This window comes from Cinclus cinclus, chromosome 10, assembly GCF_963662255.1.
Source record: "Cinclus cinclus chromosome 10, bCinCin1.1, whole genome shotgun sequence".
Taxonomy (NCBI): Eukaryota; Metazoa; Chordata; class Aves; order Passeriformes; family Cinclidae; genus Cinclus; species Cinclus cinclus.
In genome coordinates this window covers 20,215,056-20,500,020 of record NC_085055.1, presented here as the reverse complement: position 1 = coordinate 20,500,020, position 284,965 = coordinate 20,215,056, and the positions used below count along the sequence as shown (strand labels likewise).

The following is a 284,965-nucleotide window of genomic DNA, read 5'->3' as shown; positions in this document are numbered from 1 at the left end:
CCCAGCACCCTCTGTGGGAAGAAGCTTTCCCTGATCTCCAACCTGAACATCCCCTGAGTTGTGCTGGGGGAAAACCCCAGCAGTGGATGAAGCTGCTGAGGTGATTTTGTGCTGCCCCTGGTTACCTTTGTTTTAAGACACTGCCTGAGTGTGCAGCCTGAACTGAACCTGATCAAAACAGGAGCCATGTCAAGAGCCACCCCCAGCACAATCTCCAGCTGGACACCAATTTGGGAGCCTGGTCAGCTTCCCAGTCCCTTGGAGGGTCACCCACTCCCACCCAAGACATTGGACCCACGTGTTTCCAGAGCCCAGTGACCAAACAGATACTGAACAGAAAAGGGAAGCTGGGTTCCCTGGGAGGATGGAGCTGCTGGGATGAAGGCTGAGCAGGGACCACCAGCATGGGGCCAGCAGCAGGCTGGAGATCCCCCCTCTGATGTCCATGGCTACTGCTGGGTGCCAAACACCCCTGGGTGTGGAACATCAGCTCTCCAGGCCTCTCAGGGTGCCAACATGCTTTGAAGTCCCCAAATCCACACTGGAGCTCACTGCGTTTAAAGAAGATAAAATACCCCATCTCCCTCATAAGGGCATGGGGAAATAAATTCGTTAGTGTTTATAAGGAGCTAAGAAACTCTGATTAGAGAGCCAGGGAAAGGGCCCACGAGGGAAATGAATAACGCGGCGTGCAGGAAGAGGGCAGTAAATAATGCATGGGCTGCCGTGGTACCGGGACAGGAGCGGCTCGGGAGCAGCTCTGGGTGCGGCACAGGGGCAGGCAGGGAGCGCATCCCTTCATCCCTTCGGCCGGGGGGAAAGCGCCTCGCAGCCCTGCCTGGGGCTTGAGCCAGGCAGCATGGATATCCTGGGGTTTTGGGGAGCTTTCCGCTTCCCGTGGTCCTTCAGAGGGGCAGCACCTCCGGTTGGGTCCACAAGCAGCGGGGACAGTCTCCAAAGATGAGGTGACAGCAGAGACATTTTCCCACCCAGGTTCATGCCAGCACCCCAGGGCACCTTACAGCAAAGGATTCCCACTCCTCCAGGGCCAGGTGGTGTGAGAGGTGTGTCCGAGGGGCTGGTCCTGCAGGAAAGCATCCTGAATCCCCCCCCACTGCTGAGGCAGGGGCAGAGGAGCCCAGATCACAGCACAGGAGCAGCTCAAACGTGCCTTCCACCCTGCCCAAATCCCAGGAGGAGGGATTTTCTCAGGCAGCTGGGTGGGAGCGTGTGTCTGGGAGCCTCATGGAATCCTAGGACAGTTTGGTTTGGAAGGGACCTTGAAACCCATCCAGTCCAACCTCCCACAATCTCAGGTTCCTCCAAGCCCTGTCCAACCTGGCCTTGGATGCTCCCAGGGATGGGGCAGCCACAGCTGCTCTGGGCACCCTGTGCCAAGGCCTCTCCACCCTCACAGGGAAGAATTGCTTCCCCATATCCCATCTAACCCTGCTCCCTGGTAGTGGGAAGCCATTTCCCCTTGCCCTGTCCCTCCATCCCTTGTCCATAGTCCGTCTCCAGCTCTCTTGGAGCCCCTTTAGGCCCTAGAAGGGGCTCTGAGCTCTCCCTGGATCCTTCTCTTCTCCAGGTGACCACCCCCAGCTCACCCAACCTGGCTCCAGAGCAGAGGGGCTCCAGCCCTTGGGAGCATCTCTGTGGCCTCTGGACTCATACCAACAGCTCCACATCCTTCTTATGCTGGAGGCCCCAGAGCTGGAAGCAGCACTGCAGGTGGGGTCTCACCTGAGCAGAGCAGAAGGGCAGAATTCCCTCCCTGGGTGCTCCTGGTGGCTTTGGGGCAGCAAAGGGGAGGCTGTGCAGGTTTAATCAGGGTAGTACCTGAAATCCAGCTAAAAGCAACTGCCTGGAGTAAATCCTGCCCTGTCCCCATCACCCTGGAGCAGAGGGAGGATGTGGTGTCACTTAGGAGGGGAATGTGGGGTGACCACATGAACAGGAACGAGCCCCTTGGCTGGCAACAGGAGGTGACTCTGTTGAGAGCATCCTTCAAATCCTCTCCAGAGGACCTGGAAGAGATTTCAACACTGCAGCAGCCTCAGACCGGCTGCATCCAAGCCCTCCTGGCTCTCCAGCACTGCTCAGCCTTCCTGGCTTGTCCTCCAGGAAAATCCCAGCACTTTTAATAGGCGATGAGGCATCTCCAATAATTCCAGCAGATGCTGCCAGTTAATGTGGGTTGGCACAGAACTTTATCATCGGCCCATATTGCTCCAATTACAATTTAGCCTATGGTCCTCTTGGGCTCATCTTTTATTTGTCTTTCACTGCTGAGTGTGGGAGGGAGGTGGGAGAGGCTGGGGGATGTCTGACCTCTCCCTCCTTCACTGCCACATTTCTGTGCAGCCAATACATTCCCAGGCACTGTCTTCCCATGGGAAGGGCTGTCCTAGGGCCAGAGTTGTGCATCTGGAATAAGAGCAAGTGTCTCTCACCAGACTGCACATGTGAACCACCCAGAAAAGCCCCTCATTGCACCCCATGGAGATGAGCACAGTCCTGGCTCCATTTTCTCCTTGCAGTGGGGTAAATAAGGATTTCTTCCAGTGCTGGAGTTAGGCTGGCATCACACTGGTGTGCTGAGCACCGGGTGCATTGGGATTTCTGGGAGCTGCTGCGACGTAATCAGAGCCAACATGCTGCTTCCATTTTTCAAAACCAAGAGCCATGAAGGAAAGAGTCTTCATTCTGAGAGCTAGGCTCTGTGGTGGCTGTGACAGTCACCTGTGTCTATATTGAAAGATCAGGGAAAGTTTCTTTGGATGCTGTGTGGCCTGCTAAATGACGTCTCGCTCCAGTTGGGACACAGGTGGAGATGGTGACTGGTGATCCTGTGGGGAAAATGAAACACAGCTTCCAGAGGCTGCAGCTGTATAAACCTCTACCAGGGAGTGAAGGTCTGTCATGGACTGGCCAGCCATATCTGGGCTCTGCTGAGGGGCCTTTGGCTCCTCAGGGTCCCTCAGAGCCCCATTAGCCCCACAGTGACAGCACGGCTCCCCCAGACCCTGTTAAAAGGCTCTTCCAAGCCACACTGCTTCAGGAACATCAAGCACTGGCTGTAAATGTCTATTGGTTACTTAAGGGGAAAACCTCAGAGTGGCCTGTGTAAAGGATACACCCTACCAACACTCCAAATCCCAGAGGATTCAACAAACACGAACACTCATTTAAACCACACCAGAAGCACATTAAATCAAGTGTCTATTCAATTAAGGACACATAAACAATTTCACTCTGCCCTCCATCAGCTGCTGCTATTTCCATCCTGCGTATCCAAAGATGGCAGAGACTCTCTGCTTTCAATTGTTAGAATGGGCTTGGCAAAGAAGACATGCAAAACACCCAAAACAATAGCGTAAAGTGTGAGGCAAACCTCACTGTGGTATGTGAGTCTGGGGCAGGTATGGGGAGTCCTGCCCGCAGGGACCTGGAGACATCCCCACCAGCATGTGGAACTCACACTCAAAAATCCCTGTAATAAAAACATCCCAGCTATAATGGCCCTGGAGATGCAGAAAAGACTTGGAAATCTCCTGACAGGAGTCGTGAGAACACCCCATATCAACACCACCACTGGTGGGACAATTACAGGATGCCAGGGACCTGCAGGGCTCTGCCAGCCCCACCCACAGCTGAAGCACCATTGTGTCCCTTCCCAGGGCTCACCCCAAAACCCCAGCCATGGCAACCCCTACCCCCACCTCCAGAGCTCTCCCAGTAGCAGCTCCCCTCCTTGAACCCCACATAACTCATTGGTGGCTTCATGTTTTTAATTTACAAAACCTTTAGCCCCTGTTTCAGTCCGTGCTGCCGGCTGGAGGATGTTCCCAGTGCGGGCAGGACCAGCTGCTCTCAGCATCACCTGGATCAGAGAATCACAGAATATCCTGAGGTGGAAGGGCCCCACAAGGATCATGGAGTCCAACTCGTGACCGTGCACAGGACCACCCCAAGAGTGTGTGTGACAGAGCTGGATGGGTTCTGTGATTGATCCCAGCAGGATAAAATGCCCGATGCAGCCAATGCACAAGGAAGAATCAGTTTTCCAGCCATCATTTAGAGAAATCCTTAAGGAGAGCAGGTTCAAGACGGGCATCAGCCTTTTTGCATGGACAGGCTCCAACAGGACTCGGCAGGGACGGCTCTTTGATCCCAGCCAGCGCTTCCAGCGCTGCCTCCCTGAGCGATGGAACACGGGGGCTTTGAAACGCGCTCCGCACAAACACCCGCGCCAGGAAAACTCCTTCTCCCGGCTTTCTTGCTGCGAGCAAGCTCCGATAGGGATCACCGAGAATAAAGTCACTTCATTTACAAACCGGGGAGCCAAATCTGATAGACATCAACATTCGAGGTAAGTCAAGGAGCGGTGGAGCGCTGCCAGTTCCCCAAATGAATATTCATGACAAACACTCCCCCAGCTCCGAGCTGGAGAGAAGCCGGCAGCAGGAAGGCTGCCCCTGGGAAGGGGAAGGCGAGGGACCAGGCTTATTTCATCCTTTTTATTGAGTGCAATTTTCTCTTTAGTACAATATTCTCTGAAAGATACTGTTACAAACTCCGACAATTTCAACACAATCAACAAATTGGGGAAGAAGGGGAAGGGAGAGGGGAAATAAAAAAAAAAAAAATTCCAAGGGTTGAAATCTTTTACAGACATCTCACTGGTTATGTACAGGACAGGGTAGGGCTGGCCCGGGACACGCCGCGGCTCGGGGGAATGGGGACCGGGGGCGCTCCGGGATCTCCCGGAGCATCCTGGGGTGGGAAGCGGCTCCTGGGGCTCCTCTCCAGCGCTGCTGCCCCGCTGCAAAGCTGCACTCGACGCCCCTGCAAGGCAAGAGGAAGATGAGGAGAGGGTGAGAACAGAATAGAATAGAATAGAATAGAATAGAATAGAATAGAATAGAATAGAATAGAATAGAATAGAATAGAATAGAATAGAATAGAATAGAATAGAATAGAATAGAATAGAATAGGCACATCCAGAGCTCAGGGAGCCCCATCGAGCTCCCCCCACAGCCCCGCGCCCAGAGAAACCTAAAGGCTACTCTTACAGCACGTACAGCCTCTCAAACATTACAATTAAAAATAATAATAATAATAATAAAAAAGCAGGGATTAATTAATATGCTGTCAGAAAAGTGATTATTTCAATGAGAGCTCTCCATTTCTCCTCAGGGGGAAAAGGAAGGAATGGAAGAGATGTAATTCTTTGTGAAGCTGAGTTGCTTTAGGGAGTGGAGGCTGGGATGTGATTTTGGGGGCGGGAGGGTATCCATGCCCCCCAGCAGCCCCTCCCCCCGGTGTAAGGCAGGAACAAACCACCAGGCATCATCAAATCGCTTTTTTCAATGTAACATTGAAAAAAATCCCCATTTTCTCTGCTCCCAGGGGGAAACCAGAAGGTCTGGGAACCAGAGGAGCAGCCCCAGGAGCACTTTCTCCATACCCTATAACCAACGAGTACCACACAGCAGCAAAATCCCATTATTTAGCTACTTTGGAGAGGCAAAGATGCTTTTAATATACAATTGCACCTTGGAAACATAAAGGCAGCACATTAAATAACAAAGCAATTGACTGCTGGGTCCCTTTGCTGGGCCACAAAAAAACAGGGCTCACTGGCTAATTATTGCTGGGCATCCCTGTGCCTCTCCAAACATACCAATGCTTTCAGAAACCCACTCCAGCTGTGCCTGACATTTCACTCCTATTAAAATTCATCATTCTCCTGAATAGAAATAATTTTTTTTCTTTAGCAAACCCAGGTAGTAATGAAAGTTTTATTTAGTAATGTTGTGTTTGGTGGAAAAAGGGGCAGAGAAAAGGGAAGAGAAATTGAGATTATCTTTTTAAAAAGGGAACTTCAACTGGGGGAAAATATATTGCTGGATATTTCTTGGGAACAGGGGGCCATTTTCGGTGCCATGCTTGGAGGTTTGGTCTCACAGCTCTCATTAACGTTAATGGGATCAGAACAGCAAAACACCTGGAAAAAAAGCTGTTGGGGTTTTTTTGGATTTTTTTTGTTTTGTTTTGTTTTTTTCCAGAAACACAACTAATGTAACGATGCTGAACTCGCTGGTAGAGCCGGGCGGGTCCGGGGATGGGTGCAAGTCGAGGTGGGGTGGCACTGATGGGGATGGGCTCCGGATTCTGCCACATTAAAGCCGGAGGCTCCGGCCGCCTTCCCCCGCGGCATTCCCACCTCCTGTATCCCTTCCCAACCCGCCCGGCAGCAGCACAGCTGGGGAAGGGTTTGGGGCTTCTTTTTCCCTGGGGAAGCCGCGCCCTCCCGGGGGTGGTGGCTGCAGGCTCAGCTCTCCCACACGAGCTGCAGCTCTTCTCCTCCTCGGGGCAAAAACGATCCAGGGACAGCTAAAGATGGTTTGGGCCGATCCCAAAGGATGGATCGCAAGAGAACCGAGGGACAGGTCATGAACAGCTGGAGGAGGATGGAGGGGGGCAGCGCAGCTCATCCTCAGGTACGCACCCCCTCATCCCTCCTCCTCCTCCTCCTCCTCCTCCTGCTCCCGGAGCGATGGCGTGGGAACCCCTGCGAGGAGGACGGAGGGCTTTGATCTCAGCCTCGGAGTGCTGGCGTGACACAAATAGCAATAAAAAGGCCACGTTTGTGCGATGAGAAGGCGTTCCGTGCGGGAAGGAGTTACCGAGCAGCGTGCTTGGGATGCGGGCACCGTGTGAGCCCCGGGGCGCTCCCCCTTTCCACACTCCTGGGAACGCGCAGAATTGCAAATACCCAAAGTAATCAAGGGTGGGCGGCTCTGCAAAAGCAGCTGCTGCGCCGGTGTGATGCCATGGAAAACGGGAACAGCTGGTGGGAATGGGGAAGGATGGAGGCAACTCTGGGGGTGACCCAAAGCCATCCCTGTATCCTGCAAGCTGCCCCTGAGCATCAGCCCACTTGCACACCTCTGCAAAGGGACTCACATCTCATCCCCTTTTCCCTGGGGCCTCCCAGGGCCCCTTCCCCATCCAGGCACCATCAGGGACATGACATAGCACTGCCACCCAGGCACTAACCCCAGCCTGAGTCCCTGACCACGGCAGCCTCTGTCTGGCTCCCAAATATTTAGGCTGGGGAATCTGAAGAGTTCAGCCAAAGCACGGCGGGGAAAATTAAGTAAACCACCCGATATGCGCATGTTCCACATCTGCCTGCCCATGGAGGGCCCCACAAGGATGCGATGGGAGGCTCACCTGGCTCCTCAGACAGCACCATGGGCTGCACCTCCCGCTGTCAGTCCTGCTTGGCACTAATTAGCATTCATAATTGCACTGATGGTGACCATAATTTTCCTGCCCTCTCTCCCTACCTTCACACAAGGGTTCAATTGCCTAATGAGGCCCCTGAGGATAATCTGAGAGGAGCAGGTTCCCCCACCACGATGGCAGCTCCTGCACAATGTGAGGGGATGGAAGAGCAGAGAAGGGAAAGGCACAGCCCAGCTGCTGGATGGGGAAAGCTGCCTAGTCTTGTTTACTTGGGGACGCAGATAAAAGTTCACTCCAATTAATTTTTTTAAGTGGATGGGCGTTAATCCCCCTACACTTACCTAGAATTAATGCAACCTTAAGGAGATTTTTGTCTAATCCACTTCCACAAACACCCCAAAAGGGCACTGTCTGTTTTGGGAAGGAGCAGAGTTCAGCTAATCCACTTAAGATTCACAGGGCTGGTTTGTTCAGATTAACCTCCAGCATTTCCCTCCAGAGACAGTCCAGGAGACCTCAACACCATCCTGCCTCTGCCAGTGATGGGGCCATCCACTCCATGGCTGTGTCACCTGCAGTGCTGGAGTCCACAAGGACCCAGAGATGTCCCCAGAAGAGCCACTACAGGAGAGCAGTGCAGCAGGGTGGGACAGCCAGGGGCTTGGGGGCTGCTTAAATTGCAGTGGCCAGAGGAAGGAGAGCAGAATCAGCAGTGATGCTCAGACACAGACAGGGACAAGGAGGGCAGCTATGCCTGGGCTGGAGGGGTGCTCACAGTGCTGGTCCATGGAGGATAGCCAGCCAAAAGTGACAGTCCTGGGACACCATTCCAAGTGCCAGCAGCTCTGACAACCCCAAAAGTTGCAGGTGAAGGTCACCACGGTCTCCAAGACAGGTGCACTCCCCTCCCCAGCAGTGATCTGCTGCTCTGACAGGAACCAAGACACCACAGACTGCCATAAATGCTCACAGTTCCCACTTCACATCTCTTCCTGCCAGGCAAACCAGAGGAGGCCTTCTCCTGATTGGAGCAGCTCCCCTTTCCATGTCAAACTTTGGGAAGGCAACACAGCCCACCAAGGGTCCAGTTATGGACATGAGCCAGCAGATCTCCACTGAGACACAGAGCCAAACCCCGAGGACATCAAAAAATGGAAGAGCACAACCCAACAGCAGCTCTCACGCTTCCCAGACAGACTTTGGAGGAGACTGAGCTCACCTGGGACAGGCAGAGCCATTCCCCCATGGCAGATGGGTTGATGATCCAAGATGATCCCAAAGAACCCCTCCAACACCCCAAAAACATGAAAAATATACGCCAAATCAGGAGACGCAAATAAATCACTGAGGGTGAGAAACAACTTGCCACAGGAGTCCCATCACTGTGGAGTTGGCTTCTCCCCCATTATCACTCAAGAAGTTTCTGGCACTTCCAAAATTCTGAGGAGACTCACTGGAAATGATCCAAGTGTTGGATCACTACCCACCCTGGCAGGATCTTTCACAGAAGAGGCACCACAGCAGATGACAACCTGAACATTAAATCCCCCTGCAGCTCCTCATGCAGTGGGGACATTGGGGTAGCAGGGATGACCAGCACCTGGGTGAGTGTTTGAGCTGGATGTGACTACCTGGCCCCTGCCCTTCCCACCAGCAGTTCAAGGAGGACCAAGTCCAAGGAGGGTAGCCTTGGAGCTACAGAACATTTCTGGGTCTCTAAATTCATTCCCTGTCTCAGAAGCTGATTGATCCTTTTTTTTTTTTTTTACTCAAATTCAATGTTTAAGAGTAATGATTTCCAAGTGAACACAGAGTGGCTCAGATATATTGGCAGTTTTTATGGATCAGAGGCAAAAGCCTTAATTCAGACCTTAACAAAGAGAAACATGTCTGTCCCCATCTCAGAACAATGGCAAGGGCTGGTGGCAGTGCAAAAAACCTTTAATAGGTGATGCCCAATGACTTATCCCAGACCATGAGCCAACTGGGATATTCCCACAGAGATGTTCTTGGGATGCAGACAAACTTAAGGATGAGATTCTGCAACCCAACCCCAACCTAACCCTTCCCTCTCTCTGAATCAAACACCTGGAAAAGCAGAAGAGGAGATCCCACGGGACTCAGGCTGATACAAGGGGCACAGGGGGAAGGACAGCCCTGTTTTCTCCTTGGCAAAGGAGCATTAGAGGCACCAAAAGCTGACAGGCTCAGAAATAATGGTTTGAGATCACTCTCATTTAAAAACTGCCTGCCTGCTGTTTTCATTGCACGCCCTGCTCTGACTTGCAGAAATATTTAAAATTAAATACACATAAGTGCTTTCAAAGAACTGTTAATTTGAAGGTCATTAAATGGCATAAAATACTTTTTTTTTTTTCTGGAAAGAGGCACATAATTATGCCATTAATACATGCTCTTCTTCCATGTTCAAGCCTCAGATATGCAAGGGGCTTGGGTTCACCTTCCCTGGCAGAGGCACTACATCTCCTTTTAATTACTGCCGTTGAGAAGCCTGCTGCTCCTCCATCACACCCAGGGATGGGGCTGTGGAAAAAGCATGGAATAACCCCAGGGGAGAACAATGCAGCTGAATTCCAAATGGGGATTTCTGGGGGATGAGGGAAATAGCAGTGGGGCTGGAAATGTGAAGCCACTTGGCAACACCCAGTCCAGCTGTGAGGATCCTGCCCACTGATTCTCACACGAGACCTTGGGCCAAGCTCAGAGCAGAGGTTTGGTAGCCAGAAGTCCCTTTTTTGATTTAACGCTCTATGCAAAAAGGACAAAGCCAACCAAGGCACGCGCACACACACACACACACACACACACACACAAAAAGGAAAAAAATAGACACAAAAGGGTTGAGGTTTTTACAGTTGCCATAGAAATGGAGAGAAGGAGCTGACGACTGCAGAGCACAAAGTGAAAGGCCAGGATCAGGGGCGAGGGTGAGGGGGGCTCACCCAGGCATGCAGCCACATCCATGCATGGAGAGTCATGTGGGATCCAGCCAAAGGAGCAAGGCACTGCGACTGAGCTTCACTCATGAGCAGTGGCAGGGGTCAGGATCCAACCCAGTGAGGTTCACCAGCCCCTGCCAGCAGTTCCACATGGCACAGGAGCCCACCAGAACCCTGTGTGATGGATGGAGCACATCCCAGAGGAAAGGCCTGTGCAGCTGATCCTCTTTGATCCAAAACTCCTTTTTCTTCCCTTTCAACCAAAACTCTGCAGGGACAAAATAGCTCATGAGCCCTCCCTTCTCCTCTGTGATCAAAGAAAGGAAGTCCAACACCAACCAGTGCGGATCAGATGTGAAACTGGAACATTCATCTTTAGACCAAGGAAGAGGCTCTCCCCAGAGCAGGAGCCATAGAGCAGCATTGAAGAGGTGCTACCCAAGTCAAGGTGAGAGCTTCTTCCTTGGCATCTGAAAAGGAAAAGGAGGAGCAGGTCAAACACAACGCTGCTGCCATCCAGGCAGGGATAAGGGATAGTACTGTCATTTCCAGACAGAAAGGCTTCACAGTTTGGAAAATTGATTTTACATGGAGAAAGGCCTCTAAAGAAACAAAATGGTCTATCAGAAGTCATCTGAAATTTTATGCTGGTTTTTTTTTTCAATAAAAAGCAAAAACCAAACATGGGTATTTTGGGGTTTCCCCTTTGTTTCCCACTAACAGACTTATGGCCTTTCACAAAATCTTCTGGTTTGGATGAAATAACTTTTATTGAAAGGCAATAGAAGAGGTGGCCTGTGGCGACCCTCCCTCAAGTATCACCTTGACAGCAACCAGCAACTCCCTTGGCCCATGATGCCTCTTTGCTGCAGGGATTGGTTTGAGCCCAGCTGCATTCTCTTGCTCAGCCCTGAGCACCACCAATCTGCTGCTGGGCTTTTGCATGACCCTGGAGGGGACACGTCCAGGTGCCAGCACAAGGCCAAGACGTGGGGACAGCTGGTTAGGAGTGGTCAGATATGGGAATCATCTGCTCTGATACAGCTCAGGAGATATCAGCTGTTGGACACCTGGGAAAGGGCAACAGAATGGAAAGGCCACCAGCCCTAGCAATGCCCAGGGGCACTGCTGGTGGCCCAGAGCCAAGGAGCATCATCCTCCCTGGGAAATTGAACCAAGAAGGTCTTGGCATCTCTGATAGCACCTGAGCACCCAGACAGCCTATTTGACCCCTCAGGGGTACCTGGTCTGCTGGGTGAGATGGGGCAGGACTGGATGATTCACATTTCATATTCATGATGAAAGGGCCTCGAGCTGTTCCAGGGGAGCTTCAAGTTGGACACCAGGAAGAATTTCTTCACTGAAGGAGTGATTAAACACTGGAATGGGCTGCCCAGGGAGGTGGTGGAATGCCCATCCTTCAAGATGTTCAAGGAATGGTGGACATGGCACTCAGTTCCTTGGACTGGTTGACACGGTGGGGACCAGTCACAGGTTGGACTCAGTGATCTCAGAGATCCATTCCCACCCTATGACACTGTGGTTCTGTATTAAAGGGTTTACATTACACCAGGGTTGCTGTGGCGTGCTGGGGCAGGGACAGCACCGAGCAGGCAGCAGTAGCTGCCTCACAGGCGCTCGCAGAACCGGCGACAGCAGCAGGGGAGCCATAAAGGTGCAGTATTGATATTTAGCCTGCGTGGCTGTCACTTGTTCCTTTAAACGCCTTTAGCTTCCTTCTAATAAAAGAGAAATCATAAAAAAAACCACAAAGGACCCTTCAGAGCCAGCGAATACCAATGTGGCAGGGCAGCGCATTAGCATGCGCGGCGCCCGCTCCATCTGCATGTTGTGTTCTGTGTGACAACATCCCAGAATACAGATTTGGGCCTCCAGCATCCCGAGAGGTATTAGCAATCCTCTATCAGACAGGAAGAGGAGCAGTCCCTGCTGTTGTGAACAAGGGGTGTTTTTCTCTGCCTCTTTCTCTGGCGGGAGTTCAGTGAATTGAAACAAGCTCATTCCTGCATCTTGTTAGTTCCCGTTCTTCAGCAGAGCATGGGTCCTCTGCCTTGGGCAATGAAAGGAAAAAAAAAAACTGGAGGTGTAAAGAGCACCCCGAAGGGTCCTTCCCCTGCTGGTGGGGACAAACCATGAGCATGAACATGTTCTTCATGAACCACCATGTACTCCTCATGGAACACCCAGGGGTCCACCCAGCCACAGACTAACCTGACAGCCCCAACACAGGAGGGACAGTGTTCCCATCCAGGAAATGCAGACGGGTGCTGGTAGCAGGCAAAGCATAGGCTTGTCTCCTTGTGTTCACTGGCAAGCAAATCGGGTGAGGCACCTCCAGGCATGCATGGGAATACAGTAGGGCAGATGGACATGGAGCAATCCCATGGTGTAGTTTGGTGTGGGCAGCCCCATGGCATGGACAGACATGGGGAAAAACCACAGCCCAGGTGGTATTGAACCATCCTCACAGCACTGATGGACACAGGACATCACTGCACCACAGACAGACGTGGGCTGAGAAGTAAAGCAGCCCCTATAACACATGAGGCTGGGCAGGATGCATCCCCATCATTCAGGAACAACCCCAGGACATGGACGGATGCAGGACATCCCCATGGCACTAGCAGATGTGGAGTATTGTCACAGTGGGGATGAGGAGTGAGGGGGAAGGAGGGTGAGAAGGACAGGTCTCTGTGTATGTATGAGCCACCATGCCACCAATTCCAGGCTAGGACTTGCAGCCCCTGAGGCACAGCCACAGCCAGCCCGTGCCACTGCTCCCTCACCACTCAGGGGCTGGCACAGCACGGCGACGGATCATTGCAACTCACACACAGCCCTCTAAGTAGAAGCCTTATTAGTTCATTTGTTTTATAAACTCCTGTGCAATCCACAGGGGGAGGTCAGATGGCCCAGCCTTAGCAATATTCTGGGTAAACACTGACACGTGTTGGGCAATTTTAACTGGATCAATTTGCCTAGGAGACCAATGGAGGAACCAAAAACAAGAACTATAAAGATCAAATTAAATATGGGGAAACATCCACTGGGAGAGGCTATAAAGAAGAGCAGAAAAATACAGAGCAGGACAGACAGATGGACAGAGACACATGAGACACTTGGACCTACCTCTGAAGCCATGAAACCTAAGTCCATAAATCAATTATCAAAATCCTTAGGTCCACAAGATGGGGGAAAAAGTCCTCCAAAGCCATCTTCCAGACATCACTGAGGCCCTGGAGGCCTGAGCAGTCCATTTCCCAGAGCATCTCTCCTCCTCCAGCAGCCACCAACCCAGTCACAGCCACGCGGTGGCTCCTCCAGTCCCTTCCCATCCCCGCCGCACCGGCCAGCCCTCGGCATCCTACTTCCCACATGCAGGATGCTGAGCACTTCCTTCATCACCGGGTGCTTCCCGGCTGCCCCCGAGGGCTGCGGGCACAACCCCTGGCCCCCTGGGCTGGGGACCGGCCGGCCGCTGGCTGCAGGGTCAGCGCTGGTCCTCGGTCATGGACAAGCAGTGAGTCCACGGAGGGTTGACAACATACACAGGCGCACGAGCGCGCACACACACACGGGAACACCTCTTTCCATTTTCCAGGATGGAGAGTTTGTGTTTTTTTAATCCTTTTTTTTTTTTCCTTTTTGCAAAAAAAATGCAAGCAAAAGAGAAAAAAAAAACAAAAACAAAAACCAAAACCCAAGGTTTTCTATTGAAGGTACATCTCTTCTTCAATATGAAGACATTAACTGGATTGAGTCGGATCCCCCATGCAGTGGTCAGTGAAGTCCTTTGGTAGTTGCCGGAGCGACACCCGGGTGGGATGCCAAGGAGCTGCAGAGACATCTGAGGACACTTCCACCCAGTCCATGAGCAGAGAGGGGAGTGGGGTGAGCCGGGAGGGCCACGGCAGGGAAGAAGGGCAAAAGAAGAAAAAGGAAGGTGGTTTCTCCAGACAGGATGCTCCATCTTGTGCCTCTCCCTTCCCCAACAGCCCCTTCCTCGTTCTCAGTTTCAACCACTGCTCACTGGTGGCAGGATTGGAGTCTGGTCTCTAGGATTTGGGTTTGCTTCCCCAACACACATTGGTTTGTCTTCATTGTTTTTTTATGATTTTTTTTTGTTTCGTTTTGCTTTTTAAATATATGATTTGTACATATTTATACGTATTTAAATGCTGTCCCCCATGACATTGGTAAGTGTGCTTCTGTTGATGAGGAACGGAAGTCACCAGTCAGAGGTGAGTCCCAGGAACATCCTTTGGCTGCAGCGGCAGTCCCCAGGCAGCAGTGGCTCCTCTCCCAGTGCTGCCCTGTGTCAGTTCCTCCCCTCCCACCTCTGCCCTCCGCTGCGTGCCCTCCCCGGCCCCTCCCCATGGAACAAGGGACGTCATGCCATCGAGGTTGGAGACTGGCTCATCTGTACTCGCATGGACTGGACACTGTTCAGGATCTTCTTCTGGTGCCCAGCCAAAGTCACCCCTATTCTCAGGAGGTCTCTGGAAGACAGACAGACAGAGGAAGGTCAATGGGCAGCTGAGGGTGGTGAACCTCTTTTGCTGTTACTGAGGGAAGTGAGGGAGATAAGCTCAGCTGGAACATCCACAGAGCGCAAGTATGGCCCCATAAGCACCACCGAGAGCAGGGAAACACCCACGCATTGACCCCCAAATAGTGAATGTGGGCACCTCCAGACTTTGGGTGACCAATGTGGGGGATGCTCACACCTGTCCTTTGCCCTGAACTGACCTCCCCATCTCCCCAGCTGGGCAGCACCCTGTTTTCGGGTAGCCCTGGCATGGCCAACTCACTCGGACGTCATCTGGGCCACCAGTTGCAGGGAGGTGAAGCCAGCGGTCAGGAAGCTGTCCCGGTACTGGCTCATCTTCACAGCACTCAGCCAGTCGTCTACTGAGGTAAAGGCAGTGAAGTCGGGGATGGAGCGGTCGAGGAGCGGCTGAGAAGGCCTGAAACAGGACACACCGCTGGGGACAAGCCTGGCTGGCACCGAGGGGCTGCCCTGCCTGAGCCTGGCCAGCACAGGGACACACTCCCCAGTCCACCCCGGCACCCTTGCGCTCCCCCCAGCACACACCCGTGGAAGGCCACGAGGAAGGCCTGTCCCATGGGAATACTGCTGAGCCAAGCAGTGCTTTGCAGGCTCACACATTGTATCCCAGCTGCGGGAGCCACAGGGATGAGGCGTCAGCAGGGCAGCCACTGCACCCAAATGGTCACACGCCATAAAGAATCAATAGCAAAGAATTACTGCTGTTGCTTGGCTGAAAACCGCATGTTCTTTGTCTGACTGTCAGGCAGAGCCAAGACAGAACCCGCTGCCCCCGCCTAAGGATTTCTGAATTCTGGAGCCGCGCCGGGAGCCTTTCCCCACAGCTGGGACGGTGACAGGGAGCATCCCCACACCCAGCACTCACACAGCGGTGATGGTCGCCACAGTTTTGAGGCTTGCCGGGTTGCGGATCATTTTGTCGAGGGTGTTGACGATCTCGGTGAAGCGCGGGCGGGTGTTGCGGTCCTTCTGCCAGCAGTCCAGCATCAGCTGGTGCAGGGCGGCCGGGCAGTCCATGGGCGGCGGGAGCCGGTAGTCCTGCTCGATGGCATTGATGACCTGAGCATGGATGAGGACGGATGAGAGACGGGCAGAGTGGGTGAGGGACTCGGGGGACTCCCCGAGCTGCTTGTGCAGGCAGAGGGGCTGCAGGCAGCCGCGAAGGCACGGCCAGCCCGGCTGATCAGCAGCCAAGGGAGCGGGAGGAGCCGGGTGCTCTCCGAGGTTAATCTCCGCTCTGATGCTCCGCGGCTGCAGTTCCTCCCAGCGGAGAGCTGCCACTCATTATCTCGGCGGATCTCGCCGGAGTACAGCAGTCACACTTCCAAAGCTCCTTCCCCGCTCGTAAACCCTCTGAACATTTTCAAAGGCTCTGCAGCTTGCTCAAGTCCAATTACCAGCCCACTGGCTTTTCTTCCCAATTTCCCTCCTTGCATCCTCTCGCTCACCAGCCTGTTTCATCTCCAAACCGAATGCTCCTGAGGCTCCAGGAAGGAGCAGAGAGCCCCTCAGGCAGAGATTTCTTTTGGGAATGAGCACCCCCTGGCCCCCAGAGCAGTGTGGATGACCCCCAGTGCTTACATCTTGGTTGGACATGTCCCAGTAGGGCCTCTCCCCGAACGACATCACCTCCCACATGACGATGCCGTAGCTCCAGACGTCGCTGGCCGAGGTGAACTTACGGTAGGCGATGGCCTCTGGTGCCGTCCACCTGACAGGGATCTTCCCACCCTGCAGAAAAAGGGCCTTCAGCTGAGAAACCTCTCTCTGGGCAGAGGAGAGGAGCTGGGGCCATCCCACATACCCCAAACCATGGAGTGCCCACCAAGGAGTGGGCAGGAGGCACCCGATGGGACGAGGAGGCAGGAGCCAAAAACAACCGCATGAATGTATCTTGTACCTGCCTAAAATGGCTTAGCTCAACAAAACAAATGGGTTTATGCAAGGATTTACCCCACTGACTGACACCACCCCACTCCAGCTGCCCTGCAAGACCCAGCACATCAGCAGCCTGTCCCCAGGTCCCTTCCCAGAGAGTCACCAGGTGACAAGGCTAAGCACGACTGGGCTAGTGCTTGTCACAGGTAAGGAGCCACAGGCATCCCCCCATCCCTTGGCCTTCAGTGGAAACAAGGTTGAACTAAAAGCATCCTCTACAGATTCATCAGGGCTCCCACAGTTGCCCGAAGGTTATTTCCAGCCCTACTTTTGGAGTGGAAGGCAAAAAGCACTGGTGTAGGATCCTTTTCTCCTAAAGGTTCAAAATCAGGCTCAACATTTCAAGCCACCCTGCCAAGCGAGGGCAGCTCTCAGGGCTGAAGGCCATGCCAAGGGCGCAGGGATGTGAGGAGGGGCAGCATGCACAGAGGGACTGCTCCCTGGAAAAGCTCCATAAAATAACCACCAAAAAAGCCAAAGGATAAGTAAAACCACAGACATGCACAGGAATTTTCTGGGGGCAGGACTGCATTGTAAATCATTTAGCACAACCATTTTCCGTAGCCTTTCCGAGGACGCGTCAGCCGCTCTTGAAGGATGAATGGCAAAAAATTTGATTTGAATAACTACAAATGGAGAAATTAACTGCTAGGTTGTTTTTCCTGCCTTTTCCCCAGAGCGAAAAGCCTGCTGTGGGAGGCAGAGTGATGCAATCGCAGGCACAGCATCACTTCCCAGCTGCCAGGGAGATCTATTATGGCCTAAATTAAATAAAAACACAGATGAGATAATCTCTTTTTATCTCTGAAGGTGGGGAAAAGACTAATTCATGCCTCATCTCAGCAGCTACTGCTGGGGTCTTTGAAGGAAAAATAAAAGCTGGGTGTCTGCACAAAGACTGCTGCCTGCAGGAAGGGTCTGGGCAGGGAGTGGGGCAGGTCTGGGGGGAACAGGAACATCCCATTGAGCAGGGGAGAGACAGTGAGGGGCTGCAACTGGGCCAAAACATTGGCCCAGCCTTAAAAGCATGTCCCTGGCTTTCCCATTTTGGCAGCTGGAGCCAGTCCTGGCACTTGGGCACAGCTCAGCAGCCCAAGGAACTGCTTTGGCAGGGGCTGGTGCAGCCTTGTGCCGGCACCCACCAAACACTCTTCTGATTGATCCATTAGATGAGGCCAGTGAGTTCCTCATCCCTTTCCCCTCTGATCATCCTTAACACCACTCAGGGGCTCACAAGCAGGACAATGGCTGTGCTGGGGAGCTGGGGGTCCCCTGGGGTAGCCAGAAGCAGGGGGAGAAGAGAGCTGCCATTACCTACAAATGAGTTAATTAAGGAGGAGAAGGATGGCTGGGGAATGGCAGAGCTCCCGTTAGGCTTGTCTCTTTAATTTATGCTTGGAACAAGTTTCCAGCAGGGAAAAGCAGACGAGACCTGGAGCACTGGGGGAAGGGGAGTTAAAACACCATCACTGTGCTGCCAGGAGTTGCTGTGATCCCCCTGTCTCCTCTTCCTGCCTCTCCAGGGACTCCTCTGTGCATCCTTCCTCCACAAAGGAGAGAGAAAAAGCTTATCTGGAAACTGCAGAAGGCAGAAAGGTGCTTAGGGAGAAGGGAGGTGGAAAACTTCTAAAAAAGGAGGAAGAGAAAGTAGGGGAAAAGGGATCATTTGTGGAAACCACAGCCAGGACCTCTGGGCCATGAGCCTATGCGGTAGGAACACTCACAAGGTACTCCCACCCATACCAGACTGCACATCCAGCACCCTTCTCTCAGGTTCAGCAGGTGCAGGGCAGGGAATTCTGGGCAGGAGAACATCCTGTGGGAGGTACCTACCAAGGAGCTGGTGTAGGTGGGGTCAGACGTATCATCCTGCAGGTAGCGCGAGAGGCCGAAGTCGGACACTTTGCACACCAGGTTGCTGTTGACCAGGATGTTCCTGGCAGCCAGATCTCGATGCACATAATTCATCTCTGCCAGGTACTTCATCCCAGCAGCAATCCCTCTGAGCATTCCCACCAGCTGGATCACTGTGAACTGCCCATCGTTTTGCTGCGAGCAGAAAGAGCAGGGTGAGCATGCAGATCCCACAGTGGGACCAGGGCCACTCACCCTGATCTCAGGAGGAGGCTGCACCTCCCCAGAGGACTTCAGCTGCTCCGCTGGATTACAGCAGAGGCAAGCACCCCAAAACACACATTTTGGAGACGTATGGCACACTCCAGCCAGCTCCCAAATTAAGCAAACAGGCTGGGATTTACAAACGGGACACCAACATCTCATTCCCAAATCCCACAGCCCATGTGGCCCCGCCTGGCCCTACCCGCAGGAACGAGTCCAAGGCCCCGTTCTCCATGAACTCTGTGATGATCATGACTGGCCGGCTCTTGGTGACCACCCCTTCGAGGCGAATGATGTTGGGGTGGTCGAACTGCCCCATGATGCTGGCCTCGCTCAGGAAATCCCGGCGCTGCTTCTCCGAGTATCCGGCCTTGAGAGTCTTGATGGCCACGTAGATCTCCCGCTTGCCTGGCAACTTCAGGCGCCCTTTATACACCTCTCCAAACTCCCCTGCGAGCACAAGGTGGAAACATTTAGCTTGGAAAAGACTTCCAAGATCACTGAGTCCAACCTTTGATCAATAAACACCAGAGCTACCGCCTCTTCCTCCTTCTCCTCCACACTAAACACTGCAAAGAGCAAGGGGTCCTTGCTCAGCTGAGAAATGGCAGCCAATTCATACTTCAACAACTTCTGTCCACCTGTCCTCTTTAAAAGGGCCAATGTCTGCTACTGGGGACATGTTTAGATTTGCAACCTTTTCCAAGGTGACAGAGCCCACCATTGACACAGGCAGAGGCTGCAGCCAGCTGTGCAAACCCCCACAAGGAGGATATGCAGGCGAAGTGCATCCACATTTAAGGACTACCTCAAGTATCAGGTGTTGGTGTTGTTCATCTTGGCTGCCTTTTTGCACAGCACTTATCTTGGGGTGGGAAATAATTGGGCTCTCTGATTTAAAATACAGAGAATGAAGGAGAGCTTTCACTTCACCAAAGCAAAATTTGCCTGAGGAGGGATTACATTTAAACCATGTTTGCAGCCACTCTGCCTTGATGAGCAGCAAAGGGCAGGTGAAACATTGCTGAACTTGATCCCAAACAAACTGACTCATTGCTTCCTCACAGCTTCCCCTCCCTGGCTTTTCACTTTCTCCTCCAAGAGTATGACACAGTTATTTAAAAATGGCAGTAGAACAGCACAGAGCACACACACACACACACACACACACGCATGTGTGTGTATATATACATATGTAGGGGAATATGACACAGTGAGATGGGGCTTTTCTTATTATCTCAGGGAAAAGCTACATGGAAAATCCCAAGAGGCCCCATGATCAGCCAGTGAATACATTCCTGGAACACTTCCCACCTCAGAGGAACTCTGAGACCATAAAACAACCTCATGTCCACCCTAACCCATCACAAACCCAGGAAAGGCTGATGTTTCAAGGCTTCATTGAGGCCTTTCAGGTGAAGGAGCATGCATGCTCCCCCACAAAGTTGCTCAAGGTAGGTGCACAGCCACACAGGAGCAGCAGACAGGGCAGGGAAGGATGGGCAGCAGGACAGAGAGACCCACCTGCCCCAATGACTTCTTCAATCTTCACAAAGGACACATCGATCTCCTTGGCGAACTCTCGGACGGCTTCGTTGGGATCCTCATAGGTGAAGGGGTCGATGTAGATCTTCATCCCTGGAGACCCTTGTTACAGGGAAGACAGGAACAACAGCAAAAGGGAGAGAATTACAGAAACAGAGTTAATAGAATTGTTTGGGTTGGAAGGAGCTCAAAGTTTATTCCATACCATCCCCACGAGCAGAAACACCTTCCACTAAACCAGTTTGCTCCAAGCCCCATCCAACCTGGCCTTAAACAATGCCAAGTACAGTGGATCACCATGGCCTCTGGGCAGCCTGGAAAACCAAGAGTAGTTGTGCCATGGCCAAGAACTGGAGACCCTTCTGTCCTCACACTCTCCAAGTGGCTGCTATCACTGTACTCACCTACACTACCTCCACAGACCTCTATCCCCTTTATTATCCCCTTTGGGGCAACAACTTACCCAACTCTACCTTCTACCTCCTCCTTTCCCTCTCTGCCCTCCGCTCCTCTACCATTATCCTTCCTCTTCCTCCTCCACAGCAATGGGAGCAGTTACAGACTTGAACTACAGCACGCTGGCTTTACAGTGATGGCTTTATAAGGCTCCACACGTTAGTGAAGAAATATTTATTTACCCAAAAAGGCCTCTGATGGCTTTGTGGAGGCTACTAAATTGACAGAGTGCAGCAATTATAACCAACAACCTGTATGCATCTGTGAAATACGACTTGGCCTGATGCTGGGACACACGTGCAATCCCTCAGCTGGGGCAACGTGTGGTAGCAGGATCTGGCCATGCTGCAGGGACATGCAGAAAGTGGGCTCTTGCCCTTTTCCAAGGGGGAAAAACGAAAACAGGTCCCCAGATTTCCCAAATGGCTCTGCAGATGTCACGTTTGGATGTCAGGGGCTGACAGAGCTGCTAAGGGGCACAGTGGTGAGGCACAGTGAGGTCACAGGGCTCAGCGAGACACTGGTGTGGTACTGCCACCCAAAAGGGACCTACAACAGGCTGTGGTGTCCTCCTGGGGGGGAGAGAGGGGGGGAGCCAACTTCCTGTGCCATTTCTCACCCCAAAAGGGGACTATGGATGGCATAGCAGCCCCTCAAGGTCATCTCAGGAGGGACATTGCTGCCTGGTGCCCTCCCCAGGGCACCTCACCCTTAGAGGGATTAACAGCCCTCAGTTACACTGTTCAAGACCTTTCCAAGGCCATGATCCTATCATACCCCTGCTCCCCAGAGTCCTTCCAGAGCTGGCATACAAATGGATGCATGGACCACAGCATCACCTCTGCACCAGGAATCTAAACCAGCTCCCAGCTGCAAAATAATTCAGGAGGAGGCATGAAAGCCTTGAAGTGGGCACTGCTGGTGCCAGGGGAGAGCTGCTTGTGGGGCATCAAGGACTCAGGAAGGACCAGGCAGGAGCATTCCCACCCCCAAAAGGGGCCTTTGGGGCAGAAGTTTTGCACCTCAGAGGCAGGGGAAACTGCAATGAAGCCATCTGTGCATCTCCCACTTCATAAATCCCTTTATGGCTCTGTCTCATACACTTTAACTGCCCCATAAATTCTTTTACAAGAGCAGCTGATGCTCCAGCCAGGATTACAAAGGGATTTACAGGATCATAAGGGAGACTAGCTCACTGATCAAACGATTGAAAAAATAGAGGAGAAAACAATGCTCAAGTTTCCTGTCCCCTGTCAAGACAGGCTGGTTTTCAAACACCCTCTGATGTGCTCCAGGGTCTGCCCACAGGCTCAGTAATCACCAGGATGAGCTCCTCCCATCCTCCTCATCCCATCCAAATGAGGGATTGGGCACTTAAACCCACTCCTCATCTCTGCCAACCTCAGCACCCAGGTCATCATTCCCACACCAGCAAAAGCCAGGTGAAATTCCAGGTACTGGAGTGCACCACCAAAGGCATCCATGGTGAGCCTGCCTGCAAAATGCTTTGTGCTCTTAAAATCATCCCAAGAATCCTGAAAACTGCATTACTCCATTCTTCACTATTGCAGACCAGGACAATTTTTTAGCACTCTTCAAAAGTTGAAGCGCTCTGCACCACGACCCTGACTCCAATTCCTTCTGGCATCATGTTTCCTTGGCATTAAATATCATGGGGACAGAAAAATACCCTTCCTGCTGAATTGCTGGTGCTTCAACAGGGCGATTTTCCTATTTCCCCAATCTCAAAGCCTACAGTGAAGCAATGGAAGGGATAAACCACAAAAAGTACACCACGAGAGACCCCATCTCACCCCAAAATCCACCTGGAGCACTCTGCCAGCAGCAGGTGATCCCAGGGGTATGCTGGAGGGATGGCAGAGCTGTGCTGGGAGGCTGTAGTAGCTGTGCCACTGAACACATGGTGATTTGTTCCAGAGGATGCTCTCATTACTCCATTAGTCGCTCACCACAAATTTCCCACCTGTTTTGATCCAGCCTCTGCACTGATGGAGCACCCGGAGGCTCACTAACCTTGACAGGGTACTGCTGGCACCCTGGATTTCTGACACCAGTCATCACAGCCCCCAGGTTTAGAAACCCAGGACAGGCACAAGATGCATTGCTTACCTATCCAGGTAGAGCATCCTGCATTTTGGGCTGCTTGGGGCCAGCTAGAGATGCATGTGTAGTAGGGAATGCTTCAAAACAGGGGGAAAATGTGAAAAATCACTCTGCCTGCAGCCTGATGTGAGTTTATCCATCAGGCATCAAATTCATCTTGCCCTGTCCCCTACAGTGCAGAAACATGGAGATAAGAGGGAGGAAAAGCACAGGTCTGTCATCACCCAGTGATGTTTTGGAAAACAGTTTAGTGTTTGCCAGGAGGTTCAGGGCTCCCCACAGTGCTGCCACGACAATGGGAGGGATCAGTGTGACACCAAGAGGGTCTAAAGAGATCCAGTGTGCTTTGCTCTCTTGGCTGGGCTCTCCTGCTTATCTCCAATCCCTCTTTAGCCCTCTCCAGCCCTCCCGTTCTTCTCTGCAAGCCCAACTGCTCCATCCCCATTCCTCCCCTTCTGCTCACCCACACTGCTCCCTGCCTCCCCCACCCATCCTTCATCCCTGCATCCCACACCTCTTTCCCCCAGCAAGGCACCCAGAACCAAGATGGTTCTTCCCACAAGGAAATTGCACCTGGGAAGCATCTCTAGGAGAGCATAAATGGGATTTATATCCTGCAGGGATGGGGCAAGGAACCGGTGAACACCAGGAAAATCCTGCCCCCCAAAGCTGCTGCTTTGCTGCTTTATCTTCATTTGCAGTGCTGCCTGCTGGAGGGGCACCAGAGCAGACATTACACACAAATACACCTGGAACTAATTCCAGTGCACAGTCCCACCAGCTGCAGAGATCTCCTAGGAAAAGCTCAGGCTCTCCTAATTGTTTGCCAAGGGGATCAGCAGCCCAAAGCCAGTTCAACATTCCCAGTCACTGGCTGCACATCCTTCCCAGAGCAAGGTACAGGGCAAGCATCAGCCACACAGCCAGGACAGCAGCAATGTCAGCCACCAGCACCCACATCCATGCTCCCAAAATCCAGAATCCCTCTAACTCAGCACAGATCCAGCCCCAGGCAGAGCCTGTGACAGGACATCAGGGGCTTACCCTCCCTTAATACCACCTCTCTCCCTTCCTTCCTCCTTTGGGAGTCTTCACAGCATCCTCTTCCCCTCCCTTGTTCCCTACATCCCCCCTGCCCCTGAATATCCCCAAATCCATCATCTTTCCTCAAATCCCTCCCACAGTCCTGCACCACTGCAGCCCACCCTCCCCCACACCCTGACAGACACATGTGGACATCTCCACTCCCACCCTATGGTCCTGTCCATCTGCCATGGGGGCTCCCATCACTCCACAGTCCCCTTTGGAAGGGGAGGAGTGGGGCAGGTTTGGGATGGATGCAGGTTTGGGAGCATCTCCCCTGTCTGCTTTTCCCACTTTCCCTGCTCACCTCTGCCGGTGCTGTAGTGCTGCAGTTTATCACTGTACACCGCCTCCTTGCTGTAGGCACGCTTCCTGGGAGAACAGGGGAGACAACAGCCAGGCTTCAGGGATCAGCACCTGCTCATGGCCCCAAACCGCTCCCCCGCCAGCAACACTCTATGAGCAGTGGCATCGTGCTGCTTCCTCTGGCCACACGGGTCCCCCATCCCACCCCTCCTACCCCTAATCTGCACCTTACCACCCCCACCTTCCAGGGACTCTGATCCCACAGGGACCCACCTGCTGCAGACGATGGAAATGGCCACCAGGGAGACGATGAAGACCACCCCGGCCGCCGCGGATCCCGCGATCAAAGGCAGCTGCTCCCTCAGCTCTGACTTGTAATCGTCTGTGAGAGAAGAGGGATGGGGTCAATCCTCCCTGGCACACCCATGGAGTGAGAGCAGTCTTTGGGAGGGATGCCCTCTGATTCCATGGGGGCTGCTCCCAAGGTGGTGGGACAAGGGGGATCCAGGCAGGGGATGAGCCACTGCCATGTTGCACTGGGTAGGATTGTCATGCTTGGCTCACACACCTTTGGCTTAAAGAAGGGGAGAGAAGATCCTGTAAATAATGTCAGACCAATGTGCACGGGCCCAGTTTCCCAAAGTGATGAGGCCCACAAGGTGGCTTTCTCCATGGCTTTGATATTTCCCTTTCCTCAATGAATTTATTTATTAAGCAACCTGATCTACCAGAAGGTATCTCTGCACATGGCAGAGGGCAGGAATGAAATGATCTTTAGGGTCCCTTCCAACCCAAACCTTTTTGAGACTCTAAGACTTAAACCTGTCGGCCACTTTAACCAATTTTAACATGGGGTCTCAGAAACACAAAATTCCTATGAGATGTAGGAAAGGAGGAAAATGCCATTAATAACCAAGCCAGCCAGAGAATGCTGTGCAAGACTTCATCCAGATCAGACATCAGTGTCCACCACACAATGGTGAACTTTGGGAGTGAGGCTCAGGAGAACCTGGGAACCCTCGCCGCAGGTCTGCTTGTAGGTCTTAATATCTCAACATGAGACAAGTCCTTTTGCAGAGCCATGGCACCCACAGCATCCCTTCCCCACCAAACATCCCTCAGAACCTTCTTTGTCTGTTCAGCCACACCCCGCATCCTTCAGCAGCAGGCTGGGGTGAAAGCCAAGGTGGTACCTGGAGGACTGGATATGCCAGGGGGAAACCCCAAAAAGCTACTGGCACCCCCCCCATGCGTCTCCCTGCTTTTTCCCTGCCCCATCAGTGGTGTGGGTACTCTCAAACAGGCAGTATCCAGCAGATCCCACATTCCTGGGGCTTCTGTAGCATTTCAGAAATATCCCTCTCTCCAATCACTCCATCAAGGTCTGCCAGGCTGTGCCAACAGCCACACTCAAGGGTTAAAATAAAACTCATCCAAAAGAAAGCATTCAGCACCCCTTTATCTGTATTTTCTACTCTGCAGTTAATTACTGGCAACTAGATTTATCTCTTGCATGCTGCTTAAATCCTGAGAAATTCTCATCTAACAATCAATTATTATTTAATAAGCTACACAATCCATTCTTATTAAATTTCAATTAATTGCTTATTTGAGGCAGGATTTTTCTTCTCGCTTCTCTAATCCTGAATATTTGAGGCATTGGAGGGGGGTTTATTACTATTTCCTTCCCTTTGGTCACCCGGCGTGGTTTTCCTCTTCCTACCCCAGCTGGCACTCAGTATGAACACAAGCATGGGGTGACCCGTTTTAGGGAAGAAGAAATGCTTTAGGAAAGAAGTAGAGCTTTAGAAGAGACAGGCAGTGAGGCTAGGAGCCACGGATGTCACCTAAGCAGAGAAGGAACCATGTCAGCAGCAACAGGGAACGTGCTCTCAGCTGCCCCAGGAGTAGGAGGACCTGCTTCACTCACCAACTTCTGGATAAATCCTGAAGCTGGGATCAATGGAAACACTCCTGTGGGTCAGTAGTTTCTAAAGGAAGCCAGTGTTTGTGGCTGCAGGGAAGGGCCAGGGCCAGAAGAAGCCATGAAGGTCATGAGCAGGCTCAACACACCCCTTTGGCACCGGGAATCAGCTTTCAGAGCTGACCATCCCAGCTCTGCCCTGATGGCTCAGATGGACTCCAAGAATCCCAGAGTCCTTCCTCCAAGGGTCCACAACCCTCCTCTCCCACCCCACCACACCATGCCCCACAGCTCAAAGCAGCAGAGACAGGAATAAACAGCAGGGAAAACCCGAAGCTGGGAGATTGAGAGCGGATCGCTCCTCCCGCTGGCGGCTGACGAGACACCGCCGTAAATCACGCGGCTCCCGCCACGCTACCTGCTGGGACAGAGCTCTGTACGGACAAACTCCTTTAATCCAGTCAGAGCAGGAAGCTGGAGACACCCCCAGGCCGCCAGCCCGGCCGGACTCACCGTCGGTGAGGGTCTGGAAGCACATCTTGCCGCTGTACTTGCCGTAGCCAGCCACGGTGCGGGCGCGCACCTGCACCACGTACACCATGCCGGGCCGCAGCCCCTCCAGCCGCGCCGTGTTCGTCTGGCTGCGCGCCATGGACGAGTTGTACTCGTTGTGGTCCTGCAGAGACAGCCACGGTCAGCGGGACAGCGACAGGGGACAGCGGGAGGGCAGAGGGACTGCAGCCCACCTGTCCCTGTTGAGGGTAGGGATGGGGTGTGGCTGTGGGGGGATAAAGGAGAGGCTATAGTTCTGCTTCAGGAGCATCCCTGACACAGAGGATCCCACAGGAAAGGATGGGAGAATTGGGACTGTTCAGCCTGGAAGAAGGTTTGGGGTGACTTAATTGTGGCCTTCCGGTACCTGAAGGGAGCTACAAGAAAGATAGGTATGGACAATTTGTAAGGGCCTGGAGCGACAGGACAAGGGGGAATGGCTTCCCACTGACAGAGAATACATTTAGGTTGGATATTCAGAAGAGGCATCTTGCCACCTGTGAGGGTGGGTAGACCCCAGCACAGGTTGCCCAGAGAAGCTGTGGCTGCTCTATCCCTGCAAGAGTCCAAGGCCAGGTTGAATGGGGCTTGGAGCAACCTGGGCTAGTGGAAGGTGTCCTGCCCATGGCAGGCGGTGGAACAAGATAAGCTTCAAGGTCTCTTAAACCCAGGACATTCTATGATTTTATGAAACAGGACCCATGAGGAAGTGGGGAGGCACCTGCAGCACGTGCCTCCCAGGCAGCCCCTTGTCCCAGGAGAGCAGGGAGCATGGAGCAGAAGAGGGAAACAATAAGATCATCCAGAGCAAAAAACATTTATGAATTACAGATTCCTCCTCCTCAAATGACTGATGTCCTTGTGCATTTCAGAAACATCCCCGTTATGGAAACCTGGTGTTCCCTGCCCACAGCAAAGGGGTTGGAACTGGCTGATCATAAAGATCTTTTCCAGTCCAAACGATTCTGTGATGCCACTAAACACCATAATGTGCTCTATGAAACCCTGCTCAAACAGGTTAAAGGGTAACTCTTTGTTGAGATCCCCAACCCCTGCAGTCCTACTCTGCTGGCACAGGTCCTTGGCCTAGACCTTGGTGGAAACCTCATGCATCTCTACTCATTTTTTACCACATTCCCTTTGCTGGTGAGAGGCCACTGGTGACATCATCTAATTATTCATACTTAGAGGAATTCATTAGAGCTGGCGAGACACAGGAGGGACGGAACAGCTTGGGCCAGGCACGGTTCACTGCAGCGGTTGGGAGCGTGTCCCCTGCAGGACAGGACAGCTGCCAGGGACAGGACCAGTGGTAGGCAGTGACCCGGGGCAGGGACAACCTCCATAACCTTCCCTGGTCCTCTCCAACCCCCTCCCTTCCTCCTGATGCCATCCCCATGATTCAGGTCCCTGCTCATCCTAGCAAACAGCAGAGCCAAGGCAGCCACGGGCACTGATGTGCTGGACAAATGCTGCCACAGGGACAGAATGGCTTAGGTTGGACAGGGCTCTGAGCAACCTGATCTAGTGAGAGGTGTCCCATGGCAGTGGGTTGGAACTTGAAGAGCTTTAAGGTCCTTTCCAACTCAAGCTGCTCTGTGATTCTGATTCTGTGATTTAGCATCTGCAGTCACAACTCGCTCCCACCTTCTGGAGGCAGCTCGGGCGACCTGGCGCCTGTCCTACATGACCATTCCCAGCACAGCCTGCCTCAGAGCCCATGGATGTTGCCCCTGCCCCCATGTCCCCAGCCCAGCCCCCAGGGCAGGGCTCCCCCTGGTCTCACCGGGGCCGGCCTGGAGCCCACGGTGCTGCCGACGTCGGGCGTGCAGATGCGGCTCAGCTTCTCGTAGTAGCGGATCTCGTAGTCCAGGATGATCCCATTGGGCTGCTCGGGCTGGGGCCAGGACAGCGTGATGCTCCTCATGGTGGCACTCACCTGGTGCATGATGGGCACGGTGGAGGGGGCTGCCGAGGAAGAGGGGAGCGAGGGAAAATTAATGGAGAGGGGTAGGAAAAATGGCCCTGAGCAGGGGGAAAATCCCCACGGCATCCTAAATCTCCCATAACTGTGGCTGGCTTCCCCATGGGACCAGCTCACTCATTAGCAGTGGGAAGAACAGCATCTCAGCAGCTTTACATGGAAGCTGAGCAGCAAGCCACTGAGGGAATTCTGCTATTTAAACCAACTATTCATTTTAATTAGGGGCTTGGAAATCCTTGGTGTTCCTTCTCACTGGGACTTCTTGCTCCAAGGATGTCTCCCATGGTGGGAGAGACACAGGAGAGCTCTCCCCAGACAGGCAAACTAAGGTTTGGTGACAAGGGTCAGCTCTGTGTGACATCTTTTGCTGTAACAGCCTCTCTGGGGAGCCAGCACTCAGCACCCAAAGAGCTGTGCCACAACTGCAACCCCACATGCTCTCAGAAATGGGGTGAGGAAGCAAAAATCTGCCCACCCTGAGGATAGTGACAGGGAACCAGAGCAGGGACCCTCCAACCCAGCTTTGGCCCCAGGGAAGCTGCTGGGGCTGCTCTTAGGGGCTCTCAGGGGATGCTCATCCACAGCACCCAAATGTGCTTCTCCCAGGAAAACAGTAACACTGTTCCACCATTAGGGACACTGAGCCACCAAATCAGTCAGGAGACCCTTTTCCAAATGCTTTGTGCCCTCCAAGATAACTTGTCAGGGGCAGAGCCAGCGAATACAGCCCTAATCCTGCACTTAATCCTATCAAAAGAAAGGTATCCACATCCAAAGGGGCACTGGCATTTCCTGTCCACAGAGACAGCTCCCAGCCCAGCCATCTCCACCCTCCTTCTACTCCCCCTCACCATGTCTAGAGTATGGGTAATGTTGGGCAGGGAAAATGCCTCCCTCCCAGCACAACCAGCCTGGGCCACAGGATCCTGCCATGGAGGGAATCTGGAGCTGGTAGGAGCCCTGTTTCTCATGGTTCCAATGGAAGATGTGGATAGTTCAAGACTGCCTTTGTTTACTCAGAATACTTAATCTATATTATATTTTTTAAAATCTCTTCACATCTGCTCCAGGAAGATGCTCATGGTCTGAAATTCAGCATTCAGATTGATTGTTGTTTTATTAACTCCCATTAGCTTGGATGGAGCTGGGAAAATGGTTGGAAAAACCTGCTGCAAAGCCAAAGAGATTTTAGAGGGAGAGCACCAATGCCCTGGATATCTCTGAGGAATTTCCATCAGGTTACCCCACAGCCCAGCATTTCTGTGTTTGTAATCAGCCTTTGCAAGACAAACAGGGACAACTGAGGTACAGATGGACAGATGAGGGTGAACCCGGCTATTCCCAGCTCCCCATGGTGGGAGAAGAGCTAAGAAACACCCCAAAAAATCCACCCCAGGCAAAAAAAAGCCTGGAAACAAGAGGCAGGTTTGGCTGCACGTGGTTCAGCAGACAGAGATGTCAGCCAGGCACAAGTGTAAATTTGTATTCCCTGGAGCCAGGAGACTGAAATATTTACATTGGTTTACACTGAAATATTTACACTGAAACATTTACACCAGGTTTCTCCACTGTGCTATCCAGAGGGAGCAGGATGGTGAAGGCTGCCTGCCCTGGCACAAAGCAGGAATTCCCATTCCCATTTTAAACCCAGCGCACATGGGTTTCCACACCCTCTGATCCTCAGTGCATCCCAGGACTAGCTGCTCCCTTGCCATCTGCACACCCAACCCCACCAGCATTCCTGTTTGACCCAGAGCTGCTCATTCAGCTCCTGATGCCTGACTGGAAAGGAAAGGGAGCGGGGGAGCCTGGAAAAGGAGACAAAATTAAAATTATGGGAGAGGGATGTGCCAGAGGAGACAGAGCCTGAACTCAGCCCCAGGATGCTGTTCCCTGTGTGCTGTAACACAGTCACACTGTCATTCAAGGCTGGATTCACCCCATTTCCCTTCTCCCAGCTGGGAAAGTGGTGGTGCCATTTCACCCCCAAGCAATCTAGAGGGAGATAAAAGCAGGTATCAGATAACCCTCCCACAAGCCAACTCTCACCCTACCCAAGGCACAGGCTACCCTTCCCTATCCCTATTCTTCTTCCCTCCTCTTCTCCCGGCCTTTCTCCCTACTCAAGGCTGGGGGCACCACAGCCATCACACACCCTCACACCCCAGGAACTTTCCCTTCTGGGCACAGAGCTTGACTCCACACAGAGCTTACAGCTGGCAGTGGGACAGCCAAACTGCCTGGCATCACAGGGACTCACCGGCCTGATTGGTGGTGATGTTGACGGAGACGTGCTGCTGAGGGAAGGGGCTCTTGTTGGACACTCCATTGACCGCCTGGATCTCAAAGGTGTAGGGGGTGTGAGCCCAGAGGTTGCTGATGAAGACGCGGGTGTCGGTGAGCCCCAGCTGGCGGGGCACGAAGTCGACGTTGTCGTCGCAGCGGGAGCAGGCGCGCCGGTCCGAGCGGCACTTCTTGCACACGATGTTGTAGGTGACATCGTCCCGGCCGCCCGTCTCCCGCGGCGGGTGCCACTCCAGAATGATGGACGTCTCGTTGACGATGGAGATGACGTTACGGGGGCCGGATGGGACACCTGTGGGAAAGGAGAGGCGTTGAGACAGGTCCTTGCCCTCCCGTGGAGGCTCCGGCACGGAGAAGGACACCCCAGGGCTCTGCACTACCTATCACCTCCTCCCTCAGGAGGGATTTGGTGTCCACAGCTTTGCTTAGCTCAGGGTCAGGCTTTCCAACCACCTCCATAAGATTCCCAGGTGGAGATGACAACTTCCATGCCACAAACCCGCTTTAAGTCTCAAAAAAACCTCCCTGTGGAATGCACGCAGATCTGTCCGTGAAGATGGAGACATTTTAACCTCACCAGGAGATGCTGAGATAACTACAGTGTTCACGTGAAGAAGCACCTCGACCAGATTATCCCAGCAAGAAAAAAGTCACTTAGCCAGCACCGTGGAGGACGAGCGGAGCAGCAGGAGAAGAGAAAGTCAAAAATGGAAAGTGGTTATTAAGGGTTCAATGTCTCAAGTTGGAAACCCGGGAATTTCCCAGCATGGAGGAGAGCCAGCAACACTCCATGGTTTGTAAGCAGCTCCCATGTTGGATGAGATTAAAACTGCATTGATCAAAGCCACCAGGAGCCACTGCAAATGCTTCAGAGGATGGGAATTGAACATGGCTCCGATTGCAAGCCCTGCCAGATTGGAGCTGCAGTCCATTCAGGAGGAATCCAGGAGAGCATCAGTGAGGTACAAACACATGTGCACAGATCTGGGGAAGGATCTAGGGTCAGCCCAGACAGCTCCACAGCCAAAACCACAAAATTCAGCTGCTTGGTTATAGCAAATAAGGGAAGCAAGGAATTCCTCATGCTGGCCAGGCTGGGAGCTGCACTTCCGAGAAAGAAAAAGGACTTTGCCATGATACAGGGAGCAATAAAAATGATGGAGGACTTGACCTGCAAGGAAGGGTTAAGAGAGAGAAGCACAGTCTGTCTTGAGGAAACCCATCCCACAGGAGCCCTCCTCCTGTGTATGTGTGCCAGGGAACATCATTAGGGCTGTGGATAAATCAGCCCCGTTAGTGGCCAGGGAAAAGGCTGGACAGGGACAGATTCATCAGCACCATGGTGACATGGCTGGTGGGATGGAGAGGTCATTCTGCATGGAGACACTCTGGGAGCCTCTCTAAACTGCTGCCGTGGATAATGCGGATGAAAGATTTTGTTCAAATGCCCGGAGAAATGACAGCCTTAAAAAAACTTAAGATAATAGAATTCCATTCCCTTTAGCCATTTTCCTCTTTAGGAGTAAAAGTGACTGTCGTGGAGCAGCAGCAGTGCAGCATCCTTGCTGGAAAAGGCTTCCCTGTACCTGAAGGACCACAGCATTGCCAGGCTTCTCCACAGTGGAGGTGTCAAAGAGAGTTATATGAGGGTTGTAGGGGCCACAGCAGGGACAGGATCAGGGAGAAGGACCTTGATTCCCCAGGGGAATAAGACTGCAGGAGTCACAAAGGCTCAATGGAATCAATATTAGTGAGTAACCCCCAAAAATCTGCAACCTGTCTCAGGAACCTTAATCCCAATCCTCCCTCCATACCTTAAGCACTTAATATCTTTTCAAGGAAAAGTAAAAAAAACCCACATTTCTTCCCTTTCCCAGTAGCAAACTCTGCCTCCACAAATTCCTCCCACTTTAATTGCAGCCCCTTCTCTCCTCTGCAGGGGCCCACGAATTGCAGGGATCACCCTTGGAAGGGTTCCAGTCCAGGGCACTGCCTGCAGCTCCACAATGTTATGTACTCCCCTGACACAGAGAAACTTTGTGGGTGAACAGATGGCACCTCAGATTGGAGCACTGCAAAATCAAGCATTGACGAGAAGAAATAAAAATCAGCAAAGAGACTTTTTTTCCTGTATTCCTATAGAGCAGCACTGTTGTAAATCAGTGTAATCATGTAATGAGGCGTAATAAAGACCTGTAGATTATCTGTAGTTATGCAACCTGCTGAATACCTGTATGAGAGCTCAGGTGATCCAGCAAAAAACACAAATCCTTTCCTTGTTTCCTTGATGTGTGTTTTGGGCACTTCCCAGCATGGGGTGTCCGGAGCAACCTTGTGCTAAAGCTCCATGATAGGCTGGTTCAAGAACCTGGAGTACATATTAGCGGGAGTTGAGGCCTCAGTTTCCAGCAGGCTGAAGAGCACAGCAGCTCTTTTCTCTCTCCTGGGCTCTCTTTCCACCAAAAGACAGGCTTGAGGACACTGCTGCCATGCCAGGCAGCTCAGGCAGGCGACGCATCGCTGAATACCAATGCTTAATGCAGCCTTCCCCCTATTAAAAAATACTCCATCTGCAAGACTATGAACAAGACAGACAGAGGAGATAACTTTAAATCCTAATTTATCCTGGGGACTATCTCCCTGCCATCACTGCTGCTGCCCGGGTGATGCATAAATTCCAGAGGCTGCCAGCAAGGTGGGATGTGGAGCCACGCCACCCGTCCGCCTTGCACACCCATCCACAGTGGGACAGGGGGGAGAAAATAAAACAAACTCCACATGCATTGAGACTTTATCCCTGCTGCTGCCCCAGGAGCGAGGGGAGCGAGACCCTGCAGCCCCCAGCCCTGGTCCCGTACTCACTGGTGCAGGCGGCGGCCGGCGGGTCAAAGTCTGCCCGGTAGTAGCCATTGCGGCAGGCACAGACCGCGGAGGCCTCGGCGCTGGAGCGGCTGTTCGGGGGACACGGCACACACAGCCCCGAGCCCTGGCTGGCCTTGAACGTCCCTGCAGGGCAAGCTGCAAGACAGAGCAAAATAAGTGGGTCCTGAGCTGTTCCAAGGATGCAGGGGAAAGCAGGTCCTGGGAGAGGAAAGGAGAGGAGAGGAGAGGAGAGGAGAGGAGAGGAGAGGAGAGGAGAGGAGAGGAGAGGAGAGGAGAGGAGAGGAGAGGAGAGGAGAGGAGAGGAGAGGAGAGGAGAGGAGAGGAGAGGAGAGGAGAGGAGAGGAGAGGAGAGGAGAGGAGAGGAGAGGAGAGGAGAGGAGAGGAGAGGAGAGGAGAGGAGAGGAGAGGAGAGGAGAGGAGAGGAGAAAGAAGAGGAAGAGGAGAGGAGAAAGAAGAGGAAGAGGAAGAGGAGAGACAGAAAAGCTTCATACTTGTATCAGTGCTAAATGGGGTAGCACCTTCCCATGAATCTAGGACAGCCAGAATTTTCCATATTGGCTACAGATTATTCCTGAAGCCGCTAGACAAACACTGCAACCACATGGCAACAACCTTTAGCCAGGCAGAGCAAGGGGGCTGCAGTATCTGCTTTGCGCCCTACTGCTCATACCCAGGCAGGGGGATGGCAGGGGGCTGTGGGACCCCTGTCCCTGGCAGCACCCATGGGGACATGGACAAGCAGGGGCAGGACAGTGCTCCTCTTCTGCTGATCGGTCCCTTTCCACCACCCCCAACAGCCTGGCTCAAGTCTCACAGCTCTTTTTCCATGCAAAATTTAAATATTTAATTAAAAAGTCGGTGTGACGCCCATGACAGTGTGTTATGGGTCCATCCCATTAATCCCTCTCAGCCTGGGGCTGGAGCTTCCCAGGCTCTGAGCTCATTCAAGCAGGAAATGGCAACTAATTCATAACGGAGAAGATGTTCCAGTTACAGTGAGGGTTTAATCAGCCACAGGGGAGGTTTCATTAATCAACCATCTCGCTGCTCTGCGGAGAGAAGGCGAGGATGGAGTGACAGGGATGGGGTCCCTCATCTCCACCCCACCCCACCCATCCCCAGCAATGGGCACTGATGAATGGATGCTCATCCATCCCTGACATCTAACAAAATCTGACGGAACCAAAGGCTGCAGAAGGGCATATCTGTACTTTGGCACATGTACCCAAGGGATCAGACTTCCATCCAGCCCAGGAGAGATTGTTCTTGGCCTCACACCAGGGTGATCCCAGCCCCATTCAGCTCCCAGCTCTGCCCCTGCCACACCATCCCCCCCAAGGCACAGCTCTGCAGGGAAACACCCGACGTGTCTCATAAACACGGCGATGATTGAGATAATGGAAAGTGCCTCTTAGCCCCTGTCTGCTGCATCAGGATATGAGGCATCTCCTAGCAGCCATGAAGAGGAAATTAATAGGAGCAAGCAGGAGTAACCACTTTGATGCAATTTCCTTGGGAGATAGTGGACCATCTAATCTTTATTGGAGCCCTTTAACCTGTCACTCAAAACTCATGAAGGCCTCCTGCTCACACAGCTTTTCCAGATATTAATAGATGATATAAAAGAATAAATCAAAACAATATTTTACAATTTTACTATTCAGAAGATTCCCCCCCCAGCCTGAGGCACACAACTGGCTGCAATTAATTGTCTCATTCCAGTGGCCCTGACAGCTGGGTGAGGACATGGCATTCCAGAGGAACCAGCCACCATCTCCCACTGTCCCTCCTCTTCCCCATCACGGAAGGACTGCCGAGTCCTCCACATCCCACCACAGCCATCCCATGCCTGTGGCATCTTAAGGAAGCACTCAGGGCCATAACCCACCGCCTCACGCAGTGGGCAGTGAGACACACAGGGTCACCATGGAGTCCAGAAGGTTTGAGGGGCACCTTCAGGATGCTCCACACCAGAAGGCACAGGGATGCAGACCCTTCCCCAGTCCACACACACACAGCCCTATTCCCATAACAGCACAAGGAGGCAGAGTTACACAGACACACAAGACAAGAGACAAAACCACAAATGGACACCAAGGCTTCGAGTGTATTTCCAGCTCCTCACCTCTCCCTTCCCACCATCACCTCCCCCACCATGTCCCAGCAGCCTTGTGCTCCCACAGGAAGGGTGAGCAGCCATGAGATGTGCAAAGGGGAACCTGTGAGCTCTGGAGGTGGAGGATGTGTCAGAACACACCTGAAACATGCCAGATTCTTTGGAGGAGCAGGAAGGGGAAGGCAGTGGTAGCAGGGAACATCCACCTGTGTTTTAAGGGAAGAGGATGGAGGAGGGAAGGAGGATGATGAGAGGATTGCAGTGCTATGAACAAGCCTCAGTTTTAAGCTTGAGGGCATGTTGGTGGGTTGGTTGAAGAGGTTTGTTAATGTTTAATTACAATTAATCCAAGTGACGCTTTGTCAAAACACCTGAACATGGCACCCTGCACCCCAGTGTCCACAGGTTCCCGTTATCACTTCACTTATCCAAAAATTCCTGTAATCTGCAGGCATGTGGCTCTTAATTGCTATTATTACCAATTAGCTTTTCTCTCCTGTAATTACACTGTGCTTGCCTAAAGCCTCCCACAGTTTCGGGGAAGTGGATGCTTTCTCCTCCCTCCCAAAGATGCCATGGGTGCAGCACTCTGCTCTGGCTGTTGCTGGTGTGTCGCCTCTTTCTGGGGGAGCTGAACCATGAACCTCATACTGAAAACACAACACAAACCCCCAGGGCCCTGCAATGCCACGGTGGGATCCATAATCCTTCACATGGCAAACCTACAGTCCAAGTGCAAGGCTCAGATGGAGGACTCGAGCCCAGGAGGGAGCACTACATCACCCCACTAAAGGCCAGTGCAACATTTGCCCTAATTTAAGGGCTGCTCCAAGAGCTTCCCGGAGCTGGCAAGGCCTGCATCCATGACAGTGTGCTGGACAAGTGCAGGATGAGGCTCTGCCTCAGCTTCGTCTGTGGGAAGAGGCTCTTTCTGCCAGTGTCCAGCCTACAGCACAACCCACATCTCTTCAGCCTGGAGAAGAATTAATTGATTGTTGATTATGGGGGCCGGATAAGATTAATGATGTGCTTAACTATCCATTTCCTCACATTTAGGCACCAAGGGTGTGTTTGTAAATGCTGAGGCACAGAACTCCTCCGTGCTGCTCGGCAGGGAGGATGCTCAGCATTTAACCCCCCCACAATCCAAAGCTGCCCACAGATCCATCATCCTGCCTGCACACCAGGAATGTTGCACATCCCAGGTGCCAGCTTGCCAGCAGGACCCCTTTTCCAGGGTTGACGTGCCTGGGAGTGGGAGAGAACATCACTGAGGGGCTGGTGAAACTCAGGCTTCTTGCAGCAAGATGTCATCAGTGGAAGTTTGGGGGAAAAATAGCTGCAAGTTGCCATCATGTCCAAGGGGTGATTGTAAGGATGTGGCCATAGGGCTGGATACAACTGGGGACTCCCAGCCAGAGCTGAACCTCTTCTACCCCCACTCAAAGGCTCAGAGGAGGGATATGTCACATGTCTCACACAAGGCAAACACTCAGTGAAGGCACCGCAAAGCTGTGTCCCCACTGCCACCTCCCCCTGCAGCCCCCAGTATCACAGAATCTGGTAATCACAGAATCTGGGAACCACAGAACCACAGAATCTGAGAATCACATAGTCACAGAATCACAGAATCACAGAACCACAGAATTTGAGAATGCCAAAACCACAGAATCACAGAACCACAAAATATGTTGAGTTGGAAGGGATCCCCACGGATCATCAATCCAGCTCTTGCTCCTGCACAGACACCCCAAGAACCCCACCCTGTGCATCCCTGACAGCATTGTCCCAATGCTTCTGGAGCCTTGGCAGCCTTGGGCCATGCCCATTCCCTGGGCAGTCTGCTCAGTGCCCAGCAGCAGGATGGAATATGGAAGCACTGGTGGCACAAAGCAGCACTGAGAGGGCTTTTTACTGCTTAACACTCACCTGTATCCTGCATCATTGTATTCGAGGTGCCAGGAGTCAAAGAAAGAGCCAGAAATAAGCAGGATCTCTCAGCTCATCCATCCCTGCTGCTGCCTAAGGCAAGCCACAGCCTCTGTGGAAAGGCTGCAAGTGTGGGGATATTCAAGCATGGGGGTATCCAAGCGTTTCACTCTCAAACTAAATCCTCTCAGTTAGCACCTGGAACTTGCACTTTTTAATTACTCTCTCAGGGAAGCTTAAGTCAAAAGAAAGAAAAAGAAGAAAGGAAGAAAGAAAGGAGACATTGCCTCTACATTAACTTGCTCTAAAGCTCCCTGGGGATGCAGAGTGGCATTTTTCCTTCTTGGATTTTAAAGTAGGAGCTTCTCCAAGGAATTACAGATTCAGCAGCAATTCAGAGAGCCCTGACCTGCCATAACCCTCACCAGCACCCAGCAATCCAAGTCATCAGTGCCTCATCCATCCCATGCCCCTCTGTCCCTGCTGTGACACAGCTAACCCCATTTCCAAGGTATCCCCAAATTCACAATTGTTTTGGCTTCCCTTTTGGGTCCAACAATTTCCAGGGCAATCCCCATGTTTTTAAGCACACCTGTGGCTCTCTAGCACAGCAGGTGATGAAAAGTTGTGGTAGAAGCAGTAGGGCTGCACAAGATGATGCCCTCAAGCAAGCTGGAGGTGTGGAGAGCACTGTCAGGTGCAAAGGCACTAAAGAGCTTGGATGATCCAACCTTGCTCCAAAAAGACATGTGGAAGCACCTACCAGCACCCCTGGGAGATGGGCAGCAGGGTTTGAGGACAGGTCAGGAAAAAAGGAGAAACTGTGGCTCACTGCATTTGCAGCCTGCCAGAAAGAGGTTCAAAACCCCCCTTTTCTGCAAACTATAATTTATCTTTAAGAAAAAATACTGGCTCCTCAACCCAACACCTTGTGCTTTTAATTTTTTTATGAAACCCCCCCAAAAACGGGAGGAGATGCTTGTTAGAAACCTCTCGTGCATTTTGTTGACACCATTGACACTGAATCTATATTTAAATACATTAAAAAGTAAAGGAAGAAAAAAAACCCATCCGTTTTTCAGCCTTCAAACCAGTTAGCCCAGAGATGGGTGTTTTAAAATGCTCTCCTTGCCATCCTGCTGTCACCCTGAGCAGCTGAGATGCCAGCTAGGACATCCTCCCAGAGACACTTTCAGCTAAGAGACACCATCCAGACAAATAAATAATAAAAATAAACACCCACACGAAATTGTGTGCTACAGAAAAGCGTCATTGAGAGGATGCTGTGACTACATGGGCAGGCACTTGGCACAGCTTCCCAGGGCTCGTGCTTGCCCTCCAGGTCAGTGCCAGGGGCACTGCTGACACCGTGTTCCCTGGGGACACACACACAGGGACCCTGGGCTTCCACACAGTCCTTGCATTTGGGCTCCAATGTCTTTGATATGATGATGACACAGGCAGCAATTTGGGAGGAAAAGCAGCAGAATTGGGGAGGCTGTCACCCTCAGGCAGGGGCTGTCATCTCCCACCATCAAAGGGTGACAAGGGTGCTCCTTTCCCACCCTGCTCTCATCTCCCCTGTTATCCTCCCTGCACACATCCAAGTGGGGAGGTTTAATTGCATCCCTACATGGTGCTCTCCTGTCAACCTTTCCCTCCTGCCTCTCTGCTGGGGAGGGGGCTGGCAGGTTGTTTTGTGAGGATTTTGCCCCCATACCTACTTTTTAATCATCTGATTGCCTTTTCTTTTAAGCCAAGTGTTTCTCCAGGAACATCTCAGCCTGACCCGGCCACGGGGAGCCCAGCAGGCAGCCAGCAGTGTTGGGGGGTGCTCTGCCATGCCACTCTCCCCCAGGCATCCACAAATTACCATAGAGAGCTTTCCATACTGGGAGCAATGCCAAGCCAGGAGAGCTGGGAGGGTACACGGATCCCACCTTCCTGACCATGCCAAGGAAAGAGACTCAGCCCTTAAACACCCCATCAGCCACCAAATCCCAACATCCAGGCCTTGGTGTAGGGAGAAGAGCATGACCTGGGTGGAGGAACAGGGAAATCCAAGCATTCCAGCACTGAAATATCCTCCTGCTCCCAAGGAGGGAGCTCAGCACAGAACCACAAGCCATGCCAGAAACTGCAGCACAAGGGAACAGGATATCCCAGCAGAGCCTTGTCCCCAGATCCTTGTCCCAAAACCTCATTTTGGTGCAAACTTCATCGTTTTGTAGATTTTGGATCACACAGAGATGCTCCTGCCTCGGGGCCATTCAAGTGACAAACACTGCGTTCCTCTCCTTCAGCACTGTACAGGCAGAAACTCATGAGATAAACTCATGAGATAAACTCATGAGATAAACATGAGCTTCCCAGCATCCGGGCCAGCATCCTGCAGGCACGGGATGCACGGAGGAATGTGGCCCCTGCTCCGTGTGACAGCCGCTAATTAAACCAGTCCTCCACCTCGGGAGGAACAGGCTTAGATCCGCCTTGGGACACATGTAAATTAAAGTCAGAGCCGGCCTGCCATGCTTTATTCATGGAGGGAAGTAAAATTCAATGTGGTTTTACCTTTCTCAGGCCTGATTTTTTTTTTTTCTTCTTTTCTTCTCGAGGATGAGAAATGAATTAGAGCAGGGCAGGATTTCAAAGGTGCTTGAGGGGTAAGGAGCTGTGCAAGGCGTATTAGAAGCAAAAGGATTGGATGCATCCCTGTTCACCTCTCCCAAAAAAAACCACCCCTGGCTCCAGGGGAGCAAATACCTGGTTGATGGAGCAAGGTGTTCACAGACTGAAATGCTCACCACAGTGCATGCTGTGCTGGAAGCAAAATGCAGTCAACGCTCACCCAGCAGCAGTTTTCCTTCAGAAAGGCTTGCTTGGAAAAATGAAGGGTCTCTGGATACAAAGGAGCTTCAACACCAACTGTTTAGGTGACATCATGGCCCTAAACAAGGAGTTTAAGCCTGGAGCAGGGCATGGAAGCAGCTGGTTCAGGCTGCCACGTGCCTGGCTTGCTCACTGCCTGCAGCTTCCCAACAGGTCCGTGCTCACCCATTTAATCACCACTCTGGGCTTCACTCTCTCTGTTTTTCATGGTTGGGGAATTTTGAAGGTCTGAAGAGAAAATCTGTCCCAGATGGATGCAAAGAGAAGAGCAGGCACGCCCTGGGCAGATGGTGCCACGGGGCTGCCAGCTTGCCACAGGGCAGGGAACTCACTTTGCTCTCCAGAACAGCCAGCGGGGGGAAAAAACCCAACATTTGTTATGGTCACTTTTCCAAATCACTGTTCTCCCACTCGGGTTTTGTTCTGTTTTAGTTTCCACTTGGCTGCAGGCTCACTGCCCAGTCCCATGCCACAGCTGCCTCACCACAGCTCCACTTCCTTGCCATGAACCAGCCACTTGGAGTGATCAAACTGCATAAATTAATCAAAACTCCAGACAATTCATACACATATACAGGGAGGTTCACAGCAGAGTGAGCAGCAGACATGTGGCCATGGCAGTACCAGGCACAGGCTGCTCCTCACCATCCTCACTGCCCCAGCTCATTATTCTGAGTCAACAGATGAAAGGGAGATGAAGTTGTCATCAAGGATTTGATGCTATTTAACCTCCATATATTCTTCTTTAAAAACAGGTTTAGCAGCCGCAGCCTGGCACCCCTCTGCCAGGGTCACCACCCCTGCCTGCAGGAGATTCCAGTGCCCAGAGGGGCTCCAAGGGCCTGGAGTCACAGCACAAGGGAGGACTTTACATGGACAGAGGGCAAGGTTAGACTGGGAATTGGAAAGAAATTCTTGGGTGGTGAGGCCCTGGCACACGGAGCCCAAAGAAGCTGCAGCTGCCCTATCCCTGGAAGTGTTCAAGGCCAATGTCTCACCACCATCTGTCATCCACAGTGAGCCTCACAATGAGTTAGGAGAAAAAAAATGGGGGACTGAGATTCAGGCCAGGACTTATGTCCCAAAAACATAACCCCCAGAGATGCTCTACCCCCACTGCCGGCATCAGGCTCCATGGAGAAATATTTTCTTCCCCCATGAACTGCAGCAATGTGAAACTCCAGAGTCAACAGACACAGATAAGTACTGGTAAGTATTGGAAGAGCTGATACTTCCACGTGCCACCTAACCCAGCACATGGTGTTCACCCTCAATGCCTCCATGAGCTGTTGAGCCATCTCATCAACAGGGAATGATCAGGCACAAAAATTCCTGGAGGATCTCCAGAAGCTCTTCCCCCAGGTACAGAGTTGCTGGCAGGGGCTGTGGATATGAACCCCCTGAAAAAGATGCACCTTTCCTCTGCAACTAGAGATTTTGGGAGCCATCGATGTCAGTCCATAATTCCAGCCCCTCTTCTGACTGAGAAATTGGGGTTACATCACCACTGGGCTCCCCAAAGCACAGTCCCCTCCTGGCTGGGAAGGAATCATCTCCCATCCCTAACAGGAACTAATTAAGCACCTCCTCCAGCTCATGCCATGCAGTGTCCCCTTGACCTAGAGAACATCAAGTGCTCATTAATTACATCTGAAGTGGCTCCTTGTTAGTGCTGGCACCATGAAGGAAGAGTCACCCCAGGATGGGGCTGGGGAGAGTTTGAGCTGCGGGGCCAGGCTGGCACTGCTGGCACAGGCAGGGACTGGGGGCACACAGCTTCCCTGTGTCCCTGCCACAGCACTGCAGGACATCGTGCCTCGAGTCACACTGGGGTGCTGAGATATCCCAACACGGAGCAGGACACTGCCATGCTGGTGGAGGTGAGCCTTGGGGGGCTGTGGTTTGGCTGACTGCTGAAGGACTGTGGCGAGGAACAGATTTTTTTCTATGGGAGGATCTCCCAACCAAGGCACATTCCTCATCCACCCCAAGAGTGCCATGCACGGAATTAATTAGAAAAACAATTAAGAGAGCTTCCCAATGAATATTTATAGCAGAACAAGCCACAGTTACTATTCCTGGGAGGAAAGGTGCCTTTCTACCCAGCTGCAGAGAGGAGAGGGGACACATCGCACCAACAACAGTGACACCTTTGAAAAGCCCTTCTAGCCAAACCATTCCATGCTTCCATGATTCACCCCTGTACCACTGTGGGGAGGGCAGGCAACCTGCTCTAGAGCTCCTGGACAGGAAAGGAGCTCGTGCAAGCAGTGTGAACACTCCGGCACTGTCCATTTTGGTGCCACCACTGGGGACAGGACAGATGTCCAGAGCTGCAGGGTGGAAGAACACCCACTGACCCCACCTCTGGGCCCAGACAGCTTCTCCCTGCCTAAATTTACACCTGTGTCTATGCTGGTGATAGCAACAAGCAGGCACAAAGGAGTGGTCTCCTCCATTTTCAACATCTGCTACACATAAGTCAAAGCCATCCAATATTGCAGGGATTTACTGTACGTAGGCAGCTCCGGAAGCTTTTCTTAGCTGTAAAACATAATTTGCACCTTGGGCTCTCTAAGAATAAGTTGTCTACAATAATAACACATGATTAAGAGCTCAGGAGCAGATCTGATGTGGAGCAGGAGATCTGTGATAATCCCAGGTCTCTCCTGTCACCCTCCTCCACCACTGCCACCCTTGCTTGCCTGGTGTGCTGAAACAGATGTCCAAGGTAGAACCAGGAGATTTGGGTTTAGCCAGAGAATGACAGTCCCTGGAAACACCCAGATGGACAGAGAACCTTTCTGCCATGCCCAGAAACATTTCAAATTCCCTGTTTGACATCAGTGCAAAACCTGTAAACATCAAAGTAATCCCTGCTTGTGAGGAGGGTGACCAGGTCCCTCTGCACCATGGAGGGGACACACGCCACTGTGCACCAACCCCTACCAAAGGTACGTCCAAGGCCAGGGCAGATCCATTGAGCCTGGGTGCAATATGTACTATATTAAAGAACGAAATAAAAAGTAAAAGTGTAAGTCAATATCGTGCCTCTCCTCAAGGGCAATTTCTTCTCTGGGCTGCAGACCCAGCAAAGCTGCTTGAGCCAGGAGGGAAATTCAATTCATAATTCCCCGTGGATATAATTTTCCAGGATGCCCCTGCTTTTACAGACAAGTTTTAGGCAGCGAAGTCCAGAGAGCAGACCTGAGGCTGGAGCTCTCCACATGCAGCCTGGCACACAGCTCTGTGCCCCACACTCCACAACACTCCCCCAGACCAGCAAGGAGATGGCAGAGCTCTGCCTGCACCCACCAGAGCTCCAGGGAGGGAAGGGATGAGACAAGACAAGGACAGCATTATCCCAGGAATTGCTCCCTGCTCACAGGGGTGCTGCTGCTGGGAGCCCAGCCATGCTCAGGCAGGATGCAGCCACACTGAGAGCACCAAGGTGACCAGCTCCTACCCCAGCCCACAGCTCTCCTGCCTCAAATCCACTTCATACAATAAATTTGACACAAGCAGGTGAGTCATGCACTGAACACAAAAACTAAGTGATGCAGCTCCCTCCATGCCAATAATGAAATTTTCATGGCTATTGCTAGAGCCTAGGGTGGAAGAACAGCAATTTCCTCCTGGGGTGGGTGAAGAACTTAATTTGGAGTGCCCACAAGTCCGCTTTGATGCTCCCACAGAAGGCATGGAGGCTCCTTGGCCGTGAGTGCTGCACCGGCTGAAGACTGATGGGTTTTCCCATGGCTCCTCCAAAGGCCTGTTTGAGAGCTTTGATTGAATCACCCCGCTCCTCTCTCCACGCATCCTCTGCTCTCTGAGGCACCAGGCGTGACAAATGGCCACTTGTACCACACTCAGAGCTGACACCCACGGCACCGCTCCATTTGTCACCATCCGAGCGCGTGGCGGGCTCGGAGAGGGGAGCAAATTAAAACCTCAGTATCTGCACTGATTACTTCTCCCTCATCCTAGCGGGCTCCATCTTTCCTCAGCAGCGTCCCAGCTGGCACATCCAATCCATACAAATGTCCTTAGACAGCCAGGGGAAAGCAGGGCAGCTCGTTCCACCTGGGCCATGGATTTTTTCACCACTCTGGGTCTCTCACTTACTCAAACATCATCCGTGAAGGGCTGATTCCCCAAGCAGGGGTTGCAGGAGACCCACAAAGCCCAACTCCAGCCCAACTCAGTTTCCAAATGATGCCTTGCACAGGGGAGTGGTGATGAGTTATCACATGGCTTGAATAGGAAAATCCTTTTTTTTTATTATTATTATAGAACCACAGAATCACTCGGTTGGAAAAGCCCTCCAAGGTCACTGACTCCAAACATTAACCCAGCACAGCCAAGGCCACCACTAAATCATGTTCCCAAGTGCCACATCTACACAGCTTTCAAACATTTCCTGGGATTGTCATTCCATCACTTCCTTGGGCAGCCTGTTTCAGGGCTTGGCAGCCCTTTTGGTGAAGAAATTTTCCCTGATTCCCAAACTAAATCTCTTGAGGCCACTCCCTCTCCTCCTGTCCCTGTTCCCTGGGAGCAGAGCCTGAGCCCCCTGGCTGTCCCCTCCTGTCAGGGAGCTGTGCAGAGCCACAAGGTTCTCCCTGAGCCTCCTTTTCTCCAGGCTCAGTCCCTTTCCCAGCTCCCTTAGTCATTCCTGATGTGCCAGACCCTTCCCCAGCCAGGGTAAAAAACTCCCTTTTTTATGCTTTAAATTATTACAGCTATCCTACTGAGAGAGGCTCTGGTGCCTGGAGCATGCCATGGGCTGCAGCACAGACCCAAACATGGGTGAGATTCCCACCCCTTGGCAAGCAAACCACAGCAAGAACAGCCATTCCCAAAGGAGCACTCTCGTGACTGTAAAAAAAAAAAAAAAAAAAAAAAAAAGGAAAAAGTTATAGAAAGGCTTTAAAAGTCCCTGGCTGAGTCACTGGGTTTGCCAGGTGCTGGCTGTTTGCAAACAAGGGTGAAACAATGAAGGTGCCGGACACGGGCCGGATCTGGTGCTTCCTTGCAGCTCTCCCATTGTCCAGGAGAACAATTCCTGCTCCTGCCGGACAGCAAAGGCTCCAACGAGGCTGCCAGGTCTCCTGGGCTGGGTGAGTGGAGAAGGCTGGGAAAGATGGGTGGGTGGGTTTCACAGCCCACTGCAGCAGGGATGCTCATGAATACGCACACATGGAGCTCTGCACCCCAAAATTCCCCAAAAAAATTAATTTCCCCATGTTCTTCAGCTACCACAGAAAGTTTCCTGAACTAACAGAACAAGGGTTTGGAAGCAGTTTTATGCCTCCAGTTGCAAGCAGCCACAAGGAAAGACCCTTGAGTGAGTGGGAAAATCAAAGGAGTTTCTTCTTGTTTTAAGGTTGGAATCAATGTTATTAACACTCAGAAATTCTCACTACAAGAAAGAGAAATACATAAACAGCCCATGGAACAATTTAAGAGGGAAAAAAAGTGGTAAGTGGGAAAAATAAAACCATACATGGAAACTTGTGGGCCATTCCCTAATCCCTCTGAGGTCACTGCTGGGACAGTCGAGCTTGGGAATCCCAGCCCTGCAAAGCCCACTTGGCCCCCACTCATAACTTGCCTGGGATATTTTCTGTGTTTCCCCCTTTTTTCTCCTTCAGATGTGTCTGGATCACAGGGATGATTTGGGGACAGGGACAGGGAGGGGTGGCTGTGGTACTCAAGCCTCCTCCCTGACAGCAGCCAGGACTCATGGACCCTTCCCATCCCTGTGCTGGGAGAAGGAAAAGGGCCTGAATCCATCACAGGCACATTTGGGCTAATAATGTCTAATTAAGAGTTCCATTAAAACCCATCACTCTCATTAGGAAAAAAAGTTAACAAGGTTTTCCTGGACATTTTCCTTGCAAAATTATTACTGAGGTTAATGGATGCCTTCACTAAGGCACAATTTAGGAAAAAAATCACACTTTTTTTTCTTTTTCTCTCTCTCTCTTTTTTTTTTTTTTTTTTTTTTTTTTTTTTTTTTTTTTTTGTGTGATTCCACTGTTTCTCCTCCACAGTGTGGCCGTGGTAAAACTGGGCTGCCTGTTCCACCCAGTGGTGGAAGCCGGGAGATCGCTTCCAGCCAAAGGCAAAGCCCCTCCAACAAAGGGGAGCATCCCTCCCTCCTTCCCACTGGCACTGCCACCAGGATTCAGCAGGAGCTGGCAGAGCTGCCACTTCCCAGCATAGCCCGAGCAGGGAGAACGGCTAGGGCTGATGCAGGATGGGAGAAGGGCAGGAAATTTGATATTGTGCCAAAGGGGAAAAAAAAAAAAGAAAACCAAAAGGAAAGAAAAAAAATAAAGGAGAAAAAAGCCCATTTTGAGCAGTCAGAGGCTTGTGGCTCAGCTAAGCCTGAAATAAAACAGCCCCTAGACACCTTTGCTGCCGTTCAGGGTGGAAAGTGCCCAGCTGCTCTGATTTGGGTCTAAAAGCAGCTTTTGGGATGGTTACTGGGGTAGTGTGTCACAGGTGCCCAAGCCCTAGGGAGCAGAGGCACAGCAATGCATGGGGAGGAGGAGATCCACAGCCCCAGCATGCTGATATAAGATGCTGGGCAGAAGGAAATCCCAACTGGAATCCCAATTCCAACCCACAGGGAAACATCATCACTTAAAAAACCACTTAAATCATCATGAGCATCAGTCACAGACACTCCTTTCTACCCAGCTGCCAGGCAGAGACCCCAGTGTGCATCAGCTGTTTGCCCACAGGTTTGGAAACTAACTGGTTGACCTAAACCTGGTCCCCAGGAAAGAGCTTGAGGAAGTGCTGATGGTTTTTAAGCCCAAATATTTATTTTTTGTCCCCAGCCCTTGTTCTACCTGGCCCACTCTGGGATGCTGCTGTCCTCATCCTGTGCCCTGCTAAACCAAATCCAAGGGCAAGTGGAAGGAGAGAAGAGGAGGGCAAGCGCCTTCTTTTTACCTCTTTGTTTTTCCCCCACTTGTTTTAGAGGTCAAAATCTCAAAAAAAAAAAAAAATCACTTGTAAGCCAGGTAAGCTGGAATGAGATGCTGGAGTGGTGGGAGGAGAGAGGTCAGCACAGAGGCTGGAAAGAAGATGATTTCCAACCACAGAGAAGTGCATGTAGATTGGAGAAAAAATAAAAAAATAAGCTGTTCTTAAAAGCAAAAAAAAAAAGGCTTTTCTGCAGCCCCTCAGCCCCTGCCAATGCCCGGGGTGCTCACCCTACCCCAGGCATCCAGGCAGCTGTGCATGGAGCTGCAGCACACTGGGATGGGATAGATACAGCTAAAGGCACGGGGAGCAGGGTCCTGTGTCTCCATGACCTCCCTTGCTGCCATTCACCCATGGGACAAAGCTAACATCACCTTCATTACCCAAGAAAACCTCTCCTGGGTTCCCCAAAATGGTACAGAGGCACCAGGCTGGGCCATGGAGCAGGGAAAAGGCAGGCAAGGGCACAGCTAGGGACCAAAAATTCTCACTTCTCAACATGAGCAACAATTTCATTGGAAAAACCTGACAATTCCCTTGCTTTAAATGATAGCAAAATGCTCTACTACTAATTGCAAAATGTTTGCAATTATTTTAAAAATCACTTTATAAACCACATTGTTTCCAATCTTCTGTGATGGATAAGTAGAGGAAATCAATAATTATCACCAGGGCTGCTCAGCAGGGGAGGAGGATAACAGGGGAACCAGCATGGAGCTGCTCACTCCTTCAACATTCAAGGTCGGATGTGCCCCTCCTGCTGCTCCTTTCCCCAATCCATTCCTCCACAAAAGGCAGAAGGGAAGGACAAACACAGAAAGGAGACAGGGAAATCAAAGGGATGAAGCAGATCAGGATAAACCCACACAGAGCTTTGGCAAAGGCTGGGCAGAGCCCAGCACATCGGTCAGCAGGTGAGGAAGGATGGGGGGACCTGGCTGGAGATGGGACAGGAGAGAGGCTGCTGCATGGAAAGCCAGGGATGCCTGGAAGCAAGGCTGCTTGATGAGCAGTCTTTGCATTGCAGGCAATACAGCCCAGCTTTGCTCTTGTTTTGTGGGGTTTATTTTGATTCTTCCCCCTGCCAGGTCAGATTTCCAGCTGCTGTAGCAGACAGGCCAGCAGCAGCAGATTGGAGACTCCCGAACGTGCCAGCACAGGAATTTGCCAGGAGGGGAAAACTGAAAGTGAGACAAGGCCAGGAAACAGCAGGACTGCTCTCTCACCCCTTCTTCCTGGGTTTATAAATACAACATAGAAATTTAGCACAAAGCCAGTTCAGTTCCAGACTTTTTCCTTCTCTGTGCACCCAAGTTAGTGCCCAGCACTGGGAAGGTCAGAGAGAAAGCCAGCATGATTCCAGCAGACAGAAATACAGTGCTGAGTCCTCAAAGTCGAAAGGGATGAAAGCCAAGAGACACAGCTGCCAACATTCTAGTGAGGGGTTCCTTTGCCATCATCAGGTTTCAAACACCAGGAGAGAAAGGGTTTAATGATCTTCCTTGAGGAGGAAAAGCAAAATCCACCCAGCATGCTCATCCAAGGTTTCCCCCACCTCTCAGTGATCTCTGCTGCCACCTTCCCTCCCACCTCCTCCCCAGCACAATGATGCATTGCCCCTTGACCACACAAGGAAGCCATAAAACAGGGCTGAGGGACGGGGCAGAGCAAGACAAATGGATTTAATATCAGCCCGAAGAGAGCGTGGGTTCTCTGGCGCACCAAATGAATTATTCATTTGGGATTCAGGCAGAGCCTCCATCTCACCCTGACCCACCACCCCCACGGGCACAGGGTGTCCAAGGGGATGGGCTGGGCAGTCCGCTGGGCTTTGGCATAGAGCTAGAGCTGCACCAGGGAGTCTGTGCCAAACCAGCCTGGGATGGGAACAAACAACGGGGCTGATGCACAAAGACAACTCCCCTCTCCCCCACGCCCATCCTGCCACAGTGGTGGTAGCAGCCCCCCATCCCTCTGACCCCAAAACATGAGGATAATCTCCTCAGGGCTCTAAGCACCCCCAAGGAGGATAACGTTTTGCCCCTGCATCCCTCGAGCCATAGGTGCTGCTAAAAGCTGAGATTAATGAATCCCTGAGTGGCTCTAGCTCCACTGTCAGCACAAACCAGCTCGGCTCTAATAGCCCCATGATAGGCACAGACTCCTTCCCAGGGGAGCAAGGGATGAGACAGAGCTGGGGGAGCTAAACAATCCAAGCCTATCTTTTTCTCCACCACACAGGAATTAAGCCTATTTTCCCAGGCTTCAAATACTGAGGGATTTTTTTTTTCCCCTTGGTGACAATTCCCACAGGACTGTTAAGTGTCTCATCTCAGGCTGATGAAGGCTTGGAGCAGATGTCAGGAGTGCATGCTTCCCAGGGGCCAGGATGCAATCCCAGCAGCTTCCTGGCCAGGCAAACCAGGCAGAGGAATACAAGCCCTTCTGAGAAACAAAGTCAAATAGAAAACCAAGGAATTTATATTTCTAAACTTTGCAATGTGCCGCCTCCTGCCCACCAACCTTCACGAAGGGCAGCAGTGGGCTTAGCTCTTCCCTTGCCAGCTCCAAGGTCCATGGGGATACAAGAAGGAGCTTGATGGCCAATGAACTACCAGGGAGCCAGAGTCCAACCCAAGGCCAGATTTTTATTCAAACACAGGTAATTTTCCAAAATTCCTGATGTTAACCCTGGATCAAGCTTTTAGGAGGTGTTTTAGTGAACTTTGAGGGGTTGGGGGATATACTGGATTTGGGTTCCTCAGCAGCACTGAGCAGGACCTTCAGACACACAGGTCTCGTGCAATCCCAGCCTCTTCTCTGTCCTCCTGACATGGGAACTGGAAAATACTCAACAGGACTGGAAAAGGGCAGCCATAGGAGCTCTCTTCCACAGACAGAATCTTACCAGCACCCATGGAATCATCAAACAGCACATTCCTGTAATCACAGACGAGCCTGGTGCCATTTAACACCCACCTGCCCTGCACCCACAGTGTACTCTGGTGCCTTTTAGTATCATACACACTGCCAGTCAATCTATAAAGAATATTTCTCCTCCTTGGAGCTGCCAGGATCCCTAATCTTCGCCTCAAGGAGTCTGAATACAAAGCACACTCCCCATGAGCTCACCAGGAGCTCAGCAGTTTCTCCTTGGGGATCAGTGCTAAGGAGTGGGAGCACAGCTGGAGACAGGCACCAGGGCACAGAAAACCCAACAAATCCCCAATTTCCTGGGGTCTGCCTGGTGTAGCTTTGATGGCATGAACACTTCACAATCCTTGCGGAGTTTGCATGAGAAAAGGAAATAAGAAAAGCCATGGAGATGGGTCTAACCCCCACCCTCAGCAGGTTTGCTCCCATGCTTCTCGTCCTGCTGTTGTCAACCCTCTGCCCTTCCCCAAGCACTGAGAGGAGCATCAGAGTCCTCCCAGGGGTCAGGAGCACTCAAGACCCCACCTTCATCCAGCTGGCAGAAAGGTCAACACCACCAACACCCACGATTTTACGTTGTCACTCTTTTCCTCCATTTCTGTCAGTGACATTACTTCCCAATCTCAGTGTTTAGCTAAAATTAGTATTTGTTTTCCCATGATGAGAAATGTCATTTTGCAATATAACCATGTGTACTTTCTGTGTGTTGGTTCAATAGCAGAGGAAGGTCTCGCCAGAAACACTCAGCTTGCAGAGATCCCTCCCTCTGACTGAGGGATTCCTCACAGGAATCTCCTGGTGGGAACAAAACCATCCTAAGGCTCAACCACAGAACTCATAGGAATCCCCCAGCCATGCTGTTTGAGAAAGGATTCTGGGGGTTTCCTGGTTCTCGGAACCCTGGCACAGGAAGGAGTCACCACCCCCACCCTGGCCAGATAGGAATGAGGTTTTGCGTGGTGAAAACCGACACAAATTCTTAGGTTTAGAGCAAACAATCCAACAAGCTTCCCCACAGCCTGAATCCCAGCTTTGCTAGTTCCACATATCCAGAGTTACAGGTGGAGAAGGGACACCTTAAGGGGCTCCCCAAGGAGCACCACAGCAAAGCCTACTGGTACACACATTCCCCCACCTCCACCAAAAGAGATCTAAGTTGGACTTCTTCCCATCACAATCTGCCAAACCACCCCTTAAGCAGTTCTTCTTCCCAACCCTTCCTTGTCCTGGTGGTGTTGACCTTCTAGAAGCTATTTGGAAGTGATAAAACAGGGTGAGCAAAAAGTTCACTCCTCTCCTTTCAAGCAGTATGTCAAACCAATACCTTAATCTGGGAGAGGAGAAGGAAAGGGCAGCCAATCGACGAAAAAAAAAAAGCAACGCTCCAATGGTATTTGGGAAACATCCACCACAAGGGCAAAAGGAGATGAAAAGCAGTGAGCACTGTTTCCATATTTATAACCTCACACTACAGGACTCCAGCAGGCAGCAGCACGCTGGCAGCATGGCCAGGGAACCCAAAAACCAGCACAACAATTCAAATTAACTCCAAGAATCAGAGCAGCCCCACAGCAGCCAGGCATGACGGCAGCTGCCCGGCTCTGCCAGGGCAGTAATGAGGCAGATGAAAGAGCCCGTCTGGCGAGCACAGCACTTTGAAGGCACCACATCACAGAGGTGACCTCCATCAGGGTGGCAGCGGCACCAGCATCACCACCCACTCCCTCACCACACTGCTCACCAGGTCTGGTGACCAGAGCACATGGAGAAACCACAGGCTGACCACTGCTCCCAAATTCTTGCCTGCTCCCTGGAGCAAAACCACACAAAACAGTTTGTTCGGGGGCAAACATTCTGCCCTAAAACAAACACGAAGCCAGCCTCACCTTTGCAAGCCACATTGTTCTCGGGCTCGTAGCCAGCCTTGCAGGTGCAGCGGCCGATGGGCACCATCCACTCGCCATCGCCGTTGCAGTACAGCTTGATGGGCACGTCCACCTCCTCGGCGTTGGGGATGCAGGTGCCACGCGCCGTCACCAGAGAGGTGCTCTCCGCACCCGTCATCGTCTCTGGGAAGATGGCAAAGTTCTGCACCACGCTGGGGCACTTCTTGAAGAAGACCCTGACAGACAGCAGGGACATGCAAGCCCCGTAGTCCTGGAAAGCCAGGTAAAAGCCATTGCGGGTCAGGGGCCCGAAACTTCTCACTTCTGTGTTCACCTTCATCAACCGGCCCCCAAAATCCACCTGGGAGAAGCTCTCGTCAGCAGCGATGGTGTCCACTTTGAGGTAGGGTGCCTCCGTCCAGAAGGCGGACTTCTTGGTGGCAATGACAGAGTCTGTCTCGTAGTAGTAGAGGTTGAAGGTCTCCTTGCAGGAGCCAGGGACGTTGGGGAGGCTGCTGCAGTCCCGCACAGTGAAGCGCATCTCGGTGTAGATGCGGTGAGCCCCGCGCCGGTTGATGAAGGTGGTGAGGAGCCAGTTGTTCTGGTTGGGCTCGAAGACGTTGCATACCTGGTACGTACGGATGGTGTTGAGGTTCTCGTCGTAGCCACTGACTTCTTCCCACTGCAGAAAGGAGCAGGGAGAAGTGGTGAGAAGAAGGAAGAGGGATCGGTGATGGCTACTCACCCTTCACAAGGCGGGGCTGGGAGGACAATTCCAAAGCTCCAAAGGGGATAAGGAATGTGGTTATGGGCACACAACGTGATACACATGCAGGAACACCAACCAGGCCGGGACCAGAAGAAATCCCCACGCTCTTACCCCTCCATGCCTCTCCCCATTGCTCCCAATTGATGCTAAGATGTCTTTTCCACGTGGGCAACTGCCTTATCTGCTCTGAGAGGATATAAAAATGGGAAGAAAGATGGCTCAGGCATCTGGAGGCAGGAGGGAAGGCAGCACACGAGGCTACAGCTTCATTAAAGCCCGAGCCAACACGTGGGCTGGAAAGCAAGCCTGACCCCAAGCTCTCAGCACAACGGGATCATTTCCCCCGGCAAAGAAAACCAACTAAATAAAACATTACTGCTGTGGAGAGAGGGAATATAGATTCGCAATTCGATTTATAGAAGGGCATTAATATAATCCAGGCTACAATTTCAATTAAGGGATAGCGGCAAACTGTGAATAGTCTATGATGGCATTAGAGTCCTACAGACAGATTTACAACCTCATAATCCATTCATTTTAACTAATCCATGTTTACAGTCTCCTCATAACAGCATTATTCATATGGCAATCTTTAAGCAGCTCCCTCAGTATCAGGGATAATTTCCAGAAGCGATGCTGCAGCAGCGTTCACGCTTGTGTTTACACAGGGCACAACAGGTGATGCCACCCTGCCCTGTCACAGAGTCCTGACAAGCTGATGCACCACAACCAACCCTGAAACCTCACAGATCTTTTCCTCTCTTCCCTTTTCCACTGAACAAACACATCTTTCAACTCATCCCCAAGTTTCCCTCCTGTGAACCACAGCCCTGATGTAACAAAACACAGGTTTTTCCTTTTGTTTTCAAAGCAGGGTCCTCCTCACCCTGCCAACAAGTGCAGCAGCACATTCACTCCCAGACCCACCTACTCAGCTCTGCTACACTTAAGCCAAGATCAGAACTCAAGGTTGCACATTGTTGCTAAGCCATGGTTACCAAAACAGCAATAAAGCCTCTCTCATCCAGCCCAGTGTTCTTCCTTCTCTCCCATGCCAGGAAAGTGCTGCACAAGCACCCTCCCCCATCTCGAGGCATGGGGATCCAGTGCCCCTTCATGAGCAGACACCTTTGCAGAGCAGGAGCTGTACAGTCCTCCCCGACCAAGGGAGTTGCCATCATTTGCTGTTCCCACCTGGGCTTTGCATTACAGCCCTGCCTCCAATTAAGGCCAGGTAAGGAGCTCTCCTCCAGGTTTAAGACCAGCCCCATCTCCTCACTGCAGGAATCCTCCTCTCCATCCTCAAAAACCTCAGAGCCTCAAAACTCAGAGCCTAAACCTGCCAAGGAACTCTGCTGCACTTCAAGGTTTCATTTAGGAAGAACACAAAATGCCCTTGGAAAACCTTCAGTAGAGTCCAGGGCCAGATCCTGGCACTGCCTTATGCTTCCCTTGGGTTGAGCACTCCTGGTAGCAGGCACTGGGAGCAGCAGGTCCCCGTGGCTGAAAGGACACACAGTGCCAACAGCTGCTGCCACCAATGCTCTAACAGCAACAAATGCATCATTTTGATGAGATACTACTAAATAATTCACAGGGAGCTGGGGATTAAGTCAATGTTGTTCTATTGTCTACAGTCAGATTTAAAGCACGTCCGTCAGGAAGAGCAGAAGGAGAGCCCACATCCTGCCACTGGCCATCCTGGGAGACCACAGCCCCTGCAGCCTGGCTAGCATCAGGCCCCAGCATGAACATCAACAGCCCCTGCCCCAAGCCCAGGCCACGTCTGTGAGCTGGGGTAAAAAGCCCCTCTGGGAGCTCAGCATACACAGGGAGCTGCCACCACCAAAAGGGACCCAAAGCCTGCACAGAGCCCATACCAATGGCAACCCAGGGTCAGGATGTGGCTCATCAAATCCCTCCAGCCCCAACAGAGATGAGAGCAGCCTCAGAGAAGGAGCTGACAGCCAGCAGCCACCAGGAGCCTCTCATCCTGTCAGGAACAGTGTCACCAGCAGGACTAGGACAGTGACCATCCCCTGTGCTGGGCACTGCTGGGGAACCTCCCAATCCTGTGTCCAGTTCTGGGCCCCTCATGACAAGAAGGACATTGAGGGGCTGGAGCATGTCTGGAGGAAGAACAGAGCTGGGGAAAGGGCTGGAGCTCCAGGAGCAGCTGAGGGAGCTGGAAAGGGGCTCAGCCTGGAGAAAAGGAGGCTCAGGGGGAACTTTCTGGCTCTGCACAGCTCCCTGACAGGAGGGGACAGCTGGGGGAGGTTGGGATCTGCTCCAGGGAACAAGGGACGGGAAAAGGAAAAATGGCCTCAAGCTGTGCCAGGGGAGGTTTAGATTTGATACTGGGGAAAATTCCTTCCCAGAAAGGGGTGTCCAGCTCTGCACAGCTGCCCAGAGCAGTGGTGGAGTCTCCATTCCTGCAGGGATTTAAAAGCTGTCCATAGAGCTTTTGTGGCACTTGGGAACATGGATCAGTGGTGGCTTTGGCAGTGGTGGGTTAATGGTTGGATAGACTTGATGGTGTGAGAGGTTTTTTCCAACCTAAAGGATTCTGTGATTCTATGATTTTAGATAAAAGACTTGGCATTTTAAATACTTGGTGGAAGATTTAATACACACTCCTCTAAAGCAGAAGCCTCCCCAGGAACTCTGAGAGGAGTGAGAATTAGATGGCTGCAGGGAGGCACAGAGGGATGCACACAGTGGGATGCAGGGGTGGGGCAGGGGAGGGCTTTCACTGTGCTGCTCTGCAGAGGGTGAGACCACCATGCCTTACAACACAAGCCCCCTGCCTGCTTCACACAGGCTTTCAGTGACAACAGCAGCAGGCAGCTATTTATATCCTGTCTCCATCACCTGCACATGCCCCTCCTGCACTTTTCCAGCAATTTATCTGGGCTCAGAATTTTTCCAAAGCAATTCAGTAGCAAAATATCCAAATTCAAGGGGCTCTGACATGTCTGGAGTGGATTTCACGCCTGCTGCAGGTGTAGCCCGGCTTTGGTGATGGTTTACAAATTAATTTCTTTTGAAGACTTGGCCAAGCCAGTGACACCCAATCAAAGATGCAGCCTGGCACCCTTTCCCTTTTGGTGCCACATCCTGGAGTCCCCAGGGACGGGCCCTGCTGCTGCTCCCAGCCTGCCTGTCCCACCATGGTGCCCATCCATCAGCTCACATCCCCTCCCACCTGCAGCTCCATCTCTCACTTTTTCTGCAAGGAGAATATGAGTCAGGTTATTTTATGCTTCCATTCCTCAAAGACTCATATTATATAAAAAAGATGTTTTAAGTGCCTCAGGGTGTTTGGTTCCTCATTACTTCATAAAAGTGACATTAATAGCCAAGGAAGAGCACTGCCGAGTGCAATTATGGATGATGTTCCAGGTATGAAAGCTGTTTGGAGCCTGCTAATGTTTCCTAATTACAAGCCTTTTGGCACAGGGAGAAGGAAGGCACGAGCAGGGTGATGGAGAGCAGTGATGGGGCTGAACCCTTCACGAGGAAGGAAGACAGGAAGGGGAAGAGAGAGCATGGAGATGGAGACAAGCTCCATCTTCACCAAGGCCCCAGTACTGGCTTGGGGAAGGATGCTCAGCCTGGCTCAGCCATGCCCTGGCACTACACACCAGCCCTATGGGGCACTGCTGTTGCCACTGAGACTCCTCTGGCTTCTCACCAGTATTTTACCCCCATAAATAGTGGGGTTAAAAGCATGGACCTCCCTAGATGCCGTAAGGGTCAGCTGGACTCGTGGAACTTACCCCTGAAGGTGGGTTGGCGGTCCAGCCCAGCTCGGCCGTTGCCGTCCGCGTATCCATCAAAGTTTCTGAGGAAACAGAAGAAAAGGTAAGTAAATTAGTTATTCCCTAAGTTTTCCATTACTTTATGAGCACAGAGACATGGGTAAACATTCAGTTGCTTTCCCAGAGCATGCACCTGATCCTTGGAGAGCTCAGGAATCAACAGCAACTACCCTAATGGACTCAAGGCAATTTTGCTCTGGAGCAAACAGTGCAGGACAAGACTCTTTGCAAGGAGTCACGGCCTGAACCCAGCTCACACTGACCCTCCCCTGCCCAGGAAAGAAAATACTATCACCAACACAAAGAAACAAAATCAAAAGATACTGTATTTCACAGAGTCACATCTTTCCCTTGTTTTAGATATAAAAAGATTAACCAAAACAACAAAACACAACGAGAATAACAGTGAGAGCAACACCATAAAGAAACAGATGGGGAAAACCCCCCAGGTTTTATTTATTTGTTTGCAGCAAGCAGACATACAGATTAATTGCCTCAATTCCTGCATCCCGACCAAACAGGAGGAGGAGATGTGCCGTGGGCAACTGGCAGAGCTGAGCATCCCCATTCCCTCCCCTTTCCTGCATGGTCCCAGGTACTCACAGCAGTGCCAGGAAAAGGGGTGCAACCAGAGAAATAAAGGTCAGGAAATAAAAATCAGCCCAGGAATCTGTGCTGCTGCCAGGCTGCTGCCTTTAGTCTCTCCACGGCTGCTCCAGCAATCACAAGCGGGAAACAAGACTCCGATTAATCTTCCAACCCCTCCCTTTACCGGCCGCTCCAGGATGCGAAGCTGGAGAAGCCTGACCAGGAACTCCCCACCCCAACACGAGTGATAAACGCTCCCAAAACCCCTCCCAGGGCTGAGTGTGGCCCCAGTGCAGGGAGAGCAAGGCAGTCTCCAGGCATGGAGTGAAAAGAGTCTGGGAGCTGGCAAAGCTTCTGCACCCTAATCAGGCTCCAGGATGCTGCTGTGGCACTGCCAGGGGTGTCCAAAGCCCAGAGACCCCTGCTTTGCACGGTGCCAGGCTATTCCTGCTCACAGTGCCCTCACAGAAGAGATGTTTCACTCCTGCTCCACGTGGGAAACAGAAAAGCGTGGTGACCTTCACGCTGTCACACATCACTTTATAGTTTTGGTCATTTTCCATTTGGCAGAAGGCAGCTAAAAATGAAATATCCCAGCTGCAATTCCTCTCCAGCCTTGAATCACGGAATGCAGGAATGATTTGGGTTGGAAAGAACCTTAAAGCTCATCCAGTTCCACTCCCTGCCATGGGCAGGGACACCTTCCACTAGCCTAGGTAAGCCCTGTCCAACCTGGCCTTGGACACTTCCAGGGATCCAGGGGCAGCCACAGCTTCTCTGGGAAGCTGTGCCAGGGCCCCATCACCCTCACAGGGGATCTAACCCTGCCCTCTGGCAGTGGGAAGCCCTTCTCCCTTGTCCTGTCACTCCAGGCCCTTGCCAAAATGGGGCCAGGGGCTTGTGCTCCAGACTTCCAGAACATTTCTGCTCACCACCCTTCACCTTCCCACCACCTCCATGCCTTCCTTCCCTTCCAAACAGCCCAGGCCCTAATCGAACAGCCATTAATCCTTGCAACAACTCTTCATATGAGCAGGAAGATGAGTACAGGCATAAATGGATGTGGAAGCACCAGGCCATGCAAACATCTCCCAGTGCCCCTTACCAGTGGGCTGCATGGTAAGGGATGCTCTGAGAGCCCCTAAAACACTTGGTGTTCTCCCCCAAAGCAAACAGGGTGTCCTTGTTCCACACAGGGGAAACTGAGGCAGCAGATTACAGGGGAACACGAGGATCATGGCCAGGCTGGCACCCAAGCTGGCTCATCCACCCTCTGTGATAAATAAGGACAGGCTCCATTACAGGAAGGGCACTTCTTCCAAAGGTTTATTCAGAAAGGCTTTTCACTCCATCATCTCCCTTCCTGTTCCACACACTTACAGCCTCCTTCCCCGGGCGTTGACAGAGGAATGTACTTTTGATAAAGCACAGCCGCCCTGTGTGGGACGGCAGCACGCGAGAACCAGCTCTGCTCCCAGATGACACACACCAGCACCCCTCCCAAAGTCTCAGCCCTTCCCTCTTCTTGAGTTCCTCCCCAAAGCTCCACATGCTGGAAGGAAAGCAGGAAGGCGCAGCAGAAATGCTGAAGACGACCTCAAGATAACTCAGTAAATAGAGAAATTAATTAACAATAAATGAATAAATGGAAAGGAACCGCAGAGAAGCTTTCACTTTGGATGTTGCTGGAGTCCCTAGGTGATTCCGTGGCCTGTGGCCAGGGAGGTCACATTTAAGAAGTTTCCACCACAGATGCAGAGCTTGTGATGCAAAATGTGGAATACGTAAAATTTTCTTAAGAAAGGATGCTTATTAGTGTTTGATCTTTGTAACTTTCAAGTCTAATCAACAAGAAAGGAGATTTCACCCATGAAACAGCAGCTCACAAGCTCCAAGTGATGTCCAGGTGTTGGAAAGAGAAATTCCTTTTAGGGTAGAATTGCCTTGTTGATGTCTAGGGCTCCACATGTTTCAGTGATCTCAGTCCTGGGGGGGAAGGTTGACAGCTCTTGGGAAGAAGGATGTGTATGATGTGCCACTGAGAGCGGGCACACAGGATGCAGAACTTAGAGGCCACAAGGACATTTGGCAGAACCCCCAAATAAGGAAGAAACTAATAAATAATTTTATCAATTGTCCTGAAATCAGCTCTGATGGGTAAAAGGTAATTCTGCAGGGGCAGATCATGACCAACAACTCATGGACCACTGACCCAAGAAACCACTGACCCAAACGCAGAGAAAGACTGGACTAATTAGCATGAGAAACAAGACAGTCATTAACCAACAGAAAATAGGATATTAATTAATAAGGGAATATTGCAGCAAAAAAAATGCTGATTCTTTTGATTGCTAAAATGTATACGTATGAAAAAGCTTTGATAGTTGGGGTGCTTGAGCACCAGCAAGCACCCAGGCTTGAGCAACTCTGAAACAAATAATCCCTGTCTCTCTCAAGTGTGTAATTACTGGCTTGCCGCATACCGGATCCCATTTTTGTGAGCAACACTTGCACTAGCATGGCTCCATGTTCCCAAAGCAATTTGCAAAGCAAAGGAAATAGAGGCTGATAGCCTAACCCCTATATACCATCTCCTGCACAGATCCTGTCCTATCTCCCAAGGACACTGCACAGACAAGAAATCCATAAACTGGCAAAATGGTTAATTTGGGAGGGTTTTTTTTAAACACAATAAGATGGTTAAATCCCCTCTTTGAGTTCAAATTCCTGCTGAGTTCACCCAGCCCTGTGACTGCAGAGGCACTGGCATCAGAAGGACATGGCTCAGCAGCTTCCTATTGACCTCTCCTATTTCCTCTTGGAGGAAACCTTGGCTTTTACTTCATTTTCTGTGAGGAAAAAGTGACACTGTGACCTTGGTGGGGTATTTATGGCCAGGCTGCTCAAAGCTATGGCTGCTGAGCACCCTACTTCAACAGGAGAGGGTTTATAGATCCCAAATCCTTGCAGAGAAATGGGGAACAAAGATCTCAGCACCCGGATCTGCAAAATATCCCTACAGGCCGGGGGACACAGGATCAACCCTCCACCTATCCATCACTCGGGACTGGGCAAGGAACCAAGGCAGGGAATGCTGCTAACGAGGGGATTAGTGCAGATCAGTGCCTGAGCAGCCCTAATGAGTAGAGAAGCCACATGGACACCTTGCACCTCCCCTCCCACCTGCCTCACCATTCTGCGAGGACCAGTCCTCATTAATTGGCACAGGGTATTAATTAAACCCCCAGGGGAACATCCTTTCCCTGTGCCTCTGACATCCAGCACAGCACCACTGGCCACGTCGAGCGAACCGTGTCACCTGCCACCTGCATCGAGCAGTCCCACCATGCCAGGCTCTGTGGCCAAGACACTGCCACCTCCTCCCCTGCTCCAGGCACGCTCCTCCAGCATTTCCCTGCACACTTGCCCACCTGCACGTGGGTACAGTGGGTACCTGGGGATGCTCTATCACCAGGAGGGAGCTCAACACGTCTGCTGGGAGAAGTCTCCAGGATCAGAGGCTCCGCTGGCCAGGCTGTGACAGCCCAAACTCTCATTAGGGAGAGAGGAGCTCTTCTACCAAGAGCTGAGCTCTCTTGGAGTGAAGAATCTTCAGCTGTATACAGTAGATTTTCTTTAATGGACACATTACTTTAAACTAAGCCTTCACCATCTGTTCCAGTCCCTAATTATCAATACAAAAACAAACGTCTACTCACAATTACACTCGTAACAAGTAAAGATGCCAGCAATTAGAATGCACCAGCTTCCCTGTGCCGAGCAGCGCATCCATCTGGGATGGCACTCGTGTGATCCAGGCAGGGAGGACTCGCTGCTGTCCCAGGCTCCCCACACCTTCCTGGGCAAACTTGGGCAAAGATGATGCCTGCGGCAGGATAAGCTGCGCCTCAGAGGAGTGAAGGATGGGCTGGCACCCTTCCAACAGCAAGGAAAAAACAAGTTATTTGGGCGAGAATAGCCCTCATCTCACACCAGATGATTCCATCTTGCCGACCACTCCTCCCGCAGGACTGAAGCCTTTTCCAGAAAAACATTTCTGAACTGTCCAAAATGAAGCAGAACTTACTTCCCAAAATTCTCAGCCTGAAACCTGTATTTCAGACCTCCCAAGGACAGGTTCTTGCCGATCACGCCATGAGAAGGAGTCACTTTTCCTTAGAAGGGGGAGGGTCTGGCTGCCGGCAGAGGCACACAAAAGGAGAGGGCCAACCCAAACTAACCCAAACTAACCCAACCTGATCTCGTTTTGATGCTGTTATCTGGAAAGAAAGAGAACAACAACAAATTTCCTGCTCAGGGGGCCACAAAGACACTTCTGCAAGTGCATCATTCAATAGCTGCCTCAGGTCCCTCTCCTGAAGCAAACAACAGCAGCTCTCTCCCTCCTGCAAGAAGATAACGCCAGGAACCAGCCTAAGGCACTCAAAAGCAAATGCTTGGGCATATGTAGAGAAACACGGGCTTGTCTAAGACAACCAAGAGGGAAAAGATAGAAATTAAGCAAAATAAGGAGAGAGAAGGCTTGATAACAACAGATGGGGAGAGGGAGATTTGGAAAAGATGCCAGCTGCTGGAAATAAGCCCCCCAAGATACGTGGGGAGCAGGGAGGTGGGTGCTGATAGCTGAGCCTTTGGAGGGAGAGGAGACAGTGAGTGAGGGGTGGGGCAGGGCACACAGGGTTCAGGTCCAGGGGGCAGAGGATGCTCCACAGGTGGGATCCTCAGAGACTCATCCTGACGTGCTTCAGGGAATGTCAATGGGGTCAGAACAAAATCCAGCCCCAGAGCACATCCCTGGGCACCAATCCAGCCCCACAGCGTGGTTTTCTGAAGGGGAACAATAGCAATAAGGAAAGCACTATATTTTCCCCTCTATTTCACACTCGTAAATGCCAAGCTTGCTTCCTACCTCTTCCTTCCCTTCTGAGAGCTTCAGCAAAATCAGCCCAAGGCAACTGCACAGCTTGGGAAGCTTCTGTCCAAGTTTGGTGGCATTACCAGGGAAAGGGAATGACAGGGAAACAGAGCCAAGATGCTTTATTCTCAAGCCTAGTGCTAAATAACATTAACTGCTATGGTATCACAAGCTCTGCCTTCCCGGGGCTGTCGTGACTTCAAGCCATGTCCAAGTGCAGGTGGCACCATGGCTTCCATCATCACCACTCCATACACTCACAGTGTGCATCACACCTCTCAATGCCAGGGGAAGAAAAGTCCCACAGGCGCTGGCAGGATAATCAGAATTTAATTCTCGCTGTTCCCATAGGTTAATTTATCCTCCACTCCACTCTGGTGAGATCTCACCTGCAGCACTGTGTCCAGCTCTGGAAGGACATGGGGCTGTTGGAGGGAGTCCAGAGGAGGCCAAGAAGATACCTAGAGGGATGGAGCAGCTCTGCTATGACGTAAGGCTGAGAGAACTGGGGTTGTTCAGAGAAGACAAGGCTCTCATATATTGGTGTTTCAGTACATAAAGGAGTTCCAAGAAAGCTGAAGAGAAACTGTGGCAAAGGGCACGGAGTGACAGAACAAGGAGGAATGGCTTCCCATGGACAGAGAGTACATTTATGTTGGATACTGGGAAGGAATTCTTCCCTGTGAGGGAGGTGAGGCCCTGGCACAGGTTGCCCAGAGAAGCTGTGGCTGGCCCTGGATCCCTGGAAGCGTCCAAGGCCAGGTTGGATGTGGTTTGGAGCAACCTGGGCTAGTGGAAGGTGTCCATGCCCACTACAGGGGTGGAACAATAGGAGCTTTAAGGTCCTTCCAACCCAAACCATTCTAGAATTCTATTATTCCATGAAAGCGTTCAAGCACACACCAGGAAGCTTCCTGAGTAATTCCAGGTTCCTCTCTATGACCAGACTTCTAACCACAAGTCCAGGGTTGCCTATGCAAGATTTTAATATACCCTGAAATTTAGACTAAGCTGGGAAAAGGCAGAAACACAAAATCCATACATCTCTGCCAGAGGGATCAAGATCCGTACCACTGCCACAGGAATTAAGGCCTGATGGAGGTACATCCCACCCAAAATGTCCCTTCTGCTGGAGGACTCCCCATTTGGCTCCTGCTTGGAGCTGTGAGGGGAATGCTGCCGTGCTGGAGCCAGCAGCTGCACAGCAGGAATGCTGCAGTGTCTCTCAGACGGTTTAATTACAGCACTGGAGCAGCAGCAAAGGTACGAGCAGGATCAGCCTCTCCCTCTGACAAGAGCTGCTGCTCTTCACAGCTTCCTTAGAGCACTGACTTCCCCAAGCCGCTTCCAGCATCTCTGCGCTTTCAATCAAAAATATTACAGCAACAACTAATTACGTCCCATCATTCCCAGGGCTCTCTGCCTTTAATGGTGCATTTTGCTGCTACAGAACAACGGTGGAACAGCTCTGGAAGTGCATAACGAGCTCTCCCCATCAATCTCCTGCGGGTTCGTTATGAAGGATTACCCAGCGAGTAACAAACCCAGCCACGCAGGGGGAGGATGCGCTAAACAACAACAAGCCAACACAAAATATTGCCTTCCTGTATTTTAAGGGTCGGTGCAAACCTCTCAGGAGGGAGGAGCAGCCGAGCCTGCTCTGCAAAGACATCCCAGCTATTGCCAGCATGAGGAGATCTGTGATGGCCAAAAAACCTCCTCGCTTGCAGCTGGAAATGGAAGGAATTTCTATGTATCACGCGAGGAGGAGTGTGCTGTGTCAATTTGTGATGGGATGCACTAAGCTGTGGCTGCGCAGCACAGTCCCGGCCTCCTCCGGGATCCCCCGTCAATGCCATGGATTTCAGTGTGCAATGAAGATGCATCGCAGCAGGGCAGGCGATAACTTAATGAAGCTCAGATTTGGGGGTGTTTGCTCAGCAACTACAGAACAACTTTATCAATAAAGCGCTGCCTGCTGTGCCAAGGGATGAAATGCTCTAATTGCAAGTGGCAAACACTCCCCACATCAGGATACACTAAATTGAAATATGCTGGTTGATGTGCCTGAAAGCGCCCAATCAAATACCTGCTTCCATTTTTGCAAGCATGAATTCATACATGTGCCTGGCAAGAGAGAAACCCAAACCAAAACCCCAGCCAAAAAAAGTTCAGGAGGTGATGCAAAGTCAGGACCATATGGACCAAGTCCTGTTTACAACCCTCACTCCACCTCCAGCCCCAGCACCTCCCCTCGGTTTCCAGGCTCCAAAGGGACTTGACCCAGCATGGTACGTGATGTTGGACAAGCTCAGATGAAGCCATACAATCCATTTATCATAATCCTACCGAGGAGAGAGACAGTAAATCAAAGAGACAACCCGCCTGCAAATAAATTACCAAGGGGAGGGAGAGGGGGAGAGGGATAGAGAGGAAGAGAGAGAGAACTGCAGAGGGAGATAAGGGAAAGGGAAGGAAATGACAGAGAATTACCCAAAAATGCACACATCACAGGAAAAAAACAAACAAAAGGGACCAAATCAAATGGAAAGATAAGAGAAAAAAAGATAGGGCTTTCAGTACCTTTTGTTTTCTAAATTGCAAACCTATTTTAGAAAATTTGGAAACAAGTTTTCAACTATCGGGAACTCATTTGCTCCTGTCATGACAGAATCAGTTGCTGATATCACAGTTTTTGTAATTGCACACAGGCCCCAGGTACCCAAAATCCACACACACCATACACACAGGTCAGCGTCCATACATCATCATTTACAGTTTGGCAACTCGAAGTCAAGCAGCAACAAGGGCTGAGAGAGCACTTTAATGAACACTCTGGTCCCCCAAGACAGACCCAGCCATGCCAAGGGCCCATTCAGGGCAGGCAGATGATGCAGCTGTCTTTCAGGAGAACATTTTCCAGAGCAATGTCACTATGAATTTAATTCCCCATCCCTGCTTTCTCGAGGCTGGGTTGCCAGCAAACCTCTCAGAACACCACAGCCTGCCCCAGAAATCACCATATGTCAGGCTTAACATGTAACTCACTTCATCCTCCACAAGATGTAGAAGAGGAACTCAGCCAACCAGGGATGGGTAGATGCTCTCCCAGAAACCTTAACCTCCAAAAATCTTTGCAAGACTGCCTCAGAGAAGGTCCAGCTAAGTTGTGGAGAAGGTCTGGTTTGAAGGAAAGATCACTTAGGTTGGCAGAGAACTCATCTGCTCTTCATATCCCTGAGATCACCCGTCAGGAGAACAGGGCAAAGCTGATGAAGGCTGAAGGTCAGGTGCCTGAGGATACTCTGTCCCTTGTCCATGCAGTCAGGTGCTTCCAGGACAGGCTGGACACAGCAGCGTCACATCACTGGACTCTTTGGGTGGAGACCAGCTGGCTTGGACACCCATTTCACCAGAGAGAGCAAGGAGGATCCAGAACCCCAACCCATCAGACATCCTAGGGGAGCAGCAAGTCTTGAGTATAATACAAACATTGTTGGGTAATGATGCCAACTTCCTATCTTCCACTACTTTTCCACAGCTCACATCTTGGTCAACATCCAAGTACCCACATGGGCTGCATGTGGTGTGCACCAGCCAGGTTCAATGGAAACAAGTGAGCTCAGCCACGAGGACATCCTGCCAGGAGCTCCTCTCTTGGGAAAAGGGAATTTCATCACACTATCAGAGAGCAAGGAACTCCAAAAAGAGATAAAACATAATAAATACAAGCAGCATGTGAGATTTTGCAGACAAGGGCTATTGAAGCATAATGAGTTCCGTGGAAGTGGGCTCCTTATCAGCTGGGATTCCCTTGGAAATGAGAGCCTCTAAATACAGAATTAGTCGTCTGAGAAGATAGAGGTACCATAAACATCAATAGCATCTGCAATTACACGTGCTAGGATGAATTACAAGGCTGCACAGTCTTCATACCTGAATCCATGGGACCCATGGGGATGCAGGGGATCTCCCAAGCAGCAGGCTCACAGGTCTTACAGGTAGCACGTGCTCAGCTCCAAAGCCAAATTCCAATGCTGTAGTACAGCGGGTGCACTGAGCTTTGGTGAAAACATGTGCCAGACCTGTCCCCCCCATTCCCCACAACTCTCCTTCCCTGCTGGATTTATTTTGCCTTACTCCAGGGTAGCACCGCCTGTGAGGAAAACTCTAAAAATCAAAACATTTATCCTGCGTTTCCCTACACGCCATCACATCTTTAGAGATTCAGGATGAGTCACCGTCTTGGACCACGCTCTCCAGAAAAGCTTCACACTCACTACAAAAACAGGCGTCTCATGGAGCCCTAAATCTGAAATGCCAGCCCTGCTGACAGAGAGCCCTCGCACCCAGAGCTGCACCTGGCACCGTCCGGCTCCTATTTACTAGATCTTATTTTAAAATGTCAGAGGGATTCTGCGTGAGCCACAAACATGACAGACTGCTCAGAGCAAGCACTGCCAGCGGACTCAAGCTTAGCTCGGGCACAACTGTTCCCAGCACAGCCAAGGGCTTGGTGTTCCCCCAGTCACCAATACTTTTCACCCCAGCCCAAACCAGCTGCAGTCACATTGATCCTCTATTTTTTAATGCAGCTTCTGACACATACTAAAGCCACCCTGGGGGGGGGGGGGGGGAAGCCAAAAATTAAACGAGTAAGTAAGAACTAAAAACAACATTTTTGGTCCACCCATGCACAGGGGATCTCAGGGGGAGAAGAAGGAAAGCAGCAGGGCAAGAGTAGAATCACACAGGGATGCTCTGGCTGCGCTGGAGATGACGAGCGATCCACAGCTGCGGGAACAGAGCTGTCAAGGGGAGGAGGTGGAAATATTGAACCACAAACGGAGCAAGCTGCAAAAGCGTCGGCTCCTGCGCCGCCCCCCAGCCCGGTGCCGGCCGTGCCGAGCGTCGAGCATCGTCTCTCCGGCTTCTGCACCATATGGAGTCAGCTCACGAGTGCAAATGAGGTAAAGAGCAATAAATCTGTACCACCACAGCAGCACATGAGGCTGCTGGCAGCACGGGGAAGCCTCCATCAGGATATGGATGGGATGGGGGAAGACTCTGCCTGCATCCCTGAGAACACCTTGGCAGAGAAGCCCATCACTCACCCAGTCCCCCCCCACCATCAGAAAGGGATGTGGCAAAGCCAACAGCACACATCAGCAGACCCTGCTGGGTTCTTTGCTCTGGCTCCACATCCAAATGCCCTGGAATTCCCGAAATGCCTCGGAAACTTTCCCAGCTTTGTCTCTTTTTTTTTTTTCCTTCTCCACTTTTAGAATTGGACAAAACAAGCAGTGGCCAGGATCTGTAACTATCCTGCAACCTATTCAAGAAGCTTTCCTATCAGTCTGAGCCACCTTTAGGTATGTACACACACAGCTGATCCGCTGAATGTTTGCTGAGATTTCCAAACACTCATTCATACAAGGTGTCAGCTCCAACAGGCCAGCGGGGCTGGGTTAAATCCTTGCTCAAATTCACCAACAACGACCAGCAACTGTAATCACCTTGGAAGATGCTCTTCATCAACAGGGGTTCAGGATCCTTGTTGTCAGCTCATGCGATGCATCACCCAAATAGTGCCAGAAGCACTGGGCAAACAGGTGCCTGTCCCCCCAGCTCGTGCCAGAACAGAGGCAGCACCAAGGATCCCTCCATGCCAGGAGCCTCTTCTGTGAGAAGGGAGGAAACCCAAGCACTACTCGAAGTCAACCTTAAATCACAAGATTTTGCTCAGCGCCATACTTAGGCTGAGCTTTTTGTGCAAGCAGCAGTGCCCAGCTGAGCTGCTGCACAGCCACAGCTCCCACAGGCCCTGGGGGTGAGGAAGGGGAGGAGGAAGAGGAGGATGCTGGCAGGAGATGCCACTTGGCAGCCAGCCTGCCTGGCACACCCCTGCCTCCAGCCCCAGCGCCTGCGCAAGCTGGGAAAAGGCTCCAGCACGAGGACGGCCATCTGCGTGCCGGGAGCTGCGCCAAGGCGGGTTCAGGGATTTTTTTTTTTTCCCCCTTCTCCTCAGGACAGTCTCTTTCCCAAATGCTGACTTCACAGATGGGTGACACCTCACCAAAAAACTTCAGCACAGCTGCAGGAGGTAACCAAGGAGAAGTCCCCCAGTCAGCCAGCCCAGTCACTGACCACAGCCCAGGAAGTGCCTGCGATCTGCTGCAGGTGAGGGATGGTCCCGGCACAACCAGAACAGCTCCATTTCATGCAACACCAGCTCTGCTCATTTTTAAAGCATTGCTGGTTGATGATAAAGTTCCCCTGAAGCTCATCTCCATACCCACCTCTTCTCCTGATGACGGTGACCCATCCTCCCTGATTGTGGTTTCCTTGCTGAAATAAATCACTTTAAGTGCACATTGTGCTCTGGGTCTCATTACTGTTCATCATCTTCTGCACAACGGAGCTGTCACATCCTCGCAAACTCTGTCACCTGGGCAACACAGGAGCCATTTGGGAGGGCAGGCAGGTGGGAAGAAAGCGCCCAGGGCTTGACAGGATAGCAGCTTCCCATTCCTCTCGTCTGCAGCGTTTGAATAGTCGGCTCGTACCCCTCATTGTACAAAAGCTCAGGAGAACAAAAGCGAGAAGGAGCAACACGTGTCCAAGATGGGATCAGTGCATCAAGGCCCCAAACCTTGGTGCAGGAGTGGCACATGCACCTTGATGGCCAAGAGGGTCTTCCTTCAGCAAGTTATGTCCCTGATAGAAAACCTCCTCCACAAGTAGAAGAAACTCTCCTCCCCCAGTTTGGAGTAGAAACATCAAAAGAAGGGAAGGAAGAAGAGCCAGGCATGGGGGCAGCAAGATGGTCACCAATCCTTCTCCAGGTGGATTCTAAGCAGCATCACACTGAAGTCCTCATCACAGATGGGTGCTTCCAACTCCACAAGGTTGCTCCAGATTAATCCCAAACAGAAGACAGGGTCATGCTGCACACAGAAAATTAAAAGCTCTTTGCAAAAACCCCAGAAGGACCAACAGGCAACAGCAACACAAAAGAACCGTCTGCCTGTCTCATCACTTTTGAAAGGCAAACACTCAGAGAGAAAGGGAGTGATTAAGGCTGCTGCTAATCTTGAGAGTGTCCACAAAGATGGGTCTGCTGAGTTTTTTTCAAGGACAGAGTATAGGTACCATCAGCCCCAGATGGCCGGTGGTTCTGTGAGGGCTGGGACCAGCCTGGAATGAAAGGTCAACTCACACAGCCAGGAAGGAGCTCTTTACCCATAGCCATGTGGCCAAAGTCTGCATCCCTGTGCATCAGCACCGCTCCCTGGGGAAAGAGGCTGTTTCCTGGCCTGATGTTTGGGAGGGTGCAAAGGTTTCCATTTCCCACCAAGTACTCAACACCTACAAAAATCCTGGAGTGTGGCTGTGGAGAAGACACACTGCTCTTACACCTTCCACAGGTCAACTTTTGTGCTTCAAAACTCTTCATCTCACTCATCCCATCACACCTTCACAGGAAAACACCTCTTGCTGCTCCGGTGACCACGCCAGTAGAAGACCCCCAGAAATGTAAGTAGGAGAAAAACCCCACAGATGCAGAAGATCCCCAGAGACACGGGAGAAGACCCCCAAACACGTCATCCATCACTGCCAGGAAGGATTCCCCAAGTGGTCCCTGGGGCTCTGCTCGGCTCTCCCAGCATCCCACCCCACCATCCCAAGCATCCTGCTGCAGCCTGGAGACCCCCATGCCCCCTCTCCATCCAAGGCACTCACACACATGTTCGCACACGCCCGCACGGAGCAGGAGGGGAAGCCAGGCTGCAGGAATAACACAGGCACACAAACAAAAGAGCACAAGCCATTAATCTGGGTGAACCAGAGGAAATGAAATCATTATGTCTGCAGCTACAACATCCCGAGGAACAAATTTCCTGCCTGGATAATAAATGGATTCTTTTGTTTCACATTGGCCCCAACCACGTGACTGTCTTGGCCTATTCCTCATCCAAAACATCTTGCTGTATAAATACCCAGACGGGTTTGAATTTCAGCTGCTAAAAATATGTTTTAATTATAATAATATATTATAATAATAATAACAAAAAAAATCTGGATCTACAGGCTCCCCTCGCCTCCTAAACAACCTCTGAAGGCTTTCCAGCAGGCAGGCAAGCAAACAAAAAGTCCCAAATTGCCAAAAACAGCTGAACAGCACAAATGCAGCCTTTAAAAAATGACTGAGGCACCTGAAAGCAGCTCCAGGTTAATGCTTGCAATAAATAATCTCTGCCAGAAAGAAAAATGATGGGTGCATGAAGATTTGAAGCACCGATGGCCCAGAAGTACCTCCTAAGTACCTCCCACAGCAGGACAGGACCAAAGCCACATGGCATATCAATGACAGCTCCAACCTTGGGGCTGTGCAGGTTTTCTTCTGAATCTGGTTTTCTTTTGGTGGCTCATTGGGGCTTGGGATTTATCCATTGGACAGATGGGAGGAATGCAAGATTTGGCCTCCTCTGGCTTGGCAAGATGCTCCTCAGCTGCAGGAGTCTCCAGGGACACAGACCTTGAAGAGAGCTGTGTGAATGACTGGTTCCAACCATTCCTTTAATCTGCAACTCCATCGCATCACTCACTTCAAACCACTTTTGCATCTAATTGCATATTTTGCTTCTGCTTTCAGCTTCTTTTCATTCGCCTTCCCAGCTTCACCAACACATTGCAAGCACTGCAACAAGTTTCAAAACAAGACGTGGTTTTGAAGCCAAACATCAAAGCGCCTTGGTGCACAAAGTCTAAATTGTTTGGATGTTAAAGAGAGACCTCCTCGCAGGGAAAAAAAGCTCAAAAATTCCCTCCAGCTAGCAAGCAGCAATGGGCAGAAGATCCATCCAAGCCCACCATGCTCAACCATAGCTCTTACTCAGGGTTGGACTTGCTCTCCATCACCCCAAACATCCCAGCACCCAATGACTTCTCTTCAATTACACACACACACACACACACACACACACACAGAGGAAACCCCTGGTACATCACACCAGCAGAGTCTCAATTTCATTTTCCTTTGAGGGTCATTTTTAATTCTAATTATATTTTGGATGCTGGGGAAAGTGTCCAAGAACAGCTGCTGCCTCATTTCTGTCGCTTATCGCCGTTGTTACTTCAAGGAAAGGGAGAGGGGGGAGAAAAAGGGAAAAAAAGAAAAACAGCCCTTGGAAACTAAATATTTACACACCCACATAGGCTAATCCCAGCAGATCCAAGGGTGGGAAGCCTATTTAAAAAACATCCCTAATTACTTTCCCATTTTAAAGGGAATAATCTGACCATTAGCTCAAATGCTTTACTTAAGTAACCACTTATTTTTCAAGAGGAATAATCTGCTGATGTGTGCACAGACAGGACAGGGGACTGAGAAACCATTTTTATACCCTTTCCTCAGGTACAGCTCCTGACATTCAAGTGGCACAGAGGGGTTGACACCAAGGGGAGTCAGAAAGTCAACACATGCCACCCTTGGGAGGCCACCCCTGGAACATAGAAAGAGCCACCTCATGCTTTGACACCTTCCCAGTCCCTGAATTGCATCACAAGGAAACTTAGTTAGGAGAAGGGGGAGTTCTCAAGGCAACATGAGAAAGAAAAATGGGAATAGACCCCATACACCTCAAAAGGCCATCAGTTCCCTCACAACGATGCTCTGGCAAATGCCCCCATCCCTCCCAGCAGTGCCAGGAGCAGGGAAACACAGCAGGTTACTACTGCAAAACACTAATTGATCAAGAACATCATTCAGTCCCTTTTTGCTGATGTATTAACAAAACATTCTCTTATCAGAAAATAAAGTGGTTTCTGCTGGAAAAGAATATCAGTAATCCAGACGTGGGGATGTATAGAAGGATTCCCAAAGTCCCCCCATGAAACAGCAAAGCAAAGAGCAGCAATTTGCTAATTGGCAACAGCCGCTATGCTGCTTGAGGAGAGGGCTGGAACCCTGAGGATGGGCTGAAGTTTGATTATAAGACACGCACAGTGGATCATTTAGAAAGATAAAACCACGCTCGCCCTGCCGCAGCCAGCTATTAAAAGTGGAGAATGTTATTTCAGGTAATAAAGAGCAGGACCTGAGGACCAGCCTGGGAATTCAAATTTACAACTTGTATCAAATTCATCTGCTGTAAAACTCCACCTAGTTTATAAGTTTCTCACCAACTTCATAAAACATGTTTTATTATTATTGTTTTCTGACTCTCCTGCCTTAATAAAATTCCTCTCCCAGCCTGTGTGGGTGTTGCATTATAAACATTTGCACTTTGATTCATTCAAGACTGCAGAAAGCTTTCAAGGTAACCTATTAGGAATACTTTAAATGGTTCAAAGACATCCCAGTTTCCCCTGAACACCGCAAAGCTTTAACGAACAAAATAAAAACGTGCCTTGCTGCAAAACACCTCCAAAAATCTGCTGGGTTGGTGACTCACGAGATGGGAGTGACCACGCGGGCCAGCCAAGCATGGTCCAGAGTGGGAAAATACAGGAGTTACCAGGGCACAGGGTAAGGTGGGCACCCACCCATCACTCCCCAAGCCCCCTCGACAGGGAGCTGGAGGGATTTATTAAGAGAAGATTCTCTTGGGGATGATGTGAGTGCATCCCACTGGTGGGAGGCAGTCAGACCATTTTTGGGGATGATGCTGAGTGGTTCCCACTGGAGGAAGGCAGCCAGACCCTCTTCCCACAAGTTAAGGACCCGACCATGCCAAAGCAGGGATTTCCTCATCACTGATCAGCCCTGGGAAGCAGAGCCCAGCGCTGGCACACAAAACAGAGCTAGAGGGGGCTGGAAGCAGCGTCCTTCTCAAAGCAGCCCCTTTTCTCCTGCCTCAGCCACAGCCCACTGAAGTTAAGGAGCAGCTTTCCACAGCTTTGAGCAGGCTCTGGAGCCAGGCTCCGAGCATCTCCCTGCCACCAGCGCAGCGATAACCCACGCACAGCGTGAGAGTAAAAGCTGAGTTTTAGAAAGATACTGAACACAATTAGCTGGTGCCCTTACAGCTCCCATCAGCCAGCAGCCACCTCCTCCCCTCTGCCAAGGTGGCTGCAGCATCCAGGGGTCAGGGGGACACTGCTAGCCCATGGACAGAGCTCGGGAGGGCCCGACCGGGGCCAGGCACAAAGAAAAAGGCACTGATGCCTTTAACTCCTGCACAGCTGCTGCTTTTCTCCACTTGACTGAGCAAGAGGGAGGTTACCTGGCACAATGCACATGGCTCAAGGAGCCACACATCCCTCCCCAAGAAACACAGTACAGAACTGATTCTCCTTTATTTCATTAAACCAGAAATTACCACTTTACAGTCCATCTCTGGTCACAATAACATCACTCTGTGTGACTTCACAGTGCCTCTGTTGAGAGCCTGATGGGCTCAAATGTCTTAGACCCCCACCCTCAATTCCAGCTCAAGGAGCAAAGCACAGGCAGCAAAGGCCACAGATCTCCAGGAGATTCACCCACTTGTGTGGAGCTTCTGGAGAGCTTCAGCCAAACTCCACAGGCTGGGGAAGAGCTCTGTGCTCCAGGTTCACTTGCAGCCAGGTCATGCCCATAATTTCCAGGACTAAATATAAACTGTTTTAAGAGTAATCACAGCAGAAGAGCAGGAATGGGGTGCCACATGGTGAGGGCAAACACTCCTATGGAGCAGCCTCTCCAGCTTCATGGGTACATCATGGGAGGAAAAAGGCCCTGGACCCATCAGAACCATTACAAGAAGCACTTCTGACAGTACAATTGTGACAATTTTGTTACTTCCAAACACATTTTTTCCAAATGAAAAGCAAAGCCAGCACCAAACTGAGCACTCCAAGAGCATCCCACTCGTGCTCTCTCCCTACATGTCCATCCTGTTGCTCGGGCATTTGGAAATACGAAGCTACAGATTTTTGGTGAAAACACCAAGGTCAGCCCCAGACTGTCTCCAGTACATCAAGCTGTCTCCCTCTCAGTTCCCCCGGCTCAGAGGGCAGGGAATGCCCAGTGAGCCCAGAGCAGCCCCTCACAGCGAGCCCATTCTCCTCCTGCCCCCAACACCAGTTTTAACTCCTCTGCTGAGTTCCCAGTTTTCCCGGGGAAGATGTAATTCACACCCCTCTGCCTGTTCCGTGGTGATTTAATGTCATTTGAGCAAAATGCAATTATCCTCATATCAACAGGGTCCTGGCAAGGATGATAATGAGCCGGCTCCAACCCCGCGGCTACGGAAGTGGCTGAAGCAAGCGGAGGCCTCGAGTAATCAAAGGCCTCTGACTGCTGAAAAAGAAATTAAAAACCTCCATAAAACTTCAAACACTGCCATTCCCTGCTCCATCCCTCCAGCCGTGGTGTGAGTTTTAGCACCAGGAGACAAGCGACCAGCACCAGCTCCCGGTACCACTAGCTCCATCACATCCAGCTGCATTTTTGGGTGTCATCCTTCAGGTCACCCCCAGCTCCATCACATCCAGCTGCATTTTTGGGTGTCATCCTTCAGGTCATCCCCCAGCACCCCAGGGCAGACAGAGAGCATGGGGGCATCGCCCTGCTGCTCAAAGCAAACACAGCACCCCTGTTCGCCCAGGTTTTGGGGGTCAAGGAGAAGCAGCCCCCACCCTGAGTTGAAGGTGATTTGCCCTGTCCCAGGACACACAAATAAAGGTGTCCCCCTGCTCCACCCTGCAAATAGGAAGAAAATAGAGAAAGGGAGGGAAAGATGAGGACATGCAACAGGTCTTGGGTTTTGCAGGACTTCAGAGGCTTCCTGGGGGACAGTAGAGCCAGGGGCAGGGAACATCCAGTGGGCAAAGCTGCCCATCCTCTCATAAAAATAATATATAGTTAGGCAAAGACACCAAAACCTAGCTGTGCTCAGCAATCCAAGGAAAATGCTAATTGCGTTTGAACAATCCAAAGTTTGAATAATCCAAAGCATCCCAGCTGCTGCTGGGATGTGGCACATTGGGTACCAGTGCATTGGAGAGACAGGTGGGATGAGAGAAGGGCTTTTGAGGCGAGAGCATCATAAAATAGCCCTTTGAAGTTTTGATGAAACCCCCATCAAGGATGGCAGGAAACAGCCTGGAAGTGAGAATTTCCACCGCCTCTTACCTATTCCCACCCTCCACTTTTACATTTTGCATAACAAATTAAAGCTTCATCAGCTCCAACCACCAGCAACCCTGACTGGATGCCTCCCCAGATAACAAACACTTCCTTCACTAACTAATGACCACACACTTGAGGCTTTCCTAAGGCCTAATTACTTGGCCTGGATATTTCCAAAATTTAAATAAATAAATAAATAAAATCCTAGAATCCCAGAATGGTTTGGGTTGGGAGAGACCTTAAAGACCATCTTGTCCTAACCCCTTGCTATGAGCAGGGACAACTTCCACTAGATCTTACTAATAACCTAAAGAACCTTAATACTGTTAAAAAATCACTGAGATTAACTTAATGCCATCTTTTTTTTTTCTCCCCCAGTCCAGAAAGACCTTGAAAGGACTCATCCTGCTTATCAAGGGGAATGACTGAGAAAAGGAAAAAAACCAAATTAACACTCATCAATTAACTTAAACCAATCTTAACCCTCACCTGCTCCCAATGACTGCTTGCCATGACCATCCATTGTGACGTAAGTGCACAGTATGGAGATGTCAACCATGGGATGCTCTGGGACTCCCCTTCTCCCAAACCAAGAGCATCCCTGGTTTAAGCTGGAAGAAGTGAAGCTGAAGGACACACATCTTCCTTGTCCAGGGCTCAGCACAAGCCCCTTCCCCTTTGAACTGTTGCCTCTGTGATTTTTCACCGCAGGGCTCCCAGCAGGAACTTATTAGCCAGACCAAAGCACATCTTGCTTTAATAGTAATTAGGTCACCCTGGGTTGTGGGCTTAGCAGGCAAAACTATAATTATTTAGAAACATCAAGTTTAAATGCCAAAGAATCTTAATGGAGCTGAGCTAATTAACCAATTTCAACTAAGTAACTGATTAGCTTAAAAAGAAAAAAAAGATAAATCAATGATCATAGACAACAACATTTTCTTCTAACAGCCTTTCTTGCAGCAATTCTCAATTGCACAAACTGAGCCCAACAACCCCTGCTAACCAAATATTATTGTAATTAAATATTCAACAGAAAGCCTCTTCAATTATTCAAAGGACTGATAACACTCGGTTATAATTGGGGTGGTGGGAGAGGTTTCCAGAAGCAGGGATTGCGTGCACCAGCCAGCTCTGGTCGCTGATGCAAACCCAGGGGTTGTGGCATCAGCACAGGGCACCCCTCCCATGCCTGGAACCAACCTGGGACGGATTCTCTCCAGCCCTGACATGAGAAAACAGACCAGATGGTGCACAGGCTTTCTGGATTCCTGTTATTAGAGCAAAAATTTAGGGGACTAATGGCCAGTTTCCAGGTTTCACACCATTTTCCAGTGGTAGCATTATTCCCATGACAGAGGCCCAGGACGAAAAGCAGGCCCTGGTGTATCATTATAATTCACTAATCAGCATTACCATAGGAAATTACAAATTAGCTTTTCAGCAAAGGATACAGACATATTTAGATTAGCCATAGAGAAACTACAGAACCTTCCAGTCCATTCATCAAAGCTCTTGTAGCTCCAACTTTCAGTGAAATGAAACAATAATAAATATTGAGCAGGGAAAGTTAATCTCCCCTGAACGCACTTTAATAATTCAAAAGTTGTGAGAAATAAATAAATACAGCACAGATCCTTTCATGCCTACAAAACACATGTCCAATTTTCCTCGCTATTTCTCATGATGTGACTTGGTGGGAAAATGGATGGTGACCACAATAAGAGTTCCAAAAACCCAGCTGTAGCTGTGAGCAACATATACAGGGAGCCCATCCACACTTGTCACTTATCTGGAAAGCCATGGAGCTGATTTGGGCAAGAGTTTACTCTCATTGTCCCTAAGGAAAGGGCCGTGTTGCCTCTGCCTGCTGTCTGCATCTGCTCTGTGCCCATTCTCTTCCCTGCACACTCCCAGGCAGCCTCTCAAGCTGCTCATTTTTGGAACGACTGTGGGTTTACCCCTAAAAGCTGAACAATGCAATAACCAGCTCAGGGTCCAGGGGCCACCCAAGGTCCCAGTTTTCTCCTGACACTACTCTGCCATCACTCCATCCCATTCCACACCCTTCTGCTCCCACACCAACCCGGGACCACCGTAAGCAACATTCACTCCAACCTTCTACTGTTCCAGTTGAGCAGATGCTTTCCAAAATTGCCACCCAGCCAACATCTAACCTTAATATTTGCCTTGCCCAAGTATTGATGCGTGCAACCCTTGAGACCTCTGTTTGCAGCAGAACAAGGTCAAATTCAAATGCACTTTTAAATTTTCATGAATATTTGGGGGAAGCATTCCCTCCCACAACCCCAAGTATCTACCCAGCCTTGCTGTGCTGTTAAATGACTCCTCACACCAACGCTGCCTGTTTAGAGGGAACAAAGCACCACGGTGCCCACTGGGCAGCATCACACAGTTTTGGGGTTCCTGCAGGAAGCCCTTTCCATGTGTGCTGAGCTCAGGGCTCCCACAGCTGGGAGAGGTAAAAAAGCCCCCTGGAGCTGGCTAGACTCAGCCAGCACAGTGCACACACACCACAAGAGCCTCAGCCTTGCTGCAAGCATCACTTCCATCAGTATCAACACACAGCACTCCCGCTGCACCAGGACCAGGGTCTCCGAGACTTTGCTGACCTGACTAGCATCAAGTTACCTATTGCACAAGGTACCATTTTCCCCTTTTCATCAAATCTGAGCATTTCTTTAGCTTACAGAACCAATCTCTGCTAGAAACATCTATTATTCAGCACCACAGCCTGGATCCAGATGAACATATCTGGCCTCCTTCATCATCAAACATCCACATTTTCTTGGGATTTCTAAGGCTAATGGAAGGGGTTTATTCTGTCCTGTTGTGTGAGGAGCTGCACCCAGGATGGGTGAGAAGACACCTTGCAAACCCTCTGGCAGATCACACCACAGCAGTCATGGCCACTTAACACACGAGAGAGCATGCAGCACTCCAATATCCAAAAGAACAGGAAAACACAGTCCCCAACTTCTCCATGAGCAGAGATACCAGGAATTAGCTAAAAAAAAAATAAAATTATAAGCGCTTGCAGTGCCAGACCCCTTTTCCATGACTTGACAAAACACTTTCCCTTCAGGCTGACAAGATCTGGGCTCACTCATCATGCCAAGAATAAGGGTTTTCCCCTTAGGGCTTTCTTTTTTCCTTCAGTTAGTCTGAGGAAAGAAAGCAAGAGTAAACGGACAGCTGAATATTAGTGCTTGCAAATTCCCACGAAGGTTACCGTTTGCAAATCCCCTCCTGAAGACTTATTCCTAGCTTCTCCTTGAGAAGAGCTCAGCTCGGGGTGGAGCAGCTGGGAGCTCACGGGGTGCCGGTGCTGAGGGAAGGGTGGCTGAAGGCTCCCAGCCTGCTCGGCACAGGCACCGCTCCGGCACCTGGTGGAAGCGGAGGAAGCCCAAAGGATGCCTGCAACAGATGTGTGCGTGCATCCCGAGCCAAGAGGGAGGAGAGCAGGGACCGGGGCAGGCAGCACGCACGGAGCACTCCAGTCAAGCCCCAGCCCTGCTCCTCTCCCAGGCGGCAGTTCTGAAGCCGGTGGATCCGCAGGGCAATGAAACTATGCCGGATTCACCAGCCCCAAGCGGAGCTTTCCACCTCCCTCCCGTGCTCGGCTTCTGGTGATGCTGCAAGCACAGAGAGAAAAACCTGGATTTTAAAAGAGCAGGCGAGAGGCGGGGAGATGCTGAAGAGGCAAGCAGGCCAGGCAGGTCAAACAGAGTACGTGCAGAAACTGCACTGAAATGGTCATCAGCCCCATCTGACCGACCAACAGCTCCAACCCGAGTTAAAACATATAACGTCAGTCCATTACCACCCTCTCTATATGCTAAATGGATTATATTTGGTTCAGCTAACACGAGAGAGAGCATGCGAGCAGCTTCTGAGTGATTGCAGGGTGTGGGAGAGACAGAGTATTTCGTGCTGTCATCATCTCACATCCTTCTTCCTCTTCACAAGCCACAAAAAAACAAAAATTAAAATTACTACAAACGTCCAGGTGTCCAGCAGAAAAGGATCAGCTAAACCACAGGATTTAGTAGAAAATCAAGGAACCATTAAAAAAGTCAGATAAGTGACTCTATTCGTGTGCCGCAGGCAATGAGTTAGCAAGGTTTTATGGAGAATATCGAGGGTGGTTTGGAGGCAGCTCCTGCCCTGACCCCAGCTGCATCCTCCTCCCCCTCCAGCCGGGTGTAGACCCCCAGACGCCTCCCCCACCATCACGGAAAAAAAGACTTTTTGTCTCGTTGGCTGACTTGGGATGCAGGGAGCCATCCCTGGCTCAGCTGCTCCCGCAGCCCAAGGCAGAGCAGGGCGCTAGCTGTGGCTTTGCCGTGCTGTCAGAGAGGGCTGCTGGCTAATCCAGCCTCACCAATGCTCCACGGGGAAAGCCAGACCCCAGCACAGGGCAAGTCCTAGGAGATCCATTAGACGAAACCATGTTTTGATATAGCAAATTCAACCTTTGTATCAAGAGATTCAGTAAGATTTAAATAAACCCCCATAAAAAGGCATTTTCTTTACATGACCGCATCATTAGACTCTCGCCTTAACTCCAAATCAGATTCGATTGTTCTACCTCAGAAATTCCCCATCCAAAATTTTCCCTGAAATCTGAGATCTCTCCTAAGGATACTACTTTACTATCCAAGCAACTTCCTCAGCAGAGTATAAATATCACCACTCCTCAACAGGTTCGGTCCTGGGCAGGGACACTGACTGCCAGTGCTCCCGGGGAGAGCTGGGGCAAGCTGGGGAACACCCTGGTTGACACCCAGCAGTGCCCTCAGACCAGGAGGGAGCCGAAGTCTCCCATCCAGCCGCAATTCCAGCAGTGCCTCAAGCCGCTGACGCTGCAAACTCCGACGAGCAGAGCGCTGCTAACAGGTCTTGCCTCTTCACGTGCGGCTTCGCCACCGAGCAAAGGCGCGCTCGTCGCATCACGCTTCGGCACGGCACCAGCACTCCCACCGCCAGCTATTCCCACAGACGTGCCATAAGGCAGCCCAAGAAATACGAAAAGCAAACACGTGTGTCAGCCGAAAGCCAGCGGGAAGGGGATGCTGCACCAAGCGGGCCTGCCCGCCACGATCCAGCAGCCGTGCTTGCGAGAGGAGGGGAGCTGGGGCCAAAATCCACGGGAGCAGCATTCCAGCTCCTGAACCAGCTCCTCGCTGCCCAGAGCCGAGCCGGAGTCTCCTGTCATCAGTGACAGCTCTGACAGTCACAACCATACCCACATTAAAACCCCCGGAGAAGAGCCCAGCCCCACACCGGCCGGCAGTGGTTTGAACCCCTGAGCATCGCCTCTCCTACCCGCTCACAACCGAGGGGCTGCACCACGTCCCCTGCTCGCAGCCACCGCTCCAGCGCTGGGCAAGCCCCGCCACGAGCTGCTGCTCTACCAGCAAGAAAGGTGGCAGTAGAAAAATAAAGAGAAAAAATAATCAAAGCAATAATTCAAGAGCCATGCCGGGCACGGAGCAGCGACACAGCATCAAGGCTGGGGCGGGCTGCCTGTCCCACCAGGCCCACCGCCCGGAGCCTGGGTCTTGGCTGCAGGCACCTTCCTACTGCCCAGCAAATCCCACGACCAAGCGAGATATGGGGAAAAGATCCCAGCCCACAGGCACGGACACGGACCATGCTGAGAGGACGAGCACGCACCTGCTCCGTGGCTCCATGGCCGGGCCAAGCGCTCTCCGGCTCAGTTCCTCCCCAGAAACGGAGACCACCTGCCCACGGCTCCGGGCGCATCCACCCTCCGCCGGGGCTGCGAGGTGGAGGGTTGGCAGAGGCGGCTCCGCGCACCGCCACGGCCCCCGGAGGCGGCCCCGGGGACCAGAGGGGATCCAGACCGGACTCTGGAGACGGTTCCACCGCGGCCCCGGGGACCAGCAGGGACCTCGGAGGTGACCCCACCGCGGCCCCGGGCAGGGCTCCGCCGGGAAAGGAGCCGAGCCGGAGCTCGCCCTACGCGGATGCGGGCGGGTTCCCTCCTCCATCCCGAGCCCCCTCCCTAGGGCACGGGCTGCCAGCACCGCCCGCGGGCCGGGTAACCCGGGCTGGCACAAGACGCCGGGGCCACGGGGTCGGGATGCAGCCCCGTGCCCGTGTCTTACGGCGGAGGAGTCGCTCCCCGCCCGCTCCCAAGCTGCGGACGCCGCGGGCGGCGCAGTGACCCTCGGCTCGGCATCCCACCCACTCCCGGTAGTCCCGGTCGCCTCTCACCTTCCACGGCGGCCGCGGCGGCGGCCAGGCAGAGCAGCACCACCAGATCCGCAGCCATCGCCTCCTCGGGCCCCGCAGGCGTCAGCCGCTACCGGCGGGAGGCCGTGAGCGGGCATGGGGGGTGCGTCCGCGGGCCGGGTGGCTCCGGGGCAGAGCGGGCCGGGGCCGCGGACGGGACGGGACGGGACGGGCCGGTGGCAGTGCCGCTGCCGCTGCCCGCCCGCCCGGGTCACATCGCCGCCGCGAGTGGCGCGCGCGGCCACGCCGCCGCCGGCCCCCGCCGCCGCCCGGCCCCGCCCCCGCCACCGCCCCGCCAATCCTCGCGCCCGCCGGGCCACGCCCCCGCCGCCGCCCCGCCAATTGCCGCGCCGCGCCCCGCCTCGGCCCCGCCCCCGCCCGCCGCACGCGCCCGTGCGAAGGGGAACGGCGACCCCTGGCGGCGCGAGGACGCGCCTTCACGCCTGGCCTCCCCTCGGCGGGACCCGCGACGGGGCGGACCCGGCCCCCGCAGCGCCCGGACAGCAGCGGGGACGCGGCGGCGGGATCGCAGTGCCGAAATCCCGCCCTGCTCTCTGACCCCCAGAAGGGATCTCGACCGAACCGTCAGCCCCACAGAGACCTGGCCCCTCTGCCCAGCCGCTCCCCTCAAGCTCAGACACTGCGGCCGCAAGGGTCGGACGCAACGCGGGGCCCCCCTCACCCTCCTGCCTTCTCCTCCACCGAGCTCACCCATCGCTGGGCATCGCTCCCAGCGCCGCGACCATAGGGGCACCCGGGAGCAAGGGAGCGGCGGCCTGGCTCGGGCTCAGCGGGATGCCAGCACCCCTCAGCATCAGCCCCGTCACTGCCGGCCCAGGACCGTGCCCTGGTAGCCATAAGCCCAGCCAGGAGCGATCTACATCCTCGGCCTCTAAAATAAGAGATATGCAGAAGGACGCTCGGCCGGTACCGCTCTCCCCACACGCCGCCCTGCTCAGCATCTCCCGCTGCTCCGCTCCCCACCCGACAGCAAAGCTGACCCTGGCCCTCGTCCTCAGTGACCCGCGCATCCCAGCACACGGCGGTGAGGAAAAACAGCACGAGCAGGGCAGGCGGCAAGGGCTTATTCCGGTCACGGCCGCACGCCTGCCCCCACGGTGGGACCAGAAACCCTGCAGACACACCGAAGGCTGGGAAATTGTCAGCTTTTTAGGCAAAGAGCGTGCAAAAACCACAGTCAGCGGTGCCACATGAACAAGAGTTTTCTTTTTGCGGTTGTACAAAATATATTTTCAAGCAGCTCCTATTCAGCTGAGCAAATAACTGAAAAAATTGCCAAGAACCTTCTGGCTAAGTTTTAAGGAAATTTGCTTTCATCTTGACAACCCTTCTTCATTTCCTTCCCATGAATATCTCAGCAATCCAGTTTACTCACTCAGAGGATCACAGAAAGAAAACTGTGAAGTAAATGTCAGTATTATTTGCATCTTTATCCAGTCTGCCATAAAAGCAACACCATGTTATTTATCTGATCTAGCACAACTCAGTAACAGCTCAAGTATAGAATATTCATGATGTGCAAAGCAAAAAAATGTTAATCGTTTGAGAATACAAGAGGCGAAGAGCTGAGCCTGTGAGTTATCCAGAGAAGTGCCTCATTTTGGAGGGGGGGGGGGGGGGGGGGGGGGAAATTCCTCCCAAATAATAGTTATCAGCTGAAAACCTTGCATTCAGAAACCAACATTTGATTAAAAAAAAAAAGCCTTACAATTTCTGTAGGGTAAGAAAAAAAAAAAAAGAATAATACATCAATATTCTTCTGATTTCTTTTCAGCTGGCCAAAGAGTTGGCTGTGCTGGGTGAAAGCCAGCTGTGTTTGTTCAAAATGTTTTCTGTTCCGTCAGCCTTGCTCTGAGTCTCCCAACAGCAAGGCTTTGCTTGTCCTGGAAGACACGCCTCAAAAAAAGCCATGTACCATCTGGGGGTGGAAGTGGGAAGGTGGCAGTATCCTGTCACAGGGCCACTCTTCCTTGCACACCCAGTGGGATTGTCACCATCTGCCCCAGAGACAATGCCCACCAGCATCCCCTTGGAGGACACATCAAGGACATTAAAGCCTGATGGGCTTTGGGGCACTTTTTGTTCTATTTTCCTTTTGAGCCAGCCACATGTGGGAAGCAAACCACCCCATAGAAGGCAAAAAACACCCTCTGGGCTGCCAGCCACCTCCAGTTGTGCCCACCAGGCCCCGACGTGGTAAGGATGTGAGGCACAGACCTGCTCAGATCACGAGCAGCCCCCAGAGGGAAGGCTTTGGGTGCTGCTGTGCCCGGGGTGCATGGCCGGTCCCTCTGTGCTCACAGCCTGCAGCACGTTGAGATGGCGGCACTCGCTGCCAGAATTAGCTCTGTCTTAATTAACAGCTTTGCCTTTGTTCTCAGATGCTGCTTCAGGCGATGCCAAAGTCTTTGTGAAGGATGAAGATCTGGGATCCCAGTGAAAGGAAGCATCAAGACTTTTCATATGGTGCAGTACAGATCTCCTTCTCAAAAAACCCTTGTAACCAGCTTCGAGACCAGAGGGGTCACAGCCAGCACCAGTCTCTGTTCATCCCCACCACACTGCCTACAACAGGACCAGCTGAAGCACAAGCATGGCTCCCACCAGGCCATCCTTGTGCATCTGGCAGCAGCAACCATGCTACAAGGGAGGCTCTGAAGGGGTTACCCCAGATTTTTCAACCTGAGAAGCAGCGAACCCATGCTCTGGGAGCCTGACATCTCCTGTGACAGTAGGTGGGGAATGACCAAGGCTCCTGCCCTGCACCAGAGCTACCATGCAGCTCAGGTTGGAAGCTCACTGGGATGGTGCCCTTGGTGGCAGGAGAATCCTGCGAGCCACTCACTAATATCAGAGCAGCTCGGAGCAGGATAAAGGTCAAAAAAAGCTCCCCTGCATCAGCCTCACAGAGCAGCAGAGCTGGCAGAGGACACAGGAGCCTCCCCAGCCAGGACAAGCACAGAGCTAAAGCAGCTATGACACTCCCAGTTTATTTTCCAAGCCGAGGCCAGGCCTGCAGGGAGGGCAGGAAGCTTTTCACACAGCGCAGGAGCACTGCTCCTGCATCCCTAATCCTACCAAGGCAGCACAGGCTGCTCCCAGCAGCTTGCCTGTGCATTAATTGTAGAAGAAAAGCCTATACCTACAGCATCCTCCCAAGAGTCAAAGCCTGAGGAGCTGCTAAATCCTCTCCCTGATAAGAGAGGCAGATCCCTTCAATATTCCAGCATTCCAGACTGGTCTTCTGTGCACCACATAACAAGAGCCAGGTGAGACAGGTAACAAGGGCAATGCTGGCAAGCAGCATCCAGTCCCTGCAGCACTTCTTGCGCAGTTGAACCCCTTCCTGCGAGTCCAAATAAATGTAATATGATGTAATAACATTAATTAGAAGCATTAAATGTTCAGAGTATTCACGGCACAACTCGGCACTTGGCACAGTGCAGCCCAAACTGCTTACTGTTCTCCCAGGGGAAATAACCTCAGGGAGACTTCTGGGCTTAAATACCATCAGGAAGCTGAAGGGAGAGAGGGAGGGAGAGAAGTTATTGTCTGTCCAGGCATTCACAGAAAATTCAGGTGTCTTATCAGAACAGAAGAAGCTGTAGGAAGGACAACTCCTTTGTCATGTGAACAATTTGAGGACTAAATTGAAGCGAGACACGAAGAAAAAGTAGGTGAGATGAAGGTTAATTTGGCAACCAGAGTGAGAACAGAGGGAGCTGGGGTATGGAAGAGTCTATTAATTCCCTGGGCAAGAGATGCAGCCTGAGCCGGGCCACGGAGTAACTCCTCACACAGTATGGAAAGATAAATTGCAGGTTCTGCTGGTGGAATATTCTGTTTATTAAGTTCCAAAATAGGAGACAGCCAAGTGCCTTGAGCCTCTCAGTGCCTGAGAACATATTAATCACTGGTGGTAGCAGTGTTCAGGCAGCTCTGGTGTGACACCAGGCACCATGTAACAGGATGGACATGTCACATCCTCCCCTCCAAGGGAGGAGGCAAGGAAGGTGCCTGCTCCTCTAGCAGTGCCCAGCAAAGACAGATAAAGATCAGCAAGTTCCTTCAGGAGTGAAAGAATTAACTTTGATTCATAGATGCTGCAATTTCTGCTACCTGGCTTTTCCTCTTTACTGGGTTTTTCAGGGCACTTGCAAGTCCCAGCAGACCCACCAGCCATGGCACAGCACAAGCACAGATCAGCCATGCCACTTTCTCCTCATTTTCCCTTTTTTCCTGGCATCTCCAGGTGGAAGGATCCCTTTGTTCCCTTTGAAGGCAGAGGATTAACAAAAGCAAATGCAAAAGAGAAAAACAAAAACTCCTTTGTCTGAGGATGGATGACATCTTTTTATCTATTTCTAATCTGGCTTCAACTTTCATTTCTTTAGGAGGGGGGAAAAAATCCAAATATTAAATTTTATGCCAAGGCAAGCTATAATAAGTGACAGAAACACTCCATCTCTGAGTCCCTGCTAGCTCTGTGAAGTCAGAACATTCACAAGGAAGAAAGCAAAATATAGACAGACAAACACTTTCAATGGAGATTTAAAATAAAAACTCTCCTCATGTTCCAAATGCAAAAGCTACAGAAAAATATGTCGCTCCTCCAAGGAAATTTCATTATCTTGAAGCAAAATGCAATTTATCTTTGGAAGCTTAAAAAAAATATAGCAGGGAGGGGAACCTGCCACAAGAGTTTCACTTTATCACAGCATTTGGTTTGTTGCAGTCTGAGTTGTGTTCCCATGTCTGGAAGCATAAAAAGGGTGGGAAGTTTTTAAGGTGCAAGTCCATCCAAAGAAAGAGGGAGGAGGGAAAGTGGTCCAGCCCACTCCATACCTGCTGCTTCAGGGTCCCATTCAGATATTTTCCTACTGAAATCACACATCAGAGTGCAAAAAGCTGGCTTGGATCAGGTGCTCACCTCATGCACAGGAAACTTGCCATTTTTTCCTGCTTTATCGTGATGAATTTCCAATTGTCACCTTGATCAATGGTCCCATGAACCCTATCATAAGGATAATATGTTTTTTCCCCCCAGTCCTATCACTCACAGGGTAATTACATGGACGGCTGCACTCAAGGGCAAGAGCATGTGTCCTGCACCCTTGCACAGAGCACACAAGTGTCTGGTACTGTTGGCATCACCAGGGCACTAACAGCAGTTTTCCCCAGGTAAAAGGAATAAAACCAGGAATATTCTAGGCCCAAAACCTGCTAGTCACACATCCAAGCCAGTGATGTCTCTGCAGGTATTGCAGCCTCCCTGCTGTATCCATCATCAGTCTCACAGACACAGGAGGTGAAGGCCAGAAGGACCTGCTGCACCTCCCTGCACACACCAAACCTCACACAGTGAGTTCTGCCTTGATCATTTCACTGCTTGCAAAAGAAACCTGCCTCCCAACCATGTCTTTACCAAGCTACTGCTTTGATAGCCCAGGGACACATTTGAGCTGCTCCAGCAGTGCCCCTGTGCCTCTCTGAACAGGGACCATGTGTACCACAGGGCAGTTAGCAATATCCAGGCAGCCCTTCCCACAGTCACTCCCAAGGGACCAGTTGCCCAAGACCATGAGATGCCATGTCCTGACTCCCATCATGCAAATCCTCCTGCTCAGGCTGGGCCTCACAGTCATATGAGGAGCAGCTGAGAGAGCTGGGGAGGTTCAGCCTGGAGAAAAAGAGGTTCAGGGGGGGGACCTTCTCACTCTCTACTGCTTAGCAGGGTGAAACCAGGCTCTGCTTCCAGGGGACAAGGGACAGGATAAGAGGAAATGCCCTCAAGCCGTGCTAGGGAAGGCTCAGGCTGGACATGAGGAGGAATGGCTTCACTGTAAGGGTGGTCAGCCCTTGCAAAGGGCTGTGCAGGGAGGTGGTGGAGTCCCTGTCCCTGGAGGTGTCCAAGGAACTCCTGGACATAGCACTCAGAGCTCTGGGCTGGGTGACAAGGTGGGGATCCATCACAGCTTGGACTCAGTGGTCTTGGAGGTGTTTTCCAGCCTCAACGATTCTGTAATAAGCCTGCCAGTGACTTCCATGAATCTCCATCCAGGGAGGGGAGGAAGACTGTTTTCTGACAGGAAGGAGGACAGATAACTTCCCGGGATAGGATAAGTCCCCAGCCTCAGCTCCCACCCCTCCACACCAGAGCTCAGGATGTCCTGGCACTCCACAGAGCCTCACACAAGTGCAATTCTTAAAGCAGGCTGCTGGAAGAGGGATAAAGGGAGTCCTCGCCAGGCTTGATTGGCAGGAGACATCAAGAACCCTTCAAGAGGGGATTTGAGGGAGTTTTGCATTTCAAACAGTGCAGGCAGGCAGAGGTTTACCCAGAGTGAAGAGGGAAGCAGCAAGGCTGCTGTTTCATCGGTTAACATCTGGCAGCTGCAAAGCTCAGAGATAATTCTGCCTCTGTCCTCTAGAGAGTTCAGATCTGGGAGGGATGCCAGAGACGTGGCAACTGGGAAGAGATGAAATTCCTTCACAGAATCCAAAACAGGCAATGAAACATCACAATATTCTTCCTCCCTTTAAATAAGAGACTCTTTGATGCTGACTGAGTTTGTGGAAATGTTATTTCTTTTTGTCTAAGTGGAAGCAGGAGGAGAACAAAGGGGGTGATACAGGTGAGGGAAGAAGAAGCAGAGCAATAGCTTTTTTTCACCAAAATCAGACCTTTTTGATCAAAGCTTGCAAAGACTTTTTATCAGGGTCTGGGAAAAAAAAACAGCTTTTAATTGTTACCTGTATTTCTATTTTTTAAAAGCCAATAAGGACATCAAATTATTTTGATTTAGAAATACCAGATTGCAGAAAACCAACAGGAAAAATCTAGATTTGGGTTGAAAAAAAAAAAAAAAGTAAAAGAGATCTTTCAGCCAAAACTTGAAACTTATTCAGAGGTAATTCTGAAAGTTAACTCTTTGTGTAAGACCATCATTTGTGACCCGATTGTTTCATTGTGGGCATAAAGACAATCCCCACCTGAGCAGCATCCTGTGCTCTCCATCTCTCTGCCAGCTTTGCACTTGGGGTGGCTGCAGCCAGCTGGGGACAGTGACAGTCCTCACCAGGAATGGGCAATACAGCAGCAAGGCAGCTCTTCAATTACAGAGGAAATTGTCCTAATGAAGCCTGAACACATATGCTGCCTCTCTGCAGGCATTTCTCCCGTGTTCATCCCAACCCCCTTTCCAGGCTGCACATCCCTGGCTCCAGGGCATGGACCGAGGAAGAAGCGGCTTAGCAGGGCGATATCACGGAGCGGCATTAGAGGTGGATCTCAAACTCCACACCCGAGCGCAGGTTACTGGGACGATCTGTCCCCACTCGTACATCCACAGCACACCGCGAGATTCCCCAAGCCTGAGCAGCAGTGGCCAGATCCAGCCATAGCTCTGTGTGGATCCCTCAGGCTGGGGAACGGGCTCCTGGCTGGTACAAATTCGGGGAGCACCCGAGTGAGGAGAGCAGCTCCCAGACCAGCCACCTCTCCTCACTTACTCATCAACCAGGGCTGGGGCCAGATACCCTATTTTCCTGCTGCCCGGGCTGGGGACCAGCACCCCGAGTCCCCTCGGGGCACGCAGGTTTCCCCCCACCAACCTCTGGAGGTCAGCAGCCGGCAGCACTGGGGCTCTGCACTGGCAGCTGCCGCTGGAAAGACATAAAACACAGGAAAGCAATGAAACTCAGGGAAAGAGCCAGTGGCATGGACACAAGATGCTCTCTACACAAGATAGGTGACCCCAGACATTTGCAGGGGCTGGCACTCCCTGCACTGCTCTCCTTCCCTGCAGGCATGCAGGAGTGCAGGACCTGCCTCATTAATAGGAAATGATTAATTTCCAAAGCCTGCTTCACCCATTTAATATCTTCAGGTCTCGTGCCAATTTGTGCATAAGTGAGGCCCGTTCTGGGAAAAGGAACGAAACCCCATTTCACTTTGCCAGCCTCCAATGTCATTTGCTCATTTCATGTCCGAAGGACGCTACAGCAAACCATTTACAGCTAAATCATTACTGATTTTACAGAGGTTACAAGTTGCTGGTAATGTAAAAAAAAAAAAAAAAAAAAAAAAAAAAAAAAAAAAAAAAAAAACTCTTGGTAAATTTATTACACAGAATCTGACATTGTCCTGCATAAATCTCCATGTTCCTGGTAAATAACAGATTTCGAGACAATGTGAGACACCAACAAGAACCTAGGCAAGTGGTATGGAAGGAAGCATATCCAGTTTCCCATATGCAAAGCAGGAAAAGGAGTCCTTACCTTCACCTGATCCAAAAAGGTAAAAACCAAAAGAAGAAAGCAGGAGAAAATCCTTCTGCTTTCCCCAGCCAGGCAGGGAAAGGCAGCAGGTTGTCACAACAAGGTAGACACCTGTGTCCAGGGACATGCTTCCTTGAACATCACCAGGATATCATGGGCCAGCATCCCTCAGAACCACTGCTCTGCTGTGCACCAGAAGCTAAACATTGACCAAAAAGGTGCATTTTCCCCACAAATGAAACTGTGGCAAGCTGTTTCCTGGCTAGGTTACAGCTCACTCTTGGTGAGCTAGAAACAAGCATTCCTGCCCACTGGAAAAGAGTTCCCATTACTGTTTCCATCCTACTTTCTAGGAAAGCACAAGTCTGACTTTCAGTGAGGATCATTAATCTCATTATTTTTAGATGACTTTTCTAGGTGTGTTCTCAGAGCTCCAGGCTCACAGCACAAGCACAGACAAGTGGGTGAGTCCACTGTGCACTGATAGAAGACCACTCCCCAAAATAAATGGAAGCAGAGGGCAAGTAACAAGTCTGGAATTGTGGTGGTCAAAGAGAACAAATGCAGGATACCTGGCAGAGGACATTTCCCATCAAGGGTAGGCTGTGACATCCTAAGAGTTTGCTGACAGCTTAGCCACATCTCTCAGGCAATAGAGCAGAAGGCCAACCCCAACCACTGCTCTGGTGGAAGGTACAAAAGGCCCCTACTTTACCAGAGAGAACAAAAAGCATCACTTCATCTAATTAGAACCTCCTGCAGCACACCTGGGGCCCTCTTCATCCCACAGCCACATGGCAGCTGAGATGCATTCCTTCCTGTCAGGGCTCCTCTGCAGCTGGAGAGCCCTGCTAGGGCACACCCACAGGCAGTGCGCACCTATTGTCCCACCTCCCGCTCTTTCTTACCAGGTGACAGCTCTCAGACACCAGGTGAAAGCTACTGGGCTCTCTGAGCTGAGGCAGATCCTTCAAAATCAGGAGGAGGGGAGACTCTGGCTGCCCCATCCCTGGAAGTGTTCAAGGCCAGGTTGCACAGGGCTTGGAGCAACCTGATCTAGTGGAAAGTGTCCCTGCCCATGGCAAGGAGGTCTGAGATGATTTTAAAGGTCCTTCCCATCCAAACCACCCTGTGAGTCTCTGACTGGGTTGGTTGATGAATGATGGCATGCTCCCAAGCCAAACTGCTCTACACTGTGGCTGTGGCCAGGCAGCCACAGGGCTCCACCAGCATCTTCACTGTCCCCATCCATCAGCATCTCCTTCAAACCAGCATCTTCCACTCTCCCACTTTCCCTCTAGGAGCTTCAAGCATAGCCTAGTGACATCATGATACACCCTCTTCCCTTCCCTTCCCTCTCATTTCTTTCATCAAAGTTCCTTTTCATCTCCAACCTCCTTGCTGTGGGGTGTTTTGTTCACCTCTTGCTGCCCACAGAGCCAAGCTGCTGTGCTGGGAAAGGCTCTGCACCCAGTGTGGAGGTGGGAGCCCTCCCGGGGGGAGCAAATGTGGCATCAGAGCAGGTCAACACCCCCCCCCCCCCCCCCCCAATCTCACAAGCTTCCTACAAAACCCACAGAGTTACAACAGAGCTCCGTGGGATGAGGTGCATGTCTTTGTCTTTCACACAAGCACATCCCCAGAAAATGGAGACATATAATGAAGTGTGGTTCAAAACACACTTGAAAAACGGGCTCAGAACATGCTGCTTAATCTGTGGGAGTCTCCATGCCACCAGGCATGCTCGGGTCATGCCAGCACAGACAGCAGTGAGCCTGAATGCTAAAGGAAGAAACAGGGAGGAAGATCACCCAGGCTGGATGGGCAGACACAGCTGGAGGCGCAAAGGTTATCTCCAGATTGCAGTTGCAATGCTCCCACCGGCGGGGTGTGGAGACAGCACAAAACGAGAGCAAGACCTGGGAGAGGGAGAAGAGATAAACCTGACCAAAGCAACACTTTTCAGCCTCTTTGGCAGCAACAAAATCATGCCTTCATTTCAGATTAGCTGATTTTCATGTGTTTGGGTTTTATGAATGTCAGTACAACCATGCAGGCTTGTGTGTGTTTGAAGCAGAATACTGACCCCTTTTGAGGCTATTCAGTGTTACATTTAGCTCATTCTCTTCATTTCTCTCAAAATAATTTGGAAAAATCTTGCAGAGTGTGGCCAAGCCCCTTTGGAGGGATAAAACAGAGGGTTTGCTTCAGTTTTGCTACTCCAGGCCATGTGGCTGGTGTCCAGAGGTTGCAGCACACAGGCCAGACTGAACTGGGGGTGCTGGTACAAAAATACACATTTTCCCCATTTGCACTGAATGTTGCAATTTTGCCAGAATCCAAACCCCCACAGCTGGTTGCAAATCATCCATTCATCAAAGAAAGAAAAAATCCTTTGCTCCCCCTCAGCACCAGTGAGCCAGGACAACACATGCCAGAGCCTGGGAATGGGGATAATGGCACTACCTCAAGGCTGACACATTCCACCCCTACCTGTACCTGCAATTTTACAAACTTCATAAATGTACATATCAAATAATCTATTTACCTTTTTTCCTAAAAAAATAACCAGAAGTTGAGGGGCATGGCACAACAGACAACCTTAGCTGTGAGCTGCTGATTTTTCTATGATACATTACGCCCGAATCCGTCGGTGCAATGAGCAGGATGTACCAATTTGGGTAATTGGTGAGGGCCTGAGAGCATGCATGCACTGCTGATCTGCCCTAAATGTATATTTACAGTGCAGGTTGTTTGCATTTCTGATGATCTGTGACACCAGAAGTTAATCAGCTCCTCCAGTGCACGCAATCAGCTCCACGGTGTTCTCCTCTCTGGTGTGGGGGAAGCCGCTCAGACTGTGATTTTAGAGCTGCCAAACACCATTAGACTGTTCAGTGGAGCAGGGGGAGGATGCTGCCAGGACCAGGCACTGTCCAGGTGCTCCCTTGGGCCAGAGGACACCTGGGCAATGCAAGGAAACATGGGAACAACACTGGAACATGGGAACAACTCCTGACAGGCCTGCACTAACACCTTGATGCTGGTTTCAATTTAAGCCTGAGTGCTGGTTCAACTCTTCCCACTGGATGTTAGCATTCCCATTTCCTCACCTAAAATCCACTTGAGTAATCAACCGTAAAGCTAATGACTGGGGCACCAAATCAGCAAAGTACTCGAGCACATGCTGAAGTCCCATTGAAAGAAATTAGATCAAAGCAGACACTTCGCTCCAAGGTGAGGGGGTTTTGTGTAAAAAGTCACAAGAAGCCTGTTCAAAACAGGTGTAACAGAGTATGGAAGCAAGCTATTCCCACTCAAGTGGCTTCCAAGCATCCTGCTCAGCACTCACAAGGACCTGTCAGAAGCATGGGAAACCTAGACTTTAGACCCGACTTTATATTTTTGGTAGTCAAACATGAGTAGGCTTCAGAGGATAGTCCTGGAATATGCAGGTGGCTCCCAGGTCCTAAGTGCAGGAGAGCACCTCCTGGGAAGCCCTGAGGAGGGAGTTGGGGCACGGATGTAGGGCACAGCACCCACGGGCACCTCAGGCAGGACCAGCACAACCAGTATTTCCACACTGGGATCCCCCAGTGAGCCACAGGCAGACCCTGCCAAGCCCTGCTCCCTGCAATGAGATCCAGCCCTGCTGAGTAGCAGGTGGGCAGGGTTACAGCCCAGGGACCCCAAAAGGAGCCCCCCTCCCACCAGCAGCACTGCCCCAGCTTTTCCAAGGAAAGACTGAGTCTGCACATTCCCCCCACCGCCACGTTCCCACTCTGGCTATCCCCTCACGCCTGTTCCCCAGCGGCTTCGCAGAAATCCCACATCTCAACCCCCCTGGCCACCTCCCGGTCACGCTCCGAGTGACGGGAAGAGCAAAGATCAAGTTTCCCTGCACACCAGAGAACAGGAATAACGTTTAGTCCTGCCAAGGACAACACCTTGCTCTGGCAGGTTGTGCAGGTATCCACCTAGCACGGTGCAATTGAGCTCTAATTTGCCTTAAGTGTGGGATTTTACAGCCCCACACAGTGTTAATGTGTGTGTATCGATATGCATATACATCAATAACCAATGTGTTCCAAGGAGACAGTTTCCCTGGAAGTTTTCCAGCACTTGGATATCTTTATTACGGTGAGTTAGGTCAAAGCCCTAACTTGCGTAAACTGGCACAGCTCTGCTGAAATCAATACCCCTATGTGAGCTCCTGCTATTTGATGAAGTGGCCCAGAATCTCTGTATTGGTTTTACTGCCTTCCTTCATCATCTGCCCAGTTCCCATCTCATGTATTTTTTCAGCTGATTTTAGTTTTACTTGTGGAGTCCTGGGCAAAGGCTGCCAGCAAAGAACAACCAACAACAAGAGCTTCATCTGTGAAGTGAGCAATCCAGTTGCGTTCACCATCTCAGGGAGGATTTGCTTTCTTTAGTCTCCCAGCACTTGGAGATTACTCCTTGGTTTCCTGGAGATCCCCATGTCTGACATTTCCCCTTAATCCCTCTTGGTGTCCAGCTTAAGGGTGGAGCACAAGACCAAGATGAGACAAGGAGTACCACGAGGCATTCATGCTCTCCTATGTTCACCCAGGATGCAGAGACACCTGTAAAAACCAGGAAGAAGCCTTTTTTTATAACAACCTCTTGCAGAAAGTCAAAAGCAAAGTCACAGACATCTTTCACTGCAGGAGGAGGGTAGGAGAGAAGGCTCTGCTCAGCCTCCACAGGGGGAGCGAACCAGTTTACGTGCTAATCCCAGTGTGAGCAACCAGAGCTGGCACCAGCCGGGGCCACTTGTCTGACTTCAGCACTTGGCAGGGAGGGACAGATGAACAAAAATATGTAGCACAGATCCTGGCTGCCCAAAGCCACAGGTCATTTGCTGTCGGCAAATGGAGCCAGACAGAAAAATAAATACAGAGAATATCATGAATTTGGAGAGCGGTTCCTGCATGGCTGCAAGGCTCAGCAATGGCCTTGCCCAGGCTTTTCAGTGCCCACAGCACATCTGTTGGTGTGGCCAAAGGAAGGGACAAAGCTGCCATCACTCCCGCCCTCACATGTATCCATGCAATGCTTCCAAACTCAGAAATTTGTTATTTCTGGGGGAAAAAGCCATAATCCTGAGGCCAGAGCAGAGAAGGAACGAAAGCAAAGACGGGATTTTGGCAGGAGAGCGCTGGAGGATGATGCCGTGAAAGGGTTCTATTCTAGGGAAGGAGCCTGATGCTCCCATGGGACAGACAGTGCTGTCCATGTTGACAGCCTGAATCCAAGTGTCTGTCCCCACAGACGCCTTCGGAAGCACCACCTGTACATGTGCAACATCCCAATGCTCCGTGCCAGTGTGACTGGGCTGGCACAAGGAGGGAGCAAGGACAAGATGCGAGGCAGCAGGCACATCTAAATAAGGCCACAGAGGTAAGGGCAGAATCACTTTAAACAGTTTAAGTTTCATTTTAATAGATACCACAAGAAGGAAAACTTTCCCTATGGTAAAGAGCAAAAGAGGTACCTTCTTTTTTGCAAGTAAGTTTTTGGAGCCAACCTCCCTGAGGAAATAAGGCATGTTTGCATCCCGCCCACTCCATTCCCCACAATTTTAGAACCTATTGGTTCAAATTATCCAGGTCAGAGTAGAGGGGATGTCTGAGGGAATTTCTGCTCCTATACTTTGTGGGTTTCTCCACACTTCCACATTTTTTGAGAATTATGGCACTACTTGCTCAAACACATATAATATCCTTTTCAGCAAAAATACCCAGCCAAGTTCAGACTCATATTTCAAACTGTCCCATTAGGCTTGTCCAGCTTGAACATCATGGGTCTACAAGCTCACAGCAGGGTTTTAGCTCACCTTCTCCCAAAAAAATCATTATAATTAGTGTTCCTGTGGCGGGACCACACAGCTATCTACTGGAGAACATCAAGCAGAAGCTGATGGTGCCTTGGTGCACTGGACACCTCATCCAGCTCCATCTTTATGAGTCTGGATTTTGCATGGGGGTAAACTCAGCCCCACTTAAGCGGATTGGCTCAAGGACAACAAATTAAACAAGGCCAAGCAAATCTGCTCTGGAGAGCCTCACATCCTCATGTCCTTCCAAAATGATTGTGAGCCAGGCCATTTTCTCATGAGCTTATGAGGGAAAATGTAATCTATCATTTTGCACACCATGACCTGCCCCCAACCCTTCCTAAGCATTTGCTGGCAAACCATGGCACTGGATACTTCAGCTCAAAAACCATCAGGGAGAACTTAACTCTTTCCAAAAGGACAATTCAGCAAATGGAAGAGTTTCTAACTCCTCTCAGGGCTGGTGGGAGTTTGGTGTAACCCACAGACTCCAGCATTTTGCATTCCTGGAATGAGGAAGGTGCATGTGCCCAAGGGGAAACAATGCTGGGAGAAATACCTGTTTCACTAAACAGAACTACTGCAGGAATCACTTCTGGATTTGTGTTTTCCTGGTCTGTTCTAAATCCTAGTCAGATTTGGGCCAGAGGGGCAGCATCTTAGGGTTAGGGTTGTTAGGCTGTTGCAGTCCTGCAGCACAGGAGAATTAATAATTAAACACACGCCAGGTGAGAAGTACTGGGTCTTGAAGGCAGCTGCAATATTTCCATTTTAAAAGGCAGGAGGGTGGGAGCTGAAAGCTAAGTGCCAATTCATGTTCCTTCTGCATAAGAGCATTCCAAGGTAAATTATTAGGGATGAGCTGGTCATTGTCATTTATATTTCCCATGGTCAATGGCACATTCTGACTGCCCCAGGAATGGGGGAAACAGCACAAGAAAACTCCAAGAACACACACCATGCCACCAGCAGTGAGGGAGTGAGTGGAAGGGATTTTTCCAACAGAGCTGGATGGAGCTGCTACCCCACCAAAGTACATCTTCAGAGCCCTCAGCTGAAACCAGATCTGAGCCTCTGAGCTCCCTCCTATGTGACAGTGGATTTGCACCAGTCAGAATTAGGCAGCCCCAGGGCTGGTTACCTGCAAACTGAGCTGGCCCTGGGAACCTTCTGAGCCACAGAGCCCTCACTGTATTAATAAAACTGGTGGCTCAGACCATCACCTTGGCATCAGGAACCTTTTACTCCAGTGTACAGGCTGCTCTTCCCTGTCCATATTCAAAAACCAGGTGACCAAAATCACACCTGGAACCACCATAAAGTCAATGGCTCTGAGCCCGAGCGCTGTCCTTCACGTGTTTTACAGCCCGGCCCCTCTGTGGTGCCCGTGCACAAAGACAGGCAATGTCATCCTCCCGCCGCTCCCTTAACTGCTTATCGATCCCAAAGAGCCTCTGAATGGATTTCTCTGGCTAGCTATCATCCTCCATAGCCCGGGAGATCCCCTCTGTATTATAGAGCAGACATCTCAGTTAGAGCTTTATTTACTGCGAAGGAGCAATTAAGCTGTCCTGGCTCGATTTATGGCCGACACAGATAACCCCACTCAACACGAGCCAAGGCCAGTTTAACTTTCAGATCTTCATCTCTTGCCATGTGCAAAAAAAAAAAAAAAAAAAAACAGCTTAATCTGTGCATTTTTTGTACCCCTACCCCAAATTCAGACTTCCTCTCTGATCAATTCAGTAAAAGGTGGGAAATTATTCCCTTGCTTTCCATTGTGTACTGCAGTCCTGAAGTCAGAGCTCAGCTCATTGGGCTTCTTTTTTTCTGAAAGCCTCATCCTGAAGCTGGTATTTGGGAGACTGGGGGTTTAAATGTCCAGTGTCATGCTCAGGACAAGATACAAAGAACGGCAAGAGCAAGGCACAACCATGGCGCTGCTTCACTTTACTGGCACAAGTGCAGGGACACTTTGGCTGGCAATGGGGTCCCAGCTGAACATCCTGCCAGCTTGGCAGAGGGGCTAGAAGCCAGGACATCCCCCCCAGCCCCTTCCCAGCAGGCTCCAGGGCTGCAGCAACCCAGCACACAAAACCTCTCACTGGTCACTCTGAGTTGCTGTTCTAGCAGTTTGCCACAGATAATGTTCATACTTTACAGCAAGTCACCAAGATTGAGACAGACCTTCACTTTATTAATTTTTCCAGCTACCAGCAGTGAATTAATCTAGCTGGAGACTGATTTAACTTCTCAATAATGCCCAAATTTTCCACATTGTCAGAGTGATTTCCCATTACCCACAGTGGTATAGTCACTTTGGGTAGCCTGGTGTCACTGCATCGCTCCTTTCAGATGGCTGAGCTGCTGAGACCACACCAAGGACACACCTAGCTGACAGCTATCCTCTCTGGGTAAGAGTCTGTGGCATTTACAGAAAATCTCTTTTTAACCAATTCTATGTTTTGGCAGAACAGAGCACTAAGACTGGAGGGGAGAGGGGAAAATGCTATTTAAGGACTTAGAGAACTGCTCCACAACACCAGTTTTAAAACACATCATACAAGTTGCTGCTTTTGCTCTTGAAGCTGGGTTTAGGTCAGTAACAGTCTTAATTTCACATTCTCTTAACTGAGTTCTTCTGCATTTGGACTCACAGGACATGTGCCCAATGTCCTGGAATGTGCCCTGTCCTCACCTGCAGCACTGCCCACATCACCCAGAGCTGTGGATGCAGGAGCTCCTACTAAAGAGTCTTTGTACCCAGCCAGCCCTCCCTTCCTGCTGATAAGCTGGAACTCTGTTCTTGGCCTCGTTGTCCCTGGCATTGAGATGTTTCCCTGGCTGATGGCCTGAGACCATTTCTGATGGCCCTACAAAGATGATGCCAGCACCTCCTCAGCTCCTCACACACTGCCTAGCACCTGGAACCGATCAGAACCACACTGCAACCCAGGGAGAGAGGTAAATGCCTCAGGATGATGTTTTTGATTAATCATACACTTTAAAAGGTTCTAAATAATACAAAAAGAAAGAAAAATACTGATAATGATAACCTGGCTATTTTTGAGCTAATCCTTGAAGACAGAGATGGCCCACACCCTGCATGCCTGCTAAACCAATGTTGCCTCCCAACTCTGGGGCCTAACTTGAGTGAGATTACTGTGTTGTTTAATCTAATCACTGTGTCTCGAGTCCACAGAGCACCTTGGTGGTAACCCAAGAGGTCTTTCCAGGCAGCCACAGCCCATCCCAGTAAGCACCTCCTTCTGCCCAGGTGCCACCACTCAGCACTCTGCTTTCCAATCCTGCTTTCCCTTTTGCTTTCACTTCCTGCCCCAGTTCATTTCCCTGTTGTCTCTCTGGGCTCCATGGCACCTGCACACTGGGGCATTTCCTGGTGCATTTGCACATGGACATTCTGTCAAAACCACCATACCTGGCCAGATAGAGGGACCTTCTCCTTTATGAGCTTCCATAAATGATAACGACACTTGCACCAGCAGGTGCAAAGATCAGCTGCGTCAGGACTATGTATTTCATCTCACTTCCTCATTTTCCCATAACTCATCCTATCTACTCCACAGAAAACTAATCTGGAACAAATTTGACAGAGTCTCAGAAGGTCTTGCTTGCACCCTCGCCAGCATGGGAAACTTCCATAGCTTCTGCATCACCCAGGCAAAGAGGTAATGACAAACCCATCAGGGACTGATGGTGTCTTAGCAGCCACTGGATTTTAGAAGTATTGTAGTATCAGTATATAGGTGAGATGGGAGTATTGGGATGGGAGGTGTGCTGGAGGCTGGAAGCCCTGGGACATCCCTGGTACTGCAGGCTTACCCACTTACTTGGTCTCAGATAATGAAAATTAGAGGGGGAAAGATGAAGTTCATTTCTAGCCCTTCAGACAATATCTGCATATTATTTTAGCATCTTCCAGGCAGGACAGTGTTTTTGTCCCTACCCATTGCAGGGGGGTTGGAACTGGATGATCTTTAAGGTCCCTTCCAATCCAAACCCTTCTGTGTTTCATTCTATGATTTATTGCTCAGTGGCAAATTAATTTAGGAGGAAAATAAAACCATTCAGTGTCTAAAATAGAGTATTATTTCCTGCAGCATTAATCGGTGGCATCAGTACCCCATAATTTGTTACCGGTGGCATATTTCTGTATGGCTTCATTTCCTTAAAAGCATGGGAATTAATGAGGTGTTTGTGTTGGGAAGGGACAGGCAAGCACCGAGCATAATGTGGGCAATCACCGGAGAGGCTTCCTGGCACGGAGGGTTTGTAAACCACGCTGTAAATACCACAGCTCTGCTGCCCTACGGGGATTAATCTGCTCTGAGGCAGACGTGATTCCTGCAGCTGAGCACCTGCCCCACTGTATTTAAGTGCAGAACAAGGATTCACCTCACTGAAGTAAGGTACAGCAATACTGAATCATCATTATTTGTTTCTCGGTAGCTGAGTTACTGAAGATGTCTTTTCCCAGAAGGAAGACAATCAGGGACCATCCAGCCAAAGTGTGTAACTGGCCCTGGGATATCACTGGCCTTGTGAGTCACAGCACTTATGCTGTGATTATGCCATAATTATATTTCACCTCCTTATCTTGTGTACAGTGAGGAACTTGAGAGGGAAAGCCCCCATCCCACTGCAGGGATCCAGCCCAGGGGAAGAGCTGCTGAGGGGACAATCTGCTGCTGGGTGTTGGTGCATACTGGAGCCATTCCCAGGAAAGGGGGAGATGGGAGAGGGCTTGAAGCCAATAGGTTGAGGAGAGTGATTGTGCCACTCTATTCCACTCAGGTGAGACCCCACCTGCAGTGCTGCGTCCAGCTTTGGTGTCCACAACATGAAAAGGATACGAAAAGGGTCCAGTGGAAGCTGGATCCCCTGTGCTTTGGAGCCAGGCTGGGAGAACTAGGCTCTTCTCTTCACCTGGAGAAGAGAAAACTCCAGGGACACCTTAGAGTCCCTCCCAGTGCCTAAAGGGGTTGCAGAAGAGTTGGAGAGGGACTTTGTACAAGGGATAGAGTGATAGGACACAGAGAATGGCTGCATGCTGCCAGAGGGCAGGGTGAGATGGGATATTGGGAAGAAATTCCTCCCTGTGAGGGAGGTGAGGTCCAGGCTTCTCCCAACTTAGCATTAAAATAGGTTACCCTAGAAAAGCCTTCCCATGTTTTACAGGGATTCAGAATTTACTATCTATTTTATATGCATGCATTATAGATTTATCTAAACTTGACCTTTTAAGAGCTGCCCTGTGCACTTTCTGAGTGTTACATATAAACCAAGTATGAAATATTTCAACCAACAGCTTTCAGATGATGAGTGGGTAAAATTCAGGGCTGTGGAAAGGAGAGGAGAGGAGAGACAGACTAAGAAAGTCATGTACTACAGAGAAACGTGCCTCTAACCTCACCTCTGAGGCTCTGCACCCTCAGACCTCAGTCCTCACTCTCTAAGACTTGGGCAGCAGTTCAGGTGACCTCATCAAGGTGTGCTGAGATCCCTGAGGACAAAAAAGAAAAGATGCAATGGTGACTTCAGCTGCCAGACTCCTAAATAACTAAACACTTTTGGGGCTGGTCAGAAAACAGCAAAAAAGTTATAGGAATTAGAGGGGGGAAGAAATCCCCTGTTTGATATTTTCTCATGGATGTTGTATAAAAGACCTTTCCTACAGGAAAATTGGTAACTCCACCATGAAACCTCCATGAAAGCAGGGCAGAAGCAGCTCAAATTCCTGGCTCAGAGCTGGTGACTGTGGCAGTGAATCTCCCACCGCAGGCATTGCAGTGTTAACATTTAAAAAAATCACGAGACCTCAAATATCCCAACGCTAAGTCTCATGACCTTTAAGTCAACTAGATTCAGGTTTCTTTTTCTTTGACTCTTGTTGTGCTTTTGGGATGGAAATAGAAGACCTTTTTAGATTCAAGGAATGTTACAGTGAGCCTCCACCACCCATTTCTTCCCATATTTACCTTCCTGGCCTCCTAAATTCAGTTATCATAAGTCCTGGTTTATTTTCAAGCAATTCTTTTTCATGTTGCCTCATTTTGGTGATCCTTGCTTTTGAGACAATTCTTGACACATTTTTAGTCTCAGATTAAATGAGTTTCCCTTTGAGGTTCACTCTGACCCAAACCAGCATTAAGGAAGTCCTGAAGTTTATCCAGGTTGGCCCACCAGTTAGGAGTGGTCTTATGCATTTTATAGGTTACAAAGAAAGTGAAGGATTGAAATTCCAAGACAGAATATTAGAAAATTCCCCAATTCTGAGGTCCTAAAACACAGCCCCATGCCGTGCCATGTCCCTGGGCACACAATACCCCAGTAGTCCTCATCCAATCCTCTTGGCACGTTTCTGCTTTTGATAACACCCTCCCCTGCAAAAGCAAACCCCAGCTCAGAGAAAGCCATGCCTTGGGCTACATTCGTTTGGTTGGCTCAAATGAAAAATATAGAGTCGTGTGTTTGTCAGCTGCTCTATTGTGCTGAAAAAAAACCCTCTCCTGCTTTTCCTCTGTGTTGCCAAGGTGTGTACTTTAGATAAAAGTCCGATTTCTGATCGAGGCACTCGCTGCAGCTACAAGAGGGAGAGGACAGACTCTGCTCCTCCTCTCCCCCATCCTTACCACCATCCCAAGCTGCCTCATGGCTCCTGGCCCTTGACATTACCTGCTGCCACGAGCAGGCAGAGGCCCCCAACACCGCCTCTCTGGACTGCGAAGAGGCACAGAAACCCCCAGATCTGCTGCCCATGTTCAGCAGTCCCCACTCCCCTCCTCGCTGCCCTGCCAGGCGTTCCCCGTGGCCCCGGGGCCGATGGAGCCGCAGGCACGGGGACAAGGGACATCGGCTCAGCCTGGAACAACCACCCGGCTCAGCCGGCGGGTCTGTTTGCACGTACAGATAAATATACATGAGGCAGAGCCGAAAAGCCAGAGTCAGCTCTCTCCGAGCCCTGGGGCTCCGGTTACGGCGCTGTCCGCGCCCCGTGGCACGGACGCTCCCCGGAGCAGCCTCCAGCCTGGCACGGCACAGAGCAGATGGTCAGAGCCGCTTGGCCCGCGGCCCCCGCCAGCGCCCGGCTCCTCGCCTCACATGATGTTCCCCGAGGCCACCTGGGCCACCCGCAGACCTGCCAGGACACCGTGCCGCCGGGGGCAAAGCCGGAGCAGTTGCTGGCGTGGCAGGGGTCGGCACTGACCGGCTGCCAAAATCGCAGTGCCCTTCCCACCATCACCATCTGCTGTGGAGGATCCTGATCCTGCTCCCGCTCCAGTGTGAGCAGCAGACTGGGGTAGCCGTGGGCAGAATTTGGCAAGCAAAAAACACACTTAAGTAAAGCTGGATGGCAGAGAGATCGCAGCACTTCAGGCAAAACCTCAAAAGCCACCATCACCCAGTAATGACCTGCCTGTGGTGGCTGCTGTTGACACAGGTTCGTCCTGCTGCCCAGAGCTCCCGGGAAGGATCTGCTGCCCCGTTTGCTCCTCGGACGAGGGCACATGGAGTAAAAGGGGCACAGCAGGAGACGTGTCCTGGGCTGCAGGAAGAGCAGAGAAGGGGTGGCAATGGTAGGAAGCAGATCTTGTGCCTGGCCACCACCCCACAGGCTGAGGACACGGGCCTGGAGCCAGATTCTGCAGCCAGGCTGCAGGGAGAGAAGCCATGTGCAGGTATTGGCTGAGTGCATCGCTTAGTGCTTCCCTGCCCTCCCCGTTAGGGGCTTTGCACCCTCACCAGTAAACTGGGAGGGTTTTGGCCAAGAGCAGCGGTCACTCTGGGCGATGGCATGAGAGCCCATGTGGCAGGGCCCAGCGGGGGCTCAAGGGTGCACCAGGGTGCACCAGGGAGTTACTGCACTACCAACACAGCCCTGAGCACGTGAGAGCCAAACAGCTCCAAACTCCACTCCAGGAGCCCCAAGCAGTGAGCACGGCCATAAAGAGCAGAGGCAGCAGTGCTCCAGCTTCCTGGCACTCAGGGAATCTTCCTGGATCGCGTTACGTTCATGTGTCCTTGGCTCATCTCTGTACAGTTGAAAAACACTGTAAGGGGAGCCAGATAATTAGGCCAGCTAAGGTCGAGAAGCAAAACCCAGGGAGCCAATTCGTGCTCAGTTGGAGACCTGTTGCTTTCACCAAACTGGACTGTCTGTACAGACCTGCTTTGCTGAGAGGCCTCTGCAGTCAGGGGCAGTGGGACCATGCTGCCCACCAAATGCTCCACATTGTTCCACAACACAGTCCTGAGGAACTGCCACCATCCGCTGTCGGTGGGATGGTGGTGGAGTTACCGTCCCTGCAGGTGTTCAAGGAGTGACTGAAGGTGGCACTCAGTGCTCTGGTCCAGTTGACAAGGTCGAGATCAGGCAGAGGTTGGAGTCGATGATCCTGAAGGTCTTTTCCAGCCTAAGGCATTCTGTGATTCTGCCATTTTGAGTCACTAAATGAACCAGAAGGCAGGCATTAAGGGTGCTGGCTGAGCTCTGCCTCCACGCTGGCACAGCTGAGGGCAGGGGTGTCACTGCAGTGACATTTACCATTTGCATTTACTTCAGCATTTACCCCTTTGGCTCTGCATGTCCTGACCCGCGCTGCTGTTTCCTTAGCTCAAAAGGCTCCCTGCCCCGGGGGATGTTCCCAGGCACTGCCACTACACAAATAAATAACAACAACAATGCTCTAAGGGTGGGGGAGGGGGGGCTGTCACCTGACCCAGCGCCAGCGATGGAAAGAGCAAAGAGCTGGTGTCTGTGTTTGCCCCCAGCACTGCAAATGCGCTGGCATTTGGTCACCTGCAGGAAGGGCAGACAGGAGTGCTGTTCGGAGGGGAGTGGCCACGGTGACAGAGCGGAGCTGGGCTGGCATCAACATCCACACAACTCCAGGCTTTACTGGTGTGTCCAAACACCAAACGCACCAAGCACAACCCCCACAGCTAACATCCAGGAGCTCTTCTCTTTCGTTTTTTATGGCTGCTTGTTTAAGGAGTACTTTTAGAGTGATAAAGATGCTTTGCCTCTCCAGGGTATTCCCTCACTGAATGAGGACTGGTCCTCATTTCCTTGGCTCTTTGGGGTTGGGTCTTTTGAGCTTGAATAAGCCTAGAGCAGAAAGAGACACAGATCAGGAGGGTAAGACATGCCCTTAGCCCAAAGGCACCAGCTCCAAACATGACCCCGAGCCACGGGCAGGGAAGAGGAAGAAGCAGCTGTCATGTGCACGTCACCAATGGATGTCCCCTTGTCACCCTTGAGTTATCTGATGGAAGAAGCAAAACACAGATTTGAGGGAGAACCACTCCCTTGCAGGTCTGTGGTTCGGTCACTCAAGGACTGAGATGTGACAGCCATGTTTTTCTTGCAGGCTCTGCCCAGGCTGTGCAAGTGAGGATGACGATAAAGCCAACGACTTCAGTAAGTCAGTTGTGAGACCAGCACTGGAGTGACAGACCAGGTGACACTGGTACTTAAAAATGTGACCTTAAGTACAGCACCCTAGGATTCATGGAGGACATGGCCTTACCTCTTCTGCTTTTCCACTTTTGAGGGATCTTAGGGAGAACAAAAAGAGCTTTCTCTGATCCTGCCAATCAGGAGGGATAAACTCCAAATGGTGGTGTATCAAGATGTGATGCCAAATTGCCTCTGGCACCACCCCAGTTTCCAGAGAACTAATGAATTTTCATAGAATCAGGGCATGGTTTGTGGTGCCATGGGCAGGGACACCTTCCACTAGACCTCTGTCCAGCCAGTGTCAAACACTTTCAGTGATGGGACAGCCACAGCCCTCTCTGGGCAACCAGTTCCATGAAGTTATAAAATATTTCTAGAAAGACAGAAAATAACCAAATGCCAGGCTCTGCTGGGCACCATGGCAAACCTGGGACTTCTGTAGGCAATCTGAAGGAGCTAGGGAGAGAGAGGAAAAGCAGAACATCACTCCTGAGGTAACAGCCAATGCAGGCTCCTGCCCTGAGGCTGAGCCCATCACGTTTCCAAGAAGAATGCTGAGGGAACAGCACTGTCCTTGCAGCTGCCTCAATGACAGGAATAATGTGCTGCAGAGCTAAGGGGGACAATGGGATGATGATAATGAAAGTACAGGAGTGAAAACTCATTACTGGAGATGCTCAGGAGCCATCCTGAGGGATCCCCTTAGGCTTCCTGGGCTGCTTTAACCCTTTGGGCGTGGCTCTGATACACAGGCCAATGTGCTGTGCTGCTGACTGTGCTTTCCTCCTCTTATTCTCCCATTTCTTTATGAAACAACTTTCTCCACACAGAGCTCCATGCATACCACAGAACAGACCCACCGTGCCCTTCAGCGCTCAGCTTCCTGGGACTGTGAATGCAGAGCAAAAAGCATAATGGGATTTCTGGGCAGCTGGTCCAGAAAAGGGTCCTTCAATAATATTTTTCTCCTATTTCCAGCTGTTCACATGGAGATGGGAACAACGACTGGACAAGACAGCCAGCCCAGCTCCACAGGTGAGCTCATTCCCTCCCAAGGGGAGAAGTCTCTCCTGACTGCTTTTGGGCCTCCTGGAGCAGAAGGAATCTATTTCAGCACCATTAAGCCTAGGATGCCCTGGCATCCTGCCACATTTCCGAAAAGTTAGAGATGCCCATCAGGCATCTCCATGGCAACTCTGGGATGCTGATCCCAGCCGGGTGCAACGTCCATGTCAGAGCAGCAGGCTGCCAGGTTCATCTTCCCCAGTCTTTTGGGAGGGCAGAAAGAACTGAGAGGGGCTCTGGTTCCTCTTGATGCACTCCCAGGCTGCTGGAGGAGCAGCACATCAGACACCCAGGGGCTTTGACCTGTGGAATGAACCAAATGGCTCTTCCCAGCTGGTGGAAAAAATCCTGGCAAAGGTATTTTTGGCAGAATTGTTTTGACTGTATTGGTTTCTGGTAAAAGAATTTTTGCAAGGTTTGGCCGGTGCAAAATGATTTGGTGTTTTGGGATTCTTCCAGAGCCTAGAGGTGCAAGCAGCTCATATGGTGGGTGTTTCATACTCCAGTCCATGTCAAACACCCCATGGCAGGGCAGCAGGAGTATAGGACACCACTGTAGTGTTGGGATTTTGGGTGGGAATGGCAGTAACAGCCAACTTCAGAGAAGGCGTGGCCCTCAAGAAATGCAGGAGATGCAGAGAAGGAGAATGTCATCCATACCTCCAGGACCTTAGCCAAAAGAAATGAGTTTATGTGCAGAATAAATAGTTGAGCCTCCCCTGGGGACACATTTTTCCTGCCAGCCAGCTTCACGTGTTGTGAGGGACACAACAGACCTCCTTCATGTCAATCCAGTCCTGAGAACACACAGAATCAGCAGGATTCCAAGCCCAAGGATGCCCAGAGGCACCAAAACCCAGCCGGACTCACCCTGAATTAAATACATACTTCTCCTTTTGGCCTTGTCACACCTCATCCCATCCTGACAAGATTCTTTACTCAAGAGCACCTGAGATAATGTTTTGGAGCCATAGCTCTGAGGGGTGCCCACAGAAACACCAGGGGCACTTCTTCAAACAGAAGCCTTGCAGCAAATTCCAACTGTTCAACTCTTACTCCTGACACTGCAGCAAATATGGATAGAGCTTCTCAAAAAGAAGATCCAGTTACCTCTACACTTCTCCAAGGCAGTGGTGAACTTGTTTCTGTTGCCAGCATTGTGTCCTCAGCTCATCCAATAGCTCAGGTGTCCAAGATCACCATGAGAGCATCCAGCTCCCTCCACAGCATCCTGGCACCTTGGGTTAAGAAGAAATAACCCCAGTGAGGGCTGTTCCACAACCTTGCCACTAAATGACCACTCAGGTCCTTCAGCTCTAGCCCAGGTAAATACAACCAGGGAGCCTGTCCTCCTGCGGGCCAAGATCCCAAGGAACAACAGCTCCACTCTTAGGGTAGCTCAGGAAGGAAGGTTTGGAGGTTCAGCCCCCCAGGGTCTCTGTCACTCCAGGGCTGATTCGTACCATGTCCCCTTCAAACACCACAACTCACACTGAGCTGCAGGTATTTTTTCAAAACTTGCCTTCCATTCACCTTTGCCATTGTATTACAGAATACCAGGCTGACTGGGTAGTCAAGATAACTCTGTTGTCTACGGGGTCACCAAGAAGGGCTGTGCTTATCCCAACAGCAGAGAGATGTTGATAAAATGCAAAAAAAAAAAAAAAGAAAAAAAAAAAAGAAAAAGAAAAAGTACGTTCTGCATCTCCCAGGATATGCCATGCTGCTTGTTTAATTAGAAGGGGCAAGGGTCCCTCCTGAATAAACCAAAAATAGCCTTCCAGGGAAAAAAATAACTCTGTCTGGGTATTCTGGGGGATTCCTGGAAAGAACAGCTATACAATCTCCCCCAGTCTTGCACAAAACAAGAGCCAGAATTTTGGATGAGGAGTATGTCCAGAAAGCCAATCTGCTCTGGGGGACAAGCCTCCTTCACCTTTAATGCTGGTAAAAGGAAATAGAGTGTATTTTCCTCTCCCCCTTCATTTCTTCTTCTACGTTTTTTCATCTGCCCATCGTGGATGTATTTGATGTCACATGTCACCCCCACGTGTCAGGGGGCAGCTTTGTGGGGAGGCTTGACAATAAAGCACATCCCCAAGAGATAATTCAGGTTACCAGGACACCTTAGCAAAATAACCTTAAACCCTCTGCAGGGTCACACAGGCCCCTACTGCCTTCAAAGGATGAGTTATTGGAAGATTATACAAGGATTAATGTCTAATGACTGCACGCAGCCTGGCCAGGACAACTCTCATCATCCAGAAAGGCCAGCAGCAAACCCCAAGCCAAGCAACAGGCGTGAGGTCAGTGATCTGTGCTCGGACAGACAAGTCAGGACCGTTCTGGAGAGCCTGGCAGCCTTTGGTGGCTGAAGTCCTGCCAGCAGCCCCCTTCTTTCTACCTGCTTCCAGCAGTGTTGGGGACAGGGGCAGTGCTGGGGACAGGGGCAGTGCTGGGGACAGGGGCCGCAGGCAGAGCCCCATCCAGCTGCCAGGGAAGGAGGAGCTCTATGCCAGCGCCACCCGAGGTGCCCAAGGACACACGGCCACTCCCGCAAGTCTCTGCCCCGGGGCATCCATGTGGTATTTTTTGGTTTTAAGAAACCATAGCAAAACACCTGCTGAGTACCCAGCTGCTTCGAGAGCTTGTTCTTGGAGGAACAAAGAGCAGTAATGGCCACAGCAATGTCTTTTGTCACTGAAGAAAAGGAGAGTATAAAAAAACCAGCAGAAATACTTGCAGTTCTCTCCCGGAGCACTGAGCTGCAGCACACCCCGAGCCACACCCCGCTCATTACACAGCTGTTCTCTCAACTCTGCTCAGGGAGGGTGTCTCCAGGTTCCTCATGGAGGGACTGCTGGGCTGTGTTATGAGCCAGGGAGCAGCCGGGCTTGCCTTTTATCCCCAACAATCCCACTCAGAATGCAGGTTCTCCTGCCAGAGGATTGCCCACCTGTGGACAGGTATTTGCCCACAGGAGGCAGAATTCGCCTCCAAAGCATCACTCCTGCTGTGCCTCTCAGAGTCACGGCATTGACTCAGTTCTGATACAGCCCTCATTGTCTCCCTAATATCTGAACATGTCCTTGACCTCCCTGGCAGGGCTGCCCCTGCCATCAGTTAGCTTGTGTGGATACCAGGAAACTGAATACATAGGCTTATAGTTCAGTGGAAAGTTCTGCTGCCGTCTTAAATCATAAAGCACAGCTGCTGACACAGCAGAACTGCAGAATGAGGCATCTGAGCAGCCTGGGCTGGGAAAACGCCGGCAGCAGAATAAGGGCAGGGAGGGAGAAAGGACAGGGAGGCCAGGAGTGCAGATCAAAACTCGCCAGAGTGCAGCTGTATTGGGTTATCCACCATGGATGCATCCCTGCTCATTTGCAGCTGGGAAAGGAAAGGAGAGCTGAGATTCAATGTCTGCAAATACAAAATAATGGCTGGAAAACAAAACAAAACAAACCCCGGGCTTAAATATATCTGCAAACTCACACAGGATAATGAGACATTCTGAGGAGGAGAGGGATCTTGGGAGTCTGGGTGGAGAGTGCAGTGAAAGCACCCAGGTCCTGTTTGGTGAACAAAGCCAGCCTAAGGCTGGGATGGCTTGGGCAGGGAGGGCATGGAGAACAGGACAGGAGCCACTGACACATCTGCACATGAAGCGTGGCTGGCCTTGGTCTCCCGTCTCAAAAGGGACACAGCAGATCTTACAGGGCTCAGAGGAGGAGGAGCAGCAACAGGGAGCAACTCCTGCAGGAAGGCTCTGCAGCTCAGAGGTGACACTGGAACTGCTTCATGGACAGCACAGCTGGCAAAAACAGGGACACTTTTTTGTGACATGAGGAGTAACAAATGAAAGGAAAAGTTTCAAATAATGAGTATCAGCCATCAATCAAAGGGGTTTTCAGGATGTGTTAGTTCCATATTACATTAAGGGGCATTCACCTTTAGATGACTTCGGTGTTACCTCCAATGAGTTACAGGCCCAGGCTTTCTCTCCAGACAGTAGAGAAGGCACTGAAACACCAGAGTGTAACATGTGCCCCATGGTGGACAGCCAGAGCAGGTCATCACACCAAGGAGAAGGGTAGCCCCAGCACTTCTTCCAATGCAGGCATCTACAATGGTCTTGGAAAAATATTTAGACACCCTCACCCATGGCCCTGGCAGGACAAAGATTCCCAGCAGCCTCCCATTGACAAGCAGAGGTAGAATACCTTCCCAACACACCTTCTGCTAGAGCCTTTATGGACCTTTGTGAAGGCAGAACACCTGCACAGGAATCAAAACCCTTTCCCAGGAACACAGCCTGCAATTTCCCTTTCCACCCAATGGGATTCAAATAACCTAATTCTTGCTCTGCATTCATACTCTCTCTCTCTCTCCCCCAGATTCCCTCCCAAGAAACGCCAGCCATGTGGTAGATACATGTAATCATAGCACTCTGACAGCAGCTTTTTCTCTCTGGTCATTAATTCTTTTCCCTGGGACCTTGGTGAGCATTTGAAATCCTGCAGCAAATCCAATGGGCTGCCTTTATTTTATAATCAACATGGCATAAAAGGCTTTCTCATTTCCCTCCTCAAAATGTAAATATTTTTAGCTTCAAAAATACCTTGTCCTGTGTGCAGATGTCACTGGTTATGTCCTTATCTCAGGCCAATGAGGAGGTTCCTGTTTTCCATGGAAAACTCATGGAGCAGGAGGGCTCACTGCTGCATGGGAGGCAGCAGCACCTACCTCAGGCACAGCCTCTGCCTTCATCATGGCACATGCCACAGATCACCATCAGAAACCTTCCCTTTCCCCTCTCCAGGAAAAAAATAGAGGATAAAACAGGAGAAAGGAAAATGCAAAAGAGCCTTTCAAACCCAGCTACCTTCTCCCTGAAGACTGGCATTTCTAGGAAAGCAGGAGCCCCCTGTAGGTTATTTCAGTGTGCTGGAAACACTCTGTGGCATGACACAAGTGAAGCTGGTGCAGGAGGGAATCCAGGGGTGCTCAGCCCCTGGGCAGCCAGGCCAGAAGCAGCCACCTCATCACTGAGAGAGAGAAAAGGAAGATCCAGTGATGTGTACAGCCGAGCAGGGAGGGCAGTGCCAGCAGCCCCCAAGACAGCAACCTCCACGTGCTCAGCTGCAGAGGCTCCAGCTCAGAGCTGCCAGGGAAGAAACATCTGAGCTCAACATCAGCTCTCCACCAGAGTGTCCACACCGAGGTCAGCTCAGGTCCCAGCATGGCCTGGACTGCACCACTGGAACTGGCCAACATCCCCAGATGCAAGCCATCACATCCTCTCTGGAGCTGGAGGGGAACGAGGACAAGAGCAGATCTGGAGGAGCAGTGAGGCTGGGACATGCAGGGAGATCCCTGCGGGTGGGAGGCAGGAGCAGAGTGAAGAGGGTTGGAGAAGATTTTGGTGCAGGACCTGGGTCATTCAGGCTTAGGATTCAGCTGTGCCAATGAATAGCTCAGGAGAGCAGACTGTCCCACTTGGGACATGAGGGAGGAGGGACAGCAGGAACAAGGGCTGCACCAGGTGGGTGGCCGGGGAGGAAAGGGTGCTCCAGACCAGGCAGGAGCTGTGGGGCTCAGTGACAGGTGACAGGAGGGTGCTAAAGGCCAGCAGGCAGATGGTGAAACTGTGATTAGAAACTCACTCCAGCCATAAATCTCAGGGACCTGAAATGGAGATGGGCAAGCCCCAGATGGCTTGGAAATCTGCTTGGCGGAGTCCAGCATGGCTCAGCGTGCATCTGGCTTTCCTTTCTTCCCATCCTCCTCCTCCTCACCAGGTTTAACCACCTGCAGCCAGCTCCTCACAGCCAGAGCTGAACCCTGAAACGAAAATTCAAGGGACCCTCTGAAACAAAAAATCCTCTAATGCATGAACTAAAGAGCAAAACCTGGGCCCCAACAACAGTGTCGTCCATCCTGGCACGGGACTCTGGCTGTATTGCTGGGGGTTACAGGCACACGCCATCCCTGGTGCTCCTGCCTTGGCAAGAATGCTGTGGCACCATCCAGGGGGGCACGGGAGGCTCAGGACTGTACCATGGTGCACCAGCAGAGCTGGATGGATGCAGGTTCCCTGCGGCCACACACGCTATTTCTGGATATGCTGAAGAGCTGCTTAGGGCTGGATTTGCAGGCGACCATGGGGGCGTATCAGCTGTCCGTGCTCTGGAAGGGGGCTGAGGAACAGAAAAGGGGCAGGAGATTGGGAGAGGACGGGTTTTATATAGAGATCCATGGGAAAACCCTGTCTCCAAACAGAGTAACCTAGCACCAGTAGTAGTACCAGTTCCTGCCCATGGATCCAGGACAACAAATTTCTCCACCTGCAGGCAGAAGAGCCCAGTGTTCTTACACTCCTGCCTGAAAAGCACCAGCAGCACCCACGAAAAGTCACACTGCCCATGCCAAGCTCCGGAACCCCCTCTCTGCCAGCGGGTGCCTCCCACAACCTTTCCCAAGGCTGCCGGAGAGCCCTTCAGCCCACAGGTGCTGCCGCTCCCCCGGGACCCCCGGCCAAGGCGGGGGCTGGCAGCACGGCCGGGACAGGGGCCAGTGGTAAAATTAGAACGCGTGTCCCTGCCAGCCCCTTCTGCGAGCTGCAGGGACCAGCTGAGCCTGTCTAACCCGCACTGTAACCCTTCATGTCCCCCGTTTTGTGGGCTGGGACAGTTACTAGAAAGCCGGGGATTTGCAGGGCTTTCCTTTTTGATCAGCCGTGTCCAGCTACCCCAGACAGCCGGGCTCATGGGCTGATGGGGCAGAGAGGTGGGTTTTTTTGGATCCTTTGGGACAGTCGGAATTGAAGCCTGCAATTCCCTTCTCTGCTGTTCCTTTTCACTATAGACAGTCCTGAAGAAACCGATCCTCCCCGCTTCAAAGGTTCGTGTCCCCTTTCCAGCCCCTTCTCCCCACCGCTGCCCTCCTCCTGCAGCAGTTAATATTATTTACGCTCCTAAGCATCCTTTGAGTTCTGTCGGGGGACAGGATCCAAAGAGAAAGCCTTTTAAGGATTTGTGCCAGTGCCGAGAAGCGAATCCCCCCCAGCGAACAGTGGTGCTGGTGGATTTGAGTGTAGACAAGTGCTTTAAGCTGAAAAGGGCAGAGAGAGGGGAGGGAGCCGGGGGCACGCTCTGAAACCAGACCCCCCCGCCCGAAAACGCAGCTCCTTCCTCTGCATTAGGAAACGGATCCCTCCTGCGATTTCCTTTCAAAGGTGACTTGTAACCTCTTCATTAGGGTCGGCTTTGGCAGAGCCCTGATGGTGCAGCTGGCAGGGCCGGGGCTGCGCTGGGCGGGAGCGCTCTCGCCTTGCCAAGGCTGGGCAGCACTCGCGGCTGCTGGGCGCAGCGGCGGCTCGGCGGCAGCACCGGCGCCCCGGCCACGCGCTGATGGGTACCATGGACTTTAAGACAGATGCCAGTGCAGTCACCATCAATTTGCTGCTTATTGTGCGCCCCGAGGAGGCAGCGAGCAAGGAGAAGGGGCAGCGAGAGGGGCAGACGGAAGGCGGCCGAGGCGCAGGTAACATCGCGCCTGCACCGGGCGAGGGAGGGCAGGGCTGCAGCTGCACGCGGAGAAGACAAGCAGCAGCTTTGGAGCAGGATTCGGGCGTCCTCTCCTCTTTCTCCTCTTTGCACACGTGCTGCCAAACTCCAAAACGCCAACTTTGGTGTAGAAGCCCAGCCTGTCTCCGCTGGTGCAGCAGAGCCTTGCTAGATCCATGCTCCGAGCTGCGCCCTGCCCAGCTCCAGTGCGTGCAGTCCCGGGTGCACGAGCGGGGACATGCAGGGACACTAATCCGAGAGCTGTGTTTGCAGCTTGCTGTGTCCCGCGCTGGCCCCGAGGTGCCCCCACGGGCCCTCTGAGTTGTGCAAGGGGAACAGGGAGAGGGCTCGGCAGTTTTACCCCAGGCCAGCGTTCACTGCCCTGGAGTACAGGAGCAGAACTGTTTTGTTTGCAGCGTGCCCAGGCTTTGTCTCTGAGGCTCACTGTCCTGAGCCATTTATAGCTACAGTTTGGGACAGTGTCCCTGGCCCAGCTCCCTGTCCCGCAGAGGGTCTTCCAAAAAGCTACAGCTGTGCTCTGCCAGGGAAGACTCCCTACAGAAGAAAAGGGGGGAGGATGAGTATTCCTATTCTAAAAGCTGGGAGAGAAGCTGAATTTTCAGACAACCCGTCCCAGGGTAACAGGTATAGGCAGAGCTGTGTCCATGCTCCATCAAGCACGGCATCCAGCACCTGCTCAAATAAGAGCAAATCCTATCAAAGCAGCTTAGGCCTGCACTATTGCACTTTCTGCCCCCTGGTATTCCATTCTTAAGCAACAAGAACTGCAAGCCAAGGCTGTAGATGAGACAAAAGGTGGATCCTGATGGCACCTGGCATCAGCTGGGATAATGGGCTGCATGAAAGGGTTTGGGGTGCTTGGCCTTCAGGCAGCGCCAACACTTCAGTCCAGGAGGACCCTGCCAATCTCCCATTTCTGTCTTACAGGTTTGGAGGGTGATGGCAATGGAAACAGCAGATCACAGCCACCTCAGGGCACAGACCTGAACGGTACGTCACCCTCTCCCTCTGTGAGAAACCAACCCCAACACATAACCCAAAGCCCCAAGCTGTGCTTCTTGAGCATAAATGTGCTTCACAAAACCCATCCCTTTCCAGTGCATTCAGGGGCTCCAGTGAAGGCACATGGAGGGCCCTGGGAAGCATCCCCTCCCTCCATGCTCTCCCTGCCCCATGGACAGGATGCACAGGGATGGCATTGCCGAGCTCCCACACATCCATCTGCAGGGATTCTCCTGCCATGGAGCTCGGTCAGATTACAAGTGCATGGAGCTCTTACATTTCACAGCCAGCTGATGGCAAGGGAAATTCAGTGCCCTCAATTCTCAGGTTGCAGCTAGAGCTTCCAGAGACTTCCCCAGCACTCACACAGCTTTAAGTAGGATCTGGAGGATGCAAAGAACCTTTTCAACCATCTCTCCACTAGTCCTTTCTTCCCCCCTCAGAGGCTGAGCACAAGGCAGGTGGGATTGCTGACCAGGAATGATGTAGATTCTAGTCCTCAATGTTTCACTGCCAATTCCCAGCCTTCTGCCCCAAAATAGTTGAGGAGGAACATCTGAGGAGGCGACCCCAGAACTATGGAGCAGCTCCCGGGGAAGGGACTCAAACCATCCTGCTTGCTTTCCTGGCAGCCTAAGCAGAGAAAGGCAGGGGCAAGGGTAGAGCAAGACACAGGTAATTCTGATGGAACCAGACAGTGGATTTTTGTTACACCAAGGAGAAGCTTTGCTTCCACAGGTCAAGCAATAGCAGTGTGCAAAAGCCACAGCTGCTCCCAGCAGGATGCCTGGCAGCAGCCCTGATCCAAGTCCCTCTGTAATCAGTGGTGGCTGGAGGCTGCACACAGTCTGGGAGCAAACAATATTAAATGGCAAGACACTACTTTGGGGCTTGTTTTACAATGCAAATAACAAAAGCCTCCACTCCAGGAAGCAGATAAATACCCTGCGTTCTCTCCCTCTGTCATGCTCAAGAGGTTCTGCAACCAGAGCTGCAGAGTCAGCTTCCTCTATGAGTGAGTAAGAGGCTGGTATTGATCATTTCCCACCCTGAATTAATGGCAGAGGTGTTTAGTATGCACATGGGAATCCTTCCCTTTCAGCTCTACCTTAAGCACAATTTAAGCCCCTGGGAGGGGGGAATTCAGACACCAGAGGAGCAAGCAAATCTTTGGCTCCTCTGGCATCACAAGGGTTAATGAATTGCCCTTTCACCAGCCGTGTTACTGTCCCTTATGAGACCTCTGACACCCCTGGTGCTGCCACAATATTTTCAAACTTTTATAATCCGGAGCCCCGCTGAGTCAAAGAGGCTGTGGCCCCACTCCACAAGATCCTGTCGCTCTGGGGACTGGTCCTTGTCACGGCCACACAACACAAATGGACTTGGACAAGCTGTGAGATCCAGGCTGCCCCCTGGCTTCTGGTGGCTGGTGGGATGGGGATCCCAGGACACTCTGAAAAAGAGCAAGAGATCACCCTGGCTAACAGCCACCAGAGCCTGGGCTCGGTGTCCCCTGGCATTTTCTCTCTCCCCAGGGCACAGACTTGTGCTGCTTCCCTCTGTGTGAACCCTGGGCATGTCGAGTGCTGCCCACACCTCCCTCTGCCCTGACGACTCGAGGTGCAAGACAGCCAGGGTCTCCCAGAAGGGAGAGGTGAGAAGCAGGATGAGTTGCTGACAACCACACCGAAGTTCCCACTTCACCTCCAAGCCCCCAGCACTGCCCTTCTCTCCCCGCCCCCTTCTCCAAACACCCCCTGGTCCAAGCATCCCCATCCTGAGCAGCAGCAGGCTGGGCTGGAGCATCCTTCTGGAAAGGGGTCAGGCACCCCGACCACGAACAACTGAGCTTTGAATCTGAAGAACAGGGTTGATCTTCCTGAGTCCTTCCTTGCCTCACTGCTGAGCAGGGCTGATTTAATCCCATCCTTGCTGACTGTTTGGCTCTCTCCAAGGCACTGAGATTTCCCCTTTGTGCCCCCAGGCCAGTGTGGCCCCACAGATCCCCGTGAGCAGACACCACCCCTCATTTTGGGCCCTGACAAAGGTAAGTGGTGACCCAAGAGACAAGAGCAGGGCTTCACTGAGCTCCCAACAAGCTTTTTCTCCAATAAAATAACCTCAGAACATCCCAAAAGAGAGAAAATATCCCACCCTGGGGCAGCTGCCCCTCGAAGCATCTGTTGGCCAAGGGCTTGTCTGGTCACAAAACACAAGGAGAGCAGCAAGTGCTTTTCTGAGCTTGAAGCAACCTGGTCCAGTGGCAGGGAGTTGGAGCAAGAGAATCTTTAAGGTACCTTCCAACCCAAACCATTCTATGATTCTTTATGAAGGATATCTCGATCAGGAATAATTAAATAAAAGATCATAAAAGCACCAGCAACCATTTCGTACCATCAGTTTTTAAAGCAATGATGTAGCACATTGAAAAATTCCTGTGGAATTACTTTTTTCATTTGTTAAATGCCTTTTAAACTCATCAGCAGAAGGCATCCATCACCAATAAGTTTGTTTCTTAAAAACAAGGAATCTTAATTTATGGGGGGAAACTTAGAAAGTGAAAGCTGGGGAGAAAACCCACAAAAAAAGCAAAGTAAAAATAATCTTGAACAATAAAAAAGGACCCCTGAAAAAAAATAAAGTTTAAGGAAATCAAACCATTTGCATAAAGTCTTCTCCTTGAGAAACAATTTCATTTTATCTTTGAATAAACTGACAAAATACACCAGCCAGGTCTGTTCTGACACCCTGGTAACCATCCTAGCATTGGACTCAAGCTCTAAGATTCAGGCTTTTACAGCTTATACAGTAATTCTTGCTTTCTGGTTTTGAGGCTTAAAGGCCATTGTATCTCTGCATAATCACAGGAGAAATTTCACTTTTTTAAGGGTAAATGCTGCAGAAAAACTTATTCTGTGATGGAAATGCAGATTCCCACCTAATCAGCCAGTTCCAAGAGCTGACTTGAAAGGAAAACCCCAAATGTCATGAGGCTCTTGATAAACGTATGGGAGGTATGAGTGGATGGCAGCCCTCAGGTGCATTAACATCTTGACCTTCAGTCTCCTGAGTAACTTCTGCCTGATCCAAAAGAGAAGCCCAGCAGCACATGGAGCTCCTCCAGGGAACCTCAGAGCTGCAAACACTTCTGAAATACCTGCCAAAAAATGCAGTCTCTGTCAGAAAGTTCAGGTAGTTTCTATAAGATTTTCCCTCACTCTTTTTCTGGTATTTCTCTCTCTGAAACTTTAAAGACCAGAGACTGGGTTTCCAGGAGAGGTTTTTCTGGAGTATCAGGGCATGCCTGGACCACAGCTGGCTCCTCCAGGATGTTGCCTCTTACAGGCAATGGCCTTTGCCAGACATTTTAGTATCACAAGTCCAACCCTTTTCACTTCAAGCCTTTCTCTGTTTAATTCCAAGAAAAATCAATGGAAGACATTGATTCTCTGCTTGCTGTAGCTCCATCAAGAGCTCTTTAATATGGTGATAAACCTCGGCTATCACCAGAGCTGCTGCTTTGTCCAAAGTTAAGAGCTGCCTCGGCAGGCACTCCTGCCCTCTCCACCATATCCTGGTTAGTTTTCCCTTTTTAGGGAGTTTATCATTGTTTCTTGCAGGAACACAAGTGACAGTGGAGATTCACCACGAGGATACCAGCCCCCAACTCATCAAGAGACTCTCCTTGGGCAAAGGTACAGCCCCAGCTTTAAACCCTGGCAGACGCTCAGCCCATCCTCCCTTCCCTTCACCAGAGCCAGGGAGCTCCAGGGGATGCTGCAGCCAGGGAGCCCAGCAGGGCTCAGGGGATCCCACTAACCCTGCCTGGCTTGTTGCAGGTTCCCAGAGGCTGAGAGGACACTACAACAAAGGTGAGGCTCTGCTCAATCACAGTGTCTCCAAGCTCTCCCTCCCTTGGGAGGCTGCTCCCAGGAGAAGACATTCCTCCCATGGGGAGGCTGCTAAAGGGCATGTGCTGCTGGACCTGCCCGTGACTGGGGCTTGAGGAGCAAAATCCTTCTGCTCTTGGGGCGTGGGTGTCTCCTCCTCTGGCCCCGGGATAAGGTGGGTAGTGACACTCCAGTGTCCCTCTGCAATCCCCCAGCTGCCACAGAGCTCCCACCATGGTTATCCAACAGCTCTGGAGCTCAGCACTCCTTTCTTCCATGCCTGGAGAGGTTTGGCAGTGGTGAGCTGGGGTTTGATGTTCCCAATCCTCGGGCTAGAACAGGAGATGCCTGTCTGCTGGGGAATGTGGGCTCTGAGGGATGGCAGGGAAGAGATGCAGAGCACACTCCATAGGGTCCTGGCATCCATGTCCAAATGGGCAAAGAAGAACCTCAATTCCAGCTTTTTCCACCCAATCCTGCTCTCCACGATAATTTATTCCTAGCTGTCTTTTTTCCTCCCTTTTCCTTTCCTTTTTTCCTTTTTCTTCTCCCTCCCTCTCCCTTCTCTGCTTCGCAGGTTTCCAGAAGACTGAGGCCCCACCACCACCGGGAGCAAAGGACCTCCACGGTAACTATCCATTAGCACGAGTAGCGTTCATCTTCCCGAGCCCCTGTTCATTGGGATGGCAGAGGGGAGTGCCTTTTGTCCCCAGTGCCCAACCCCTACCCGAGGCTCCCTACCCAGGGAAGGCAAACAGGCACAATGCACAGGACTTGTCCCAGGTACTGTGCATCCCGTTCCTGCACAGACCCTCTGCAGATATAACCTGGAAAAGACAAAACCTGATAACCACATTTAAATAAAAAGACCATACCCCTACCAAAAAGACAAAAAGTAATTTACAGAGATGCAGAGAGTGGGAACCTTTAAATGTGTAAATCCAGTTTCTCTCTCTTTAGGTCATGTACAACCTCTTTTCAGGGAAAATACAGATAAACAAATCAGCACGTTAAAAAATAGGTGCTGTGTGCCTACATGCTGATTTTGGCAGACAGGTGCCTGCCCGACACAGGGATACGTCCATCCATTCCCCATGGCTCGCTGATGGGAGACAGCAGTGTCAGCTCATTCCAAGACTATTAAAAAAAAGTCAGTTATCTGGTTAATTAGAGCAAGTTATTTACCCTTTGTTCACACCGAGTAGAACCAGGAGCTCAGAACCTGCAAAGATGCAGAGCGTAGGCACAGCAGATTCAGTCCAACTGCTCCCAGTGTTACACTCCTCATGGGCCTGAATTCTGGCACAATTGTGGCCCTTTACCATGCAAAACTCCTAGAGAAACACAGCCCTTTATTGCTGGGGTTTTTTTTTTAGAAGTCATGTGTTTTCTAAGGCTTGCACAGTAGAGATTTTCCCTGATACTTCTGCATAGTTCTCCTGTCCCTCCATACAGTATCCCAGGATTTTCCATGCTATTATGCAGTGCCAAAGTTGCAGGGGCAGCTCACACTCCAGCACTGCACAAATCCTAGCAGTCTAGACAGGATGGCTCCTGCTTTCTATGCAGCTGGCAGGGACCTCCTGCGGGTGCCCTCTTGTCCTCTGCTCCCTAAGCACCCGCTGAGGGATGTCTTCATGGGCCAGGCAGGAGCTCTGTTCCCTTGTTCCACCATACTGCCAGGAAAAACACTCCCTCCCTTCCCAAAACAATGACAACTCGTTTTTTCCCAGTATATCCATGGGACAAATCCTCTTTGAAATCCATGCCAGTAGATTTGGAGCAATTTAAGAAGCTGGATGACTACGCATTAAAAGTAAGTCTTGCTTTTGCCTCTGTCCTCCTCCCATCTCCCCTGCAGTAACTTTCCATGAACCTGGTTCCCAGCACCAACACCAACTTAGGCTGAGCGATGGGGCATTGGCATTAGAATCTCCCAAACAAGTGAAAAACCTTTTTTCTTTAACCATTAGTAAAGAAATCCTACTTTTTTTCCCTCTCTCTTTCTCTCTATATATAAATATATGTGTAGAACTATAACCAAAAATACATGGACCTGCAGCACTGTGGCTCTGTTTTTAAGGAACCTGGAGGCAGAGCAGTCTCTGGCAGGTGGGGTCCCACTGGTTCCAGAAGAACAAAGGATGAGGAGGACAGGAGATCCACCACAGGGTTTTCCTCACCATGACCTTGCAATGCTTCCTCCATACACACAGGTGAACGTCAAGAACAGCGTGGAGGAACTGGTCAAAGCCCTGCTGAAACAAGCCCGGACTGACCTGGAGAAGGTCCGAGCCATATGGATGTGGATATGCCATCACATAGGTAGGCTGAGGTCTCCAACTGAAGATAAGGCTGCCACTGTCACTCTTGTCCCACTGCCATGGCAGTTTCCTCTGTATTTTTGGGTTATTTCCATGTGGGAAGTGGAATGAAGGCTTTCTGGAGGTTTTTATCCAGAAATGCATCCAGTGGGTCTCTCACCACTTCTGTTTCCCAGTCCTTCTCCTCGCACTGCCAGGCCCCACAAGGTTTGTACATGATTAACCTGTAACTCCATTTGAGGTGTGACCAGACAGGTCCCTACCATCCAAGAGCCAGAGCAAAAGCCAGGCTGCCCAACACCAAGGGCCTGCTTGTCACCGCCAGAGCCACCCAACACCACCAGAGTCCACTTCTGAGGGGGTGAACAGGGAGCAGATGATCCAGATTTCAGAAGAAACCTGGTCTAGTGGAAGGTGTCCCTGCCCAGGGCAGGCAGGTTGGAATGAGATTATATTTAAGGTCCCCTCCCACTCAAACCATTCTAAGTTTGATCTCCATGCCCATGCCAAGTTCCCATAGCCCAGTACACCTCCTCCAGCACAGTCTGATGCTAGCGCCTTTGCTCCGGGAGGGCCCCAGTGTCACACAGGTACCACCAGAAACCATCCAGCTTCCTTGCCCAGCCCCGTGTCTCACACTGGCACCTACCTGTAAGATTGCAGTTCCTGCCTGTACCTGCACCTTCTCAACCCTCCAGGGAGCTGCAACTACTCAGGTTCCCCTGCCCTTTCCTACTCAGTCCCAAGCCTGAGTTACACAATAACCAGGAGATGGGTAGAGGAGGAGAAGGCAGCACTAGTAGCCTCTCCCATCTGAGAGAGGGCTTCTTGCTACCCCAGTGCCTTGATGGGGGGAAACTGCATATGCAACATGATGGCATTTTGCATAACATAAGCAAAAATGTTTCTTTCCCGTTAAGTCTTGGGGACAGAGTGGCAGACCTGTCCTTTCCTTCACCTACACATCCTAATGGGGCACTGCTGCAGTGCAGGCCAAGTGGTGGAGGGGAAAAGAGCAGTTTGGGCAGCACTGGCCTCATCTCACACCCACTGAGATCAGCAACAACAGGGTTAGCATGGTTCGGTCAGTCTCAAACTACTTTAGTCTTGCCCTGAAATATGGAGAGTGCTGATTCCAGTGCATGTCCTGAAGCCCAGGCTTTGACTCACCCAGCACTGGTTATCTGTCTTTCCCCTGTTAACCCATTTCAGCCCACACTACCTGGGCCAGGCTTGGTTGGAGTCAGTCCATAGTCCTCAACACCCAGGGGATGTCTCTGGCCTTATCAGCTATGCTGGGATCTCCTCGCAAAATCTTTTACACCACCTTGGCCCTGCTTCTCATTCCTTCCTGTCAGACTGACCCCTATGTACACACACAGAAGAGAAACAGAGTGGGGAATTTAAATCTGCAGGCAAAAATGCAATGTATTTATCCTGGAATTGCACTGATAACATAAACTCCTTCCTTGGATGGACTTTATGTGAGAACACTACTCTCTGGGCATCTCTTCCCACCCTGTTCAATTCCGGCCTGTGAGGTGCTGCTATGCCCATGCAGCATCAGCACTAAGGGAAATAATTATTTTAGCGGTCATTTGTGGCACAAATAGAAGGGCCCATGGAGCCAGCACCCCTCCAAGTGCCCTGTAACTTTGCTGGTGGTCAGTGAACAGCCAGGGTGGAGCAGCCAGCCTTCCCCAGTGCCTGGAGCCAACGCCGAGGAGGCATCAGCCAAGCCCCTTGGATAAATCATGAGCAGTGGCAGCATTTCATCAAAGCACACACACAGCCTGCTGCTGCCTTTCTTTCTCTGCCCCAGCACCAAGGGGAGGGGGAACCAGCTGATGCAGCATTCCTGAGAGCTTTGTCAGAAAAATACATCTGTATTTTAAGAAGGAGGTTATGGACAGGGCCAAGGTTGGTGGTATTGAATTAACCTTCCCAGACCAGTTCCACAAGCTCTGTCTGAAGGAGTCCTGCTGTGCTGCTGTTGTGTACTCATTCCAACAAATCAAGATTCCCTGAACTTCCAGGTATTGATATGACCAGACTGGACAGGGCTTGGAGCAACCTGGTCTAACGGAAGGTGTTTCTGCCCCTGGCAGGGGAATGGAATGGGATTAACCTTAATGCCCCTTCCAACCCAAACTATTCTACAATTCTGTGACTCACTTGCAGCAAACCACTTCAAGTGTTTCCCAACAAGCTCCTTGTCAAGCATTTTTAATATAAATTGCTTGTAAAGAGTACAAAAGCCTCAGCAGTTTCTTTTGAGGTAGTACCAATCCTACTCCTTCTAATGCAGTGTGCTCTGGTTTATACTGGGAGCTCCTCAGATTGTCGATCCTCCACCTGAGGGCAATTTTTGAGGACTCACATTTTGTCCAAATGTCAAAGTTTTCCTCCCAATTGGATTCAACTGCGGAACCCCAGGCCAAACTTAGAGCACAAGGTGATGAGGGACAGAGCTGTCCCTGTGCCCCAGCAGTGTCTGGGCCACCCTCCCCAGCACAGCCATGGCTCGTTCCCTTCTGCTCAAGCTACCCAAGCGTTGTCCTGCTGCCCCTCGGTCCCATTGCCTCAGGCTTTTGGATGAACTTTTGTCTGTGTTCCTTCCCCCAGAATACGACGTCGTGGGCTACCACAACAAAAGCCAGCTGTCGAGCAAGCCCAGAGATGTGTTTCAGATGGGCAAGAGCATTTGTGAGGGCTATGCTGAGCTCTTTGAACATATGTGCAGGTAAATTAAGTTCAGAAACATTCAATGCCGGGGAGAGTTAGCATTCTTTGTCATCTCCGTGCCTATCCTGTCTGCCTTTGCATTGACTGATGTGACTTTAAGCAGGACGTGGAACTTTAGCTTTCCAGCCATGCTGTGGAAAAACAGCAAGTCCTAGAAAGGTCAATTTTGCTCTCTCCTCCACTCCCTCCCCCCCCTCCCCAGCATAATTTACTTGGTGCCATCTGCTGAGCTTCGCATTGCATTAACATAATGGCAGATGAAAACATGGAGATAATTTGATTAGAAGAAGTAGGATTTTCCTTGGGGTATCTGGATGTGAAGGTTAAAAGCATTGCAAGACTTGAACAAGGAGTGATGTGTCCAACCTGCTCCCTTGCATGTGGTAGGCAGAGTCCCAGAAGGAACTTCCCCTAAACCCTCTGGAGATGCCCCATCCCCTCCAGGAACACACCAGGGACACTGCCTGGCACTTACCACTCTGTTCTGTGTCCAACCTCAAGGTGCAGCACTGTTGAGGTCAATACTGCAACTCCCATTTTGTAGCTACCATTGGCATTTAATGACTAAAATCCTTTCTTCTGCCAACAAAATCTCGTAGACTTCACTGGGGATGAGTCACCTAAACTTTCTCACAGAGCAGGGCTTTACAGTCACAAAGCCATTTCTCAGAGGCAGCCCCTTCCTTGGTAGGGAGCACAGCGATGCAGCCCCAGTCCCAGTTTCTAAGGCAAGGAGAACCACCAAAATCCACAGCAAGGAAAGCAATGAAGGTTCTTGGAGTTTTGGGGATCAGCCTTAGGCAGAAAGGTTGCCCAGAAGGAGAAAACTGGACCTGATTACTCAGGGGCAGGAGATTGGAAGGGACTTCCTAAAGTAATCCTAAGGGGGTGGGCTTGCAAGATGGCCCTCCCAGGAAGCGGCTTCCCTTGGAAAAAAATCCCAATTCCCTTGGAAAAATCACAGGCTAGTTATTAATAGCACGTGTAAGTAACTGGCTTTCCATGCCATGCAAAAGGATTTGAGGTTTTCAACATGGAACAGACAAAATCTACAGGGAAAAGGAGAGATTAAAAAAACCCCAGCATACTGTGCCAGATGCTGAAGTGGTAAATGCTTCCACCCAACAACATATCCCACAACATACATTTGGTCCATTCCAACCCAAACCATTCTATGACACTGGCTCTTGTTTTCTAAAGAGTAAAGAAATAGGATGGTGAACTATGCATTTATAGCTGCATCCTATGAAACAGTTATTAGCAGTTAGAAGGGGGAAATTTGCATCTGTTCATTAAAAAGCATATGCTTAGTTCATTAAAAGCATTAATCTTTCCAAGGATATCTCTGACTATTTAAAGGCTCTGTTGATTTACTCGCAATTCCTCAGTTCCAGGCTGATTAATCACTATGTGATTCAGGAAACCTCCCAGTCATCAAGACTATTATATTGTCAAATATTAGCAAAATGTTTAGCTCCTGTTGTAAAAAACTGTACTTAAAGACAACACTCCTTTCTTGCACAGAGATCTCCTCATCCCTTGTCCCTCTGCTCTGTGCTGCTCTCACACTGAGTCTAAGCAGAAAGGCAGGAGGCAAAGAGTGTTCATCTTATAGAAAGACTTTTCAGAGCCAGGTTTTGGGGAGTAAAAGGTGTTCGAACGTGCTTTTTTTCCCTAGCTCCTGTGAGGGAACTTGAACAAACAAACCAATTTGCCAGTTACCAGGAGTCGCCCCAAAAGTCCTGCTGAAGGCAACAACTGATGTTGATTGAGTCCTACTTGTCTCAGTGCCAGAGGGAACAATTCCTGTTGCAGACACAACACTGTCACCTCTGACCACAGCTTTGGCAGCCAGACTTCCTCCCATTAGCTGAGATTCCTGTCACAGAGGAAAGGTGGGCACAGACAGTGGGAAGCTGGCCATAAGGCATCACTTTCCAAACATCAGGTGTGATAGCAAAGAATGTAAACACAGGTTCCTGACCAATATTTCAGCAGCACTTATCAAGAACTGGCTCCTCAGCTGACAAGCAGACTCGAGGTAGCATGGCTGAATGAAGCAGTGCAAATTCATGAATCCAATTTAGGGCAAACCTCGCAGCCTGGAATTAGGGAGACACTCACTCACCAGGGTTAGTGATGAAGGCACAATAATTATTTTCCCAGGAGAGGTTTCAGCAGCTCTGGGAGCAAAGCTGGCCTCACTGCCTGAAGGGGATCTGACCAGTTAGCTAGCTATTCCTTCTTCCTAACCAGTCTGTAAATATTCCAGCTTTCACATCCTCTTGCTTCTCCCATTTCCTGCAGGCAGTAGTTTTCCTTCTTTTCAGGCACAGAGGCATACACCTACCTACCACAAGCATAAACCATTCTGTCTCCTTCTGGAGAAGCCAGATTTGCTCCTTTTTTAGTTGAAATGATCAAAGTCAACCTAAAATCAAAGGGAAGAAGATGCCATTGAATTCCAGTGATGCCTGTAGTAAGAGAATTTCCTACTGTTTTTGAGGCAGAAAAGCACCTTTGTGTTTAATCTCTTTGCTGCACCAAGCAAACGTTGCCAACTGTTTCTTAATTCAGTTCTTCCAGTCCATTTTGTATCTAGGTCATCTTCAACCTCACACTGTCACTTCAACCAGTTCTGGAGATCTTCCCAATCTTCTCTCTGCCTGCTTAATTTATCAGTATGAAGTCATTGACATGAGAGAAATGAGCACCCTTTTCCCCAATACAGAATTGCTTCGTGGATTTTTGTCTCTCCATTACTAGAGAGACCAGTTTAAATGCTCTGGTCTTTATTTTGAGAACTTAGAACACATCCAAGCACAAACTCTTCTTGCTGCTTTGCCAATGTTCAGTGTAATTGAGAGTACCGTGAGAGCAGAAGTTGTCCCTTAATGTTCCCTCTGAATATCCCAGCTAACAAGAATGTCTAGAGAAGCCTGGAAGGATTAGACACCAATCCCCATGAAATTAGTGGGAATTTGGTACTTAGCTCCTTGAAACTCCTAGGATCAAATCTTCACTAAAGCTCCCAGGCCAGCTCCTAGTCTCAATTACATCATGCAAATCCAAGCTCTCACCAGTCTTGTCAGTGGAGTTGTTCCAGATTTACTGCCCAACTCCACGTTAGAATTCACTCACAGGGACCTGTGGGCTGGCAAGGGCTTTCCAGACCACCTGCAGTACCAGGTTTCTCCGTGGCATTCCTTCCAGCCTGGCCTGTTTGCTCTGGATACTTGTGGAACAGGCAGTGCCCGCTATCACTGCTCCATCCCCTCCTTTGCTGAAGTGCCCACCTCCCCTGGAAACCAGCACCCTCGCCCTGGAAAAAGCAGCCCTCACTACAAGCTCCACTGCACTGCCAATTGCCAGCCAGTATCTGTTATCAGGCCTCGACTTCTTAACAACCATGCTAATTATCTTCCCCATAAATATCACTTTTCTCCTGAGCTAAACCCACATTATGCAGACAATCTCACTCTGGAAGCCTGCACACTTTATTGCTTAAGGTAGTTGTTCCATTTAACACACTCCTCAATGAAGAAGAAAAATGTCAATGCTGTCCTACACAAAAGACAACACTCCAAGTGAAGCAATTTTAGATTAATGGTGAAATAAGATGCCAATGTTAGAATCCATCAGGAGAGAGCTTATTAACACAGTGCTTATTTAAATCTTATTTACACATCCACGCAGGTATTCATCACGTTTTTAGAAAGAGACTATTTAATCATTTCTATCCTGGGCAAGCACAAGCTCATTCTTTCAGGAAACTAAATCAGCATCCAAAATCCCATGAGGTCCCAGATACCTTAGCTGGTGTCAAACACCAGGCCCACTGTCACGGGGAGAGAACAGCCTGTGCTTTTAATTTATAATTACATGGGCTAATTGTGGACAGCAGCAAAGGGATTCCACTGAGTAACAAGACAGAGAGCAATTAAGCACACTTTATCTTGTCATCCTCTAACAGTGCTGAATTGATGGTGCATCAGGCAAAAAGACAGAGAATATGCAAAATTGGGAGAGAAAAGGCCCTTCCTCCAGCAGCCTCTGTGCAAAGACTACAAAAAAAACAGCCCCACCCAACACCTCAGGCATCATCACCTTTTCTCCTTCCCCAGAAGTACCTGACAGGTTTAAAACAGAACTCTCCTGCTGCAGCTTATCATTTCTTTTCAGTCTTGCAGGGATACAGTGCAAGAAGCTCTCAGGACACGCCAAGGGACACGGGTACAAGACAGGGCAGACCTTCACAGGGGACTCTGACCATGCCTGGAATGCTGTCTACCTTGAGGGAAGGTGGCACTTACTGGACAGCACCTGGGGGAGCGGTTCTGTGGATGATTCCTTCACCAAGTTCACCTACAGGTAAAGAACACCCTCTATCTTAGTACATAAACCCTCCACAAAGGCAGAAGGAAAGCTGATAGGATTGGCAAACCCACAGACACATTTGGTGCCACAGGAAGACCCAAAGCCATGAGCAAGGTACCCAGGGTACCCATACAAGGCATGGAGCATAGCGTGTAGAGAGATAGTAGCCCTGAGCAGCAAGTCACAAACTGCTAAAAGCCAACTGGGTTTGCTTGTCACATCTTCAGTTTAGGCAATAGCCTGTGGCACTCGAGTCACAGCTTTTGTGAATTGATTGCAGTCAATACCCAGTTCCTCCCTCTTTGTCCTGGAGCCTGTGGGTGCAAGGGAATAGTGCGAATATCCAGGATTTATCCCAAAGCTCAGCATTTACCCTGGAAACAGAAGACCAAAGCTCAGGTTTCTTCTCTGCCTGGGGAATTTCAAACCCACGGATCTCAGTTTCTCAGCAACTCAAACCACTCCAACATCCTCCTGCTGAAACCACCACCACCGTGCGGGGGAAGAATTCACTATTTGTAATTATTCCTTTTCCCTAATTTCTCCTTTCTCCAGGTACAATGAGTTTTACTTTCTGACTCACCCAGCCCTGTTCATTAACAATCACTTCCCAGATAACAGTAACTGGCAGCTTCTTAAGCCCACACTGACGCTGAAGGAGTTTGAGAACAACATGCTGCACAGCAGCAACTTCTACATGCTGGGGCTGCTGGCCACACACCCAGAGACTCCCATCATCCAAACAGGTAAGGGAGAAGCCGTGGAGCTCCTTCCCTCATGCATCCCTCATCCAACACACACCACTGTGCACCTCTCCAGGCAATACTGAACAACCTGAGTGAGTCCAGCAGCTCTTTTAATTTAAAACCATTCAGGGGCCGCAATTGAACAAGGCCCACATTTGAGACCCTCTCCCTTGGATTTTCCAAGAGCTGCAGGAATTTAACTTGGCATTTGTGAATGCCAAGAACAAAATTAAAACTTATGGCCATCAACATTTTAGGACGTAATGAAGACTTCAAGCTGTTTGGGAACAGGCTCACAGGGAGGTAGATTAATCTCACATCTACATACTGGGGAGTTCCTGCACTTTGAAGCTCCTGGGAGCAGCTAATGGGTTGGCAACTGGGTCTAATCACCTCTAATTCAGCCCTTCATGATAACAGAATTATAGAATTCCATAATGGTTTGAGTTGGAAGGGGACTTAAAGCCCATCTCATTCCAAACCCCCACCATGGGCAGGGACACCTGCTACTAGACCAAGTTGCCCCGAACCCCATCCAATCTGGCCTGATGGTACTTTCAGTTGTATTTCACACAGGCTTTCACATTCTGTCAGACCACAGCTCCATGTCAGGGCACATCAGAACAGGATAAATGCACATCTCCCAGACAAAGGCCACTCTCATTCTTTCTGAAGAGCACTGGTCTAAGCAGACAGCTGACAAGCTATGACCTGCCAGTTGCAGCTCTTGGTTGTACTTCTAGAGAAACAGCAACTTATTTGGCCAGATTAGCCTTCCCAGAACAGCAGGTACATGCAAAATCTGTTCTGACACTCCTATTGCAGCCTCTTTTCTTTTGCATTTCCCAGTAAATGGAAAAGCCTCTATATCTGTGGACTGCCGTTCCAACATGTTATTTACGTTTAAGCTGAAAGGAGCACAAGAACACGGTTTGATGACTTTGGAAAAACACGGAATGAAGCTGGATATCTACCCACAGAAGACAGGGAGCCACAAGCTGGAGATCTTTGCCAAGCCCTCCAAGGCTGAGGCTTCGGATGATGTCTACAAGTGCGTGGTGGAGTACGTGGTAGAGTGCGAGTCGGTGGACAAGGCCATGTGCTTCCCCAAGGACCTGCGCCAGCCCGTGGGGCCCAGCTGGTTCTCAGAGTGCCACGGCTTCCTGCAGCCGTCACACAGGGAGCCCATCCTGCACACCAACGACGGGCGCTGCTCCTTCACCTTCAACCTGAGCAAGGACATCAGCATCCTGACTTTGCTGCACACCGACGGCAGCAGCCACGCCGAGGACATGGGCAGGCAGCACGTGCTGCAGATCCAGCGCAGGAACCAGATCGAGCTGAAGGTCCAGCTCCCTCACGCAGGGAGCTTCGTCCTCCAAATCTACTCCAAGAAGAAGTCGGATCCTGGTAATTACGACTACACCTTCAACTACCTCATCAGGTGCCTGAACATGGAGGTGAAGTGGCCAGCCTTTCCCCAGAGCTACAGCAAGTGGCTGCAAGACTACGAGATCCTGGAGCCGCTCTCGGGCCTGTTGCCAGCCAACCGCAATGTCCAGTTCAGACTCAAAATGCACGGCATTGCCAAGGTGCTGGTCCAGGCTGAGAACATCTACCCTCTCACCCAGAACAAGGGTGTCTGGGAGGGAACCTGCAGCACCTCGGGGTGCAGAGAGGTGTTTGTGATGGTGCACGAGAACGCAAACCACACCTTCTACTCACAAGTCCTCAAATATGAAGTTGAGGCCCAGTAACACCCACTCCTTGTTCTTTCACTCACCTGCATGAGCCAACTTCCCCAAAGTGCCCCAAACCAGCACAGCTTTAGGAGATTGCTCATTCTCTCAACCAAATTTGTTCTTTCAACAAATGCAGGACAAGAGTTGAAGGCTTTTGTCAGACTGCAGGCTCAGAGATGTCTAAGGAAGCAGAAAATCCTGTTACAGAAGGAGCAGCAGTGGAAGACACGAGATAAATCCCTTGCCTCCATTTCAGTAATGCTGTCCAGACAAATACTGGAAGAAAACAACAGACTGTCCGCAGGGCATTCTGTGCCATTTATGGACCATAAGAAAAGTCTTACAAAGGCTACTCCAAGAATTCACCTAGTTATGGGGCAGGATGAAGAAAGTGCACCCTGTTTTTGAGCAACAACATTGGACATGAGGGACTTCAGGATATTTAAATCAATCAAAACGCAAAATACATCTGAGGAGAGAGGAGAGTTAGGAAGAAGATGAAATATGAAGTTTCCCTGTGCACTTCACTGTCTTACAGATACCAATAATATCAGAAAAATACTTTTTACACTCACTCTTAAATACAATAAACACAATTATTTTTACCTTTTTATATTAGAGTATTGTAGACACTTTTTCTGCTGTAATTATATCTGAAGCATATGGGTCTTTCCATAACCAAAATTACAGTAAAATAAGAATAAAATTCTCAGAAATCACTCCTTCCTCCAACCTGTCTATGCAATGCTGCAACTATAAACTATTGGGGTTAAGAGGGAGAGCAGGCTGAGTGACATTATTATCCTAACAAATGTAACAAACCATTTGGTGCTGTACTCTTGGAAAATGCTTCCATGCACAAGGCAATGAGGGCCTTCTACTGAATCCCACAACTGCACATCCTGAGATGGAGCAACATTTTCATAACTGATTCAGATGCCTGTGAGCATTAGCACGACCCAAGAGGTATTACGTTTGAGCTTGAATTGAAAATAAACTTGTTATGTTTTTGCACTTTGTTTCATTGACCAAACAATATGAATTCTCTTCCCAAAGCTGCTGTATTTTCCACACAAAAGAGGTGGGTTATTCCTACATTCCCTCCTCAGTGACTGGTGGCAGGAATTACTCACAGGGCTGCCCACCTGTAGCGGGCTCACTCCTACGTTACTCTTTGACCCCAGCACGGAGGGTTGAGTTCCCATTTCAGCAGGTTAAGTACCTGCAGCTGGATTCCGGGATCAGCACTCTCTGTGAGGATGCAGGCTGCTGTAGACAGGAGCTGCAAGCATAAACACAACATGTAAGCTAACAGGGCTTACTACAAGGTAAGCTGAGAGCACAGTTTCGGGGTCTTTTTGTATACTTGGCAACAAGAGGCTCCATATGCAACATAAAAGTAGGTTTTAAGTCCTCCCCTAAATAGCTCAGTGTCTTTGCCCTCAAAAACTGGTGGCAGCAGCTCCTCCCTGCAGGAACACTAATGAGCAGTGGAGCCCAGCAGGCACCCGCTCCCTGGGCATCAACACAGACTGAGCAGCACAGATGCGAGGCAGACTCGGGGATCTTTTGTTTGCCTAAGGACCTTGAAGGCTAAAGCAGGTATTGTCTGTCAGTACAGACAGCCCTGGTTTATTTTGGTGCCTGGCAGAAGGGCTCTTTTTTCTCAGATCCCATTTTTCAGATCAAGGAGGACACACTGCAATAACTTTCATTTCACAGGTCAAGCTGATCCAGTCAAATACGTCACTTCTTACAATGGCAGGATAAGGAAGCATCCCAGAGAGCTTAGTGACTAAAGAAAACAACTTATTCCACTCAACAGGGTCAAGGATACCAAAGTAGAGGCACCCTTCATGGAACCACACATTTGATGTTCACTTACACACACACACACACGAGCACAAAGCCTTTCCACAGCTGACACTGCTGTGAACACTGTCCCTGCTCTTTGTCTCAAAGACTCACTTCCACAAGCCCTCTCTCTAAGCCCACATGCTCTGCTTCTGCCTCAAGATGGCAGGGGGAACAAACACCCCCGAGAGAGTAGACAAAACAGTTTATGTAGTATTGCCCCCTACTTAGCACAACCCCAGGGAGTATTCCCTGTTCCTGCAACCCAACTCTGCAAAACCCAAGCATCTGCAATTCCACACATCTACAGAGTCCCAGATTCTTTCACCCCCCAAAGTAAAGAGGGACCCCAAGCAGAGTCACACCCATAGCAGAACATCTGTAACATACTAAAGACAGATGAAGCTTGCACAGCTTCCCACTCTATAGATGTACAAAAGGAAGTGCTGGGTATAAAGTTCCACGCTTTTGTCTCAAACAGAAAACAAACATTGGCTTTGCCCTGCAAGTGTGCAAGAAATTATTTAGTGCTATCGAAGGCATAAGTTCAAAGACAAAAACCCCCAGTCCAGCTTCATTAATTATAAAGTTTCCAGGGCCAGGTGATCATTGCAAGGGAGGTTTGACACTGCAAAAGCAGAGAATGCCTGAGAAACCCTGCAGCCACAGATAAAAGCACCTCAGAAGTCTGCACTTGCTGTGACATCTCCCTCTAGGATAAACAAGGCTCCTTCTCCTCCTCCTCATAAAAAATGCACATTCTTCAGCACAGCCAAGGTTCCAACAGCAGGAGAAAAGCTCTGGAACAGACTTCTCAGTTATCTCAGGGCATCTGCAGTGAGAGAAGGTGGGAAAGACAGCATACACACACCAACACAGGGAAGGAACTCAGCAGTTCCCCTGCTGCAGATGCTATTTTAGATGACATTAGTTCAAATTTTCAGTCTACTCCCTGAATGAAGCTGCTTATTACAGGTGTTAGAAATTGATAAAACCGTAGGACCATAGCTGCTAATTAAGCAAATGGATCATCTTCAGTCTTGCTCTTCCCTTCTGCCAACATGAACTACCAAATATCTCTGAAGGGATATGGAAGAGCACATCAGAAACAAGGCAAAATGTCTCCTGAACTTCTGAAAACACCAACAGCATGATGCAACACTCAGTAACCAAGTTAATGAATCTTCGGGAAATACAATACTATTTATAAGCTATCTTTTCAAAAATGAAATTGGTGACCTCAGTGAAGGCTGTGAGGAATCCCTAAGGGTTCTGGCATACCACACACTCAGTGCATCTATAGGTTCATCTGCAAAGAGGAAAGTTTGGTGTATTATGCTGTACAGATTTTATCAAAATGCCCCATGCCCAACAAGTCCTTACTTGAGATCTGGACAGATAGGTTGGATGTTCCAAAACCACCCAGGGACAGCTCTGCAGAGGATGCAAGGCCAGTGCTGACTTTGTGCAGAACACAACCACAGTCCAGCCCCAGCTGAGGGCAGTTCAGCACCTCATTACAAAGGCTGCACAATGAGAATCCAGAATGGATTTGAAGGTTTTAGCCACGTGCAAAGAACTCCACAAGAAAGCCAAAATACAAGGACTTTTGCATTGGAACATTTCTAAATTCTAGGATGCAGAGGGGCATGCCCAAGTGCAGCCCCAGTCTGCAGCCAGGCATCCCCTTGGCTGAACTCACCTGTCTGACACAATGGCTGGGCTCTGTGTACATGTGATGCTTTTGAATTCCTGTTCCTTGACAGAATTGAGCTGCTCTAACACAAGGTGACACAGATGGAAAGGAACAGGAAACTTATGGACATGGAATGTCCTCATCCCAAGGTTTGCCTGTACAAAGGCTGTGAAGACTCAGCCACAGGAGAACTGCAAAGACCCCAAAATAAAACAAGTCCACAGGAAATAAGTCCTGTTCACTCATTAACAATTTACTTCCCTCGAGGAAAGACTGAATATTTTCCCCAAAAGAGGTCACAGATGCATTTTGACGCAGCAGTTCCACTGGACTGTCCAGATTCAACCCAGGCTGGCACCAGCTCACATGGCAGCTGCAATGACATGTGGATGAACCTCACCTGCTTGTGGGTTCTCCTCCCATCCAGTGTCATTTCTCATTCCCATTTCTCTTTTCCAGGAGCCATGACTACACCCAGAATTCAGCCATTCATTTCTCAGCTATTCTGCAGTACTTCAACCACCTTGTACAGCAAGTTAAAGACACCGAATTGTAAAGGGCACAAGCTGCAAGAACCAGGAAATATTAAGAAATTCCACTAAGGGAAAAATTAACTGGAAAAAATGCAGATAGCCTAAAGGAAAGAGGAATTTTATTCCTTGTTCCTTGAAGAACATAGCTAAGCTCTAATGGAGAAGGTGTTGATGCAAGCTCCTGATGAGTAGGGAATTTAACCCACAAGACTCACCTTGTGTATTTGCATGAACAAGAAGACAGGTGTTTGACATTCTGATTTATTTCAATGCTTTTACATGTATAAAATATACTTTAAATACTTCACATAAAAACTAGCAAATGGTTTGCTTTTAAAAAACACCATAATCTTTGTGAGTGAGCACACAGCTCTGATGCAGGTCTCTGACCTACGGCAGGCTGACTAAAATGTTTGTGGTGTAACACCCCACATCAGAGCAAGCATGTAGACAGGAGCTCCTTTTCCTCAACTCCCATCCTGCTGATTCAGCTCCAAGTGGGACACATGGCCTCTCACTGAAGCTCCAATCCCAACTGGATACAGACACCTTCCCAGTCACAGTTCAAAACCACATAAGGAAACCAGCATTGCAATTCCACAAGAAACATTATTCCTGGTGCTCAAATCGTCTCACTATCTTTGCACTCTCTTTCTTCAGCTCCTCAATGTGAGCATTTAGGCACTCCAGGATGTGCTGGGATCTCACTTCTTCATCTTCCAGGTATCGTGCAGCAATGGATCCGACAGAAGCTGTAGGCAAGGGGCACTAAAGGGAAACAAAGGGGTTATCAGGCATTCCTTCATTCCAAGTTTTGGCCAGAAACACTACTGATCTGCAAACCACAGAACTGAATGTGCTCCTAGAGGGCTCGTTTCCATCTTGGTGGGCAAACTAAGCACTCAGGTCTCACACCTGTTTCACAGGTCATGTCCCTCCCAACAGCCTCCAGCCAGCAATGACTGCTGCACCAGGCCAACACTACCAAAACATCACTGCTAAAAAATCAGGGCTACAGAAGGTAGCTACAGAATGCCAAGGAGTTTGCCCTGGGTGTTAGTGCAACTCAAGGTCAACATCCTGCTCCTTGTCTCCATAAAAATCCCAGCAAGTGGAAGCACCTCAGAGTTTGGGTCCAAAGGGAAGGGAAAGCACTGACAGATTGGTAATTATTCTACCAGATATTCCACACTGGAAATATCTGTGCTTTCTTTCATATACTTCCTCTTCTTCCCCAAAGTAATGGGCTCCTGGTACAATCCCACAGGCAAGCACAGGCCAAACCCCCATTGCAGCTCACAGAACAGCACTTCAGTCCAGCCAGCAATGGTCAACAAACTACTCCAGATTCTTTCCTTTACAGTCAAGAACTATTCCTGCTCCTCACATCACTTTCCCACAAGTTATTAACTTACAAAAACAACACTGCAAACCAGGCTTAATGTACAAGTTGATGAAGAGAAGCCTCATGCACAGGGGCTGGCACGTGAAATATTAAGGTTACTAAGGGGCTGCTTTCCATTACAGACAAGTTGTCTCAGTGCCTTGGCAAGAGAAAATAACAGGTTATTTCCAAATCCTGGAGTCTCGTGGTTTTCAGGTCTTATCAACAAGCCAGGAACAAAGGGAAACAGAAAAGGCTACAGACAACAAGCAAATCTCTCCTACCCCACTACTGTCTACTGATAAGAATTCTCCTCTCTTAGGGTAAAGGAATTGATTTAAAGACACTGGAGCCTGACCATGAACAGGGAGACCAAATCAACACCAGAATAAATATCTGCATTTCCTTAGAAACCTTATTTCTACCTCTCAGAATAAAAAGCAGCCCTTTCTCTTTTATTAAACATCAAGCCCTAGAGCTTCTCAGACCCTGAAGTAGAACTGTTCACACTTTAGGCCCAATCTTGCAACCTGAAGAATTTCCATTTACAATATTGCAGTTCCCTAAGTTCCCAACACTGTTTTCTGGGTATGTGCACAGCTACTTCAGTCTCGAAAAATCAAGGCCTATTCTTGGTAGTGAACTTCATCAAGATCTACAAACCTGAAAAGCTTCCATTTATCTGTATGTTAGCCTTAGAGCCTCTCCTCTGAAGAGGAAAAAAAAAAAAACCAGCTAATGGTTTAATAGTCGTTACTGCTACCAACACACAAACAGAGGAGAAACTGCTCTGAACACTGCTGGGGCAACATGTCTGGAGCAAGGACCAGTACACAGCATTCTTCCCTCTCTAAACATGACAAGAAGAAGTGATTCAGTGCAAATTTTCTCTATCTTGGTCAAGTGCTTCAGCAACTGAGCTGAAGTAGGACAGAGAAAGTGCTAACATTGCTCCCAGTGAAAAAAAGTATGATCAGCAACTGGGAAAAAGAGCAGGCTCCCCTTGTGCAGTGAAGCAGGGATTTCAGGCTTTGTCATCAGCAAGCATAAGCAGCTTTAAGTTCAGTGTGCTGACTGCTGCAGCCCCTTTGAAAAGGGGTAAAATTCACCCTGTGCTTTACAGATGCGCAGCAACCAGTCACCCAGAGACTGTGAAATACTAACATACTCAGCACTCCACATCCACTCTGAGCCTCTACTACAGACCCAAGCCAAAAGCTGAAGCAGAATTCTGAGGGGACAGGAGCAGGTCCTGGTACACACTGAGGTACAGCACCAGCATGGACAGGACCATAAGCTCCTGGAATTAACTTAGTAAGCACAGAAACATAAAGCTCTTCCCCAAGAGGTTCTGAAAAGCCACCATATGGATCCCCCTGGCCAAGTCTTAACCATTCAGTGGTGGCTTTCCCTCCCTGCTTAACATTTGATTTACTTACAGGATCACATACAACATGCAGTTAAGTCATGCATTCAAAAACCTGTCTCCTTTTGCCAGATGAGAGCCCAGCTCCATTTTTCAGCAGCAACTAGCTCCTATACAACTGCTTACCGAAAACACAGATTCTCTGGGATGATTTGAAGCAGGCTGCTTAGAAGCTTCATCTGCAAAATCTTTGTTTTCATCCACTGCATGGAGCACAGACTCTGCTCCCAGCCAGGCACATGACTCCTTGCAGCTCTTGCTGCTGCTCTGGGAGGGTGGCTCACCCATCTCAGGGGTCACAGTTCCTGTTTCAGCAGCCCCACACCTCTGGGAGTCCCGGTGATGATGCTGAGCAGTCCTGTCAGGCTGGAGATGTGTCCTCCCTGTATGTTCATCCTGCTCATGCTGTGCTTCCTGAGCTGCCCTAGAAGGCAGGTTTGAGCACAGAACTTAACAGCTAAACTCCAGCAAAAACTCACACAGAGGCAACAACTAACATAGATGTTACTAACAGCCCCGGCAATCCAAACTTGTTTCCATAGCACTTCCAGACACATATTCAGTCCCCATCCTCTCTCTCTTCTGCTACTGTAGGTACCAAAAACCACAGCCTGCACATCCTAGCACTGCAAGTGAAAGGAGCACAGGTGGCTGGGCCACATCTAATCCTGTCACCAAAAACAGCACACACTGCTGCTCCAGAGAGAGGCAAAGGCAGACAAAAGACAAACTCTGCTGGCTTTGCAGAACACAAACCAGCTGGGACTCAAAGCTACTGCACTGCTTAAGGCATAAAGGCAGATTCCCAAACAGTGCCTGTGTTCTCCCAGACACCCAATGCACTGAAGAGAGACAGCATGCCATTAACACATGCCATTAACACATTCCATGACCCCACACATCCCCACACCTTCTGCTCTCCTTCATCCTGAGGAAGCAGCACCCCTGGGGTCACTCACCTGCGCTGTACATCCCTGGGCTCTTTGCCTTGCCCCTGCTGAGCCGTGCCCTTGGGCTCATGTGGGCACATCTGTGCAGTGACCCCCAGTTTTGCCTTGGTCTCTGCGAGGTCCTTCCGCAACTGCTGGTTCTCAGATATTAATTTGTGGAGCTCAACAGCATAGTCCTCCCTGAGAGCTCTTAGGGTGCCATCATCCCCCTAACAAAGAAGAGCAGAAGTCAGAAGTTCTGGTTTGCAAGACACCACAGTCATATTTACAGCAAAGACCAGCAAGAGATTCCTTAAGGCACATCCCCTAATCTCATTTTGACTGACAAAACCTTCAAGACTTTCCTAGGAGAAAATTAATTATATATATGCCTTATTGGGCCTGCATCCAGACTCGATGTGCTGATCAGCCTGGGAAGGTCAGTCTCTCTCACCACTGGATTCCTTTTAAAGCAGGAGAACATGGCTAGAACATAGGATAGTTCAGAAGTACCTTTCTCTGGCCTTTCTGAAACTCTGAACAACTTGCTCCTCCCCATCATCTTGCTTTTACTGGGCTAGGTGGGTATAATTTCCACTGCTTCTACTTCTGTGACATTCCCACTCGCTTTTTGCCAGTCGCTTTTCATTCTCATCAGCTCTGTATCTAAGGCCTTTCCAAATGTGCATTGGGACCACCAGGCCAAGATCCAGTTCCTGTGCCTTCAGGCTGTGGGGCTTTTTTTTAAGGGAGATTTCCTGCTTTGCACACTGCTACCATATTTTTGGGAACTCACACAGGCAAAAGCCACCAGGCACTTTTCAAGCAGAAAGTAATGGGTCTTAGGTTATTTCAGTTTCAAACCAGCCCTCCAGAAAGCTGTGTTTTTAATCCATCTCACCAGCCACAAGCTTCTGTTCAGCACTTTCCCAGGAACGTGGCACATTTGACAATCACCCCAAACTAATACTAAGAGCTGAGTACTTGCTTCCCACAGATCTAACAGGATAAAAGCTCTGGCATACTCTCCTGAGGCTGTCAGCTGTCTGAATCCAGCCCTTGCCCCCTGGGAAGCAGCCATTCTGCTTGAGACAGAACTTTCAAACCAGCCACTTCTTCCTTCACAAAATGAGTCAACTCGTTATTTCTGTGCCAAGACTGCACCTCTTCCATGCAGGCTCATCTTCTCTCTGCCTCAAGAGTTTTGGAGGTTTTGTTCAGCTGCAGGAGCCCACCACAGGGCCCTTTCCAAGAACCCTGCTCCAACACATCCAGCCCATATTCCCAGTCTGCATCCCAGTCATGGAGGGCAAAGGAGAGCCCTGCTGAATGGCTCCTCACCAGGGACAACATGCTCTCACCCCAAGTATTTCAAGGGCCAGAACAGTAGCAGCTCTAGGACTGGTCAAAAGGACAACACAGGTTGAGAATCAAAGGTTTGAGGTAAACTGGCTTAAAATGGAAGTGTAATGAAATGTATTAACATATGTGGGCCAAAGCCCATGGAGAAGACATGGAAATGATGGCTGCTTCTGCAGTTCTCTTCACCACTCTCTGAACAAATGCTTGATATTTCTGCACCTTATTTCCTCTCAAATTGCCTGTTTTGCTTGGGTTTTAAGTTCACTGAGCTCTATCCCCCATTTTGAGAGGCCTGGGCAAAGACTGACTATTCCCAGGTGGGAACACAAGGCTAGCTCCTTCCCAGCTCCTGGTTCTCAATGCATACCTTCAGCTTACCACACTCCATTTTTTCCAGAATCTCTGAGAGATGACGGTTTTCCAGCCTCAAGGTTTCCAGCTGGACCAGAATTACCTGAGGAGACAGGAAAACAACAAGCTCAGAAAATGAACACAGTGGATGCCCACATCACCCTCCAAGCATTTTCCATCCTCAGACTCAAGTACTCAGCAAGATTTGGGCTGCTAGCTGTACTAGGACCCTACAGAGAAGCCTACAAAAATAACCATGCACAGTTTTCAAAGATGTCATCCACACTGGCCTAGTTAGCATGAGTGACACCAAAGAATTCTGTGGGACTATAGGTTTGAAAAGAAGCAGCAATACAGATTCAGTGAATACCATCATTAGAAGATTCCTTCAGAAGGTCTCAGTTTTTGTACAGAGGCTAAAGAGAGAAGGAAACTACTACTGTAGCTAAAAACCAGGACGGTGTTCCAAGCCCTCAGATCCCTTAAACAGGTAGCATAAGAGTCTTGTGCCTTTTTTACCCTGTGCTCCACTGCTTTCCTCTCTGCTCTTTCAATCTCTGCTCTGAGCTGCTGCTCCAGGTCTGAGGTGGAGCCACTCGTGGAGGCAATGGTGATGTCCTGCTGCTGCAGCTCCTGTGTCAGCCTGGAGATCTCCCTTCTCATCCCTTCTAGCTCACTGCTGTGCATTTCTTCAGCCTGAGAGAGCTGGTCTTTCAGCTGGAGGAAGACATGAACACACCACCCACTGGCTTTTAAAATATGTTTCATCAAAAAAAAAGCAGAAGTACTGCATGTGGTAATGTGAAATCTCAGTCCTGGAAAACAAAAAAGCTCTATGTAACAACCCTTTGCACATGCTTGTCCTTCCTGATTGAAAGCCACCTCATCCCAATCCTTTCCCACAGCACACACTGCCAACTGGAAAGAAGTTTCATGACATGAAGTACTTGAGAAGACCCACAATTTATCAAACCAGCAGCCTCTTCAGCTCATCATTCAACCTCTGTAGCCAAAACCAGAGAGCCAGATTCACCATGACTGGGAAACCACAGTAACTCTTGGAAAATATAATCCTGCAATCTGCCACTCTGCCTTCCTGAGGTATTTGAAGATACCATTTAAAGATGGTAACTTTAAATAGCTCAAGCTGGATTTTTCTTCCAGGAATTAATTTGCCCTAAGTCTTTTGAATTGATATTAGAGTTGAATCAATGTTAGCTTGTAGCAACTAAGGCTTCCCATGGCAATCATCCACCAGCCAGCTATGCACAGGGTAAAAATACATCTCTTTGTTTTCATTACTCTGTGTGATGATCACTAGTCCCTGCATTATGAGAGAACAATCATTCCCTATTTACTTTCCACATGACAGGCATGATTTTATTTTTAGTCCATTCAATCTCATTTATCTCTTTTCCAGTTTGCTAAGTCCTATTCCATTCAGTTGTTGCTTGTATAAAAACCACTCCATCCTTTTGGTCCATACCTTATATTGGTTTATTCAATGCTTCTTGAGGTGGCAGACCTGCACCAGATACAATATACAGTAGGCACACTGTGTATTTATTCAGTGGCACAACACAACAACAGCAGCATAATTCCTTCCCCAGGACTCCATTCCATTAGTCAGAAATATTAACCACCCAAACACCAAGGATTTTTCTGAGAATTACAAGCATTTTAGAAAATTGAACCAGATGATCTCTGCCTACTCATGTAAATACTGTACACACAGTGATTTATCTCCATGTCACCTCAATGCCTCCCAAGTATATAAAACAGAAACAGCCTTCATAAATCTCTCCCTCCTCCCCAGCAGCCTATGGGAGATTCATTTACTGTGTGGCTGTTTAGATGTGTAACCAAGCACACATTTCTGGCAAGATCTGCACCTCTGTATGTTCAAAATAAAGGATGAAAGATTTCCACACAAGTGAGGTTTTTCACTCAGGTTCAACGAGGCTTCCACTCTACCAGGCTCCAGAGAAAGCTCTCACGTGAGCTGATGCAGACCATTATGAAGAGCCAAGATAGTGGAGGGCTTGCTCTTCTTGGGTGCTCAGAGCTCTGAGGTGAGCCCCTTGTGGCAGGTGAGCTGCTCCACTCCTCCCAGCCCCTCCCTCATGTCCAGCTATCAAGCCTGAAACACCCTCCCTTATGCACACAGGGACCAGGACACATTTGAAGTCCTGCCTCAAGTGTGACAGGACATATTGGAGCAAACTCACTCCTTCTCTGCTCTTCATCCTGTTGGGAGCCTGTATTAGGCTTCATCTCAGGATTCCAGACCTTAATTTCTTCATGTATTTGCCCCTCCAGCAGTCATTCAAGTACCTCTACAATGTACCAAAGCACTGGGGGAGGCCCAGGAGATGCTCACAAAGCCAGGTTCAGACACCTGCAAACAGGTGTCCTCTCAACCCTTCCTCTTGTGTGCCAGGTGTGCCCCTTACCTCCAGCAGGTCCCTGCCTGCACAGCAGCCCTGCCTTGGCCCCACTGCTGAGGCACGTGGCACACAGGGATCAGCTCACTCCACCAGTGCCACCCCACTCCCCGGGAACACAGCCACGTTACCTTTTTAATCTCTGCCCTTGACTCAGTCTGGTCTTCTTCCAGGGACTGTAGCTCTTTGATATTCTCACCCAGCTCCTCACTCAGCTGCACACACCTGGCATTTGAAGACACCAGGCTGGGTGCCAAATGCAAAAGTATAGATTAGAATAACCCAAGGAGGAGGAAATGGTCAGAGAAACTTTCATCTTCCCAGCAGCCCTTTATGTCCATTACAACAGAAACTGGACTCAGCCTACAAGTTCCTTACCAATCCTTTGGGTTTGTTTTCCAAAATCATTTCACAAGAGATCGGGAAGCTCATGTAACAGATAACGCCTGCTTCTTGCTTGTTTATTTACAAACTAAGATTACAAAATTTCTATGTAAACACAAGTCTGAAAACCAAAAGCCTTGAGAGGAATCACAGAATCAAAAAATGCTTTGGGCAGGGAGGAACACTAAAGCTCAATTCGTTCCACCCCCTGCCATGGGCAGGGACACCTTAAACTAGACCAGGTTGCTCAACCCCCTTCCAGCCTGGTCTCTAACATCTCTAGAGATAGGGAATCCACAATCTCTCTAGAGAGATTTGTTTATAATACTCATTTCACAGGAAGGTCTGGATCTGGTTCTTACCTGCTGCCTAACAAAGACTCCTTGGTCTACTATAAGTGAAGGTGCCCAGCCTAAGCAAGCTGGAACACTGAACTGCCACTGTGGGCAGCAAAAGGCAGCCAACCAACCACCAAAGCAGTCACTATTACACTGCAGAATGAATAGCACTTGATTTCTTTAGCCCATTGACATTTAAAACAAGCCTACAAAAATCATTGGCTAACTTGATGAACACATTTAGGTGTTGAATTATTATCCAAGACTAATTGCACTTCCAGAGGGAGCAAGTAGTGGGCTACCTGTTCTCAAGACGAGTCACCTCTGACTGCAAGTGCTGTTCCTTCTTCTGGGCAACATCCAGCTGCAGCAGCACCTGCTCCAGCTCCAGCCCTGCAGAGGACAACAGCTTCCCTTGCAAGCGCTCCTCCAAGGCCCTGCACAGAAACAGCAGCTTGAATCTCAGCACAGACACATCATGAGTTCACTGGTACAGGGAACATAATTACTGTTTTCTTGGAATTCTCTGAAAAATACACAGCACCTAAAAGCAGGTGACCGTTGTGTGCAGTGTGAGTAAGCAAACACAGCAGCTGCATGACAGCCCCTGCTTCAGTTAAGGCTGCTCCATTTTATTTTGATGTTGGTCTCCCTGACAGAGACTAGTAGGTGACCAACACCCAAACCTTCTGACACAGCCACTAGGACTCAACAGCCTCTACACATTGCCAGGCCAGAAGGGGAAGACCAAGATGATTTTGTCACAGATGTAGTTAACCTCACCAAGCCCCAGCTAGTGAGAACTTTCATCTAGGTTAATAAGCACGTTATCAAACCCTCAAAGGCCACTTGGCTGAAAATGCCTGGGAGAAACACCCTCAAAAGCCCTGCACTGCCTCCAGAAACCCAGCTGAGGAAAGTGGATTCCTTCCATGCTCTTCACTGATTATCTGCTAATTTTAAAAGCAAAGCAAATTGAAAAATGCTATAAGGCAGCACAGCACTTGTGAGAAACGGCAGTGCACTGTGTTAAATACAACCAATACAGATCCAGCTGCATGAAATTGCTGCTACTGTCCTCAGTGAGAGAACCTGGAACACAGATCTGGACTGAAGAGCCAAAGTACCAGCAAGGCACAGATGCTACCTGATGAGAAATTCTTTTGTGTGAAGAGTTTCAGTCATCCTGGCCAGCTCTTTCTGTAACTGTTCCTGGTGCAGCTTGGAGCTGCCAATGAAATCTTCTTGAGACTGCAAGGTGGCTCTCAGTTCCATCTTCTCACCCTGCAGCACCTGCACAGGAGACAGAAGGAATGACTGCTGCAAAATGGACCAAACCAGTTTGTTGCAATGTGATGAGAGACTGATCAGAAAGAGACAAACTCCAGGATGAAAAGCCTTCCCACCTCTTCTCACCAGCACTGATTTAGACCCCATCTCCTAAGAATTCCACTACTGACCTCTAACATTCTCTTGGACTGCCTTAATTCTTCTTGAACTCTCTGCTGATCCTCCAGAATCTTGCGATTGTCCTCGCTCAGGTCATCCACCCTCATGCTGAGCCTCTCCACCTCCAGCTCGTTGGCACAGATGGTGTCATTGGCCTTCTCCAGCCTGCTGGTCAAGTGCTGGATTTCCGAGCGGCTCGCCAGCTCCACCGAGTCCAGGATCTGCTTCCGACTGGCCAGCTGGGTCTGCCAACAGCAATCATCTGCATTAAAGCTAAATTGCAAAACCACAGAAGTTGTACCAAAGCTAAATTCAACACAGCTGCTGATTTCTTGGTGTAATGAGCCACATTCTCAGAGTAAGCAACAACACCTTCCAGAGAATTAGGGAGAGTATTGTTCCAGGGTTACATGATGAATAAAATTTCCAAAGGCAAACAGAGTAGGTAAAAAACAAAATGAAAAAAGAAGGGGCCCTTTGATTCCAAAAGCAATTCAAAGAGAATCTGGAAAATTAGGATCTCAACTCACTCCAGCTGCCCCAGTATGATTTGTCTAAGAACAAAGCCTCCTGCTATTTTTTGCTCATGAGCCCAAGGCTATACCAGGTCTAATGGCTGCAGGTAAGAAACTTTGTAAACCAAACAGGACAGAGATTACCCAACTGTTAATTCCACACCAGGACAGAAAGCAGCTCTGGGTGCACAATTACAGAACTACAACTACTAAACAGCCCCAAAATAAACCAGATGTAACAGCCAATTTGCTTTGCTCTCTGCAGTAAATACCTGGTTCCAGCAGCTTGGGGGAATGCTCACTTTGAATTTTTCAGTGTTTTAACAGCAGACAAAAAAGTTACAAAGAATGTATGAGTAGCAGACAATACCTGCTCTATAATTTATAGGCACAATACTTTATTTCATAGCATTTCTTCCCACACAGCTAGCTGGTGAAATTTAACAAGCCAGCTTCCACAAAAACTTCTAGAAACATCCACTTCATATAGTCCCTTTTTGTATACAATCTTTCAATTTTTAAAGGCTGAAACAAAATATTTGAACAGTCCTAAACTCCCAGTTTCAAAGAGTAGCAATGCCTGCCAGCTTCAGAATCACCACATGCCTTGATTTACACAAACTGTAAGAACGGCTCATTTGCAAGGCTATAGTATAAGTTTGATTACAGTCTTTTATTATTATTTAAACAGTCATGACAGAAAAGGTAATCAAGAGGGCTGAGAGTTCAAAGCACAGCCTTTCTTCACCCAAGAAGCCAGAGTATCAGACTGCCTGAATATTTATTTCTGCATTAAGAAAAAAATTTAAGCTGTCTTTTATTTTCAGCCACACAACACCCAGACCAGCAGAGAATTCCAGGTTTTTAGGAAAGGCTGACTTTAAAGGCTGCAGGTGTTCCAGAAGTGGTCTATACTGGGGAAGAATTCCAGGCTTCCCTAAGCTGCTCTGGAAGAGATGAAAGGAGAGAGAGAGGAAGTATTCCACGGTCATGGATCTCAGCTTGACCTTGTACTAGAAAGAAAACTAAGTACATAAAATGTACAGAAACATCCAAGGCAAAAAATTTAGCACTTCCATGCTGGGCTTTTTAAAGAAATTGAGGATTCAGGCAGTCTGTTCATAGTACCTGTGCACTCAGGCACCTACGCTGCTTCAGGAAAACTTCCCCAACCTCCTGGTTTTCTATTGCACAGTAAGACAAGTTCCTCTGTGCCCCAGTGTTCCAGCCTGAGCTCCAAGGACACATCTGTTCCCAAACAATTGAGCTATCAACGACACACAGACAGCAGAGCAGCAAGATCTTCTGCTCAAGGACTCTCTCTGCATTTGTAGATCTCCTGGTGTCAGCCTCTCACAAAGCCCCTGTCAGAGGGGCCCCTTCAATCCTGTCATCACAGTCTCCCTCCTCGCAGGAGCTTCCACTCAAGAGCAACTCAGGAGCCCATTAAGTGCAAAGTCCCCAGCAAGAGCTTCTTATCAGTGTCTGCTGTGATTGTGTCTGTGTGACTTCACAGCTGTGCTCTAGGTCAATTCATCTCACTCTGCTGCAGCACCACTAATTTAGAGCCGTCAGCTTTGCAGAACAGCAGCCCCACTACTTTTTGCCTTTGAGAGACCTAAAAAAGGGATGGGGGGCTGAAAACTGCTGTTGCTTCAGTATTTTATGGAAGTCTCTGCTGTAGAAGACTGTTTTCCAACAGTACCCCCTGAGATGGACCCAGAAGGTACATATTTAGCTGCTGGCAGGTACACAGCTTTCAACTAGACAACATGATGTAACATATTTTAAAGTGTTATATGCTGTGATCTCTGCCTCCCAGGGAAACTTGAATCCTACTGCCTTCTCTGCTAACCAGAGGGATGGCAGGGAGAGCTGCACAAGGTTTATCTAATCTCTGATGACAGACTCCAGATCTTTTTTCCATACAGCACTCATACAAGCAAACCTTATTCCGCCAGAACGTTAAAAGTCACTTCAATGGCAATCTGAACTGGATGGGAGCCTGAGAGATTTCATCAGTCTCTCCCTCCCTCCCTCCCTCCCATAAACAAAGCAGAAACTTTGAGCACACGTTACTTGTACCTGCACGAGCTCGGAGTGCTCTGCCAGGGCCTTGCGCTGCGCCTCCAGCGATGCCACCTGCTGCTGGTACTGCAGGCGCTGCTTCTCCCAGTCAAGTGATTTTTGACGGAACTCCTGCAAGGACAGCAGGGGTGGCTTGGAGCAGTACATCCCCCTCCAGCTCACATCCACGTTTGCCTTCTCTCCCCACCGTATCCTCACATCTTTCCCCCAGCAGGGAAACCATTAAACAGTCACCTGATGCAGAAGCTCAGCAGTGCAGAGCCCTCACACCCGGTGCTCGCTGCATTCCTTCCCCTCCCGAGGTAAAGCTGCTCACAAATCTCCCGAGGTAAAGCTGCTCACAAATGTTAAGTGCCAACACATTCATGGCTGGGTTCATGGGTTTGCTGTCAGGGGTTTAACAATTCAGACTGGCTTTAGCTTCCAAAACATGCTGCTATTGAAATCACCAAGACGACAAGAATTAAATACAGAATTTGACTGCTAATCTCTGTTCCAGAAATTGGGCACTGCATCAGTCAGATGTGTGTTGTTACCACATCTTTCAGGAGGAGGAAACTGAGTGGGGTTGAGCTCAGCAGAGCAGAAAGATTAGAAGATGAGACAGGGTTGAGAAGAAGTTTGACATGTAGCTCCCTCCTCCTCAGAGAAGTGAGAATACAACCTCCCCACACTGGAACTCATTCCGTTCACATAATTAGTTACTCTTCCAGCATCTTCTTCCCATTATTTAGTCTAAGGACAAGAACAGCATTTAAGTTTATGCTGTGCAGTCAGAGGCCCCAGCATGAAACAGCTTTTATTGCACACACAATTGAGAAGAGCTGCACCTGGAGAGTGGATGGGCAGTGTTCCTTAAAGCAGGAATCATAATCCACTTCCTACTGGACTGTTCAGTCACCAGTGAAGCCCACTAAGTCAGTTAATACGTACAAGCTGGTCAGCACTTGCTTTTTCACCACTTTACCTCCAGCTTCCTGGTCAGTCGGCTCAGTTCAAACTTGTCCTCCTCTTGTCCCTTGTTAGCTTCTCCTCTGCTTCTTGTTTTTTTCTTCTGCAGCTTCTCGTAGCTCCTCCTCAGCCGGGACAACTGCAGGATACAGTGAAAGAGAGAGCTTTGCTCAAGGCCCCAAGGCAAGAATTACACAGCCCTTTGAAAGAAGAAACACAAAGCAGTTCACACAAACAATGCCCTCATCAAGGCCACACAGCTCCCAAGTGAAGGCTTTCATTTGGATAATGAGTCTTTTATACCAACAGCACTGCAAAACAGGAGTTGTATGAGAATAGCAAGATGCCACTGAAGTCATGACATTAGCAGCTTTAATTAAAGCTCTGTTTTACCATGATTAAAGCATGAATGAAATATTGATAAGATGGAGGTTTACATGCAGCTGTCAATGCAGCAAGAGCACTGCATCCCCTTCTCTAGATGGTTCCCAGTCCCAGGAAGAGCCAGCAGTGTCTGTGGCTGATCTGCTCACCCACAGGAGCACACACCCACCACACCTCACACAGGTAATTCTTGTTGTCTGATCAAAATACACTTGTGCAGCTCAGGTGGGAACTGGTACTCTCCTGCTTAGTGGGAGAAAGAAGGTTTGAGAATTGCCATTACCCATAATAACAACACTACTTCATCTGTCATTTTCTGCTTAGATACACTGTGTATTTCACAATGAGTTGAGAATGCCAACAGAAAATATCACTCCTACGCCTGCTGCTAGGATGCTGAAGTTGTATCAGAAGCAGGAATGAGGAAAAAAACTCTTGACATTTAAATGACCCTCCGTGCAAATAATCACTTGCAACTTGCAGAGAACTTTTCATATCATGAGCTCCCCCTACTCAACTATTAAATATAAGGTTTCCTATTAGCCACATGAATTTGAGAAGCCATCACTGCCCTTTTACTGATGGAAAAGCTAAGCCCATGGATGAACAGAAGGACCATAAGAAGAAAAAATATCTGATTCAAGACCCAATGCATTCAGTACTTCAGCGTGTTCAGTGGGAACAGACAGATGTTCAGGCTTAAGAGTTAACACCAACACCTTTTGCCAAACATCAGGAGATAAGAGATTTATTCTTTCAACAGTCTCAGTAAGTTAGACACTGTACCTGTAACTGCACTGGAAATGGTGGCAAACAGGGACAGAAAAAAGTTCCCCAAACAGTACAAAGAACAGAAGGCTGAGGAATACAGGAGCTCAATGTCATCAGTATTAATACTGCGTAGGTAGAATACCCACAAACTGCAATTCAGGCCACAACACATAGGCTGTATTTCAGCCTTAGCAATTTAGGCTGATTTGCCAATGCATTTGCCAATGCCTCAGCTTTGCTTTGCAGCTTATCCACAATTCCAGTGAGAACACCCAGCAAAAGAAGACTGTTATTCATATGGAATACTGAGGTGTTTTTAAATGAGAAAAGATGCCTTCTGTCATCAGAACACAGACCACCAAATTAATTTCACTTATGGCTTACAGTGAGCAGGAACCAGGCCCAGCCCTTCAAAGAAAACAGGTTAGTGCTCTATGAGCTGCTCATGACAGTTCACTCCCTGCTACTGGGAAGTGGAGACAGGCAAACAGTTCAGGCATAAACCTGCAATGCTGTCATACCACCTGCAGGAGAGGTATCACCTTGCACTGAGCAAGAGGCTTTGAGATGAAACCTCAGATATTATTGTCAAACAGCATTTTCTATGTACACTTGGTTTTCATGACAGGTATTAATACTAATATTCCTTGAGAGTACAAAATCCCTACTAAAGTCATCAGTGTTAACAGTGGCAAAAAGATGAGAGACCACATACCACTTTTATTTCCTAATCTTGCACAGGCCAGGCCAGTTACATCTCCACCCTTTTGGAATTTCAGAAATGCTGAAAGAGCAAACTGCTGCTGCCTGTACCCGTGGCAGCTCCAGAACCAGCACTGTGGTGACTGAGATTGGCGAACACAGGACATTCTTGCAGCAAGCTTCTGCAGATGTCCAACATATGAAAACATTTCTACTCCAACAGTTCCTTGTCTGTCACCAAGTTCCTCCAAATCACAAAAAAACCAGGCCAAGTGAGACATAAAAACGTCACTTTATCTATCTTATCAAAAAGAGCTCAATGCTCTTTTCGGTAAGCACACAAACACTAAAAAAGTGGGAGTTATAAAACCACAGCATTGAAACAAAAACAGTGACACAAAGTAATTGACCCATCATCAGCTGGGAACTAAAAATCAAACTTCTCCTTTTGCAACTCACCTCCTCCTGGAATTTTTTCAGCTGTTGTTCATACTCTCTAACCATGTCCTGCTTGGATTTTTCCACATCTTCAACCTGGCGACGCAACATGCCAACCTGAACAAAGGGATAAAAAACAAATAAATACAACAGAAGTAGACTTTATTGCCAGTAGATACATGGGCATTTCAGTGGGGTCGCTCATTATGAAATAGATGGAGGCTGTGCCTAAATCTTTGCTAGGCTGGGGCCACAAATGTTTCTGTTGTGGCCTCCTGTTTTGAGCCAGTTTCTGGATTTCACTGTTGGGGACAAAGTTGACATTATTTGGTTTGTGCCAAAAGCGTATTTCTATCCAGTATTTTCATCAAATTCTTCACAAATATGCATTGTGATTCCAAGCTATCTACCAAGAGAAAAGCTGGCCATGTCATTATCTAATTATGCTCAAACAAAGGAGATTCCTAATAGTGAGGAGAAAGAAAGAAATGGGGTTTTGAAGTGGACAGAAAAGACTTCCCTATCACTGCTTCAGCTGCTCCTGTGATTCATTTTTCACCCTTTTTTTCCCCCCTCCCATCTTTTTCCCATCCACAACCTGAGTGGTCACAAGCCAACAAATGAAAACTAAAAGAAAATCCACAGAAAATTCATATGACTAAACCAAAAGCATGAATATACTCCAGCAGTGACTTCAAACATACTTTACAGTTCAGTTTGAAATCCATGTATGCTTTTGGTGGTAAGAAATATTTTAAGTGTCTTGACAAAACATAATTGATAATAACAACAATAACCTATATATAACCTGATAAAAATCATCATTCTTGCAAATGAAAATCCTGTGGCTCAGCTGCATCTTACGGTCCACATCCTGCACAAAAACTTCACTTACTAATAATTTGCTACCAATACAGATTTTTTTTTTTTTGCACTTCCCTCAGGCTTTCATTTAAAGACCACAAAACCAGAGCTCTGTCAAACAGCCCATGGAGAGTTTCTCAGCAATATCTTGGTGTAGCTCATAGTAGGAAATGGTTTTCTTGGTGCAGTTTACATAGTAGGAAATGGTTTTTTTCTACCAATGACTGCAGGTTGTTGGGCTGTCCATTACTGCTGTAGCCAGAACCAGTGTCTCTGGGTACTCTCTAATAACTCTTTAACAGTTCAATATGTGGACTTCCACCAACCCTAGGGGAGCGGATCACTTGACTCGGATTGAATTATGAACCAGACACCTTATTTCAACAGGTCCTTTAAAAATTCTATTCCTGATTTCCCGACTCCAGCCAAAAAATAATGTAAAACAAAGGTACCTCCTTTTGTTTTTCCTGCAGAGCTGCCTTAGTAGAGGAAAGTTCCTGCTCCCGGGCACTCAGACAAGCTTCCAAAGCCTGTGTCTGCCCTTCCCATTCGGATTTCTTGTGAGCCACCATAATGTCAATCTGCTTCATCAGCTCCTGCAGCTCAGCCTCACAGGAGGTCAAGAATCCACCACTAGAGGGGAGAGAGCCTGGAGTTACAAAGCAGGTCCCACCCAACATATCCCACGTCCCACATCAACAAAGGCAGCAGAACACACTGATGGCACCAAAGCACCAACTCTGCACACGCAGTGCTTTGAACTCTCTTCAAATCAGCTCACACAGAAATAGAATCACAGAATCACTAAGGTCACAAAAGACCTCCAGGATCAAGTCCAACCTTCTACCCAATAACCATCCATGCCCACAAAACCACATCACTTCACACTTAGGCATTCAGCTTTTTGCCTTGGGTACTAGGCATTACGTAAGTAAACCAAAGCGTGTTTAATTCATATTTTGTATTGCCTTAACTGCTCTCCAGGCAGTGGCATTTTATAGCAGGTTTCAGTCACCAGAGGAATCTTACAGCCAAGCTATGAGCTCCTGAAAACAGAAGTTTATCACAAATGCAGACAAACCCTGAAGCAGAGGGGGTTGGATGACAACATGATAATGAAGAATCAAACCCTCGCAATCCATCGGGGAGCACAAGCTCCCTAGCGATGCCCAGATTTCTAATTTTGTGCAGTAATTATTGAAGCCAATTCAAGTAACTCCTCTAAAACTTCCCAGCTGCCAAGACAGGGACAATATTAAGGTTTGCCAGACACAGCCCTAGAGGGTGTCGAACTCCATAATGATCTCTACCCCTTTAATTTGCCTGTCAAAGGGAAGAACTGAAAAGAAATGGAAATCAATAGGTTAAGGGATAGAAATCTCTCTGTTCCCCCAGGGCATATGCACACTTCACTACTTGGCACTTTTTCTATAGGAAAAGAAATACTTCTTAAAGGAGCCAAAATCAGTCACAGTTGAAGTTCACCCTGTCCTGTGAGTTAACCAAAAATTAGCAGCTATTATGCAGAGCAGGAACATTTCCTTCACAGCATCTGCTAATATGTAGCAAATTTTAAACTTGATTTCTGCAACCAGCTCTATGAAGAAGATACAGTATCAAATAAATTTGTGTCACATTCTCAAGGATGACTAGGAAAATGGCATCAGTGACTTTTGCTTCACGGTTGTTTCACACATAAAACACTTTGTTCTGTTATTGTCACTACAGTCTCTCTCGGGGATTGAAAAGTCTAGAGACTCTCACCTCAGACAGAGCATTAAGGATTCCTCAGAGCTGTGTGGGACTCTGCAGTTTCAACACAAGCAGGAAATAATCAGATGTTTTCAGTGAAATCAGATAACAAAGTCACATCTCATTAACCTTGCAAGGCTGTTACAAAATAAATATTTATTCGCAACTCTATTTACTGCTCCTGATGTTGGACAGTAAAAAGAGTTTACAACAACAACTGAAAAAAAAAGGCCGAGGTTTTCAGGAAGACGTAGAACTCAATTTCTGACAATTAAGACTATAAGCAGGGATCAGTGCAGAGCCAGCTCCCCCAGTGACTTTGTTTCTGCAGCAGCTGAAGGCCACTGCACACTGATACCAGAGGATTTATTCTGAGTAAGAGGCAAGGTTAATACTTAAATCATTTGAAATGACTGCTGTGTACAGTTGCATACATACCTCCCCTGCCCATTTCTTTGCATTCCTTCCAGCAAAGCCTCCATCACTGAATCCTGGTGCCTTCAGTACTAGGGAAGTACAGGAAAGCAGTGGTCACCCATGGCAATGCACAAACCAGGCTGCTTCTCCATCCAACTGCAGGACAAGCAGAAGTCCACAAAGCAAAGAAGTTAAAAAACATACAAGAAGCATGCAATTGCAGGTGAGGAAAACAATGGCACCTTCATGAACTTACAACCCAAACAGAAGAAAATAGATTTTTCTACCAGAAAAATATACCCAATGCAGCCATCCAGCACTACAAAATTGCAATGATATAATCATGTGATCTAATAAATTCAGAGAGGAGCAATGAGAATCTGCACTTGAACAACTCTGCACTTGTGTGCACTCAACACAGAGGTCCTGGTAGATCTCCTGACAGCACCAGACTGTGGAGCAACAGGAACATCTGGGCTTCAAAGGGACCAGCCTGAGATCCACCTCTGACAGGGAATTTTGTCACTTCAGATAGAAAACACAAGCAAGTAGCAGTAAGAATTCATCCATAAATTAAATCTTCCAGGCCTCCATTACAAGACTGCGTTAAGAGACCATGCAGTTTACCACCACATTCTGAACACACTGGTTGTTCATACAGTTGTGGGAATTTTAAGAAAACACAAATGCCTTAAAAATTCCTTTTAAATTATGCCTTAAATTATGAAAATAAGTTGAACAGCTTTAGAGTAGCAGTACATTGCTTGTTAAAAAGTACACCTTTTAAGTCACAAACATGTGCATACCCAAGGAAATTTTACAACTTGGTGAAAGCAAGAAGGGTTTACATTAATGCCAAAACTGGGAAATAAAAAGTTGCCATGAAACCACAGCCAGGAACCCAAAATTTATTCCAATGTCTCCTTCATGAAACTGCAGCTAACACAAAAAGGGTTAAACACGTCCAGAGCTATTAGCATAAACTTATGTTTCCAAAATTTACACACTTTCCAAGTACTGAAGATGGATCCTTCCAACATCTTTCCTCAATGGCATCTTTCCATCTTTCCTTAATATGGCATTATTAAGCAATCAGCAAAAGGGGAGCAGGTCACAGCAAGGGAGACTTCCACAAATGCAGGCTCAGCTTTGCTCTCCTTCCCCAGGAATCTTTTATCATGCTCCTACAGCACTTTAAAACACAATTCAGGGATTAAAACCTGTCCTTGAGAGCTGAGTTTTAAACCACAAGCACAGGAAAAAAAAAAATCGCATCCCTATTCTGACACTGTTTTGTCTGTCTTTGGTCCTGCCTGCTCTTAACAAAACTCCATCAGTATGCAGAACAACTTTGTGGTTCTGCTGAGGGCACAGTGCTGAGAAGAGCAGATGAGCAGATCCCCTGAGCTGCTGACAGCATTCCGGAGTTCTCCAGGTGGCAACAGCAGACATTAGACAGCAGCAGCTCTCCTCTTTCTTTCTAATCACACCTACACAGAATCAATTTTCAGTGGGCAGAGACGAGGAGACAGACAGCATAGAATTCCAGAACAGTTTGGGCTGGAAGGGATCTTAAAGCCATGTCATGTCAAACCCCTGCCATAGGCAGGGGAACCTTTCACTATCCCAAGCCCTGTCCAACCTGGCCTTGGACACTTTCATGGAGGGACAGATACAGTTTCTCTGTGCCTCTGTCTTACCACCCTCACAGCCTGCCAGCTTTGCTTACTTTGCTAGCACACCCAGATTTTGGGGAAAAGCCTTAAGATGAGACACCTCTAGCCAGTTTTATGCTACATAAGGTTTGGTGACTTAGTATTAAATGCTGGCCTCTCATGCTTGCAAGTTGCAATGTGCAAGTTATAGGCACCTGAGTAAAGACCCACAAGAAGAAGCAATCTCCTACATTAACTACAGCTGAAGCAAGAAGAACTGGCTGGTCACTTCTGAAAGTGAATAAAATTGAAGTATGTGGGAAAGAAAAAAAAAAAGCCCAAAACAAGGCAACACATTTAAAAATAAACAAGGCTTAACATCCCAGCTCAATGCAGAGCTGTGGTAGAGTCAAGTGGAGAGAACTTTACAATACACAGAAGGATTTAAGAATAGTGCCCATGAGAAAGGCCTGGGATTACTTTGTATTAAAGAACACGGAAAGATACAATCTTAGAGAATTGCTGGAAACATGCTTACAATGAAGCCAAAAGCAGCAATAACCTCCCAAAAAGCAATACCACAGGTGCGCTCCTTGCCAGCGGCAGGAATGACACCTGCGACAGGAGCCCGGAGCGAACCAGCCTTTGCCAGGGCAAGAATCCCAGAATCACTGGGGTTGAAAAAGTCCTCTGAGACCATCAAGTCCAACCTGTGAATGATCGTCACTTTGCCACCCAGCCCAGAGCGCTGAGCGCCGCGTCGTCTCTCCTTGAACACATGCAGGGATGGGGACCTCAGCACCGCCGCCCCTTCCAATATCTGATCATCCCTTCTGTGAAGGAATTCCTCCTGATGTCCAATCAACCTGCCCTCAAGTCTATGAGGTGGCCGGGGCCAGAGTTCCGGGGCAGCGTTCCCCGCTCCGGCCACCGGAGCTGCCCTCGGCAGGCACTCCCTCCCTACGCTCCCGCCGTGCTGTAGCTCGTCCCAGCCGGATCTCCCCGCTCTAAGGCCGAGCCCTCACAGTGTTTATTTACCCAGCACCGCGCCCCGGGGAGCAGCCCTGAGCCTGGGGCCGAGCTCCGCTCCGGGCTGCCCGACACTCCGGCTCAGGCTGGCCGTCCGACCCGCCCTGCTCCCTTGTTTCCTTGTTTCCTTCCTTCCTTTCTCTCCTCCTTTCCGCCTTCCCCAGCCTGGCGGCGGGTACGGCGCGGCCCCGCGGCGGCAGCACTGCGCATGCGCTGGGACAGCGCCTGCGCAACGCCGACCCCGGAGATGGGCAGGGTAGGGCGGACAGGGGGACACGGGGGGACACGGAGGGACACGGAGGGACACGGGGGACACTGCGGGGACAGGGGCCGGTCACGGAGCCCTGTTGGCCGCCACAGGCAGGGACCGCATCGCGCCAGGGCTGGGGTGCGCTCAGGCCCGTGCCCGTCGCTGCCCGCATCGCGGCTCGGCAGTGCCAGGCGAGTGCCAGGCTTGACTTGGTTTTGAATGAGTGTCAGTTCTGTCATCCCCCCAGGATCGCGCTGCCTGCTGCCCCGCACGGTCACACCGGGCCGAGGGCCTGAGGTGACCACTGGAGTGCAGAGTACAGTGAAACACCCCGGAGTAATTATAGTAGCTGGGGCTGAAAGATAGGTCTCCTTTTGCTTCTGTTACACCAGTTTCCTGGAATTCAGGTTCGGGCAGAATTCTGGGTACCTTGAAGTCACTGTGACTCTGACAGACATGTGAAGGAGTGGGTGAGGCACTGTAAGCCAGCAGGCAGCAAAGAGTTCTGGGCAGCTCTAGGTGCTCAAACTCACTCAAATTAGACTTCTAAAAGTCAGTCGATGGATATAAACACATGTAAATATCGTTAATAATAACCCACTGATTTTATATATTCATCTTTGATGCATATCAGTCTGCAATTCAGTTTGATAAAGTTCTTTCCAGATGAAGTTGCTCTCTTGTGGTTATAACCCCATTTTGAGTGGATTAGGGAAATCAAGGTTTTCCTTGTAAGTTTAAACTTCATACGGATTGCATCAAAACTGGAGTAAGCCTGTAGCTCAGACTCCCTTGGCTGGGGATGTTGTTAAAACAGCATCTGCTTTGTGTCACAGATTTAGCTGCTCTCACCCACTGTGACGATGGACAGCGAGGTGCAGAGGGATGGCAGGATCCTGGATCTGATCGATGATGCATGGAGGGAAGATAAATTGCCCTACGAGGACGTGGCCATCCCTCTGGTAGGTGAATTGCTACTTATCAATCTGAGTTAAGGCTGCTGTGTTCAGCACAGCCCCTTCCGAGAACAGGCACAGAGTGTTGCTCATGGTGCGGCTAATTTGTACAAACGGCTCCTGGATCTCACTCCTTCCTTGCCCTGTGTGCCAGTCATTCCTGTGTGCATGAGGACATGGGTGTTTCTGTCCCTTGTCCCCTGACCAGGTGTTGAATCTTCTCAGAACCAAAGTGCCCTTTCCATTGCACTGTCCTGGGTTTGGCATCAGGGAGAAGTAGAATCATCATCCTTTTTCTCTGCTTCCCTTTCTTGTTACTGGTGTTTGAGGTACTTTCCCAGTCGGTTTGGAGAGCAGAGGATCAGTCTCACATTGACAGTTCCAATCTTGGTTACACTTTATTTCCACTTCTACAATCCCATTAAAAAAGCTGAGAAGTTTTCATATGTTTTCAAAGCAGTCTTTTCCAGATACAGTGTTGCTTTTGACAGTTCCAGGATGGCAGTGAAGGACTGGCAGGTGCAGCAGAACTCTTGCTGTGGTGCTGTGTCCAAGGCATGACACCTCTCCTTTCATGTAGGGTACAGCTGCAAGGCCAGAGAGGGGCAGCAGGGAAAAGCTGCTGCTGATCCCACAGCTGAAGCTTCAGATGTCCCACACTGACACCTTTCCTTAGCTATTTTGAAACTTCCAGGGAAGTTAGAAGTAGCTGAGGATTTTCCCTTCCCTTTTTCTCTCTGGTACATGAGCTTTACCCCTGCTACCACAGATAAAGCAGCCACAGGGATTGTGGGGTGCTGGTTTCTTCCAAGACAAAGATACTTCCAAATGTGTGACATGGCTCAAGCTTTAGTCCTGCCACCACTGGCTTTTCAGAGAGGGTGAGGAGCAGCTGCACAACTCAAAATTCATATGTACAGCACACATTTTCCTGCCAAGAACTGGGCTTGAGGGAAGCATCTTGCAGAAATGTGATTCTCAGCTAAAGAGCCCAAACCCTCCTTTGCTTGGGATAACCTCTATTAGGCAAGATGAGTATCATAAACAGGCTCTTTATTGACAGTTGCCTTCACCCTGTGTCCAAACACTACTGTTTCTTCCCTTGGAGCCATCTTGTGATGGCTTACAGTCACATACAGATGACAGCCTCAAAGAAGGAAGCCTCACCAATTAACAACAGAAAGAAAGGCCTGGATATAAAGATCCCTAGAGATGGGATTGACTCTGATCACATAGAAAAACCAGCATCAATTCACAGGGGACTTACTCAGGGACATTGCAGAGGAGCAACCAGAACAGCTGTGAAAGTGGTATTTGAGCCTGTCCTGAGAATCTGCTCCTGTGCTCACTCGAGACATTTCTGGGAACTCAAATGGGTTCAAATAATTCACTGTTTTCAAAACAGGAATATTTTATTTAGCTCATGCTGGGATTTCTAGAGGTCTAGAAGTCAGAATTCCTGCCCAAATGGTATCTGGCAGAATAGCACACACTCGGTGTGATTACAACAATACAGCAAGACAGAGAATAAATAACAGAAGGAAGGAAAATGAAATCTCAGTTAAACTTTCCTTCCCCTTACTGTGCTGTGAGCAGCTCTGTGGCACACCTGGCAGGGGGTTCTGGCTTCTGCTGTTGATCCAGCACAGCTACACCTGAGTTCAGGACACAGACAGGAAGGACTTCTCACCTGCCACAGGAAAGTAACATTTTACAGAACCAGATGTCTGCAGTATTTGTATTCTTGGCAACAGCAGAAGCGGCACATTGCAAACAAACAGTGGAATAAATGCATTGTACTGTTATTTACTTACTTTGCATTTGCTGTATATTCTCCCTCACTGCGTGTGCAGTCTGAGTGTATAGCAAGGCCCCAGGGTCCTGGAAAACAATTTACCTTTCAGATTAAGCACCATATTCGAATGAAAATAATACTGTTCATGATGGGGCTCAGCAATATTTTTAAGTGGATCAGTATGTATGATATTTATTGTTCAGATGCACCCTCTGGTCTCATTTGTGGATTTTTGTATCTGTGCATACAAATTATAACAACCTGCTGCTTGAAGTAAGTGTATTACATGTGGAATGCATTGTACCTGTGTTTTGTTCTCAGAATGAGCTCCCTGAACCAGAGCAAGACAACGGTGGCACCACTGAGTCTGTGAAAGAGCAAGAAATGAAGTGGACAGATTTGGCTCTCCAGTACCTCCATGAAAATGTTCCACCCACGGGAAATTAGTGAATCAGTGGGGCTTCCTACAGTGGATCCATGAATGCAACATAAAAATATTTTTCGGCTGACCATTGCTGTCATCAGCTGCCCTAAGGAGGAAACAACATTTTGGAAACTTTCAGATTCCAACAGTGGTTTTGCTCACAATGAAGAGTTTAAAATGCTTCCTTCTTGAATGTGAAATAGCAGAGGCTCTGACATCTCAGAGCCAAGTTGTTTCATGCAAAATGTTTCATGCTTATAAGATTATTTCATGTTTTCTGTTAAACTATTCTTAAGTTGATGCCAATTCTGATCTTAAATGTTTTCTACATGTGATTAAAAAGTTTTTACTGTCTCAAATTGCAACTGATTTCAAAGCTCACAGTGGGATTACTGTCTAGAGTTCAGTGTACAAAACCCAAATAGCTGTGAGTTGTTGCCATCCTTGACAAGTGTGTGGCTGAAGCAGGATGTGAAAGGTTGGTCAGCAGAATCCAGAGCACGGAGTAACCTGTAAGCACTTGGATTCCTCCTCTCAGGATCTTACGGTGGTGCTGGACAGCATTTCCAGTGCTGATATCCTGGGAATGTTTGTCAATGTGTACAGTGAACAGACAGTCTAATTTATGCTGAAATGGTGGTTACTCAAAATCATGGTCTTCCAAGGGATGGTTGAGAGTTCCAAGAAAAAACCTGCCAGTCCCAATGTAGGGCCTCGAAGTGAGAGCTACTCAGATGAGCAGCCTCAGATGGGAAATGAAAACCCAAAAAAAGTGATGGGAAAAAGAAAAGAGTAGGGCTTAGCTTCAGGCAACAAACTGTTGCCTCTTTTTGTATTGAGATGAAAGGCAAGGCCCTCTTGATTTACCTTATTTTATCTCTGATTCTCAGATGTCTTTTGCAACAGGTAAAAGCCTTCTGTTCTTCATGTTTCACTGTTGGATCAATTCTGTCTCCCCATTGGCAGAACTTCTTGCTAAGAGAAAATATTTTGACAGAATTTAGGATTACTGGTAGAGGTGAGAAAGAAGCTGGAAGGAAAACAATGTTTAAATATATTATTTTACCAGTGCAGCAGAAAAAGCACTGTCCTGGAGCTTCCAGATCCACAGATGCTATTTGGTGTCTTTTCTCAGTGTTTATAGTCTTCAAAATTACAAGTCCCAACTTTTGCCTGTGTGATTATCAAATGGGATCACAGCATGGCACGTGTTCACTAAGACTCAGATTGCTGAACTGCTTGATGCTGAAGAGCTCAAGGTGCTTGTGAAAGAATCATGCTAGGCACATGTTGTGCCTCAAGTGTGATCCATGCCTGCATCAGAGGAGCAGCACACACTTGTCTGAACGAAAAGGAGCTGCAGACACCAGGAAGAATTAAGGATTAACCTGAGAATTAGCAAAGTCAAAAAGCTTAGTAAGTACAGCATGGACCAAAGAACCAGCTATGCCACTGGGAGTTGTAATAGTTCAGCTCCTCATTGCATCATCACCAGGGGAAAGAAAGCAGAGCCTGAGCTTAATGAGGTATTTCTAATCCACCCCACATTCCCTTTCCCTGGCCTATGTTAGAAGAATTTGCTAAGAATGCACCAGGCAAAACTACCACCCAACTTCTGTCCAGCAGCCATCCCTGCTCCCTCCCCTTCTCATCCTTTTACAAACTCCCCACCACCCTCGTTTTCCCAATTTTGCCACTATACCTTCCAGCTCCAATTTCAGACTTCCCTTCCTGCCCCTGACAGTTGTCTTTCCTCGGCGATCTCCTTCCTCCCATCTAGCAAGGAAAGAAAAGTCTTCCTTAGTTGAATCAGAGCTGAATTTGTGAGGTTCCAGCAGGCCTGTGAGAAAATGTGGGAAAGCCAGTTGAATGAGTTTTATCCAAGACAGCAGTTGCTTGGGAGCCCAGTGGAGAGCCAGACACCTTGAAGTGGTACTTGCCCTTTATCACAACACAGTGCTGTGCACCTGTCTCCTGCCCGAGGTGGTTACAGGATTTGGGCCTTAGCACTCAGGAGAGATGGAAGGACATGGGAGATATTAGGGATCATCATGAACTCTCCAAAAGCAAGGCCCGGTGAAACCAAGTGCCGGCCCCACCCAGATGCTTATCAGGCTTGCAGTGACACCTACAATCTTCCTGACATTCTTTGCAAAAGACAAATAAGCAATAATTTCCTTAGTTTCAACACTGTAGTCAAATTGCTGCTCACAGGGTTATACCAACCCACTTGTGTCTTTGATTAGTCATCCCGCAAGGCAAAATATATTTAAAGTAAGGAAACCTGCTAGAATAGAAGGTGCCCCACCTTCTTAAGAAGAAGTTTCATTTGACTGATCTTCCTTTCTTGGCTGGTAACTTCCTCCTTTTACCACACCTACTGTTACTGGCAGAAAAAAAAGCAAGCAAACTGCTGTCAGAGCCAGCAGACACATGCCAGAGAAATTGTGGGATCCTTCAAATCTCTTACCCATAGAAGTTCCATGTGGAAGTCCATATGCTGAGGCTGTGTGTTGTGTTCATCTACCTTTTGTATGGGGTGAAAACAGGTAAGAACTCAACCATTTGTTTTGAATGTTTTTTTCAAATATAACATATTTTCTGTGCTTTACAGCAACATGAATGTACCTGCCCTCTGCATTTACAGTTCCTGCATAGGGTTTCTCACTAGCATTATTTATTTTGGCAAAGCAAATTATACTGGTTACATGAATGTAGTCAGTTCTAAGGGTTCCAAATGGAAAACCAGAACTATTTTTTATTACCTTTTCCTCCCTTTGCAAACATTTCTCTTATATAAGTACTATCCATTGATGCTGAAAATGTCATTCAAAATCTTCAGAGAATAATGATTTCTTCTCAGGGGTGTCATGTATGACAGAGGCAAAGGATGAATTACCATTTATGAACAATAAGCTCCATTTGATAGCCTCACAGCCCTACAAGAACAAACCTGCATAACAAAAAACAAATGTACTGCCTTGTGTTAGCATACACATGGGAGCAAGGCAAGTTACAGCTCTCTGCTTTGTAGGGAAAACAAACAGGGTTAAAAAAAAAAACAGTGTTCTTATAAATACTAACTTGTGTTTCATTGGGTTCTCTGGAGTAATCTCAGGGTCGCCTTTTGCTTGGTCTGTTTAATACTCTAGGAAATGCAGTCAGAGAAGAGGGAAAAGAGAATGGTGTGAAAAGACACCAATGAAATGCAGTGAGTTACGGAGGACCAATTTAGAAGTGGAGAGCACACCCTCTGTGTGGAAAAGTGATGGAAATCTGCACCACTAAGGTTCTCGAGATTTGTGGTGTGGTAGTGAAGCATGCTTAAAGGGGAAAAAATATTGTTGATGGTTAAGACCAGTCTGATGACACACACTATACAAAGCCCAGGCAAGGTGGCAGGGGCTGGAGGGCTAGAGCTCCTACAGACAGAGAAGCAGTGACACATTCACCTGAGCTCCATGCAGGTACTCACTGGGCAAGCAGCTCTGTGTCCCAAGGACCACAGCTGGGACAACCACACATCCAGCCAAGTGACCACTGACCCACTGAGGTGATCTGCTGGATCTTCCCTTTGCAGGAGGACAGGCTGGTAAAAACCTCAGCTGCTACTTTATTCATGCAGACACCTCTGTACCACAGCCCCAAAACACCACCATGGCAAACCCTGCCTGTCCATAGGAGCAACACCAAAGAAAAAGCCTCCAAACACCATCTCCAGAAAGGAATGAGAGACACCATAGGAATGCAGGCCCTAAGAGCACTGACTGCACTACATACCAGGAGTCTGCCTGGGACTGTTCCATTCCCTGCAACACTCCCACCTGGGAGTATATAACTTCAGAACACACATATATATATGTATATATATAATATATATATATATAAAACTTCAGAACCTAGTTATTCTGAAGATGCATCCTCTGCTGCAACAGCACCTTGGAGGCTGATCTCAGGCTCGAGACTAAACACGTCCATCTCCTTGGCAGGTACATGGATTTAACACATTTTTGTGCTCCCTGCTACAGGTTCTGGGAGATCAAAGCACCTTGTCCAGCAAACCAGTGTTTACCTCCTATTTTACATATCAGAAAATGGAGCAGGAGAATGGGGATTGCAGAGGCTGTCTAGCAAGCTAAGGTAGGGCTGGAAATGAGTTACTGGGATGCTGGGTTAATGGCCATGTTCATTCCCCTTTACTGGAGGGAAGTGATCTCTTGGTCATGGTTAAAGTACAGTGCCAGGGGATAAGTTTCTACCTTATTTATTTGCTTGCAGAGTAAATCTCATAAAGCCACTTGCCCCAATCATCCTGGAGTTTCAAAGACACTTCCAGCCATTTGGGTAGGAGTCCTGTGCTTAGTAGAAGGAAGAGCAAAGCCAGAGCAAAGCCATCCTCATGTGTCAGTTTTTGAACACATGGTGGATGAGGCTGGGATTGGCACCAGCTTGCCATAAGAGAAGCTGACAGGTTTTCTCCCCTTATTAGAACTGATATGATTTTGTTAATCAAAACAGAACCAATCTAACAGAACTGGTGCAGATATAACAAAGCTCTTTATACCCTCCCTGTGTTAGGTATCAGCAAATGCTGACCAGCTGTTTGAAAGCACTTCTATACCAGAAGGTTTGGGTTGTTCTGATGACAAACATAGCACTTCTCTGGGCAAGCCTCAGCACAGTGCAGGAGATACAGAAACAAATTAAGCAATCAGTGCAATCTTGCACCATATAGAAGTAATTCTTGCCTGGCATTTCTGCCTATATTGCTACAGATTCAGTGGCAGTAAAAATAATTAACAACACTATATAGTGCTATTATACAATAACTAAAACAATGCCTTGTTATTAGCAAAACACACAGTTTTACTTTTTTATGCTGCAGTAGCACCTAGAGGACAGTCACTGAGTCTCACTGTGTGAGCTGGTGTGCATGAGCAAAAAAAGGTTCATTTTTCTCTGCTAGTTACTTTGGGATCTCCACAAGAGCAATGTCACAGAACTCTTGCTGCTGTTTCCCTGGAGTGTCTTGGCACTGTAAGAATGAGTTGAGAGCAGGCTGGTCAGGAGGCAGCCCCCCAGGTTACCTTGCCTCTTGGGAGCAGACCCCAGAGTCACACTGCTCCTAGGAGCCTGGAGTGAAGATTGCAGAGGAAGGACACAGGACACCCTCCACTCAAAGGCCCCTGATTTCACTGGGCCTGGCTGAGGGCTCATTTCCCATCACTCCTGCCACACCATTCATATGTTACCATAGGCTTTATACAGGAAGAACTCCATGGATTTCAGATGTTAAAATTTATTTCTGAATTTATGGTGGCAATTCAAAATATTCAGTTGGATTTAACTGCAACATCCTTTTAGCCTATTAACTTTTATTTCTGGAGCTCTTGGGGCTTCTACAAAGTAATTAGCAGAACTGTGGCAACTGAGCAGATTGTTTTATGTGCTGGGCACATAACATTTCTATCACTCTCATGCTCCTGATTTCCTGATGAGAAAAGGGAAAGTTGCTAATAGAAACTGTGAGAGTTTCATCATTCAGAAATTAAAATGCACAGAGCATTGGAGATTTGCTAGAGCATAATTAACTTACAGCTGCAGGTTTTCTAAACCCTGCTACCTACTGCACAGTCCTTTAAGCAACAAAGATCAGGAAGATTCCTCTAGGAACTGTAGCCTGAACAATTACTGCAGCCCTGGACATATGTGTGAGAGAAACACCACTCTCCCCCACAAGGTTCTTCAATAAGATTACAAGGATTTGAGAGAAAGGATTGTGAGCCAGAAAGAGGCTACTAAACCTGGGAGGGGTCTTCATAAGCAGTGTCTGTCTGGAGACACTAATTCCATCCCCTACCAGTGCCCTGTTGGAGACTGCATTGGGCTCTGAAGGCTCAGAGGTGTTCTGCTGGAAAAGCAAAGAACAAAGACAGGCTTTCTGATGGCACAGGCCATCCCACTGAGCAGTACTTACATCAAATTCAGTTACACTTCAGCTGTGTATAAAGCACAGTTACCATCTCACAGACTCAAGGGTGCCCCATTTTGCAGTCTGGAATACCAGGCTGCATCTGCACATACAAATGAAGCATTGAGCTGCCCCGCAGCACAGCAAGACTCTCTGCAGCTTGGCAGCTCCAGGCTGGAGGTATAACCAGGACACCCATTTAGCTCAGAAGCTGTCCAGAGCACCTGGGTGTGCTCACAAACCAGTACAGCAACCATCCTGCCTGTTGGTTTCTAACACCTTCCTCATACCAGTGAGATTTCTGGACAGGGTTCCTGCCAACTCCCAGCTGCCACAGGAAATAGGGCTGTGGTGTTTCAGGGAACGCCGCTCCAAAAAGGTGTGATTGCTCTCTTTGTTCCAGCACAGCAAGAAAACCTAAGTTTCAAGGTAACTTCAATCATGAGCATGATAAAGAGGAGAGGGAGAGAGGAGAAGCCCCTGTGCTCAGACAATGCACAACACATTTTCTTGCCCTGTGCAGGGCTAGCAGGTACAACAGGCTAAAGAAAATCCCTTGGTGCCAAACTCCAATTGCCACTCTGCTCCTTTCAGATCCTCAGGAGACATGTCCTGCATTCACAGCCCTTGGCTTCGGGAATGCTTTGATAGGGACAGAGCTGAAAGTGAAGCTGCTGCTCTACACAAGGCAGAACCCAACATGTGCCGAGGAGCTCCACTCAGCAGCCTCAGAGTATCTTGATGTGACCAAGAAAACAACTTTCATCATCCACGGGTACCGGCTCACAGGCTCTGCCCCAGTCTGGATCCCTGACCTGGTGCATCTCCTGCTTTCTGTAGAGGACATGAACGTCATTGTTGTGGACTGGAACCAGGGGGCAACGACTCTCATCTACAACTATGCTTCCAGGAAGTGCAAAAGAGTGGCTGAGATTCTGAAGAAACTTATAGATGAAATGTTGGTAAGTTGGACGCTCACACTACAATACAGTCATTAAGGCACACACAAAGGAAGTGCTTAAACCAGCAAGATGTCTGGGAATAGAAACTCCTAAAAAAGGAATACATTAATTTTTGGAAGTGCATGCATACTGCAGTGCCAAATCCTACCCTTGGACTTAATGCAATGGTATTGTGGTGCAATATTCAGTTTACACTCTAAATCTCTACATTTCTGGGTACAAAACTCTCCAGACATGTTTTCCCATACACAGAAACTCTACTTCCACTTTCTGTAAACTCTACTTCCACTTTTTTTTATATCCAAAGGCTTACAGCTTAAGGGGATCAGCCACAGTTCATACTCCTCTAAGGTGCTGCACAGGCAATGATAATGCTGGATCCTTAGGATCATAGTTTGTGCTAATTCCTTGCAGGAAGCACATGTGGGCAATTGGAATTTTACTCCTGGGGCCCATCAGTGGTTCCTGTCCACAGTTGTAGTCATTGTCCCAGGAAAATGCAACCATTGCCTGAGCTGTTCTCATCACAGCTCTCTGAGTTATAGGCCTCAAACCTCCAGGAATGCTGGCTGTTCTGTGGGACTCTCAAAGGGAAAATACCTACACAGAGTGGAACACTCTGGGAGATGTTCCATTCCTCCTCCTCCTCCTCCTAATTTTTTTTTCTTTTCTGAACACACATGACCATGAGTACTTTTAAATCTCAGATTGAAGGAGCATCCCTTGACTCCATGCACATGATAGGAGTGAGCCTGGGAGCACACATCTCTGGCTTTGTGGGACAGATGTTTGATGGCACGCTGGGAAGAATCACAGGTAAGCCTTCCTCCAGTCCTCCTGCCTCCATGAAGGGCAGCCCGGAGTGATGCCACGCCCATGGCTTTGTGCTGCAGGTCTTGACCCCGCGGGCCCCCTGTACAGGGGTACGGCGCCGAGCGAGAGGCTGGATCCCACGGACGCACAGTTTGTCGATGTCATTCACTCTGACACTGATGGTACGTGACATTCCAGCCCTTCCTTTACACGGGAACCCAGAGACTGACTGGGAGCACGGGGAAGGGGGCTGCTAGTGGGCAGCAGGGCTGGTGTTCCTCATTCCTTTGGCCCAGGAGCACAGCAGACTCCCTCACTGAGCCTCCGCGGCGCTGTGTTGCCCACGATGTCCCCAGCTGTCCCTCAGGAGATGCTAGTTTATTTGCATTTCAAAAAATGCTGCTGACACAGCAGTTATAACCTGGCCCATGATTTACACGGACTTAGGAATCGGTGGAGGAGGTCCTGCAGCACAGTCCTGCCAGAGCAGGACACACCAACATCACACCACGGGGTCAGGCTGCATCCAAGCACACAGCATGTCCAGAGCTGGTCCCACAGCTCAATGCCTTGCACAGCAGATCAGTTATCCCCACCCCACGGTTCCCTGCAGGATGCTTCCAGTCTCCATCCTACCTCCTAAGAGCTAAACCTTCCTCTAGGGCAAATCTGGACTCTCCATCAGCCCTGCCCTTTTCCAGACCCACCAGCCAGGCCAGCAGTGCAATGCCAAGCCCCCCATGCTGCTCCCATGGCCACCCTACCTCTAACACTTGGCTTTCCCTCCTAATTGCTGCCTCTCTTCTCCCAGACCTTCCAGGAAGTCAGATTTCAGCAGCACAGCAACAGCCAGGTTTCACATCCCTTTTCCTCTCCTGCACACAAGTGACACAAAAACCCCCACATTTTGTACTGTTGCATGCACAGATTTATTTCAGGTACTTGATACCATTGCTAAAATGACCCAGCTCGGTCACAACTGCTTGGGCTGCTGCTTAAACAGATGGATAACACTAGTATTCCTGCACAAGCAGGTATCTGAGGCCTAAATAACTCCTATTTTTTTTCCAGTTAGGTTGCTATATTTCCTTCTTGTGCATTTTATAATTTAATATTTCCTCCCTGAGCCCTGGTATTCCCTTTTGTTAGGACTGGGTTACGGAGAAGCACTGGGCCACGTTGACTTCTATCCCAATGGCGGGACCGACCAACCAGGCTGTCCACTGACAATATTTTCTGGTAATTAATCCTGCCCTGAATTGCACAAACCCTGACAAAATGTTTCCAATCAGAAAAAGAGGAGAAAGCCAGAGAATCACCATCACTGCTTAGAAAATACATGAAATTCATATTCTGGGAAAGCCATGGCAGCAACTTCTTCTCAGCACATGGCAGGGATTTAGCTGATGTGCACCAGGCAGAGATCAGAGTCAAAGTGACCTCTCTGTGCCTCTGTCACAGTGCAAGTGGGACTTGGGACTAAGCCTCTGCGTAAAAAGTCATCAGGTAGAGGTGTGCCTTCGTTTTGTGACAGTCCAGAAAATCTGTGAGATTTTTGGTTTCTAATTACTTGTAACATACTAAAGCCCAAGGACTAGCAGTGGCAAGGACCTGTTCAGAAAACAGGCTCAAGATGAGTGTGAAGCAGGCAGTTATGCCAAAGCAAAGGCACCTGCCTTGGCACACAGTGCAGTCTGGAAGGGACAGCCCTCGTCTTGAACAAAAGAAAGCTTTTTTCCTTTCAGCCTGGCAGCAGAACTGGTTTGTTGAAAGCTGGCTGAAGATACCTTAAAGAAGGAAATGCAGTACTGTGAACTCAATCCTTATCAGACACAAGAGAATCTACATAGGAGAGCAGCCTGAGCAAAAAATCTCTAGGAAATGAGACTTCACCCATTGTGCGGCTCATGATCTTCCATAAGCAACAATTTATTATTTATGTCTTTTAAAACAGTTTTTTACACCAAAGTGGAAGGTGATGTGCAAAGCTAAAAGCAATATCCAGCTGTGAGGCCAGAGCTCAGAGAGGAGAACACCACAGACAGAACTTGATCCATAGTTGGATCCTTTGGAACTGCAGCAACTACACAAACAAATATTTTTCAAACCAAAAGGTTATGAAGAAAAGCAAAGCAGACATAGGCAGAGATGAGTGCACTCAAAGGGAGAGGCTGTTGCCTTCTTACTGCTCTGCCACAGCCCAGTGCTCCCCAGTGCAATTTGTTGGGTTCAGACTGGCCAGTGACTGTCCACTGGTGTGTCCTGTGGGCATTAATCCTGTTTCCCTGAGGCATGAAGATTGCTAATGAAATGTTTCTTCCCTGTACACGATTAAGGATTGCAGTATTTTAAATGTGACCACCAGAGGTCTGTTTTCCTGTTCCTGTCCTCCCTGACACAGAGCTGCAATATCACCACATACCCATGCAACTCATACAGGAATTACAGGAATGGCAAATGCACCAGCTGCGAACCCTTCTGGCCCATGCCATGTCCCATCCTAGGTAAGGATCCAGGGAATGTCCATCCATCCTGAATACTGAGCAGCCTGTCATCACTGGAACTTGGAGGGTGGTGTTTTGCTCAAGGAATAACACAACATGGTGCTTTGCAAAAGCACCGAAGTTATTTCCACTGAGGTCTTCGAGGTCTCTCAGGCCTGCTCCTTGTAATATCACATCATGTTATGATCCAGAATAGAAATCCACAGGTAAAGGACCCAGAACTAGAAAAGCCAAAACAAGACTTGGGATCTTTACACTGAAGTCAGAGAAACAGCAAATTAAAGTCCCTCAGTTGCAGAGTTTGAGGGGAAGGGGCCTGTTCTTGCTAAAATAAGATTTACAAGAAAATTCCCAGCACCACAAACCACTCTGTGCTCTAAAAGGAATGGCAAATGGGTGAACAAAGCAAATTCTGGACTTGTCAGCCCCACCCTGGGTGTGACAGCCCGGCCTCAGGCTAGCAGCTCTGAAATGTTGATGCTGAAACACCTGACACTTCCAGAAAGCAACTGGCAAAACCAAGGGGATGATTTTCATTCTGCACTGCAAAATGAAATCCTTTTTGACCATGCATAGCAGATGTAGAAAAAGATCAGGTTGAAGAAAGTGCTGAACAGTAACCAGGCATACTCAGTTCTAAGTCTTTGGAGTACAGGAGGATGTGTGTCACAGTGCTACTTGGCAGCTGGCACACAATGCACTATTTCTTAAATACTTGCTTATTTTCAGCCATTTAGTGGCTCATCTACCTGTGCAATAACTCGGTTTCATTTTCAAACTGTCACCTGCAGGTTATTATGCCCATGAGTGGAAAAGCTATTTAACACAACAGAGCCATCCAGTGACAACTATGTTTTTTGACACAGCGGACAAAGAGCCATTTTGCAGTAAGTGACTGAGATTTCTGAGTTTATTTTTCTTTGTGCGTTGCCTCCATCAGCAGCAGCCAAGCAGAGATGGTTATTTGCTGGTGGTGTTAAAGCCAGCATTTTAGAAACTCCTGTGGCTGCTGGATGGAATTGTGTCCACCTGTGGTTTGCCATGACCTTTCTTATCTGCCAACCTGTCCAGTGCTGGGGAAGCCAAGTTGCTTACAGTTGTAGGAAATTGGTTGAGAACTTTCAAATTAAGTATAAAAGTTCCCAAATCATGTTTCAAAGCAACACACCATTCTTTTGTGAAAGTAATAGGTGTGTGGGAATGATAAGAGAGAAAGACAGGCTGTACAGGTGAAAAAGCTACCTTGGGGAAAAGTGAGAGGAATAGAATCTGTGGAGAAAAAAGGTTTCATCTCATCCCTGTGATTACCAACATATCAGGGCATGGGCTGGGATTATGGCCTGAGCTCCAGTGCTGGTGAATTCAGACTCACAGATCAAAGAACAGACAATTCTGCTCCATGACAGAGATGACAAGTGACAGATACAAAGAATAGAAATGGAGGGGTTCAGAGGGGACAGAAGAAAGAAAAGACAGTCTGGAAGTGAAAGGGGAAGGTGGGCAGTGAAACCCAGCAGTGTGCTGGGAACCACACAGAGAGGCCATCCTGCATGGATTATCCTTGCTGTAGTGCTCTCCTGACACCTCCTAGTGTTTCTGGTTGAAATCTCTGCAAAGTGAGATGGAGAGCAGGAAGGAGAGAGGGATTTTCAAGATAAACTGCAGGAGTTCTGTCCATCCTCTACCCACAGCTCTGCTCCCAGACAGTGCACAGCCTGGACAGCAGTGAGCCCACAGGGTCAAACCCCACTCTCTCTCCCCTCAGTCTATCACTACTTGGTGGATATTATCACATGGAACAAGGACACCAGGAGAGGCACCTTCAGCATCATGCTAGCTGATGAAGCTGGGAGGAAGGCAGAATCAAAAGTTAATCCGTAAGTCTTACTGGTCTGAGCATTTCTAAGTGTTAGTGCCTCCCATGGTACAACTGCATCTGGGAGGAGATGACACATCCTGCCCCCATTTCTCTGCTGGCACTTGCTAGTGCACATGACTATGGGATTTCCTGGCCCTATGGAATTTCCCAGCCTCTCCCAGCACACAGCCCTGACAGCCCAGCCTTTTGGTTTGGGCACTTCTCTGTCATCTTAAGGACTGAAGTGGACAATCTCAGCCAGCAGCACAGCTGCCCTAGGCTTCTGCTAAAGCAGAAGGAAAAACATCTCCCTCTTTTTCCTTCCCCTTTCAGGGAGTGTTCTGCTCTAGTTCCCAGTGCCCAAGACAGCTGGGGATTAGACTGGGCCTGAATATGTCACATCCAAAATCAATTCATTCCACTCAGAGACAAATTAATGGTGTTTATGTGACATGCAAATTCCTGATTGATCTTAGCTACACTTCAGCCAAACAAACCTGCACAACCAGTTTTCCCAGGTTTCTCTAAGTGCATATTCTCTCAGACATATCTGGTATCTGCTTGCACTGGAGCAACCAGCATCACTCCCACACCAAGGCAGTGCAGCTTTCATGCATATATCAAGGTGACTCAGTGTTCAGGCCTGCACAGACAGCCAGGTACAAATATCACTTGGGTCTAGTCCACTTGGGATCAAAGCAGAATCACAGTAGAAATTCTGGTTGAGGCCAAAAGGCATCCAACCTCTGTGTCCCCACTTCCACCCAAAATAAAACTGAGGGCAGAAGTGGCTGAGCAGGTTGACACCTGGAGACTTGAATCCATACCCATTTCCCGTAAATTAGAAGCTCAGGCCTCCTGCCCCAGCCCTGTTTCTAATATTACTGACTACATTAAACCCAGGGCTATTCCCTTGGTGACTCTCTGACACTCTCTTTATCTGCTTTACCTTTAGAGAAGCTGCCACCTTCCAGCAGTACAAACAAATCACTTTGCTCATTGGGTTTGACCAAGATCTTGAAAATGTGGAAAGAATTTCTTTGACATTTTCCACGGGATCTGTCATTGGCCCAAAATTCAAACTCAGGATTCTCCAAATGAGGTTCCGCTCACTGACAAACCCAGAAAGGTGAGCAGATGTTTACAAACAAACCATTCCTGTTGGTGCAGACTGGACAGAAGTAAAGGAATCTCCCAGATTCCTGGCCTGGCTGAGTATGTGCAAAAGAATTAGATGTATTCTGCATTTAGTAATTCTCACAGACATTACCTTGAAAAAAAATTCCTCTTTAATGGAATCCCACAGCTGAATACTTACTTGAACACAGAGGCTGTCTTATTGCACTGAGAACACATCACATGTGATGCGACTCTGACGTGGCTTGGCACCTTAACCTTTGGTCAGGAAGATGACCTTTGATAAGCTGCCCAGGCCTGAACTCCAGGATGAAGGGAAACGTAGCTTTCTGGGAATAACAGATGTTCAGCCCCAAATACACATTTTATATCCTAGTCAATTTGTATGGCTAGTGAAGCAGGGAGATTCATTTACTCCTGGAATTCCAGCAAGTGGGAGCTGCTGGCTGCTTTGCCCCAAAGCCCTGCCTGGTACCCACAACATCAGGAGGTACCTCTCAAGACATTGCTGATGAGATTTCTATCACCCCATTAACGTCTGTCTGCTCTGCTCTTCTACCCTTAAGCTTCCCAGCTCTGGAGGCTGGGAGCTCTCCCTGAGCTCAGCAAGCACACAATCTCTTATGCTGACCTTGTGTGCAAGGACACTATGTGCATGCACCACAGCATGCTTTAAGTTTGGGTTAAAAAAAGGCTGGAAGATCACAGAGCCAGGAGGGTGAAGCAAAAAGACATACAGAACTGCAGAACATGTTTCTTCGCATTTCACGAGGACTGCTACCCTTATCCTAGCCTTGGAACAAGGAAAAGATTGTGTACATCTACTAAACAAAAAGTCCTGCAGCTCTCCCTTGCTGCCACTCCCTGTCTTCTGCCCCTCACCTCCACAGTCACTTCCAGTCCCAGATACACATTTAGTCTTCGTAAAACCAGACACAAATGCCCTAATATTTAATCAGAGGATTCTGTCTCTCCCCAACGAGGGGCTGCCACAGGCTGCCAACTGTGTCATAAGCACAGTTCAGGACTTTCAACACATTAACTAATCAGTCACTGCCCCAGGGAGGGATGTCCTGCCCTCTCCCCTTCCCTGTTGCTCAACCCACTACCCAGGGCTAATGCTCATATTTCCCCAGTGAAAGCCCAAGTATTTCCTCAGGTTTTTTTAAACAAACTAGCTCCAGACCTATGTTTGGACCCATGTTAGAGCAGTGGCAGAATTCATCATGCCAGGAGCAAAGGGAGGAACAGGCAGGTGAGCTGGAAGGACCACCTTGTTTGGAGGACATAGGTGTGGATGGGTTTAAAGGGAACCACAGACTCTGCAGCCACTACCTGTTTGTTTGCTGGATTTTTTGTGCTCCTTTTTTCCACAAGCAAAAGATAACAGAACAGAATGGCAAAATGCTCGAGGTATCCCTGGCTTAAAGCCAACCTCACTTCAGGTGGACTTGGAGCCAGTTCTCTTGAGGAGATGACTTATTTTATGTAAGCCCCCAGCAGGTGGGGAGATGACAGAAAAAAGGTCGGCGTTTTCTCACTTCTGGCCGTGTTTTCACACAGACCCCAGTTGTGCCGATACGACCTGGTCCTCACTGAGAACATCCAGAAAACCTTCAAGCCCATCCCGTGCTGAGCAGGAGCGAGTCCCGAGGATGCTGTGCCCGGATAGAACACACATTTCACCCCGGCGTGGAGACTCACCTGGTGGGCCCCGGGCGCCTTCTGAATGGGGAACCGGGCAGCGGGACCCGCTCTCCACGCACTGTATAAACGGGCTGGGGCAGCGACAATAAAACCACGGCGGCGCATGGCTTTAAAGCGTGGTTTTTAAAAGGGGGTGGGGGGGGGGGGAAGCTCAAAGCGTGTCCGCAGCTGAGGCAGCTCGGAGCCCTCAGGAGCAGCGGGTCCCAACAAGCCCCACGAACCCCGCTCGGGGCCACGCCCGCCATCACGGCCCTCACGAGGGCCCCGCCCCGCGCCTGCGCACCCGGCCCGGGGCGCTGAGGGCGGCAGAGCCGGGCCGGGAGAGGTTGGTTCGGTCCGCCCCGCTCCGCTCGGGTCGGTCCGGCGGCGGCAACAGCGGTGGCCCCGAGCCGGGATGTGGCGGCGCCCGGCTGGGCTCCTGCTCGTCTTCTCGGCCGCCACGGCCGCGCTGTGGCTGCTGTCGGTGCGGCTGAGCGCGGGGCAGACGCGCAGGTGGGTGTGGGGGCCGTCGCTGCCCGCGTGTCCCTCCCTTTTCCCGGCGCTGCCCGTGTGTCTCTCCCCTCGCAGGACGCTGCGGTTCCCGGCGGACCTGGAGGAGCTGCGGGATCTCGCCGAGGCGCTGCGGGACTACGAGCGACAGCACCGGGGCGCGGCGCTGGCCCTGTTCTGCGGCGCGTACCTGTACAAGCAGAGTTTCGCCATCCCCGGCTCCAGTCTCCTGGTACGGGGAGGGCCGGGCGGGGCGAGGGGCCGGGGACTCACGGCTCGGGCAGCAGGAGCCAGAGGGACCCGACCGGGCCCGCACGTGGACAAGAGTAACCCTTAGTACCGGGACGAGTTGGGGCTGACCTGCTGGAGAGCAGTTCTGCTGGGTAGGATCGGGGAGTGTTGGTGGATAAGGGGCCCTAATGGCCGGGAAGGGCAGTGGCATCCTGGAGTGCACCGGGAAGAGTGCTGTCAGCAGGTCAGGGAGTGATCCTGCCCCTCTGCTCATCCCGGTGAGGCACAGCTGGAGTGTCAGGTCCATATCTGGACTCCTCAGGAAAAGAGAGATGAGGAGAGGGTCCAGTGGAGGCCACAAAGAGGTGCAGCTGGAGCATCTCTCTGATGAGGAGAGACTGGGAGCTGGGCCTGGTTAGACTGGAAAATACTGAGAGGGGATGTCATTAATGCATATAAATATCTCCAAGGGGTGTCAGAGGATGGTGCCAGACTCTGTTCAGTGGTGCCTAGCGACAGGACAAGGAGCCATAAATTAAAACACAAGAGGTTTCACCTCAGTATGAGAAGGATCTTCTTTCCATGGAGGGTGGCAGAGCACTGAACCAAGGAAGGCAGAGAGTGTCCTTCTCTGGAGACATCCCAAACCAACCTGTTCTGAGTGACACTGCCTTAGCAGCGTGTTTGGACTGAATAATCCAAACAGAGAGATCCTTTCCAACCCTAAAAATTCTGCAGTTCTGTGACACGCTGTGTGTTGTCCCCACAGAATGTCCTGGCTGGAGCACTCTTTGGGCCATGGATGGGGCTGGTGCTGTGCTCGGTGCTCACATCTGTGGGAGCCACCCTCTGCTACCTGCTTTCTGCAGCTTTTGGCAAGCAGCTCATTGTCCACTTCTTCCCTGAGAAGGTGGCTCTGCTGCAAGGGAAGGTAAGAACTGGCAGGTACTGACACCCACAATGGCCCTGGGCCAGGCTGCTCTTGGGGTGACAGTGAAAACAAGTGTGTGCAGGGGATGCAGCAGGCCTGCTGAAGGCACAGTCTAGGAGCAGGCTGCTCTCTTGGAGCAAACCTGTCGGCAAAGGGGCTGCCAGGAGAATTCTGGATCCTAAGGAAAAGCAGATATGAAATAAAGGAGTGTTTCGGTAGCCCCTGTGCTCCAGAACTGCCTCCATCCATCCCATGCTGTGTTCTAAGCTGGAGGTGGTTCTGCTCTTGACTTCCTGATCATTTGTTCACGTGAGATCCCATTTCCACCCCTTCTTTGAAGAGGGCTGGCTCACCATTAGGCTCATATGTATTGCGTACAAAATATTGCTGCTTTCCCTCAATTCTGAACTGATGTTACACTGCGGCATGTTAGAAGACAAATTCACTCCAGGAATGTGGCCATTTGAATGTTACTGCTGTTTGAGGAGCAGGAACGATGTGGAACTTTTCTTTTGGCAGGTAGAAGAGAACAGGAGCTGCTTATTTTTCTTCTTGTTGTTCCTGAGGCTGTTCCCCATGACACCAAACTGGTTTCTGAACCTCTCAGCTCCCATTTTAAACATCCCCATCTCCCAGTTCTTTCTCTCCGTCCTCATTGGTAAGGCCTGGGGACAAAGCCTGAGGGGACAGTTTGACACTACTGCTCCTGATATCACTGAGCCAGGAAGGGCAGAGCTGGGACTCTGACCCTTGGTCTTGTTTCCTCTATGCTGCCCTTGAGCATTCTGTGAACAGGTGTCCCCAGTGCTGCAAATTTTGCTTCACACCTGGTTCTTTCTGTTACAAGCATGGACCCCTGTGTCTGTGTAATGGCTGTAAATTAAAACACCGAGTTCCATCTCAGCATGAGGAAGAATTTTCCATGGAGGGTGGCAGAGCACTGGAACAGCTGCCCAGGGAGGGCATGGAGTCTCCTCTGGAAACATTCCAAATTCCCCTGAAACCATTCCTGTGTCACCTGCTGTGGGTAACCTTGTCTTAGCAAGGGGGGTTGGACTGGATGATCTCCAGAGGTCCTTCCAGCCCTAACAATTGTGTGATTTCTGTGGCCTTGGGCATATTTGAGCTAATTTTCCCCAGGGGGGTACTAACAGCTTTTTTCCGTTCTGATTCCTTCAGGCCTTACACCATATAATTTCATCTGTGTGCAGACAGGGGCCATTCTGTCCCAAGTCACTTCTCTGGATGCCATCTTCTCCTGGGACACACTGCTCAAGCTGCTGGCCATGGCTGTGGCAGCGCTGATTCCAGGGACTCTCATCAAGAGATACAGCAAGAAGCACCTGAAGCTGGATGGGGACAAGCAAGCTCAGACACTCAATGGCAGAAAGAGCTTGTGATGGCTTAGGTGCCCCAGTTTTGGGGTGAAAGCTGCAGGACTCTGTTCCTAGGGGTTATATATTGCATGCTCTGTGCCACCAAGGACAGTGGCGACTTTTAATCGTCCTTCTCATCTGAGAGGAGGTGTCCGTTCTTATTTTTAATGAATGTTTATCTGTGCATGTACCTGCACAGAGAAGGAGATAGAGGGGCTTTGTGAACACTCAGTTAATTTGCCTGTTTCATTTAAATCAGTCTCCTGTGTGCCTGAGGCTGTGGGAAATAAAAAGGAGGAGTATTGGCATCCTGTGAGGAAGGCAAACCAGCAGCCAGCTGTAGATCACTGGCCAAGCACAACCCTGTGGGCAGTAGGCAGGCCCTGCTCCCTCCAACTCCAGACAGATTTAGCATTTTTGGCCTAAAATGATGAGCCCTGTGCTCCAGTGCAGCTGTACAAGCACCAAATTGAGAAAATAATGGTGTTTCGGGGTGCAGCCGGAGAAGATTATTCTTTGATTCCTATGTTAAACTGGCATACCCTGCAGCAAAATGCTCAGGATTTGAGCTGCTTGAATCAGTCATGTCAGAACACTTGAGATTGCTTCTCTGGTCTGCCAGTGGCTGCTACTCCACATAAAGACTAAAGGGGAAAAGAATGGGAATGGATGTGCCTGACTGAGAGAGATTTGTCCTTGAAAAGCACCTTAACACCTGCACATTTGCTCCTGTATAATTAGGAGGATTCCAAATAAAGAGGTGGGCTCTGTCCCAGTTGTGGAGGACACAGGATCCCAGAATGGTTTGGGTTGGAAGGGATCCTAAAACCCATCCTGTTTCACCTGTCATGGGCAGGGACACTTCGACTATCCCAGGTTGCTCCAAGCACCGTCCACTGTGGCCTTGGATTCTTCAGGGATCCAGGGCCAGCCACAGCTTCTCTGAACAACTTGTGCCAGGGCCTCACCACCCTCCTCCCCTTGGATGATACTCTACTCTTGGGGTTTTGGTATTTGCTGTCCATGAGGAGATCCACTTGGAGGATAAAGTAACTTTCCTGGTATGGAAGGGGGCAGATGGGAGATCCCAGAGCAAGGGTTCATGACATCATCTCAAAGTCCATGAGAATCTGTTCCCAGATCACCAGACCAGCATGCAGCATTGAAGTACACTGGCTTTTTATTCCATGCATTGTTTGCTTTGATAGTCATTCTTGTTTCCATCACTGTACACTGGTCAATACAAAAAAAAAATCAAGTTTGTCTCAGGAATCCACAGAGCAGGGAGGAGGGGATGAACACTACTGGACAGGGCCAAGATGAAATGGGTATTTAACACAACAGTGGGGAGGGCAACATTCAGCTCTGGGAGCAAATCTAGGCTAGTGTTCAGGAGCTGTCAGCAGCCACAAGAGCTGGATCAGGGTACTTAGGATGCTGGAAAGGGAACCCACAGTTTACTCCAGCCCCAGAATGTGGTGTTACTACAAAGAGTAAGCAGGTTCACCAACACCTCTCAACCCCAGACCCTTCCAGGAGAGGAAGTGTGAGGAACCACAGCAGAGGTGCACGTATAGTGATGTGGGGACTGTGTGCAACCCCAGGGAGGTGTCACCAAGGAAAATCCTACATAACCCCCCCAAACTGACAGCAACCACCCCGGGAATGTGGGGGTGCTGAGTCAGCTCTGCCCGCACGCAGCGAGGCCATGGGACGCGTGTGCAGGGGAGGCTGGGGTGACACCTCCATGGGCAGGGCAAGGGGCTGCCCTAGAGGCATTCCCAGAGGGATGCAGCGTCGAGGGGCAGTGGGTGGGAGCAGCGACACTGGACTGGAACAGTGCAATGACCCGAGGGTGTGAGAATAGAGCTAAATGTGGCAGCCTGGAGGGGGCAGCTCTGCTTGCCCTGGCTGCAGAACAGGCCAGCATGTCTGGATGGGGAGGGATCAGCACACACCCAGGACAGCTGGCCCAGAAGGGTCTCAAAATTCCAAACATCAAAGTTCCACGAGCCCAGTGGAGCTTCATCCTATGGTGGAGCCTACGCAGAGACCACAGGTACCCAAACCCCTCTGGAATCTGTTTGTCAGGGACTGGATCACCACAGGCTGGAGGCCCTGGGGACAGTGACAGGCCTGAGCTGGAGGCAGCTCTGCTTTAGGGCTGTTTGTGGGACTGCCCAAGGATACCAGTGCTGCCCATGGGTGTCCCAGAGCCTGACAGATCTGAGCAGTTTCCCCAGGGACACAGGGCTTAGCATCCTCTGCTGGGAACACCCGATGGCAATTCTCTACCTCTCTTTACACCACAGTATGTTGTGTGCACACAGATCTCCACTGCTAAATTCTCACACCTTGACCTCCAGCCTCCTCAGTAACCATCTTCACCACCAAACCCCTGCTCACACCACAACAGCAAAGCCATCTCTGGCCCTGCTGGCTCCTCCTGCCACTGGCCGAGAGACAAAGAACACTGGGGAGGAGAAACAAAGGGTGGGAAGAGAGAGGGAAGGAGCCAGGAAAGAGCTTCACCCCTCACAGGATTCTGCCTCTGCCCAGAGTAGGGTGAGCAGGTCACTCCCTCTCCAGGAACCTGTTTGGTCCTGCCTGGGTGATCACTACATGGACCCACTGCCCAGGGCAACTGCCCTCCTCCCCGATGTCCTTTCAGATGCTCTGGCCAGGGAATCTTGTCACAGCTATTCACTTTGTGATCAATTCAAAAGCCCCTCACTCCCTGACCACCCTTCCCACATTCCCACTGGTTCAGCGGCTGCCGACCATCAGCAACGTGGGCAAACTGCAGCTCTGCCCACAAGGAACCTGACTGCAGCCATCCACCCCTCTCTGTTCTCTGCCCTGGAGTAACAGCATCCCTGGAAATCACGAGAGGCAGCAATTCCTGACAGCCACTGAGCCCACCTCTGTTCCCACCCCTCTGGTGAGCAGGGAGAAGGTAACATCACACACAGAGATTACAATTGTGCTAGCGGTGAAGCCAACCTTCTGATCTACAGAAATGATAATAAATAATAAAATAACATCATAACTTAAGATCTGTCTGTAGTCCAGCTACAAAAATTTAAAAATATGGGATAATTTAACTCATACAATACTGCTCTCTGTATAAGTAAGACATTTTCCTTCACTTTGCCATGAGGCTATAAATTACCACAGTTAAGTTCAAACCAGTATTTTAACATAAAATGTAAACAAACAAAGCAACAGAAGTACCTGTCCATGGTCCATTCCTGCCGTTCACCTCTGGCTGGCCATGCCAGCCAGCACACTGGGAAGGGCAGAGGGAGAGCTCTTGCAGGGGAACATGAACTAAGGAAGGGGTGGGGGGAACGTGCTCTATCGTTTTGTTCTCTTTCAATATTGTTTTAGAAGAGTAGTGTTTGAAGGGAAGGCACTATGAGTTCTATCAGAAAACAAATTTTTCTCATCTGCCAATGCCTCGGCCTGTCACATACCAGTACTATCCTCACTTGCACCTGCAGAGTTTCAGCTTGGAGGAGAAACAGAGGCCTCAGGGACACCCGACACACAGCCATGCCACAGCTGCATTAAGATTTCCTGCACAAGGCCTGTGAAGGGCAGGGAGCTGCTAATGCTCCCAAGAATGTACAGTGAATAAGGAGACAGAGCAGGGCTGATGCTCTTGGCCAGGCCAGTGATTCCCAGTCTTCCCCCTCAACACACAGCCCTCTGCTGGTTCTCGATGCTGCTGTAGGTGAGAGGCTGCTTCTCCCAGTCCAGTCCAGGCACCTCCAGTGTCCTCCCCAGAAGTGCTCGGGCTCTGCGGAATGTGCTTTCCACACTTTGCAAGTCTTTGCTTGGCCAGCATTGGGCTGATTGATTTCTTTGACTGACTGAAACAGACAGGAGGTAAGAGGAGGAAGAAAACTGGGAAATGGCACACTGCATCTGAGGGAGGTTTCCCTGCTCAGCTGGAGGTTGACACTCCCAGAGTGAAGCAAGGACGGTGGTAAGAAGTGCTCTGATGTCAATTCTCAAGAGGACGAGGTTAGAATACATTTGCAGGATCTCACAACAAAATGCTGATTAAAAAAAGAAACTAAAAATCCTTAAAATAAAACCCATCATTACATTCCTGGGGATGTATCGACTCAGAAGACCCTGGATGTTAGCACCTCAGTACCAGTTTTCTCCAGGAACATGTCCACCTTCTGATTAAAAATGACCCAGCTGGTTATACTGAAAACACTTTGTTCACAGGTGACCCTACAGTCAGGTCTTTTTTCTGTTTTTCCTCATTTAATAAGACTGAGTGGTTTACTTATCTTGATCTGTTTTCCAATCTTCAGGGCCACGAGGCCTGGTCCCTTGTGCAAGCAGCAAGAGAATCCCCCACGTCTGTACACAAAGCTGTCCAGGCAGGACTCCCAGGATATTTCTCCATAGTGTGCTTGCTTTCTGAACTTTTTTTTTTTTTTTGTAAGGAGTCTGTGTGTCTATAAATACAATCCACTCTTTACAGTAAAAAGTGTTAAAATGTCAAAAAAATAAATATCCATGTTACAGTAACTAGATTATTCAATAAAATACATCCCTGCCATTCTTGATTGAAATGCTCAAAGAGAATTAATTTCATTTGGACATTTTCCAGAGATTCGGGTTATTGCAAATCACTCCTGGGGTGGGAAGGAGAAGCATCTTCTCTTCCTGTAAAGTGTGATGAAGGGGAATGAAGTGGAATCTCAGGGAAATCAAAATGCCAGTACCAGGAAGCTTTGGGGGAGATCTGTATTACCAAGTAGCAGAGCTGCAGGGCTTATTGGTCCTGACTGTGGCATCAGAACACTCCCCTTCAGAAGAGTCACAGTCTGATTCTCCAAACTGTGGTGGGTTCTGCAAGACAAAAGGAAAGGGGGAGACTTGAGCACCATTCCTGTACTGCACATCACCCACACATCCCAGTCTGTCACAGCAGCCAGGCAAAGGTCACCACCTGCAGAGGAGGAGAGTGGCACACATGGGAGAGGGCACAGCATGCAACTGCCCCACCAAAGGTCACTTGTCTCCCCTAAGAGAGGGGACAGCACAGAAATACCTGGTGAGAGCACTCCCAAACACAGGGTTATGAGGAGATCATGCAGCAGGCTCTGCCTTACCCCTCCCAAACACTTGAAAGGCAGAGAAAGGATGAAAGCCATCCTGGCTTTGTCAGCAAGGCTGCTGATGGATGTGTCTGAGGCAGTTTATATCCTCTCCTTTCAATTATTTACTTTTATCCCACTTAATGCAACTGCAAATCTGATGGCCTCCCAAGATCACACTAACCTTGACCAGCACATTATGTTCAGTTTTGTTTGTGCTACTTTCCCCCACCCACTCTTCTGCCAAGCAGGAGGAAGACTGGGTACTGCAGCAGTTGCTTTGCCATAGTACACCTACCACAGCATTTTCTAGGCAGTGTTCCAACTTTCTGGCCACTGAATTCCATTTCCATTTATGTAGTTTTTTTCCACTGAAGGCAGGACAAGGGGATAACCAACTCACCTCACAGCTGTGTTCATCTGCACAAAGTTTGCCCAGAGACATCTGAGTCTTAACCCTCCGCACAGCACACTCTTTGTCCGAAAGCCCATCCGACTGCGTGGAGATTTCAATGGGGATCTCTGGAGTCTGGGACAACATGTCCTCCAGCTTCTCAGCCAGCTCATCCTCTAGCTTGGTGGCCAGCTCATCTGGGCTGTTTGAGTGGTCACTTGTGTTCCCCTCCTCTCCATCCGACACAGAGAAGTTCTCAGAGCTGAAGGTTGAGTAGGACTGGCAGCTACTGATGCAGCGATGGGGTCTGCAAACAGAGAGAGAATTCAGTGTTAACCCTGGGTGACAGTCACAGGGAACTTCCTGGACGCTGTGTTCACTGCTCTGCTACACCAGGCCTTGTGGAGTGTCTTCCACATCCTGGAGCCACAAAATTCTACCCCTTCTGAATGATTTAGTCCAAGACCTGCATCTTCAAATTCATCTGTTCTTATTTGGTCCTGTCTGATATGTCCATATTAGCTGATTTGCCCTGGAGCATATTTTTCTTTGATGGTGCATTTTCCTAAAGGAAGGCAAGGTTGTACTGTGGAGTTCTGTTCAATAATTTTATGGATGAATCTTTCATCAGTAAATTTGCAGATGACACTAAGCTGGGAGCATGTGTCAATCTGTTGGAAGGGAGGAGGGCTCTGCAGAGAGACCTGGAATGGTTGGATGGATGGGCAGAGTCCAGTGGGATGAAGTTTAATAAATCCAAGTGTTCAGTCCTGCATTTTGGCCACAAAAACCCCCTGCAACATTACAGGCTGGGGATGGTATGGCTGGACAGTGCCCAGGTGGAAATGGAACTGTGGGTACTGATGAACATCTGACTGAACATGAGCCAGCACTGTGCCCTGGTGGCCAAGAAGGCCAATGGCATCCTGGCCTGGATCAGGAATAGTGTGGCCAGCAGGAGCAGGGAGGTCATTCTTCCCCTGTACTCAGCACTGGTGAGGTCACACCTTGAGTGCTGTGTCCAGTTCTGGCCCCTCAGTTTAGGAAGGACGTTGAGACACTTGAGCATGTCCAGAGGAGGCAACAAGGCTGGTGAGGGGTTTGGAACACAAATTTGTGAGGAATGGCTGAGGGAGCTGGTGCTGTTTAGCCTGGAGAAAAGGAGACCCAGGGCTGACCTTATCACTCTCTGCAACTCCCTGAAAGGTGGCTCTAGTCAGGGAGGGGTTGGTCTCTTTCTCCAGGCAGCACTGACAGAACCAGAGGACACAGTGTTAAAGCTGCACCAAGGAAAATTCAAGTTGGGTATTAGGAAAAGTTTTTTACTGAAAGAGTGATAAAGTATTGGAATTGTCTGTCAGGGAGGTGGTGGAGTCACCATTCCTGGATGTGTTTAAAAAAATACTGGATTCAGTGGCATGGTTTAGATGTTAGGGCACGAGTTGAACTCAATGATCTTAAAGGTCTCTTCCAACTGAGTGCTTCTGTGAGTTCAAGCTAACTCACCTGGGAAGACCTGCATGACCTGGCAGCCATCCCAAAAGGCAGGCAGGGTTTAGGACCATCCAGTCAAGAAATAAACCCATGGTTACTTGACCACAGAAATGGCCTTGTGCCAGCATTCAACAGCAATGGGGAGACACATCAGTTGAGGGAACATGCCAGGAGACCCACAGCTGAGCATCACATGGAACAGGCAATTTGTCCTCCTAATCTTCCAAGTCAGTAAATCACAGAGGAAACATCACCACACGGGAACTGTATGAGTCACATAAGTCATCCAGCCCAGCATTCTGCCTTCAACCCCAGGCAGGAAGGAATAGTCTGGGAGAAGGATGAGAACAGGGTATGCAGGCAGAGCCTGCTTTCTCCTGGCATCTCTTCCTGGCTTGTACCATTCAGCAGATCTCACTTCTGAGTGGAAGCTCAAATGCAGATGACAATGCTAACAGTCACTGATGGATCTATACTCCAGAAATTCTGCACTTATGGACCGATTTCCACACACACCCTGACAATGAGCTCCACATCTGAAAATGTTCTGGATGGAAAAAGCAATTCCTTTTGTTCATTTTAAAGCCCCATTTGCTTCACTGGCTGCCCCTAACATGAATGTGAAGAATTTGCTCCTTGTCTATTTTCTCCACATAAATTACAATTTCACGCACCTCTGGTGTTGCCTCTCCTCCTGGTAGAGAAACATTTCACATGGGTTTAATCTCTTCTTCTACAGAAACCATCCCTAACCAATCTTGTCACACTTCTCAGTGCCTTTCCAAACTTTACTGTGGTCTTTAAGCTGGGGCAATGAAGGGGGCATTAGGATTTAAGCTTCAGGTGTGCTGTGGGTACACACAAAAGGAGACAAGATTCTATTTTCTTTTCTTCTCCTTTGAATCAAACCTTTAATCTGTTTGCCTACTGGATCACTCCTGCACTTCAAGTAGACACTTTCATGAAGCTATAGCACCAAGTCCATGATGTCTTTCCTGAACACAGGACTGTAAATCCTGCTGTTCCCCAGGCTTATGTAGGAACATTCCCCTAAGTCTTATTTTACAGGCAACACCATCAAATTTCATATGCTGTTGTAACTTAGCTCTGCAATCTTATCTGAATTAAGCTGCAAAGGTGGTGGGCTGGAGTCTTTCCCACTGAAACAACAATTAATAAACAACACTGGGAGTAGCCCACAAAGGGTTTTCACATCCACTAAGTCTGATTCTGGTGAAACAGATGCAGCAGCTCATTTATAGAGGCAGAATAACATTATCAAGTGTGATCAAGTTGTACTGCAAACAGCCTGCAGCAGGAAATGTGGACCGGAAAAAAACATCTCAAGATGGGCTGGAACAGCAAGTGGACATGAGGGATCAGCTGAGGGTGGGTGGGACACACTGAATGGGATTCTGGTCTTTTGCCAGCACCTTCACCAGTTTCAGTGCTGGTGTGCAGCTGCTATGAGAGTTCTCCTCAGTTTTGTCCCACCAAAGAGAGATTAGAGTGAATTCACCTTTTACCTTTGTCTACGAGGAAACTCCACTTCACTGTCAACTTCACCCTCCTCCTCTTCTGAAGACTCGTCCCCACTCTGGTAGAAAACAAGGACAAAATGGGTGTCACGTTTGGGGAAATTCAAGCATGGCTCACCCTTGGTCCTCCAGGATCTGCAAAGTCACTGCAAAAAGTGCAAAAATCTACAGGCTGCAAAAATCTAGACCAGAAAACAGCCTGTGTGTCAGGAAGGCTGACTCAGACATTGTCCCCCAGGAGGCTGTTTCAGGCAGCCTCAAGGCTGCTGCTCCTGAACCTGGAGTGACTGACTGGGAAATACACTGGAGTATTTTAGCAGGTATGGAGTACAGACCATTCCAGATTCTTGCTGCAGCAAATCAAGTAATTAGTATCATATGGAAATCCACATAAATTATGGAGCTGATTTGGCACTCTTGGTTTTACCTTCTTCTACCACAGCCCATCAATAGAGCAGGATGGAGGATGACACAGCCTTTGCCAATGGATTTCACCAGCTAGGAGGACTTGGGATTTATTTTATACTTCAGTGAACATAGAGCCTTTCATTCTCCTTCTCCCATCCAAATCTACCCCCACACTGTTGTTTTTTTTACAGCCTCCTTCTAGCCTATCCAACCTGTCAGCCTCTCATTCAGTTTAAGCCTTTATCTCATCCCATCCCCTTGTCTTACAAGGTCCTACTCCCATCATGCTGGGGCCAAACCCCACTCTTGGTCTGGTAATTATGCTGTTTTCCTTGACTTTTCCAGCCAGGCCCAGTTTTCCTGCTCTTTGAACTCAGACTGGTTCTTACCTTTCTCACCACCTGAATGGAAGCAGGGGGAACAAAGACATGCTTCTGTACAGCTCTGCCATATCCTCCTTTTTACTCTTGCAAAATCTTCACAAAATGCAAGAGAACTATGACTTTCAGTATAGGGGGACAATTTCTGGCAGGCGCAGCAAAAGGAATGTCCTCAAGACCATAGCAAATGTTGAATCTTTGCCCTGAGACACGGCAGCACCACAGACTCTCAAAGAAACTCTAACATGACACAACAGAACTATTTAAAGAATGCATTTATCCCTTCCTTTAGAAAAAGGCTTGAAAGCCTTTTGAGATGTTTCAACACCAAAAATTAAATGGAACAAGTTGCAACTCAAACCAATTTACAAAACTGCACATAACAGAACCAGGCCCTACCAAAACCACACTTTCAAAGCCCAGCGCTCCGTCCTCACCTTTTGGAGGGATCTTGCTTTGCAGGGCAGCCCTGAGGAAGCCAAGTGCTGGGGAGTGCCCAAGGCAGAGGCGGCTGTGCCCTGCTCCTCCAGCTTCTCCATGAACTGCGTGCTCTCGTAGAGGGAGGCGGGCGACTGGGGGCGGCTCCCCCCCGGCTCAGCGGACTGCGCCATCTGTGCCTGGCCACTGTCCTCATCCCTGCACTGCAGGCAGGGGTCGTAGGGATCCGCCGGGCAGCACTCCCAGCGCTCGGCCGGGCTGCCCTTGCTGTCCAGGCCGCGGCGGCAGTCGGCCTCCATGGCGGTGGAGATGAGGTCGGGGCTGGAGCCGGACACGCGGCGCTGGGCGTGCTGGCTGAGGGGGCTGCGCAGCGCGGCCGCGGGGCCGAAGTACCGCAGGTTGTTGGCGCAGGTGGCGATGTCCTGCCCGTGGGCGTGCGGCCGCGAGTGCTGGCCCTGCTGCGGCGCTCCGGGCGCGTGGGGAGCCTGGGGAGGGCCGGGCTGGGGGACATCGTCTTGCGCCGGCTGGTTTTTCAAGATCCCTGCAAATTCATTGTAGCTGCCTTTGCTGTTCCCCCGGCGGTGCCGGGGCTTGCTGCGGTACCGGCCTTTGCCACTCAGGGTTGACATCTTGGGACTTCCTGAGACTGGGGAGCCATTGGATGCTGCTTCTGTGCTGGGTATGCCCTCTGACTTCAGAAGATCTGGCCTAGGAGACAGGGAGAAGTTGTTACATGTCAAGCAACAAACAAGTGACACCGGCCCAGAGCCAGGATGAAGAGGCAGCTGGAGCCAAAAGCACACTCTGCTCCCAAAAAATCTACAGGCTGCCCTCACCTTCAGCTGCTTGGCTCCTGCATTTTGGTCCCTGTGATTCTCTCCACTCAACGTCCTTTCCGTTCAGCCCATCCTGCTCTACACCCCCATCTCGCTGTTTTTTCCAATAGCTGTCACACGCTCTCCTTTTCCACTCTTATTTTGATGTTCTCTCCCAAAATAACTCCCTCCCAGGACCTTGGGGTAGAGCATGACTCTCACTTTGTGCATGTACAATGGTGGTGATCAGGCTGCTCATCTAAGAACCATGTGGGGATATTAATTCATAAGTGATTATTCACTGGTAATCACGGCAGCATGAATTCCCAAATATCAAATCCCAAATTAATTCCTCAGCAATGAATCCATCCTTCCTGAGGCCTGCCTGATTTCCACAATCCCTTGCCCTGCTTATTCCCATCCAAGTCAAGGAGGATCTTGGACAATTAGGAATTTGAGAAAACACAAGAGATACCTCCTTTCCAAGCACCATCATCTACTCAAAAATCCCACGGACCAACAAACTCATTCATTCAACCAACACATCCTGTGATTCTGTGGCTCCAGAGAGCTGTCCAGGCGGTAGGGATGGCAGCATTCATCCCTTTCACCTTTAGATAATTTAACAATCGTGGTTCTGAGGACCAGACCAGGCCCAAGTGTGAAACCTCTTTGTCCCACCCTGCATTTCATCAGGCTCAAAGGGAAGGAACTGCCCAGATCTACCACTGGCTGTGGCACAGGACTGGGTTGTTACTTCTCACCGTTTGGTCTGGCTGCCTGGTTTATGAGAGACCCCTTTCCTCTTCATCAACTTCTCCACTGTGTTGGGGTGGATTATTGGTCTGACTGGATGGCGTTTGTAAGTCCCAGGGTATTTCTTTTCCACTGCTTGCTCCCTCCTGAAACATCAGGGAAAGAAAAAAAAAAAAAAAGAAAACCACATCAGTTGTATGTCTCTCCACCTCCTGTTCTCACTGGACAGGAACTGTCTCCACAGGGAACATACTGCATGCCTGATTGCTCTGCTGGGAAAGGACACAGATACTATACTTCTAAATTCCTTCTGCAGACAGCAGGGACAGGACCCTGGCACAGAATCCAGGAGCAGCACTGCCATACCCTTCACACATGGGCCAAAGGATACCAGCACCAAATGGGAAGGTGCCTTTCTCCAAGTCAGTAACCACTGACAGTGGTAGGCAGGAATTCACTCCAAAGGGAATTCACTCTTCCTGCTCACCAGCAATTCCCTAACCTTTGAAGTTTGTCAGGGCACATTAAACCCACAAGTGCCACCATCCAGTTTGGACATGAAGCGCTGTTAGTGCCCTGCTGAGTGCAGACTGCCACCTGCACGTCACCATTCCCAGACACGTACTTGATGAGCTCCTTCTCCCGCACCTCCAGCTGCAGCATGATAGCACTGAGCTCCATGTACAGGTTATTGGCTCGCTCCAGCTTCCTCTCGTAGTGCTCACGGATATCTAATGCATGTCTGAAAGGCAGAAAAGGCTTTATTCCAGCCTCACTTCCATGACCAAGAGAAGAGAATGAGGAAAAGTACAGGTGCTTAAGGAAAAGGCCTTTTAAAAGTCAAATTTGCCAGCTGTACTGCATTGAATGTCAGATACAGCTAACAGTGAATGATGATTGATTAAGAGCCTGACATAGCAATAAATCATGGTATGGTTTAGAAAGTGTTTAATGGCCTTGAAAGAGTGGCAACACTTCTCCCTGGAAGAGCTGCAAATGCCACACACACACCCAAGAGCCCTCTGGCCAAGCCCTGATCAGCCTGTTTGCTCAGAGAAGGGGCTAAACCAGCCTCTACAGAAACAGGAAAGAAGTCATGTGTCTGTATTTCATTAACAACAAGGAGTCCCCACAGGTCCAGTACAGCTGAAAGATGTGGCCACACAAAACCCCCTGGGGACAGAGAACACTGAACAACCACTGCATCAAATTGCCGGGCCAAGGGTCCCTTTGGCTCCTCAGGTTAGACACTGAACTGCTTCTTAGAGTTTTATGTTTCTCTGTCAACCGTATTTGCAAATTTGTATCACAGGAAGAAACACTTTCCCTTCTTTAAATAAACCTTTTGCTTTCATTTTGAAGTCGGTCTAATGTTCAAAATGTGTTTCAGTGGGCTGCTCACATGAAGTATGTTCACTTCTCTGGAATAACTAACCCAAAGAAAGTATCAGGGCAGAGAAAGCTCATGGCCAACGTCAGGATAGATTTCCCACTGAGATGGATGCATCTGCTTCAGTTCCACAAACACCAATTCTCAGGCAGAAATGTTCCCTGGGAAACACACAAACCTTTGCCACCTTCTCTGGAGCAAACTGCTGAGACTGCCCAAGGACAGAGACAGTTCCCACTGCTTCTCTCCAGCTTCCCCTCAGCTGAGCAGTGCTCATGGCCTCGGCCATGCCCATGGGAATTTTGGTTTCTGGGTTCACAAGGAATTTAGGCTGCCCAAATTTATACCGCCAGGAATACTGGGTCCTGTTTTGGGAGCCTCAGTACAAGAGGAGAATAAAAAGAGTCAGGGGCTGGAGCAGGAGGCTCAGCTGTGAGGACAAGCTGAGGGCTCATTTAGCTGGAAAGGGAAGGCTGGATGGAAAAGCAAACAGTGAACACAAGAGACTGTGAACAGACCTCAGCTCTTCTCTTCGACGGCGAATCAATTCTTCATCCAGCCGATGGATACAAGTTCCTTCACTTTTAATTTTCTCAAAATGCTTCTTCACTTCTTCTCTCCATTCAGCCTAGGAAAGCAATTTACTTTTAGCTATTTACAAAAAATTGGGATCTGTAGGTGTACCACAGAAAAAGTCTTGGGCAACGTTCTTTGTGTCTGCAGAAAATTACAGCTTTGGGTTGCAAATGTATTTTTGTTAGCTGAATTATTTTGGGTAACAACACCGCAGCATATTTGATGCCAGCATTTTCAAATGGTGTTTACAATTTTGTGCTCCAAACAGAGAATTTAAAACATATCTGCATTTTCTAAGAAATATTTTTTTTAAATTCCTAGAGTTCTTTTTGTCCTAAGAGAACATTTTCTTTACTTTTGGCAGTGAAAATAAGTAGAAAAGCTCATGATTTTGAAAGTTCCATGATGATGCCTGTCTAGAATGATACTCTATTTGCCTCTTGAAGTCCTGGCTCCTGCAGAAGTCTCAGCTTGGGAAAGTTTGGGTAAAAGATTTTCAAACACCCATCAGGTTGCTCCTCCCCAAGAATCAAATCATGAAATCATGGATCTAGACTTTCTCTACTCAATGCACCCTCCAAAGTCAGATCCTTGGAGCTAATTCCAGCACTCACAGGCTCCAACCTTTCCCCAGTTTGGGATTTGAAGGATCCCCACCTGGGATTTGAAGTAGGTTTCCTGAGGAGTAGCCAGCACATCAGCAGAGGCAATGTCCAGGTGCATCAGTGTCTGCCGGAAGGACGGACGGTTCCTGGGCTTGCTCTGCCTGAAACAAAACAGAAACAGCCAGGGCTGAGCTGAGGGATGGGCACTGCCAGCCCCTCCTGCCCTTCTGGGGTGAGAGATGGGCACCGACAGCCTCTCCTGCCCTTTTGAAAGGGTTTCACTAGATCCTATTGTTTGAACAAAGCAGCTGACAGGTTAGAGAAATGGAGCTATTCTGGTTTTCTCTTCTGCTGAACACAATTTAATTGTGCTAAATGTGGTTTGTGATGACCCATTCTAAAGAAACAAAAGAGGTGCAAAACGTTTAAGACCAGAAAATGCAACTACAGAGTGAACAGATAGGAACAGTTTCAGTCTCTATCCTAACTTGCTTGTCAAAAAGAAATATACTTCGGTTTGTTGTCCAATCAATTTCCAAATTTTGTAATGGGAAGACTCAATCTAGCAGAAATGAAAACTTACATTCAGGGTGCTTCTAAGCACTAAAGGTCTGTGTGTTGTCACACAGCACATGCCTGAGTACTGCAATGCACTGAACAGCCCTACAGACCACAGAAAATACAAAAGCATTTGTATATTTGAGAAAAAGGACCAGCACTTGAGTTTCAGTACCGAATCCACTTTGCTCAGGGCAAGAGCAGCTTCCTGAGCCTCCTCTCTCCTACCAACCACCTCTTTCCACTAGGTGGGGATACAAGTGTTTGTAGGTATTCAGTTGTACCGAGCTGCACCAGCTGCCACAGCTCAGGGTGAGCAGACCTTGGGAAAGATCCACACACCCTCTGGCCTCTTGTCCCCTTTGTGCCGTGGGGAGGATGGCTGGTGAAACCCATGGAGTGGGAAGATGCTGGAAGACCCTTTACACTGTGTCAAGATGTAATTACAAAAACAAAGCATCAGTGTGAAACCCACGATAAAGAATTTCAGCTCTGATCTGGTACATGAGGAAACTGAAAGTATTTTCCATAGCGGAACCCGGAAAATCTGTGTTCCAGACAGAAAGCTCGTATTTCTCCTTGTCCAGTCCAAAAGCCAGTCGCTTTCAAGGGGTTTTCCAAGTGAAAAAATCAGTTCACTTCACTCTGGATGTGGCCTCCAGGAATTTTACCCCTACTTTCTTTCCAGCTCCTTTTGTCTTCCATAGAGCCACCTTTTATCCCCTACTTTGCTACAGCAAAGCAATGCCCTCTGAAAAAGCTCCTGAAGAAGTCCTGGGGTCCAGGCCTGCTGCCACAAGGAAGCAGAATCCAAAATTTTTAAATTTACTGCTCTCAGGAGAAGTGTGAGAGTATCTAAGAGCCCTCTGCTCTGGGCTCCATATTCCCACCCTGACTTTCACTGGGTTTTGCTGGAGCCAGCCCTAGGTCTTTGCCATGTGGGGGTCAGGCTCTTACCAGGTTTGCTTCATGAGGATTTTGAAGCCATCTGGGCAGGTGGAAGGGACAGGAAGGTGGAGGCTGTTACTGCCCACTCCCCAGATGATGGCTGAAGAGTCCACATCCTTGTAGGGAATCTCCCCTGTGAGCAGCTCCCACAAAACCACTCCAAATGACCTGTTGAAGAAATAAACCAGGATAAATTGAGTTCACACAGAAGCTGTTAACAGAAACATCTGGAGCTTGGAAAAAAGAGTTTGTTGGGCAAAACAGAGAAATAGGGATGTCTGGTCCGAAACCACAAGCAGGTGTAACAGTGGTTTTCAGCACACCAGGTAACTCCTTTGCTCAGCCCTGGGCTGAGCACAAAACTACATTGGCTTTCACCCACCCTTTCCTGCTTCTTTGTGAGATTTTAAAGATCCTGAAAGCACATTTTCTGTACAGATTAAGTCTTGCTCCTGTTAAATGAAAACACTCCAAAGTCTACTCTCAGATAGACTTTGGACTGTTCTTGCTGGTAAGAACAGATGATGGGCTACTGCACAGACTAACAGGTGTCTTACAGAGACAACACAACAAAGGTTTTGTGGCTTTTTTACATTTCATTTAATTGGTTTTGTTTTCTTTTCCCTAACCAAAGGCTCCCTCTGCTGTTACCTGTAGTCCCAAGTTACAGTTTCAAGGTTTGAGACTTGGCACTACAACTACTGCAACACAGGAATTAGGAAGCAAATGCTACTTGCATAACTGTCACTACCAAAAGCACGAGGTCTAATCTGATATTCCTTTTGTTCTGAAGAAATGGAGGATAAATCAAAAAAACAAAAAAAATTAAGAGAACTCAGTCAAGGAAAGAACCTCCTACAAGAACTGAAAGAAGAGGTAAGAAAATTCACTTTGCTTCTCTTCCTCAATGAAGTTACCAGAAAAAACTAAAACCTTAATTTTTAACAGCAAACTTCTGTTTTGTATACAGTCATCACCTGATGACACACCAAACCAGTCAATGCAGAGGTAAACAAAATGCTGCTAGGAACCACCACCACTGTTACTGCACATCAACTGGGCTGTGATACAGATGAGGCACAACCATCTCCATTTCCAAGCCAGACATGCCACCTTACTCCATGTCCCATTCCTCTCTGGAACACTGACCCTTCCAAGCTGGAGACTATAGCCAGGTGAAAGAGGAGAAGGGTGTTTCTGGCATATACCAATAGCCTGTGCTTTTATTAAGTACAGAAGAACTTCTAAGGGACAAACTATCAGGTCTGAACAAACATCAGTCAGGAAACAACTTCATGTGAAAAATACTGCACTTTCAAAACCCCCCGGCTTCAAATCATGTGTTAGGAAAAAAAAAAAAAGCAAAAAAAAAAGCCAGAATTATAAACAAGCAGAATTTGAATATTTCTCGCCTCAAAATCCTTTTTTTTTGTGGGCTGCAGGAAAGCAGGGATCCAGGAGGCTGGACAAACTACCAGGGAAAGCTCATCTGGTTTCATATATGTCATGACTAAGAACTGACAAAGGATTTCCAAGACTCCTGATAAGATTATAGATTTATTTTTCTGCATGCTGTTTGAGATGAGAGACAGCAGACATATAAGCAGCTCAGGAACTGCTCTCATTTGTTGGCAGCATTCATGAACATAATTTTTTTTCATCTTGAGGGAGGAATGGATGGCAAAGGACAGTCTGAAGTGCTGTGAACTCCAGAGGAACTGGCACTAAAGAGAGACATCTCCAAGTCACTGGGGGAAGGAGCAAAGGTTTTATTGGAGAGGATGTTCTGTGGAATATTCCTGAACATAAACCACTCTAAAGGACAGAAACCCAAGGGTGGAAATCCAGCACCACTCATTCCTCAGAATCCCGTGATTCAAAGGGAGGGGTTCAGCAGACAAATGCTGGGTGTGTTCTCTTTCCAGAACAGCCTAAGTGTTCTTCCCAGAGGAGATGGCTGTGCTGTGACCTTGACATCCAAGTTAAACACACAGGATACCATGGGCAGGAGAGCAGCTGCACACCACAGGTAACACCACCTTCCCTGCAGGAAATCTTGCCCTTCAGGTGAAGCCCAGGCCTGAGCTATAACTCCAGCAGCAGCTCCTGACTCCACTGCACCCTGGACCACCCATGGCTTTTGTTCAGCAGCTTCCTGCCCTGCCAGGGAAGGGACAGCATCTGAAGCTGAAAAACCACAGGAAGCAAAAACCCTCCTGGCTGTAAAGCAGGGAGAAGGGCATTTGTCCTGGCTGCCGACATTTAATATGCTGAAATAATGAGGCAGAAACAGAGATGCAGTTCCCTTGAGGGCTCTGAAACCTGTGGAGAGGCTTCCCAAAGGAACTCCAAGGCCAAGCCCTCTCAGGCATTTTCAATAGCACAGAGACTGAACCGTTCCTTGTGTTCCTTTGGACACAGAACATGCTCCACATCGATGGGAACGAGTTCCAAAACTCTTACAACTTATCCTGGCTTCCTCCCTCTTGGATCCAGGATTGGATTCACTGGATTGTAACCCTGGGGCTGCCCATACAACAACCAGCCTGGTGTGCAGGAAGCACAAGAGGATGGGGAGCAGAGCTGGGGCCTCCCCACAGCTCCAGCATGGCCCTGAAGAGGGCCAGAAGCAATGGAAAACCACCCTGGCTGTGGAGGCTGCCGAGGGGGCCCTGAGCGCAGCACTGGGAGAAAGCTCTGGGCTGGATAATGACCAAGGGAAGAATTTCTGCATTTGCTGCCTGCAAGACACAGACTGTCTGGACTGAGCCTCAGCTGGAACCTGCAGGTCAGCACCCAGCCAGGACACCTGTGTCATTTCCCTTTCCATCAGAGCCCACCAAAGCTCAGGGCACCAGGCAGGAGGAGAAAGGAACAACCCACCACAGAGCAAACCATGCTCAGGCACAGGATGGGGAAAGTACATGGAAGTGCTGGGAAACCAAGGGACTGAAGAGAAGGTGAAAGGTGCTTGACCATGACCAGAACTCACCAGATGTCCACCTTCTCGGAGACAGGCTCGTTCCGTATCACCTCCGGGGCCATCCACGCCACTGTCCCCGCAAAGGACATTTTGGTACTTTTATCACTGAGCTCTTTAGACGTACCAAAATCTGAAATCTTTACTGCATCTGTGTGTGTAACCAAAACACTAGAGAAGGGGAGAAAAAAAAAAAAAAGAAGTCAGCATTTTGTGGTTTTTCTTTCACCACAACAGCCACTGGAGTAAATCCCTTCTTAATCAATGCAACCTGCTGATGAAGCCCCACTGCTCACAAGTGCAGTACAAAAGAAAAGATTTTGTATTTTCCCCAATAAAAGCTCTCACTCTGTTTTGGGTGGTTGTGTTCTACGCCTTAAATGCATTTCTTAATGCATCAAAAATCAATCTCAATAAAACTGCAAATTAACAAGTAACTGAAGATCCAGAGGCAAAGCTGTACCTTAAACTGTGCTGTAAATAATCTAAAAGCATTATCTTAATGCATTGTCACAGATTAAGAAGTAATAAACATCTAGGGAATAAGAATATAAAGAAGCCAGAACATTTTAATCAGAAAAGCAACAGAGAAATAAAGAAGATACATTCCAGAAAACCAGGGAAATAACAGGAAAATAAGAAGGAAAAATAAAAAGCAGAAGGCAACAGAATATCCCACTTTCCAAGAAGACCAGATATTGTCAAATCATTAAATATTTCCTGACTGCTATTTATCATGGAAAATACTGGTAAAATTTCCAGTCTTGTTAAGTGCCGACAAGTTGCAATAGTTTCACCCTCATTAGTTTTGAGTCAACATGGGGGAAAAAATAGTAGAGCCTTTTGACCAAACTTTAAACTATTTCTCAAGAAAAGTTAAAAATAGCCCCAACTGGGGGATGTTTAAGCATCTGAGACTCACTTTGATGACCTGAAGAACCACAACTGGGGGATGTTTAACTCTGATGACTTGAGGAACCCAAACTACGGGATGTTTAAGCAGCTGAGACTCACTTTGGTGACTTGAGGTCTCGATGGATGATTTTGTGGAGGTGCAGGTAGTTCATGCCACTGGCAATCCCTGTGGACCAGTCCACCAGCAGCCGTGGGGTAACCTTCCTGCCGGCCCGCAGCACCTCGTAGAGCTGCCCGTGGGCACAGTATTCCATGATGATGCAGTAGCACGGGGCCTGGGTGCAAACTCCCCTGTCAAAGAGAACACACAGTGAGGAGCAGCAGACAGAGAACTGGACAGGAAGGGTGAGCACCACTTTGTCTTAGACAAAGCTCCTGACAGGGGTCACAACCTACTTGAAGGCAATAATGTTGGGATGCTTGAGCTTCCGCAGGTGCTTGATGTCCGTCTCGTTCTGATCCCTCACTTTCTTGATGGCCACCTCCTCGGCCCGGAATTTCCCCAGGAAGACAGCTCCCTGTGCCCCACTGCCCAGCCACTGCAGCTCCGAGATCTCCTCGAACGGCACCTCCCACGTGTCTGGGCACAGGAGAAAAGAGGGATAATGGAAAGGTCAAGAACATGAGAACTGTCAGAGCACACCAGGGCAGCAACTCCCATCTCCTGCACCACAGGCTGGGCTCTTCTGGAGGGGATAGATGACATCTTCTCCAGGTACAGGTGAGGCACACACCACATGTGCTCAGCCCCAGCAACCCTTTCAGCCATCCCAGCTACCTCCAGCCTGCTCATTGCCATCCTTCCAGCTGCTTTTTCACCTCCATGCTAACCACTTGTGTGAGCCATTCCAGCTTGGCAGGCAGCAATTCACCATACCAGGGACCCTGGATTGGCAATTCTGGGAGGAGATCCTCTGCCCCAACACTGAACAAAGTGCATGGCTCCATTGAAAAACACAGACTAAAAGAAACATTTAACTTTCACAAGTGATATAAAAAATATTGAGGGTCTTTTTCACTCCCTGAAATAAACAAAAATAGGAAATAAAAGTCAGAGGTGGCAGGCTGTAAAACACAGAGCAGCAACCACCAAGATAACCAACACAAAGCATATCAACCACCAGCAGCAGGCACAGAAACAGGTCCTTCCCACACCAACACTGTGTATATCAATGTCAAACAGGCAAAACAACCTTAAGCAATCCACACACATTTGTAGGGATAATGCTGGAGTGTTCCAGTGGCACTGTATAAACTGCTTCAAGAGAGCTGCACCCATCAGAACAGAAAGCCCTGGACCCTGCTAGTCATGCTGAAATTACCTTAAATCTCACAAACAGCAGGATAAAAGGCAGGCAATTGTTTATTTACTGTAATTCAATAAAGACCTAAGTTCAAAGAATAAATTATGAAGCAGAAAACCCAACAAGTAACCCTCTGATTTCTGAAATAAAAGGAAGTCACACCTGTACAGATCTGTTTCAGATGACTACAAAGGTGTGCGTCCTCATCTCATCCAGAGTCCAAACCTTTGCGACGTTCCCAGGGCTGCAGCTGGGATTATGCCAAAGTGTCCATTCTAGATACTGTTATCACTGAAGGAGAATCTGTGTATCCCAACTGTCTGTGGGCTGATCCCAGTTCAAAGCTTTCCTGGGGATCATACCTGTGACAGGCGGGCAGTGGCTGCTGTCTCCTGTTGAGCAAGAGCACTCCCCAGGCACAGCCATGGAAAAGCAGCTCTCCCCCAGAGCCAGACCCCAGCAAACCTTCTGCTCACTGAACTAAAAACAAAAGCATTGCTCATCCACAGCAGAAATTCCCTCTGCCTCGGCAGGGCAGAGTTCAACCCCCAGCATGTGTTCCTTCTCAGACACAAGGCTATTTTCCATACTCATGGATCCATTCACAGCTCTGAACATAAATTGGCATTTAAGTCTTTGGACATTTAAACACTAAAAGATTCTAAATAAATAAAATAATTAGATAATTAATAAAATCAAATATTTAATTCATAACTAAATCAAGAATATCTGTATTTCTACTTAATTCACATACGCATCACTTCTGAAAGAAGGTGGAAAATATAGATGATTTTTTTGCATGTCGATGAACAGTATTTTTATACTGGCAACATAGAAAGTATTCTGTTGTACTGAAATAGCTGTTTTTTTCATGGAATCATGAATGGACTGAGGTGGAAGGGATATTAAAGCCCATCCAGTCCCACCCCCTGCCATGGCCAGGGACACCTTCCACTATCCCAGGGTGCTCCAAGCCCCATCCAGCCCAGCCTTGGACACTTCCAGGGATCCAGGGGCAGCCACAGCTTCTCTGGGTACCCTGTGCCAGGGTCTCACCTTCCTCACAGGGAAGAATTTCTCCCCAGTATCCCATCTAACCCTTCCCTCTGGCAGTGGGAAGCCATTTCCCATTGTCCAAAGTCTCTTTCCATCCTTACTGTAGGAAGTGTGTCTTTCCTGTGCAGAACACAGAACATTCACTTCCATGAAGCATCTACAGTTTGTGAGCAGTAATGGATAACTGTATCACCTTGGAACCCTAGTTTGCTTTTAATATTCCCTATCAGGTAAATATTACTTTCCTCTAACATTCCCTCTGCAATGGCAAAGGCTGAGAGAGCCTGTAAACAAAGTAAGCAAAAGTTCATGTGGTTCTTTCTGCAAAGTAATCTTGTGTTTATTTAGGAACACAGATGTTCTCCCACTTACATCCTGATTGTCAGGGGCACAATTCAGGAAAGAGGTTTCAGTGTGGTGACAGTGAAATATCCCACATCTTTGGGAATATCAAGAAGAACAAAGAGCCAAACCATAAGTAATATACAGTGCAGCAGTCAGACTCTTCTGGGCCTTAAGAAACGAGTGGGATGCTTCCCCTAAATAAATTAAAGTGTAATAGCAGCAGGTATTGCACAAGAACTTGCGTTTCTGAGGTGATTAAGAACCATTTGAGTAGAATGATGAGAATCTATTTCCCATGGGGAAGGAACGCAGGAGCAGCCTGAGCCATTGAACCAATCTATTTGGAGGAAGTTTTTCCCAGCACTGGCTGCCCTCCAGCACTGGCACTGTGACAAGAAGGATCTCTGGTTTACACAGACCCCCTCAACACAAGCACCCTCTGACAGGCACCTTGCTCTTCAGGTACACACAAAAACTCTCACAGTGATGGTAAACCCACAGCTCGTGAAAGGGAAGGTGAAAGCAGCTCCTGGAGACAGCTTCTTAATCCAAAGGAAATGGCTGGGAAGTCAAATGAGTCTCTAGGAAACACAAACAAGTCTTGCTTTAAAGTGTTGGAGTCTCCACAATCCCAATTAAATAACTGGTAGATGCAAATTAAAGAACCAAGTGTGTCTCCCTGAAAGCACTTACCAACAGCCTTTAGAAATCAGGGTAAACAACTGGAGAAACATAGGCAGGAGGGATTTTATGGGTCAAACCACAAGTACTTAAACCTCAGATAATCAGGTGGCACTGAACAATACAAAAGCAAACATTCCCCACAGGAATGACTCCTCACCAAGCAGCAACTGGCATCCCTTGATCAACCAGCACAGAGCCTGTGGCAGCTTCCAGCTGACCAGTGCTCTGCCCAGCCCGTGTCCTGCAGGGAAGAACAGGCAGACCCCTCTTATTGACCATTCAGGTGCCAGCAAGGACAGTCAAGAAGAAATTTAAACAAGAAAATAATTCAGAATAATGTAAAAGCTGTTCTTATCTTTTCCCTCTTTCACCAAGTCACGAGCCAAAGCTCCACAGGCAGTATGGGCTCAAGGACATGAAACCTATTTGTCTTTTACTACTGCAACCACAACACCACCAGCATGTCCCAAAGAATGGGGCTGCAGGACAGCCAAAGCAGGTGGGCAGGGATACAGCAAAAAGTACCACGAAGCAGCTGCAGGCAACATAAAATGGTGTGGGTTAGAAGGGATCCTAAAGCCCATCCCCTTCCACCCCCAGCCACAGGCAGGGACACCTTCCACTATCCCAGGGTGCTCCAAGCCCCACCCAGCCTGGCCTTGGACACTTCCAAGGATCCAGGGGCAGCCACAGCTTCTCTGGGCACCTTTTGCCAGGCCTTACCACCCTCACAGGGAAGGATTTCTTCCTAATGTAATCTCTCTTCTATTAGTTTAAAACCATTCCCCCTTGCCCTATCACTGCCTCCCCACGTAAAAAGCCACTCTCCCTCTTTTTTATAAGCCCCCTTTAAGTACTGGAAGGCCACATGGCTGCAGATCCAAACTGGACTCCTACTCCTGTTGTCAATTCAGCCCAACACAAAGGATTAACTCCTGGATGAAGCTTTAAGTAGTTGTCTCATAAAGAAGGGGGGAAGAAAAAATCATCTGCACAGATCCATGGCACGAGCTCAAAGCTGTAAAGCAGCTCCCAGGGAAATGAAAAGCCACCACAATCCTCTCTTTGCTGCCGAAAGAGCCCCAGACATTTCCTCAGCCACGCAGCACTTGCACAAACATAATCCATGCATCCTCTGTGCTCTTGCTAAAAGACAGCAAAAATAAAAATAATCACATACATCAGTAACTGAACTGCTGTCTTGTATGTAGCTGATGAAATGCACACAAAGATGATTTTTTGGTGGCAAGAAACAAGAATGAGATCATCTGGAAAAGAGAACATGAATATTCTCACAAAATCCTCAAGTTTCAGCACAGAAGCAGTTTGAAAAGGTTTATCCTTGGGTAACAGAAGTGTAGTACTGCCATCAGGGTAACAGATGTCATCAGAGCCAGACAACTGAGCAGCTCCAGAAGAAAAAAATAATAATTATTTTTTAAAAATCTTCTTTTCACTCCCCTTTCTAACAGCAAAGATGCTGAAAATGAAGCTCAACCACACAGGCTACATATAGCTGATCCCAGTTAATCCTCAGCCTTACCACATCTGTAGCCCATTCAAATCTGCCCTTTTAGAAGGGCCTGATGCCAGCAGCAAACAGCAGAGTGCCCTTGGATGTGTGGCTTTGAACATGCTCCCAACACAGAGAAGAGCAAGACACCCTGTGCACAGGAACAGGCTCTGTGTGCACCCCTCCAGCCCCAGCAGTGCTTTCAGCTGCTCTTTTTCATTCCTTAGTGCTTCAATCCTTTAGTTTGGAGACTTCCATACGAAAGTCAATGTCCCCTGTGGGCCACCAAAGCACAGGTTGCACTGTGGTCTTCGGTGCATCAGCTGGCCCAGTTATAGGGGAAATGAGATCTCTGTCTCACAGGCAGCTCTCCCAAAGCCACTGCTCCGAGGTGACAGGGACACACCAGGGATGGCTCAGAGCCAGCAGTGGGGACAGGTGTGGGACACACAGAGAATTGCTGGCAGCGGCTATGGCCACTCCATCCGTGGCCTTTCCTCGGAAATTCTTAGCTTTACTCACAAACACTGAGCATCCAACCCAAAGCACTGTCACACAGACACTGCCCAATGCCTGCTCTGAATGTCATCCAACTGCTCAGAACCTCCTTTCTTCCTTTTCCTTCCCAAGGGAGACTCCCTACCCAGACAGCCCCTTCCAGAACTGTCCACCCAGTATGCAGTCACCCCAGCAGCCCTAATCCCCCAGGGAACTTTCTGCCGCTGTTTTTATTTATAGTCTCAACCACACACGACACACCAAATTTACAACTTGCAAACAAAACAGAACCAACTGTGCCAGAGAATTTCAAACCAGAGCAAACCCTTGCACATAGGGCTGAGCTCAGGAGGCACCTGGAATGCAGAGGTGCATTTCCTGCTTGCTTATGAACTGGAAACTACTGACTCTAGGAAGTTGATTTCAAGTCAAATTCATCCAACATGTTATTTAACAGCTCTGTTCCCTCATATTAGGAGCTGTTCCCCATCCCTCTGGGGTTTAGATTTGAACCACTCAGACAGGTTTCTGACCTTGTATCTTGTAATTTGTCAAGTGCCAAAAAGCCATTTGATTACTACTGAATGATGCTCAAAGGAGGTTTTGCCCCATGGTACTGCAGTGGCCAGGCTGTTCCCATTTTCCATAAGCTCAACCATTTCAGCTCCTTAATTCTAATGACAGCTTGTTCTTTTCCCATCTGCCACCTCCCTCCCCCTGTGCTAGGGGAGAAATCAGACACCAACAGCAGAGCATACTCTGCTCTTTAGCTTTCAGTACCCCCTAAAGATATATATAGAGACAGATATATAGATACATATGTAGTCAACTGGGACATCACGTATTCCCAAGCTACAGATTTTATATGTATTTATACTCACATACACTTACACATTTATGCTTACACATCCAAATGGAAAAGATATAAATATTAAAGAACGTATTTCCGGAAAGACAAGTACTGAATGATAGTTTAAAGAGGAAAATTACTCCTGAATAAAAAGAAATAAGAGTATTTTAAAAAGAGAATCAATACTACTGCTTTTTGGTGGTCAGCTGGGGACAACCTTCACCCAGAGATTCTGAAGTGGAAGTGCCTATGTCAGTGTTTTCCATCTGGCATGAAAAACCTCCAAAAATTAGCAGGGGGATTGTTCCAAGTACCTCAACACAATTCCTTCTGATCCCCACGCTCAGCTCAGATTCAGGCCTTGTCACAGCAGTCCAAGCCACGGGGCTGAACAGGCAGTCGGTTTTGACTCCCCCACGAGCTGCCTTTGCCACGCAGACGCCCGTTGGCTCTGTAGTGCAGGATGTATCCCTGGAAACCCGGGACAGGGCTGGACAGGACCAAGACGGCCACGTGGAGAGCTGGGGAAGAGCCCCGCGTTACTCCCCTCGTCTCACCCCGAAGCAGTGCAGGTGTGTCCCCTTACCTTGCTGCTGCAGCTTGTAGTCCGTGGAGTAGGCCTTGCCGATGATGTTCCACACGGGCCGCAGGCACCCGAAGAGCCCCTCGAGGAAGCCGCCGCTGCCGCTGCCCGTGCGGTTGAACTGGACCTTGACATCGTCGGTGGCCCCGTTGGTGTCCCCGTCCCCAGGGCTGCGCGTGCCCTGCGGGAGCCCCGGCTCGGGCTCGTCCTGCTCTCGCAGCTGCAGCACGCTGTTCTCAAACTGGTCCCGGGCGTCCTCGCTGATGCTGGTCAGCACGGCCGCCGTGCCCGGGCTGCTCACACCCTCCAGCAGCTCGGCCGGCGGCGAGCCCCGCTCCCGAACGTCCTCCAGCAGCTCCGGGGACGGGTGGTTCCCGGCAGCGGGGTGCTCCTCGGGGAACCTCCCCAAGTCTCTGTCCTCACAGAACGCTTTGCCGATGGAGCTGGGAGAGGAAGACAGGCTCAGGCGCTCCTGAGTGCTGGCCATGATGCCGTGAGTGTGCATCAAGGAGACGGCCCGAGGGGGTGCTCAGAGCATTTGTAGGACACAACTCACATGTAACGCTTGGGCCCAGTACCTGAAACAAGAGGAAAAAGAGCAACTCTTAATTTTTCTTTTTAAGTATTTTCACTACGTGCAGTTTCACTGAGGTGAGCTGATAATTAACTAGACTTTCCAGACAGCCGCTGATACTTGGTAAATAATTACTGCGCTAAAAGAAACAAATAAATGGTTCCAACAGAAACTCCACTCAGGCAATACTCTTGGTAACCTGCGGCAGGAATTACCCAGTAAACAAACATCACAATTTTAAACAAGAGCCTAAAGGTCAAAATCGTGAAAGTTTATTTGCAGATTTCCCATAGCATTATCAGACTGAAGCTGGCCCCAGCTCAGCTATGACTTGAGTCCCACCACTGTTCCTGGGCCTGGCACAACCCACAAGCTCAGGATCTTTCTGCAAACCCTTGAGACAAGGTGTCAGAGAAACAAAGCCCAGTGATACAGGTACCTTCATTCCACCAAGGGATGGTTTGTGGCTGCTCCCTCAGAGCTCCACCTAGTTGTGACCGTCCTGGACCTTTGATTGACCCTCCATGTCCACTGTGGCAAGATAGGTTCAATTATCTAACCGCAATCCACGTCACCCTCATAAGCAAGTAAAACTTTGAGAGTTTCCCAGAACAGCAGACCCACCTTGCTGATCTCCCACCACTAATCTCCACTTCTGCCCTGCATGAGCTTCTGTGAGGTTGCACTTAGAACAAGAGTTGGGATCCCTTTTAAGAAATGTTCCCATCTCTTGCTCCATGCTCCACTGAGAGGTCTTTTTTCCACAACCCACGGTGGTACCACCTTCCCACAGAGCCAGGCTGATGGCTGGGGGTCATGCTGCCAGAACTGCCCACTGCAAACACAGTTCTGGGATAGCCCCTTCTGAAACAAGAGGCTCTAATGTTATGGGCCACAATAATTAAGCAAATTCAGTCTGCAACATAGAACAAATTTCAGTTTTCAATTCCATAAGAAGCTGAGAGTGGGGTAAAAAAAAAATTGCCTTAACAGAAATTATTTCATTAAAAAGTAAGATCAGTTATAGTGGGTGCAAATTTCTAGGCTCTGCAAACAGCCATTGGAAGGGAGAAAGAGGTGGCCAGGTAGGACACAACCAATGGCAAGGGAACAGCTCGGTGCCATAACTCCTCAGGATGAGGTCACTGAAGAGAGGAGAGATAAACCCTTCAGCCCACAGGATGAAAAGCTCCTGCTCTGGGCATCAGCCCCTCTCCAGCAGCAAACAGGAACAGCCAGGAACCTGGATTACCTTCCTGTATCCTGCCTGATCACATGGGGTCTGCATTAAAGCTTTTATTTATTTATTTATTTATTTTGTTCTTTAAAAGAAAGCAAAAACAGCAAGTGAGGCAGAGGCTGCAGCACAGCCCAAAACCAGTACAGGAGCTCAGAATCAGACTCATATGGGAAGCTGGAGAGTTGGTTATTCCTGATCTGCTGATGTCCAGCATTACAATGACCAACTCACCAGTGTGGGAAGCTGCAGTGTGACCTCACAGTACAGTCACTACTAGCAGCAGTTGTTATATTATCACAGATTTATTGATAAGACAATTATTGATATTAATATCAGTAATTACTATTATTAGTTATTGACAAGAAAATGCTTCAGACCTGAACAGAATTCCAGAAAAACAACAGGCCAAGCCCAACTCCAAATTGGAAAAGCCAGAAAAACACCAACCACCAGCCCAAGTGTTCCTGGGCACAGCCCCTGCTCCTTACCTACAGTCAGAGAGTGACAAGTAATTGTTTAAACAAGAGCAAAATGCGACCACTGTTCCTACAGAGAAATCTGCTTTTTGTAACATAGAATATTAAGAAGCAAATGAAACATCAGACAGGTGTCCTGCAAGAAACCCAAATACAAAGGCTAGAATTTGAGGTAACAGTGTCCTAAAATATCTCAAATTTAAGCCTTGGGAAGTACATTAAGGATTAAATCAGACTTGAAGGATAAAATAATTTTGCCGTTATGTGACTCTCAAGAGTACACTACTACAGTGTAAGGTTTTACCTTCACATTTTTAGTTCTCTGCCTCTGGAATGTTTGATTGTGGAGGTTTAACAGGGAATGAAGAGCTTTTCACTACACAGATCAGCCAAGAACAAAGCCCCAGACTCAGGGATATGAGATCTGTTTTCCCAGATCAAATTGCCTTCTTCAACACTGAGATGTTTCAAATAAAAAAAGCCTTTAGGCACAGTATCCTGCCACTTTACATGCCCCAGTATGTGCTTTATGGGGAGAGAAGGCATATAAAAGTTATGGAATTATTTTCAAACTGGCATGATACAGTTTTATTTAGGCCCTTACATAAGCAGCCTGATTTTCAGAGGTGCAACAAATTCATTGTTTGGAAAGCATGAAACAGCAGCTCTTCTTTTAAAAAACTGCCTATCAAGCCAACTTGAAGCAAAGTGGTACAGAAACCCTGGGAGGAGGAGAAGGTGGTTTCTGCCACACTACATCAGTGCTGACTTGTTGGGGAAATGAATTTTTGAAATTCTCTTCTATTGCAGTAAATTCTACAATGTGCAACCTCTTGCCTTAGCAAAATGTTATTTAATCCAACAAAACTAGGTTGGTTTATATCTCACCATCTCTTCAAACAAGGGAAGAAGAGCATTTTCCAAGTTTTATTGTCATGTTGCCACTATTCTTTTAGTCAGAGTACCAAAAGGCTGAGATTTTTCATGTTGCACTCTTCCCAATAAAAGACCAAAAAAAAACCCATTTTCTTCAAAGTTTTAGGTTTCTTTATATCCAGACTGGCCCTTAAGGGCATATAGTGACAGGACAAGGTAGAATGGCCTTCAGCTAAAGGAGGGCAGATCTAGTTTAGATATTAGGAAGAAATTGTTCCCTGTGAAGGTGGGGAGGCCCTGGCACAGGTTGCCCCATCCCTGGCAGCGTCCAAGGCCAGGCTGGACAGAGCTTGGAGCAACCTGGGATTGTGAAAGGTGATCCTGCCCATTGTAGGGGGTGGAACTGGATGATTCTTGAAGTCCTTTCCAACACAAACCTGCCTGGGATCCCATGTCTGTGATCTGCATGTGCATCTTCAGCTTTTCCAGGGAAAGGCATAGCCAAGGGCTGTGCTATTCCTATCTGAATTATGCTCCTGCTGCAGCAGCCTCCCAGTCAAAAGCTGGAAGCTCCACGTGTGGGAGGACTGTGCATATTTAAAAGATTTGGATTTCACAAAGTGCTGCTGCACACACAGACTTGAAGGCAGACCCTCAGATTTGAACTGTTTTGATGAGTTCATGCACTCTGCACTAACAAATTTCTCTTCTGTCTGGAAGGAGAGTCAAGGCTCCTTGTAATTTTGTAGGATCACAGCTTCTCATAAATGACTCCATTTCCATGCAAAGTATTTTTTACAGGCAAAATCCCACCACCCTCAGACAAGAGGAGCATGAAATGCACCTCTTCTCAGAAGAGTGAGGCTGCACCTCAACATGTCAGCCCAAAACTCAGTTTGAAACTATAGAGAAGTGAAAGTTCACCTGAATCACCAAGTAGGTGAATCAGCTACCAAGACACACTCTCACCTTGCCTGATATTGTGCCTGTCCCTGGAAACAGCCATCCAGGAAGTGTCCTCACACTCTCCCAGAGCCACCAAAGCACCTGGCTGCCTATACAGGTTCAATATTCATCAGAGTGTGAACACAATGGTCAGGCTTGCAGCTGAGTTAACCCAACGCCTTGCATGAACCATTACTGAAGTTTCTCCTTTAAAGTTTCTCCTTTAAAAAGCTGTGCTAAAAAATGAGTGGCAAATCAGACACAGCACACAAACCAAACCAAAAAAAAGTCAGTGTGCTGGAAAGGTGGTGTAAGCACAGAGGCCACCACTCAGTCTCCTGCCAGCCCAAGTCTGCAGTAACACTAAGTTTGCTTCCTTGAACGCTATTTGTATCTTAGCCAGTGAAACATAATCTCTGCTTGCACTTCCAACATGAAAAGGCAATAAAAGCAATTGTCTGATCTGTGGTTAGGGGCTGAAACAGAGCTGCTGGCAAAAATTATCCAGCTGGTACATGGAACTACCATGGACAGGGGAGATTCCTGCCCCGATCACTACTTACAGCCAAGCCCTGTAGTCCCTTTGCTTTTTCCAGGTATTCAGTGTGATTTCCTCCTGGCTACAGTGGGAACAACAAGGTAACTGTACACATTTCCTCACTGATAACACGACTGGAACTTATTTATGTATCATCTCAACTAGTGGCTGTGACTATGCCTTAAAAATGTTCTAAAATCTAACAAAACCACAAAAACCATGTCTATAAAGCACAGATATGATGTTCTCCTCTCCTTCGTGACTCTCTCTCAAATTCTACAGGGAATTTTTACAACAGTCCTCTCCCATCACTGTACAACTCCAGCACAGGAACAACTGAGAGCTGTTGAGTTAGCAAGTCCCAGAGCTTCTGTTGTCACTTCTGACTTTTGGGGTTTGAACTATGTGGTTTTATCACACAGGATATCAACAGACTTTCTTTTCCTGGTCTCCTGATGAAGAAAATGTTACATGAGTGGATCAGATACTCCTCTTCTGCCACACTTTTTACGTTACATTGGAATATAGGCTTGTGTTTTGAATGGCTGGTTTGAAAAAAAGAAAAAAAAGTAAAAGCAGATTTATTAACAGAGAATGAGTTACACATCACCAAAAGGCAAACTCTTTGTTTTCTGGAGAGTTGAATTTTTTTTAAAGTTACATGACTACATTAATTTATTAATTATACTATGTTTTTTATAAGTTACATAATCTGTTTTGTTAGGCTGTAAGAAAAGAAGCTATACTATGAAGCTTGCCTACATTAATTTGGTATAAACCAGCCCAGGCTACAGGCAAACCTTTAAGCCAACTGTGGAGTAGCCCAAGACAAAATCTTGGGTGTTTTTAAGCCATCAATCTCCTTCTCAAGACACACTGCTCCTTCAAGGAAGAACATTTCTTCCCTTCTTACACCCACATGAATGCCCAGCCACAACCAAGCCTTATCTTTAAATATTACAATAATATTGCCAAAACATAATCAATTGCTGATAAAACAAGTGAAAATTCTTCATCTGATCCAGCTGAGATTTTCTGTCACTGCAATACCTCTGTTTATAATTCTGCATATAAACATTTCTCTACAACAAACAGCACGTTTACCTGGGAAAGTGAAGTCTTGTCACACTGGCTTTTCTGTGCTTTACACTGTTCCTTATGTTGTCAGATAAACACTACAATACTTCTGCACCTCCTGCAGAGTCCTGACTTGAACTCATACTTTTACTTCCTCTCTCCAATAAATATTTGGATGCCACCTCAACATAAGACAGCTTTCTTCTGCAGACACCATGAGTGATGAGGCAGCAACTGCTTAGGGCTCACTATCATAACCATCATAATTTTAAAATGTTAATAGAACATTAACTATATGTAATATGTTGCATGTAGTCTGTGTATCACAACAAAAGCCTGACTTCATGATGATTTAATTTAGCCTTTATTCAATATATTCCATTTATCCAAAAAACAGAGACACATCATTTTTGGAGAAGTGATTTTAGTTGTGATATCCTTTTGTCTGTGGCTGTACCAGTGAGAAGGGGAACCCTGTGTAGCTCTGCGGCCTGAACCCTTTCTGACAATGACAAAAATAGCACCACGTACCAGCCAAGAAATATCCACAATGGCTGAATTCCAGCTGTGTGCAGACCCAGCTGCAGGTCTGCTTGACACCTTGCACGCCCCAAGCAAGCCTGGCTAAGGAGAAAGAAGTGGCACCTAGGCTGCAGCAATGGGATAAAGCCACAGAAGCTGAGGAGGTTCATCCATCCCCCTTTCCTGCTGCAAAGACAAGGGAAGGGTGCGCAGGCAGCCAGAGCTGCCCTGCTCACAGCACACTGTGCTGGTGCCTGTGCCTCAGCACACAAACAACTGCTCCTGTGCCAACGTGCCAAGGAATTTTTTTTAACCAGAACACCTTGGCAAACACTGTACTGTGGCAGGCAGTTTTGTAGCTTAACTGTGTTGTAGAAGGCAACACCAGGTTCGCATGCCTTTAGTTTCTTTCTTTCTTCCTTCTGACACAGCCAGTTGTTCACTGCTTCAGTGACACCTGAACATTCCAGCTGTGATTTTAAAAATTATCCCATCCTCCACTCCAACATTTTTGCTCAAGTCTAACAATTATCACTTGACCTCACTCACCACTTGATACTTGCTCTGAGTTTTTGATCACCTCTTTTCCATTTCTCCTGTATCACCTTAGAGCTATACAATGTAGAATCACAGATAGTCTGGGTTGAAAAAAAACATTAAAACCTTAAAATTCATGGGCAGGGACACCTTCCACTAACCCAGGTTGTTCCAAGCCCCACCCAACCTGGCCTTGAACACTTCAAGGGATGGGGCAGCTTCTCTGGGTAGTTGAGGAAGTCAGACCACAGCCAGGATTCCCAAAAAGGACAGAATGCCACAGAAATGCACAAAGCCACAATGATAATTTTGGTTCTTCAGGCCGCTGGTCTTACTTCCATGGGTCTCTTACAACCTAAAATCTCATTCTTGAGCAGAAAAAGCTATGCCAGAGCCTAATTCTGGCTGGATGTTAAGACTGAATTGTGTTTAATCAACACTAAACTGAACAGGTATTTTATCACCCAAGTTTACTAGAGCCTTCCAGTACTCCATGCAAGCGGCCTCCATAGTTATTACTCTCAACACCTTCCTTGTGCAGCCTCTCAGCCTAAACAGAATATTCCTAAAATATCTAGATAAGGGAGGAAAAGGTGGGAAGAGTATGAGTAGTGCCATCTCCAAAGCAGATAAAAAAGTTTCAATGTTACCATCCTTTTATCCCTACTGTTACTCCAAATAATTTAACCAGTGATCTGTCTGCCAGCCTGGTGCCTCAGTTATTTAATAACTGTTTAGCCTCTTTAAGAGTTTCTGGTAAGTATTCCTGCCAAAATCCCAACAGATTGTATCAACCAGATCCCCCTTTCTAGCACACTCTTGTCTCCTACAAAGATATTTAATAGATTTCCAAGGCAGAGACTTCACCTTAAAAGAACTGGTGACTTTCATCCCCACATACAAAGTGTGCATCTGCCCTGCCTCTCAGCACAGGGATGAATTTCTACCTCCAACACCATGAGACAAATGTTTCACTAGAACCTCCTTCAACATTAAGGTCACAAATTTGCGGGGGGTGGTGAAGCAGTGCTTGATTTGGAAAGAGAAATCAAGCATCCACTTATTTAAAAAAAAAAAAAAAAAGAAAGAAAAAGGCAATAAAAATCCATCTTGGTGAAGAAGAGAGACAAAGAGCCCATCCAGCTTCCTGTGAGTGCAGGGAGACCTCTCCAGTGGCAGGGAGAGCACATCCTGCTTCACCTGGCAGCCCAGCCAAGAGCCGGCTGGGAAATCAGCACCTTACATAACGGTGTATTTTCAGCACTACACACAGAAATGCTGCCTCTATCCTGCAGAAGGTATTTTTGGATCTGCTAAAATGCTACTGTGTTCTTCCAGGGCTTTGCATTCTTCTGCTCAGAAATTGCATAATCTGATGCCAAAGGAAATAAGTGGTGTTGCATAATGACTCGTATTGTCTGCAGGGAGCCGGGACTGCACGTTCCTGCTGGAGAGCAGCCCTGCTCCGAACCCAGGTGCTCTGGGAGAAAGGGGAACCCAGCACCCACCTGCCTCTGGGGAGCAGGGGAACAAACCAGGGACCACACAGTTCCTCCACAAAAATCAGTGTCACTAAGTCACCTATTTGCTCTGTGCTCCCCTCCCCATGGCTGCTGCGTTTCGTGAGCTACGTGCACACAGGGAACACCAGCAGCTCCACACACACCTCACCACCGACACCCTCCAGCACAGGCCTATCAATACACTGGAAAACATTCAGCTGGGATAAAGACAGACTAAATGCTGATTAGCCTTTTACACTACAGAGTTACTACTGAAATCTGTCTCAGATTAAAATGCAGAAATGACCTGTAGTTACACTCTTCCCTTTTGCCTCTCCAGATGTCTCCATAGCAGGAAACAACTTTTCAAACCCAGACACAGGCTTCAAGCTCTGTCCTTTTCTCTGCGTCCTTCCCAGTTCTGCACTTTTACCTCATTGACAATCCCCCTGTTATTATTGATCCATGTTATTATATTACTACTGCTATACAACAACAACATATTTAAGGATTCAAGCTTAAATATTTTACAGCAACAAACAGAAAAATTTACAGTTTAGTTCACAGAGGCCTTACAGCCCCACTGACATTGCCACACGAAGGCACTAAATATTCCAGTCCTACAAACGGACAATATCTTGGAGTTTCCCCCCCTTACACAACTGAAACATCCTATTTTCCTCCAAAGAGTAGCATTAAAATTAATTAATGTCTGAAAGATCTTTGAGGATGAAGATCAATATCACAGTGCTGTTTTCAGGAATCCAGTGAATGAATCAAAGTCTCACTTTAATTCACGTGAGGTGTCAGACTGGTCTCAGGTAAACTCACTCCCACGCTTGTTTTTATTTTTATAGTAGATATGAATTATTCAACATTTTCAAGGCATATTCAACATGTAAATGCTACTCACACAAACTTCTCAGCACTAAGAGCTTCTGTGCTTCATACCCAGTATTAAAGTAACTCAACAGCTCTCTATGAAAGTACAGTTCCTGGAGTAGGTGCAGTGCTCTGGCCCCTGTCACCCCACACCAGGTCCATGCCTGGTGCACCTGCTGGGAAGGGGAAGGATGCTGGAAATCCAGCTGGCAGATCTTGGATGGGAAATGCCAGCAGTACTAAGTTGTATTTAGCAAGCACCATACACGAGCAAAGAGGATTACTCCTCGACAGAGGCAGCACAATGCCCTGCTCAGGAGCCTCTAGTAAGCCCGTATTAGTGACAGCGCAGGGTTAGAGGTGTGAACGTGCTCCATTACAGCTTTACGTGCTGCTAACAACAAACAACATTGTCCTGGGAGTGCATCCCAGGAGAGCTCCCAAGGCCTGGCATGGCTCCTGCCATCCAACCCTGCAGAGGCCAGCACTCAGCACAGCCCAGCTGGACCACTCTTGGGCTGCAGCTGATGGCTCAACACCTGAGGGTCTCCCCAGGCACAGAAGGATGGTGAGGCTGGACTTCCCGTGTTTCAGCAGAAGAGTCACAGCTGTGCAGCCACATTACTGATCTTGGTGTCCTCCAGAAGGCAACAGAGGAGGACAGGAAAGGACAAGCATCCCTGGAATGAACGGGATGTCTGCATAGATACCTCCATTCCTCCAGGCCACCATGCTAGAAAAGGTCTATCCTCTCACCCCTGCCAGGACTTTCGCCTTCCTTCCCTCACAGCACCCCAGTGCTATGTTACCAACAGCTCCAGAGGGATCAGCACCAACAATCACAGCTTCACCAGAGGGTTACAAAGCAGACTACACAGACAAATCCACTCTTCCTCCTAGCCTACGCCCAACTGCTGCCAAAGCCTTTGAACCCCCTCCAACCACCAACTTCTCAGTTGAAGTTACAGCAAGGAGAGAGCACAAAGGTCAAAGCACACACTGAGTATTTATATGGGTGGGAGTAGCTACACACAGAGCTGCTGCTCCTGGCCCAGCCACAGCTGCCAACTTGGTATTCAGCCCTAAGCAGTCTGTGTTTTGGGTGAAATATTTACCCCCCACTCCCCAGGAGATGCGACTGATTCGCTGCAATGTCACAAAACAGGAGCCTACAAAAGCCTAAGCCCCTGCATGGGATGTATTTGCCAAGGAGGGATAAAAAACAAAGTCCCATAAGCTGGACAGGGCTTGGTGAAGTGCCAAACTCCTGAGAGCTTCAGAGGTAACATTTGCCTCAGTTGACTCATTTGGATTCAGTTATGGCTGAGAATTCACTGGAAGTTGTACAGGCAGTGAACCTGCTGTTGCCTTCCTCCACTGGGATCTCAGGTCACAGCTTGGCTAAAAGGCACTTTCAATGCACCTTCCCCTGCCTGCCCCGGCCCTAAGGACCAGAGCTGAAGGGCAACCGGCACTGATTTAAAATCTGTTCACACAAGCCACACCAGACCTCTTTTATTTTTATATTTTAAAAGTTTTATTTAATAACTCTGCCATTTTGAGAAGCCCTGCTCTTGAAAATCCACTCCCACATCTCGAATGCAGACAGCCTGGAACAGGTACCAGGTAGGAACAACTCAAGCCTAATCAGCCACCATCTAACATTTGCTACAAAAAAAGTCCTAAGAAAACAGGAAATACTTACAACTTTTCTTATCCTGCCACTGTTTAGAGCAGAACCATGTTTAAATAACTCCTAATTGTGAAAGGTCTTACCTAGGAAGAGATTTTCAAATAAACCATTACTCAAATTTCTGATCCACTGGAGATAAGCCACTTACCTAGTCTTTACTATATGAGATGAAATAGGGGGGTTAAAAATGCAACCAAAAAAGCCCTGAACATGATTAAACCCAAGTTCACCTATAGCTGGATAACAGTGGGAGTCCATACCATATATTCTCTGCTAGAAGTTACTTGCTAATTCCAGGCACAAGGGTCAAAATGAATGCCAGCTATAAATTCAGCTATCAGGCAGCAGGGGACAAAGACAAATCTGAATGACAGGACCGTTCTAGATCAAAGACTCAGACTGGAAGCCCCAAAGACAGGAAACAAAACTGGTGTTAGAGCAAAACAAACAAACAAAACCCCCACTACATCAAAATCTGGATTTATTTGTGTTTCTCAGCGGAAGGCTGTCACAGACAGAGGGTTCAAAGGGCTGCCTCTCTCTAGAAACAAAACCCATACACATTCAGGAGCACAACAAAAAAGGATAGTGACAAAAACTTTTAAACCCATGACAACTCTACCCTCCCCATTCTAGGGTATCCCAAGGTGTCTGTGACTACCCACACAGCAGGTACTGTGGAAAGTGCCCACATTTCCCAGCCAGACTGACTGCATCTCTCTCCTTTCAAACATTTTCATATTTTCTCCCTCACAATTATTGATCCAAATACATTCCTTCATCTTCTTCTACTGAACAGATTGCCTACTGCTAAAATCAGTATATCCAAACACATGGGCCTGATGTCATCTTTCTCCAGATCTACTTAAAATATCCAATTTTTCATTTACTTAAGGGAGACATGTGGTTTGATATGATTAAGCTACTGCAGCACCTAAACCACCCCCCAAAACAAAAATAAAGAGCAGCTCTTCTTTTCATTGGGGGAAAACATGACATCATGCCCATTCAGGTAAGCAAGAACATGAAAAATCTTGCCCCAGTGAACAGTATTGTTAACTGCAAATGTACTCCCAGCTCCCTCATTTATTAGGAAAATGAGGGGTGAAAATTGTGTTCAGCACATCAGAGACAGCTCAAACTGCTATTTTCAATAATACAGGTGTAAATTCCTACCCGGCTGACTGAAAGGAAAACACACCTCCTTAATCTCAGAAATAAAATCAAATTATTTAACACTGTAACACACAAGAGGAATTGTTGATTAGCCCACATGGAGGAAAAAAATTACAATTCCCCAAAAAGAAAAAACTACAATTCTGCCTCTTTACACTATCTGGTAATTCTTATGCCATTGCCTGTATATTCCATTTATATCCATTCTCCACAGCCATTCCCTTCCCCTTTAAAAGGGGGGCACAATAAGATAACGTGCAAAATTGCAAGCGAAAAATGTCCAGCACACCGACAGGCAAAGGCCAGGCCAGCTCTTGGATTCACATGCAGTGATGGATAAATTAAGGTTTCATGTTTCCTCTTCCCTTTATCAGCATCATTTTTTCAGCCCTTTCCCACCACAAATGCAACATCCATCTGTCCTTCCGAAATAAATGGCGAAAGGGGAACGCTGACCATGAAACACCACACACAAACACACACCCCTCACAGAAACACGTTTCCCCCCCAAATACTCACAAGCATGAAGATTCCCTATGTGATGCTCCATTTTCTTGCTTTAAAAAGATGGAAGGCACCAAAAAAAAAAAAAATTAAACAGGGGAAAGAGAGAGAAAAAAAAAAAAAAAAGGAAGTGTTGCAAAATAAAAGGAAATTCCACCCACACAATCCTGCAGCCTGCTGCAAAGAAGCACCGAGCGTGCTGACGTCACGGATTCATGAATGGATGGAAATCGGGCTGGATGGATGGAGAGATGGATGGATGGATGGATGGATGGATGGATGGATGGAGCCCGGCGGGGGCTGTGCACCGGGAGCGGCACCGCCAGTCCCCGCCCGCTCCGGGCACCGGCAGCCCGAGCCCCCCGAGCGGCACCGGGCCAGGGCATCTCCGCTCCCGGCAACAGCGGCGGATCAAATAACACCATCTGCCACGGCAACCCGGCATTTCGGCAAGCAGAAAAGGAGCTCATCGCCGCCCCGGCTTCTTGCGGGATTACAAACGCCGCGTATTATTATTAAAATAACTCAATATAAACATGTACCCGAAGGAAGGAGCGGGGAGAACAATAGGAGGCTTGTGTTTGATTAGCGATGCAAAAGCGCCAGTAAAATAAAAATAGGAGCATTAACAAAATCCCACATTCAGCTACAGTCAAACATTGCCGGCAGCGGGCGGACAAGCTCACAATCTCAGTAAGGTCCAGGAACAAAGATCAGAGCAGAGTTTCACACTCGGGGCCACCCAAGGAATTGCAGGCACACCACCCGCTTCCATTTCCACTCCAGTTCCAATCCCAAGGCAATGGAATACACTTTTCACTCTGCGGTCCAGAGGCAAGGACGCCCAAATCTTTGGCAGAGTCCTGGTGACTGCCTGCAAGAGCAGCTGTGCTTCACTTGGGTATGGACAGGGAAAGAGCACAAGTTCTGCCTTCTTTTTGTATCTTTGAAACATGAAGGAAGGAATGGAGGGATGGGCATGACAAGGAATGAAGGTCAAAGTTTGAAGGGTAACCTGGGCTGCAAACTGCAATTACACCATCTCGGGGCTGACCAGAATTCATCAATTTGGCTTCAAATGCCTTCTGGACAATCTGCAGCCTTAAAAATTTTAAGAGGTAATATTTCCATATTTTCACCATACCTTCTCCTAGCCAGTAGGAAGCCATTATGCCAAAACAGGGTGTCCCAAAACTTACTTTGGTGGGGCACATGTCAAAAGAATGTCTGAGACAATCTTACCTTTCCTTATGGAAGGTGGGCGACATCCCAAAATAAATCAGGACTCGATGTAACAACACAGATCTGGGCAGGAAAACCAAGGATTCTGTGCCTACTTGATCTCATGTGAGCAGCATTACTGATACCAGCCTCTGCAGAGGCAGAAGGAGGGCTTGGATTTTGGAATGTGTTTTCTGAATTGAGACTTATAAATCTGGCCAGGGAAAATTAAAAGAAATGCAAATCTCTTATTACCTACTTTCAAGATCAAAGAAACCACAATTTCAGTTTTGCCTTAGAAATATCTCTTCTTTAAGAGCTAGAAGTCACCAAAGCACAAGATTTCTGCCCAGACAATGCCACTGCTGCTGCCTGAGCACTCCTGTACCCAAAGGGAAGCAGGAGTGGAGAGATAGAGAGAGATCTCTTCTCCAAAGGGATCACTTTGTGCCCCCATTTCAAATCCCAAATGACTTGACTCCCTGCCTTGCCCTCCAGAGCCCAGCACTCAGCTTTATACCACCAAGAGATGGAAACAGCTTCCAGATTTCCCTGGCATTTTCAAAACAGACAAAAAAGTTAATTTACTTTCTTACCCTAAAGGGATCAATTCAGGCACTAGAAGGCAGAGCACAGCAGCACATGCAAGAAGCAGAAGAAAAGGAGAATTATTGCTACAGAATAAGGAAAGTCAAAATGGAAATAAAAGAAAAATAATTTTCAGCGGTTTCTAAGGGTTAATTGCAGTGACATTTATGAAAAAAAAATACTCATCAGAGAAAATAAGTGGGAACAAAACCCAGGAAGACTCCAGGAGAAGAAATGAGCTTCTGCATAGAATTTCAGATTTTCTTGTCCATGGTAGCTTGGTTCAGTATCTCAACGCTTGATTTCATTTACACCTTAATGGCCCAGGTTAAAATTTTTAAATGCAAAGGTCCTGAATTTAACACAAGCTAATATCTTAACTCATTGTGAAACAAAAAAAAACAACCCACATTGTCCTAAAACTGATGGATGCTACACTATAACGTTGTGTTGCAACCAGATAAGTATTGTCATAGTACACATTACACAGCTCCTTTGATTGGTAACTAAGTAGACCAATATTAAGAAAGAGAAATTATTCTTCTCCTTCTTGCTCAGACAAAATCTCTAGTAAAACCAGGGAACTCAAGTATCAGATTCCAAATAAAATTTGGCTCAGTCTTAATGTGAAAATATACAACATGGGCATATACAACATGGGCATAACACACTAAAATATCCAAAGTTCTTAAGGGACCACAAGAGTGCCAGTGAAAAGTTAAGGCAGCAGGATTTCTGAAAGGAATTACGGGCAACGAAGTCACTAGGCCAGTAGGAGAAATAACAGGCCAAACTGATGACAATGGATGCAAAAGGAAAGCTGAAAGTATTTTTTAAAACTAACTATTCACCATATTTGAAAAATACAAGATAATTAAGTATTTCCAAGCCAATTAACAGCTAATAGGAATGATATACAGCATCTGCTAGGCATAACATTTCTAGTTGGCACCTCCTATTGATTTGAGCCCAGTCCTAAAATAATCATTTTACAAGTTCTCCAATCCTGCGACCTTCAATTTTAATAAACTGGTGAACAACTAAAACTGCAGAAGATTGAGAATACCAATATTATGCCAATATTCAAAAATAGCATACGTTGTTATTTGTAGGCCTTGACAACTCGGGAAAAAAATCCTAAGCCAACTTTTGGCAAGGAAGGACAGTTCTGCTGCCTCGGATCAAAGGCTGAGCTATCCCAGGATCCTGCCTCTCCCAGTGGCCCATAACAGCCACACAGGGAACCACAAACCCAAAGCAAATCCTTAACACTTCCCGTGGCATATTCCACTGACAACAGCAGAAAATTAGAAAAGAGATGGGAGTGACTCAAAGGTTAATTTCATAATTATGCAGCACCACAGCTGTTAATAAACCCACTCAGCACACACTTGGAGGTACAAGAGGGGCTGCTCTGTGAAAACTTCCTACCTGGATGAGTAAATAAGTGAAGCAAGACAGCAAATAATTTTCCAACAGGCAAACGTCTGGGTAAATATTTGCATAGATAAGGGTGAGAGGGGCATTTCACTGGAGTTCTAAACACCTGTGAAATGTTGAATCCACTCCTCTCAGCCCTAGACACACATCCCTCTTGTGAGTGTCCAGGAAGGAAGGGAGGAATCAGAACCACAGAATCAGATTCTCGTTTGTGCTGTTATTATGTCCAGACCTGACATGGTGCAACTGACCTTTCTCTTTTGTAAGGAGCAAAGTTTCTATTCCACATCCTTCCAAACTATTTGGTACTTACAGAGATTTATGACTAGACCCTATTTGATGCCCCACACATTCCAGAAATATCAGTTACAGGAGATTGGAATATTGTAAAAAAACTGAAAAAATTGAACATGTAACACAGTACTATAGGCCAATTTATTTTATCCTTTTAAATTTTCTTTGTGATTTTATATCTCTGTTGCCCACTCAATAGGGCAAACACAACACAATTTAAATTTAATTGTCTCAGTGGCACTTTACTAAGACCAGAAATGAAATGTATGTATTTTTTATATAGGATTTTATCCAGAATGTGCCCAGATCTGGGACTTGGAGAAGTCCTCCCTGCAGAGGCAAGTGACAAAATTGTAATTTGACAGGACCAGCATTGAGACATGAGAAGCGTGACTGGAGGTAAAGAGAAAAAGCCCCAAAATGGGACATGTGCAATGCCCAGAGAAAGGTGAGCAGCAATTCCAGTCAGGAGCCCTGTTTGGAAAGGGACACTGTTTACAACAGGACAGCCCTGGTGATTTCAGACCCCATTCCTGAGTCACCACAGCCCAGAGCCTGTACCTGGGAGATGAGTCCCACACAAATTAGGGGGTAAAACAAAGCTGGGGGTAGGTTTTGGTGCCCAAGTTGCTCCTCTACAGGCAAAAGGGCTGTGCCCAGAACATGGCTCAGAGTCTCTTGGATCAGAAACTTGAGATCTGCCTCTGCTCTCTGAACAGTGAGCCACCAAGAGATCTCTGTGTCTGCTTAAACACAAAAGCAGGGAGCTGGGAACAGGCACAGACTCACAGATCTGCAATTTCCAAGGGAAAACTCCCCTTCTAGTAAGTGTATCCCTAAAATCTACTCCAGAAAACTCACAGACACTTGTACCACTCTTGCACAATCTCCAAATCAGAGTGTTACCAACTGTTGTTACCCAAAAGTGAGGTTACTTACACAAAGCCACCCTCCGTGCTGCTGCCTGTTGCATTTCTGAGAGTGCTTTGTTAAAGTGCACCTTTAACAATAAAGTAAAATAAAGACACTAAAGGCACTAGAATAAAATAACAAGACAAAAAGCATTATGTGTTTAGGCAAGAGTTAATAAGGATTCCTTTTTCGAGGAGTTTCTGAGTTGTTTCCCCTCCTCTTTCCAGGTGAGCCCTGCTTTTGTGGTTCAAGTCTGTGTAGTTTTGGGAGGAGACAAAACACTGTAATGTTAAGAATATGCACTAATGAGGCTGGAAACATTCAGAAAACTACATTTGCAGACTACCATCTTTTGAAGGATGGTAGCCCAGCTCCTGAGACATAAAGAGAAGCTCTGGAATTCCATCAGGAAGGAAAATGGTGCTACATAAGAGACATTGATAGCTGCTGAAAGGACAGCTAATGCAGCAAGTGAACAACAGCCTCCCCAGACTGACTGACAGTGGTGGTGGCCAGCTGAGCAGAGGCCATGAGAAAAAACTAGATCTATTTGTTCAGGGAAACAGGCACAAAATAATAGTCCTCCCAGAGAACAGGCTGAAATCAAGCCTTCCATAACAATAATTAACTCTAATAGGGTTCCCAGCAGTGAGAAATACTGAAGAAAAGAAATTTAAAAATAAGTATTTATTAATAACAGTTACAATGGACACTTGTAAAGCCAGCTGAGCCACTGTCACTTTTCCTCTGCCAGGTGAGGAACCTGCAAAAAGCAATGAGACCTGACAATGAAGCCTCAGTATTAGTGCCATGTGGAAAGAAATGTCCTATAATTCGTGTTATCGCCACAAAAAACACATACATAAGTGGGAAGCTATTGCAGGGAGGAATTAATGAAACTGAAGAAGTGATTAAAAAATGCAGTCCAATTCCCCAAGGTCAAGTGTTGTTCAGAGAAAAAAAAATCACCTGCATAAATATAGAAACAACTGCTGAGCAGCTGCACTGTAGATAAGGATTGGGGATGGAGAGGATCAGAGACTGAGCACAAATTATAAAAATCCAGTTGTCACAAACAAGGCAACTTCTTCCCATTGACAGGAATACAAATTCCTGATCCTCTCAACTTTGATGAAGACTTCGGGAAAGCCCACTTTTGGGAAAGGCTGCTGGGAATGTGAGAAACCACCCCAGAATGACAAGCAAAGGCAGATAGGTCATCAGGTGAGCTCTGAGGGATGGGGCAGGTAACTCAGGTGGCTCAGCCTGCACAGAGAGAAATGAGAAGCTAAGAATGAGATATGACATGTTTCTACTAAATACAGAAACCTCTGCAGGCTTCTGCAAAGAAAGAGGGAAGTCATCCTCCACATCTACAGTGAGCAGGAAAAGCAATGGACTCAAAGTGCAAGGAAAAAAAAATACTTAGGCTGTGAGAAGAACTTTTCTAAACGGTAAACAGTGAAGCACCAGCCTAAGGAACTTAAGTTGTTTCCTCTCTTAGGAAGGAAACAAAAATCATTTCACAAAAACTGTCTAGCAATAGTGATATTGCTTTGATGCAAAAGACCAAGATGAACTTTTGGAACCTCTGAGGGACCTTCTGTGAAAATATCAAAGCTCTGAAAGCTTTGCAGCAACAGCACAAGCTGAAAAATTCCTCTGATCTTTTGCAGTGCAAGGTCACACCAAATTAAAGCTTTCTGACCTTGCTACTGTTACACAACTCCTTCTAGGAGTAATATTCAAATTTTCTACCAAAAAACCTACAAAAAACTGCTGAAAGCCCATTAAGATAGCAGAACTCAAGTCATGAGACTGACAGAATAAGGCTCTATATTTAGTAACAGTTTTCTCTGTAGTACTGTGATAAAGTTCCTTCAAGAAGAGTGGATCAGCTCTATGTAAATATTCTCAAGGCAAACAAAACCTGCTCAGCATCTTCCTTCCAGACCCGTGTCACTCATGAAGCTTTCAGTAGGTTTTGCTTCAGAGCTCACTGCTCTTTTTTCCCCTCCCTCCCAACAGAGTTCTGCTTCCCCAGTGCTCACTGCAGACCCCAGAAGAGTCCTCTTGATCTGTGTGAGGAATCACGATGCAGAATTACTCAGTTCATGAGTTGTGACAGCACTTTAAATAGTTACTGCCTTGATTAGCAAGAATATTGCAGTTTAGAACACTGAACTGTCAGCAGTGGGGTTTGGTCCTTGTTTTCGAGCACAGCATTGGACACTGCAGTATGATGGAAAAAGCACCCCAAAGGGATCACTGCACAGCACCCAAATATTTTCAATTAAATCACAGAACTGATCTTAAGGAACAACAAAAAGTTAAACAGACTTCACACAAGGGGTACATCAAACTTCACCAAATGTCCTAGTACTCCAAACCACCAGCTTTGTATTGCACAGGATTTGCCCATCCAGGGAAAACCAGCACCACATTAGTAAATTCAAGTCATGGCTAAGAGAGGCTGACTGAGAGCCATGTTCAAAAGCACATCAGCTGAAGCATTAACCCCGGGACCTTCCAGGGTTTCATGGGAGTGTTTTATAGCCTCCAGTCCTCTGTAAGTGTCACAGTCTCCCTTAGGGTCAGACCTTCCATCCTCATGCTTCCTCTACTCACTACTACCATACAGAGCACTCCCATATAGAGTGCCTTGCCTATTAACCATAAAAAAATCAGATAAATTAGAAGCAACAATGTCGATGAAGCAACTGATGAATTGTCACTGATGAAGCAAGGACAGGGTGGTTCAAGCAACTAATTGCTTTCACTGAGATGGAACCAGGTTCAAATCAAGGGAGAATTCAATTCTTCAGCAAAATACTTCACCTTAATTATAGCTCGTAACAAGAGACAGCCAGAATCTAAATATATGGATGCTCTGCCTCTACAGCACCCACCACTCCTCACAGAATGGGTAAAAATTGACAGCTTTTATATTAAGAAACAAATCCCAAAATGTAGCTCCATCTCACATCTTCCTGCAAACCCACTCAGAGGTGGCTCAGGCACATCCTAAAATAATGTATCTGTAGCGTTCTCTGCATGAAACATCTTTGTACAACAAAGATCACACAAACGTAAAGAAAACATGTAGAACAAATGCATTTTCAGTCTCCTTGAGTGAAACAACTACTTTTTCTTGCCTTACACAGATACCCAGCCACTAACTGAAGAAAACTCTAGACAATTTTATAGACAAGAATAAATAACTTTTCAAGCAGCATCTACAATGAAACAAGCAACAATTTTTTGCATATTCTTTTAAACTTAATTCCCCAAAGCTTAAAGAGTTTTTATAGAATTAGCTCCTTTTCAGTTCTTCATACAGACAGATGCATGTGGTTTGCTAAGATAAAAATTTTACAACTCATTTTTTAATACATAAAATAGATGTAGTTAAAATATCCAAAAAAAACCCATTAATGTCTGTGTTTCTGGAACTTTGCTGGGTCTATATTCCAGCTACAACAGCCTGGATCCCTCTGAGAATCTGTATTCTCCACCCAATCACCAGGGAAATACCATGTAAAAGTACTTATAACAATGGAAAATCATATGTCAAAGCTACCCCCTCACAAAATTAATACACCTCAATTAATAGGTTCAAATGCTTTCAGACTCCAAGTTATAATGGAAAAATGTAAACACTAAGATTAACTTCACCTCCATCTATGCACCCACTCCTTTGGCACTTATGCCTTCCTGTTGCTCCCATGGGAGCTGGATCCCATTGGGTTTCTGCAGGTTCAGCAGGGAAATGGCTTTGGACACAACATAAAACAAGAAGGTGAACTCAGCTCATCTCTACCTTAGAAAGGGAAGTGTATTTAGAATTTAAGGACAACTGCAGGAGTTATCATTTGATATCTTTCTGAGTTTCTGACTAGTTATTTGAATATCAGCTGGTACCTGATCATTGTTCCAGATGCACTGGAAGCCCATGTCCTCTTGGCTCACTGCACATGTGCCTCCTCTTCAAGTCACAGAAATCAAGCTGTTCTCGGAAGCTGCACCATGGGTAGTGTTTAGGACAGTCCAGCACTGAATTCTTCTCTCTAGAAAGCACAAAAAAAGCTCAGAATCCTGCTGAAGTGCACTGAAAAAATGCTCCCAAGATCAATCCAACACATCCCCTCAGCACATCGTGATGTTACGTGGCACATCGAAGGCAGCAGAGAACATCCAAAATTAAGTATGCACTTTCAAAAAGGAGCTGGGAGTAGAAAAATACCTCAACATATTTAGTACATCCTTTCTTAGCACAGGCACAAACTCTATAATCCTTTTATGGTACAATTTTAATCTAAATTAAGCAAAGCAGCTCCAGTAAAAGAGCTCAGAGCTTTCCACATTACAAAATTACATCAGGATTGGATTAGCCTGTAAAATAACTTACTTCAAGATACTCTATTAATGACACTTTACATTTAATTTTATACTCAAACTCCAAGCTATTTGTTTTCCTAATTTAAAGCAAATTTTAGGAAAGGTGTAACTTACTACAGTCCTCCTACGTACATACAACTCAAAATGTCATTATTTCTGTTACTACCAGGAACATGCAAGGAGAGAGCCAACAACTACTGAGACTCTCAGTCCTGAGCTCACTGCATCTTTTTTCTACCCCTCCATCCCCTCTCCCCCCTTCCCCAAATTTAACAGGCTGCAAGGCTTAGACCAGCTCTTCATAAAATTAAAGATAAATCAACACCTTTAAATGACAGAATGTAATGCAAACACTAAACTACCAGGTCTTAAAAGAGTTTCTCTCTACCCACACATATGGTTTTCCTCATATCCTTCAGACACAATCAAGCCACTACAACACTGAGGAAGAGGGTTAGAAATAGCTGTACCAATGTCTTGCCAGAATTAAGATACTTTAAACAAAAACATCCATGTGGCACCACCTGTCTCACATTCCACACCACAATTCAGCTGCTCACAAGGCCACCCCCAATGTTTGGGAAGTTCAGCACATTCCTAATTTTCTGCTGAAGTAGGAGCAAGGGCCAATTATACTTGAGAAAAACACTAAGTTTTGTCACCACTGTCATTTCATTTTATAATTCTCCTTTCTTTGCTGGTTTGCCACAAAAACAGGACAGGTAATTCCACATTCCCAACAAGGAAAAGCTTGTGAGGTCCAAGTTAGGCTCTATTTGGGCAACAGGAGGATGATGATATAACAATATACTTGCACAGGAAAGTACCAATTTGCAGCTTCTGTGGCTCTATACCAGGCCTGCATTAATTGTTTTAATTGCAGAACAATTTCCAAATAAAATCTAGAGTAAACATAGATGTATCTTAACAGTTTTATTAAACAAACTTTAGAGTTCATACTTTATGTATTAAAAATGTAAATAATTGCCTTTGTTCACAAGAAAATTACATGGTTCTACTAAATCAATGGGAAAAAGCCTCAAAAGCCAGTAATTATCATTTTTCCAACTATTTTAAGACAGGAAACAGTACATGTAAACACAAGGTTTATTTTCTTTCTTAAGAAAACAAACACTGTAAGCGATACTACAGATTAAACAATAGTAAGATTGAAAGAATCGAACCCACAGAAAATAAAAAAAAAAATGCATTGGAATACCTAATCCTTGTATACACAAATCATATACATGTACAGGAGACAGCAAAGAAAATTGGAGAGGTGTTCATAAAAAAAAATCAAGACACCAGATGCCCGAAGTTGGCCAAATGCCACTGGAATAAATTACTGCATTTCACATGGAAAAAATACAGCTTTTAAGGACAGGTTTGAAACCACTATTTGATAACTGGCAGCCAAGGTGGGAATGGTCAGTGCCTAAATGGGAAGGGACTTGTGGAGCTGAAGGACTTTCAGCACCAGATGAGTTCAGCTCTTCCTGCAGTTCCATTTACCACCAACTTTTATAGACTTCAATTGGCTTTTAACACTGCTTCCCACATCCAACCTGAAAGATCTCATGCCTCTGTAATGCCTTCCAGTCCAGAAGACAGGATGGTGTGTGGCAGCTTCAAGCTCTCAAGAATGCACAAAAGCACTCACTGGGTAAAACCTGCCAATGTGAACAGGACAGACCCAAGAGCCAAAGGTGTGCATTACCAAAATCACCCCAGCTAGGAACAGGGTTAAAAACACATTGAATTCTGTTCAGATTGAATTTTATTTTTCTTCTTTAACATAATCATCATGGACCCAAAGAATTCCTTCGATCTAGTATTTCTCATCCTACTAAAATACCAGCAGAATTCCAAGTATTTGGATTCAAGTGCAAACCCCTGCAGATGGATTTTTGTTTAAAGAGCTGAACAAAAAAACCATTATTTGCTTCAAAATTCTTCTACTTGTGGTGAAAGCCGAGCTGTGCTGAAATCAATAGGACTGTTGGCATTGTTTTCAACTGAGCTGGAATTTCATTTCCTGTACCTCACTTCAGATCTGCTAAAAACCACTAGAACAGAGTTTTGACCTTTCACAACATCTACGGCTCAAAATAAAGTGTTTTGTGAAAAATAAATACTTACAGGACAGGTTATGTAAACAGCATGAAAGCAGCAGCTGGTTCCTTCAGAGAGAAAACTTTGCCCCCAGCCTGGGTGCTCTGGATTAATGATGTTCCTGTTCCATACCCAGGCTCTGAAGCCCTGGGAATCCCTATCCCAACTCAGCAAGGTGGGAAGGTTTGTTATTTTAACTGTTGGCTGATAACAGCTTATCAGCAAGTTTTCAAAGGTTATGCTCAACACACATGCATGACAAAAGTACAAGGACAGGACAAGGGAAATGTTGAATTAGTGCTCCCTCTCCTCCTGCCCCTGCAGCAAGGGACAGAACTCTCTCATACCCCATGACCTGCAGCAATGCCAGCAAAAAAACCTCAACCAAAACTCCTGTTTGAACTGACAACATCTGAGAACCCAACAGAAGTGCTTTCTTTCAAAGGAGGAGCTTGCTTTGCCCACTGCATTCCCACTGGCTGCCACATGGGATGGAAAAGCTAACCAAAATCTTTCAGTTTGGACCTGAAATACAAGACAGTTTTATGGCTGCTGACAAATTCATCACTGACACCAAGCTCCATGACAACTCACTGGAAAACAAAAACAAAATAAAATCTTTGATTTAGAGCATACTATGATTTTTATTTCTATCCTAACCATGCTACTGAACTGTAAAGGGCTGATGCAACCTTAAACCAGAAAAAAAAAGACCAGTTACAGACTCATTACTAATTCATCCTGGCTGAAGCTGCATACCAGCAGCTGCTGCCTCTCTCAATTAACAGCAAATATTGAACAGTATTGTCATTTAACGGTGTTTACTGCCTGCTGCCCTGTCCACTGTCCCATTTCCAAATGCTCTGGCACAATTTAAAGCATCAACACTAATAAACAGAACTTAGTTTAACCCCTTATGTATCAGAAGTGTTTTACTCGCTTCCTACTTTCATTAGGTGCTTGGCAGAAGCTGAAGCTCAAGGATGCAAGGTACCACCAAAATGGGATTTGTAATTCAGAGGCACACAGGGTGCTTGGCTTCCTCAGAGGGCTGAGCACAAGTGTGAAAAATGATGGGAGCAACTTCAGCAGAGCAGCTTTTTAGGAATTATTGCCAAAAAGTTGAAACAAAAGAGGGGGGGAAAGGAGAACACCACACATTCAGCCTCTGCTGTTAAAAATTTAGAACAATAAAAATCCAAAACAAATGGAGTAAAAAAATAGAAAAAGATACATCCGTTCCTCAGGGAGAGCACATTAATGCTGTGATTCCTGATGACCCCATCTCTGCATGGGGGAGTCAAAAGAGCCCAAATTTGGATCTCCCTTCCCTCTACTGTGCCCACAGCTGCCTTTTGGCCAGGCTGGGTTTGAAGGAAATGATTATGTAAACAGTGCAGCCAGAGCAAGCAACTGGAAGTGCAGCACTTCCACACTGCCTTCACAGGCACTTCCATGCCCTACTTGCTCCATGGTGTCAAGTTGGCTGGAAGTCACTGCTGTATAAGAGACTGTACAGGTTCTACATTTCATTTCCACACTGCATTCCCAGCACATCAGCAGGAGGGAGCATCTCCAGGCGCTCCTCTGAGTCTACTGCCAGCTGGGCCAGGGCCAACACATGGATACCAAGGACCTGGAGAAGGGAAGGAATGCCAGGCCACCCCATTTCCACTGCAAGGTGCACACTGGCAACTTAGATACTACAGGAAAAGGTCAAGCAGCTTCTGTGCTGCATTTATTAGAACAGAAGCTAGGATGACATCACTCTAGCTGATCCTGAAATTGGAAGAATTCAGTTATTTCTGAGGCACCGGGACCTTTGTTCTATCCCTTTTGCAGAGGGAGCCAAGCATGGGAGCCCCAAGGAAAGATGCTCTGAGGGCTTGTTAAATACATGAGGGAATGGCTTACAAAACTGGGCAGGTAAATGTAGGTCTGGGCTCTGGCCATGGCTCTCTGTGAACATAGATCTCGGGCTAGCACCTGGCTGCAAGTCCCCTCATTTTCTCAGGTCCCTCTGCCTGTATCCTATGCATCCTCAACAGCTAGCCTGGTTTGTTGGGAGGATTCCTTCCCTCTAGATTCACCCCGCACCTTTGTGCCCATGGGGTCTGAGCCACTCAGATATATCAGGTGACATGACTAATACCTCCATCTGCTCGTTGTTACCTTCCCTCTCCTTTCCTGAAGAGGAGTCAGCACTAAAGTGCTCGTTCTACTCAATCTATTTTAGGAGCGTGGGCTTTCAGCATCCATACAGCACTGCTTTAAGCTAGAAAACTTAAATCAAAGAAGTAGACCATGCTCTGGCAGGGGAAATTGAGCACTAGGTCCTGTGAAAGTCTCTGGCAAGGCTCAGGAACATCACTGTTTTTTGCAAAAGTTATCTCCACTCTAGCATGCCCAAGGAACAGAGCTATTGCCCAGGTTTCACTCCAGGCTACAAAGCACAGGCAGATGAGAACCAGGCCTTGGAAAGTATCCTACTGCTCTCCATGGAGACCAAGTCAGCCAGCACAGCTTGGAGCATCAACAGGCAATGTGCTGCAGCACTGGGTTATTCCCTGCCTCCATGAGTGAGGAGCTCCTACCCAATCACACCACCTTAGAACAGACCAGGGAACTGAAACAGGTACCAGTAACTGAGGGCACATCTGTGCCCATCAGACTGGGGAGAAACCTCAACTCACAGGGAATATAAAAGCATTGATTCTACCAACAGCTGCTTCCCATATGTCATGGTCAAGGGGAAAAAGCAAACTGGGTACACAAAGGAAAGATGGGGAGAGAGGCCAGTGGAGGATAATTTGATTTCACTGTATTTTTTTAGAGAAGCTATGTCAAAATGCAAAGAGAAAAATTGTCATAGTGTAGGAGGCTGAAAGATTTGAGATGAAGCAGTGAGGAGTCTTTGGCCCCATAAATGTTTAATTTGAGCAAAGCAGCAGTTAAGTAGTAAGCAGAGTTCTGCTGCTGTTGATGAACTGCACACTCCTGCTTTGATTTCTAGGTGACACACAGTGAGAACGTAAGTATAAAAATAAACCGGGAGAAAAGCACCAGGGACATTTTCATACTTGACACTACAGACAGAGCTGCACAAGCCAGCAACACACTCAGCCCCCTTCTTTCTCTCTGCTTGGGGCAGCAGCACAAGGGTGAGCAGCACACATGGAGCTCTGGAGTGTTCCCAACCCTCAATTTCACAGCTCTGCCAGCCCAACACAGTGCAGGGGATAGCAAGAGCTACTGCACCACACCTGAGGAAGCAGCCAGGGCTGCAGATCACTGATAAAAGGCACCACGCTGCCTGTGAAGAACTCTGTGAAACTGGAGAACCACAGAAGGAAATGCACATGGAAACACAGAAGAAAATGGATCCCCAGAGCCCTAGGAGCAGAAAAAGGACCCACCTGGAACTGTTCCTCTTGCAAAACTGTTCCTACAGGGACTGGCTTTCTCCCTGTGCTCCCTTACAAGCAACATTGATCAGTAAGGATCATTCTTTCCCTATCACTTCCTTGAGTTATTCCCATCCCACTCAAAACAGTAAGCACAAAGTGGTTAAGTAAATCCTGAAGAAAAGTTGCTAATTAGCATTTCTTCCTGCCTAAAATGCAATAAGAGTCTGAAAAAAAATTAATGCATTCCATGACCCCTGTGAGATCTCCAGCTCCATTCTTCCTCCCTTTCCTGCTATTTACTTCCCTTAGATTGCCACCTGATCACCATTATCTGCTTCTTTCCCCTTCACCATCAGAGAAAAGGTTATTTCCTTTCTCTATTTATATCTTTCTCATCTCAAACTCCACTCTTTTTCCTGCATTTATATCCACATGCTAAAATTCAGACAACTCCTCTGCTGCCTCCACCAGCATCTCTAGTCTTCCTCCCAGTCTGCAATCTTAAAGAGAAATGTGGCTTCACTAAAACCAAGCACAAAGGTTCAATTATACCCAGATTTTACCCCAGCTGCCTAATTGTTTTCTTGGAATTATGTCACTTATCCCAAAGCCAGCTATGCCCAAGAACTGCTTGGACAAGCTCGGAATGAGAGCAGGAAATCCTTTGGCTTAGCCTTCCTCACTCCCAGTAGGAGAACCTCATCCAGCTGCACACACTGCTAAGGTAGGGAACAGTGCACAACAAATGCTACTGAAATCTGTCCAGCCTCTGGAAAACCTCCACACAAGTGAAGGTCATCCCTGAGTACAGGTTTTCTCTTTTAAAAGCACAAACAAATTTAAAGACATATACACTAATATACTTATATTTTGCAGTCTCCTCAAGGCTGGGAGTATATTTGAGGAAGTGTCTGTGAGATGCAACTCGAACAAGTAGTTTTCTGCTTGTGAAAAAATTAGGAGGAAACAGAAACCCACAGCACAGCCCCGATTAACCTCCAAGGACATAACTACTCATTGCAACTACAGACACAACATAAGTATTTTTCACTGCATTAAGCTGCTGGGGAAAACCTTGCAATGCCAGGACAGCACTCTGGACTCTTCCACACACACATAACATAGGAGGGTATCACCTCTGATAAAGCAGGACCTCAATTGTCACTGCTGGCTGCTCTGGATTTTCAGCTTCCCAAAAGCTGATGTCATGGCACTTCTCCTTGCAAAACAATGACTTTTGCAGGCCTCTGGAGAAAGAAGCCAAGTCCAACACTAAAAAAGATACAGGTGACAAGGAAAACGCTGGTGTGCACTGCTACTTAAATGACAGAAAGCATTAAACACTTACACTGACACATTATGATATGATTTTACTGTAAATACAATCTCCTGTGACACAACCATGTCATTTCTTCTTCTGAAAAACTCACTCTGAATATACAAGGTAAATGGCATGAGTAAGGGAAGCAGTCCCATCTCTCATCAAACACTGGCTGGTGACCTCACCCTTGTATTGTACCAAGGCTGCAGAAGGGAGAGCACTCCAAGGAAGCAGCTCTTGAACAGACTCACAGAACACCTCAGGAGATTCAGCCAGCCATGCTTTGTGCCAGGGAGGCTCCCTCCTTACCAGGACCATGGTGACACAGTTACTCCCCAAACCAGGACCCTCTGCCTCAGAGGAAAGGACAGACACATTAAATAGCTTGAGCCATAAAAAAAAAACCCACCAAAACCTTCCAGGCATCACCAGAGCTGCATTTTACATCTTGCTTCTCACTGGAGAGCCAAAAGGAAACCTCCCTCACCTCCAGCTGACAGCAGCAGCTCCAGCCCTCCAGGAGAGAACCAGCTGTAAATATTGGCTGGAAATACGTATTCCCACTGGGGACTGGCAACTGTCTGTAATTGCTGGCAGCAGGGGGGCCAGGGGAGTCTCTCTTGTGCCAAAGAGAAGACAAAATAAACCAAAGAAAAAAATAATGCCACATGCATATACTGCAATACCTGAACCTACACAGCACTGATGGGGCCACTACCTCTGTATTTAGGCTGAAATGAAAACATCTTAGAACAGTTACACTAATCCAAGCTATGAAGCTGCTTATAAGCAAAATGACTGAAAAAAATGCTCTATCCTTTATGCTGTGATCCAATGTGAGGAAAGGCCACAAGGGTATGTGACCAGACCATCAGAGATGGATCACATGCCTGCAGGCCTGGACATGGACAGTGGTCCCAGCAGGGATTTTTCCATGAGTATTACAACACTGACACAGTTCATTCCACAAATACAACCTCAGCTTGCTAGAAATGCATTTCTGACTGAACACATTAAAGAAAATACACACTGTGAGCAGAAGACCCAGGTTAATCAATGGGGGGGGGGGGTGTAGTACAGCCACATCAATATAGACTCTAAGAGATTTTTCTCTATTTTCTTCAATCAGAAAGTGTTCATTTAAGTTTTTAATAAGAAATTCTTTACACAAGCTTATCAATAAACAAAGCTTTAGGAAAAAAACAGACAACTATTAGAATTCTACTGTGGGACAGTATTTTTCTAATCCTACCAGGAGTCTGTGTAAGTTGGGTTGCAAACCTGAAGACTAAAGCTACACGCTGACATGGATTTGATGACTGACACCAGGAGACCCAAGAAAATAGCAGAAGCAGCACATAGAAAGAAGGCCAAAATACAGCTCAGTATGTCTTGTGAAGACTAGACAAAAGTTTATGCAGGACAAAATTTCTGGCTGGGACACAAATGTGAACTATACCCTGAGAAACAGCCCTGTTCACCTGCTGAGAACCTGCCAGCCATTCCATAGGAAGACAGGATGAATTTACAACCTGATAACTTAAGGCTGAAGAGATGGAGAGCAGTAGCAGGTGGTCTTTGATATCCAGGTCTTTGCTATTGCAACTTCTCTTGCTCCAGGCAATCACTTGATTTCATATGATTCCCAGAAAGACCAAATTCTACTTAAGAGGTTGCAACAAAGCTCAGGAAACATTTTCTCTCAAAAGAAATCTTGGGAAACTGAAGCAATCAGAATGATGAGGCTTTTTGCTCCTGCCAAGTGCCTGAGATAACAAAGGTAATCAAAATAAAGGCACAAAATAAGCTTCTGACTGTAGATGGTCAGTGTCTAACACAGGGATGATATTTCAGGGTTGGATTTTGTGAATATAATCATCTGAGGTGACAAGAAGAACAATTTCCTTTAGCACATGAGAGGAGCTAGCAGAGAAGAAAAGAACACTGTATGGTCCCTTCTGCCTCCCCTCTGGGTTTGCCTTTACTCTCCTCTGTAACAAACACGTTGATCAAATTTCTTCCTTCCCACAGGCTCCATGGGGAGGGAGGCACTGCAGACACAGGCTTGTTGCTCTCAGTAGTTTAAAAGCAAATGTGTTGTACAGATAATGAATCTCAGCTACACAGGAACATATGTATTTTAACTGAAAAACACAGAAACTAACCCTGATGTTGTAAAATATCAACCAGAGAAAGTGAGAGAAGGGATTGTATTTTTACCCAAGTGTGAGAACAGTTTCTCTTGCTCCAGACACATCATCAGTTCAGAACGGGTAGAAGTATGTTCTCTAGGCCCTGTAGTATCTCCTGGAAGAGACACTGGATGGACACTGTTCCATCTTCTTGTGGTCACCCCAAAGACAGGCAAAGGGCAGGACAGAAGAATCAAATGAACTGCTCAGGAGTATCACATTCAACACTCCCTTGGCCAAGGGAATAATGGAATGAGGTCTGGAGGGTTCTGAAGCCAGACTGCTGATAGGAGAATAAAGATAAAGCATTATCAGAAATCAGTCCTGAAGATCAATCCTCAAGCACAGTGCTGAGTTAGCTCCCGGCAAAGAAGAGAAGAGCAGAACATCTCCTTTAGCAAGGAGTCCATCTCTTCTCACAGGTCACTTATTGACTGTCACCTTGGACTGGAAGGCTATCAGCCAGAAAATACAATGGTTCCTGGTTGTAGCTACTGGGCACACAGCCTTCAGAACTGCATGTGGTACTGTTGTCTAACACCATAACACCTTCTCATTCCTCCAAGTTGTCTTGTTACACTAACACTTCCAAAAGGGACTAGAAATTCTGCTTCCTGAGTAATTCCTAGTGAACCACCACAGGGTGCTCGCTCCAGAGAAAAGGTTAAAGATTCCTCTTACACAATCCCTGTCAATATGCTGCTCAGAAATGTTACTTCTACTGCAGTGTCAAAATCCAACACCTCAAGACATGACGGGAAAGAAATATACCTTAGGAAAAGATGGGAAAGGTACATTTAAAAAGTGCTTGATGCCACTCCTCCAAACATGTAAGTATGAGCTAGGCAGTGAAAGGGGTTTACTGGAGCCTCTGAGCTGCTGTGCCCTCTCTGCTTTCAGCACCAGGGAAGCAAAGCCATAGGATGAGGGTCAAATTCCTGCACGGCCAGTGTTAGCTTGGTTTGGTGGGACTTAGTTGGAGAGAAATGACTCAAAATGGCTCAAACATCAGGTTAAAAAGCATAGAAAAAGCCTTTCCTAACAAACATGCAGATCAAAGAAAATTCCACATTCCTTTGACCTCCATGTCTTACTGCAAAGGTTCATATAGTTAGGGTTTGGTTTTGGGTTTTTTTTTTTTTTGTTTTTGTTTTTTTTTTAAAAAGGACCAGAAAGAATAAAAATCATCCCTAATGCACTTACATACAACATTAGTCTATTTTCACTGGTAACTGCTACTCACCCTTCTTCCATTCCAAATTCTGATACTCTCCCATCTCACCACCAAGACTGAGAGCTGACACGTCCCTCACCCCTTCTTCCCCTGTTGTTGAAACCTTATTTCCACCACTCTAATAGCTCTTGACTTAACTGGGACAAGGAAAATTATTCTGGGCTTCTCTGTCCTAGCAGTTAGTCTATCCTGTATTAACCATCCAGAGCACTGCAAAATCATACTGAAGCCCCAGGCAACCATTCTAACATTTCCTTAAATTCCTGCTTTAATCAAATTGCCCATTTTTACTGGACATGTCTCTAGACATACATATATATGTATCTCTCTCTCTCTATATATATACACACACATATGTATGTATCTATATATATATAAGAACTTCTTGTATTAAAATCCTTCAGTGTTAAGAAAATTCAGAAAAGCTCATTTAACAGCATTCATTCCAAGAGCCCACAATAAGATAAATTTCTATTCAGCCTGAAAACAGAGCTATTCCTTATGCAAGATGGATTTTTTTGCCCATCCTTTTAGGCAAGATGCAAAAGCATTTACCACACTTAAGAACAGAAACTTCAGTAAATATTACACACCAGTGAAATGTATCCACTAGTTTAGGCATGGAACTGAAAGGCCTAGCTTTCAAAAGCTGGCTACACAATGGCTCCCTTGGCCTGTTTTAATCTAAACTATCACATTCGGCCACCCAAACCAAAGGACAGGAATTTTTAGGTTCACTTATCTCAAACTCTGACCTTTACTTTCTATCATCTGATGTCCAATACCAACACCATGGAACCATTAATTTCTTTAAGGGATGCAGATTTGTTTTTGCACAGCCCCATTTTTCACAGCAGCATACTTACAAATTTGGTTTGGCTGATGGCAGCAGCAGTTTTTGAACAACACCATGTGCATCTCTGAAGGGATAAGCTCATTTCAGAGCAAAGCAAAATGCAAACTGCAGTGACCTACACCTTACTCCATTGCAGAGCTGTGCCATTTCTGGCAGGGAAACAGCAAAGGGAAATTTTTCTGTACTGTACTGTGAGAAAGCAAACCCCTTGCATTTTTCAGAAGGCACTTCCCAAAAACTGCCAATCATTTTAACTGCAAGAGACAGCACACTACATAAATGTATTATGAACTTTCTAGAAAAGTGCATCCAGAAAAGCCTTTACTTGGAGACACTTAACTTGTTTGGAAACTCTTCTAGCATGAAAAAAATCAGGGCAGGTTTCCATTTCCTGGAGTCTGTGCCTGAGACAAGCAACCACAGTTTGAGTTCACCACCCAGTTATGGTGTCCAGTTTCCCAGTGAGCACCACTCTCCCACCCATGAGCAAGGCATTAAGCTCATTTTTCAGCCTCCACTCTGCCCATCCTGAGGCTGGAAACCAAGAGGGCTGGCTGAGGGCTGGTATCAGCACAGGGCAGAGCAAATAAAGATACCAGTGTAATCACCTTTGAGATAAGGCAGCCCATTTCAAGCACAGCTGTCTAAGAAATACACAGAAGAGAAGCAGGAATACAAAGTGTAAGCAGGAGATCTGTTAGACCTGAAATTACCTGGACTGAGATACAACACCCTCCACTACTGCTGCAATATTCTGTCAAGCAAACATGAAGTTCTCCCCTTCTTACCTTCCCTCCCAGGACAGAGCACAACCATTAAAGAGCACACAGCTCTGTTTTACAAGTACAACAGAAAACACAAAGTAGGAGCACACAGTCAGGTTTTGGGTGGTCAACTATGCACGCTCTTTTCCCTCCTCCTTACAGCTGTAATGGAGAATGCAAGAACAGGGAGAATAGTTTTAAACTAAAAGACAAGAGATTTAGGTTGGATGTAATGAAGAAATCCTTCCCTGTGAGGGTGGGGGGGCCCTGGCACAGGTTGCCCAGAGAAGCTGCGGCTGCCCCTGAATCCCTGGAATTGTCCAAGGCCAAGATGAACAAGGCTTGGAGCAACCTGTGATAGTGGAAGGTGTCCCTGGCCATGGCAGGGGGTGGAAGGAGATGATTTTTAAAGTCCCTTCCAAGCCAAACCATTCTGGGATTCTATGAAACCATCCTGTTTATTGTGAGCCCTTTTACTGCTCCATGTCATGTACCAGTGGCAGGGCCCCTGATTTCAGCCAGCCCTGCTCAGAATCCACCCAGGTGATGCTCTGGCAGTACCAGCAGTGCCAGGAGAGAGGCAGGAAAAAGCTCACCAAAGGTGTGTGATACCCACTCAGAGTCACCACTTCAAACCTCTGTCACAGGGCACTTCAAAAATGGACAAACTCTTGAAGGTGGATGAAACAGCAGCTGAGATTGTCTGCACTTGCCTTGATAGGCTGGGACTTTAATTGGAGCACACTAGAGTGCATTAATAACAATTTTAGTAGAAAACAAAGCAACAAAGCAACTTCATTTACTTTTGCAAAGCTTTTGCCCTCATCTTCACTGACTACAAGTGCCAAAGAAAGGTCAAAATAGCTTAATTTTCTTCTGCACTGGACAAAAAGGCATGAAGAACAGACAGTAAATTTAGCTTTCTTCATTTGCACTGGGGCTTAAGGAAGGAGAAAAGGAATTTATTATCATCAAATTGACCCCGGCATAAACTGGTTGCTTTTATCATATTTGTATAAACCAAAAAAGAGAAAACCAGAGAGCAGAGTAGAGATTTTAAAAAGATGCATCACCTCAAAGACAGTGGTTAGATTTCAACGCAAAAGAATTGTGGTAACAGGTATCAGAACACAAAAAACTGAGCAGCTTTCAAAACACAGCTACTCCAAAATAGCAGGCAATGCAATGCTCAGGCACCAGAGAATGGAGACCAAGTCAAGTGGTAAATGAATTAAATAAAAGTGGATTGTGGTCCTTATCAGTAATGCTGAATTCTCCTTTACCTGGAAGCATTGAGCAAACATTATTCTAATAGAAATATAATTCTGCTTCAAGATGGCAAGTGCAATGTGCTTGAGAAACAATATAATGTTATTTGATAAGGGGACCTGTAGACAAGCAATGCTACCTGGCAAATTTACAGTTCTTTTATTGCTGCATCTGTATCTACTAATCAGTATCCAAAAGTTACACATGACCAATCAAACTTTTTTTTTTAAATGCATCCACACAATATTTAAATGTAGGAAAAATACATCTTGAAAACAGAATTGTTTTACACAGGCAGCTAGAAAAACCACTGTGGGAATCTGAAACAATGTCTCCTTTTCCCTCCAGTGTGATTACAGTTTTTTACAGTTTATGCCATTCACTAAATGTCAGCCTAAAGTGCTCTGCTAAGCAAAAATTATTTTCTTAACAGCAGGTCTTAATAAAAGAAAGATGTGCAGAGCTTTTAGTCTTGACACTTTCTAACTAAACTGGGCTGCAGACAACTCCTGGCACAGAAAGGTCCCAGACCAGGAATTCCTGACGTTTTGTTCATGGCAAGTTAATTCCAGTGCAGTGGGTGAACAGCTCACCCCAGGCTGATGCTGATTGTAACACTGTGCCATCAAGGGGATCCATCAGGCCACAACGGTGATATTTCACATCCAGTTAAAGTAAAACAAATGGTTCCCAACACAGCAGCTGAAACATCCCAGAAAGGCCACATACATCCAGCAGCCAAGCTGTCAAACCTACTGCTGTAACACTGGCTGGAAATTCAATGTGGGGATGAATCTTATGGATCTTCCTACAGGAAATTTGGGTGTGTCTCAGGCTGCTCACACTGCTTGTGCCACAGCTCAGCAGCACCTACTGGGCTTGCAGTTTATGACATGGAACCCTCAGGATCCCCAGGAAAGAGAAAGAACCACACATGAGCTGGACTTCTTTAAGTGTCTTTGGAAGTGGCTGGGAGGGCTTCCCTTGGCAGAAGGGAATAAGCAAAGCCCTGAAAGAAATATCAGTAAAATAAAGATGTAAATACAAGTTGATGCAGCTCTGCCTCACAGCTCTCATCTCTAGTGCCCCGGTCAGCTCCCCCGGAACAGTCTCAGCCACACAGCACTGGAAATATTCCTCTCCCAGAGAAAATAAGGATGGTAACTGATTCTGGCTGGGCAGCATCATCCAGTTTTTGCCCAAGGTTCAAACTGTCCATATTTTGTCAAGATAAAGGTTAAATTGATGGCATATTTTTGTCCTAATGACACAAGAATTTTATCCACAAACACCAAGGCATTTTCAAATCCTATAAGGCCATTAGTGATGACTTATTGGGGCAGACAGGCAAGGAGAAAACCTGCCAGGGACCTCTACACCTACACAAGGTTTTACAGTTAGGATAGGAGCCTGATACAGTGAAATCTCCACATGAAAAACAGACAAATCCAGACTCCAGACAAAACCCAGTGGTTATCCAACATCAGAACATGTGCACAATGCAAGTCAGTCTTAGGGTGCATGGGTGGGCCAGTGGATAACATACCCTTGTCCCTTGCTAGTAGAGCTTCCCAGTGAGCACAAACTCCGGAAGCACCCTGTCCCCATGGACGCTGCAAATCTCCTCCAGGAGATGCACCATGTCATCATATGTTACCCAGAGAGCTTGTGGCTCCCACACTTCTGGAATTGTTCAAGGTCCGTCTGGATGGGGCCCTGAGCAACCTGATCTAGTGAGTGGCGGGGGGGTGGAACTGAATGAGCTTTAAGGTCCCTTCCAACACAACCCATTTCATGGTTCTAGGATTCTACAATGATTCCTGAGCCACCTCTGGCTGCAGCAGCTGCTGGAAAAGCACAGCTCACAGAGCTCCAGCCCTCCCTGCAGCAGCCCAGCAGGAACAATCTGCTGAAGGCTCCAGTGACAGCTCTGAACACTGTGTGCTCCAGTGCTCTCACAGGATGCACCTCCTTGCCATGCCCTGTCCTGCAGGAGGGATACAGAAGGAGCAGGCACCACATCCAGCCCACAGGCCACCTGGCAAGATGCCTCTGATCAAGAGCCAAGAACCAGAACTGTTTTACTGGAAATATCTCCAAGTATTTTTCCAGCTACTGTTGAAAACCCCTCCTCAAACAAGACTGGGACAGCTCCTGGCTCCAGTGCAGGTGCCTCTCCCCAGCTGCACACCGTGAGAAGTCCCTGTGCTGACAAAATCTGCTGGGGATGTGATAGCAGCTAAGAAAACAGCGAGTAAACAACACACAAGAAATAAGAACAAGTACTCAGAGCAGGAATACCAGCACAGCCTGATATTTACTTAGTGACTCATCCAGAGAAGGATCTGTCCCTTTAGGCTTATGGCCAGCATGAGAACAGGTAACAGGAGAACGAATGAAATCACTGGAGCTCAGCACCTCCTGACCTCTGAGAACAAAGAAGCCTTAGAATAGCAAAAAAATCCTCTTTTCACTCTCTCTCTCGACTCTGTTGCACAATCTTTCTCCATAGAGTCAAGTTGCACTTTTTACAGACCGGGAAAGGAGAAAGCAAAAGGCAAAGAAAGTATTTCTGCTCATTCACACAACAGCAAAGTACAGACTACACCAGAAAAAGGTATTTCCCAGTGAGAATCCCTAGCTTTATGGGGGTTTTGACAAAAGACACATCTGAAGAGGACACTTGGAAAACACTTAGGAAGAAGCACTTAGAAAAGACAAGAGAGCTTTCAGAACTCAGTCACACCTTGCTTTGGGGCTTTCAGGTTTCCATCTTTTTATGCAGAACTGTGCAGATCATACCAAAGAGCACCAATGAACATGAACAGTAATTTTCTCTCCAGCTACAAGACTTCTCTTCCTCAACAAGTAAAATCTGATACTGCATCCTGTTGTACCTGTTAAGTCCTACATTCCTGAGAGGCTCTCTGTGCAACCAAATATACAAATGTTCAAGGAACTCACATGAGTAATGAACTTCAAAACTATAAAAGCACATGAAGAGTTCACTCTAGGCTGAGCTGGGATTTTTTTCGTCCCATGGAAAAGCATTTATGTACAAAAGGCCTGTGACACCAGTGCTGAACATTTTCAAGCAATTTCTGTGCAGGCAGAATGACAACTGACAACCACCTGTTTTTCACCATTTACACTCCACTATTGTCTTTGAGTTCAGAGCTGCTAGTTGGCTCATGTCAAAAAACAGAAAAAAGAATTACTAACAAAGTAGCCATCAGAACAGTAAATGTATTAGCCTGATAATAAAAAATAAGAATTAATGCAGTTAAGTGGGCAAACCAAGGCCTATAGCTCATGGCTTCCTTTTATATGTAATTTATTAAAGTGAGAGTGAAGTCTAAACCAAGATATTTTAACCTTAACTGTCTCAGAAATGCTGGTTTTATTTCAATGTTGAGTGTAGGACTTATGTAACATTTCCCATTTTGATTTCTTTTATTAAAGGATTTTAAAACAAAACTGTACAGTCACTGCCTACAGCCCTGAGGGGCTGAGTACAAAAATAACATAAAAGATATCACAAACTCTACAAAATACAACTCTGATTTAATTTCATTCAAGCATTATGTTCTTTACTTTGGGGAAATTACTTTATCATCTTTGATAAGAAGCACTCTTCTTCAGCTCTTCTGAACACTGAAAATCTTATTTGAGGTACAAGTGGAACAAAACTTGAAAACGCCTTATGTAATTTAATACACTTGCCAAACTAAAACGAAGTTTGTCTTACAAGCTTAACTTATTCATGCTGCAAATAAAACACCTATATTTTCTCCACTCAGCAGAAAATATCCATGTTCCCAATGGCTCACCTCTTTCACTAAGCACTCCAGCTTTTTCAAGGGCTTCTAAATCAATGATAATTCTTTAGTGGAAAATATTCCCTGCTTCCTCCCTATTTCTCCTTGTGATTAAATACACATTTTCACAAACAAGTTTCCATGGGTTGTGCCAGCCCAGAGAGGCAGTGTCAGGCCAAGCTGGAATGAGGGTGGATCTGCCTTTGGTCAAGGCCCAAGACATCGGGCAGCTCATCTGTCACACACAAAACCTACTCACCTTCAGGACATGTAATTTTCCAGTAGCAAAGTGTGAAAAGGCTCATTTCGGAAGATGTAATGGTCCATCAGTTTTTGTCCTTAACTCTCTTTGCTGTTCCTCCCAAACTGGTGTTCTGGAGATACAAAAATAACTTCAATTTAAAATACAGCTCAGATAAATACTAATTTTTTCCTGCTTTTTACCAGGCCCACTGAAAGGTCACCTGAAACCCATCAGATGGTCCAGTCACTGAATTACTACTGTCTTACCTCAAAGGAGGCTGTGAGGAATTATTTCCTCACCCTTGCCACCCTCACATCTTATACATCTACCATCCACGTAGCATACTGAGAATTCATCCTGAAGACTGGGAATGGGTAAGGGACTTATTTAAAGTCATACTGGTGCCAGAACTGAGAATTACACTATGTTATCAAAAGTCCCTTTTCACCTTGCCTGCTACGTTTGACATACTGACATATATTTACTACACTCAGGTTTATCTCAAAAGCATAAACACTGAACTGTTCTGCTGAATTTTGCTACAGTTAGCTTCATGACAGATTACCTTCCTTCTCCTCACCAGAGACAACTGTGCAGCACAACCCGGGCACTTCTTACCCTGCTTGGGACTATGAGGAGCTGGACATGTTTGCAAAATTAGGCTGAAAAGGAAAAGCGAAACACTGAGAGCATAAATGAGCAAATGCCACGTTAGAAACAATTTCCATGGCAGTCCCATTTAGCAGCCAAAATAATTAGATCACTAGCAGGAAACATCCCAAGTAAAGAAATAGAGTGTTACAAGATTAACCAAGGTCACTTCTCTTACATCTGGCTTACTAAAAGATGCCAACCCAAAAACTTAACCCTAGGGCTCCATCTAAATTAAAAATTCACTGTTGATGTACATCAATACAAACCAAATCAAAGTATTCCAGAGCCTGCCAAGTGCTGACTGCCCAAGGAAAGGCCACATGCCTTCTAAGTGAGAGAAATCTCCATTTGAGAGCCACCTAAACTCTGAGACTGCTGCTGCTGGGTGCTCAGAGATAACTGCCAACTCATTAAAATCCCACATCAGAAGTTTATTAAATATGCAAACATTAATGGAATTGGACTAGCAGCTACTTAGGCAGATAAAATTTCAACACGGTGCATCCCGCAGTTCCCATTATCTATGTTGTGTCCTTTTGGAAGCATCTCTGAAAGAGTTACAAAGTTGCTCAAGGCATTCAGTGAAACCCTTTAAACCTTTCAGATTACTCAGGTCACACTGAACATGCCCATTAGCCTAGAAAAGACTCCTGCTTCCCAATAATTACAGCTCAGTATCTATGGTCCATTTCCACTTTCACACTTCACTGCTGGAGATACAAAGCATCCACAAATGTTTTTCCTCTTTTGGGAATAGCTGCAGGACAAGTCCCATACCTCTTTGCAAGCTCACAGGTATAGAAGTTTTACACATATCCCAAACCCACAATCCTTGTCAACTTGCTGCTGGAAGAATTACAAAAGGAAGAGCAGACTGTGACACAGACAACAGGGATTAAAGAAAAGTGCTTAAAGAGCAGCTCTCCTGAACTTCAGGGAGCTCCATGCATGCACAGGTGTGTAGAGCTCTGCTTGGAGCTCCTTCTTTCAGCTCTCTCAAGCACAAGCATCAGTCCCCCCTGCAAACACCACTCTCCATACATTTTGCCCCACAAAATGCAGTTTCATTCCTGGGTTACTCTGCAAAGTCCCAGTGTCTGGTGAGTGTCTCAACAAACCTCCAAGTTTTTGCTGTAGAGTGACATCAGACTTGGAATCACTCTTCACTAATGCTATCAGCATAATCTGAGTTAGCCCGAGAGAAAGGAGGACAAGGAATCTCTCTCACCACACAGGGAACAAATAAGCTCCTAGGAGTCCCTAATGCACCTCCAGGTGACTCTGGCAATAGCCTTGCTCTCTCAGCAGCTTCAAAGAATGTCTGGAAGATTTAATCCCCTAATTATGGAAAAACAAGTGTGATCTAGCAACACCTTCTTGGAGATGTGAGATTTCAGTAAAAAGATGGAAATGAAATCTTAGGGAACAACCTCAGACAAAACATGACTTACAAGGGAAGAAGGGAAATGAAGGAGTAATGAAGTGACCTCCAAAGAAAACACTGAGCTCATTGAGCACAAAGAGGCTGAGCAGGTTCTTTACCATCACCTGTCCTGGTTCCAGTGACAGTCTGGAGAAGCAAGGGCTGCTGTAATTGTCAACAGCTTCCCAGAACCAGCACATGGGATGCAACACTGAAGTCTGTGTTTCTTTCAGTCCCACAGCCATATGGACCTCTCAAAATAGAAGGTTCAAGGATGTCTTGGCCAAGAGGGAATCAGCAAAATCCCCCATCTATCACCTGATGCAAGACCAGGCATCACATGCTGCAGAACCTTGAGCAGCCGCCAGTTTGAGGTCAGGCACACAATAGCTTCCCACTCCATGAACCAGGAAGCCAGGGCTTAGGTTTAGCTTTTTTAAAGGAGAACTGAATTATTTTGGAAATTAAGGCAAAGAGAGACTTCAAGGTAATCTGGGTTCTGAAAAGGTTCCTGACTAAATCTCACATGGATTCGGGGGACTGATCTTTGCTGCTTCAATGTGTTCAGAAACACAGAAAAGCAGCCAGCTCATGGCTGGCTCCAAGGTCAGCTATTCCCTGACAAAGCAAAGGAAAACCCATACAAACCTTTTACCTCTTAAGAGACATCACAATGACTTTCTGCTGCAGACAGTATATTCTGGCCCTAGCCACATGAAAAACGACTGTGAAAACATTGCCAAAGGCTCCAAGTACTAGGAGGCTTCTATACAGGTATGTGCTCTGTCAACTGCCCATTTGGTCAGTCCACAGAGCTCCTCAACTTCACTGCACTACACAGAGCACATCAACAGTTTGGATTACTCTGCCCAGAGAACTCCTGCCTGCATTGCATCCATGCATTGCATCCATGCAATGGATGACTGAACATAAAAATAATACTTGTAGCTTACAGCCAGCACCCTTGTTCTGCCCACCAGAGGCTTCTACAGGAGCCTCTACCCACGAGAACACACTAAATCAGTTATCCAGCTACCAGTATTTCCTCCGTGTACTGACAGACAAGCACATTGAAACTTCAGGACACTGTACCTTGGGGAATGTAAATAACCCATTAAAGGAGAACTCTGTAAGGGAACCAGGGAGGTCACAGTGCTCTGTGTCAGGTATATGACACGCTGACCTGTGCCCAGGGACACAGGAGTCCTCCCAGAAACCCTACAGCTAAAGCACCTGCTAAACATTTTTATTCCCAAAGTGGTGTCCCAATGCCACCAAGCAACACTGTGAACTTTAGCGTTCAGGTTGTAAGGAAAAGAGGTAGAAAACAAATTATTCTATGAAAACTCAGCCATCCATCTGCCTCCTGCACCACCAGCATGAGAGCCCAGCACTCTGTTTCCACCAACATGGAGGTGTCAGGCTGACCTGAAGCCAGCAGCAGCACTGGATACACAGCATCAGTACTGGATACACAGCATCAGTGGGAAACTCCTCTTTGAGGGATACCTGAGCAGCACAGATAAAGGGAAGGATAACATTTCATCCCCCTTAGCACTGAGCCATCCTGCCACAGACCAAAGGTCACAACTGTAGCGGCACCAGCTAAGAGAGTGACAACCTCACAAGACAGGCTGGCACACTGATCCAGAGATATGGATGCTGGGGACAATGCCCTTTATCCACGAGTTGTAGGGCAAATCTGTTGAGCTAAGATAGGAGCAAACAAAACTTACAAGTCTCTGAAATGTGGACAAAGTGTTTCCTGGCAACAGTAACAAACCAATGGAGTAAAATGAATGTTTTCTCAGCACTTTGCTGTCGGGTGACCTCACTAACACCCTTCTGCAGGAGACAAGATCCCATCTGACAGAACCACCACCAGCAGCTGACCCAGCACAGTGACCAAGGCTGACACTGCTGCACTCCCCTCTGCTCGGCTCCAAGGTTGGATTCCTGACCACCTTCTCCCCGAGGGAACTCCAAAAATAGCCTTTGCTCTCTCAAGGGAGTCCACGCCTGAATAAACCACAGGCAGAGGCCTTTGTTCACAGCTCACACCCCAGCAGCTTGCCCGCTCTGGAGGTGGATGCCAGGAGAAATGTAGGCCACACATGCAGAGAAAAAGAGACACGCAAAGCTCAGAGATCCCCTTGGCAGAGTCACGAAGTGAATGCCAATTAAAACAACCTGCAAGTGCTGGGGTGCAGCTCAAGGGCAAAACACACCTCATCAGAGAGTCAAAAACTTGTGGGCTATTTCCCCCACTAAACTGCCTGATGAATCATTAAAGAATATCTTTGTGATGTAACTATTCAGACTTACACAAAGAAGCCTTGTAATTAGCTCTCAAAGTAATCCTCTGGCCACCATCTGGAGCTCAGCCTAAACCTTGACCTCAGTCACTCCAGACAGCCACACATCCCTGACACACACCTGACCGTGAGTCACACTGCTACACTGCATTCACTAAGTGCAGAAAGTTGACAGGAATGCTGAAAACTCAAGCCACTTTTTACTCTACAGGTTCTTCAGTTCACACCTATCACACTTAAGGAAATGGTTTCAAAAATACACAGTTAAAAAGCAGGAGTCATCAACCCAATCCTGCATCTAAACCAAAACATTTCTTCCATCGAAACCTCAGTTTATAAGTAAACAAAGTTGATACATGACATACCCAACCTTCTTCCAATAACACAGGAAAAAAAATCTTCCTAGAACCAGATTCTGACAGAAAACAGACTTACCACAGATATAAAATAACTTTTTCCCCCAGGTATAAACAGCTCAAAATATTTTACTACTAAAGGATGGCAAAATTTTTTTACCTAAAGCACCATAGATGACTGGATGTTCTTTTTTTTGCTAAAACCTTCTGACTAGTTTGAAATTCCTGTTCCCCACAAGCAAATAAAGTCTAAGATGCCTCCCACCTCTTATAAAGCCTCTTAGCTAGAGAAAAATTAGTTTTCTTTAATATACAGCTCTGTGTTGCTTGCTGAGCTCCCTAGAGCGAAGCAGTCAACAACAATACATGCCACCAAGAACAAAATTTATCTTGTCAGTCCCAGAGGAATTCTATTTCCAATGAAGTTTAGCAAGCAGATTTTAGACTTTTGTAAAAAGAGCCTGCAACACAAGGAAAGATGGATGGAGCAGGCTGAAAGTGCTGAAAGAGTTATTGCTTAGTTCATATCTGAGAGCAAATCTCTGCAAGAATGAGAAATGTTTATTTTTTTTCCTAGGGATCACGTGTCTATAAAGCACAAAGAGCCTTCTGTAGTAGGAGCATGGTCTCAGAGCAAAGACCTCCTACCAGCTGGGCTCCTGGCACACACAATTCCCTCCAGCTCGAGGGATGGTTAAATACAAACTAGAGCAAGATTAGAACAGACCATCAGATGTGGCACCACCAGGGAGACCCCAAATCCCAGTCATTTCCCTACAGAGAGACAGACTGGGGCTGTCACCACCACCGGGTAGAGACGTGGCTGTCTCCTCACATCATGCAGACTCCCACACATGGGGACATTGTGGGGGCTTCTGAGCTTCCTCTGGACCATTCCCCACAGCCAGACTGGCTTCAGTTTGGCAGGGAGTGGTTTAAAGTGATTATCTTTGCCACACTACCTTTCTCCTGGCTGCAGCTTCAGCAGGGATTACCCAAGACCAAAGTCCCTACACAAGTCAATATTTAACTTGAGCTCTGCACTGCTGAGACCCACCTGGAATATTAGATATAGTCACTTATTAAAGTTTATACTGCCATTTCTAACAAAATAATAATAACAGGCAAGTTATTTTCTTCATGAGAACTTGTTGAAGAAAAATTCTACAGTTAGAGCCAGCATAAGTAATTTTAATTAGGGAACTAAAAGAAATTGCATCTAGAAGAGGAGATCTAAACAATGGGATGTGTACACTGCAGAGCAGGTTCAGGCCAGGGGCAAGAGCCACATGGCAAAAAGCACGTAAAACCAAACCACACCAAGGTCTGGAAATTCAGCATTTGTCCCAAAAGTAGTATTTTAACATTGCAATTAAGCCATTAATCTATGTCACAAAGGCTTATATAAAGCCTTGCACATTACAAGGAGAAGCATTTATTCTCCACTAATTACCACTAAGTATGAACTCCTGTACTAACACTGACTTTAAAATAACACAATAAACAGAAGTGGTTTTTTTTCCAGGTTAATTGTTCCTAGGCTTAGTGAGGGTAAGAAAACTGTTTATATTAAAAAAAAAATTCTCTGCATGCACCTCATATACATTTTTGCCAATAGTGTCATCTTTTATCTTTTTGGATGGAGTGCTTTCTGCTGTGAGAAACAGCTGTTAAAATACAATTCAGGCCAAAAGTGAGCAGTTGAGAGTAATTTCTTCTTTCCTACATCTGTTCCAATTTTTTATCCACCTGTTCTCTGTGATTTCTTTATTTGTTGTTAGCACTCCCACCTCTACATTTAGCAAAAACTGTTTTTGTTCTCTAAACAATAACATCTGTTGTAGCAATGACTGCTGTGGAATTGTGTGTGAAAATCACCACAGACAGCATTCTAAAAATGCCCCAGTTCTGTATTTCTAACCCTTCACAGGTACCAGTTTGGTCAGCATCCAAAAGGAAATTTTTTTCAGGAAATAAAAACATTTCTGCTAGGAAAGAGTAGAAGGAAGAGGCTGAGGATATTAGGAACATCTGGAAATAAGTAGTAGTGTGCAGCTTTCATCCCAGAAAACATCCAAATAACAACAACAAACACCCCCAAAAGGCAAACCACAAACACCAGGACTGCCCAGCAAAGAGTAGCCTCAGGGAATACTTTCAGGAGCAGCTCAACTGATTTTGATCCCTGTCACTGCCTAGTGGGCGGTCCTGCCTCTCCCTGTTGGATGCACAGACACAGACACACAGCTCCGTGGATTCAATTTCCATATGGTACTAATTGCCAGTGGGTTTGGCACATGAATCCAGCCCACCACACCTGCACTTGAGGAGCAAGGAAAACAGAGACGCAGAGGGATGGAAAAGATGTGCACAGGGCTTCCCTTTCCAGCAGTAATATAATATCAAACCCATTCCTGAAATTCCATGCTTCCAGATCCATACAGTTACCACAAAAATGCAAGTTTCCACAGCTCAAATGCCTCCTTGGAGCAACCAGGTCACGACTCCACTCCATCTTGGAGTGAATGCAGAAAGTATTTACATTTATTTTTCTGCTCTGCTTTGAGAATGAGATCAGCATATTAAGAGCAGCCTACCTCTGAAGCAGTAAAACTACAGGTTAAAAGAACAACCACAAGTAAAGTCACAGCAAGGTCTCAGCACTTTCCAGCAGCAAAATTCTCACAGAGCTCAAATGAGAGAGGAGGCAGGTTCCTGCCTGTTTTATCTAAAGGTTTTATTTTCATTGCACTACACTTGTAGGTGTTACTTACACCCAATCACCACTTAGCAAAAATGAGGAACAGTTTTGGGCCTGGGAAAGTGTCCTTCCCTACAAGGAGAAAAGAGGAATGGTTTGGATTGGGAGGGATTTTAAAGCTTACCCCATTCCAGCCCCTGCCATGGGCAGGGACACTTTCCACTACCCCAGCTTGCTCCAAGCCCTGTTCAATCTGGCCTTGGACACTTTGGGGATGGGCCAGCCACAGCTTCTCTGGGCAACTAGTTCCAGGCCTTCACAAAGGAGGAATTCCTTCCCAATATCCCATCAATCCCTGCCCTTTAGCAGTGGGAAACCATTCCCCTTGTCTTGGCACTGCAGTTCCTGCTTTCCTTCGTTAACTTAAAAGCTGCATTTCTCTGGGCTAAGCCACATAGCCCAAATGAAGCATCCACTAAACTTATCCCATCCACTGTCCCAAACTTCTGCCAGGTGAGAGAAGCATCACAATTCCTACACTTTTTTTTTTTTTTTAACTGGAGGGGGCACAAAACCACTGGAGCCTGCTCTGGTCTTTGTTGTTGTCAAGAGCCTCCAGACAGGATTAGGACAGACACCAGAGGCTTAGCTCCGGCGGGATTTGCTCCAGGTTATCTGGAGATTGACTGAAACGCTTCCTGCTGCCCGGAAAACGGCGATAACACCCTGGGACTGCTCACCTGTCTCCCAGCAGGCACCGCCAGCACCCCTGACCGCTCTCTTCAATTGTAAAAAGTCCCTTTTTTATATCAAGCATACAAGCGTGAGAGCTCCGCGCCTGCAAACAGGTGCGGAGTTCCCTAAGCATGCCAAAAGCGGGGCGCTGCATTCCCCGAGCATCCCGTGTCCCTCAGCACCCCATTCCCCGAGCATCCCGCACCCCTGAGCACTCCCGCTACCTCCATCCCACATTCCCTGAGCACCGCGTTCCTGCGGCACATTATTTCCTCAGCACTTCGTCACTTGGACACGGCGCTCCCTGCTCACCCCGTATCCCGAGCTCCCCGCTCCCTGCTCACCCCGTACCCCGAGCTCCCCGCTCCCTGCTCACCCCGTACCCCGAGCTCCCCGCTCCCTGCTCACCCCGTACCCCGAGCTCCCCGCTCCCTGCTCACCCCGTACCCCGAGCTCCCCGCTCCCTGCTCACCCCGTACCCCGAGCTCCCCGCTCCCTGCTCACCCCGTACCCCGAGCTCCCCGCTCCCTGCTCACCCCGTACCCCGAGCTCCCCGCTCCCTGCTCACCCCGTACCCCGAGCTCCCCGCTCCCTGCTCACCCCGTATCCCGAGCTCCCCGTCCCCTGCTCACTCCGTATCCCGAGCTCCCCGTTCCCTGCTCACTCCGTATCCCGAGCTCCCCGTTCCCTGCTCACCCCGTATCCCGAGCTCCCCGCTCCCTGCTCACCCCGTACCCCGAGCTCCCCGCTCCCTGCTCACCCCGTACCCCGAGCTCCCCGCTCCCTGCTCACCCCGTACCCCGAGCTCCCCGTTCCCTGCTCACCCCGTATCCCGAGCTCCCCGTCCCCTGCTCACTCCGTATCCCGAGCTCCCCGTTCCCTGCTCACTCCGTATCCCGAGCTACCCGCGCACTCCTCTACCTCAGCTCCGCGTCCCCAGCCAGCCCCGTCGCTCCGCCCCGCGCCGGACCCGTAACGTCACCTCCGGGCGCGCGCCGGCTGCGGCGGATTTTAAGGAGGGGGCGGGGCCTGAGGGACGTAGGCGGGGTTTAATGCGTGTGGGCGGGGTCTGATGGGGCGCGAGCGGGTCACGGGGCGTGGGCGTGGTCTTGGGGCACGGGCGGGGCGTCTGAGGGGAGCAGGCGGGGCCTGAGGGGGGATTTGCGAGCATGGGCGTGGCCAGGGGTGGTGCGCGGGCGGCGTGAGGTGGCCTCGGGCCGTGCCCGTGAGGGGCCGGGAACGACCGGACCCCGCAACTCGGGCCGTTCTGAGGTGCTCCCGACGAGGCCTGGGCCAGGCACGATGTGTGCAGGAATCCCGGCTGGCCCCGACAGGGCTGCCGAGAATTGTGACAGCACGGACAGACGAACACCGGACTCGTGGCTGAGTGCGATGAGGGCGGCCAAACCACGACTTGGTATCTGCAGTTTACCCTGCTCTCGAGTACTTGGTGACAGCAGCCCCGGTATCTAACATTACCTGCCAGTTCTCCCAAGATCAGGTTACAGCGAATGTGGCCAAACTAGATACTAAGATGCCAAGCTTCGACAGGCATTTTTAACATTGTGGTTTACTGGTGGACACAAAAGAGTTTCTTTAGTGCTATATCGATGAATCTACAATGGAGAACAGGAAAACATATTGATTTCATGCATCTTTTTGTCACCTTCATTGACAATGTTACTATCTCCTTCAAGAAACATCCCTCTACAGCCACTTGTGTGGGTTTTATTATGGGCATCTGAACGTTTATGTCACATCTCAGCCTTCTGCAGCCATTGCCTTCTGTTTTCCAGTCTGACTCCTTGAGTTGTTGCAGGCTGTTGGATTGTTCCACGAGATGCCAGTGCAGCACAAGAGCACCTTGAACCACGTATAATGCTGTGAGTGAGGACACTGTCACATTGTTCTTTGTCCTGCGCTGTTCTGTAGTATTTGTGTTTGCTCCTAAGGACACCCATGCTGATTTAGCGCTCAGGGAATGGGATCCTTGGAGCACTAAGGATTTTTTCTGAAGCTGCTCCAAATTTCCCTTCATGCTTCTGTTTTATAGTGGGATAGGGGAAAGAGAGCAAATTAAGAGGGCAAAGATGAGCACTAACATCCATTCACCATTTATAGGCATGGCAGCAGGCATCCTTTGCTCTTTTATGGAAAAAATCCTGCACAGCTTGTGGTGATACTGTCCATTGTAAACCAGCACCTGTGATAAAAACATACACACATACAAAAAGGAAAAGCACAGTGATACCTGTCAGGCAGCACTAAGAGCTTATATGTGATTCCATTTTAAACAATTCTGGATCATGCTCCCAAATTTTATTTCTCCCCCTGTGGAAGTTGGAATAGGCGCATCCAACACACCCTGATTTGCACACTAAGCAAGGAAAGTTTTTTGCTGCAGGTCACTACTAGTCTGGAAACAGTTTCTCAGAGAAGCTGTGGCTGCCCCATCCCTGGAAATGTCCAAAGACAGGGTGGATGGGGCTTGGAGCAACCTAGGATAGTGGAAGGTGTCCCTGCCCAAGGCAGGAGGTTGGAATGAGATAGGCTGTAAGGTTCCTTCCAGCTCAAACCACGCTGTGATTCTATCACTCCACAGTATTCCTGGTTTGTCATGCATCCATCCCACAGGGAAGGTCTCTCCCTGCGCAAGCAATACCAGGGCTTGCCAGGAGGTGTTGCTTCGAAACCATGCAAATATCAGAACTCAAAAGTCATGAGATTAGCTTGTACTATTAAAAATAGCCAAACATACTTTGCTCTGGCAGGGAAAAATAGAGGTCCTACCTTTGAAATGGCAGTTTTTATTTAAGGCAAGTTAGATCTTAAATGCCCAGCATGGTACAGAGTGAGATAAATATGGAGCAGACAAACCACTTGGTGGGAAATGCTGTAAGTTTGTACATTGTTAATGTATCTGTCAGACCAGCTTCATATGTGCAAAATTGTCCATGGCTTTGTGTTTGCAGGGCTAAAATGCACTTTAATACAGAGCAGCTTGATGCAGTGGGAAGTTTTAGAGGGGTAATCCTGGTTTTCCAGAAGTCAAGGAGCAGAGTAAAGCCTCAGTGAGACAAAAGTCCAAGACCAGGTTGGACAGGGCTTGGAGCAACCTGGTCTAGTGAAAAGTGTCACTGGCCATGGCAGGGCATGGAATGAGGTGGGTTTTAAGGTGCCTTTCAACCCAAACCAGTCTGTGATTCCATACTAACAGCTGTCGTGCTCACAGGGCTGCGTCACTGCTCTCCGCACCTGCACACACACATTTTAAACAAAAATTAACTGTTTGTTTCTAAGGGGCCATCTAGAAGAAAACAGTTGTTGTTGTTGTTGTTGTTGGATTTAGCTGGCCCTCCATGCTGTCATTTCAACAGTAAGGTGTAATTCAGGCCTGAAGTTTAGACCAGCTGATGACAAGAACCAGTAGGCTTTCACAATTCCTGCCCCTCCCAGCACTGTGGACATGGTCTTTACCACAAATCTCCACTCAGATTGCACAATACATCTGATAAGGCCTTCCATGTTCCTCAGAGGTCATTCCCATAGAAATACTCTACTCCCTCATCTGGGACATTACTGCACTCACCTTTTCCAATGTCTCTGGGTGCAGAAATGGACAGGGTTTGTCCAGCTGCCTAAAAATCATTTTGCTGGAATTTTTGTTCTGTGTGAATAAGGTCAGAGCAAATCAAGGTGCTTCTTCTGGAGTACCTTGCAGCACTGATATACTGGAATAAAAATTAAGATGAGGCTCCTATAAATAAAATACTTGTTTTTTATGATTCAGCACTTCCTGAATGGGCTGATGATCCCAAGGGGCTGTAGGAAACTTGACACATTTGTGTTGCTCCAGCTCAGAAAGAACTAGGAGTCTTTTTCTTCTACTATGGCACTTTCTGAGGGCTTCAGAAGCACAACAGTCATATCCATTAAAATCTGTCATTTGGTGAATACCCTCATTCACCCTTCCAGTACTGGAGTTTCTAAGGATTTGCTATTCCTGTCTTAGAAACCTTTTTCCAGAGCTGGGTGCTAGGTATATTTTCAGAGCATTATCCTCCAATGTGTGGTTAAAAAGACCAGATCACAGGGAACAGGAACAGTGAGATATCTTTTCTTTTGGCCAGCCTAGGGCTAGAGAAAGCTGCCACTTTGTCCTGTGGTTGCATAGCCCACAGCTGCTTTCCAGCTAAGCACAAACTCCAGGCAGCCCTTGCACAGCTTTAGAACAGCAGGGATGACACAGACCTGCAGAAGCTCTTGGGGAGCCACACAAAAGCTGCAGGAACAAACTGGACCATCCTGATCATATTTTTGCCTGAGCAACTGCAGAGCACTGACAGGCTGCACAACCTGCACCCCTGCCATGTGCGAGGTCGGCTCAGATGTAGCAAAACTGGGAGAGGAAAACACAGCCAGAAGCATAACTGGGGCCTGTGCCATGCACTTATCTTTTCCCATTGGTTTGGGGGCTGGATTTAAGCTCAGACCTTTGCACTTGGTCATTGCACAACTTCCAAGACTTAAAATTTCTCTGCTATATACAGTGAAATGCATTTCTTCTTTTCACTCCATTCATCTTGAAGGAAAAAGGGAAAAAAGACAAGCATAAGGCCTACAACCTCAAATATTACTTGAACTTTTCCATGACAGTGTAGAACATTTTTGGTGTTTTTACTATGAGCTCTCTTTTCCTGAGCACTGCTTTCTTCTGTGTTTTTCTGGGCTTGAAATGGGGCTGGTTTATCACAACTACAGCAGTTGTATTATAAAAGGACAAGTAGATCAGACCTGTAAATTATCAACAAAAAGTACAACTTAGAGTGATCTTTGGTTTCATTCTGGTTAATAAAAATTCAACAGACCAGCTAGCCCTCCAAGACATCATTTACACCACTTTTATAAACACCCACAACATGCTCTTTACAAGCAAATGGCAGAGTATTATCACTAGTTTGGGAGGGGGTTTGTAACTTGATATAATAAATATCAGAAGAGCTGTAGTGATCCACCACAACAGCTATAACAATAACAGTTACATAAAAGCAGCAATAAAGGTTACCTTGAATGAAAGACTTTCCTGTACATCTAAATCAATTTCTAAAACTGTGTGCACCAGTTCCAGACCAGGGCAGGAGCTGTAGCCACACTGTCCAGGAACTGACTTTTATAGGCCAAGAGACATAAATGGGAGATTATAGAGCTATAAATAATAATATAGAAATAAGAATCTCCTCTGGCCCTTAAATAACATTTTAGAGGAACAGATACATGTTGTAACATTAGAAACTATGTTTCCTCCCCATCTCTCAGCTCTTTTTACAGTGGCATTACTGCACTGAGCTGAGGGGCTGGTGTCAAGCGACGCCCAAAGGGACCAGGGGGACAGAGCTTGACTGGGACCACAAAATAAATGCCAGAATAGGTTCTTTCACCCAGTTTACAAAATGCCAATCCAACACTGAGTCAAGCTATATTTCTGCACAGAAAGGAGGCTGGGTGGCAAATCTACAAAGCCAGCACAACAACTATCAAAACTTTTCGCTATTTATACATTTTAACAAATGAAGGTATTTATGTTCATTGGCTGCAAGTTCCGTTGTCCTCTTATTTAATATCCTATCTTCTACTGGTTAATGGTTCTATCGTTTCTCATGCTAATTAGCCGAGTCTCTCTCTTCTTTTGAGTCAGTGGTCCCTGATTCGCGTGTCATAATCTGCCCCTGCCGGAATTACTTTTTACCCATCAGAGCTGGTTTCAGCACAATTGCTGAAATTATTTATTAGTTTCTTCCTTATTTGGGGGTTCTGCCAAATGTCCTTGTGGCCTCTAAGTTCCGCATCCTGTGTGCCCACTCTCAGTGGCACATCATACACATCCTTCTTCCCAAGAGCTGTCAACCTTCCCCCCCAGGACTGAGATCACTGAAACATGTGGAGCCCTAGACATCAACAAGGCAATTCTACCCTAAAAGGAATTTCTCTTTCCAACACCCGGACACCACTTGGAGCTCACGAGTGAAATCTCCTTTCTTGTTGATTAGGCTTGAAAGTTACTAAGATCAAACATTAATGAACATCCTTTCTTAGGAAAAATTTCCACACTCCGCCTTCGGCAGCTCCAGCACAGGCAGGCCGGGGACCGGGGCCAGCCCCGCGGTGACCGGGCTGTGGGGGCGGGGACACGGCGACACAGCGGGGGCTGGCCCGGGCACGGCGGGGACACGGAGACACAGCGGGGGCGCTCGGCATGGCGCAGTACGCGAGGGGCTCTGCCGTGGCAGTCATCCGGCTCCACAACCCGCCCGTCAACGCGCTCAGGTACCGCCGGCAGCCCGCGGGGAGCGCGGCCAGGGGCTGGGGAACCCTTTGTGAGCGAGTGGGGGATTCTCCGCTTCCCTTCCTTTTCACCTCATTCCCTCTCTCCGCGCCCGAGCGAGGTTCCTCCCAGTCCCGGAGGGAGGGCGGCCCCAGAGAGCCTCACCCGGGACTTCTACACCGCTCAGTACTCGTAGAGGCCCGGGCGGCTCCTTCAGAGATAGCTTGGATCTCGCTTTGCAAACAACGTGCTCAACTCTGCCCGGAACTTCTGCTCCTTCTTATAATTCTGCTCTTTCTTATAATTTTATAAAAGTTGGGGGTTTCACAGGAGAGGTGCCAGGCTTAGCAAACCGTACTTTCTGTCATCTGCCCGGGAAGATGTTTAAAATATGTGTCTATTTCTCGTCACCTTCCAGTCTTTAAACATCAAGACACTGCTTCAGCAAGGCATAGCACAACTGCGTTAGCTCAGCCTGGAGTGCCTTCAGCTGCTTGGTACAAGTCCATCCTCAGATTTCCTGGTTTGACTGCCTGCCCCACACTGCTCAGTGCTTGCCTGGCAAATCCCTGGGCTATCCAAGTGTGCACAGCGGGGAGGGCAAAGGGCTCTGTGCATATCAGGCATGGTTCAGCAAGCAGAGCTGGCAGCAGGATTAAACCCAGCCAGGGCTCTCAGAAAGGAGTTAATTTGGCCTTCAAAAATGCTTAAAGATTTGACCTCTAAACACTGATCTCAATCAAGAAGGACCCCATGCAATCTCAAACACAAGCCAGTGCAAAACAAAATCGAACACCAATCTGTAGGAGCCTCTGAAATTTCAGTTTTTCTTGTGTCTTGCATGCTTTTGCCTTCAATTTAGTTGTGGATTTTAGTTCCTTTAGTTCTGAGTAACACATAGACCCTTTCTAAGTTGTTCAGTAACAGTGGCCACAGTGTCCATTCAATCTGTATTCACAAGCCAAAAAAACTCCACTGCTGTTGTGCTTGTCTTATAAACGAGAAAGTCTGTTTTAAAGAAGCTCGTAGAGACAAGGAAGAGCCGGAAAAGGGGATGAAACCTGATGCTCCTCTGTAGCAAAGCTACATTGTAGCTGGCAGTGCTCACTCTTCTGTTGCAACTTGTTTAGAAGTGCAATAAGAACATTTTTAACAAGCTCAGGTAATTACCATGAGAAACTTGGAGTGATTTGATGAGTTTAGACTACCCAGCCGTGTAGGACCCCAGAACTGTATGGTGTAAGATGTCCTTTGGACCTCCTGTGCCCAAGACCAGTCTAAGAAAACTTCCAGGCTGTGCTCACAATAAACTTTCAATCCTTACCATGAAAAATACAAAATACAGACCTAAAGAATCATGGAATCGCTGAGTCCAACCATCAGCAGTAACAGATACGTGCTTAAGGAATCTTAACTCCCTTCTTTTGAGAAGTCCTGGAGAAAACCCAAAGTCACCTCTGCCTTTGAGCAGAACAGTACAACTTCTTCAGGACAGATCTCTGCCTTTACTGCCTTTTCCTCCTGGCCCTGCAGTGCCCTCACCTCAAGGTGCATTTCTGATATACCAAGGGTGGCAGATAGTGTGGTTGCAGTCCTTTCCCTCAGCCCCACAGAGAAGAAGAAAAGACCCTGGCAGACTCCAGATGGATTAAGCTACAACTTGACACGTCTGTGGTCTTGGGTGGCATGCCAGGGTAATACCTGTTTTAAAAGGGATCTAGAATTCCCACACCCTTGCCATCAGGTAGGTGTTAGCTGAGATCTGACTGCAGCTAGGAAAGGCAGAGCACACTCTGATCCCTGGCTGCTCCTCCTGTTTCTGCACATTTCCGTACTGGACCACAGGGAGCAGGTTTGTTAGTGCTGTTGGGAATGACTGCACAGTTGATAGCAGGCAGTGCAAGTTACAGACAGGAGCCATGTCCTGCAACCCTGAAAACTTCATTTCACAGCAGGGACAAATGCTTTTTAAGACTGGTGAGGTTTTACTGCTGTGCTCTAGCCTCCCCTACGTCTCCTCATTATCCATTTCCCTCCTCCTGGGCCACCACACTGGCCATTAGCACTTTAGAAAATTCCTGCCCACCAGTGGCTTCTTTCTCCTGCCTGACACCACCCTCTGCTGCATATCTGTGAGGCAGTGCTTTCCTGAGAAACACATGCTGACTTGAGAGTCTGGTAGCAAATTTGGTTCCCATACAGACACCCCTTTAAGCTAATAGTTCTCTCCACCAGCAGAGCTGGCATGTGCCAAAACTGATTTGTTTGGAGGGCTTTTTCCTGGTTTGCAGAAGTTGATTATTCAGAGATCTGCATATATGAGACCTTGGCATTTAGATTTATGGATTTAGATTTGCAAAGAACTGGAAGTTTGGGGGAACAGAAAGACAAGACTTGCAAAAGAGAGAACTGACTTCCCCTTCTCAGCAGAGGCAGGCTGCTGGCACTGGGAATTAGAAGGAATTTAAGGAGTATTTCAACATTTGAGCTGACAAGGACAGAAAATCTCCAGGGAAGATAGGGGAGGCCATGCAGTAGAGAAGCTTATGTGTGGGATTCTATGAAGTGTGACAGAATAACAGGTTTGATTGGGAAAGGCTCTTCCTGGCTTCCAGGATTGTCCTTCTGACCCTGATCACCATAAAAATCAGAAAATGTAAAGGAGATGAGAAAAGCTGCAGTTTCAGACAGGTAGAAGTGAGAGGAGAATGTGATTACCCATGGATCAGCACCTCATCAGGATGAGATAGAAAATTCTGGGATGAATAAGCATCTGCTCCCTAAAACAACTACTCTAAAATTCCATCCAAAATATGCCATTCTGGCTCTAATTTACATGCAGGACTGTTCAAGCTGTATTAACAACTTGTCGCACAACAATGTGTGACAGTAGCTACTATGCAGCTGGATCTGACTCTGAAGCAAAGGAGAGCAGAGCAGGTAACTCCAGAGCACAAGTCCTCAATTTCAAGTAGGGGAATTATGTAGTACCCAGCAGTTAGTTCAAAGCAAAACACTGCAGGAAGCTATCCAAAGGAAAAGAAGCCTGTGACAATGGGAGAGCCTGGATTGTTGTTGTTCAGGTTTGGGATTGTCAGGTTTCCAAAGTATATTAGAGGCTGAGAAAAATACAAAGGGAAAGGACCAGACCTGCATGTGTTCCATAAACAACATTTTCCGCTGTTGGATTCAAGTCTCACTTCTTTAAATGTGAATAAGCAAATATTCAGGATTCCCTTATATCACTTTTTTTTTTTAATGAAAGATATTCACATTCACAAACTCCACCTAAAATGTGAAATAATTAAGGTTAATAGTAAAACCCTGTTACAAATCCAGCACATAACACTCACTGCAATGAGTTCCATAAAATAAAGCCAACCTGGTGTGGCAACCTCCAAGAATATTCTCTTGCTCTGGTGTGCGCCTACTCTTTAACAGCACCTGTTTCAAATTCCTGAAACCTGGAACATTGAATCACCTTGGCAGAACCACTTTTCATGCAGTCAAAATAGTACCCATGGTAGAACTGACTGCTTGGCATGGGATGCAAGCTTGGAAAGCATGGAGAGAATTTTTGCATTGTTACAGCTAAGTGTATGACAGTGTCACAGTAATGAAATACTTAGGAAAGTTACAGTGACCTCTTGTTTCCTTAATGCTCTAGCAGTTTGAAGCTGGGATTCTCATGAGTATTTTTATCCTCTATACTGTCACATATTTTACTATGATGCTTTAATTGAAAATTACATCTTTTAGCATCAGTTATAACATATGAGTGACGAAACAGTGTAGTCTCTGTGTTGGACTGTGCCATACCCAAGACAAACTTAACACTCCATCTTAGGAAAACAAGAAACTGCAAAAGGTCTGATTTTTCTTCTTTTTTATCCCACAGAAATTCCCATTGGGAAAAAGTTACATGGAAATAGAAGAGATACTTATACAAGTACCAAGTTAAATTATTCACTGCCATAAACAGTCCTGTTGGGTTAAGAAAGGTGAGGCAGGGATCAAACTGTGATTTTGTGACAGCCTTGGTGACTAGTCTTGATTTTGGTAGCAGTACATTGTTGTGAGCACTGAAGGCTTGTGACTGATATTCTCCATAGAACCCTGAGCTTTTCCATTTGTGCAGACAATCCTTCTAGATGGGCATTCTGCATCTGCTAGTCACATGCCTGGAACAGACACAGAAATACTGATTGCTTCTTGTCTGCTCCTGATAGAATTGTGCCATTTGTCTATACAATAGTTGCAAATTAGTAACTTCACATTTGTTTGGATCATGGAACATATTTTTTTTTTCTCCCTCTTTGCAGCATGGTTTGTAGAGTATAATGACATTTCCTAATGGCTTTCCCTGCAATCTCCCAGCCCCCAGGTGATTTTAGTATTGCTGTGGCCTGGCTCTTCATTGATGCACAAACAGAACTCAAAGAGCAGCAAGCATTGGGTGCAGCCTGTGGGTGCTCCTCAAATAGCAGCAACCACAGAAGATGCCAAGGGGAGAGAGATTAAATGATTTTTAACGTACTAAAATGCATTTAGTGTATAAAATCTGGAAAGGTTTTCATATTCTGATATGTGAACCTACATGCAGTGGAGGGACCTTTCCTAACTCACCTCTTAGTTTTACTTTGGCATGCCAAATTTTTCTCATTTTAAGTTTCAGCCTCCAGAACCATTACCAACATCAGACTTCAGATCTGTCTTTCATGTCCAGATTGGGCAACTAATACATAACTGGCTGCTCTCTCTCAAAAAAATAACACTTCTCACAATCTTTGATTGTCAGGGCTCAGGTCTCCCACTGACCCTTCTGTGTAGTACAGCCTTATACAGGCAGCAGATGGTCCTGGAGACCTTCCTAGACAGCCCTCCTCAGCCAGCAGCCCTGATTTTAGACTTTGCCTATGGTTCATCTTTAATTGCTGATTTTGAAGGAAGAATATGCAGAGGTTGGCTGGTGTAGTAAATACGTCAAGATGGACATGACTAGCACCAACACCAGTCTTTTATTAAAATCTTCTCATGCCTTCTCTTAGGCACTTCTTTCAAACAGCTCTGACTCCTTTCCTCATTAGCTGCTTCACACAGCTCTGACTCCTTCTCTCTAAGTTTCTTTCTTTCTGCATGACCAGCCAACCCAACCTGTCCCTAACCCAGCCACATGTCCCTCACCTCCTCACAACCAGCAGCCACCATCCCAAACTACAGCAGGCTCTGGATCTCAAGCTCCAACTGTAACTTGTAGCCAGCTGACCCACTCTTTTATAACACCCATCCTCATTGGGCAGGCAAGGCTGTCACCACTGCTCAGTAATCAGTACAGCTGTAATTCATTGGGAAAAACTGCCTTCTGCACTATCCTTACAAACTTATCTTCCCACAGGCTGGGATTCCTTCACACAGCTGGCTTTTACAGGAAGCTCCTTGGGCTCCCAGGTTTCCCTTCACAGACTATGGATTCCCATGTGAATTCTGCAAGCATTGTTCTGTAAAAATGTCTGTACACAAGAGCACAATGATGTGTTTGTCATCTACTTCAGGACAAGCTTCCCTTTTAGATGAAATGCCCTCTAATACATAGAGCAACATGCACAAGCTGAGTATGCCTCAGGCCTTTTTATTAGTTCTGTGTAATTAACACTGATCCTCTCCACTGGGCATCAGCAGAGCTCTGCTCCCTTTTCCTCAGCACCAAGCTTACATGTGGAGCTGGGCTCAGGGTTTGGAGAAGGTCTAGGAAGGAAAGTTGGCTTTATGAAGGACTGGGCAAGTGGATGATACTTCTTGGATATTCCTCCAGCCTCCAATTTCTTGTGGCTCAGATTTTCTGTATCAGAGGCATCTCTACGCATGCACACAGAACAGTCTCTCACAAACTATATCAGTATGTGTGTGTATCAGTACATCTTAGTATCTGAATTATATATACATAAAATTTGTGTTAATATTTCTATTGCTAAAGTGTTAACACTTCTGTTTTTACCTACTATCAATATTGTTACCACCTTCTAAAACAGACTAGGTTCTCCAAGTCCATCCATAAAAACACATTAATTAACTTTACAGAGGCAGATGCAAAGCAGACATACAGTTGGGTCAGACTTCTTTAAATATCTGATTTGAAAAAACACTATTTATGCTTCTACAGATCCATTTTGAAATTCTTCGTTAATTCTTTGCTGGCCACATTTACTGCTGGTATCTGCAGAGCTACCTGCTCAGATGAGTCAAGACATGTTCTGTGTAGTGTTTCATGCCCAAATTCCCTTTGACAGAATCCCACAGCAGTTTAAGTCTGGACCTATGTGCAGATCTTCACAAGGTGAAAGCTTTATTAACATCAGCAGAGCCTGTGTCAGGTGTTTGAAAGATAACTTTTTTTTATTCCTAGAGCTCCTTTCTTATAAAGTTCTTATATTGTCAGTGGTTTAGCATTAATTACTTCTAAATTATGCTAAACTGTTTTCTTGAAAATCTGAATGTTTAATTCATAAAGACATCCTCAAAAGAACATTCCCCTGTGCTGCTTGTTGTGGAAACAGCAGTGCCATAGCCTGAAGAGGAGTCTCCAGGCAGTGACTGACAGGTCAGCCTGTTGGGTTTGGGTGCTTATCCTTGGAGTAAGAGGAGACTAAGGACAGGCTTCCCCTGGAGAGGCTGTGGCAGCAGCCAGGCATGGGGACTGCCTGTTGGACATGGTGCTCATCTTCACTGGGGTGCTTGGTGTTTGTAACACAGACCTCTTGGAAGGGGGATGTAGTTGATGGCTGCTCACTGAATCTCTATTTTATTGCAGTCTGGCAGTTCTCCAGGCTTTAGAGGATGGGCTGAAGAAAGCAGATGCAGATCCCTCAGTGAAAGCTGTTATGATTTGTGGAGAAAATGGGAAATTCAGTGCAGGTAAGACAGCAAGCACAGGCTGAGCAAAAGATTCAACACTCTCCACTCGTTATATCTGAAGATTCTCTGCCCCATAACACTGCTGACAAAAGTCCTGATTTGGCTAGAAATGGCCACAAGAGAGGGTGCTTTGTCTATTTTGCTGTGCCACGACTGACATGGGGCACATGATAAGCTGGACCTTGAAACAGGCCAGAAGTAATCTGGTCTGTTCATTCTGTAATGAGGGACAGCTGCTCAACTCCATAATGTCCTGGTGTTTCCTCAGTTTCTGTAGCTTTGTTTATGTAAAATCTCTGGACCATTTCATGGTCTAGTGTATGGAATGTACCTGGGGTGGGGCAGTGGTGAATAACAGATCTCCAGTTGAAGAAGCCTGAAAAGCTAGGGAATTTCTGTGGAGTTCTGCATTGCTTGTTAGTAGTAACTTGCACTTAACTATTACAGGCTCAATATTACACCAAGAATGTTTGCAAATTTCTGCAGAGACTGCATGATCCATACAATTACTCTGTATTTTTGTACTCAGCCTTCCTCGGAGCTCTGTGAACGCCGTCAAAGATCCAAGGTTCCTTGAAGGTGGTCTCAAAAGGGGTTGATTCCTGTTAACCACTCTCCTGCCAGCAGCATGCTCTGCAAGGGCTTGGGCAGCTGTGAGCAGCTGTGTCCAGTGGCACAGAGGGAAGGATTGTTCCAGTCACCGCCTCCCTTACTAATTCCTCCTAATCTCTTGGTGCTCCCTCAGGAGCTGACATCCGAGGATTTTCCTCCCCGAAGAGACACGGACCCGGCCTGGGCCCCATCGTGTCTCTCATCGAAAGCTGCGAGAAGCCGGTGGTGGCGGCCATCGAAGGCGTGGCTTTAGGAGGAGGCCTGGAGGTGGCCCTGGGCTGTCACTACCGCATTGCACACGTGAAGGTAACACACCCCACGGGCCAGAGGGGTTGTGGGAGGCATCGGGAGCCAGGTACAGACGGCGCGAGAAGAGGGACAGAGTGCCTCTCCTGGGACCCTCTGCCCAGAGGAGCGTGGGTTTATAGCTATAGGATACAAGTCTGCATGCTCAGACATTATTCATCTACACCACCACCCTTGACGTCTTTCCTAAGTCTTACTAATTTCAGGTCATTTCTAAATATAAAGCAACTAGTAGGATAAGATGGCTGTGTAGAAACTTCAGTAACCAAATGTTAATTTGCCCTAGGTCTCATTATCTATATTCTGATGCAGACAGCTGCATCTTACTGACTCATGCAGCGTGACTTTCTCTTATTTATTTTTTTCCCCAGCCCTGTGAATTTTGCACTTCTTTCTGCTCATGGCCTAGTTTCTATAGGTAATTGAAACTCAGCTAGCATGGAGCATTTATGGTTAGATTCCTCATGAGCTCTAGGTCCCCAAGGAGCACTTCAACCAAAAGACAGCTTGAAGAGACTTCAGGAATGACCTGGGTTTTTTTCTTCAATCCCCACCTTCAAGGTTCAGGAATGCTGAACCACCTTGAGCAGTACCTGTCTCCTTGTACAGACTCCTCACAGACAGGGCCATTCCCTCACTTCTGCAGTGAGTCACTTTCTGTGTGGTAGTGTGGGTTGCCATAACAGCACAAAGAGATACTCCACATCATTCTCTGTGCCACCTAAGGTGAGGGCCATGGAATCACAGAATCATTAAGGTTGGAAAAGACCTCCAAGATCACTGAGTTCAACCTTTGACCAACTATGACCATGCCCACTAAACCACATCATGAAATGCCCTGACTACTGACTATAAGTAGTGGCCTTAAAGTAACTCAAATTCTCTTAAAAGCTCAATAGAAAATGTGCAAACTATTTTTTAAAGGCAACAAAATCTAGATTTTTTTTAAGAGAAGACCTCAGTATATTTCCTGCTGCCCCTGGCTTATCTACATGACTCTACCCAATGTCAAATGCACAAAGAGGTATCTGAAGGAAGATTAGGGAAGAGTTCAGTGGTGTTCAAAGACAGGTTAAGTGGGACTCTGAGCAAACTGGTGTAGTGGAAGGTGTCCTTCTCCATGGCAGGTAGTAAAACAAGATGTTTTTAAGGTTCCTTCCAACTCTTTACTAAACTTGCAAGAATTAGAGTAGGGAGATGAAAGTTAAGCCAGTGTGCCCTCCAACAGTTGGTAACAACTATTTGAAAGTGTTGTTGACACATTCTAGGGAATGCTGCTGGCCCTACAGCTGTACCTCAGTGCTGTACTAGCACAGAAATCCTCTGAAAGGCCACATGTTTTCCTTGTGCATTTGTACAGAAATCCTTCAAATGGTCAAGTGGGTTTCTTCTTAAATATTTTATGTAGCAAAAAGAAAGGATGATGTTTCTATGTAGAAATTCTAGGGATTCCTAGAGGAGCAATGTCACATCTGCTTGTTTTCCCTCTATTTTGCTTAGTTTGCAATTACCACTCTTTCTGATTAGATTTTTTTTGTTTTATTTTCTTCATGTTAGGCTCGGATGGGTCTGCCAGAGGTCACCATAGGGTTACTTCCAGGTGGTGAAGGCACTCAGCGACTCCCCAGACTGATTGGAGTACCAGCTGCTCTGGATATGATCACTACAGGTAAGTTCTGTGTCTGTATAGAAGAACATGGCATTGAGTCATACCAACGTGGTCTAAAAGCCAGGAATCTTTACCTGTGTAGCTGCTTGAGTTGTAATTCTACTTGCTTCCACCCATGAGGGGCTAATTACCAGCTGCACAAGTCATTTGATCAGATGGAAAAGAACAAAATTGCCCATCAGGCTCCACTGTAGTCACCTTATTTCTCTTTTTATGGCAGGAAAACACATTCCAGCAACTGAAGCACTGAAGCTGGGCTTGGTTGATGAAATTGTGGAAGAAAACACCATTGAGGCAGCAATCCATTTGGCAAACAAAGTGATTGGTAAGGAACAAACTGTAGCAGCTCCAAGAAATAATTGGTGGTGTTTCAGGGCTGAAAAGAGTCAGAAAAAAGCCCACCAGTTTGTTTCAATTTATATGCTCCATTCTTGAGTTTTGGCATCCATATAAGATAGAATTAATTGCAGATTTTGTTTCCTGTTGTCTGAAGGGAAAAAAATCAAATGCTGGAAAGCTGCAGAAATTCAAGTGAGATTCAGAGAACAGTTATATCTCAAGACCTCCTGCTTTTTAATTGCGTATCCAAACTCACATGCTCCTCTGGGATGCTGCACTCTGCAGGTTTTGGGGAGCAAGTGCTCTATCCATATATAGCTCTGGATCCCAGCTGGCATTGCACGTATTCTGGTTGCACCACCCATAATGGCTGAGCAAAAATAACTTGGTCCCTGTAGTGGAGGGGCTGGCACATCCTCTGCTCAATTTAATGATCCTTGGTCTGCAAGTGATTCTATCACTAATCCTTTGGGTGCCATGTAAAAAAATGGCCTGTGAAGATGGGAGGAATGGGGAGAGGTTTTTCCCCATCTTAGAAATAACAGAATCAAATTTGCTGGAATTAACTTAGGAAGAGGAGCATGAGGACTTATTGCCCTGAGAGAAAATAGGACATTTTTCCACTACTGACCTTGTACCTTTGGAACCTGACCACTGAATTCCATCTGGGGCCCTGTCACAATGAGATGAGTGCAGGAAAGTAAAAAAACCCTTCCTGCTTTGATCACATGGCCTTTACAGGAACGCTGGGATGTTGGTTTTGCTCCTACAGGTCTCTTCACTACAGACAAAGCCCCATCTTCATCCTGAAGCTGAGGTAGCCTATGCTCTGTCCTAGAGGACAGTGCACTGTACTTTAAGGTAATTCAAAGAAAGGACTGTTCTTAAATCTCAGTGTCTTGTATACTTCCCCATACCTTGAGATGTGCCAGACAGGCACCAAGGTATTCTTTGGCTGGGTTTTTGGCTGGGTTTTCTAGAGCCCATCCTTCTCACTGTATTTGTCCTACAGTATGTTAGGGCTGCAACTCTAGAGCAGAATCAATGACATAAGCAGTCTTTTCTCTTTCCTGTATGCCATCAGACTAAATATAATTCTATAGCAAGAGATGGGTGATGTACTTCACTTCTGCTTCTAAAAAAACAAAGGTACTTTGGTTCGCTGAGTTTGTCTGTTTTGAATGAGAGTTCTGTTTCTCCATCTGTTGGGAGAGCAGTGAAATATTACCACTCTTCTAGGGAAATTAAGCAACAAACAGTGCTCCCTGTGATGCAGCCTCTGGGCTCTGAATGATGCTTTGCACAAGATCTATGCCAGTACTGATGGCAGCAGCAGCAGTGTGTCATGAAATGAGTAATGGATATGTTGCTGGAACTTGCAAACCAGGAAACATTCTGGATTTCAACAAATGCTATGTGCAATCACGTGAAGTTTAGATATTTGCATGCTTGTTTCTTTCATGACAGACATTGTGCAGTGTCTGACAGTTGTGAAAGCCAGCTTGGCCTTAGAGGAGACCCTTAGGAAGGAAGCATTGACCACGCTATTTCTCAGGGTAATGTGCTTTCTGGAGTTTATGTCCACTACCAATACTGACAAAATCCTGTTGTTTTGCTTCAAGGTGTTTGGAAATTATCAAGCTTCATCTTCTTTGGAAATTGTAGCTACCAACATTTAATTGTTTTGAGTTGTATAAGCATACAAGGATCTTGGCTGAATGTTCAGCAGGTAACCTGTCCCAGTCTTATTCATTATTAGATTTTCACTCTGTTTATTGCTGGTTTGAGTTATCCCAGCAAAAAATGAGTAATGTCATTGATGGTGTTTCACATCACACTGTACATCAACTCCCACAGAACTTTAAAAATGCTTTCAGACTCTTTCCAACAGCTTTACTGGCATTTACAGTATGTGTTTTAACAGTGAAAACACTGGTGAGCCAGCTAATCTATTTCTTTCCTGCTTGAAAAATTTCTCATTAGACCCCGCAGAAGACCATGACAAGTTCTGATGCACCATTTACCCTCAGGTTATCTAATAATTTGAAAGATTGGTGCACCCAGGCCTGTACCTTTTTTTCGAGTCATTCCTTGCTTTGGCCTTTGCCTAAAGTTAATAAATTTCCTGTCCTACAAAGGCAAGGCAACACTTTCATTTTTCTCCATCAAGCACTAACAGGGCTGCAGAAAAGATTATGGTCTTATACAGCTGGTCTGGAGTTTGTTCACATGGAGCTCTATTTTCAGTGAATGCTTTTCAGATAATCTTACTAAACCAAAAAGAATGTACCAAAAAAATGCCATCACAAAATTCCACTGGCTTTTTCTGTATGCAGCATTTTGTTTCTGATGAGATTTTTTTTTAAAACATGAAGCTACAACTGCTGACTTCTTACAGAGCAGTCTGGCTAAATCACTGGCTTTGTCACCACTGGAATTTCTGTAGGCTGTACTGCAAGATAACTCTCAGATAATCAATTCAGAAATAATTTTCTGCTAAAGCTTTCTCAGTGCTGGAGCTGCAGTATCTCATGTCAAGAGATCAGTCTCAAATGACTGCCTTACTATATCAGGGGTCCTTGATTACTGTGGTGATACACAGCTGACAGAGCTACTTTTATGGCACATTGGGAAAGCATTCTCATCCATACATTTTTATGGATTGTTCCTAATGAAGAACACCTTCAAAAGATGTTCTGAAACAGTAAGTGGGTGTAGGGATACACAGAGGCAATTACTGATTCTGAGTTGGATGTTTCACTGTAAACCAGTATTTATATATTGCAAATAGGAAGTGAGGATAATTCCCTGACCTCTCCAGGCATACTGGCTTCTCCAGGATAAAGAAAATATCTTCACTTCTGAAGGCAGTTTTTAAAAGGAATAGACAGGACCTAAATCCTTGGGGACAAGGAGAATGTCCGTTCATTAAATGTGCTTGATACTCACTGCAGTAATCCAAAGCTGCATTTCAGGCTCTTCCCAGCTGATGGCATCACAAAATTAACAAATGGCTGGAACTGCTGGTGGGTTGCAGCAGCTTGCATTTCACCCTGACCACTTCTTGTTGGCCTGCTCTGGTCTTCCTCAGCTGGAGGAATAATTGTCTCCTGGCCTCCACACAGCAGACTTTGAAACTCTGTATATACACCCCTTATTTTTTCTGACCCCATCTGGTGTTTGACCTCAGAGCAGTACCAATGCCTTACACCAGAACCAAGGAAAACCAGAGCAATTTGGAGTAGCTCAAGTCTCCCAGGTATTAATGTGTGTGGAAAGATGATGAGTTTCTGCCTGTAAGCTACTGGGAGTTGCTGTAGACGAAGCAGTTGTTCCTTCTGAGGCTCATCAAAGCCAGAGGCAGAACAGATGCAGCCGGTGGGTAATTGCATCCTTGAGATGGAAGCTGGGGGAAAAGCTTTCCTTCAGAGCTGCAAGAGCTTTCTGTGAGCCACCTCTGCCAAGATGCACAATACCAAGACATTTTAATCTTTCCCCAAGGCTCAGGGTTCTGGCTGACACCTTCCTTAGACAGAGGCCTAGCCAAGTGTCCCTTGGACACAAACAGAGTCTGTGAAAGGTCTGACATGGCCTGGAATTGTCTCTGACAGCCTGAGGGGCAGAGGCAGGGCTCAGCTTTATTCCTCAAAAATTCACAAACAGTTCCCTGAATGAGGAAGAACATTAGGCTGGCCTTGTCTCTTGCACATGCCATCTCCTAGTGTCCCAAGGCTTTACAACTCTGGGATGATATTTCTTTCAATAACATAATATTTGATACTGCATGCATACATGGTGCATTTGCTGATAGAAATTTTCTAGATTTGATCTGCCCTTTGTGCCACCTGGACTACAAACCTGGTAAACAAAGTGGAGTCCATGTTAGCTCCTGTGTGTAGATGATGCTTTTCCTGCAGCACTGATATCTGACGCTGTTCATCATCTCTCTGCTGCTTTACTTTCAGAAATCCAGCTGCAGGTGTCCCACAGTGTTGTCTTTTTCCCAGATTTGGATTCTGATAATCCTTTCCTGGTCATAAACATGTTCTTTATTCTTGTCAGCATTGCAGAAGCTAAGATCCTGCACAGAGGTGCTGTAGAAAGCCTATTTAGTTTGCAGATAAAATAAGAATTTTATTACAGGACTCCGAGTTATTTTTTTTTTTTTAGTCTGAGGAACTGTCTCCTATACCCCATCATTATTTGCGCTTACAGTACTATTCACTGTTGGAAGACAAAGCTTAAAGGCTTCCATTCCTTTTTTACCAGCCCTTTCCACTGGATGTCATATGAAGTCCCTTGATCTGCCCAATCTTCAGCCATCAGATCAGCTTTCTGGGACGAGCCTGAGCTTTCCTCTTGTGATGGAATATAACCCACTATTCAAGTCTTAAATAAAGAGCTGCAGATAAAGAGCATTTCTGGGTTGAAAACTTAAGGGAAAAAATATTCCAAAATAAAGGAAAATTATTCTGACTAAATCCCGCAATACTGGCTGAAACAAATTATATCCACTGTCAATGTGAAAACATTTTTAGGAACTCTGATTACAAGGGAAGCTACTTACACAGTGAGTGTTCATCTTTTTGTGCTCACTAAGAAGCTTAATTAAAAACCTGAGCTATGAAGACCTTTATTACAAGAAATCAGTGTATTAACTCATCCTGGAAACTTTCAGTATTTCTATTTCTCCTAAGCATTGCTCAGTCTCGGAGGAAGAGCTAGAGTCAGGACATGTTCCTGAGGCAGCCATGCCTGCAGTGCTGCCATTATTCCCACTCTTCAGCATCCCCCTGTAGGATTTCCTAAGTATTCCGCTGGTGCATTGGCACTTCCTTAGCTCAGACAACAGGAAGAGAAAGGGGAGTTGGATGCAATATGCTGCCTTGGAAGGACATGTGCCCCCATGGCAGAGCTCATCTAAGAGGCCAGAGCAATGAGACCGTGTCCCCAGACAGCTTCACCACAAAGTTCTCAGCACACCACCTGACTTTGGTGACAGTCCTGGCTGCTTCTGGGAACAGCACTAGCAATCCATGCAGTGCCACACTGCAGTTAATGGTCTGGATAGGGCTGTGATGACAGCAGGGTCTTCGTGAGAACGTAGCAGTATCAAGGGGATACATCCCAAACTGCTGATCTTGTTCCTCCCTGTTCTTTACTGAGCAAGCTGCCTTTAGAGAAGAGGAACACCTAAGTATGGCCAGGTCTGTACTTACGAAGAAGACAGGTAGTTTTGGCATCTGAAATGTAACTAAGTTCTCTCAATTAAAATCTTTTCTAGGTATTACCATGGCAACCTCTATGTGTAATGAACTTCACATATTTGTGTGGCTGCTTAATTCATCCCTTGCTGACACAAACATGAACCCTCCCTTTTTATTCATTTGCTGCCCAACTCATGCTGAGTGAGAGCTCCTTTTGGTTAGTCCCAAAGTGACTTGAAGGGCTCCTTCAGTTGGGGAAGAAGTCAGGGTGTGTTTTCCACTCTCTTGTCAATGTCTGGGTCAGGCCTCTGGCTGGAATGCCTCTGGCTAGTGTCAACTGGGTCCTGAATACTGAACAGTACTGCAGGAAAGCTTCATTACTGAAGCCTATAGAAAGATCCATATGAATGTGGCAGCTGAGACTGTAGAACAAGAGAATTAGAAAGTCAGGGCACTCCAAAGCTGAGAAAAGGAAGGAGAGAATTGCTTCTTTGAAAATAGAGTCTTATTATTTTTGAAGTTTGAGAAGGGACTTGAAGAATCATAATTGTCAGAGCAAGAAGAAATAAGGAGAAATGTCAGAAGGTTTAGTTCTAGACGCAGCTCACTGTGCCATGCAAGCCCTAATGCGGAGAGAGTTGGAGAACAAGAGGCGACTGCCTTCCCAGCCTGTGGAGAAGGGCCTGGAAGTCTGGAAAGACTGCACCTGAGAAGATGTGGATGCTTTGTTTTGTAACTCCATTTCTCTCCCTCCAGGTCAGCCCCTGGGACCCCGCAGGCTCAGCCTTAAGCCAGTTCCCAAGCTGCCCAACATGGAAGCGTTCCTGCGTGAAGCTGCTGCGAAGGTGAAGAAGCAGGCGCGGGGGTGCCTGGCTCCGGAGCTGTGCTTCCAGGCCGTGCGAGCCGCCACCGAGGGGCCCTTTGCCGAGGGCTTGCGGCGGGAGCGGGAGCTGTTCCAGGTGCTGCTGAGCTCGGGGCAGGCCCGGGCCCTGCAGTACGCGTTCTTCGCCGAGAGAGCCGTGCACAGGTGGGCAACTCCCAGCGGAGCCTCCTGGAGCAGCGCTGCCCCGCAGCCCGTGCGCAAGGCTGCCGTCATAGGTAAGGACCGGGAGCTGCCGGCATGGGGACTGAGCACAGCCAGCAGCTGAGCTGGGAGCCCCCAGCAGTCACTCACACCCACAGATGCTCCACACCCACTGGTGAAGTTGTCGCTGCATTGGGAAAGTCAAAATTCAGATGGCAACTCGCGTGCCGCTAGATTAGCACCTGATGGCTCCTCTTCCTTTGGAAGAATAGTTTTCTCTCACTTCAGAGACAGCTTCCTGTGTGGACCATAAGCAGTCTGCTCCCTCTTAAACACCGAGACCTGGCCTTGCTTCTTGCTAGAAGCAGGTCTGTAGGAAATTCTCCTCCTTCTGGTCTAGCTCTGTACTGCAAGTGCATGTGCACAGAGTCACTCAGGGGTATATTAATGCAAAAATGTTTTGACAGCTGTATTTTAAGAAGATTTCATCTCGCTGGGATCCACTCCTGCCATTTTGTAGCCCAGCAAGATAATGCCTTCATTAATTTTTTATAAGAGCAATTTAAATAAAACCTTCAATGCACTGCTGAGATTAAAAAAATATCTTTCTGCTCTAGCTGTTGATAGTAGCACTCAAAAATGGTTAGACAGTAATGGAGCACTTGGAAAACATCCATTCTGTTTCAAGGAAATCTCACCAGATCAACACTGCCTTTTTTTCTTTTTCCCTGGGTGTTTCTCAAGGCTCTTGAGCTGTCTGACAACTCATTTTAGGCCATAGAGATTTCTTTGGAAGTTCTCTTCATTAGCTGCCACACCATATTTTTAATAGAAAAGGGTTTTTAAACATCAGCCCACAAACCCCATAAGAAAGATCTCTGGCTGTTAAAGCATTCAGGTAAAGAGGCATTAATTATTACCAGATTTATTCTATGTCTTGAAGAGCACAGAAGTTTGGAGATGTATTTTTGTCAGTCCCAGACAGGTCAGTCCTGTGGTGTGTGCTTTGACAAGAAGGCTTGTGTTGGAGTTTGGGAGAATGACCAGGTGAGCAGGAGGGACATTCTCTGCTCTGTGCTGCTAAACCATGCCAGAACAACACACTTGCAAAGACCTAATCACAGTGACAGTTTAGCCAGAAGGGCTGTTAGAGCTGAGCTGCCTATTTTGGGCCTGTAACTGAGCTAGAGGGAGTTCTGAGGACAAATGCTACCTCTCTTTTGAAAGTTTCTAGTAGAAACATGACCTCTACTTTATTTCCAAGCAGAATTGGCTGGGCTATATGTCTCTTCTATCAGATTAAGTATTTGCCACTCATCTCTGGACAGATTTCTGAGTTATGTTCTGAAATGGCCCCAACCTCACCTCCAGGTTTCCGTGTTTTCATAGCTGATTACAGACAATGCCCAAGGTAACTCCTTCTGCAGAGCAAATAAACTATGTGCTTTGATACTTCTGCTGCAAAGCACAATCTGTCACACTCTGGTCATTTGATTTACCCTGAACTTTCCCAGATTTTCCAATATTTCATAAAATGTGCATAGCCAAAGTGGGAGCAGCATTCCAGGAATAATTACACCAAGGCCAGGTACCAAGATGTTTCTTCCTTGCTCCTGCTTAGTATGCCCAGGGCAGCAGGCAACCTTGATATTAGCCATGTTCAACACATCCACTTAATTATCTACTGGCAGGGAGCCACAGCACCCCAGGGATGGGGAACCAATGGCAGTAAGAAGGGCAGAACCACAGAATCCTTGAGGCAGGAAGGCACCTCTGAATGTCATCTTGTCCAAATTTCTATTCACGTAGGGCCACCTAGAGCCACTTGCCCAGGACCATGTCCAGACAACTTCTCCAAGGATGAAGACTCCACAATTTCTCTGGTCAACCTGTGCCAGTGCTCAGTCAGCCCCACATTAAAAAGAATTATTTACTTTTGTTCAGATGTAACTCCCATGTTTTAGCTTATGCACATGGCCTCTGGTTTTATCACCAGGGGCCACTTGAGTCTGGCTCCATCTCCTTGACCAGGTGCCTTTCTCTCAGGTGTTTGTATATACATGGGTGAGATTCCCCCAAGCCTTCTCTGTGTTGAAGTCACAGCTCACTCAGCCCTTCCTCATGAGACAAACTCCAGTCCCTTAATCATCTTATTTGCCCTTCACTGAACTCACTGCAGTCATTCCATATCACTCATGTACTGGGGAGCCCAGAAGAGGACCCAGCACTCCAGCTGTTGATCTTACCAGTGCCACATTGAGGAGCAGGATCACCTCCCTCAAGTTTCCAGCAAGACTCCTCCTGACATAGCTCCATATACCATTGATCTTCTCTGCCACAAGGTCACATTGTTGCTCAGAGTCAACCTGGTTCCACCAACCCACCCAGACCCTTTTCTGGGGAGCTGCTTTCCCACTATGTACCATTCCTGTCCACATACAGGACTCTATACTTCCCCGTTCCTGAAGATCCTGCCCACCCATTTCTCCCTCTGGATGGCAACACAAGCTACTGCTGCATCAACATTTACAGTACCTGGACAAAGCAGGCAGGGCAGGGCAGTCCCAGAGATTGTGGCCAGGACCTACTGGAAGCACAGGTGATCAAGCAAAGTTCCCAGAATGATGCTGGTCCAAGATAAATGTGGGAAGCCAGTCCACAGGCTGAGAGCTGGATCAACAGCAACCATAGCTACAATAAGCCACCAGAACTCCTCCAAAGAAGCTTAGCAAAGGGGAATAAGTCCTGGTCTGAGCTTAAATGGGACTCAGAGGCAATGGGCAGTGCAGGTGGGTGGAGGCTCCAGGTGTGGCTGGTTAGGGATGTTAAATCCTATCAGTGCACTTAGGGCCTTGACACCCACCCAGATTCCAGATCTTGCTGAATCACTGCTCCCATTAAACAGCCCCTGTACCCCACCAGTAGAACTTGCTCTGTTTATGCTTTTGTTCATGCCATACTTTGTTTCACATGACATATCTTATCTTGGTGGTTCTTTATCACTTCCTTCTAACTGTGAATTCCACAGCAAAGTGATACTGCTTTCTATCACTTCTTTCTGCATCTTGTGCTTTTTGTTTCCCTTCCTCTGGAAGGTTTCCCTCCTATTTTTCCTTTTGATATAAGTGAAATTGTAAGTCCATTAGAGACAGGCAGAGAACATGCCAACACAACTGTATTTTTTCTTTCAGGCTATACTGTAACAAAAAGTCATTCTCCAGCCAGTACAACGCTCTACAGTGTTTTGTAACTTCATGTTTTTGATCTGAAGTACATCCCTGCAGCACCAGAAATCAAAATCCTAGGGATGATTTTTGAGGGACTGACACCTTTTAATATAGTGCTACTCATCCATGCAAGAATTGAGTCTACCTAGGTGACCCAGGTTCTCTCTATTTTTGCTGCAGAGAGGAGGGCAGTCAGAGAAAGATGCTGCCTCAATTTAGGCTCCTCAGAAAATATGCAGACCCCACTTTCCTACAAAGAGTGCTGTGCTGTTTCACACACTAAACCCATGCAACTTTATGCTGCTTCTTCCATCTCTTATTGCTACGGTGAGAAGCAACTGAGAAGATGAAGTTGACTTTTTCATGTTGACTTTTTGTTTCCTTTGCTTTTGTTGTTCTGAACTCTTGACTCCCACCTCTTTTCACTTTCTCTGGTTCCTCAACACCCATAAAGAAAGTTCTTTTCTCTCTGTCCCTTGCAGCTGCATCTCCCCACAATTCCCTGCTTGCCTTGAGTATCACATTATTTCTGCTTGAAACTGATACCCTGAAACAGGGAAAGCAGCAGCCCCAGCCTGCAGCAGCCCATCACTGCCAATTGCTTATTGTTGTTTTTATCAGGAAAACCAGAACAGTCCTTGCATAATTTTACCAATCTATAAAGGATTGTTTCAATTGCCAGACATTTTAATGTCCAAATATTCATTATAGTTCAGAGTGTTTTCCACTGATCAGTATTTCTGTATTGTGTGACTATACATGATCTGCCTTGTACATATTTCAAGTTCTTTTTTGTTTTGAAATTTGTATTTTAAAGTTCTTCAATTAATTTTGTATGATTTTTCATATTCTAAGTACCTCATGTGACAGATCAAGAATTAACCATCATTATTCACCTCAGCTTGCCCAGCAAATGGATTTGTCATACCCATATTTGGCCTGAAATTACATATGTACAAGTGTAGTTTTAATTATATGTCAAAGCTTCATTTCACAATAAAACACCAGGAGCAGGATGTCTGGGCACTGTTCTTGCTCCTGAAGCACATTTCAGTCTCTTTTGGAAGGATGTGCCTTGGACATGAAAATAGTCCCCTTCATATATGAGAATATAAGGTTTTCCCTGGTTTGGGGGAAGGGAGAACACTGCTGAGTAAGAAAATGGAACATACAGCAGAAATTCTGGAGCAGTTCCTCTCCACATCTGAGTCTGTGTGATCTGAGCTGATCATGAGACATTTCCCTTTCTCTTTCTTCCACAGCCTTCTACACATGTAAGGCCTAATGATCCTCTGCCATTTTTTTCCGTTCTAACATATTCTTCCCCAAGATCACTTGGCTTTCTGAATTGCAAAAGAGGAGTCCTCAGAAATGCCTCTTTTGCTGCTAGATAGCCAAAGCTCTCCTCAGTTTTATAGCCCAATTTTAGATAATATTTCCAGGGGAATCATGCTGTGCAAGCTCTAATGTAACAAACCCCTTGGGGCTTTCATTACTCTCTCTGCCAGCTTCATTAAACATCATTTCATACAGGCCATTGCAGAGTTCTGTAGGAAGTTGAGAGACAGCTTTTCTAGGTCAGAAACAAGCTTGGCACGCTCATATCTTATCTATAAGCCTGTTTCCATGGCCTAGAAAGTGTAGTACTACGAGCATGAGTGCCTGTCTCACAGGATGGATGAAACCCACATGGAGTACTCATGATGAAAGCAGCCCAGGGAATCACCTGGCACACTGCAGAGCTTCCCTGAGGAAGAAGCTTGGGGAACATCTGCTCACAAAAAAAAGGTTTTGATTTAAGAAAAGGCAGCGTGTTCATCTGGCAAAAGCACCACTATGATTTCAGTCACGAGGCTGAAGCTGGGAGGATCAGGAGTGAATAAGACCCAGGATGTGCGGAGAACTTGGAAATTCTAGAGAGAAACCCCAGGCTTCCACAGTGGGAAGGAAAAAAAACTTCAAGAGGGAGTCCTGTGGAGCTGCAAACACTTCAACTTGATGTATAAAGAGAGCCTGACAGATGGGGCTGGGTTTGGGGGATGACTTACCTTGTGTGGCTCACCAAAGCCAGGGAAATCCTGTCCCTAATTGTACCTGCTCCCGCATCAAAGGCTCTGGAGAGTGAGCACAGTGGGAGGAGCTACTCATGTTCAGGTTTTTTTCAGCCAGCAGACCACAGACACTGAATTACTAAGAGTTGATTCATGTTATTCTAGGTTTATTTTCAAATTAGTTTTCAGCAGAACTTGATTATGAAATGGCAAATCTAATTTCCTAGAAAGGAACCTCAGCACTTGCTTGGGAATGTAATGGTGGTTTGTAAGCAGGCTGCCAGCTAGTGATGCCAGTAAAAACTATTTTCTGGTGGCTAAGCAGAAAATGTTTGAAAAGTCTTGTGTGCACATAAGCTGAAGGTGCACAGAACTAAACCAAGTGTCTGTAGTATGCAGGAAAAACATTCTACCTTGTCTGACCTTGGTTGCTAGAACTTGTTTAAATGATGACATCATTTCAGCTCTTCTTTAGAAAGCTGATTTAGACAAAAATTTTAATCCCCTTGTTTCTGTTTATTTGTTTAGCTGACTTTCATTTGTAAACCTGAGATTAAAAAAATCATTTGTACAGAATTATAGCAAACCCATACTTTGTCTGGTTGCTGCTTTTTTTAGGATATTAATAATCCTCCCATTCAGAGGCTTCGCACTTTCAAAGCTGGTAAAATTGTGCTGACCTTCCCTCGCTAGTTTGTATTAATTTAGTTGGAAAAGCCTCCACCATGGGAGAGCAGGATCAGTGGTGTGGGTTGTGTGTCACAGGAAAGTGCAGCTCCATTCAATGTCATAGAGGACAGAGCTGGTGCAAGGGATCAAGCCAGTAATCTCTACACTGGTATTCTTGGGGGTATGAGCTGGGAGTAGCATATTTATGGATCTTGGAGGGAAAAATTACAGTGTGAATGGATTCTCAGTTACAGGAATTCTGGGCAAGAGCTTTAACTGTGTGGTTGGACAAGGAAGACTGACTTTGAGCATCTCCAGCAGTTAAGAATGACCTGTGTTGGAGGACTTGAAGAGCTCCTGGTGGGCAGATACCTGGCAGAAAGTGCAGGCAAAAGGCTACTGGTGGGACAGTGTGATTTAAAAGGAGAGAGAATATGTTGAACTCTAGATTAAGAACACTGCGTTAGTTCCATCCCATCTGACCAGGCACTGAGAGGCAAAGGAGACCTTAGACACATAGTTTAGAGCAGATCAGCATCCAAGTCTTTACAGAAATAGCAGCTGATTATTTTTTTTCTTCAAAGATCACGCAATAAAGCACAGAGGGAGAAAAGGAGGGAGACAAAGAAGAAGCTTGGAAGGACAGGGGAGAAACCAACGTTCAACCAAAGTCTGAACTTTACCGGTGTCAAAACCTCTGGGGGGGGTGTATCTGCTCAATGCCCATAACAGAACATCTCACAGGAACAGTGAGGCACTGATACCCTCAGGGTGAATTCTTGCTTTGAACCTGCCTGCAGAAGGTGGTAACAGGGTTGCAGCTGTAACTCAGAGCTTCTCTCTTTGATCCCCAAGTTCTCACTCCTCAATGATCCTGGTTACCATAGGTATAAAACTTTGCAGAGATAAGACATGAATCACACAGTCTGTGCCCACTGAGTGAATCCCACTGGCATTTTGTAAGCTTGTGAGAGTACTAACTTGCCTTTGTGCTACCTCTTTTCAAACATTTAGACTCATGGAAAGAGCAAATTCATTTTCCTTTTTCCTAGTCTTCAATATCTGTTTTCTATGTGTGCAATACTTGTTTTCCAGAGGCCTTCATTTTTTATCCTGGAGATACAAAGGAAATGTTACTGTCATGAGATTAATTTTCTATTCATAGTCTTTGATTCTATCCTGCTTTTATCCCTAGGGCTGGGAACAATGGGCCGAGGCATTGTGACTTCTCTGGTTAAGGCCAACATACCTGTGGTAGCCCTGGAGCAGGATCTGGAGTATCTGAACAAGGGAAGGAAAGCTGTGATGCTCCTTCTGGAACGTGAGGCTATGAAGACGGAAGGGGGTGCCCAGACCCTGGATTTCCATAACCCCGCACGTCTCCAGTTCACTGTGGACTTTGATGTGTTGCGTGATGTAGACCTAGTCATCGAGGCTGTGTTCGAGAACATGGCACTAAAGAAGGAAATATTCCACAAGCTCTCAAAGATCTGCAAGCCAGGAGCCTTGCTGTGTACAAACACATCAGCCCTGAACATCGACGAAATAGCTTCTGCCACGAGCCGCCCACAGCAGGTCATTGGCACACACTTCTTCTCCCCTGCCCACGTGATGAGGCTGCTGGAAATCATCTATGGCCGCCACACGTCCCCCACCGCCATCGCCACCGCTATGCAGCTGGCCAAAGCCCTGAAAAAAGTCGGAGTGGTGGTAGGGAATTGTTTCGGGTTTGTTGGGAATCGCATGATGTTTCCGTACGTACAACAAGCAGTTTTCCTTTTAGAGGAAGGGAGCAGGCCAGAAGCAGTAGATCAGGTTCTTGAAGATTTTGGGTTTAAGATAGGCCCTTTCCGCACGTCTGACCTCGCCGGGCTGGATGTGGGCTGGAGGTCTCGGCAGGGCCAGGGCCTGACGGGGCCGTCCCTCCCCGCAGGCACACCGGCCCGGCAGCGGCAGGGCCGGCGCTACAGCCCCCTGCCAGACCTCCTGTGCGAGCACGGCCGCTTCGGCCAGAAGACCGGCAGGGGCTGGTACCGCTACGAGAAGGCCGGGGGCAGGACAGCCACGCCAGACCCATGGCTCCACAACTTCCTGTGCCAGTACAGAGACACCCATGGCATCGAGACCCGCTTTATAGACCAGGAGGAAATCCTGGAGCGGTGTTTGTTTTCCCTCATCAACGAGGGGTTTGCCATCCTGGCTGAGGGGATAGCGTCAGGCCCGGAGCACCTGGATGTCATTTACATCAATGGCTACGGGTGGCCGAAGCACACGGGTGGCCCCATGTTCTACGCCTCCACTGTGGGGCTCCCTCGCGTGCTGGCTAAACTGCAGAAATACTCTGAGGCCCACCCTGATGTGCCCGGGCTACGGCCCAGTGCCTTTCTGAAAAAGCTGGTGGCTGTGGGGAACCCCCCCCTCAAGGAGTGGATGTCCTACCTGAGTCGGCAGAGCCCCAAACTGTGACTGCTGTGATGGAGGCTGATCTCCTGAAACCAGTGCTTTAATTGCACTGCCTCTTCCAATAAAACCCAAAGTGCTACAGGCCCATAAACAAAGTCATGGGCCTTCTGAGATCTTTGCAGGGAATAATTTTGGCCGATAATTGACCTCAGTCCCCCACCTGTTGCAGGTCACCACTGCCTTTATCCATCCTTCTCTCTCAGCCCCAGCCTCACCCACTGTTTTCACACACTTCTGTGTAAAGGCTCATCTAATTTTGCACTGCCTACTAGTCATCACAGCTGTACTCCTCTTTCAGCTGTCTTTAGGGAAAGCAGGGACAGGCATTTACAGCCCACAATGCAAATCACGACTGGAGCCAAGAAAATTATAATCAAACTTCAGTCAAGACCTGCCAGATCTACCAAATCCTATCTTCAACCTATTTCCCAGTTTGTTTCAGTTCTTTCCTGTGCACCCACTTCCCCTCAATTCCCTGGCTCCTCTGCAGCCAGCCAGCTGGAACCTGCTCCCCTCCTGCCTGCTGGGGGACAGATGGCAAAAGGGTGCAGCTTTCAGAGGTAAAGTCAAATGAAGTGGAGAGAGCAGGTCTGGGCAGAACAAGGGGCAGTCTCTTGCTGTCCCCTGGTACTGTTCCTTCTCCCTGCTGCAGAGGAGGCTCTATAAATGCCAGGAAAGCCACAAATGCATCAGCCTGACTAACCTGCCCTGTGGTGTTGGCTCACGACTGGCTTTCTGCATCCAGATTCCATCCTCTGTTGCCATTATCCCCACCTGGCTTTGTCCAAGCAGAAACATCTTCTGGCATATCTTCAGTGTGGAAAAGTGTTGCCATCACTCCCCACATCTTTCTTGCCTACAGCTACCAGGTCTTGGGGCTCAACAACCTGGCACTGACCAGATTTTCACGTGATCAGAGGATGCACTGGGAAGGGCACAGCACAAGAGCTGTGCAGGCAGGGACACTGCTTGCAGGCAGGCAGGGAGGTAGCAGATCTCTAGCAAAGAGCAGAGTGACAGGCAGCCAAACTAGCTTGATGCTTTGGGACAAAGTCTCTCATTTCACATCTCCCAATCTGGTGTGGGGATAGGTTGGTCTGTATTCCCTTCTCAGGGACACCGAATGTTTTAACTTTTGCTGTTAATTTAATAAAACTGCTTTGATTATCTAATATGTGGTGTCACATGAGATAGTGGGGGAAAAAGCAAATGTGCTTGTTTTTTGTGTTTTCCCCATCCATTATTTACATGGTGGAATTAGATAATTTTCCTATTTCTGGAGAAGTTTGTGTCTGAAAAGGCTGCATGCTTCTTTTGTCTAAATATGTTTTATTTTGCCCTTTGTCTAATTCTGACCACGAGTGGGGGAGGGAGCAAAACTGAGGGCAGGAAACCCATCAGGACTTACAAGCCAACCCAAGTGCCTGGTTCCATGGAGGACTTTTCTCCAGGGCTGGAGGAAGAACCACTCTAGATCCAGCAAACTGAGGCAGTTTGCCCCAAATCACTCGTGTACCACAGCTGAGAGCAATCCAGCTTGGCTCAGAGGTGAAGCACTACTTCCACACGAGCAGGCTCTGCGTGACACATTACACAACAGCCCTGGCTGTGCTGGCTGCTCTGTCATCCCCAGGACAGCCTGGACACGATGCCCTGCCCGGGCTAACCTCCCCTTCTCCTGTGCCTCGTGCCGTGGTGTTCACCCGCACTGGGCATCAGCTGGGAAAGGGCAATTCCATTGCAGCAGGAGGCTGCGGAGCAGAGGACGTGTCCTTCCTCTGGAGCAGCAGTGTTATCCCAGGATAACACCAGCTTCTACCCTGGGGCCGAAACGCTTCTCGTCACCTGCAGCACCTGTGTGCTGGTGCTTTCGATGGGTCCGTTTCCCTCTTCAGGAATTGCTGAGAACAGAGGTCGTTCGCACCAGCGATGTCTCTCCTGACAGAAGTTCATTTGTCAATTCGCATCGACCAAAGCAGCCCAGCATCGATCGTTCTGTCTGACGTCGCAGCAAGCAGCGGTGACACTGCTGCCGCCGCGAGGTCCATTCCCAGCTCCGGGAGGCCGGGGGCAGTGCCTGCGAGCCCTGGCCTCTGGCCTGCTCCGCTCCCGGCCGGGCAGAGCGAGCCGAAGGGTAACTGCAGCTCCTTGGCCCTCAGCCCTGCACGGAACCTGATCCAAACCCCTTGGTGTCTGCTGACAAGCAGCCCAAGCAGCAACCACCAGCCTGTTCTGTGAGCTTCTCTGGTAAATTGTTAACAGCCTTGCACAGTCCCCATCAGCTCAAATGTGCAGTGATGCCAGAAATAGAGCCATGAGTGAAATGTTTCTTCATTTAGCAGGAGAGAACACAGCCCCGTGCAGAGGAGAACTGGATAACCACTTGGTACAGGATTCGTTTCCCCACCTGTCTTTTAAAACCAGTTAACCATTTTCACTCAGTAGGAAAATATCTGTTAAAAATGTTTTCCAGGTAAAACCATCCCTACAGGTGAGGAATGTCCCCAGTTCTGCACACTTGCATGTCTGACTATTCCAAGCTGACATGAGCTGAGGTTATACAGTTCTCTAGCACGGTGAGGCTGTGGTGACACACAGTGCGAGCTGGCTCCAGTCCATCCTTAATCTTTGGGCCCTGCTTTTGCTTTCATGTGGTGTCTGGCTGCATGTCTGTGCTTTCT

The 284,965-nt window shown here is 48.1% G+C and overlaps 8 protein-coding genes across 16 annotated transcripts; 5 read left to right on the top strand and 3 right to left on the bottom strand.

Moving 5' to 3' along the window:
- Window positions 1–14,047: 14,047 nt before the first annotated feature.
- EPHB1 (EPH receptor B1) lies at window positions 14,048–57,387 on the bottom strand. Of its 3 annotated transcripts, XM_062499289.1 has the most exons (17): window positions 57,327–57,387; window positions 52,779–53,460; window positions 34,005–34,160; window positions 31,099–31,434; window positions 28,674–28,822; window positions 26,816–26,978; window positions 24,652–24,760; window positions 24,367–24,444; window positions 22,884–22,894; window positions 22,240–22,251; window positions 20,389–20,511; window positions 19,067–19,314; window positions 18,580–18,795; window positions 16,390–16,539; window positions 15,674–15,867; window positions 15,050–15,205; window positions 14,048–14,737 (listed from the first exon to the last, which is right to left on the bottom strand). In XM_062499289.1, the coding sequence occupies exons 1-17, from the start codon at window positions 57,381–57,383 to the stop codon at window positions 14,629–14,631; spliced, it is 2,949 nt and encodes a 982-aa protein (XP_062355273.1). In that variant the 5' UTR covers window positions 57,384–57,387; the 3' UTR covers window positions 14,048–14,628. The 3 variants fall into 3 exon arrangements, with proteins under 3 accessions (XP_062355273.1, XP_062355271.1, XP_062355272.1); XM_062499287.1 differs by lacking the exons at window positions 22,240–22,251; window positions 22,884–22,894 and having other exon boundaries at window positions 24,380–24,444; XM_062499288.1 differs by lacking the exons at window positions 22,240–22,251; window positions 22,884–22,894 and having other exon boundaries at window positions 24,380–24,440; window positions 24,648–24,760; window positions 26,807–26,969; window positions 28,689–28,822.
- Window positions 57,388–108,602: 51,215 nt separating this feature from the next.
- On the top strand, window positions 108,603–131,431 carry KY (kyphoscoliosis peptidase). Its single transcript, XM_062499293.1, has 13 exons — window positions 108,603–108,612; window positions 114,370–114,543; window positions 115,515–115,577; window positions 117,577–117,639; window positions 119,213–119,287; window positions 119,432–119,464; window positions 120,060–120,110; window positions 121,216–121,298; window positions 121,699–121,807; window positions 124,432–124,549; window positions 128,734–128,922; window positions 129,484–129,674; window positions 130,524–131,431. The coding sequence occupies exons 2-13, from the start codon at window positions 114,411–114,413 to the stop codon at window positions 131,429–131,431; spliced, it is 2,016 nt and encodes a 671-aa protein (XP_062355277.1). The 5' UTR covers window positions 108,603–108,612; window positions 114,370–114,410.
- Window positions 131,432–135,697: 4,266 nt separating this feature from the next.
- CEP63 (centrosomal protein 63) lies at window positions 135,698–157,262 on the bottom strand. Of its 2 annotated transcripts, XM_062498962.1 has the most exons (16): window positions 156,814–156,828; window positions 155,456–155,640; window positions 154,470–154,604; window positions 152,732–152,912; window positions 151,437–151,532; window positions 149,137–149,259; window positions 148,167–148,280; window positions 145,578–145,811; window positions 145,265–145,410; window positions 144,420–144,554; window positions 143,527–143,641; window positions 141,471–141,668; window positions 140,968–141,054; window positions 139,269–139,468; window positions 138,436–138,733; window positions 135,698–136,267 (listed from the first exon to the last, which is right to left on the bottom strand). In XM_062498962.1, exons 3-16 carry the CDS (start codon window positions 154,511–154,513, stop codon window positions 136,109–136,111), a joined length of 2,130 nt encoding a protein of 709 aa, XP_062354946.1. In that variant the 5' UTR covers window positions 154,514–154,604; window positions 155,456–155,640; window positions 156,814–156,828; the 3' UTR covers window positions 135,698–136,108. The 2 variants fall into 2 exon arrangements, with proteins under 2 accessions (XP_062354946.1, XP_062354945.1); XM_062498961.1 differs by lacking the exon at window positions 155,456–155,640 and having other exon boundaries at window positions 156,814–157,262.
- A 103-nt stretch (window positions 157,263–157,365) lies between these two features.
- Window positions 157,366–160,902, top strand: ANAPC13 (anaphase promoting complex subunit 13). Of its 2 annotated transcripts, none has more exons than XM_062499266.1 (3): window positions 157,366–157,388; window positions 158,219–158,344; window positions 160,455–160,902. In XM_062499266.1, the coding sequence occupies exons 2-3, from the start codon at window positions 158,246–158,248 to the stop codon at window positions 160,578–160,580; spliced, it is 225 nt and encodes a 74-aa protein (XP_062355250.1). In that variant the 5' UTR covers window positions 157,366–157,388; window positions 158,219–158,245; the 3' UTR covers window positions 160,581–160,902. The 2 variants fall into 2 exon arrangements, with proteins under 2 accessions (XP_062355250.1, XP_062355251.1); XM_062499267.1 differs by lacking the exon at window positions 157,366–157,388 and adding an exon at window positions 157,977–158,113.
- A 2,152-nt stretch (window positions 160,903–163,054) lies between these two features.
- Window positions 163,055–175,438, top strand: LIPH (lipase H). The gene is made up of 10 exons (XM_062499224.1): window positions 163,055–163,106; window positions 167,123–167,490; window positions 168,198–168,306; window positions 168,384–168,485; window positions 169,453–169,542; window positions 170,640–170,807; window positions 171,599–171,694; window positions 172,573–172,684; window positions 173,621–173,794; window positions 175,366–175,438. Exons 1-10 carry the CDS (start codon window positions 163,055–163,057, stop codon window positions 175,436–175,438), a joined length of 1,344 nt encoding a protein of 447 aa, XP_062355208.1.
- A 391-nt stretch (window positions 175,439–175,829) lies between these two features.
- Window positions 175,830–179,249, top strand: TMEM41A (transmembrane protein 41A). Of its 4 annotated transcripts, none has more exons than XM_062499149.1 (5): window positions 175,830–176,001; window positions 176,077–176,230; window positions 176,999–177,160; window positions 177,680–177,818; window positions 178,340–179,249. In XM_062499149.1, the coding sequence occupies exons 1-5, from the start codon at window positions 175,904–175,906 to the stop codon at window positions 178,558–178,560; spliced, it is 774 nt and encodes a 257-aa protein (XP_062355133.1). In that variant the 5' UTR covers window positions 175,830–175,903; the 3' UTR covers window positions 178,561–179,249. The 4 variants fall into 4 exon arrangements, with proteins under 4 accessions (XP_062355133.1, XP_062355134.1, XP_062355135.1 ...); XM_062499150.1 differs by having other exon boundaries at window positions 175,830–176,016; XM_062499151.1 differs by lacking the exon at window positions 177,680–177,818.
- A 3,931-nt stretch (window positions 179,250–183,180) lies between these two features.
- MAP3K13 (mitogen-activated protein kinase kinase kinase 13) lies at window positions 183,181–252,421 on the bottom strand. 2 transcript variants are annotated; one of them, XM_062499113.1, is made up of 16 exons: window positions 252,405–252,421; window positions 243,315–243,429; window positions 225,606–225,751; window positions 204,691–205,265; window positions 198,251–198,434; window positions 197,954–198,145; window positions 196,952–197,110; window positions 193,969–194,127; window positions 192,506–192,614; window positions 191,791–191,900; window positions 190,508–190,624; window positions 189,891–190,028; window positions 188,311–189,019; window positions 187,074–187,144; window positions 184,063–184,360; window positions 183,181–183,411 (listed from the first exon to the last, which is right to left on the bottom strand). In XM_062499113.1, exons 4-16 carry the CDS (start codon window positions 205,190–205,192, stop codon window positions 183,310–183,312), a joined length of 2,850 nt encoding a protein of 949 aa, XP_062355097.1. In that variant the 5' UTR covers window positions 205,193–205,265; window positions 225,606–225,751; window positions 243,315–243,429; window positions 252,405–252,421; the 3' UTR covers window positions 183,181–183,309. The 2 variants fall into 2 exon arrangements, with proteins under 2 accessions (XP_062355097.1, XP_062355098.1); XM_062499114.1 differs by lacking the exon at window positions 183,181–183,411 and having other exon boundaries at window positions 184,326–184,360; window positions 187,067–187,144.
- Window positions 252,422–257,736: 5,315 nt separating this feature from the next.
- On the top strand, window positions 257,737–282,287 carry EHHADH (enoyl-CoA hydratase and 3-hydroxyacyl CoA dehydrogenase). The gene is made up of 7 exons (XM_062499308.1): window positions 257,737–257,807; window positions 264,614–264,717; window positions 265,463–265,635; window positions 267,193–267,304; window positions 267,525–267,629; window positions 273,607–273,948; window positions 281,017–282,287. Exons 1-7 carry the CDS (start codon window positions 257,737–257,739, stop codon window positions 282,285–282,287), a joined length of 2,178 nt encoding a protein of 725 aa, XP_062355292.1.
- Window positions 282,288–284,965: the final 2,678 nt, after the last annotated feature.

Excerpts from the sequence above, each read along its gene's own strand:
- MAP3K13 (XM_062499113.1), bottom strand. The coding sequence starts at position 205,192 with ATGCACACTCACGGCATCATGGCCAGCACTCAGGAGCGCCTGAGCCTG. Across the intron at positions 198,146-198,250 it reads CCCAACATTATTGCCTTCAA|GGGAGTTTGCACCCAGGCCC; the intron begins GTAGGTTGTGAC and ends TCTCTTTGACAG. Across the intron at positions 190,029-190,507 it reads CGGGAGAAGGAGCTCATCAA|GAGGGAGCAAGCAGTGGAAA; the intron begins GTACGTGTCTGG and ends CTGATGTTTCAG.
- EHHADH (XM_062499308.1), top strand. The coding sequence starts at position 257,737 with ATGGCGCAGTACGCGAGGGGCTCTGCCGTGGCAGTCATCCGGCTCCAC. Across the intron at positions 265,636-267,192 it reads ACCGCATTGCACACGTGAAG|GCTCGGATGGGTCTGCCAGA; the intron begins GTAACACACCCC and ends TCTTCATGTTAG. Across the intron at positions 267,630-273,606 it reads TTTGGCAAACAAAGTGATTG|GTCAGCCCCTGGGACCCCGC; the intron begins GTAAGGAACAAA and ends CTCTCCCTCCAG.
- EPHB1 (XM_062499289.1), bottom strand. The coding sequence starts at position 57,383 with ATGGATACGCGGACGGCAACGGCCGAGCTGGGCTGGACCGCCAACCCA. Across the intron at positions 18,796-19,066 it reads CCTTGGACTCGTTCCTGCGG|CAAAACGATGGGCAGTTCAC; the intron begins GTAGGGCCAGGC and ends TTCTGCTCGCAG. Across the intron at positions 14,738-15,049 it reads GTGGCCCAGATGACGTCCGA|AGACCTCCTGAGAATAGGGG; the intron begins GTGAGTTGGCCA and ends TCTGTCTTCCAG.
- TMEM41A (XM_062499148.1), top strand. The coding sequence starts at position 175,904 with ATGTGGCGGCGCCCGGCTGGGCTCCTGCTCGTCTTCTCGGCCGCCACG. Across the intron at positions 176,231-176,998 it reads TCCCCGGCTCCAGTCTCCTG|AATGTCCTGGCTGGAGCACT; the intron begins GTACGGGGAGGG and ends TTGTCCCCACAG. Across the intron at positions 177,819-178,339 it reads CTTTCTCTCCGTCCTCATTG|GCCTTACACCATATAATTTC; the intron begins GTAAGGCCTGGG and ends TGATTCCTTCAG.
- KY (XM_062499293.1), top strand. The coding sequence starts at position 114,411 with ATGGGTACCATGGACTTTAAGACAGATGCCAGTGCAGTCACCATCAAT. Across the intron at positions 121,299-121,698 it reads TGGATGACTACGCATTAAAA|GTGAACGTCAAGAACAGCGT; the intron begins GTAAGTCTTGCT and ends CCATACACACAG. Across the intron at positions 124,550-128,733 it reads CTCTTTGAACATATGTGCAG|TCTTGCAGGGATACAGTGCA; the intron begins GTAAATTAAGTT and ends ATTTCTTTTCAG.
- ANAPC13 (XM_062499266.1), top strand. The coding sequence starts at position 158,246 with ATGGACAGCGAGGTGCAGAGGGATGGCAGGATCCTGGATCTGATCGAT. Across the intron at positions 158,345-160,454 it reads AGGACGTGGCCATCCCTCTG|AATGAGCTCCCTGAACCAGA; the intron begins GTAGGTGAATTG and ends TTTTGTTCTCAG.
- LIPH (XM_062499224.1), top strand. The coding sequence starts at position 163,055 with ATGCTGAGGCTGTGTGTTGTGTTCATCTACCTTTTGTATGGGGTGAAA. Across the intron at positions 168,486-169,452 it reads CATTCACTCTGACACTGATG|GACTGGGTTACGGAGAAGCA; the intron begins GTACGTGACATT and ends CCCTTTTGTTAG. Across the intron at positions 171,695-172,572 it reads GGACAAAGAGCCATTTTGCA|TCTATCACTACTTGGTGGAT; the intron begins GTAAGTGACTGA and ends CTCTCCCCTCAG.
- CEP63 (XM_062498961.1), bottom strand. The coding sequence starts at position 154,513 with ATGGAGGCTTTGCTGGAAGGAATGCAAAGAAATGGGCAGGGGAG. Across the intron at positions 149,260-151,436 it reads TGAAAAAATTCCAGGAGGAG|TTGTCCCGGCTGAGGAGGAG; the intron begins GTGAGTTGCAAA and ends TGTATCCTGCAG. Across the intron at positions 141,055-141,470 it reads GGAAAGCAGTGGAGCACAGG|GTAATTCTGGTCCAGCTGGA; the intron begins GTAAAAAAGGCA and ends CTGTCTCCTCAG.